Raw genomic sequence first — 243,172 nt, forward strand, 5'->3', positions numbered from 1 at the left:
TTGATAGCTACCGTTTGTGTTGGGCACAGTCTTCTCGAGCTTACATCCAGCAGTAGTTACCTATCATATCCTCGTCCCAAACGCCCGGAAATTATTAGAGAATGTTTCATAAGCGTAATTCTGATTAGTTTTCATTACTCGCTATGTGCAGATATAATTAGTTTATGGCGTGGTTTGTGGTTTTGATTTGCTAATATTTTTCTACAAAATAACGAGCACCGATTTAGTACACGATTTTATGCACGATCAGCACGAATCGCTTCGAATGGTGAGAACTGTGATGTACTGGTGTGTGACGTGATGTCATAAGAGGAAGAAGCCTTGAAGATCAAAGGAGAGGATCAGGAAAACCACACTTTAGCATATGGTTGCTGTACAGTGAATTGTACTCGAGATGTGGTAGAAGAGAGAATCCAAGCTGAGGCTACTCTATTGATTTATTGTTGAACATAGGGTTTCTAGTATCTACCAGCTTCATGTTCGAACAAAGTAGCTCTGCTAAAAATTGAATTTAAAAGTGCGCCAACCCGCTGAATCAAATAAGATGCCAATTTAGAAGAAAAATCTTAAATGTAAAATATCATTCCAAAGTAAGTGACACATGCTTTCTTGATCAGAATACTTGTTAAGCATACACAATCTGATAAAATATCATGATTTTGAACGTTTTATTTCACTATGGAGATCTTCTTCATTACTCGGTACTACCGGCACTGAGGGTGTCAGTACCGCGCCACGGATGCACGCCAAAATGGCCGGTATAAGGAACCCTAATTTCTATATTCTGATGCTGAAACTGTGTACCGATTGTGATAGTCCAAGATGATTTTTAGAAGCACATGTACACGGTTTTTTGATATGCCGTCTGCCTAAAGTACTGACTCGTGATCTGGTGTTCATAGTCTGGACTTATAATTTGATATCTTCTGGTCTGGTAGTTATTGATAGGGCTTGTCGCTTTCCCATCACTTGAACACCGTTAGGAGCATCTAGAAAGAAGTTCTTTCAAATGTCATATTACCTCTTTTTAGTGCGACATCTTTGTTACTGTTCTTGTATCCACGAATAGACGAATGGGTACGTCAATACTCAACATCAACCGCTACGGTATAGTTTCACATTGCAGGAAATTAACGCATTGTTCTTTGTTTTCGCACAATTTTCAAGTAAACAAAAATTTGTTTTGCGTGGTTACAGAATCCGAGTTAGAGCAGACTGGACTACGGATTTTAAAGATTGAGTTATTTCAGGATACATGATTCGTTGTAATTGATGAAGTGCAAAATTACCAGTTATAGTACTCATGTTGTGCCAAATGTCTGGACAATTATCAGTGAATTAGACATGAATTTAACTGATTTTCCGTAAAGGGAATTAATTGTGTCCAAGACAGATAAAACAAGGAAAACCATTTTAGCTATGGGCCATCTCAAGAATATTTGCATATTTTTTTCAAATATTCTGTGTAAAAAATTGAAAATATGTGATAGTTTCTAAAACAATTCCCCAACAATGTACTGAATCGAAGACTACAACCAAGAAGACTGGAAACTATGTCCAGAATCTGAAGACAAGAACAGCAGCACCTCTTCCGGGTAAAGGTAGTACTTCCCATATTTACTTTAATGTTAAGCTTCCTAGCTTCGTATAACAGAGCCGCTGTAATCTCTGTCGCTTCTCATTTATATGGGAGAAGGAAATAGATGTCAGTCTTCTTGATATGAATGATTCGACTGAATGCTTAATTGTTAAACTCAGACTTTTGTTTGATATCCGTTAATTCATAGTTTCTGAATGACCTATTTCATAATCATTTCTTATTCAGTGCAAAATTAATAGTATAAAATGAACTTTCAATTAGGAATATTACCGTATCACAATCACGAATATTTCAGACCGATTTCAAGTTATCACACTTCAAATAAATCGACAGAACCAAGATACTACGTATTGAAACATAGATTATTCAAAAATGTGACACTTTCAAATGCGTGCACTTTCACCCGCCGAGAAACTTTGTCTCACATCTTCTTCAGTCACGATCTTGGCAAGCTAATTCCACCAATTCTATGGACTATGGACAACTTTGGGACCATCCATAAATGACGTAGCATTATATGGGGGTGGGGGGAGTTTTGTATTTTGTGATGATGTGTGACGACGGGGGGTAGGGGGTCTTGTCATGCTACGTATCTTTTTTAAAGGGGAATAACTATCATCGTCTTTTATTTTTTTTAAATTTTGCGGTGGCAAGGGGGGGGGGTAGAGTTACCGTCAAGCTACGTAATTACCAGGGGGGTATTTAGAAGTTTGTGAAATGCTACGATGGAGGAGGGGGGTGTTAAAAATCGCTCAAAAATATTACGTCATTTATGGATGGTCCCTTTGTGGATTCAGCTTGCTGTTATAGGCAACCGGGTTGAGCTGCCCATAACGAAACTGGACCATCACGGGACAGGTGTTGGTGATTTTTTTGCCACAGGAACAGTTTTCTTGCCAAATCATTTTTTCGATAATTCATCTGCTAGAAACCGCGAGCAGTAGTCTTGTAAAATTCGATCCCCGGAATTTATTTGAAATCGGTTTTCTCATAAGTTTCATCGTCGGTCGAACGACATCCATCGAGTTTTATCAGGTCTCGGCAGTACAGCTAACGGGCCCGGGCTCTGACCGCTTTTTGTTGTTTGGGGCTACTAGGTTGATTACCTTCTCGTTGACTTGTAGTCTTCTCCGAGATGGATTCGGTGCTCAGCTCAGCGTACAGTTTTTCACCATGGTGGCATAAATCTTTGACGAATAAAACAAAGATCAACTGTCCTAAGTAACTTGCTTGTGTGAAGCTTATAGGCATTTCAACTAAGGAGTAGTCTGAGGTACCCTTTAAAAGCTGCAGTATAATGTTGGATTTTGATCAACTCGCCAACGACTGAGAAACAATGCTTCTTAACGGGCTGATCTTTTATGAATGTGGTTGAATCAACACTTGGACTTATGCTAGTTGTTCTCTTATTTCGATTTGTACGGTTTTCTTGAAAATACCGACTCCAATATGGAAGCTGAGACAACCTTAAGGGATGACCTCAAATTTTATTAATTTAACGGAAATCTGCTTTTCATGGAACAAAAGTTTTGGTTAGCAGTAAAAGGCAAAGAATGGCAGTTTAAAGGTGGACTTCGGCCTAATAGACATCTCCTGATTGCCATTTTATTTGTCTAGCAAAATGGAACCGAGATCTTTGTGTTTCTTCTCAGTTTAGCAACAAATCAGGAGTCACAAGGAATCAATATGGGTACATCACTGTACACGCAGTTCTTAAAGGATGTAGAATTTATATGTGGTGTTAGGTCAGAAAAATTGCCCCATGACATCAAGCAGTGCAGTCAGTAACAGTAAATTGGACATTAATTTAGTTGATAAAATTACTTGTTTATAACAAAGTAAGTATTCAATTTGATGTTTGATATAAACAAACAAATAAGTGCAGCCAAATGAGAACAAACTTTGATATCTTATTTGGCAATCACAACATGAAATCAAATTAACATATGCATTTGAAGCTAAAATCAAAATGTTTGACTTTGCACATGACATAACGCGATTGTACATTGACAATACTAAGAAATACTGTTGTTACGGCATTTAATTAGCAAGGGACTGGAAGGTGAAGTATATTTTTCAATATTAAGAGCCCTAGTACTCGAGGGAGAGTAAGGAGTTGAAGGAAGAAAGTTTTAGAAAAGCATGGAAAGGGTCATTTGAGCAAGCTTAGAGTTTACGGGCGACTTAACCCTTTGTCTGCTACCGCAGGAGTCAGGATCTTTTGGCATTAGAAATGCGAATCCCCTGAGTCTACGGCATGTCCGGACAAGCGTAAAGTAACTTGTTACTTCATGCTGTTACTTCAGTTAAGTCACGGTAAACTTCCACAAAGCATTTGCGATTTTGAAACTTATTGAATAAGTTAGTTTTTTTTTGTTTTTTCCCCTTACAAATTGCCTACCTGAGTGTCTATTGATCGACTATTGTGACTGTATCAGCGTATGTGAAAAAAAAAATAAGAAATGCTTTTTGAGTTTGAATTGTTTACAGATCTGCTATAGAAAAACCCTTCCGATTGACCAATAGGAACAACACAAAAATAGTCACCATGTGCTGTTTGTAGTAAAAAAGGATAAATGGCGAAGAGAAAAAATAATGATTGCATTCAACGATGGTGAGATTTGTCTAACTATTCGCCAAACTCTAAATAAGGACGGTGTTAAAAAATACTGCTCGAAAATTTGACAGTGTTTTGTCAGAAAGGTGTGCCCCTCCCCCCTTTGTTAGCCGGCTGGAGCCGCCAAAAACTTTACATATAATCGCAACCTATTATATGTTCTCGGAAAGAGCTTCTCAATACCATTCGGACTGCATATTGATAGAATTGGTCGGATGATTTTCTCACGAATTATTGACTAAAACTCAAAAATGTATGCAAAAACACACTTTTTGAAAAAATCACAAAATCTAGAAGGCTGGAAAATTCTGTTTCTCGCTGCTTAATTTTTCTTTTAAACTAGTGTTATCGCATCCTCCAAGAATGTAGGTACTACATCCCTATTAACACCTATAGAGGACATTACACGGATTCCAAGTACAATAAATACTATTTTTTTTTAAATTTAGGAATCAAACAATTTGTTTCAGTTCATGAATTTATAAATATATTCAACAAAATCGTTCAACATATCAGGCACTGGTTGGATTCACAACTTCGATCACTTGTTCATACTTTAGAGAGACCATCACTCGGTATATTCACACCCGTGTAAACACGGCTGCTTACCAAGCGTAGTGGGCACTGTTATCTTCGTAGCTAACGTGGGCGACCTGGGCAGCTGGCGAGTAGCTGAGTGTCTTGGTAGCAACAACTGGAGCGGACTGAGCGTAGATAGCTGGCTGTTGAACTAGGGTCTTGGAGTAGACGGGCTGCTGAACTAGAGTTTTGGCGTAGACGGGTTGCTGGACGAGGGTCTTGGTGTAGGTTGGTTCGGAGACGTAGGACTTGGCGTAAGCAGGTTCCGAAACGTAAGCCTTAGCATAGGTTGGTTCCGAAACATAGGTCTTAGCATAGGTTGGCTCAGAAACGTAGGCCTTAGTGTATGCCGGTTCCGAAACATAGCTCTTAGCGTAAGCTGGCTCAGCGACAATAGCCTTGGTGTATGCTGGGTGAGATACGAAGGTCTTGGCAACTGGAGCGTATTCTACGTTCTTGACAACTGGAGCGCTGTAGGCAATTGGAGCTTGATAAGCTACGGTTTTGGCAGCATAAACTGGAGCTGAGTGAGCGTAAGTAGGTTCCGAAACAAGGGTCTTAGTATAAGTTGGCTGCTGAACCAGAGTCTTGGTGTAGGTTGGTTGAGCTACAACGGTTTTCAGGAGCGATGGCTCGTGAACGGCGTATGACTTTGCAATTGGGGCGGTATAATGAACTGCTGGTTCGGCATAGGACACAGTCTTGGCCACGGCAACGCTTGGTGCATGATGAGTAATCGAGCTGTAGCTCACAGCAGGAGCTGATGAGTAAGTGTGATGGGGATCGGCTTCGACGTATCCAGCGCTGGCGTAGGCCAGCGAGGCGAACAATACAACCATCTACACGAAAAAAAGGAAACATCACAAATTATAAGAACACTTGATCACTTGAATATTTTTCAAACAGTCCATTTTAACCCAGATTGTTCTATTCCACTGAAACACTAAATCACTTCTCCACTCAAATTCATCCTTCCCACATCCGAAATTATGTGGCTTACCTTAAACGCCATTATACTGAAAACTCGCGATTTTTCGCACAACCGATTTAGTCGAATTAAAGTTAGCCGAAGCAATGATACAATTCTACCGGCTGAGCCCAATATTTATATGAAAAATCTAAACTCTATGAGACATACCCATCTCCATCCTCATTCGGACCGAAGATGAAGAGAGGATGACCTTCCCCGGTGGTCGGAGGAAAAAATAAACTATCACATCGAGTTATAATAAATCGCACCCCGAAGCCTGTCAAGACCCCTCTCTGAATGGGCCCGACAGGCAGCGCAACGACCGGCGGTGGACAGTAGTAACATCGATTTGTCCATGCTGCGACGGTGGTCGATGAGTAGTGTGGCGGATGCGCGCGGAAGAGCCTCTCGAGATTTATACTACAAGTGTTTACAGTCGCGATGGGCACCGGCTCATTCGGTTTCGCACTGCTCAAATACACGTGTGAGCCCGCAGGCATCGGATGCAGTGTTACTAAGTTCTGTGACAAATTTATTCAAATTCATTAATGAATATACCTTTACCTACGTTTATGGTCTACGGTAATTAACAGTGCAATTTCTCTCTTTAATATATAACATTAAGTTTTAACTCTGGCAACACTTACATGAGTTTCTTGACGATCTCAGCTAGATCGGTTGTCTCTGCGTTACGACTTCGACCCCTTGAGCAAACCTCGACAGTGGGACGGAGTAGAACAGCTGAATTGATTTTTTGTATAGCTTCGGGCATTTTCTAATTTTTACGACATGACGTCACTACACTGAGCTACACCGACCAGCAGCGACCTTCCGAGGTTCCACGGCAACCGACGATCGATGTCCGGCTTGCGGGAGGTTAATTACCTTCCTAGTCGGTAGTGGAACAAACTGATTCACATCACCATTATGGACACTTATTTAGATTTGTTTTATGGGCTCACCTTAAATTAATGACTGGTTTGTGGCTTTTGGATTGATGACAGGCGTGGGGCAGAAATTGTTTCGTTTTCTTTCCCAGAGTGGCAGTATAGGGTGTTCGCCATCACTTGGGGTCACGCAACCTTGGTCAAGGGAGTCTCGGTCTTTCAGCGGTGTGATGAATTATAGAGGAAATTAGTCTATTATTGATCGCTTCTCAGCACCGGGTGATGTGTTGTGTGGTTGCTGCGAGAAGCTGCAAAGGCCACAATTTGGTTGCGAGGAAGATTTTAATTGGGCTGTGGTTATAATCTTTTTTCCTTTACCTGGCTACCTATGATATTATTAAGCAAATGGTTTGGAATAGCGTATTTAAAATGTAATTTAAAATTTAATAGTAATTTAAAGTAATGGATTAAATTCAGATATGATTATATATCCCCTTTTTAGTTTTAGCAGTAAGAGCAATTAGTTGTTTCGGGGAATAAGATACTGATTAGGGGAGACCGGGGCTAGTTGGCTGTGTTTTTAGTTTTCAATTTTTATCGCTTTGATGTAGGTAGATCTTACAAAATAGAACACGCGGCATGAAAGAGCAGACTGTTGACAACATCTCTAATTTTTTTTAAAGTGTTTGATGCATTGTCTCCATTTTTAGAGACAAAAATATGTGACGTGGAAAACCCTGGAGCCGGGGTAAGTTGGCGGTATGTGAGTATGCGCCAAAAACTAAGCAATCAAATGGAAATTCAATTACTTCAAGGGTCCTTTTGGAACGTGCTGAATGTCTTTTCGAGAAAACTGTATATTAACCGACATTTGCTATTATATTTCAGTTTCAATACCCCGGCATATTTACTTTGACGCGTACTGCCTATTCAAAAGCAAATTTTCGAAACTCTTCATGCAATTGGCCGGAATAAATATCTCCTACATTGGCGAGATACACAAGAAAAAGATTATCTTACTTTGGAGTGAATTGCAGAAATAAAATTTTTTGATGACTTTTTTGCACTGTAAATAGTACCGCCAACTTGCTCCGCGTGCAGCACTTCCAACTTACCCCAACCGCATATTTTATTAAAAACTATTTAAAAATAACTTTTGTTTGTGGATAGAAGTAATATCTAGACGGATACTGAAAGCTCTTTTCACGCGCTATCGAAAAATATAATCATTCGGGAAATAGATTGAAAATCGTCCTAAATAACGCAAAGTATTTAAAATTTTGAAAATTTACTTGGTTTGCTTGAAAATACAATATCACCCACAACTTCCACCAAACAAATCGTTTTGCAACAAAATCACATTGGATAACGGGTTTCACATAACTTGAGGTACACAAGAAGAGACAGCGCTATAGTCTAATAGAAACAGAGAAAAAGGGATTCCGCCAACTTACCCCAACCGCCAACTAGCCCCGGGCTCCCCTACACAGTTATTTTATAGCATCAACAGTTAACGTTAATTTATAAAGTGCAAAATTATGGACGCAATACTTATGTATTGTTGCCACTATGCGCTATGCTGTAGTCCGCTAGGAGGTTGCTAACAGTCTATTATCTTTCTCCGGATAACACCAGCTGTGTGGCATCCGGCGGGTTGAAGTATCTCAACCAAGAATTCATCCACTGGGTTCCTGCTCCCATGTCATAGGAGGCGACTGAAAACACGAGTTCTGAAGTTAAGGTATTTTTCCGTGCCGAGGACTGAATGGCTGGCTGGATTAAATATGCCAGTCGTGCACGGGATGTTGTGGGTGTGTTACGCGAATCTTTGACGCAGTGAACGTATATTTTTTTGCAAGTCGTGGGATTCAAATGATGGTCATGTCCCTAATTCCCATTTCGGAATTCGTTATAACGATTATAAGTGTTTGGTATCTTCTAGTTGCTGTACAACAAGTGCACAGCCACTACGAATCTATCCCGCCTTATGCAGGAAGGAAACACTTCCATAGCTTTAACTCAAGAACCGTATTTTCATAAAGAAAACTTCTATGTTGGAAAGCCACTTAACCCCGCCTTCGTAGCTTAGAATACATGTTACGTAGGTGGTCAACAAAAATGGCATGACAAATCCACGTGAAATACCTCGTGCTTGTATACTTGCGAATAGTGCTATTGACGCATGTCTTATATACGACCTCACAACTCACGTTATTTGTGCTGTCACGGTCAATATGACTGCTATATGATAACAGAAATAAGAAATACATCTATTATTCGTCATATTTGCCGCATAATGAACCATCACCTTCTGATGCTTTCAAAAGGGTTGTGTCATAATGTGACAGAAATGGGTTTCCTCTCATAATCGGCAGTGATGCTAATGCCCACCACATAATTTAGGGCAGATATCAATTGGAGAGGCACTGAATAGATTGATAAAATGCTTAAGTAGTAAAAATCTGCACATCCTTAATTTAGGAAATCGTCCATCATTTGCCCGAGCTGGCAGAGAAGAAATGTTCGATGCAACTCTCTGCTCAGACAGTATTACGCATAAGTTGGCAAACTGGTTCGTACCAAACGAGCTCGAAACGTCGTTATCTGATCATAAGTACATCGTCACATATCGTTATCCCAAATCTACGAACTGGAACCTCTATGAAGAGGGTTTGGCGAAAAGGTCAGTGCCGTCTTTACGCTTGGGCACACTGGGCCAGGGGCCCTGCCATTTTGGGGGTCCCGAACTAATGAAGAGTCAATTGGAATCGAATATAGTTTATAGACTAATGAATATATTGTCAAAGCTTCTTAAAAACCTAAACGATTCTTACCAAGGGATCTGTAGCAGATCAACTCACAATTACAACTTTTTTTTTTCCATACGTTTATTTGACACGGCATTTGCAAAAGCTTTTTACGCCAGTTTCTTTTTTTACATAGCACGTTACAAAAATCCTTAAGACTAATTTTAACTATACTAGTACTTTGTCTAAAACTAACACTGAAATCACTTTATTGTTTGCTTTTTTCCTTACATTGTTGTATTTCATAATGATCTAATATTTTCGGGTGTATTTATTTACTTTTTTTCTGTTATTGTCTAAATTTAAAAACTAAATATTCTAGGACACTTTAAATGGTGAATGATTAGCCTTGGATGAGAGTATGAGGAGATGAATTTAATTAAATTTGGACAGACGCTGTTTTTAAAAAATGATAGATAAGTTCCATGTATAGAGGATCGCGATACGCCAGGATGTCTCTAACAGGAACATGGATTGGTCTTCCTCGGACTTGTAAAGAATCTACTAATTGTGATCTGGCGTCACGATATTCAGTGCAGGTCCATACAACATGCTCAATGTCATGGTAACCCTCTCCACAAGCACAATGATTACCCTCAGCGAGCCCAATACGACGGAGATGCGCATCTAAAGTATAATGATTGGACATGAGCCTAGACATCACACGGATGAAGTCCCGACTTACATCCAATCCTTTGAACCATGCCTTCGTTGATACTTTAGGGATAATTGAGTGTAGCCATCGTCCCATATCTCCATTGTCCCAAGATGTTTGCCAACTAGCAAGTGTCCTCTGTCGAGAAGCGCTATAAAATTCATTGTAAGCGATGGGTCTTTCATATATTTCACCATCTAGTGCACCAATCTTGGCTAAATTATCAGCTTTCTCATTTCCCGCAATAGAGCAATGGGCGGGGAGCCACACTAGGGTAAATTTATAACATTTTCTTGTCAGGTTACTCAGAGATTCTCGTATCTTCCCCAAAAAGAATGGATCGTGAATATCAATCCTCTTTGAGCGTAGAGCTGCAATTGTGCTGAGACTATCAGTGAGGATAAAGTAATGGTTCGGGGGTAAAGTATTAATTATTTGAAAACTATAGTGAACTGCTGCTAGTTCCGCTATATAAACAGAGGCGGGTTCTGCAAGTTTGAGAGAAATTGAAAAATTATTGTTGAAAATACCGAAACCAGTGGCCTCACTGATTCGTGACCCATCAGTGTAAAACATTTTAAGGCAGTCTATGTGTTGATATTTACTTGTGAATATTTTAGGGATCTCCCGCGAGCGTAGATGATCCGGAATTCCACGAATCTCTGCTTGCATGGACGTGTCGAAGAATAAAGTGGATTCAGGAGTATCTAGTATATTGACGTATGTGGGGACATACCTAGCAGGCGTTATTTCTTGTGACATGTGATTGAAATACACTGTCATGAATCTGGTTTGGGGTTGAAGCTCGACAAGTCTTTCAAAATTTTCAATTACCAGTGGGTTCATAACCTCACATCGAATAAGTAAACGAGAAGAGAGATCCCAGAATCGGTCTTTTAAAGGAAGAACTCCCGCTAGTACTTCAAGACTCATCGTATGGGTCGACTGCATGCAACCTAAGGCAATTCGTAAACAACGATACTGTATCCGTTCCAGTTTAATAATGTGAGTGTTCGCAGCTGAACGGAAACAGATGCACCCATATTCCATTACTGAAAGTATTGTTGTTTGATACAATCTTATCATGTCACTTGGGTGAGAACCCCACCATGATCCAGTTATTGTTCGCAGAAAATTTATCCTTTGTTGGCATTTCGTTATTAGATACCTAATGTGGCCTCCCCATGTGCCTTTAGAATCGAACCAAATTCCAAGGTATTTAAAAGTCAGGACTTGGGCTATCGTTCTACCAACCAACTGAAGCTGAAGCTGAGCTGGATCACGCTTCCTTGAGAAAACGACCAACTCTGTTTTCTCCGTAGAGAAATCGATGCCCAGCTTTAAAGCCCAAATTGATAAATTATCCAAGCTATCTTGCAATGGTTGTTGTAAATTTATAGCTTTTGGTCCTGTAACAGAAACCACCCCATCATCTGCAAGTTGTCTTAAAGTGCATGGGCTGACAATACAATTATCAATGTCATTCACGTAAAAATTATAGAGAAGGGGGCTTAGACAAGAGCCTTGTGGGAGGCCCATGTAACTTATTCTGAATGTCGCCAAATCGCCATATGAAAAATGCATGTGCTTTTCTGACAATAAATTGTATAAATAATTATTTAATATCGGTGAAAGACCACATTGATGTAGCTTCTCCGAGAGAACATCAATGGAGACTGCGTCGAATGCTCCTTTTATGTCTAAGAACACAGACGCCATTTGTTCTTTTTTTGCGTAAGCGAGTTGGATTTCTGACGAAAGTAGCGCCAGACAATCATTCGTTCCCTTTCCCCTCCGAAAACCAAACTGGGTATCTGATAGCAAGCCGTTCGCCTCAACCCAATTGTCGAGACGTCGTAGGATAATTTTTTCCAACAATTTTCTGATGCAGGATAACATTGCAATCGGTCGATACGAGTTATGATCGGAGGCTGGTTTTCCCGGTTTTGGAATAGCGATAACTCTCACTTGTCTCCAGTCGTGCGGGACAATGTTCTGCTCAAGAAACTTGTTGAATAAATTCAACAAGCGTCTTTTTGCTAGGTCAGGCAGATTCTTCACCAAGTTGAATTTAATTCTGTCTAGTCCCGGAGCATTATTGTTGCATGAGAGGAGTGCAATTCCATCATTGTCAAAGGCGAATCTATGAAATCGTTACTTGTAGGAGCATCGCGAGTGATTTTCTGCGCAGGAGCAGAATCGGGACAAATTTTCTTGGCAAAATTAAATATCCAACGATTCGAAAAATCTTCGCTTTCATTAGTCACGTTTCGATTCCTCATTCTTCTGGCTGTGTTCCAAAGAGTACTCATTGATGTTTCTCTTGACAAGCCATCAACGAAACGTCTCCAATAATTAGATTTTTTGGCACGACGTATACTGTCAAATTTGTTTTGCAAAATAAAATAATTTTCAAAGTTCTCACGTATACCCCCTTTCTGTTTCATAATTTCTTTGTAGGCAACTTGTTTAGCTTCATATGCATCAGAGCACTCTTTGTCCCACCAAGGATTAGGGGGCCGTCTATTTATTGTCATTCCAGGATTGCATTTCGTTTGGGCTTGTTCTGCTGCTTCAATAATTAAACCCGCTAAGAATTCATATTCTTCGGTAGGGGGTAGCTCTTCTGTCGAAGCAAGAGAAGTGGAAATTAATGTTTCGTATGTTTTCCAATCAATATTTCGTGTTAAGTCATAAGGAACATTGATTGAATTCGTAAGGCCTAATTCACTGTTAATTGAAACAACGATTGGCAAATGATCGCTACCGTGAGGATCAGGTACAACCTTCCACGTGCAATCTAACCGAAGTGATGTCGAGCACAGAGATAGATCTAATGCACTTGGACGTGCAGGAGGTCTGGGGATGCGTGTTGTTTCGCCAGTATTTAAAACTGTCATATTAAATTCGTCACAAACATTGTATATCAAAGAGGATCGATTATCATTGTAGAGGGAACCCCACAATACTCCGTGCGAGTTGAAGTCTCCCAGTATCAGACGCGGAGCAGCCATGGATTCCACTACCTCAAAAATTTGACGTTGTCCAATTTGAACTTTGGGAGGTATATATATAGAAGCGATAGACATGTCTTTGCCTTTAAAGTTCGTTTGGACAGCTACAGCCTCGATGCCCGCAAACAAGGGGATGTTAATTCTATAGAAAGAATAGCACTTTTTAATTCCTAGAAGCACTCCTCCATACGGGGTGTCTCGGTCTAGGCGAATAATGTTGAAATCATTTAAGTTGAAATTAATGTTTGAGGTAAGCCATGTTTCACATAGAGCAAAAGCATCGCATTTTAAATTATGCAGTAAAATTTTTAAGGAATCAATTTTAGGTATGATACTTCTGCAATTCCACTGTAAAACAGTGATGGAATCTTTCATTGGAGGAGGTGAATTACCCATTGAAAGATACAATCGCTGCAAGGATGGGCCATTGAGCAATCAGCTGCTCTAAAAATGTTCTAATTGTTGGGAGGAAAGCTGAAAGTATACTCTTTAGTGGTTCAGAAATATTGAATGCTTTAAAAATCCAATCAACAATTTCAGAAAATTTCAATAATCCTACCCCTGGCTGAGGCTCAGAGGAAGTCGAAATTTTATTATTACCAGTAATGGTGTTCTGTTTGGATTGTACGTTCCCAAAACCGGGCGGAATTGATTTCGGTTTTGAATCGGAATTTTTCGGTTTTGCGCGCAGTTTATCTATTGGTGGAGAAATTTTAAGGCCCTTTCTTGGCAGCTTGGGAAAAGAAGACTGTTTTCTTTTTCTGGAATTTCCGGGTAAAACAAATGATGTACCTTCGCACGCTCCGTCAGAGTCAGACTGTTCCGAAAATAGAGATGTGTAAGTGTTTTCTAAGAAGATGGGTTTAGGGGTAGCATTTTTCAACATTTCTGCATAGGAGCGCTTAGACCTCTCCTTCAAGGATCGTTTAATTTTATCCTCACGCAATTTATAAATGGGGCATGCAGGGAGCTCATGTGAGTTTTCTCCGCACATTAAACATTTTTCTGAATTTTCATTGCATGTATCCTCTTGATGAGAACCCCCACATTTGCCACACCGTGCCTTATTGGAACAGTAAGTGGCTGTGTGGCCAAGCTGTTTGCAATTAAGGCAATTCATTACACGAGGGATAAAAAGGCGAACAGGGAGACGAATCTTATCGATAATGACATAGTTGGGCAGCGCAGACCCAGCGAAAGTCACTCGAAATGAGTCAGACAGTCGATAAACTTTTTTATCTCCTTCGTGTGATACTGAATGCAATTGCTTGCATTCAAGCATTTTTACGTCTTTAAGTATGGTGTCTTTGAAACGACCAACTCCATGCTTAACTAAGTCATCAACAGTCAAACTCGATTCTGTGATGACCCCATCAATTTCAATTTCCTTTGAAGGAATATACGCTCTATATTCACGTGTAAAAAGCTCGCAAGAAGCAATTGCATTGGCTTGTTTGAGACTACCAACGACAATGCGTATTTTATCTTTATTAACTTTGACGATCTCTTTTACATCCGAGAATCGCGAAGTCAAATCTTTAGAAATTTGAATGATATTTAGCGCCTTTGCTTTACGCCTAATAAATACAATCCATGGTCCCGTTGACGACTCTGGGTAAATTTTAATTCTAGTCGGATTTACATTTTCAGCATAAGGCTTAGGGGGGGGTCTGTTAGTCGTTCTCCCATCTCTTCATCCATTTTACCTAGTAAGAAAAACTATCACAAAAAGGAATGAAAAATATACCTGTTATCTGCTATCTATTAGGTGACGAAGACACCGGTAGAACACACCTCATGTGTTACGTTGTAAACTCGGTGCCCGTTGTTTGACAATGTGACACTTGCTGTCCTTCTTCGTCGCGTTGTTTCTTCAGTAGAGAAATAGTCCTACCTGCAACACTTCAAAACTCTCTCCGATTAAGCTGCTCGTCGGTATCACCACCACAAGCGCGCTCTCTCCGTTTCCACTACCTCGGTAGACAAATGTGGCTACCTGTGGCTTGCTGCGAAAATCCCACTGTCGATGCGGCACTTTTCGGTGCCACTTGTTTTCCTTATTCGTCGTACCACTTCTGCGGTAGACAAATAGAGCAAATGGGTCTATCTGTGACGCTTCCCTCTCGTCGATTAGAATTGCCCGACGACACCAATACACTATATTTTTTTCTGCGTGTACAGGCACGATCACTGTCGATTTCTGCCACCGGGGTAGGCAAATTCGTCTACCCGCGGTTTGCTGTCAAAACACCACTTGTCGAGGATGCCGTTGACCACGCCTCCGACGTATCAACTGTCGACTCACACTTAACAAACTCGTCTCTCTCTCTCTCTCTCTCCCACAGTAACGCATACAGCGTCTCGCACTCCGTCACTCTCTCGAGAACAAAACCTTCCACCTGGAGGCACAACCGTCTCGGTCGGTTGCAAAAACTGTTATGACACAATTACAACTTGATCTGTATCTCGTGTGATTAAGATGATCAAGTAGCATTAAACAACTAAGCGGGAAAGATGATAGCGGTAGTGTATAGTTGGTGGAAATCGAATACCAATACACAATAATGCACTGCTAGGCCTCATACAAAACTGACTCAGGCATCACTTCGTTAAAAGTTTAATATCTTCTTTTAACAAAGCCGGATGCACTAGCCGTCTTCGACAAAGTTGTAGGCAATTAAATGATCTTTCTTATTTTCACTTACAGTGGTAATACAATGCATACAGAGCCACCTAGTGGCGAAAATACGAGTTAGTGGGTTTTGTCCATGTAAATTGTCGAAAAATCCCATGCAAACTTCAGGCACGTTGGTCCGGTAGCTAGACCTGTCCGATTTGTTTCAAATTTGGAGAAAGTACTCCTGGTGGGACTAGGAATCGACTCAGGGGTGGGCCGATTGCGTTTTCAAAAATTCATAATTTTTCTGGGCACTCTAATTCATACTAACGCCTGTGTTTGAAAAATCTACTCTCGAATATTTTTAACTCTCAGTGACGGCGCGGGGTTTTTTGACGCTCGAGGCTATACATAAAATTTGCCGCCCTTTACTTACAAATTTGTCAAGTAGATATTTCCCAGATTTTCACATGTAACAACTGTGTTGGAAGTGTTTGAAAATCCATCCAAGTGGTTCATTCTATGTTTTAGCTGAACCGTTTTCGAACTTCACTTTACCGAAAAATCCAGTTTTTCAAATATATTTTTTTAATACCCCATAGGGAAAAAACAGTGACCCCTATTAAATTCAACTTAGGAAAGTTGAATTTTATACTACTCGTTAGTAACTGACACTAACTCCAAACAGTTCATAACATTTTTTTCATTTTTCAACTATTTATACTTGATATCTAAAACTAGCAAGCACCCAAATTTTTTGAAATAATATTTGGAGCACAATTAAATGTTTTGAGCGGGGCTCCAATAATGCCATAAGACCAACATTAGTACTAGATGGTCATGTTCAATCAAACAAGTAGTTAAGGTATTATATTATCTATCGATTTTTAACTTAAATAGTCTGATCAATTTCGCACAGTTTCGTCTACTAATCCTCCGAAATAGCCAAATCATGTTTAATTCAGGCAATTCGCTCTATTTTTCGCCGTTTTCGCAATGCAACTGACTACTGATATGACAGACGAGCTTGAACAGATTTGCTTAGAATTTCAAAAAGTCAATATCGTGATAATTGACATGGCTAACAACTGCTTAGTACAGAATACGAGTTATGCAAATCCAACTTTAACAGATAATATTATCGATGAGTTATAGAACATTTCTCATGTGAACTCACCAGAACAAAAGACTGCTGCTTCCTCTGCAACACATTCATGCCCTCTTCACTTTCAACTTCTTATAGATCAACTATTGGATTCCAGAGAGGAGATGTGTTAAACTCGTACCAACCAAGTACTGCACATCGAACAGCTGCAGCCACACTGATGCATCCCAACGGGATCGGCGCCACTCAAGTGTTTTTGCCGCAATTGACGCACTCACTAAAGTAAGGTAGTAATAAATTTATAAAACCGACTTAATCCACCTAGCAGTGAGATGAGACATTTCTTACATATATATCTGTTGGATCATTCATTAGTTTGCAGAACTCGTTCATTAGTTTTCAGTTTCTAGTCCAACACAAATAAAACCTCTAATAAACTGAATAAAATATAGAAAATCAATAAAACGAACAAAATAAAAAAATAAAGCAAATAATGAAAAACGACAGGTTTTAAAATTCGTAAAATGAGTTCAGTGATTAATAGAAATCAAATAAATTAAATACATAAATAGATTATCTCAATAAATGAAAAATTAGGCAATATTTAAAAATATTGCGCAAACCAATTTTTTTTTAAATTTTCTGAAAATTGTCTCACAGCTTTAATATGTTACGACGATAATTTTAAAATGGTTTTCGCCAAGTTGTTTTAAAACAACATTGCGCATTTAATGGTTAAAATGATTGAATAAATTAAATTGATTTAAACGAACAAATTGATTGAAATAAATAAGTGGAATGACTGCATGAAATGAATCAAAGCTAAAGAAATAACAAAATGTAATCAAATGAATTAAATGAATCTAATTGATCAAATGAATCAAATGAATCAAATGAATCAAATGAATCAAATGAATCAAATGAATCAAATGAATCAAATGAATCAAATGAATCAAATGAATCAAATGAATCAAATGAATCAAATGAATCAAATGAATCAAATGAATCAAATGAATCAAATGAATCAAATGAATCAAATGAATCAAATGAATCAAATGAATCAAATGAATCAAACGAATCAAATGAATCAAATGAATCAAATGAATCAAATGAATCAAATGAATCAAATGAATCAAATGAATCAAATGAATCAAATGAATCAAATGAATCAAATGAATCAAATGAATCAAATGAATCAAATGAATCAAGTGAATCAAATGAATCAAATGAATCAAATGAATCAAATGAATCAAATGAATCAAATGAATCAAATGAATCAAATGAATCAAATGAATCAAATGAATCAAATGAATCAAATGAATCAAATGAATCAAATGAATCGAATGAATCAAATGAATCAAATGAATCAAATGAATCAAATGAATCAAATGAATCAAATGAATCAAATGAATCAAATGAATCAAATGAATCGAATGAATCGAATGAATCAAATGAATCAAATGAATCAAATGAATCAAATGAATCGAATGAATCAAATGAATCAAATGAATCAAATGAATCAAATGAATCAAATGAATCAAATGAATCAAATGAATCAAATAAATCAAATGAATAAAATGGATAGAATGAATTTCATGAATCCAGTGCATAAAATGAATGAATGAAATGGATAAAAGGAATAAAATTATTGGAATGAATGAAAAGAATAACACTAATAAAAAATAAATGATATGAAAAAAATGAATAAATAAGACAAACGAATCAAATGAAGAAAACGAATAGAATTGATAAAATGAATAAAAAGAAGATGAAAATGAGCAGAACAAAATGAATTGAATAAAATGAAAAATTAAGCGATGTTTAAAAGTTCTGTATTAATAGAAAAAAATTGCGTCAAATAAATAATTTGGATAAAATGAATACATTTGAAAAAATAGTCAGATTATAGAAATGAAGAACTGAAAACTTGTATGAACTGGAAAACACGAATAGAAGGAAACAATTTTTGAATAAAGTAAATCAATAAACCGGATTGTACGAATTTGAGAGCTATTGTATCAGAAAGTTATGAATTGGTTTTGAAAATACCATCATATGAAAAATGGCTAATTACTATGCAATGATCTTTCTAGGGTTTTCATTCTTTTTTGTTTTCACCTTTTTGTGTTCGTTGTTCATTTTTGGCGGCTTCATTGTCTACTTTATTGATGGACCTCAATTAGTTATCAGGAACCAGGTTTTGGAATTCAAAGTTGTATTTTTGGTCACATTTTCCGAAAAAAAGATTTTTGTGCAGAATACGTAAATACGCGCAATTAGAAATACAGCGAAGACATTTTGTCTACCCCCAATTTCATCAGCTTTTCGACCCGATTTTGTCAGCCTCATATGAAAATCGACTGATGGGCTTTAGCAGACGAGCCAAGTGGTAAAGTAAATTTTTTCTTGAGCATTTTTTGCTTATCTTAGAGATTCGAAATATGCAAACAGGTAGATATTTCAAAGTTTTCATTTGCATTGAAGTAAATAGTGTGAAGCTATGCTATGTCGATAGCACAAAAGCCGTTCAGATGATTATAATGCACTCTCTTTCCAGTCATCTTTATAGCTTGCATATTGTTTCGTTCAAAATTCTCGAACGGGAAATATGGATAAATGAGTCCTATACAAACCAATACCACGAAAAAGAAATGGTTCAAATTTTCAGGATAAGTATGTATTTTGTTGGAAATGCAAGGGGCCATTGAAAGTGTCACTGGACATAAAAACTGTCCTTGATGGATGGACATTAGACTGCCCAGACAAATAATGAATTTTTGAAAACTCAATCGGCCCGATTCCTAGTCCCACCAGGAGTGTTTTCTCCAAATTTAAAGCAAATCGGACAAGTCTAGCTACCGGACCAACGTGCCTGAAGTTTGTATGGGATTTTTCGACAATTTACATGGAGAAAACCCACTAATTTGTATTTTCGCCACTAGGTGGCACTGTATACATCATATTATCACTGTAATGAAAATAAGAAAGATAATTTAATTATATACAACTTTGTCGAATATTGCTATTCAATCCGGCTTTATTAAGAGAAGTTATTAAACTTTTAATGAAGTGATGACTGAGTCAGTTTTGCATAGGGCCTAGCAGTGCATGGTTGTGTATTAGTACTCGATTACCACGAACTATACATATTTGTGAAATAATGGTTAGATTTAGCTGAATAGTATGTTCATAAGACATTCACACATTTTCGGATAAGAATCGAGAGCGTGAATACTTCTCATTCCTCCCAGAAATCTCAAAAACGTTAACGATAAACATGTAAAAGTATATACAATCATCAGGCATGAGTAAATGCGTCCAGATAAGTTGTTATTGGGACAATAAAAACTCATATTTTCACACGAAAAGTTATTGGCACCTACACAACTTCTCTGGATAAATACAACGTGTTATTTCTCTGGGTAAATAAAACCTCCGGAGAATGAGCGAATGAGTTTATCACGGTATCCTTTTTGTGCTCGCTGCCTTGCTGTTGTTATTCCAAAACAGGAAAAAAACAAGTCTATCGTACTTCTTTGCAGCTTTTCTTTGAAATTAAGTGTATATTTTGACACTTTTATTGATTTCCACGAAATTAAAATATTATCCGGTGAGAAGGAAAAAACCAAATAAACTGGAAAATTATAAATTATTCTTACGCTATTACTTTACGAATTTTGCGACTCATCTCATCTCGGAAAAGAGGGACATCGGATAAGCTTCTTATTGCGTAAGTGAGAGAGAATTACAATGCCTGACAATCATGGATGCTTTAAAAATTTGGATAGTTCTAAAACTCCTGGACCTGATGGCATTCCAGCGGTATTTTAAAAAACTTTATCAATGGACCTAACCGATACTTTATTTTAGCTTTATAACATGTTCCCGGTATCAGGTTGTTTCCCTAAAACGTTGATAAACTCTTTCCTAGTACCAATTTTTAAAAATGGTAAAATCGCCTTAATGTCATGCATTCCCAAGATTTTCGAAGCAATAGTTAACGAAAATGTATTTCACTAAATCAAGAACAGAATCACCCGTATGCAACATAATTTTTTCGAAGGGCTATCTACAAGTACAAATCTACTTGTACAGTTTCATTAAACGGGATACAATGCCCTTTAAAGTATTTTTAATCCAATATTGCTGTAAAACAAATAACATGTACTATTACACGAACGAAAGTGTAAAATCAAATGCTTTTTGATGCTCCCATTGAGTGCATCGAATTCAACTTAATTTTCAATAAAATTTTGGATTCAAACTTTGTATGTTTACATTCGTATTGATTTACATGTCGTTTAAATTTCAATATTTCTTGGTGTGTATACAACTTCTTACTGTACCGTACTGACTCAAACCTTTTTTACGAACTTGGTTCGTAAACAAAGAGTTCGTTATTTCGAATTTAGTTCATAAAAAAAGGTTACGTAAATCGAATATTACATAAAAAAGAGTTCGTAAATGGAGGTTTCAGTGTATAGTTTGGTCGCCATTTTCAGAAACGCGTTCAAACCGGATAGAATCAGTACAAAGGCAGTTTCTATTGTTTGCAATTCGTAAACTAGGTTGAACAGGTCTACATTTGCCATCTTATGAAGCACGGTGCATGCTAATCGACATTGAAACATTAAAAGATTAATTCTCTGGTATCATTTGTATACGACATCGTATTGATTCAATCGAACTATTATCAAAACTAAATTTTTGTGCTCCTTCTCGACATCTACCTAACCGCAGAATCTTTTCTGAAATTCGTCATCGTGCTAATTATTCCAATTACAACAAGCATTGCGAAACTAGTGATTTTACTGTGTCGAAAACAAAACTTAAGCAGCAATTTAAAGCAAATCGAAATTTTAACATTATTCGAGTGGTGAGAATGTGATTGAAACAATTTATTCTTCCCTTCGTAACTCTGCAATCTGACTCTATCTTTGCTCAGACCACATCTGAGCAAAGATAGAGTCACGTTGCAGAGTTACGAAGGGAAGAATAAATTGTTTAAAATCGCATTCTTACCACTCGAACAATGCACAGTGGTCCAGATCGCTAATTTAGGAGGAATTTTTACTTTCTGACAAACCTGTATAATTTAGCCGTATCATGTCTTAGGATGAATTTGTGTACTTTAGAAGATGCTTCTTTTTATTGGAATAGTTATTAGGGTGGTTCTAATTTATCTAAAATACGAAAATAAACTTTTTACTGATGAAAGATAGAGCTCCACAGTCTTCCACAAAGTTGTAAAGTAACTTATTTTGAATAAATTTGTTGAACATGTTAAAGCTCTATCTCTTTTAGTTTTTGTTATACAAGAAATTTAAAAAAAAAGATTAGGGTGTTCCTGAAAAAAACGTTTTTTTAGTATAACTTTCGTATCTTTTACTTTTTGTTAACACAACCTTTGAACAGCTTATTGAAAACTTCAAGCCGAGTATTTTTCACTAAGACACCGAAGGTCTAACTTTTTTCTTTAAAAAGTTATGGACACTTTTCGTTAAAAAAAATAGCCTATTTCAAGGCTCAATATCGCTGATGCGGGCACCTAAAATTGAATTCTGTTTCCACCACATGAAAGACCATACTTATTAGTATATTTGAGCAAAAATTGGCGAATACGATATTTTTTTAAAATTTGCAATTTAGATTTAAAGTTTGTAGTTTTGCAGGTTCAACGCATTAAAGCATTTACACACATATCGTTGTATTATGAAAAAAGCCACTTTCAAATATCATTCTCTCATCGCAGCAAGCTTTGCATAAGTGAAACGACTGTCAAAAAAGGTTTCTGATTTTATTAGTTTTAAATAAAACTAGTAAATATGGATATTAGTCGAAGAGAGTTGGCGAATTTGCTTATTGCTGGTAAAAAGACAGATGAACTGCTTAAGTTCATTACAAGTAGTAATCCAAATGTAAAATTGAGACTTGTTAGTGCTCGGAAGAAAATAAAAATCTTCATGTTGGAATTTAGAAGGTTGTGGATTCGGAGTAAGCGCACGCAAATTCGGTTTGAGCTGGAAAATTTTGTGTGGCTTGAAGGAAAGCTAAGATTCGAAGTCGAAGGTAAAGGTAAAGGCCGAAAGAGGAAACCATTTTCCGAAATATGTCGCAGAGCCAAAATAAAAAGATTAGGAAAGTTGCGCGATAAGTATTCCACGGAAGAACTTGGTTTAGCGTCAGCCGTCAACGCTAATTCTACTGGTTTCCGTTTAGTTGGCAGACAAATCGAACGATTGTCGAAAAGTCCCGTCAGATCTACCGTAGAGAATTTAGGATCTATGGCTGTCCCGATTGCAGAAGCGTTTACTGCGGAGGAGGCACTTAGATTTATTTGTGAAAATGATTTTTCTAAGGCGCAGTACCAAAACATACGCAGCTCAGTTATGCAGAAGGGTTTGGACATTTATCCCGCGTATAATAAAATAGTAGAAGAAAAGAAACTATGCTATCCGATCGGTATGTACTATTCTCAAAGATTCGTCCCTGAATCAACAATTTTTTTCAGGAATTTCTGTTCAGCCTTCTTGTGCGTATGTTCCCCTTCAAGCTCTTGTTAACCATACCGTGGAACGACTCATCTCGTTTCTGAATATTGGAGTTCTACCACTGCATCCTGAGGATAATACGTTTGTTATCTTTAAGTGGGGCTGCGATGGAAGCAGCAACCATTCCCGGTAGGCAACATTATTTTTCTTCTAAACTTTGACTGACAGTCTCTTTTCCACTTGAACATAGATACGAGCAAATGTGCGTTGACGAAGATGAAAATGGAGAACTATTCGAGTATAACGATTCGCATATATTTGCTCTATCTATAGTACCTTTACGTGTAGTTAGTCGCCGGAAAGATGAGTCAAGAGATTGCATTCTTTGGAATAATGATTTTCCATCTTCAGTATCCCTGTGCCGACCAGTAAAATTAATTTTCAAGAAGGAAAATCCTGAACTAACAAAGGATGAAGTTGCCGCGATGAACAAGCAAATCGATGAATTAGTCCCGACTATAGTAAATGTTAATATGCGCAAGATTCCGATTAGTTCAAGCTTCATATTTTCCATGGTTGATACGAAGGTAGTGAATGACGTAACAGGCACACCGTCTCAAGCGTGTTATATATGCAAACGCTCCGGAAAGCGATTGAATGATCCTTTACTGGAAGCCAGCGATCCACCGGATAGTTTATATGTTTTTTCACCTTTACATGCATTAATACGAGCAATGGAGTTACTATTGAATATTGCTTACCGTTTAGCTCTAGCAAAACCGCGTTGGCGCGTAGGCAAAAATACCAGCGAGCTTAAGGAACGACAAATAAAAATTCGACAAGCGTTACGTGACCGTTTAGGTCTTCGTATTAGCGAACCTTTGCCAGGTGGCGGAAATTCTAACGATGGTAACACAGCTCGAAAATTTTTCAGAAACCGAGATGTCGTTGCAGAAGAAACCGGGTTGGACGAAATGTTGCTAGAACGTATGTATGTGCTATTAACAATCATCAACAGCAAATTGGGAATTAACGCGGATGCTTACCGGAGTTACGCCGAAGATACACGATTGCTTTATGTACGCCTGTATGGTTGGTACGCTCTCTCACCAACCGTGCATAAACTCCTGGTCCATGGAGGAAGCATTATTCAACATAACATGCTGCCAGTAGGTATGTGCAGTGAAGAAGTTCAAGAAACCAGGAATAAAAGTATTCGCAGATTCCAAGAATTCCACGCACGCAAATTCGATCGACTCGTCAATCTTGATGACGTTTTCAAGAGACTTCTTGTTTCATCAGATCCTATAATTTCTCTTAAATGTAAACGTCGAATTCAACGAGCACCGCTGGATATACCTGAAAATGCAATGCATCTACTTTTGAATTAATTGGCATTGAATAAATTCTCCTTATATAAATCATAAATTGTTGTCATAGCCAAATTATTTTTAATGAACACATTCTGTATTGTTGATATGTAAGCAAAACAGAAAAGGAAATACAAAGGCTTTAGGCAATTTCTTTTATGTCGCTATGCGATAAAATTTAAAACTTTGGTTAGTAAATTTAAAATTACATGCTTAAAAAAAATAATATTTTCCAATTTTTGCTCAAATATACTTAAAAGTATGTTCTTTTCTATGGTTCAATCCGAACTTACTTTTATTTGCCCCAATCAGAGATAATGACATTTGAAAAAGGGCTATTTATGAGCGAAAAGTTTCCATAACTTTTGAAAGTATAAAGTTAGACTTTCAGAGTTATGAAAAAACGTGGATTGAAGTTTTCTAAAAGCTGTTCAAAGGTTGTTTTAACAAAATATAAAATTTCTTTCGAACATTAACAAGTCTCAATTTTACATTTGGATTACTACTAGTAATGAACTTAAGCAGTTCACCTGTCTTTTTACCAGCAATAAGCAAATTCGCCAACTCTCTTCGACTAATATCCATATTTACTGGTTTTATTTAAAACGAATAAAATCAGAAACCTTTTTTGACAGTCGTTTCACTTATGCAAAGCTTGCTGCGATGAGAGAATGATATTTGAAAGTGGCTTTTTTCATAATACAACGATATGTGTGTAAATGCTTTAATGCGTTGAACCTGCAAAACTACAAACTTTAAATCCAAATTGCAAATTTTAAAAAAATATCGTTTTCGCCAATTTTTGCTCAAATATGCTAATAAGTATGGTCTTTCATGTGGTGGAAACAGAATTCAATTTTAGGTGCCCGCATCAGCGATATTGAGCCTTGAAATAGGCTATTTTTTTAACGAAAAGTGTCCATAACTTTTTAAAGAAAAAAGTTAGACCTTCGGTGTCTTGGAGAAAAATACTCGGCTTGAAGTTTTCCATAAGCTGTTCAAAGGTTGTGTTAACAAAAAGTAAAAGATACGAAAGTTATACTAAAAAAACGTTTTTTTCAGGAACACCCTAATCTTTTTTTTTAAATTTCGTGTATAACAAAAACTAAAAGAGATAGAGCTTTAATATGTTCAACAAATTTATTCAAAATAAGTTACTTTACAACTTTGTGGAAGACTGTGGAGCTCTATCTTTCATCAGTAAAAAGTTTATTTTCGTATTTTAGATAAATTAGAACCACCCTAATAACTATTCCAATAAAAAGAAGCATCTTCTAAAGTACACAAATTCATCCTAAGACATGATACGGCTAAATTATACAGGTTTGTCAGAAAGTGAAAATTCCTCCTAAATTAGCGATATGGACCACTGTGCAATGTTGTTAATGCCTGATAAAAATCCTCCATACATCCTCTCTAATAGAGAACACTTCTCTCTATTACGACGGTATAGGGAAAGCAAAATTAAGTTATCATATTACGACAAAATAATTACCCAAATCCATCAACAACTGCATCATCTTACCTGCGGGGGGTTCAACATCCGCGGCGTCGTCCGTTTCGCGATGCCATTATAATCTGTAATAAAAGGGTGTTGATGTGTGTGAAAATCCATAACCATGATTAAGCTATAGCCGAGTGCATCGATAAAATCTTGCAGACCGGTTCCGGTCAGTTGAAGATGATAGCTTCGATATTTATGAGGTGATAATTTCATATTCCATTCACGAAAAGTGAAGCGTGCGCGCCCGCTTGCTAGCAAACCACACTCACCGGTAGGTATGCCGTGTGACCGCATACCGGTAGCCGGCTTCTGTCGATAAGCACGTCAAAAATCTCGTTTATTGACTATCATCGCACCAAAACATGGCATGATAGTCGGAGCATCAAGAGGGTTACGGTGTTCCAATTCCAACTGTTATCAAATAAAAATGGACCTTAAAATTGAAAACGACAGTTTGTTTATCCTTATATTCTACACCTCTAGGAAGATGTTCGAAAACATTTCGATTTTTTTTTGAAAATCCACCCAAAGCTGTAGAATGGCAAAATAAAAAAAATGACGCTCAGGACATTTCCATTTAATAAGATTTTTGATTGATTTCAATCCGATTGTATTTCAGTTCCGACAATAAAAAGACGTAACTCAAAAATTTCTTCAAAAAGCGTTTTTTCGAAACTCTTCGCAGAAGTGTATTTTTTTCATAATAATTTAAAATGGAACACCGTGGTTGAGGCTCTTCTTTTTTACGCTGTAGCGACAGCTTTCTGATCGTAGTCTCATGGACCTAAAAACTAACCGTGGTCAATGGGTTTCGAATGGATCAGCGCAAGATGCGTCTGTTTTTGGTGCGATCGGGATCTTCTTCCACTTTGCGGTTGATTTATTATGCAGTCAAGTAGGCCGATCTGGGGACTACATATGCCATACCACGCAGGTGTCATCGCGAATGAAAAATGTGCCGGTTAATAGCTTGATAATTAATAATAAGACATACTGGTTTATTATTACTTCTTTGTTAGGAACTGACAGATTATTTGTCAAGTAGGGTTTGAAGATTTAGATGGTAGGTAGACCCGGGTAAGGTAGTTTGATTAAATATGAGTTTTTTGCTTCTTTTATCTCTGTTGCTATTTTTTCTACAATGGGCACCAGCGTTTGACATCTTAATAAAGTTTAAAAGAAGAGACTAAATTGGACTTTTTTCAAGTGGTTGAAATAAAAAAACACCGTTACAATGGTAAGTGATATAAGTGAATATCGTGACATCTGTAGTTTATTGAAAGCTTTCCCACAAGAGTCATTTTTCTCTACAAAGATTCAATTAAAAAAGAAACCACAACTAATTGCCTACCATTCTCAAAATGACACCTTGAAGCAGCAATTTAGCCTGCTGTGATCGAATCAGCATTTATCTGATCCCACCAAAAACGCCGGCCAATCAACAATCGAAGGTTGCCGATTCTGCCATTCCTGCGCATACCTACGAAGCAGCGTGTATTCAATCAGCATCTGTTAGGCACATTCATTTTAAAATATATTTTGATTCGAAAATAAGCATTTGCGAAATTCGAAGGACCTCTATGGAAAAAAAACAAAAACCGCTCAGCCGCAACTTAATCACGTAAGATCGATTCAGTCCCCGGTTAGCTTGATGCGCTGGAATGCACCCCGCAAAAGTGCAGCCACTCAGTTTTTTTTTGCGTTCACTCATATGGGATTTTCAATTGATTGACATCGGTGTAGTGGAGTGCAATGGAATTGCACCAGTTTTGCACTTTCTAGCAGAAGTGCAGAAAACTGGGTATGTTCCATTGACACTTCTGCTAGAAAGTGCAAAACCAGTGCACTCCACTACATCGTTGCACATCAATCGAAAATCCAAATTTTAGGTAAGGTGTTGATACAGGAAACCATCGCCAAGGTTGATTAACCACACCGCACAAGTGTTGATGGATGGGCCGATTGAAATCAAGTCAATTCGGTGCCGGTGGTAATTTTTTTGTCGTTTGCTTAGTGGCCTGAACTGGTGTAACCTTAAGCTGTGCTCTATTGTGTGTCACGATTAATAGAAACTAGTAGATGCATTCCATTGTCGGATGCCGATTCGCATCACTGGGTAATCGTTAATTGGTTCGCCGAATTCCTGCTTCGAGATGTTTTATTCAATTCGTGAGTTGCGATTCGTTCTACAGCAGATCGTTGGAAATTAATTCGGCTGATAAATAGCTACATCGTGAAAAAACTCATTTTATTGACATTGAGGTAGACATTCACTTCTGGCAAAAAACTACCAACTCTGCCTAACTTCAATGATGAGATTAATGCTCATCCCTGTGTTCCTTGAAAATTAATTTGAAAGTTGAAACTATAACACATACAAAGGGTTGCTATCCGTGGTGACCTTGGCTTTCAACAGGTAATTTGGACCGGTTTCATGAAACAACCATTGCAATTAGTAGTTATCTTAAAGCTTTTCACGATTTCTCAGACGCCCTGTCGTTTTGAAGAATCGAAACCTTGCAAACCCATCACCGAAATGAACGGATCCATTCTGTAATCACTGTCACTCTCCCAACTGACCATCAACCAGCCGAAAATGGAATTACATCGCAGATATCCCTCTTGAAACCAATTACTCTATACGCATGTCGGAATGGTAAAAGAAAAGCTTCAACTGGAGTGCTTCATACATGGAAATGAAACGCACCGCGGTACCTGCAACAACTGTGTCACGAAAATCAATCACTTATGTAGATTTTAAACTACTCCTTGACACGACACCCTTGTCGCGGTGAAACCACGTCATTCAACTTCGGTACTGCTGTACTGCCAAGCGCAAATCCAAGCGACTCATTCCGAGCTGGGGGCGTATCTTTGTAGGCTCAACAACCGGCCAAGTCGTAGTTGCGTTGCGTTGCGTTGCGTTGCGTTGCGTTGTGACGATGATTTTGGCGGATTGCACACTGACTTCATCATGTTTGACTGCTGATTATCTAATAAGAGTTGCTTAGGAAGTGGTAAGTAGGAATTCATACCAATCCGACCCATATTAAAACCTCAACAGCATGATAGCCATCATTGCCGGCCGCCCCCATCTCCATCGTTCACGGGGAAGGATAAAGGATAAGGTAGACAGGAAGTGTTGATGCTCCACCTACTTAACGGAAGGACGACGATTCATCAGACTCTTCCATAGGTGTCGCGGAGTTGGTGGTTTGGAAGGGTATCAGGTCTAGGATTCGCTCCAAGCAAACGATGCGACCTGTAAAGCATATTTTATTAGGTAGTTGTTTAGTTAGTCTTCGAGTGCACGATCACTCGAAAAAGAGATGATCTTGTTTAGTTTTTGGTTATTTTTAAACTCTGGGCAGCCGGCTACCGAGAGTATACTATGTTCCCTAAACAAAAACAATTTGAACTCCACACAGCCGATCGTGGGAGTATTGCCTGGAAAAGCTAATCTTATCTGCGTAATGGGCCGGATCACTATTTATTGCAACAGTATTTGGACAGAACTCGCTACTTCTTCTCTACGATATATTTATTGGCTTGAAAACTACCAAGTGACAGCATATTATACTGGCAAAAATAGCGCGAGATGTTATAAATCAAGGAAAGTATTTCTTATTTTCCATATCGGATTGTTTGTGGAATACAAGTATACGAGCGATAATACCGAACACTGAAGGGAAATATAAAGGATTGTTAATCTGATGCACGGGCTTGTTAGCAATAACGGAGCTTTAAATTAGGTTCATAAAAACAGACGCGGCGAATTTTCAATACGTATTGAGCCGTGTTCATAGATACTAGTCAGATTAGTCGGTTTGGGGCTAATTTCCGATCAACTATTCATTTTTACGGCAATGTTTTCTCGACTAGATCTGTTCGCACCCTCTCATTCTGTTCGCACCCTCTCATTCTGCGGTCTAAGGACCAAATGTCATCAATAGACTTAGAATCGCGTGGAGGCATGAGATAGGAAACTTGTAAGAATTTTGCTATCCCACCGTTTGACTACCAGAATGGATGGGAGAACAGTAATACTAGCAAATACCGACTACCATAAGAGCGGTGCAAATTTGAACGAGTGACGTAGAGTACTGCACTGAAAAAAGGACCAGGAGTGCGATTTTACGAAGTTTTAGCTTCCGATGGCCCTACATTTTCTGACAAAGTGAAGTTCTTGAATGTTGAGATTTTTATTACTGTTTAGAAAAGCAAAAGTATCATAAAGCTAGTGTCAGGCCTTCATGAGACCTCAAGAAGTCACTTTTGGAGGTATTCGTAAATGTAGATTTGTCGGTAGACGGTTCCAAATATAATAGAAAAATACCTAATTTAACACAACTACAGATCACTTGCAACATAAAAAGCTTTTTGTGAAATTCGACAGCTCCATCTTAGGCCAATTCAATAAATTTCCTGCATGAAAGTTTCCATTTTTTAAAAACGGTTTTTAAGCCAAAGCTTTGGAAGTTAAACCTTGGCGTGGAAGTGCCGGTATATTAATATATTCTGTTACTTAGTGTAGAATTAGATTTCGTCATTTACGGCTAATATACAACCGCCAGAAGAAACTTAAAACGTTGGTACACAATCAAGAAAGGCGAATCAGAAAAGGTATATGTCAGTGATTCACTAAATACAGACTGGAAAGAGGGTAATATGGAAAACCTTAAGGTCCGCCCAGATTAAGTCTTCGGTACGGAACAAAACCTCGGCCTAGGAACTCCTAGCATGTTGTTAGTCGCCTCTTACGACATGGGAGCAGTTCCCAGAGGTTCTATTCTTGGTTGAAATAGTGCAAAAAGATTTCAGCCCGCCGGACACCACACGGCTTCTCAACAACCGGCCAAGTCGTAGTACTGAAAAAGGCCAGAAGTCAGCCCACTTTACCGGTGGAACAAAACATCTATTGTCCCGATCAAGAACATTTTATAACCGACCACCGTAAGGTAAAGTTGTTATTTCAGACTTAAACAATAACGGACCTACCCTTCCCCGCCCGACAAGAAAGGTTTCCACATAGCATTTCGGTCTTAGCCGCGGGTAATCTGTACAAAAGGCCACATATGACATAATTTCTTCGTCGCTTCTAGTCTATCGGGGACTTACTAACAGCCAAAGTTGTACGTCGTTTAGGTGTAAAACGTCAATTCATCTGGTTCGTGCGAGCTGGAGGCTACTATTTAGTCAGTAGACACCAAGTCTGATGTTTAACCGTTCCAATCAATTCTCCATACTGTGGAGTTCATAAGAGCACAAGTGTCGTTGGATTAAGAAATGCGCCACCAACAAATGGTTAAATTTCCACTTCTATTAGCACATCCATCAGTGTATGTTGAAGTGTACACGTTCGGGTTATAATCGCGTGCTTTTGCGACTGAATGAGGGTTAAATTAATAACTGCATACTCAGCATAGTCAGAGAGAACTTCGGCTTGGTAAGAACGGGCGTTAATGCATGTTCAATCGCCTATGATGGGTGTGAGCTTTTGTTGCTATACTTACACAAAGCGACACGGTGAAATGCCTTTTGAACTCATTAAAATGTCAATCTCTACTTGTGATGGTTTGAGTAATCAAATTAAACACATTATTGAAGACACATATTGTATGATGCTAACACATATTTTTCTCTAAGCTAAGGATTAACGACGCTAAATAATTTTCGTCGCAGTCCGCCAAACATTTTACACCTTTTTGTGAGGTCCAGGTTGTTTGTCATAAGCCAAATTTTGGGCCGATAGTGTATGCTTAGAAAAATGTATACAAAAGAAGTGATCTGCAAAATAAGTGCTTTTCTGTTCCTCATAGACCAACGATGAACGAGAGAACAACATGGTACGATGAATGTCTCCAAACTCGATTTTTTAATAGTATTGTTGAGTGGTTTCGGAAGCTAGTTAAATCATCCTGATCCATTTATCAGACTAACTTTTTATTATGCAAGAAATAGTTTTTGATTGCGCAGGAGGGATTAATATCTAACTTAAAATCAGATTTTAGCGTTTTGGATTCTCCTCATCAGTAACTAGCACCATCTTGGTACCAGTTAGATGATAAATATAAACTAGTACCAAAATTAGCACTAATTATACGCTCAATACTAAATCCAAAAAGTCATAGGCAGCTGACATGGTTTTACCTTGCGAGCTTCATAAGGATGGTAGTACGCCAACTATTTCGCTAGCAGGAGTCATTTTTTTTCTAAGTGGATAACTAAGGGAAAATAAAACCGATCGTGTATATTTTTATATATGCTTTCTAATAAGAAGTTAAACTGTACTTTCCAATATCAAACAGTATTGTTTTGGCAATTATTTCGCATGAAAACGTGTATTGCAACTATTGGGTCAATGCAGCCTTCCATGTTAGTATAGTTGTAATAGTAGAGCCATTTTTTCTTAGTGTATAACTAAGTGGAAGCAAAATCCACCATAAGTCCATACATATTTTCACATATGCATTCCAATACTAAGTTAAATCGTATTTTACAATCAAAAGGTATAGATTTGATTATTTTTCACATACAAACGTGTATTGCAACTATTGGGTCAATGCAGTCTACCATTCCGATATAATTGTAATAGTAATCTTTTTTCATCCAATTTATAGGGATCGTTTTGATGAGATTGACAACGACAATATGAACACAAAATTCGAAATAATCTATGGTAAATTTGAGGTACGCAGGTAGTTGTTAAATTGATTGATCATAATTGTCCTCGTTTATTATTGAGTTAAAATCTTTCAAATGGGCCACCCAAAAAAGGAGAAATTTCAATTCTGATGAAAGATACAATTTTTCGGTAGTGTTTGGCATTGCAAAATCAATTTCAGGTGCGCTTTGCAAAAAAAATGTATAACCATAATATTGATATTTAAAGTTTTTAGCCCGTTCGTTTAGAAAAAAAATACTACGGGTGACCTATTTGGCTGATTTTAACGAACTAAATAGCAACGAGATGTGAATGTTTCGACTGGACGTTGTGGAATCTAGGGTAGGTTTTGGCAATGCAGTCATAAATGAATTGCGTCGATTGTTTGTTATCTTCGCCGACGTTTCGACAATTGGTTTGGGTCTTCTTCAGGGCCTATTTATTGAATGACTCTGATAGAACAGCATGTAAACATAACATAAAAACACGAAAATCCTACTCACTCGACAAAAATCAACAGAGTCACAGAGCGTTTGGTGTACGGGTACCTGTCAGTTTTATGAGGGTAAACATCTGATATTTTGGCTAAGGGAAATAAAATTATGTGGATGTATAATGTGGCACAGGTGGTAGGTTCATCGAAAATACTGCTGGTCGTTATCTACACTTACTGTATCTACTCATCGAGTTCGTTAAAATTTCTTCGAGACGGAGGATTTATCACTCGATCACTGTATCTTGCGACCGTGCACTAAATATGACACAGCACTATACTGGTTACGAACTGTCAGTGGTGGATGTGTTAGTATGATTTTGTTGTTGGACAATTTTCTTATTTCGAGAGGAATTTTTTGCTCTCAACTATCTAATGGATTCGAGAATGTTTGAGTAAGAGCTGCTGAGGTTGTCGGTGTCTGTGCGTCGGTTTACCGTGTCAGGAGTGACATCTCTAAGATGGGCAGATTGCTGGGTTTGTGACCGTTGTCGATGATTTTTGGGGTACTCAGAGGAAAGTGGTGTTGGTGTGAAATACAGTGTTCCATGTCATTCAATAAATAGGCCCTGAAGAAGACCTAAACCAAGGGTCGAAACGTCGGCGAAGATAACAAACAATCGACGCAATTCGTTTATGACTGCATTGCCGAAACCTACCCTAAATAGCAATGAAATTGTCGTAAGACACAGATTTTGTCCCATCCGAAAAGTTACTCAATGGTTCCACTTTTCTTTTTAATTTTCCGACCACAATGTACCATTTTACTCTTGATCCCTCATCCCACGGTCAACTTTCAATGACACTTTCACTGGAATTTTCGAAAAATTACGTTGAACAATATACATTCGTGCAAGAAATATATATTGGATGGAAAATAGCCATTAGACCGGCAACAATTTTGACTTTTTTTTCGGAACACTGCTAATTCGAATGGTAATTGCTAATGATAATCATATGCAAAATATGAGCTTTTTCCGACAGCTCTAGTTCACTCACAAGGGGTTTCAAGTTTCTATTGTAATATATATAGAAACTCGGAAATAAAAACTTAAATTCCAATAAAAAAATTCCCAATAACTCTACGTACCTCTCAACTTACGGTCGCGTAGTTTATTTTATAACGAATAGCTTTGTTGAAGATCGTATATTGATTGGATGCTCCCTTAAAACGTTATTTAACTTTGAAAACCAGCCATTTTTTTTAAATTTCCTATTCTAAGCATACGTGCGAGAAAGAGAGGCAACACATAACTTTTTATGAGAATAACTTTTTACTGGAAAATCGGATCAATTTGCAATTCGGCAATGTTGATCCTTACACCTTAAGCTATGTATCTGCAGATTTTGGGATGCACAAGATGATACTGGCATTTTGTACTGAATTTATTGTTTCAATTGCATATTTTTCTTTTTTTTTACATGCAAACTTGAAAACTCTTGTGAGTGAATTAGAGTTTTCGAAAAAAGCTCATATTTGACAAGTGATATGTGAAGCCAATTACCGTTTGATTTAACAGTGTACCGAAAAAAGTCAAAATTATTGCCGGTCTAATAGCCATACAAGCAAGTATGTGAGCGCACTCACCTTCAGGAACGACTATTTCGGCCGAAACGTCAACGTACAATGCAATCCAGCTAAAAACAGTATTATATCGAATTCACCGATATGTGAGCTACAACACAACATTTACTGATGGCAAATCGATAGATTACTTTTTCTTAAAACCTCGGAAAACGAACGAGAAAGCTCGAATTTTCATAAGACACAATGTGGAATTACCTCCGTGCCCAAGTAACAACCCTGGTTTTATAGCACACTACAAGTGCATTCTAAGTTATAAGAGAAGCTTCAAGAGAGCCATAAAACCTCAATTGGTCAACTTTGACTGCTAATAGCAAAAAATCTAAACATTAGTTTCAAATTTCTCAAATGGCAGTACGCATGAATTACTTAGAACTAATAAAAATGTAAAAATGCCAATCTTGAAAAAAATGTGGATTAGTCCCTTTTGGACGCCAGCCATCCCTACCATCACGACTCTAATACCACATAAAATTCCTTGAAAACTCCAAGTAGTTAAAAATTGCTCTTACCAGCCTAGGATATAGATTCATAAGAAATGATCGATAACTGTCTAAGGAAAATTGTAATAATATTTATTTCCGTCAAATACTGGGTGGAAAACTGAGTATCACGACAGTGTTCCGATTGTATTCCATCGCAAATATTTTTTCGGACCACATATGTGGAAGATTACGCTTAAGTCATATTTCAATGTACAAAATTAATCAGAGCTATCTGTGCTGAATAAGACAATCAGAGGATGTGCTCTCTGATTAGGGGAGAGTGGGGATACATGAACCACGGGGATAGGTGAACCACTAAGGATATTACGTCACATTCTACCAATTCTAGTGCAAACCTTATGCGCTTTGGTAACTAACCTCACACGCATTTTCGATAGCGTCAAGTGTTTGTTGTCATTTTTATAGATAATCAAAGTTATTGTAGATTAAAAGTTGCCTCCATTGATACCTCAGGTTTTTTTTTTGGAAAAAGTTTGTGGTGTCCCTTCTGTGAGACTAAACATCATAAAGCTTTTCGTTATTGTAAGTAGGTGCAAAATATGTTATTTATATGAAGAAATTTGCAAAAGTATATATTTCCTGCCAGCTCAACATTAATTCAAATTTACTTGTGGGGATACATGAACCACTTTTTACACAATATCTCTTAGCCTACTTTAACTCTAGAACGTTGCACTGGGGTACAAATGTACTCCACGCCTTCTTTGGAGCCGTGTGGCGACGAGAATTTGGCATTTACTGACATGGGACCCAAACCACAATTCAATTTAGAGTTCCTAGCAAGAGTAGGAAAAGTTGGTATAGCCAGTTTGCTTATACCCTTCGTGGATGCAGGAGTCAAAGTTGGCGTGGGGTACATTTGTACCCCAGTGTACGGTTGCCGTTAGCGTTTCCACAGGTTTCATGCTGTCAGTGGAAATGTGATTTGTGACAGTACCAGTTTAAATACTGGTTGTTTTACTACGAAAGTAACAATTAGTATTATAAAATCGTTTTTAATCATTTATTCAATTAATTTAATTTAATTTTGAAGTAGGAAAAAATCGTTCTCATTTTTGCTAATTTTTATTGTTCATTTTTAATAGTTTTTCAAAATAATGACTTGCAAGTATAATTTACGCACAGTAACTGCTGTAACAGTGTTGCGTGTTACGAATGTATTATTGATCAGCAATATTTATTTCATTTCAATTTCCACCCCATTTCGCGGTATTTTCCAAAACCCGATTTTTAAATTTTAACTCTTCCTTATAACTGCACTTTTTCAAAAATTCCGAAATTTCATTTTCTACTGTTTCTAGACAATTCTTTCAACTTTTGGAATCATTTATTTTTTCAAATCGGTTGAAAATTCGTAAAGTTATAGTAATTTTTGTGAAAAAAGTCAAAACCACGATTTTGTCAATTGTTTTTTTGTTCAATCCAATTTATGTATCATTGATTCAATAAATTCCGTACTTTCATTCAAACAGCTGTTTTCGCAATTAAAAAATGAAGAAAATGATGTATTATACATTTCTTTTGTTTGCATTTTTACCCGCGAAAATTGCGATCAAATGCGTAGGGTAGGGGAGAGAGGGTAACAGTGGATCAGCAGGAACTATGAAACATTCGCAATAAAATCACAATGCATGATCGCAATCGTCTAATTCCCTCATATTTCACAATTTCTAATTCTTTAAACGTGTTGCTATATTTTGGAAGAGATCTGCTAACTCTATCTCTTTTAATGGATATTTGTTTGTTTTGTGATAGCCAGAGTAAATTTGCAATGATAAACATTATTCCATCTTTATGCATTACCATTCATTGAATAAATGTTTAGTCTATTGCTATTTATAGCAAATTTTATGCTCAAAATTTGCCGCGAACAAAGTTTTTTGGTAACTATTCATGGTTCTGTGTGATTTCACAATTTTCATGAATAGACCCATTGGGTAACTGTGAAACGATGGCGTATGGGGAACAGTGATTTTTGTTTGTTTTTGTGGTCTGTCTCAAAATGTCAATGGGTTCCGATTTTCCACACTAAATACTACTCATATAGTGCAAAATTAGTAAATTTGGCCAAATTTTGTAGAAATTGTCTCTTATTTCAGGATTGCAGCTAATATGCATATATGGTGGTTCGATGTTACACGATGATATAGTGGATTCTTTCGTAAACAAACGATTTTCGCCTCAATATAACTTTAATTCAAAGCGTTAGGATCATTCTTCGTCAAAACAAAAGAATAAAATTTATAAGTAGAATATTTCACTATAAATGACATCGTGTTCCATAGTTCCTACCCATGGGGCACACTGATACATTTTACCACCAACTGTTTATTATCCAAAAAATGTTATTTCCCGTGAATTTTACCAGCTGGAAAAAATATATGTATTAGTTAACAACATAGTGCCACTATGTATCACTTTTGATTACACAAATAACATGTATTATCATCAAAATTAAATTGTAGAAAAAATGTGTTTCATTGTTACCCTCTCTCCCCTACATTTGTACTCCAGTGCAACGTTCTAGGGTGGAAAACGCAAGTGTAACGTTCTAGGGTTAAGTTATTACATCAGAAACTTAAAAAAGACGAGAAACGTAATTGGAAGCTGATTTTGGACAACAAGAGACAATATAATTGACTGCTTATCTTTTTCATTGTATACAAATAAGATTCGGATTGAGCAGTGTAGAAACTTCTTTTTGAGGCTACGAATTAAATCAGTCTGAGATCTCATTGAATATACCTATAATGTTCCATCGGCAGGCAGAAAGTATAGGTTTCTACCAGCTCAATCATCAGAAACTTGCGTGGATTCCCAAAGACTCAACCACGTGATTCTAGAAATTAGGAAAGAATACGAGTAAGAAGTAGCATCACTATCGACTCGCCATAAATGAAATTGATCAAAGAAAAACACGATGGGCGAAAGGAAATAACACAAAAATACTAAAAACAAAAACAAATAATTTGTGATATGGATTTTATAGTACAAACATACAAATGAAATATTTTTTTTTTGCACAAAGACAGAATGAACGAACTTTTGTCGTATGTTATTTTTTACATTTTAACGACATTCAATTAGCTAGAGATTACTGGGTAGGGAAAGTTATGAAAATTAGAGCCATAGTACTTAAGTAAGAGCAAAGATGTGAAGTATACAGATCGCAAAACTAGAAGTACAGGGTCATTAGAACAGGCCTAATATCCTACGGGCTTATCTTTTTTCTTCTGCTGGTGAGGGTCGAGCTTAGGCAGCATAACTACGAATCACTCGAGTTCACAGCATGTCTCCTGGCATAGCCAGACTTGTCCATCTTTACCGTGAGAGCCGTATGGTTCTACGTGTTTTTATGATAATCTGGATAATGGTTCAACTATCTCGATTTAGTGGTTCAAGTATGTCAAATGGTTCAAGTACCCCTGGGGATACTTGAGCCATTTGACATACTTAACAAAAATGCATATTATTTTTTATAACACGTTACTTTTGTTTACAAATGGTATTGCGTATCCTACTGTGACTGAAATGGATTCCATAAATCACGTTTTCTCATTTGAAAGGGAATAATTGCACACTACCCTGAAGCAGCTCAATCATTTCATTGAGGTTTACCAAAGAAGGTGCTTTGCATTAAATTCATTCCATTCACATTTCATCGAAATGTTCTGAAACGAATTACAATTTTGGACAGGAACTCCAGCAGCTGCGTTAAGTATATCGTCCCAATCGTAATCGTAATTACCAAAAATTTGGTTACACATATTTACAAGAAAAATCATCAAAAGAAGTTGATGTTGTGCAAACTAAATAGGGAGTTACCAAATGGTTCAATGATGTGTAGTCCAAAAATTTGACATTTTCAGAAATAACTTCTCTTAAGACAGATATGCACGCAACCAAACGGGTTTGAAAACTTCAATTTATTCTTTTGTTTTGTGATGATCTGTAATGGACTGAACTACAACTCAACTATGTCTGCTAGACAGTTACCAAATCTATCAACGCATTAGCTGAATATAGCGAATTATGCTGGACCAAGGAGTGACAAGACAGCGATGGCCAAGTGACAGCAGGAATTGGATTTTAGATGGACAGTATCCTTCTACCTGACGCAGTTCCTATGAGTTTCAGACAGTACATATTCTTTCAGACACGCACCCTTCTGTCGAAAGTGTGAACATTTCGCACGTGGTCATTGTCATTGGGTTTTATTGCACAGCCATTAAAATATTATATTGATCTGTTCAATGAAGTGCATTACGGTTTAACTCCATTCAGTATAGTAGGTAATCGCCGGAACAGTATTAAACGAGTTTATTAGTCTAACATCAAGGTGCAAACGGAAACTATTATGATAAGTTAGCAAATTGAATATCGACGAGGTAAGTTATAATTTCCGTTCGTGCTAGGGAGACAAATCTGTTAATGATTTATTTGGCAATCATGAACTTTGCTGCTGTGCAAATTGACGCTAGGTTAGTTCAAGCTTCTTTTTAATATACATATTGGTAGTACTGCCCCAATAAAATAAATCACGCCGCAAATCCTTGAACGCCGGTAAGCAGTTCTTGATCACATAAAAACGTCTCTGCAGCTAAACGGAAGTGTAGCTCCAAGCACAACTTAAGAGCCGCCTATTTAATTAGCCGCCAGCAGGTCCGCTCGACATCGCCAGCGTTTACGAAAATGTGCACAATCTCAATGTCACATCTCAAGATTGGCACACGCAGTTCCTCGCCGGCATCAATCTATTTGAGCTCGCTCTTCATCGGAATGGGGATGTGTTGAGATAGGGTATGTGGACCATGAAGATGGAGTGAGAAAAAATCCACGCGCTGATCTAAATGCGATTAATTTAGTGAACCGTAACTAGTTGCAGCCTGCGGCCATCGGATAATGTCGACTGTGCCGAACCGCCAGATGGCCGCAGGAGCCCTTCTAACTGGAACTTGCTCCATAATGACCCCAAACAGTCTGGTCCAATTGGTTTGTGCTTAAAAGTGTGCTAATGAGCATCTCGTAAACTTCTAGCCAGTGCCCTTCACGGGCGGCGGGCTACCAGCCGTCGTACTAATCCGCTGAGGACGACTGATTAGAAGTTCATATGAAAATGGGCTGATTGATGCTCTTTAGCCACGGCTCTGATTGTAGATAAGTTATTCAGCGGTAACAAGTTAATTTGTTCTTATAAAGGTATTTTAGATTGGTCAAGAAAAATTCTCATAGTCGTTTTCAAGAGATTATTTATTTCCAACAACTTTGTTGTATGCGTGGTGAGCGTTTGTTAACAATAACTCGATAGAGGCAGCAGCCGAGAGTTAAGCACCTCAATCAGGCCGCAGCCAGGATTTTGTTTCGGGAGGGGCTGCAAAATTATTGCTTAAATCTTTGATTCTGATCTGATGAAATGTTGAGAAGTTCCTTAAGAAAACAATTCCAAATGTAGGACAATAGAAACTAAAATCCTAAGAACCTGTTGTTTGTCCCAGGAAAGGCAATACTGAATCGACGGATTATTGATGTGGTATTTGATTTTTATAAATTATTTACAATTACTCTCGTAACCACCACGAATATTTAAAAGTTCAAAGTATTTATATGCTAACTGAATATGACAATCCTTGACGGACCGTAATGTATTCTAAACTGCACGTTTGCAAGATGTAGAAGACACTAATTCGAAATTAGTAGAAAAATATTGTTAGAATGTTCGAACGATGATAATGACAAATGACTAATACTTCTGATTTGGCAGGCGATTTGTAGATGCGCAAAACGGTTCAACTTCAATTTTCTTGATCTGGCTTCCTGCCATTATTACTAGTTCAATGGCATCACGCTAACACAATTTTTTGTATATTCTATTTTAATGAAACTATTTTCAAGGCTTGGCCCTCGCCTGACAAATCAGAGCCCCTGGCAGTGAAGGTTTTTGGTGACCAATATATAAATATATATTTCATTGATTCAATCAACTAAAGGAAACTGCCCAGAATTTAATCTATTAAAGAAAATTATCCACAAATCGAAAGAAAATCACTTTCCACTGATTACTACTCTCTTCTAATTTACGTAAAATTTGTTAAAGGAATCATTGATGATACCATCAAAATAACTAGACACTACACATATGAATAAGCTCAATACCAGCATCTCTTGCTTCCGACACATGAAAGGGAATACATCGTACTTACTTCCCCTTTCCGGAGGAGTTAGTAAGGTTTAGGGCCAGTTTTCGATGACGATTTCGGTTACACTTTCTAAGTAAATTGGTCACTTCGTTAAACAAAAATATTGTCACTAATATGCTCAGTAATCGGTTTGTTTTTTGAATAAAAGTAATTTGTTCTATTTTTTTCACAAGATATTTGACTACTTGAACTAAGCTGTAGGGTCTGTTTCATAACCATTTCATTTTACTACAATTTGACAAACAGTTTCAATTAAAGCTGTTGCAAATAACGCATCAAAGTTCTACGGATAACGAAGACGTAAGCGTCAAAAATGAGAGAATCCGAGCGCAATTCCGAAAACACTTGAGTTGATTATATAGAAAAGATAGAATAAGTGCTCTTGAGTCGATTTCAATTGATTGATTCTTTTTTCTCTCTTTTCTCCGTGATTTTTGATCATCTATCTCATTTTAAAGAGCACGTCGTTTGGCATAAGTTCGTTTGGTATAAGTTCATTTGGTATATTTTCATTTAGCATAACAGCAGGTGACACTTGCCTTCGTTTGTCATAATGCTCATTTGTCATAATGTTCATTTGTCATAATGTTCATTTGGCATAATGGTCGTTTGGAATAATTTGACATATACATTGAAATCTCTGTTACATTTAGTTACATTGCTTTAAGTACGGTGCTGCTCGACATCGCACTGCTCCATCGTACTTAAACTAGATGATAGCCCCTTTGAATCTATATACCATATAGCCCTTGGCTTTGACGCATAAGTGAGTCCAGCGGCGCAAAGCTGCTGAGGATCCACCGGGTTTGGTGGCAGCCAAACCGCTCTCGGAAGCGGCGGCTACTTTGCAAACAAACCTGTGATCCACTCGTTTGCCAGGATTACTCAAACGTAGGGGCTATCAACTAGTTTACGTCCGAACGTCAACGCCTGATAACAGAGAATTCAATATATATTTCAGATTTTGCCAAACGACCATTACGCCAAATGACCATTATACCAAAATGACCATTCATAAATTATGTAACGCAAAAATTGCTCAAAATTGACTCCCTCTCCCCCCATGTAACAAATTGTCACAAATTTCTTCATCCCCCCTCCCCTATTACGTAACAAATTCCTTGAAAAAAAATTTCTTCGGTTAAAACATGTTATGTAACGATCTAGCTTACTCCCCCTTCCCCCTATGTCACAATATGTAACAACTTGGCGAACCCCCTCCCCCCCCCCCAAAAGCGTTACGTAATTTATGAATGGTCCCTTATGTAAAATGAACATTATGCCAAACGAAAGCATTTGTCACTTGCTGTTACGCCAACTGAACTTGCGCCAAATGAACTTATGCCAAACGACGTGCTTTCCTAATTTGATTCTACAAAAATAAAACGAAAGATTGTCACATACTGAAAACATGAAATCGAAACAATAATTCTAACTTAATGACTTGTAGACTCAACTAGCAACAACATTTTAGTCGCTCTCCGTGATAGCCTACTGATGTCTGTTCACTGTATCGGCACGTCGTTTTCAAACTTACATTCACATTAATTGATATATTGCTGGCTGCAATATTAAGTTTATTATGATTCATTGGCTAGTATGTGGTTTAGCATCAATTGACATCCGATGATAATAAAAATAAAATCACGACCTTTAGTCCTACGCCTACCGTGTACGTAACTGCATATCGGCGAGATTAGTAGTACACGAGTGTATTTAATTCGTAGGTATATCAACAACTCAGTAAAACCGCTGTTCTACCACTTTTTGGCTTGTTCACTTTTACATATTTTTCTTGTTTATTGCACGATTGTTAAACATATCACAATTTTCCGGATTAACAATGTTTTTTAGTGCGGAACGCATTCTCTGCTTAAACATGAAATTGTCTTCTTGGTTGTATTGTAATCAGCAAATTGAAATGTTTTTTGCCTAGCGCGCTTGAGTTAGATGCCTCGTGTTTATACTAAGCGTACAGCGTACTAATCTATTACAGACATTCAATTTGGGTATTATTTAACTAGCTTTATCAGTTTTGTTAAGCGTAGCAGTCACTAGCAATAAAGTGCTCATTTTTGAAGAGTTTTTGTGCTCAATTTTCTCTGAAACTTATATAATTCGTTTATTCGATTCGGTTCAATGCGTTAGCTAAACGGAGCTGTGGGTCTTTTATATATTTCCATGATGTAAACAATAAAAATGAAAAAAAAACGTTAATGGTTATATTAAATATTTGTCGATGTGTGAAGTGCGACCGGTTTGGCCCCATTGACTGGTACACGATTCTATTTTGATGGATTGTTTCTGTTTCACGATCATGTCCAAGGCAAAAGTACCTATCATTGTGGCACATTCCAACCCGATAGCATCGAGCTGCACTCATAAATATTATATTAAACAAAATTCAATTCATGTGTCAAAAAAATCTATTGGAACGATTCAATCCCACCGATATCGCTGCTAGCTAGCTCGGGGGACAGCTGAAGTGCTGTTGGTGCCGCTGCTGGTAATCGTACCTACGTGCTGTGCAGACCTCCTGCTGACGTGCTAGATTTACTTGTACTCACCCACTTGCCGAACACACGTGGGAAATATGTCGTTAAAATTAGTTAAACTATGTAGCATATTCGGCAGCTTTGATAGAACAAGCTATTTCAAATTAATCATGATGACTGCCAAAGCGCACAGCCTCTACCAAAGCAAAGCATAGGCAGAACCCAGCCAGCAGAGTGACGAAGCGTGTTGCTTGTGGAACATGGAAAGGTGCACGCTCGCGACAAATTGCCAGGTATCCGAACACCTTCTATCTCTGGCGGTCATCTGATGCGGGCTACTCATACTCTTAATCTAATTTGCTACAAAATTCGTGAGTGAGAAGTGTGTGTTGGTTGTACATCCATAAGGCCAGAGAAATAAATAAATAAGCGTGCGAATTGGGCGTAGCGTAAAAAATATCGGATTCGTTTTGTTTTTTTTTCTCCGGCGGTGTGAAAGATCGCAGGCAATTATTTTTCTAAACTGTAGGTCACGTCTGTACGTACCGGAATGATACGCCCCAGTAAACAGTGATGCGCCTCTTGAAAAATTAAATCGAGTTTGCTACATACTTGTATGCATGTTTGGAATTAGCTCGCTTATTTTTCTCATTGAACCATTGGCGGACAGCTGAACCAATTAGAGGAACAACTCGTCCCCAAGTGGCGGAAAAGGACTGCTTGCAATTCTTATTATAATTATAAATTCAAGAATAACTAATCAAAGGATTATTTCATATAAAACAGGAAAGTCTTTAGCACTACAATCCCTTTACAAAAAACACCTTTTGTTTCAACCGCGAAGTCTCTGCATACAGGACAGTCTCAGGAATATTCGCAGAATTAACATCAAACTTACGGCCATGTTCACACCAATGAAACTTTTTTATTCAGTATCACAGTACATCATTCAAGGAAGAAGCTCCTCTTTAGTGAGCATAAGAGTACAATGGCTTATTCTGGTTAATGTAAGAGCTGGTGTAGCTGGTGCCGCCATAAATCGGTTGGGAGGCGAACAGTGGTGCCGCATGTGTGTTGATAGCAGCCGCCGGTTGCGCTAGAGTGTAGGTCTTCGCAACTAACGGGATGTCGTACGACGAATATCCGTAACTTTTCTGATTGTAAGTTAAGGCAGGTGCATAACTTTGCGAATATGCTAGTGCTGGGGAAGCGGCATACGTTTTGGTCATTAGTGCTACTGCATAGGACACGACCGGAGCTGCTGCGTAGCTGTGGGAAATTGGGCCGCTTTGGACGTAATCGTACTGAGCAGGACTTGCGTAGGATAACTGTACGGCTGGTTGAGCGGCGTACGAAGTGTACGCTAATGGAGCGGCGTAGCTGGAAGGTTGGCCAACATAACCAGCCCTGACGGAGGCAAGGATGGCGAAAATCACGGCTACCTGTTGATGATAAAAATACCAATTAGGTGATAAATGTAAAAAGTGTTCTATTTCGAAGAAATTACCTTGAAAGACATTTTTATGTTTAATTTATATGTATTGTCTGGCTAAAGACTGGACACTCAATGATGCCTCACCAATGATTGCTTCTAATATTTATATAAAATTAATAGTCACAAGTCTCTCTCCAATCGTTCGCCAAAAATGCTGTTTAATTTTTCGGCATTTTCCGTTGTCCTTGCCAAATGGATTTAATGTTTAACGCTATTTATTGCATATAAGCGTGAACCGTAATCTATCCACATGTTGGTCGTTCCGCGGTCATGCTTGATTGAGAATAAGGCTGTAACTTTCAAAAGTGTATTTGCAGGTATCCTATAAACAATTTCTGCTGCACTTTGAAATTGACTTTTGGAAATTTCACCTTCACCTTTCACTTTCAATCTTTTGCTCTATGATCTACATTTTTCATAAATCGGTATTATTAAAATATTCCTTTCCTAGATATATGCACCATTTTTGTACCCAATAAGTAGGTTAATTTTGAGGTAAAGGGTTACTATTCGAATCCGCCCATCGATTTACAATGCACGATAAGGTATAAATGGTGTCATGCTTCATTATTTATGGTGCTTTGAAATGATTTTGACCTTCATTTTAATTCGCTTCGCTATCTTACCATTTCCAATTTAGGAGAGATTGCTACGGTAGATGGTGGAACTCTTACTGTTTCATGTGACGTGTATTAGATATCTCGACAAACATATGATTACGGCTTAAAAGCCAACTGTCAAAATTCTCTTTGAAAGGAAATTCCAGACAAACCGTTACTGGCTAAGCACAGTTTGCAGCAGTTAACGAAAGAGAAAAATTTTCTCTTTTGTTTACTACCAACTTCTATGATTGATGAGTAACGGTTTGTCCAGAATTTTCTTTCAAAGAGAATTTTGACAGTTGGCTTTTAAGCTGTAATCATATGTTTGTCGAGATATGATCCTTAGTGGTATTTTATGACACCTCGGCTGTACTTTTATGGTATATTGATTGTACTTCTTATTACGTGTACTTCATGTTCTTATGGTATTTTATGGTATTTTACAAGCTTTTATTTTCATTAGGGGGCTGTTGTTATTTTTGCACAATATTTTTATGGTGCTTTTGTGATATGTTTTATGTTTGTTAGTTATATTGTATATTTATGAAGATGTTAAGACTTTTGTAGTTCTTTATATTTATATTGTACATGTATGATGTATTTTTATATTCTGGATACTTTATGATGCCTAGTGGGAAATTTACATTGATTTTTGGTACTTTTATGAAAATTGTATGATTCTTCTATGAGGTATGCTATTTCTGGTACTCTTCTGAGATTTTTGTGATGTTTTAGGGATATTTAAGGTAATTTTATATTACATTTAATATATTTTTAAAATGTTTTACGGGTCTTCGTTAGTGTTTCTGTGGCACGATGGCATTTTTAGAAGGTTTTTGCTATATTGGCATCGCATTTTTGTATTTTTGTGATTCTGTTGTGAAAGTACCACAACGCTAGCTCCAAAAATGAAAACACGATTTTAACCTTCCGTCACTCGCGTTAGTGCACTGAGTGCATGCCACTCTGAAAATCTAGCGAAATCGTTTTAGAACACCAGCAGCTACTCCTTCAGTGAGCAATTAACGCGACCTCCGGAAGGTTAAGCAAACCCTTAGCCCTGCGTGATATCCTGTAAGAAAAGGATGGCTGATGAGAACTGTAGTGAAATCGAAATATTTGGTTTGACATAGCGAAAGATTCGCTATGCTACATTTCTCCTTCGTGAAGGAAACTTTAGGTAAAAACTGTTTTCCACTACGGACGGAGATTAGTTATAGAATTAGCGTTTCGACTTCATCTCATCAGAATCCAGGGGACAGGACTAAGCTAGCGCCGAATTGACGCTAGCTCCACAAACGAGGCCACTCAGATACTAACATACCTACGGAAGTAATAACCAAAAAGAAGACGACCAGAGTCACTCGAAAGCACAAAAAGCACGAAACATCTAACAGCGAAAACCAAAGCTGTTCCATTGACGAAGACGCAAACACGAACGAGGGAGAAGGCAGACGGAACGATCAGCAAGCAGCAGAGAGTAAACCTGACCATTACTCACCACCGAGAAAGAAAATTAACACAAAGAGGGGAAAGAAGTGCATCCAGGATAGAGGACTACAAATATTTGTTTATTATTATTTTTTATCTTTCATGAATTATAAATTAAATTGTATCATTGAAACTTAAATAATTTTCAAAAAAGGAGAATGACCCTGGAGGTTAAAGCCGAAAATCAATAATAACAAAAATATCACAACAGCTCCATTAAAATAATAATCACCGTCAAAAAAATTTAAAGACTTCATAATAATACTTCAAATATACCACAAATATTCAAAATACTATAAAAGTTTAACGAACATGTCACAAAATTTCACTAACCCTGCGGCACTCGCGCCGTTGTATTTCGTGCAACACCTCCCGAAACTCTAGCGAAATCTTCTTCCAGCAAGAGCGGCTGCTCATTTGGGGAGCCATCATTTGGGGAGCCATTCGTATTATGCCTCCAAATAATAGGGTAGAATCGATTTATACAGATTCATCAACATACTATAATAGCGACTTTGAAACCATCAAAGTACGATAAAAATGCCATAAAAATACCATGGAAACAATATATAAATACGACAAAGAACCATTTATGCATTATATAGCACCACAACAGAACAATAGAAATATAAAAATGCCATAAAAATATATCAAAAGTCTTCTTAAAATGCTGTCGTTCCACAGATACACTACTGAATGTCCATAAAATATTTTTAAAATATCTTAAAAGTAACATAAAAATACCATGCAATATCCCGGAAATGCCACAAAATATCCCTAAAGCTCCAGAAACTTACCAGATCATACCATATAGAAGAATCGTAAAACATTTATAAAAAATGAAAAAGTACTAACGAATAATGTGAATGTGTCATAAAACACCATAAAGACTCCAATATACAAAAATATTAGGAATAATAAAAATACCCATAAAATGAGGTATAGAAATACAATTAGAGTGCTATAAAACACTATCAAAGTACCACAAAAGAACTATAAATATTCAATAAAAACACAGATAATAGACATATAAGCTAGAACAAACTTTCCCGAAAAACCTGAATATTTGAAAAAAAAAGTATGTTGAAAATCATCGTCGCACACAGGTTCGCATGTGTGAATCACCATTGTATTAAAGATTTCAATCAGAAGATCTTCTAATTGATATCTTTCATTGTATCCAAGTTTGCATACAAGGTCCGTATAGCAATTGCTGACCAATCGTAGCGCCGACTAGTGACAAGTTGTTACTTGCCGATAGAATTTGGAATTAACAGTTTTATTTAGTATGTAAATACATTGTAAACTTGATTTGTATGTCGGTTATCAGCAGAGTCGAAAAATGTTCTTTTAAAAAAAATTGGATGAAAATGAGGAGACAGCGACACTATGCACTTTCTAGAGCACCAGAACTTTGCGAAAACGAAAATGAGACAAGGGCCTACGACAAACCATACGTGTAAATTCAATTTCATTATTTCCTCCGCAGACTCGTTTTAGCTTTGAGATTGAGAGCGACATTTGACCCTTCGATATTGAACATAGTACTGCGCGAACGAAAATACACTATTAACGATATTTACTTGTCGTTGTTCGATTTCGTGGAATTGCGAGCTAGCGATGATATTGGACGAATGAAGAACTATTGGTGTGTATATTCCCTGTGTTTGTTGCGTTCTGGTTGCAGTTCTATGATGCACATTGCAATAATTTCATTTAATGAAAATTAAAATGAGAATCAAAATTGCTAAAAAAATTTATTGCTAAATTCAAACGAGATTGAATTTTCGTATTGTCATAAGGAAACGAAAATCGCTACTTCAATCGAAAGAAAAAGCCGGCTTTGTCTATTTTGTTTTGCTTTTGTATTTGTATTTTGTATTTAGTAACGAAGGAGGCAGCAAAACGACGAAGATGATTCCAGTGGGTTTCATCGTTCATTGGAAGGGTATGAGAATTTTAGGCCCAGGTTATCAGTGAAAAACCCTCTTTTAATACACCTATTGGTGCACTTGTGCCTGTGTAGGGATTGATGGTGTGTTGGTTTGAGTGAGGTATAATCAGGCGTAATTTAAGGGGAGTTTAAAGGGCGGTGGTTGATCAGTGTGGGGCACGGTAACCCCTCGTCGTATACCCCTCGCTACTCCCCTGTTCAAATCCAGAAACCTTATTTTTTTATTCATTTCGTTTATTTGATAGGCACAAATGCGTTAGCTTGGCGGTGCCAAATTCTTTTGTTTTTACATTTTGGATATCTTAAAACTAGGAGGTTGCAATGTTGAAATATTTTTTTTTACAAAAGAAAAGAAAGTTTACAGCTATCTTTAGACTAGAAATAAGATTCAATATACAAGAGAGGGCCAAAAGATTTTTTTATGGAAAATTTTAAAACAAGGGATTCAGTTTAATATACAAGAGGGGGAGTAATAGTATTTTACGAAATATTTTATAGTTATCTTAAAACTAACAATATAGTTTAGTACACAAAAGGGGGAACAAATATTTATGAGAAATTTCACAGATATCTTAAAACTAGGGATACAATTCTATTTACAAGATGGAGGACAAGAGTTTCAATAAAGAGTAAAAATTATAGCTATCTTAAAACTTAGCCAGAAACCTTATGTCAATGTTCGTCAAAAAAATTTCGAGATTGCTTTGAACAGTTCCTGCCTCTACGGGCTCAGGAACCATTGTAGGTCCTGGTGTGGTCCAAGTGACTTTGGATTGTCATTTGTGATCTAGATTGGCAAATCCAAGTAATATTGCACCCGATTAAAAAAGTTCGCATCATTTTGATATCATAGTAGCACCAGTTTACATGGAAAATAGCTGTGTGGGCGCACTCTTAAACCCGTAACTCTGGAAGCGGAATTCCGATCGACACAAAATTCAATAGCAGCCGATAGTAAGGTTGTATCTAAGTTTGTGCAAATAGGTTCATCCATCTCTGAGAAAAATACATACACACAAAACGGCGTGCTGACGCTTAAGCTACCTAGAGGAGTATAGATCGAGTATATATAGATGAGTTCGCGGGCGACATCGTACTAACAGTACTGGGAGAGATGCCAGAAGAGGTGGATATATTGGCGATAGAGGCGATCGACAGGATTGGAAACTGGATGCAAGGGGAGAAGTTGCAGATAGCCCACCACAAAACGGAGGTACTAATTGTTAGCAACTGCAAAGTGCTGTAGCGAGCAGAAATCACTGTCGGGGAGCACGTCATAGTCGCGAAGTGGGCACTGAAACAGCTGGGTGAAAAAGGAATGTTGACTCACAGATTCATGCCGGTCCTCTCGATCTGGGTAAATAGGAGACAGGGTGAAGTAACCTTCTATCGGCCGCCGTTCCTGTTTGGTCATGTTTCGAACAGTACGTACATCGGTTCGGTCACGCGGTGTCACCCTTTCGTCCGGTGTGTCGTCGAAGAAATACCGGAGCATGGCTCCTCCCCGTCCGGTTCCCGTCCCGAAAGATTCCAGCGCGGGCGACGGTCGTATGTGGACCGGCTACGCAGCGAGGGCTTGCCAGCAAGCTGGCTCAACGTATACAGAGGTCCAGTGGGCTCAAAGAAGATAGCAAACGCGATAGCTTCAAGTCGTTGAAAAATTGTGCTGTGATGGGATGCGAAGTTTTTCGGCATCTCCAGATCGGTTAACGTTTCGACGGGTTCTGAAGTTCGCGACGGTTTCGGGATCGTTTTGCTACTCAGCGAGGGTTGAATAGTGACCAGACACAACGCACGCAGAGGGGCCAACGGGTTCAAGTGCAACTAGGAGCTAATGGCAGTGAAACTAATTCAGTCGGATCTCCAGCGCAGCGTAGAAACGAGCACCAATTTAGCACCCAAAAAGTAGGCTCACGTCGTTCGCTACGGCAATCGCCAGTGGACCGGTAACCCAGCAATCTGTAAGTAGATTGGAAAAAAAGAAAAACAAATTAAAACAATTTAAAATAACAGAAGATTTTTTTTTTAAATAATAAAATAAAAAGTACAATTCCCTCCCGAAGTAATACCTAATGGTGGTCCCGGTAGGAAGAGGATACGGAGATACGAGGGGTTAAAGTTTAGTCGATAGGCTTGCTGGAGAAAGAGCTGCAGTAAGAATCCGACAGTACCACGGCCAAGTCGGTAGTGGTCTCTTTTGAAGATTCTCCCTCGATAAAAAACGCATGTACACATACATACAGACTTTTTCCGATCTCGACGAACTGAGTCGAATAGGACACTCGACCCACCCGACCGAGATAGGTTGACACATTTTTAATTATTGCATAACCTTTCTATATGAGAAAGGCAAGAATGAGCAAAACTTCAAAAAAGTCAATTTTCGTCAATTTCTTTCAAGGTATCAAAAATACGAATCCTACTTATGAAATTTCACGTCTTGTTTCGGCTTTTATGGGAATTTAATATGTGACCGGACGATGCAGTCTGTATTTCCAGAATTATATAACCGATACGTACGAAATTTTATAGCATTTTGGGATAATATTACCTTCTTATGAGACTAATTTTGTGAAAATCGGCCCAACCATATTAGAGAAACTGATGTAAGTTTGTTGTGGTGGTCAATGTGACTAATGAGACTTCGGAAAAGTAAGGGAAAAGGAGGCAACAACCGTATGCTACACCTTCTATTTGATACTTGGTTTGTGAAAATCGGTTCAGTCAACGCCGAATAACCGATGTAACTTTAATTTTGGAATATGTCCGAGTCCCAAAACTTACGGAATTGTCGATAGTAGACGGTAAGTTAAAAGCATCATTAATTTTCCTTCAGTGATCTAGATCTGCAAAGCGAAGTAATTTGATGTCTATTTCAGTAGATTTTACACCTCTGATATATTACGATTGTAACGCTTTATATGAAAAATTCCTATGTGACCTTCCTAACCAACCTATAACTCCGAAACCAAAAGTCCGACCTGAATAAAATTCAAAAGCAGTTATTGGGAGTGTCCTATCTTCTTTTAAAAAAAGTTTGTAAAGATCGGTAAAGAATTCACTGAGAAATAGATGAGACATTATCTTAGGAGTTTGACAAAAACAAATCCATAACCGCACACTAAATAAAATCAATTAATGCCATAAAAATACCATTAGAATATGAATTACAAGTACAAAAAAGTACAATAAATGTATTATAAATGTACCGCCGATGTGCCATAATTTACCACTAAGAATATCATATATAAGTCACAAGAAACTGTAATATTCTCACCATCTACCGTAGCAATCTCTCAGGAATTGGAAGTGGAAAGATACCGAACGTATTAAGGTGAAAAGCACCGTAAACAGCAAAACATGACACCATGTATAATCATGCATTGTAAATCTAGCGGCGAGCTCGACTAGTGATTATTTGTACTGATCCCTTTACCTCAAAATTAACCTACTTACTGGGTAAAAAATGGCGCATATGTATATTTAGGTAGAAAATGCTGGAACAAAACCGACTTATGAAAATTATAGGTCATGGAGCAAACGATTGATTGTGAAAGATTCCAAAAAGTCAATTTCAAAGAGCAACAAAAAAATTTATAGGATGCCTCCAAACACACGTTTGTAGACACGGGCGATTGAAAGTTACAGCCTTATTCTCAATGAAGCATGACAGAGGAACGACCGACATGTGGATAGATTACGGTTCACGCTTATATGTAATAAATAGCGTTGAACATTAAATCCATTTGGCAAGGACAATTAAAAATGCCGAAAAATTAAACAGCATTTTTGGCGAACGATTGGTGACAGTCTTGTGACTATTATTTTGATATAAATATTAGAAGCAATCATTGGTGAGGCATCATTGAGTGTTCAGTCTTTAGTCAGATAATACATACAATTAAACATAAAGATGTCTTTCAAGGTAATTTCTTCGAAATGGGACACCTTCCATCATTTTCACCAAACTGACATTTTTATCATCAACAGGTAGCCGTGATTTTCGCCATCCTTGCCTCCGTCAGTGCTGGTTATGTTGGTCAACCTTCCAGCTACGCCGCTCAATTAGCGTGCACTTCGTACGCCGCTCAACCAGCCGTCCATTTATCCTACGCAAGTCCTGCTCAGTACGACTACGTCCATAGCGGCCCAATTTCCCACGGCTACGCAGCAGCTCCGGTCGTGTCCTATGCAGTAGCACCAATGACCAAAACATATGCCACGACCCCAGCATTAGCATATTCGCAAAGTTATGCACCTGCCTTAGCTTACAACAAGAAAAGTTACGGATATTCGTCGTACGACATCCCGTTAGTTGCGAAGACCTACACTCTAGCACAACCGGCTGCTATCAACACACATGCGGCACCGCTGTTCGCCTCCCAACCGATTTATGGTGCCACCAGCTACACAAATTCTTACATAAACCATAATAAGGCAGTGTACTCGTATGCTCACTAAAAATGAGCTTTTTGCTTGAGTGATGTACTGCGATACGGAATAATAAATTTTTATCGGTGAAAACATAACTAATTTACAAAAGATCATTTGGGTCAAAATTACTCCAAAAGTGTTTTATGTGTAAAAAAGAATCCGCGATGAAAGAGAATCCGTATAATAGCGTGTTCGAAATAGGGGTGGAAGTGTAACGGTGGATCATCAGAATCCATGAAATATTTGCCATTAAATCATTATGCATGCCTAAAATCGTCTCATTCTCTCACATTTCATGATGTTTTATTTCTTAAACGTGTGGATATATTTATTGTATCTCTATTAACTTTTAATTGCTATTTATAGCAAATTTGATGCTCAGGAGCACAAGTTGTTTCTCCGTTTTTTGGAGCTAGGGTCAATCCGGTGTTAGCTTAGTCCTGTCACTAAGTTAGTGTCTGATTCTGATGAGATGAAAACGAAGCGCAAATTTCATAACTAATTTATTTATACTCTTTATGCCCAAATGTGGTTTTACTAAATTTTTTCCGCAGTGGAGAAAAATTGGTTTGCACCCAATTTTTTTTGCTTGGGAGAAAATATAACATAGTAGTAAATTGATTCATACCACTCTCCTTATCTATTGGTGATAAATCTGCTTGCTAGAATTATTATAAACGAATCTCGCTTGAAATTCTTAGTATTGGCGTCATGCAAAGTAGTGTTTTCAGTACCATTAATGAGTATTTTGGCCGCTCAAAATTATTTCATATTTTCTTCTAAATATTCTATTCTAGACACTGCATACGGCATTGCTGGTCTAAATATCTGCTTATAAGTGAATAGTTGGTTCTTCCAGCAGAATCTACTTTTTCTGTTTTTACTAGAATATAGACATTCAAAATGAAGGGTATATTTTGGGCATTACTGTTGGGTTATTCATTATTTTATAGAACTCTGGCGATGTAATCACACAACTAGAGGTATGATGGACACACATTATAGTCTAACCTCTAATAAACCGAATAAATTACAGAAAATCAATAAAAAATGAAATATAAAAAAATTGTGAAGCAAAAAATGATAAAAAGTTTTCCAATTTATAAGATTAGTAGAATGATTAATTTAAATCAAATTAATTAAATAAATAAACCAAAGTAGTTTAGCTCATTAAATAAAAAATTAAAAACGTTCAAAAAAGTAACAAAATTAATAACCCGGTTTAATCTGAATCAAATTACCAAATTGGATGAAATAAGCAAAAGAAATGACTGAATAGAATCAATAATATTAATGAAATGTAGAAACTGAGTAAAACGCATGAACTTAAAAGACAATGAAACGAATAAAGTTAACAAAAGGAATAGAATGAATACAATGAATAAAATGCATAAAATCAATTAAATTAATTCAATAAAGTTAATGTATTAAATTCATTAACCCATTCATGCCCATGTTGTTTGTGGACAGCAACGTTTTTAAACAGCTATAACTTTTGAATGAGGCAAGATTTGCTCACAAAAACAAGGAAGTCCAATGAATGTGACTATTGCCTTTCATTTGAGTATTAACAGGTCCAAGGATCATCTCTAGAACTGAAGTTATTGCAATTATTCTGACTGGATTCCGATGGAGCAGTGCTGCCAGGGACAGTTTGCGTTGACGTCAGAAAATGATTTTTTCATATATCTTCCTTATGTTGCAATATTCATGAAAAATGATAAAACTTATCAATTTAGACTGTCTTTGGCTACGTTTTCCACCTAATTGGACTATTGTAAATATTCTAGGAGAATTGTATTAAGCATTGAAAGGTAAAAATTGAGCAGCTTCTAGCACTGCGAGGGACGCACCTTTCTTTATGAAAAAAGGCTTTTCGTGTTTCTTGATACCACCGAAAAAAGTTGGGCATGAAACGGTTAAATGAATTTAGTAAATGAAATTGAATTAAATAAATTAATTGAATTAATGAATCAAATGAATGAAATCAATTAAACCAATTCAATTATTTGTATGAACTAAATGAATAAAATGAACACTATTAATGAAATTGAAAAATTATAAAGTGAATATAACGAATGATAAATTTAATGGATGAATTGAATAAACTAAATAACTGTTTTATAAATAAATAAATAAATGAAATGAATAAAATGAATAAATTTGATAAAATAATTAATTGAATAAAATGCATTAAATTATTAAAATGAATTAGATGAATTGCGTGAATTAAATAAATGTAATTGAATAAATGAATTAAACAAATGAAAATAATTAAACGAATTAAATTAATTACATTAATTAAATTAATCAAGCGAATTTTGTTTAAATAATTAATAGAATTGATATTGTAAATACAATTACTAGATGCGTTTAAATTTATGAGCTTAGTTAAATTATTAGAATTATTAAATGAACAATATGAATGAAATGAATGAAAGTAATAAAATGAATCAAGCAAATGAAATTAATTAAATAAATGAATTGAATAAAAAACGAAACATAAGCAAAATGAAAAATGAATAAATTAAATAAAATAAATAATAGAAATAATTGCTAAAACAAATAAAATAAATAGAATGAATAAAATGAATAAGCCTCATAAGATCAAGATAAAGATTAATAAAATGAATAATGTGACTAAAACAAGTAATCGGGGACGGGCATAGCGTAGTTGGTAAATCGATTGCCTTGTTCGCAGTTCACCTGGGTTCGATTCCCAACTCCGCACATAGAGATTTTTCCAAAAAGAGATTTCTTTAACCCCTTTAACCTTTCTTTAAATTACCTTAAGGTTAAAACCTCTATAATCAACATAAAAAAGCTAAAACAAATAAGATAAATAAAATGAATTAAATGGATGAAATGATTAACATTAATGAATAAAAAATAGTAAGAATATTCAAATGAAGAAACTGAATAAATTGAATCAACTGGAAAATATGGATGATCCATTTCATTTCAAAATAAAAGCTGTGAATAAAATAAGTTAAATGCATTGAATGAATAAACTGATCAGAATGCATCCAAAGTATGGAACGAATAAAATAGGTGAAATGAATAAAATGAACTTAATTGAACAATATGGATATAACGTATACTGAACTAAATAAAATATCAAAATAAAATGATTATATATTTAAAATTAGTTCAATATTAAAAACGCATAAAATAAACAAATCGACAAAAATATATGAGATTAATAAACTAAAAGAATGAGTAGATGGAATGAAAGTAAAGGCAAAAATGGTTCAAATAAAGTAAATGAATAAAACAAATTAGTCGAATTCGAGAAACTTTAAACGCAATGCGCAAATCCGGGGAGCGACCAATGGCTCCCAAATTTTGCAAAGACATTTGGGACCACAAAAAGAACTTAAACAATGCTGTGCCCACTAGCTTAAATCATTTAAAAAAAATCCATACAAACGCGAGCCACTCTAATGAGACATTAATGAACTGCAAACCGAAAAAGCGACGAACCCCCGCATAGCACAGAACACACTTCACATCTCATTGCAGCTCGACTTGCTTCCAACCGGACAGAAAGTGGCACATAATCTTAAGTAGATCGTTCTCTCAGAAAGGACAAACTCCGGCAGGAGTAGAAGAAATCAAGTAACCCGTCTTCACCTTGAACTTTCGAGAGTGCTTTTGCATTTGCGCATAGTCACAGCCCTCGTCGCTATGGGTCGGTTATATGCTAGGTTGTCTTTGGTGTATCACCACAAGTGGACCATTTTGCCGTCTTGATGCTTGATCTGCTTTTGCTGGAGCTAAGCTGCAATATTATATGTTTAATGTTTGTTGCCACAGCCTCGCTCGGCCGGTCGGTCGGTCGGGTTGAAAGATTGAAACAAAGTTGTACGCATGATAGCACGCTAGCTAGGGTTATTGGTAGCACGACCTGTCCGATTATGTCTGAACTTACGGAGCTGAAAGGGCGCACGGAATGCTTTGAATTTGTGCTACTGCAGGGCACTACTTCGTGTTATTTGGAGTGGAATAGTTGATGTAACTAAATGAGAAGTGATGCGATTAACAAACAGTCAAACTCATTGCCCTAATACTTGCTGACTGTCCTGGCATGTGGCCGAATGGGCATATGATTAATGAACGAGTAAATGCAATTAGTAAAATCGGTTTTACAAACTTACATGATGTCTTTATTCGTAATGCTCCGTTGATGAATTGGAATGTGTAACCCGCGGCTGTATGTTGCTAGTATTTAACACTCATTTTCATCCATCATGGCACTCGTATAAAGACTAAATACCAGTTTAGCTTACTTTCAGACCTACCGGATATATCGGCATTCAGTAGATTGTTGCAATGAGCAAACACTCGAAGTCAAACAGATTGCTATGTTAGAATTTCGCTATCCTAAAACCGCAGTCCAAATTCAGCATTTTAGAATTTCTCGTTAAAAGTTACGTTGCGCATACTTTAGAATGAATAGAAAATTGGCAATGACACACATAACATGAATTGTAGTTAGTTTTGTCTAGATAATTATGAACAATAAATCATTGCCAATTTCGCGTCCGATTTTCAAACTTCCTGTATCATCGATGTCAAACTAAACAATCGAATTTATTATCAGGTTAACTTGGCTCCACAAAAGAACACGTTGCGAAGGTCGTTTAAAATGTTTCATTAATTCAGGCGCGCGATTTTCTATACTAATAGTAAATGTCAAAACAAAGTGATATAAAACATTCGGGTTAACTCAACGGCACAAAAAAATGGCCGGAAGGCTTGGTCGATAGATTTCTATTATTAATTGCTAAGTGCCACTAGCGACTGCTTTGCTATTTTGGGTAAATGAGGGACCTCCGGCATTTCTTCATGACCAATGGCTGGTGGAATGAATTATTTGATGGATTTCTCCATGGTATGAAATTCACAAGATTTTCTGCATTTGTTTTAACCGTTGTTGAATGTCTACTGATCTACTTAGTTGATGTACTAATAAATGTACATCTGGCATCCATTGAACTACTTGCTCCCGCGGAATCATGACTGAATCAAAAAGACGCATGCATGCACCATATGATTATGAACCCAAAGATATTTGAGACCATACGAACTACTCAGGCATATACAATGTAGCTTTTGCAACTATCCTCTCCCCTCGCTGATGATTCTAAAAGAAATGCATTCATCAATTTTAGCTCCAATTTACCAAGACAAGAAAATTTTATTCTGTTACCAAATTAAGTCAATTAGCCAGGAACCTGCACCTTTTTGTGTTTATTTAGAGTGTTTTCTAGTGGAGAATATATATCGAATGCTAATTAAAATAACCTAGAAAATCACAATTTTTTTGCGAGTTTGAAATTCCAGGAATCGAAAACTCGCTTACTACCAAATCGTGTTAAAAATGGCTTGGATGTATTTGACCCTTTTTAGTGTAAACTTTGCCACTGTTCAATGAAAATTAAGAGTTTTTTCAGTCATGTAGTTAAAAATCAAAAAACAAACTTTTTATTAAAAACATAATGCTTGAGCGTTTTTTCAAAACGTCATATCTGCAATGAGTTATACCATGTTCACATTACAGAGTTAAAACATGTTATAATAATTAGCAACAAGAAAAATGCCATCAAGATAGCCTTAAAACGTGTTTAACTCGTAGTGTGAACGTAGTATTACTCTCTTTGTTTACTTTCTCTTCTGTTAATAATTCGGTCATTTCAACATTTATCCCTCAACTCTTTGCATAATATGCTAGGTAAAACCACCGTCTTTCGATCTGTACTGTAAAATAAGTGAAAAGTGTTATAGTGACGCCGCAAAAATCGAAAGAGAAAGTAAACAAAGAGAGTAACTCATTGCAGATATGACGTTTTGAAAAAACGCTCAAGAATGTTTATTCTTCAAAAAACGACAATGAATATTGTAGAAGCCTGGTCAGCCATACGACGCTACTTAGTCGCGATGCTCTTACAAGAGCGCTGGACGACGCTGACTTCCGTTTTCCGGATATAATCCCGTATCCTGGTGGTCAACTGCTTCGTATCCTTGGCCCGCCAATTATTTTTGTACACTAGAACGCTGAGGGAGCCGAAAAAAATCCTCAATGGGACGGCACTGGGGCAAGTTGGTCAGGTATCTTCTTCTGCTCAAGATACTCTAGCCTCATCTTGGAGAATTGGGAAGACGCCTTATCCGGCCAGAAGATGTACTTGGCCAGACCGCTCGGCTTGAACCACGGCTCTATCCGATATGGCGTTGTACAACATAACTTTGATGCTTAAACTTATATTTTACTTCAGGGGGTGCGGCCGACTTATCGCTGGTATAGTAGCTGTCATTTCTTGGAATGTGGGTCTTCGAGAGCGGAAAGTAAAGCGTCCTCCAGCACGAGCGACGTCCCACGGTAGTTCTTCGTCATCCACCGGCACTGCGATTTCACGATCGCTATCTGCTCGTCCGTGTACTCGGGGGACCGACTCTTCTTCCGACAGATGATGTCCTCCATCTTGAGGGTTCGGTGAATCAAGGTATGGGAGCAGTGATATTTTCGGCCGTCGTCACGCAAACTCGTCTCCTCCTTGTTGTCGAAAAGCTTTTTCAACAATTCCTTCTTCTTTTTCATTATCTTCGGCGGATGACCGCTACCGGCCTTCCGCTCCATGCTCAGGGATGCCAGGATCCGGTAAACTGTACTCACGTTCACGTTTTCTTCTCGAATGTGGTCCACCGTAAACTTTTTTCCACGATGACCATGCGTGTCGTAAAACCGTAAAACACGCTCGAGGAGTGCTTACTGTTTCGACGCCATCTTCGATTGAACTGACAGCACCCGAGCGAAAAGAAACATGTCACCCATTTTTAGGGAGTCCAGAGAGCAATTCTGTTGGAGAGAAAAAAAAATTACGCTCTTTACTTTAATTGCAGAAAGTTATTGAAATCATTCCCATTTTTTATTTAACACGTGTAACCGTTGGTTGCACCGTTTATTGTCGGCTTCGCCACAATGAAATATTACACGTGGTTCACGCATGCTAATTTCTACCCTGGGTATTATATCAAGTTGTGTGAGTGATAGCCCGCCAAGTCTGACGTTTCGTCTGGGACGGAGGGATCACTCACGCAAGATCGCTCACGGATACATGCTAGGTATACCGGTCGCATCGGTTTGAGCGAATAATGTCGCACAACAAACCATCAATCGACGTTGCAGCCAGTAGAAGTGTTGCCAATGACAACCTTTCATGTCAAATATCCGATCGTATTTGACCGTAGTTCTATAGCCTTAGCTCAGCAAATGATTTGTTCGACCTCTTTTCGTTCTCAACCATCCAGCGAGATAGAAGTGCGCGCCGTGCTCTCGTTGAAATATTGTAAAGTAGTATCGTTAGAATATAGAGTGTATCATTGTTAAATGTGTGTTTCATTGCAGGTTCAGGTGATACGCGAAGATTGATGATTAGAATAGATCAAGTAGAAGTAGAAAGTGTAAAGTAGACAGTATTTGGTAAAAATAAAGAGCAAACATAGTAGGAAAAGTGTTAATAAAAGGTTTTTTGATAGATTCCGCTGAAAGGAGAAAAATAAACTTCATTCATCACATTTAGGCTACAATACCATTATTAATAGGTAATTTAGTTAACCTGCTCAAGAGCATGTATATATGAGGTAAAATTATGGCTCACTGGTACTAATTCGTTGGGAAGGTCCCCCAGCGGACCTATTATGTTTGGGCCGGAACACATTACGGAGAATTTCTTCCCCGGGTCGCCATAACCATTTTGGCATTATCCATAGCCATTTTGTACGGGTGTGAGTCAGCCTAAAAGCTACTCATCCACGCCTAAACCGAAAAAGAGTAAAATCCATTTGGAGTCATCCGTCGAACTTCCGGATATTGCAGAATGGAAACTAATGAATACTAGCCATTTCAAACAGACTCCTGAATAGTGCAGAAAGAAACCGTCGCCAGCCATTATAACCATCAGAAACCACCACCACTACTAACCACCACCATCACTAGCCAAGTTCACCACCAGCCAACTGCTCCAGCAATCGCTCCGGGTACCCGTCGTAGCCACCGATGTCGTAGCTGCCAGAACCGTAAACTGCAAGTACCTCAGTGACGTCGAACTTAATTTTAAAGCCGTGTATGGCGAATAAATTTGTAATGTTCTTTGCAAAACACTGAGCCCAATTTAACACCTATACATTAGTTTGTCCACTTCGTGTATTTCCGTACTCGTAAAGGAGTTTCAAGCGTCATCATTGGGTGGTGTCCTGGAAACTGGTCGTTCATAGCCGCTTTTGAGCATTTATCTTTTATTTTAGGATCAGTGAATTGGCATTCCCCCTCGGGTGTGAACGTTGATCGATGAACCCGTTTTCATCTGTTCCCGTTGTCGAATGAGTGACCTGGAGAGTACAGGTGAAGCAAGTGATTAATACCCATAGCATAGAGCATATACCCACTGAGCAAGTCGAGGGGCTACACACTCATTACTGCCACCTTAACAGATTGCACGAGACACTCCCACTCACCATCCATGTGTGGTGTGTCGGATGGAATAAACCTACAACTCCAAATTAATGTTGAACGTATTAAGGGAGGTATCTGGTGTAGTGGGCAAAAAATCGGTTTCTTTTTTATCAATTTAGTTGTTACTATTGAACCTTTAGAATAGTCTTCCGAAATCTCGGTGGCCACTTCGCTGAACTTCTTTTGTTTTAAACAACCATGCATTTCTTGCGCGTATTTGCCAAAACACATGAAGATTTCAATCTATCGGCAAGTTTTAGAAAAACTGACAGCGATAAAAATTCAGTGTAAACAATACACTCCAAACTACATCTACCCAAATTTTCAATTTTCCACATCGTTTTTTCTGTGATACAATTTGATAAGGGACACCCTGTAATAGCGTTCTTTTCGAAACATCGTTTTTCAAAGTGGCGAACACGATAACTCAAAAACTAATCAACGAATTTATTTTATTTTTTTATGATGAACCACAAAAAACTGAATAATTTTTTTTCTCCCTATTATTTTGAAGAAAGTGAGTGAATTTTCAGTAAAATTTGAGGTTATTCGGTTTTCATGAAACCATTTTCCGAAATTAGAAGTTTTTTCTATCTGCTTTTTTCATCGAGTAACTACAAGTCTAAGTTTTACAAATTTTATTGAATTTCTTATATCGCCGCGGCGCTCCCCGACGTGGAAATGGTTGGACGTCTACTGGCTCTGCGTGACTGATTTTTTTTTCGTGAACAATGCATGTATAAATAGATTACATTGAATGATGCATGTATAAATAGAGACATTACACAAAATATCCATTGTTGCCATGCCTTCAAAATAGAACTTTCGGTTTGAGCACTTTACACCAGATGCCCTCCTTAATAACTATGTTATGTTGATATAATTTTTCAATGTTATTATTCTTGGTTCCTTCGGTGAAGGTATTTTTTCGAACAAAAAAGAAGCGCACATTTTTTTTCCTAATCATTAACAAGCGCAAACCTATGAGATTATATGCCATGTAACATGGTTTGATATTTTACAGTTGAATTCCCCTTTTCAAATGTTAGAGAAACAAAAAAACGGCTGATATGGTCATTGAAAATAATGTTTGGTTGAAGCTGAATTGCACTGAATCGTAATAAACAATGTACAATCTCGAAACAGTTTTTTATATGAATTTTAGAAAAATTAGAGCGATCGGGTTTCGCTTCAGAGATTTTAAGCAAAAAGGTTACTAGGTGTATCACTAAAAGATAAGGAAATTTGGAAATCTTATCTGTAATCTTGACCGGGTGGTGTATCAACTTTTTGCTGGTTTGCTCCGCATTTGATCCGCAGATTAACTGGAAACGTCTGTCAGATTGTTTTCCTTCGGGGTGCGGACCTTGAGTTGGATACAATTTTCTTTCCGTGTGAATTTTTCGTATTTCAAATCTTCAGCACAACACTTTGCTACCTCGGCATTTGAACAGTGTACAGATCTCGGCACAGCCGCAAGACAATTTTATCAAATTTCGGCTTTTGAAGAAATTTTCAGCAGCAAGAAATAGTGCGTTCGTTTTATTCAAAGCCTACTATCGTTTTTCAACACCACATGAAGCGCCTTAATACTACGTTCACACTACGAGTTAAAACGTGCTTTAAGGTTCAAGTTACCTTTTTTAAGCATGTGTTAGAATTGAACGCTTGGTAGTGTGCGTAGGAAAATTTGTGTTCAGCTTTCCCACCGGATTATCCATTTAAACCTTTTTAAAACTCTAAAAGAAGAATATCAGTCGATTTATTAGATCATCACGATTCAATTCATGCAAAATACCTGCTGGAAAAACCATCGGCTTAGCTAAATGGTGCTTTTGAAAAAGTGGCTGTGGTTTTTTCATTGCGTAGTTGTGTTGCGTACCCCAGCTCGGTGTGGTAGTGTGATAAAAAATCACAGCCACTTTTTCAAAAGCACCATCTAGCTAAGCCGATGGTTTTTCCAGCAGGTATTTTGCATGAATTGAATCGTGATGATCTAATAAATCGACTGATATTCTTCTTTTAGAGTTTTGAAAAGGTTTAAATGGATAATCTGGTGGCAAAGCTGAACACAATTTTTCTTACGCATACTACCAAGCCTTGAGGTAACTTGAGCCTTAATATTAGGTTCTTTACTGACACAGTTAACCCACAGACTAACAGATATAACACTATGAGAAAATTCCTCTAAAAATATCGATCCGCTCATTTTCCCAGAACACTAGCTCCACATTTTATACACGGTCCCAAACAGTCGTTTGCGACAGTGTTACCGCTCAGGCTTGGGTACAATTTTTCACTAGTGGTCTATTCACCGCATACTTGTTCATATGTCAGTGGCACCATCATCGCAAATACTGGCACAGTCCCAACCAGTGGTCCAAAATTTTCATTTTCAATTGCCAACTTTCAGTTCAATCAAACCCAACCATGATTCAAATTCAAAGCCTCCCTTAATCATTCACCTTAAAGATGGAAAGATTTTCGTAACTACACCGCAAGTCTTCATATCAAATTGATGCTTTTTCATTCACCAACCAAAGTTGTCGTCTGCTCTGTAAAGACCAGTTTATGTTAAGTGTTGATATGTTTTGCGGTTTCAAGCTTACATGAGAAGTAAGAAGTATGTTCTGAGTAGTTTTTCAATATCCCAGTAGAGAGATATTCATAGGGCCAACGAAATTGAAAAAGAATGGAAAACGATTGAGCAGCTCGGAATGAACGATGTAAACGAACAACTGCGAATTGAACATAGTAGGCCATGATTTGAGATTTGTCTGTCCTTCAAGTTCTAAACAACCTGTTCAAAATTTGCAGCTCTTTTTCCAACTACAAATGTATTTAAAATGATCGCTAATGCGGATGAAGCATTGTTTTCGAGTGTTATGTTTGTTAAACTATGCGTATGATAAAGGTAAACGTGTCTATCAGGACACATGTTAGTGAACTCGGGTGATTCGTAGTTATTCTGCCTAAGCTCGACCCTCATTAACAGAAGACAAAGATTAAGCCCGTACGATATTAAGCCTGTTCTAATGACTCTGCCACTTCTAGTTTTCCGATCTGTTTACTTCACATCCTTGCTCTCACTTGAGTACTATGGCTCTAAGTTTCATAACTTTCCCTACCCAGTAATCTCTAGCTAATTGAATGTCGTTAAAATGTAAAAAAAGTTAATTATCAACTTTCGAGACATCCGTTTGTTTATCTCAACGATTTCTATGACGTCACCAAAAACTGTCAGTTCGCGGAGTAGCAAGCCTCGTTTCTGTGAGCTGTGGTACAAGTGAACTGTCAAGAAAGATGAGGTTAACTGTATCAGTAAGGAACCTAATAGTTCACAAATTCCTTCGAACCCGTCATTGTCCTAAATTTAACGACTTTGGCGATAAATTTAGGACAAGTTAGTTACTATTGATTAATTAATTTAGCTTATAATCAATCTGCCAAACGCTCGCTGGAAAAGCATAACCAAACCGACAGTAAATTCAAATATTTTACCATCTTCGTCAAGGGCATTTTTTTGGCTCGCATTCCTTCGAGTTCATTCAAAAATAAACAATGAATGACTGGCCGATCGAAAGAAAAAAAGATAACCGCATCAATCATTTCACGTGGTTTGGGTCACGATTTTTCGTTGGTGAACTTTAAAGCAACATGCAAGTCGTGGCTATAAATCAGTTGTTTTTTTTCCATGACGGAACACAGGACGGAATACAGGACGGAATGGGAAATGTTTTATAATAAAGTGCGACATTTCAAGGTCTAGGTTCGTCTATTTGATCATACTGATGATTATCACATGTAATAGGTCGAACTGTGGGTAACTATCAGTGCAGGTGATGGCCGTAGGTGTTGTGGTTTTGATGAGATTCGGGAGCAAAGCTTTGTTGGTATAATTGTTGCTGCTGAGGTTGGGTCACAGTGACTGTCGTAGCTATCAGCGGGGTAGAATAGTGATTATTACCGTGATGTTGATGCGATATAACAGGACCGTAGTTTTGGGCGTAGGATTGCATGGTTGGGATAGCATACCCGCGAACAGTTGGTATCGGATGGGTAGCTATGATTCGAGCACTGTTGTGGGCATATCCATTTCGATGGACCTGAGGTTGGGTCAAAGCGATGGTTGTAGTAGCCAGTTGAACGGGATACCAAGAGTAACCACCGTTGTTCTTATTGGATACCATTGGGGCGTAGTATCGGGCAGCTTCCGGAGTGCTGTAAACCGGTGTCGCATACCCGTGAGAATGGACTGGTAGCATAGGTGCAGCATGGGAATAACCGTAGGTTGGAGTCTTCACGTAATGTACGATTGGGGCAGCCTTGTAGTGGTTATCAGCTGGCACCGTCTCGACGATTTCAGCATTGACATAGATCAATGAGGCGAGTAGAATAATAAGCTGTAAATTTTAATTAAATTATTATTTGGGCAATGACAGAATGGTAGAAGTATGTGCTTACTTGAAACATTTTAGAAATTATTATTTGAGGTTTGCACGTGGAGACTGTTGTAGGTACAATGATACGAACACAAGCTCGCAGTTTGTTATTTATACAACAGGTTTTATGGCTTTCTAAGTATATTCGTTGATTGATATTATTGTTATACACATAACAGTTTGGACGCGTAACAAACCCTATATAGAATAAAGTTTTCATTTTTTTCGCGAGTATAAAACCTTGACGAAACGAAACACATCCTTTCGCTATTTCTGTTTAATGTAGAGGATGTAATTTTGAAATTGAATCGACTCATTACACCAACACGGCCGATCCAATAAAAGGAGCAAAAATACACCTGGGCCACCATTGCAGCAGATCCAAAACACGTTTCGTCTCTTATACAACATTAATGCCATCATTGATCGCACTTCTCTGAATTTGGAATTGTCTCTTCTTCGACCAAAAAAGACGACAAAACAAAGAAAAACATAAGTGAAATGGAGCAGAAACCCAACTTTTCGAGGTGACAGCTATTGAAAATTGAAATGCTCTAGGTATAAATAACGATAAGTTTGCAACTGTACTGTTACTCTGGTTGTACTTTTCCAGTAGCATCCATCAAACCAGAATGTCATTATTCGTAAGATCCATTATTACGTATTTCACTTTACCTATAAACAACAAAAATTAATTTGTTTGCAGATTGTTACCGTATTTACCGTTTTGGCCTTTGCCGGCGGTCGAGTGATTGAAACTCCAGCGAAATCCCAAGTATTGACCGTCCCGGCTGCAGTCAGTTATAGCACCATAACTCGTACATATCCGTCACCGAGTGCTCAAAGATACATTCCGTCAGTGGCTGTGTATCAAAGTCCAAACACCATATCTAGTTATGGGAGTAGCGCTCCCGATAACGAACACTATCGCGATGAAGGATACGCTGAAGTACCCATGATCACCAAAGAAACTCAGATACAACTTTATGCCGATACTCAGAATGATCCTCAATTTAGTCTTGTTGATCCAGGCTACACCGCTGATACTATTGTCCTGAATTACCCTAACATTTACGCCTACTAAGCTGTGATACCTAAATATAGGAAAAAGGGGAACAAGATATTTTAATTACTTTATGCACTTGAACAATCTTTTTTTCTATTACCCAAGGTTAGTAAATATCAAAATATCTTTCCAAGCATCCATTTGTGGCACGTGTACCACCAACCGCCAATTCAAAAATTTCCTCTATACCACTTCGTGTCGACATTCGAAACCGTCTCTCCCAGCCCCCTGCTAGGCAGCCATTTTGTCCTAGCCAACATCTGCCTTTGTTCAAATCAAAACAACCCAATGCTATTGCACAGGCGACATGGGCCTAGATGCAGCTAGGCCCACATATGTTGACTACTGTCAAAGTCTGTATATCTCCATAGAGGATGACAGGAGTGACACCCTCCTGGTCTCTCCACTCGCTCTCGTATCAACCCTGCGGTGAGCACCGACTGGTATAAAGCCAAACAAACGTCAGCTCGTTGACATCGAAGTCGACTGCTGCCAAACTTCGCATATGTTTGATCCTGATCTGGCACTATACACAAAAGATTTAATTCGGTTCTCCTCGGTTAAGCTGAAAATCCATCACACAGTCTATCCCCGCTGCAGTTTGGTCCGGTTACTGGTGTACCCCTCCGGTGTGTGAAAAGTGTCTATTTAGTGGGACAAAAGTGATTGAAATTTTCGGGAAAGTGCTCGATAGTGCCACCGTTTGCGGTTGTTCATCGACAGAGGTAAGCGTTTTGGTTGATTCTCCGTTCCACAAACAGGCATTCTGATTGGAATATTTTTTCTCCCCTGCGGCACTGGCCTGATGGCCGATCGAACATGCATTTGTGGTGAGCGCTAGTAGCAAACTACCGGGGGAATTGCGGGAGTGAGAATGAGATGGGACTACAGTAGCTTTGCTATTTTTTGACGAATGTTTGTTGGTTTCGCTAAAGGAAGGGAAATTTTGTTGTACCTAGGCGATAGCAGATTTGCTACGTTATGTGCAACAATAAAAGTTATTAATACATTGCACACCTGAAGGTTGGTTTGATAAGACGAGCTAAGGTCGAATGTAAACACAGTCCGATGTCGACGGTTTTTCTTTCGTATTGAGTTATTTTATGTGCGGTAACTATTGTCGCCATATTGTTTCAGGACGGCAGTTTTGTTTCTTGCACAAACGGGGTCGAAATAAACTGGGATTGGCACATTTTTAGAGATGAAAACTATTAGGGACAACTAGAGTAAAATGTATTATTGTTTATTTCTATTTATTTCTTCTTAAACATAGATGTAAAGTTGGGTACAACTTTTGTTATCTGAGGCTCGCCGGTTTGCACCTGTTCCCGTATAACTTCTTTGCATATGCACGCTCGCCGCTTGCTTATATTCCTCGATTGAACGCAATGTGTACAGTGCCCTGTATTCTACAAGTTTTACCTGTTTTACTCAACGTCACGTTATTTCGGCATTCGCGTTACATTCTCTGATGTCTATTGTGTTTTGGCACGACTAAACTACTCCAACCCCCATAAGTCTGGTCGTTGTTTACAGAATATAACTGTTCATGTATGTCTACGTGTTGTCACACATAGATTAGTCCAATTATTTGGGTAGGTGTTTACTTCAACTAAATTGCTGTGTCCCCTTTTATTATAGAGCGCAAATTATATTTCGAAGTCATCGTGTCAGCAACCGATCCCACCTTAACGTAATGTTTGTTTCATTGGGATTCAAAATTAGACAAATAATTTTGATTCCCCACAGGAGGTAAGAAGCTAAGTTTCTTTAATGTGCTTCTTTGAATTTTTAATTTAGACATAATATAATTCAAATAATTGACAATTTAGACATCTGATTAATAAATTCTATTAAGTCTGTTAATAATTTTACTTAGTTACGTTTTTGCTACGAAGGTTCTCTGAAGGAAAGTAGTAAGAATCCGAAGTTTCGCCAAAAATTTTGTAAAAATTGCGATCGATGGTTTTCCGTGCGAAGAATGATTTATCTTGTTCGAAAATAAAAACGGCGGTATTTCCGTGTGTAAAATGGAAATTAAAACTCATAAAATGTGAATCACTCCTACCCCAACGCCTACAGTCTACTTTCAAACTCTGTCCAGAAGCTTAAGTTACTGGCGGGCCCTACTATAGATGACTTTTTATACGAAAATCCATTAGAGAAATTGAATGAATTCAACCTTTAAATCTAACCTTTCGTAATAAGATTTATTTTTTGTCACAGCTCAATGCGTTAGCTTGACGGCGTCTGTCATATATTTACTAGATGTTGTCAATATGATAGAATTGAATCTAGGAGACTTCCGTAAACCTAGGCTACATTCATCGTCAAAAATCGCTCCACATTAGGAATAGTCGGTCTAATATGAAGACACTTGAAGTCAACGACAACCGTATTTCCGTATTTTGCCGGAGCACCACGTTGCTGCTGATACTCCTTCATCTCGTTTGATCATAGCATTCAGCTCCAAACTTAGCTGCGGCCCTGCGAGGTTGTTCTTTACCGCTATTAGGACGCCGCCACCTCAGCGCAGATAATTGGTGGTAGCGTTAGGGTTACGTAGTTCAACGAAAGTTCAGCTTTTAATATATCTTCGCACAGCCAGGTTTCCGTTAGAACAATTATGTCGAAATGTGCAGACTTCGGGAAAAGATAACACAGGAAGTAAAACAGGCAATGTAACTAGTTGGAAGGAGAGCAAAGGACAGCAAGGTCATCGTTCCAGAGTCGGGTGCATTTGATTTCCAAAAAACCCTTTCATATGCTACTATGTTTTAATTGCCGCAAGATTCTACTGTATCGATTTGGTTGGTTATTTCCGGGAAATTTAAGACTAAGAGAAACGAAAGCAATGAAATTGATAGACGGATAGGTATTCTAGAGCGAACCAGTTAACAACTTAGAACGGAAAACTAGGATTAGGCAGGGTCATATGGCCATGATCGAAAGGAAATGTGATGAATCCTTTGCCTTATGCTATGTAGGAATCGGGCGTTGCACCCAAGTCTACCGCATGGTCATTGATAGCTAAGAGAAGAGAAGAGAACCACGTAGCTAAATTGATCCAAAGCTAACCTCAATATTGAACAAGCTTCTGATTGGTCGTTTTACCAGTCAAGATAATATTTACAAACGGGATCAAAACAGTGTTGCTGACCCTATTCTGGATACTTTTCATACACATAAACACTTCATGCAAATTGAATAAAAATCCTGATGGACGATATAGCTAAGTGTATACACTTATATTGTTAAGAGAGACATGCTTAAAAATAAAATTTTAGTTGGTATTGCGAATTCTTAGTTGAGGCGCGATTATTGAGGTACATTTAGTTTCAGCATTTGTGAAAAGCATGCAAAAGGAATCTGGCAACGATGACCGCTTGTTGTCTTTAGATTTACGGAAGGGCCTAGTAAATAAAATTAAGAAGGGCAAGAAGCCTTTTGTCGTCTCTTCTCTTGTGTTAATAGAAACTTGCTTTTGTGAAAACAAGTTTGTTATTTTTATTTTTTCCACATTGTCTATGGCTATCGATAGACTCCATCAAAAATCGTTCGTCCAAAAACTCGTTTCACTGGTATATAAAATCAAACATTTTCCATTTTGATTTCAGTGCAGTGTTTTAAAAGGGCTCAGAACTTTTTACATTCAGTCTTTTACCAAACAAATTTGATCATATACCATGTTTTGTACAGCAAAACTATCGGAGAAAGAGTTACAGGGAATGAATAGCTCTGCACAAAAACAAATAAACACTGAAAGAAAAAGTTGTGATATTTTTTACAAAACCAAATTTCTGTAAAGAAATTTAATTACAATTTTTTTTCTATCAATAAACCCCTAAAGAGGAAGAAAACAATTTAGATGTAATTGCATCATGCAGAAACTATCAGCAGAAAAGTTTGTCATACTAATTGATTGTCTGTCAACTATAATTTTAGAATATGATTCTAAACGTGATTTCAAGCCAAAATGCTTTTTTCTAAAATTCCAAAATGTGCCAGTTGTCCAGGTATTTGATTTATTAAAAATTTATTAAAAACTCTTCATTAATGAAATTATCCTATTTTCGCGTTTTTTTATCAAATGTTTATCGTTTTAATTGTGCTAAATATTATTGCGTCATTGAGAAACTATCAAAAACAAACTTATAACATATTTTTTATTATGTATACTATTTGCAGTCAACAATACGAATTTTCTTATGAAATATGGTCCTAAATGTCATTTCAAATCAAAATGTTCATAACTGAAACATTCCAAACTGTAGTTGTTTTCCAGATGGTTTAACCACGATGCAATAGCAATGGTGTTTAATGTTTCCATTCTTGAAAGGCTTTTGTTGGCAAAAAAATGTTTTTTAAATGCGTTTTTAAGTTCCATTTTTGACGTAGGACTACGTCTTTGTTTTCGATATGGGGGTGCACTTTGCAAATTCTACAAAAATGGTATGTAATGAAAAGTGGTCCAATTTTAAACGCATATAATTCATCCATCTCATGATAAATTTTCAATTTTTTTGCGCATATCGCCCCGAAATACTTCTAAGAATAGATTTCAATAGATAAACCCAATGATTTTTGATATCATATCATTAAAAATTTAAATAATGCATAACCTAGTCAAATTATCGCGAATTGACACACAGAAGATAACGCTTCCCAAGTCCAGGACAGATTTGTGTACCTAGCGCGCTGCTCTTCTATGAATGGCGTCATCGTCGACTATTTAAAGAACGGATTTGGCCGGACAAGCTCAGTTGCATGTTGAACGGCAGACGGAGCACATCACTGCGCTGTGTTTTCTCAGCCAGTGTAGCTGAATTAGAAGTCCATTACACTGGCTGTGGAAGTACGCTACTCAGTACACTATGCTTTCTTTTGTCTTGTGTTCGTTTTCAGCACACTTTTATGTACAATCTTGAACACAATTATTCGTACACAAAATCGCTTGTACATTCGAGCTCCATTTGCAAACACTTTCTAGCAGAAGTGCTCAAAACTGGGTATGTTCCATTGACACTTCTGCTAGAAAGTGCAAAACCAATGCACTGCACTACACCAGTGCACATCAATCGAAAATCCCAATAGTGCCGTGGTACTAGTTGTCTCTTTCGCTCTACCCATCATCATCAGCGTAGGTAGGTTTATCTAATTTGTTAGCAGGGTTACCATATTCACATATTTTTCTGCAATGTCACAGATTTTTTTTCACAATTTTTGATCACAGATTTTTTTTCACAGATGAAAGATTTTTGGCATTTTGATGAAAATTTCACAGATTTTTGGAAAGATTGTGATTTTTCACAGTTTTTTCGGAAATTTATCACAGATTTTTTTCCTGTTTCAGTTATCACAGAAGGTAAAAAAAAGATGGGTGGGTAATGTCTAGGACATAACCGGAGTGTCGTGACTACTCGTTTGACTTGTAATTCAAATCGAATGATACTCAATGAAATATGTGGGAATGTTTCAAGTTATCCTTTATAATAATTATGGTGGTTCTGAAAAGAGCCTTTGTTGTTGGCGTCTGCGTTGATAGGGAATGCGCTGGATTCTAAGCTCGTTGAGACATTCATTCATGAAATGAACAAATTTCATATTTTCTTGCTTTGAAATATCAATGTAAAAATCTCTCGAAAAGACCATCGGAATCTTTTTTCTAGCGTACAGAAATGAACACGCTTAGCGAAAAACTAGGGGCGGGTAATGTCCGGGACATAACCACGATGATCATATTCTTAAAATTCTGCTTGTATCTCTTTCAAATGGCCAAATTTTACGCATTAAGTTCGATTCACTGGGCTCAGCGAAATTTTCCTGAGGATCCCGTTTGTTAGTATATTCAGCAAAACAATTTTATTACCGAGTTCTCCGCATTGAATACAGGTCAATAATTTCATATAATGATTTCAACAAGCAGACAATGTACATGTATGACAGGTGGGAGTGTTCTGAAGTGTTTTAGTGGAGGTAACAACATAAAATCGTGTATTGGACATTTTACAATGATTCTCCTTAACCCTGCAAAACCACGGGGTTGGCAGCAGAGGGTTAAGTTGTTTGGAAGAGATGATAGTTAATATATGATAACTAAAAATATGAAATTGTTCTATAAACTGCAAAGTTATTGCCGCGTTAACCTGAAAATTTGTCATTTCATTCATATAGGAACAATCATTGAAATTATGTCAATTTATGCTTTGCAAGATTTGAAATAACTTCGAAGTGTGGTCACGACACCCCTGTTATGTCATATACATTACCAACCTATCTTTTTCCATTTTACATTCGTCCTAATAAGGACGGTTTGTAGATAACTATGTTTATACAAGACGAGAATCTTTTGAAACAATTCAAACCTTGCCGACGATTGTTTTTACTGCGTACATACATATGATCTTTCCCCTTTCGCAGCTCACACCGAATGAGCACGCTTCGCATCAAGGCGTTCCTATTTATAAACTTTTCGATGCATATGAAAGGCCCTCCTTTTGTGTGATAAATGAAAATATTTTCATCATTCGTTTTGGTGTAGCTTTCGCTTAGTGGCGGAGTTGCCACATTCACTGATTTTCTTGGAAGGATTTGCAAAAACCCTCGGGTTTGTAGATTAATTTGAAAAATATTTTCTTATATAATTATTTTTAATTATACAAATTAATAAAAGGAACTTTCTAATAAAATTCTTTTTCCATTATATATTCATCCTACATACAGAAAAAAAATTGGTAAAAGTAAGAGTGTTCCGCTCTTAGCAAAAAACAACCAACGCTAACTATTAGGTTGAAAGTAAAACTTTTAAATTAATCAAGAATAATAATCAAAGTAAAAGTTTTCCTTTTAAGCAAATGAAGAATAGTACTCAAAACAAAATTTTTATTTTTAAACTAAGAGTATGCGTTGGTTGTTTTTTGCTAAGAGTGAAAAACTCTTATTTTTACCAACATTTTTTTTCTGTGTGTAAGGACGGTAAGGCTCTGTGTGGGATGGGCTGAAAATTTCACTTTTCCGAGTCGTTTTCGAAAGATTTTTCTGGTCCGGGTTTTTTACCATACACAATCGAAAAGTTTGTACAATTTTTAAAAGCTGATATTATGCTATGAAAATTTAGTTCCGGATATTAGTTCGGTCACGGTTTTCTGTCTTCTTTCTTCGGATCTTCTCAAATGAGTTTAATCGGATTCGATCACCTACTACAAATTAAATGACCTGATAACCAGGAAGGTTTGGTTCAATATGTAACATTCGATGTTGATTGGTTGTGCTTAAATTATACGTAAGAAATATATTTGATTTATTATTACTCCAAATGTACTAAGATAATAAATATTTTACATTAAGTAGTATAGTCCTACGTCTACAGCTCGTGCAACCCCATAGGGCTGCCCCTTGTAGTTTTTTGTATAAATTTCTATTTTGGCACAACTTTTTTTTCAGTGTATATTATAATCTCGGATTGTTTCGCTCTACAAACTACGATAACAGAACAAATGTTTTTGAAAGTAAAGCATGCAAAAACTTCTACGACCTTTGACAAAACGCTTTTATTGTGGAGATAATTGCTTTTGTTTTGTGTACTTCAGTCACGGTTTTGGCCATGTCATTACCAAATCAATTTCCTGTACGTGAGCTGGTTTACCACTTGATGAACATTGTTCATAAAACCGAAAGGTTGACTAGTGGTCCTACTGTATGTCGTGAACTGATGCATCATCTGATTTCGTAATTGTGAATGAGTTCACAAAATCAGACCATATTTTCTCGTGAAGTATTCCACGAAACTCGGAATATTATTCATGAATCCTCTCAATCATCGTGAACTAGTTCATGATGCCTAATCACGATTCAATATTCGTAGTTGTGATGTAGTTCACAAAATCATGAACTGATTCATGCTTCCCAGTATAATAGTCACGATTGACCATTCATGCTCGTGAAATTGTTCGAAAAATCTTAAAATCTTATTACTGGATACGTGAACTGGTTCATGATTTCAAGTATAAAAGTCATGTCTAACCATGCGTGCCAGTAAAATAGTGCACAAAATCACAAAATATTGCTCATGTATTCGTGAACTCGTTCATGATTCCTAGTACATGTTTCACGATCTATCTTGAGTGTTTGTGATATTGAAAAGATATCACTAATCATTTTCAGTTTCATGCAATTCTGCGCATGGTCGTGAAATTTTCGCGTGAACTTTTTCATGAAAATTTGGTTTTATCTTGAAATATCATGTAGTTATGTTCAGCTGCTGGTGATTAATGTTAGGTGCAGGCAGCAAACATAAGAAAACTACTAGGACTTGATAAGGCTCAATGCGATGTCTGGACAGAACACGCGAACTTCGCTAAGCACCACGAGATCGTAACTAAGGTCCTGAAATCATTAATCACGCTACTCTGCCGGAAAAGTTTTATAGTAAACTCATGAATAAACTATAACGGTATCATGATGAGAAATTGCGAAAATTGCGACAAATATCCTGCAGTCATAAACATCGTTTAAATATCGGTTCTTTTAGTTGGTATAGTTTATACAAACCAGTGTATCCCCAAATTATGAACAAGAATCATACCAAAAACTAAACATGTTCAGGGAACAACTACAGTAACTTAACCAAGCGTTAGAATCAAACGCCATGTATCTTTTTGGCCCAAACTTTTTTTTTCAAAACACAAACAGTTTCATGAATACAAGATTTATTATCCATAGTTTCAGGAACTTGGTCTCGTGATTTTTTGATAGTAAACTTGTTTTTCGTGTTAAGTGAACACAACGAATGGTACCATAAACCGTCAAATTCTCATGAAAACCAATCTTGAAGTACTATAGACTAATGGAAGTCTTTTTCATCGTTTTCCTTCTACTTTCCGAAAGTTATATGCGATCTCAGCAGACTTAACCTTCTTTAGGTGTTAACTTTTTGTAACGAATAAGGTGTTAGCGGGTCATATTGACCCCGATTTCGAACTCAGTTTTAAGACACATTTTCAACCAAATCTATATAAGCTGGTACTTAAATTGTTTGTTAGAGTTTAAATTTTCAGTTTCTGGTAAATATAACCGTTTTTGACCTGGTCGGTCAGTGGTCATCGGTGCCGAATGAGGTCACGTTTGACATCCAAATTTAAACTCTAACAATTTAAGTACCAGTTCACATAGATTTGGTCGAAAATGTGTCTTAAAACTGAGTTGGAAATCGGAGTAAATATGACCCGCTAATACCTTATTCGTAACTTTTTTTGTACAGTCCTTCAGGAATGAGCTAAAACTATGAACTCTATTACACCCCATGAAAGAGGAAAAGTAGGGTGACCATACGTCCTGGTTTCCCAGGACATGTCCTGGTTTTTCACTAACTGTCCTGGTGTCCTGGGAAGTCGAGGAAAATGCTTGATTTGTCCTGTTTTTTTTTTCTATAAGCCTCATTTGTTTCTATTTATTGAGTCTTCGCTTTATTCACTCTGTTTCAGATCGCAGTTACGATAGACTTCAACCATAACTGCAACGTATACTCATCCTTAATCGGAGTAAGACAACCAAAAAATAATACACTAGAATCTCCCAATTGTACCTTCCGATGGTTTTTTTAATCTCTCAAGAGTTATTTCTCTTTTCAACTTCCTTTTCTTATATGGAAATTGAAAAGAGAAAGAGCCGTTCGTATGTAGGTAACATACAAATGAGCTGTAATCCGTTGGCAAGTACATTCCACATTAGAAAAAAACGAACCGATTCCAATTGGGAACCAAACTCTGGTCGCTATTAATGTAATTACCAGAGCTTCTTCTTGGTTCAAATCGTATTTCAATCCAGGATCCGTAGAGTTCCCTTTGGCACCTCTGAGAAGAAACACTAACGTTTTGGAGATTCTGCTTGAGTTCTCTTGCTAGATGCATTTTTTCGTCTAACTGGAAATCTATTCCATAAAAAGGAAAACAGCGAAACAAATAACAATCGTGGATAACTTCATTGAGCGCTCTCTCGATGTTTGAATTCATTACAACCATCATGTCGGAATACGTAACGGTGGAATCCATTAAGTTTGAAACCTGGAGATTTTGTTTTCAGATTTTTCTAACGGTGTTCTTGTCGTGAGAATGCGAGTGATGAATCTATTCCGACGAAAGACACCTGAATTTTCAATACGAAATTGGAGGTGTAACGTGATCTCAAATCACGGTGTGCACATATGAAGGACAAAGCCCCACATGCCAGTTCGGTTACAAAAAGGCATACTACGTGAAATGTAGCACTAACGAAACAATATCAACTGCAAGCAAACCCAACACATAGCCCTCATCAACATGAACTAAATCGCAAACAACCGGAATTGCAGCTCAGGTACTAACGAAGGCTGAAACAACAGAACCTACGCACAGCGTGTCCGATGCGATGCGTCTACCACTTCCTAATCAACTGCCAGCACCACCGATAATAAAGTAAATGATAAAGAACACGGATACACGAGCGTGACCCGTAGGTTCTACAAACAACTCAAACCCGGTAATCGTGAAAACTCATAGAACATCAACAGCGAGAATAGCATGAACGAAAACGATAAATCGGACTAAGTGATCCCAAATCAACAACAGGCAATGCAGTAGACGGATCTCCAACAACAAATAAATCCTTTACACAAACTAATCGCGTACATAAGATCCGATGGATATACAATTAAATTCGATTTAAATGTTTTTATAAAGATTGTTAATATTAAAAGATCCACGGCTCAGGTAATCTAATGCATTTAGCCGTGTCAAATAGATGAAATTAAATTGTACCTAATAGACGATTAACATGACTTCATGCCTGTACGCTGAACACCGACCAACCTGCCGAGTCTAGCATCCTATATAACATAGAGTATGGAATGTCGCGCTCAAACTGATATTATTTACACTAATCTATCCGCCAGTTTTCATATAAAAATCAATAAAATGGAGTAATTTGGAAACAACGGTAGATTTTGCAGCTATTTCGACCTAGCTTGCAGATCGAGAAATAATGGTTGTCATTGGAGATTGCCAGGTATAGCGCAGGGAAGCTTCTCGGGACCGTTGATGTTTCTGCTTTACGTCAATGACTAGTATTTAGTGCTCAAAACTCCTCGCCGATCCTGCATGGACGATCTCAGCATGAAACTTTCGCTGATTTTTTTCCATAAGTTTACTTGACCCGGTATTTACGAAAGCTTTTTACGCCAAAGTTTCTTTTTTTACATAGCATGTTACAAAAATCCTTAAGACTAATTTTAACTATACCAGTAATTTGTCTAAAACTAGCACTGTAATCACTTTAATGTTTTCTTTTTTTCTTAGACTCTTGTATTTTATGATGATCTTGTATTTTCGTGTGTATCTATTTAGGGGAGATCGGGGCTAGTTGGCAGTGTTTTCAGTTTTCATTTTTTACCGTTATGCCACGTATTCTATTTTGCAAGATCTACCTACATCAAGTAGGTAGATCTTGCAAAATAGAATACGTGGCATAAAGAGCAGACTGTTGGCAACATCTCTGAATTTTATTAAAGTGTTTGATGCATTGTCTCCAATTTTAGAGACAAAAATATGTGACGCGGAAAACCCGCCTCGGGGTAAGTTGGCGGTATGTATGGATATGCCAAAACTAAGCACTCAAACGGAGATTCAATTAATTGAAGGGTCCTTTCGGAACGTGCTGAATGTTTTTTCAAGAAAACTGTATATTGACCGATATTGCTATTATATTTCAGTCTCAATACACCGACATGACTTACATTACACGACGCGTACTCCATATTCAAAAGCAAATTTTAAAAATTCTTAAAGCGATTGGGTAAAGTAAATGTTTTTTGTATTGACGAGATACACAAGAAAAAGATTTTCTTACTTTGAAGTGAATTCGGAAAATAAAAAATTGATGACTTTTTTGCATTGTAAATAGTACCGCCAACTTGCCCCGCGTGCAGAACCGCCAACTTACCCCAACCGAATATTTTATAGAAAACTATTTAAAAAACAACTTTTGATCGTGGATAGATGGAATATCTATACGGATACTGAAAGATCTTTTCGCGCGCTTTCGAAAAATATAATCATTCGGGAAATAGATTGAAAAGCATCCCTAAATAACAAAAAGTATTTAAAATTTAGAAAATTTACTTGGTATGCTCGAAAACACAATATCGCCCACAACTTCTACAAAACTAAATGTTTTGCAACAAAAACACATTGGATAATGGGTTTCGTATAACTTGAGGTACACAATAAGATGCAGCACTATATGTCTAATAGACACGGAGAAAAACGGATTCCGCCAACTTACCCCAACCGCCAACTAGCCCCGGGCTCCCCTACATTTTTTCTGCTATTGTCTGAACTTAAAAAACTTTCACTGATGGTGGTGTAGCAAGAACTGCGTGTGTGTACATCCGAAAAAGTGCTTAGTGATCGAATTCCGACGAAAGACTTTCTGGCAGAGCTCTTTCTCCCAGACCCCCAGAACCTTTTAACTGCCGAAAACATGTGGAGAAGACACAGTCAATTGAAATGCGGGGGGGGGGGGTGAAGGCCGTACTCTTTCGACTGTCCCGGTTTTTTACTCGCCTGATATGGTCACCCTAGGAAAAGTCAAGAAATTCTACACTTCTATGTGCAAAACTTAAAAAGTTATCGCATTTTGACCCCAACACCTAAATAAGGTTAAGCTGGTTTTCGTATTAAATCCTGCAAAATGATGAATAACTGAATTTGAAAACCGTTTCAAATTACGTTAAAATGTCTTTAATGTTCTAAGAAAAGTTCGATTTCACTGTTTAGAGGATTTAATCGATGTTCAATTTGTCAATCGTCAAGTGCCACCTTCCCCAATCACCCGTGATATGCTGAAACCAAAGACAAACTTTCCCATCCACAGAACATTTTGGGTATCCAAAATGTGTCCCAAGGTCCAAGTATTTACAAATCGATTAACCTGTTTTCCAGATTAATAAATGAAACGAAGGGCAAACACTGAAGTCTTGCGCAAACATTTTTATTCAACTTTGCATGGTGTTAATTGACAAACAAACCCCCAATAAACCCACTCAATGAATCTCCTGAGTCAACTGTTCGATTCAATACAGTTCGATCAGTTCCCAGAATATCACCCTGAAAAGTTAGCATTACTAGCGCAGTTGCGGTGTGCAGTCGATTTTTTTCGTTCGCTTGAAATTGAGTGATTAGCCTATTTTAACCCTATTAAATACAATTGACGAATTGGCAACAATAGTTTTACCTTACTCTCAAGCAAAAGTTTGTATAACAAAATTAGTACGGTATTTTAGGGAGTCCGTTGTAAAATAGTACAATAGAAACATGATGAAAATGGGCTCAACACCATAATATTTTAAAAACAAAGTGATCCCTCGGCCACATTTTGCTGCATGAAGTGTACCGTCAGAACAGCAGGAAAGTGTAAGATCGTTATCGCTATCTAAAAACAGGTTTCAGTGAAAAAAAACACTTCACAAACATTGGAGCTAGTAGTCGTGGAATCCGGACGAAGGCGATGGTGAGCCCTGAAGGTTCTGTGCTGCTGCGTGCTACCCGAATGTGGGAAGGTGCTTTGATACATAAGTTGAAGAAGACATTCCAAACAAACTACCGGCTGCTGTTGCTGCTGCTGCTTCCACATCAGTTCGTCCGTCGGTACGTTTCCTATCTTTCATTTACCTTAAGACAGACACACCCTGGATCAACGGTCGGATTCTCCCGATTGCGGCAGAGGATGAGATAGGGGGCTTTGGGGTGAGATGGTTATGCTTCGAGATTCTTTTAGACACGCTAAGCACAACCTAGGGGAGTTCGAATAGCAGTACTGGAAGTTATTTTAGCTTTGAGAATATGAAGTTGATATGCATTATCATATTGTTAACTTTTGTACTTCTATCGGGGGCTCTCTAAATCAGATAAAGTTACATAAATAGTGAGAGATTTGAGGGTAGTATAAAATGCATTAAACAACATAAGCTATTTATAAAAGCGAAAGATATTTGTAAGCTATTTATAAAAGCGAAAGATGTTTTTTTCCGCACGTTTTTCAAGTATTGTAGGACATAAAAACAAAAGAGAACACTTTCACCTAGAAGATTTCACGGAAAGATACTCGATTGGAATTCTTGTTTTCGAGCTCTGAGACTTTAAAGATGAATTTTTCATAAAAAAAATAAGTTTGGGACAACTGTCCACAGGAACGTTATTGTTCAATATTACATTTACTCTTCTCTCTTGCAGTTTTTAAAAACCGTATCTCCAATCACCTCTTTTAAAAACATTCTACACACTCAAGTGATTCTATGTTCGAGTTAAAGCGTCCTTTAGCCGAATCGTAAACTGCACGTGACACTTCATATTATTTACCAGAGCATGTCCGGTCTAGCTCAACATCCCCTAGTCATCAAAGTGTGCATGTAGAATCATTCGAATTTTTGTTGTTCTGTAGCCTTTGGGAGGCTGCGAGAGTAGTTTAATTTATTGGACCCCAGAACCGGTTTTCGCAGTCTGGGTCTGGGTGCACTGTAAAAAAAAAGAAAAATAATAACGACAGACTTTCAGTAGTGTTTTTTTCTTCTCTCCTTCTTCTGCAACCGATAATCGTTTAGCAAGCGGCCCACGGGAGGTCAATTGATGTAGTAACCGAAACGGAATCAGAGTGTAGGGAAAAGCCGAGTTCGCGGTGCCGTGATGATTCCATTCGGTGCAATGAGTGTGCGAGTGGGGTGTTGGCGAGGAGCTGTGAAGGGAACGAAAGTGCACACACAGACAGAAACTTTTGTCTTCTTCGTGTGATTTTGTTGTTTCTTTTTGGTACCTTTTTTCTTGTCTCTACTATGTTATTATGTACGAAAATATGGGTATTTATGTATTTATAGCTCGCGCTATGTATACCCGGAGTGTGAACGTCGCTTTTTTCCGTCTTCCTCACCGACCGACGACTTGGAGTTTAACCGGGTAGGGTGAGAAGAGAGATTTACGGTTCTTATGGACCTGGTTCAGCATTGATTCATTGCCTTTTTGTCAATCTTTAACCATTTTTACAGTGATTTGTGTGGCAAGCATAGAAAAACATAACTCGAGAAGTGTCACCATCCCAACCTTGCTCATAGGTGTCATACATTCCACGGAGTTTGGATAGACGTGGCGCTATTTGCTGGTTGAAAGTTAAGTTATTCTTCCTGAAAAATATGGCATCTTTACGGGTTCTAGAATGTTTTAAAACCTGAAAGTGATCGCTGCTTTTTGCGATAAAATTTATTTTCTTATTCAAACAAATGCGGATTTACAGCTTTTTGATAAGCACATATAAAATATGGGTCACCGGACAATAGAAGAAATGTCAATGGTCCTAGATGATTTCCTTGTGAGACACCAAATTTAGCTGGAAAATATTTTCACGCCGATATGATATGTCAATCGTCATATGTTCGTGCCTCAATTGAAATCATTGAACGAAATTGTATTGTGCAGGAACACGAAATTGCTTTAAAAAATAAGTAAGGATAAGTAATAAAAGAAGTCATGATAGGACTACCATTTTCAGGTGCACACTAAATTATTATTCGAAAATCTAACTAAAAAATCTAATGTTAACACCAAAGAAGCACACAACTGAGACTCCACTAAAGACGCCGCTAAGATTCTGTCAATTCAAATTCAAAATTATTACAATCTATGAGTGGCTGGCGAGGGAGTAGCTAACATTTTGCATCTTCTAACTGGAAATGGAAAAAACTTCCGCATTTCCAAATTATCATATCTTTATTGTAAAAATACATTTCACTCATGTTCTAGGTAACAAATAAGATCATTAAATGGGGGGGTCCAAAAAGGGATACTTCATCAATTCACACGTCCTTTCTTTATCTTCCGTTTTAGAGTTGTGGTGTCTTTGACAAAGTTGCTGCGCAGCATCTAGCTTTATTTGATCATTTAATATTGGTACGGAATTCTAGGCTAGGGTAACGTTATTATCGAACGAGATAAAAAGAGGGTGTCTACGACAAAGTTGTATATCAAGCAATTATAAGTATATGTTCTGAAGATACTATCTTTGTAGGTCCTACAAGTTTTGCAATATGGCGCATTTTTGAAAACATAATCTAAAAAAAAAATATTTTTACCTACAAACCTGCCATCTTCAGAAGATATATTTAAAATTATATGACCTACAACTTTCTCGTATTTCTATCTAGCTTTATCAGAAAAGTTGATAAATGAGGCGCTAGGTGCCATGCAGCAACTTTTCCGAAGACACCATAACTCTATGACGAAATATAATTGATACCACGATTTTGTCTTTCTCCGTAGAAAGGATATGCAATCACTCTGAAAATCGGCTCTCTAATCGAGGCCCGGTGGGCCGAGTCTCATATACTATTCGATTCAATTCTTCGAGATCAGCAAATTAATGTATGTGTGTTTATGCGTATGTATGTATGTCTGTTTGTATTGTATGTAACTCACTCATTTTTCTCAGAGATAGCTGAACCAAATTGCTCAAACTTAATTTCAAATGAACGGTATAATGTTCCCCTAAGCTGCTATTGATTTTTTGTCGATCGAACTTCCGGTTCCGGAGTTAGGTGTTGAATAGTGCGGTCAAACAGTGAATTCCAACTAGTAACACCATGATTAAACGGAGCCAGCATTGCATTGGATTGTATTTGCGGCTCTAGATCACTAATCATTCAAAGCAGCTTAGACCATATTGGCCACCTATGACGGTTCCTAAGCTAATATCACACCTATTTCCCAGCGAATTCTTGACCGATTTTACAAACTTTGACTGTCGACTGCTATTAAATTTCTTTCGGTTTTGACTTTTGGTTCCGGAGTGACTGGTTGATTAGTAAGTTCACACTGGAATTTCCCATGTAAACCGTTACAATCGTAATACCTCAGATGCTAAAATCTATTGGAATGTTCACCAAATTACATCGATTTGCAGGTCTAGATTATTGATTGCCAATCAAACATTATTTAGATATATGATTTACTATCGACAATTCCAGAAGTCTGGTTTCCGAGCATATTCCACAATTAAATTCGTATCGATTCATCGGTGATGACTGAACCGATTTTCTCAAACCAAGTCTCAAATGAAAAATATAGTATGTAGTTGAGTGCTGCATAGCCCCCTCCCCCTCCTTATCCTTACATTTCCCCCCTTCATCGCCGCCTTGGACCACCATCACACATGCACCTGTATATGAAAACGATTATTCTTTCATATCTCGAAAGCATGTCGAAAAATGACAGTTAGATTTATTCCCAAAAGGAGGCGCTCAAGCTATGAAGAAGCCAAGAGCTTTAGACCTATCAGCTTAAGCAATTTTCTTCCTAAAGCTTTGGAACGGATAATCAATCATCTCATCAGAAACATTAGTTTAGTTGAATTTTCACTGTACAAAAACATGCATGTGTGGGAAATCTGCTTCACGATGTTGGGTGTATTCCTAGAAATTGAGAGTACTTTTGACAATGTGTCCTTCCAGTCTATTCTGGAAGCGATGCGCGGTCTCGGTGTATCTGCATGTATCTCGGCTTGTATAAACGCAATGCTTAGTAATCGCATTCTTTGCTCGTCACTGCTACAGCAAAGATAAGGAAATTGAGTATTTGCGGCTGTCCTCGGGGTGGCGTTCTGTCGCCTTTGGCTATGGAACCTGTTGCCGAAGGCTTGTTCAGGAAACTCAATGAGCTTGGATCTCCAACCTACGGGTTTGTTGACGATTAATAAATACTAATTACTGGACTTTGCATCGGAACAATCTTTGACTTAATGCAACAAGCATTAGGAGCTGTCGAACAGTGGTGTCGACAATTTAAATGATCAGTTAATCCAAACAAAAATTCAATGGTTATTTTCACGAATAAGATAATAACAAACGGGGCTCGTCCCTTGCAGTTCTTTGATTCTGAGCTACTGTGTGCAGATCAAGTCAAATACGTTGGAATTATATTGAAATCTAAACTGAATTGGTCTGCTCACACTGAGTTCAGAGTCAAGAAAGCGTACATGGCCTTCTGGCAGTGCAGACGAACTTTTGGAAAGGGTCTGAAACCTTAATTCTTCTATTGTACGTGATACATACATTGTACGTCCAATACTGTCATATGGATGACTTATGTGGTGGCAGAGGGGAGAGATGATGACGGTCCAGTCACAAGCATCAGCAAAAATGGCGCTCATTGTGTTGAATGGTGCTTTCACCACAATTTCGGCTGCTGCCCTTGAGACCTTTCTGAATATCAAACCATTATACATACACCCTAAACAAGAAGCACTATCATATGCATACAAACTGCAGGTTACTGGGCATAGGAGCCAAACAGTAACCATGTTTATTTTGCTACCAGCCATATTCGACTGTGGTCACAAATGGTTACATACGGTGAAGATATTCTTGCTCCCAGCTATATTATACCCACATGTAGTTTTCCGTACCGGGTATTCCATGCGAAGATTCCCTCTCGAGAGAAGGGGACGGCTCTCTGATGGAGGGACGTAGTGGTGCTGGTGTCTACTGTCGCGAAATAAGATTGGAATAGTCTCACTCGCGAGGTAGATACTGTACTGTATATAAATCTTCGCAATTATGTGCGGGGTACAATCAGCCCTTCAACAGAGCTTGTTCGGCAAAGTTATAAACTTCTACCTCGATAGTCAAGCTGCAATCAAGGCCCTTAGCTCAGACAAATCACGGTACAAGTTAGTGAACGCGTATCGAACCCAAATCAAAAAACTAAGCATTATCAACATTGCTGGGACTTTCAAGTATTACTCAATTGAATGAGCTGACGAATTAGCCAGGGCAGGTGCAGCGATTGACTTCGTTGGTACTAAGCCCACCATGCCAAATTTTGGTCCCGGGCTTTGTCCAAGCATCACAATTATTGAAAAAATCTACAAACGTGTCGCCAAACAAGAGTGTTTCTAGAGTAACCGTGCTCAGTGATTTTGAAAAAGCTCCTACGTTTATCTAAACTCTACTGCGGCATGCTGACCAGGGCTTTAACCGATCACTGCAAACTCAAATGTCATATAGCAACTATTCAGCGCGCTGAGTCATTTACCTATGATCTTTGTGAATCCGACTACGGAATCTCATATCTGATATGCAACTGCCCAGTAGTAGCGCTATTGCAATTTCGAGTTTTTGGTTGTTCTTACATAGATGACACCGTGTTTTGAAACTCAGAGGCATACTAAAGTTTCTTATCAAATATGGTAAAGAGTTTTATGCTTACTCGCAGACGATTTGAACTACTTGTGAGTTTAATTTACCTGCTGTTTGTTTTTGTGCTCTTTTCCAACCATTCAGGAAACGAAAATGAGAAACGGCAAGGCACAAATCCCCGAATACATACGGGGAACGTACTATTTGAGCCAATATATTCTGATTCCTTATGCGACAGATGGAGTTACCTTCCACATGTTTTGTGCACTTTCCGTAAATTTTAGTGATTCTTTAGTGTTCAGTTTGGTTACGGTTGCCGTACGCAGCTCAGATGCGGAACGTGGTCCGGTTTTGACAGTTTATCTTGGGTTGCTTTACTGGAAACCCATTTACTTCCTGCATCTGCACCGAGAAGAACCTTACTAATAAATACGAATTTCTGAGGAAATTTCATGTTTAACCTGGCTTAAAAGTAATCTATATGGAACAATTAGGATACATAGGATTTTTAAATTGTTTTCATCGGTACCTAACCTCACTGATTGCTTATCACCGACACTAAAAAGGCGAGTCAGCCATCTGTACTCCAGTCTATCTCCAACTATCAAAGACAACGGTCATGATACTTAATGGCTAAACGACAATATAGTTATCAAGCTGCAGCAGAAAATTAAAAAATTGCTTCAAATTTACAAAAATTTCAAACAAATCTAGAGAAAATTTAGAATAGGACGTAAGTAAAATTGAGATATTCTCTTTGGGGTCTTTCTCTTCTGTTCATTATTCGGCCATTTCAACATTTACTACTCTACACTTTGCATAATGTTCTAGTAAAAACCGTCGGCTTTCGACATGTACTGGAAAATTAGTGTAAAGTGTTGTAATGACGTCGGGATAAACGAAAGAGAAAGTAAACAAAGAGAGGCTCTCAATGTTACTTACGTCCTATTGAAAATTTTCTCTAGAAATTTTCATTTGCAAACGAAATAATAAATGAATTGTTTTTATAGTTTCCCTGCTTGTTATCGCCGATAGATAACTAAATAAAGCTTAAGAAAAGGCATTTTATAAAGCAGCTACAGTTTGTTTCGGATTATATTTTCGATCGCTCGTATGTATTATGGCTCAACGTCCTTTTGCAGATTCTTCATTTTAAGACATTAATTTAGGATGTTTTGCCCATAGCATTTGTATCTGTGGATCATGGATGGATCCGTAGATTTCCGTAGAATACATTGCATTTTCGTAGATTTTATCTATAGATCCGTAGAAAACCGTAGATCAACACTGATAAAATGAATTCATAAATAGAACGAAAATGACCATACAATGCACGAATTCATTCGTCGTTTTCTACAACGAAGTATTTTCGTGCATTGTAAATAGTTGATCTCATCATTTCACGAGCGGAAAAAATGGCGACTTGAAGAACGAAAATTTGAGTAATTTCAAATAATTGGTAAAGTTATCGTCGAAAACGAAACTATTTTTCGTGATTGAAGCGAAATGTTTCGTTATTTTACTAAATGTTTGTATATAGCGCGAACATTTCGTTAGTCGCACTATTTCATTTTCGTTCACCAAACAAAATTTTCATATATTTTTTTACGATCTTTTAGGATCGATGTTTGACAATATAGATTTTTTAGATGAAACTGATCGAACTGGTAAAATTCATTTCGTTTCAAAGTGCTCATCACTATTGACTACTCGAATGATTGTGATATTTTTTGTTCATGACTTTAACGGTTTACAAAAGTTACATACACTCTCGTAGTAACTTTTTTGTGCATAAATGTGGGGATTCTTTAGCTCAAACCGTGATTAGGACAAAATCAATTTCTTAGGTTACAGTCTACTTTCTATTTATGCCCAAGTCAGACGTACAATCGAACCAAGTGAACAAAAACTAGCAACCTCTCGATCTAGTGTGCATTGTCTCGAGAACAAAGGAAACTTTTAATTTATTCTTGCCATAATGAGTAAAGTTGACGAAAAATCTCTGCTCCGACCCAACGCAGCGGTCATTGACTTTAAATTCTGTTCAATAAGATTGAGTTGTCGTGAAGTGGAATACCTGCTGAATGTGAAGATGCAGTTTAAGCTCAAGGAGGTTATGTATCTACAGTATCATCATCTTCGTAATGTCGTACTCATATCATTCAACACGTTAGCACAAGCCGAACGTTTCGTTTTGCAGAACAACTTAAAGCACGTGATTCAAAGTGATAAAGTTGGAATTAAGATTCCCGTGTATATAGAAAAAGACTATGTCGTTGTAAAGTTACATGACCTATCACCACGTACCCCTCCTGATCTAATCGCAAAATACATGTCGCAATACGGCGAAGTAGAATCAGTTACACGTGATACGTGGAGAAATTTCTTCCCGGGTACACCTAACGGTGTTCTTGCGGTGAGGATGCGGATCGAAAAACCTATCCCCTCCCACTTGACTATAAAACTCAAAACCCACGAAGCTACAATTAATCAAACTGCGTTATGCACCCATGAGGAGCAAACTCCCACGTGGAAGTATTGTAATCAAACAGCACACCACGAACAACCTTGCGCGGAAGATACACAGGAGAATGCATCTCTACCGATTGCCAACGAATCCACGGTAAACCAACCCAAAAAGAGTTTTCAATGCCAATACCTGAACCACAAACGGTTGCCAAATTTGTGGCAGCTGTTCAGTCCATATTGACAACTGCCAAAGCAGCATCCAGCCCCCCAGAAACCACTGTAAGCAACATCGGTGATGAAGATAATAACAATGACGACGGATTTACATTGGTCACCCGTAAGTGCAATAAGCAGGAAAGAACATCTGGTCGCGAGCACCAAGACACTTTTAACGATGATGACCTTGATGTGGAGGACAGGAGAGAATTGAATGGTTCCCATGACGCAGTAGGCGAGCCGCGAAAGGAGGTCTCCGCTCGCAATAAAAAGTTGCGCGCACGAGATCCAACGGACAATCAATAATATTTGTTTTTATTTTTATATTTTACATATTGTAAACACATAAAATATCCACGGCTCCGTTAAGCTACTGCTATGAGCCGTGTCAAATAAACGAAATAAAAAAAAATTTCTTAGGTTGATTACAATTCTAGTTCGTTACTAGCAAGATTTTCTATAAAACATTTCGTAGTGATGAACATTTCGAAAAAAAATCGATTTTGCCAGTCCGATCTCTTTAATATAAAAAATCGATGCTATCCAACCTCGACCGTAGAAGATCGGATAGAAAATACACGAAAATTTTGTTCCCTAAACAAAAAAAGACTCGTTCGACAAACGAAACATTTAGTAAAATATCGAAATATTTCATTTCAATCACGAAAAACAATTTCATCTTCACCTTCGTCGATAAATTTCGTGCAACGTACATTAGATGTTTAAAAAAACGAAAAATTTCGTTCTTCAAATCGCCATGAGCTCGTGAGAAATAAACAATATTATTTATGAGACCATTCATAAATTTCGAAACTAGGGGAAGGGGGAGGGGGTATGACAAAATGTGACACGTTGTGACACATGGGGAAGTGGAATAACCTAGAACGTTATGCAACATGTTCTGGCTGAAGAAAAAAAATTAAGGGAATCGTTACGTCATAGGGGAGGAAGAATGAAGAAATTTGTTACATGGGGCAGGAGTCAGTTTTCGGTAATTTTTGCATATCGTAATTTATGAATGATCCCTATTTACAATGCACGCAAATGCTAGGATCCGCAAATGAATCTATTCATAGCAGATTTACTAATAATTATTTTGGGGATTCTTTAGAAAAAATCGGTCATGTTTCGAAAAATCCATATTAAATTTGCAAAAGGGCAAATAAGATTTGTAAACAAATTTTTAGTTTGATGGTTTCTCTTAGTTTACTATTATTTCAAAGCAGAAAACAATTGAAATTACTTCTACGAAGGGTAAAAATGTACATTAACGCATATTTTTCATGAAATTCCACTCTGCAGCAGACTAATGAGCGAAACAATTTTGTTTACAAAAACACTTTCGCCCTTTTGATGAATTAATATTGAAATAATAGTGATAGTAAGATTTTTGTATTATTCATTAAACTATTCGTTTCATTAATAAAACAAATGCATAATATACATACGAAAGTCGTTCCGTAGTTTTTACGAAAAGCACGTATAAGTCAGAGTCAGTGCTGACTCCTACGGTAGCAGACAAAGGGTTAAGTCGCCAGCTCAAAGCTTGCTCATATGACCCTATCTACGCTTTTCTAAAACTTTCTTCCTTCAACCCCTTGCTCTCCCATGAGTACTATGGCTCTTAATATTGAAAAATATACTTTATTTTCCAGTCCCTTGCTAATTGAATGTCGTTAAAAACATAAAAAAGGAAAATTTACTCACTCTTAGTCGGTAGCAAAAAAGGAAAAAACTTTAAAAAAAATTCTATTTGTTTCAAATAATTGCAAATTCCATAAGTTATATAACAAAAAAAAATTTGTAAATTTTTTTCGGTAAGCTCATTTGAATATGCAACTTTTTTTATTTAATTTTTTTTTATCCATATATCGAGTCGTTTTCGAGTTGATTGCAAAATGTTAAATTTTTTAAACTCCAAAAGTTCAAAAACTAATAACATGAAAAAAATATCTTATTCAGCAAAAACAAAAAATACGTGTCAATTATTTCTAGCTAAAGAATGCAAGAAAAAATTTTGGAAGGAATAATAATTTTGGTTGTAAATCTGACGTAGAATCAGTCCAAAAACAATTTCTTTTGTACATACTTCGTAAACTAAACTGGACATTTCCTCTTTCGTCGTATAAATCACGTTGCATGCTCATTAATGTGCAAACACTCAAAGAACGTTGCGAATTTGCCATGCTTTGATTTTTCAACGACATTATTTCTCAACGTGCACAATTCGCATAATTACTTTCGCAAATAAAATGTTATGTACCTAGCCGTCAAATAAGTAATTTATTCCAAGAACAATCATTTAGGACAAACTATGCTAAAAATAGCCCCGTCAACAAAATCATGCGAAATTATAATCAAAATTGTGAAATAATTGATATATAATGGTGTAGTCGGTGTTGGTGTTCCAAAATACTAATTCAAATAAGTGGGAAGGGCATAGCACCTAGGTTTACCTTTCCATCGCTATTGATTTTTTTTATTACTTCGATTTCTGGTTCCAGAGCTACGGATTTAAGAGTACGATCATACATATAAACTGGTAACCAATGCATATAAAAATGTGGATTACTTGTATTTACGTGTCTAGATCATTGATGATCCAACGAAGTCGTAACCGAAAGTCGGTTAGAAATAGAGATGTGCGCCACGCCGCCGCGCCGACGATTGCATGTAAAAATAGTAAGTACATCGGCGTGACGCCGGCGCGCCGCCGATTTTTTCCTGAAATCGGCAGTGCGGCGCACACCTCTAGTTAGAAATAAGTCGGTCGAGTACAACTGGAGTTATTTGTGATGAAGTGACAGGCCAATTTTTTTAAATACAAAAACATGTTTTTGGCAATATCTCAAAATCTGTTCCATACAGAATTTTTTCGACCGCATTTTCATTTTTCAGCGGGCCATTTTACTACGGAAATGATAAAAATATTGTGGGGATACAAATCACTGTAAACTAGCGTTTTTATGTAAGTCATATTAAAAATGACACTTTATTGATAGAAATTTTTGATGAATCGCATGCCATGAATGCAACTGAATTCATCAACTCAGTTAAAAATGACATCAAGCGCTACCTGCTAGTGGGATAGAGCTCATCATTTCTTGGTTCATTGCCGACCGTTTTGTCTATATGTATGATGAGTTTACAACATATAGGATTGTATACGTATATGCATAATAAACGCAGACTCATAGATAATCCTCCGAAGGGAGAGACACTGCCTGATGTGTTCGATCGGTCGTTGGTAGCGCGGTCGGCTCCTCGCTGGTCGTGTGACTGCCTTCATGCCGGTACTAGGCAGCAAACTAAAGCAAAGTGGTGCCTACAAGCTTATAGTTAGATAGGTAGGTAGGTACCGTACACAAACATTGACGACCAACACCCAACTCAACCCAGCTCTTCGGTGAGCTTGTTTGTTGACGATGATTCCGAATGACTCTTGGTGCTTGAAAATGATTTTGTGATGGTCTACGTGGAAATGAGGTGGCATCATTAAAGGGTGTGAGTGAGAGCGAAGACGATTGACGTAGACCTGATGGGCGCGCACACAGCAGGCACGGTGCGTGATGATGATCAGCAGCGGTGATGGGTGGCTGCGGGTGACCGATTGCTGATGCCTGATGGTGGTGGGTGAATAGACGAAGTAAATGGCAAACTCATCGGCAGTTACGTGTGTATATACATATATACAGCTCTGGAGGTTGCATACTGGAACAGTAGTTTGGGAAATTGATACATAGGACTGCTAGGGTGGTACTCAATTTGTTCGTTAATTACAATCGTTCAATGTAAATGTGATTTCATTATTTCGTTCAACTTTGATCAAAGTTGTTAGAATTTCTAATTGAAATATATAGAATTTATTGTAGGAAACGAGGCATCAATTTGTGCCGAATATAACAAAATCTGATATTCGAACATATTTTGCCCGGTACTAAATTCAATTTGACATACCACAGACTGTATTTGATAATTCGGACGGAAAGTCACCCTAAACCCTGCTAGCAGAACAGCAGCATTGCATTTTTTTGCTTTCCCGTTTGCCCCTTCTTTATGTGTATGTACTTGTCGAGATATATACCATTTTTTTACCGTACTCTGTCTCTCTCTCCTCTGACCATTGCTACATTGCGCGCTCGCTTATGATTATTGTTATATATTTATTTTATTTTTACTGGTATTTTCCGTACCAACGGGTCGCGCGGTAGATGGAATGGTATGGTGGAGTATGATGGTGTACAGCAGCGAGAAAAAACGGCAACCAACCGGACCGGGTGAAAAATAAAAGGAATATGAAGAGGAATAATATTGTTACAAAAAAAAATGTTATGAAGAAACCAGCACGCGTTCGAGCGCCGGGATGCGCGGGAGACAGTGCGAAAAAACGAGATAGCGATATAGGTTAACCCCCGCTCCCTCCGTACAACCTTCGCTCCTTAACCTTCTTAAAGCTTGAAACATCAGTGAGCATGAAGCGTACTTTACTGGAAAATAGGGTTTACTACCTGTGGATGTAAATTTGGGACGAGGTTTTACAGTTTCGAGTTATCTCAAATATTTTCTTGATCTGAAATCTTGAACTAGCTCGGTGATTGTATGTCTTGCAGGTGCAATCGCATCCTTTTTGGAAGAATATTGTGAAAGTTTTCTCTTTCTAAAACAGCATCCAGTGGTCCAGAATGAAAATTTAGCAGGAATTTCAACTTTTTAATAAAAACTAACAACAAAGCATTATAATGTCTTTGAAAGTTTTCGTAGTTTGTGAGCCCCTATTTTCGTTTAACCAGCAGTGGTTCTAATCTCAGTAAGATTAAACAATTTACTTTTTAAGCATTCTAGATAGAGCCATACTAGCTTCAGCGAATTTATAGAACGACTCATTTTAGAACAGTTTGCTGTAGATATTAGGGTACACAATGGGACGAACCAAGACTTGAGTCCACATATATAGGTTCTCGCTAGTATTTTTCTCATATCAGCTGAGCTACCAGTGCCATTTTAGCGATATTTTAGGCGATTTGAACATAAAACGAATTTTTGACAGGGAATAACTCAAATGTTTTTTGCATAATTTGATCATAGGAACTACATCCGGTTATTTTCGTTTTTCGCAAAAAGGGTTGATTTTATGCATTGCATTACTTCACCAAAATTATCCTTGTCATTAAATTACATTGTAAAATCACCAAAAATAAATCACTAGTTTGTTTAGTTAGCGTTTAGATAACTGTTTGTCATGAGCTTTTATTGAATTCGAACTTCTAATGCGATAACAACAACGACTACCGCAAATGCCCGCGATCACACTATTCATTCGAAAGTTTTTAATTTTCTCTTTAAAATGAGTCTATGCTTGTTTTGCAAAAACTAGCGATAGGCAGTCAAAATTTAGAAAAAACTGTTAATGGAGACGCTTGGTTAATACTGATATTAAGTTTGAATAATCACTTGATTGCTAGAATAATTACACGAACACATGCACAACTTTCAAACAGCATTGAGTTCACGATCTACGAGGGTTTTACTCGCGATCAAGGGCGAGGAACTGAATGGAAAATATGGTTTTTAAGACGGTGAAGGTATTCAGAATATTTAAAATTCAGTAAATATTTTCAACCTATTGAAATAAGCCATTAAATATTTTTGGAACTATTTTTCGATAACTTACGCAGTAACTGTCAAATTGAGTGAACACAGTTCTAGTCATTTGGTAAAACTTTCTTGATCAGAAGTGGTATAGTACTGATTTATCGTAAGGGTAAGCCATAATACCCAAATCAATTATGGCCATTTTTAAATGAACTACGCAAAAAAGGGTTTTTGATTTATTTTTGTGTAAGATAAGTAACTTAAAAACACACCCGCGAAAAAAAAAATATTTGTTTCAAATATTAAAGGAAATGTTTTTTTTTATTTAAAGTAACCCAATAATGAACTTAACGTTTAAAAATTAGTCGAAAACATCTTATTTGATCGGTAAAAACTAAATAATCATTTCTGAAGCACTGCAAATAAATTCATTTCACCTTGGAAAATAAATTCTGCTTACTATAATTACTATTGAAAGAATCATTATAAAAGACAAAATTCGTACTTTTGAGCCACCCTAATAAGTAGTAAAATTATTTTCTAATATATTTTAATAATAACAAAAAGGAATTCAGCGTACAACAATTTCTTTAAAAAAAATGACCATAACAAAATTATTTTTGAATCACGCTAATATATAATGAAGGTTTTTTTAAACAAGAGGTTATATCAAAAACGATTTAACGCACGAAAATTAATATAGGAAAATTGTAAGAACAATTTCGATAAAATAGATATTTTTGAGACACCCTAATGAATAGTAAATGTTTATTTTTTCTATGTTTAGTATCCAAAATGCGTACTAAAATTACATAGAACCTATTTGAACCGAAACAGCAAAGTTTTGACTTTACTCAACCTTTTCTTCTAAGACGTGCCACTGTAGGGTGGACAGAAAAAGTACGTAAATGGAAAATCCAAAGCGCTCAAGCTGTTTTGGAAGTGGATCCATGAAATAATACAAGAGCCAAAATTTGGTGGGTTTTCAATAAGGTCCCACTATCCGTATCATTTTTGAAAATTTATGAAATTTTGGAATAATTCTGGCAGAAACCGGGTCAATTTTCACACATGGGTCTAAAAAAAGTAAAAGCTTTATTTTCAAGTGGTAGGGTTCCGAAAGTGATAGTGGTTGCGGTAAACGATGGTCCCCTGATTAGTTGCCAAAATATATTGTCGAACCCCTCGATCTTCTTCAATTAGACGGTGCTGCAAAATAAATTAAATTGAATGTACTTTTCAATTGATCTGTTAAAGGTAGGTCTAATCAAATACAATAATTTGATCAATTTAGTATACACTCAAAATCTTGATTTATAGTAAAAAAACTGTTTTCCAAGACTTTCGATATGAAACAAAATTTCTGAGCAATCATTTTTCAAACGATTTTAAATTTTTTGAGTGTTCTGGAAATGACCTTTACAACGGTACACTATTTTATGTTCATTTTTTAAAAATACTATGTGGTTTTGGGACAACAATAAGAAAACATTCATGTTTTTCATGAAAAATATGAAAATTGCAAAACGTTTATATTAAAAGTGGTTTTTAATGAAAATTTTTGAGATAATATTTAATTCCGCATCCAACGACCTATTAATCATCGAAATCGGTGAAAAGTTGACAGAGTTATGAATTTTTTTTTCCAAATTAGAAACTTGCTCGCATGAACGTTTAAGGGGACGGTCTCATATAAAATTTTCAAAAAATCTATTTGTTTAGCTTCAAAAATATGTATGTCAATTTTAAAGCTACAACCGGGAAAAAATAATGGAACATATAATTATAGAATGTTTGAGTAAGCGACTATGCCTCACTACCACATTAAAAGTTCATTGGCGCGCAAGTTTCCAATATGAAAAAATAATAACTCTGCCATTTTTCAACCGATTTTGATTATACACAGGTCGTTGGATGCGAAATTCAATATCCTCTCGAGTACTCGAAATCCTTAACGGTGCGACATAGAAACTAATCAGCGTGGTGCGAAATCTTAAACTGCTTCAGTGCAGAGAAAATATAAATTCATTCATCAACCGAAGCATTCTTTTGTTATTATGTAAACAAATTGAAGGTACAAGATGGCATCTTTTACATTTTCACCATCTACATACGTGAATGGTGTAAGCTATGCCTGGGGGATTTTTGCTCGATAATTTCTCTCAAGGTTAGCAAGGAAAAAAAATTCAGTTTGCTACTGGATTTGAATTTAAGCCGAACATGTCTGAATGTATGCAATGCACCGAATGAACGAATGAAGAGGTAAACAAACGAAAACTTCCATCTATCGCGGCGAGCATGAATTGAGTTGTGTTCTTCTTTTAAGCTCACACGGGGATGTCAAGTTTTCTGTAATCTGGTGTACACTGGCGTAAATTTTAAATATTGTGTATTCGTCTATTTTAATTACTCGTAATTCAACTATGTGCTTTTAGTGAGATCCTTGTTTAATTGTTTTTCATGTTATATATTTAGACTATATGAAGATAGGGGAATGTGGTCGGTTGTCGGCACCCTTTTGTCTTTGGCTCTAACATTTCTCCAATTGCATAGTATAGAGACATAAGCATACCAATGGAAAGCTAGAGGCCTTAGCTAATAACTGGTGAAGGAATTTAATTTATTCCGTCAACATTAAAAATTTTACTGACAATTTAGTGAAATTATAATTTTATGCCATTTAGAAAAATGTGGTCGATTATCGGCACCCCAACAAAATTTAGTAAAAATGGCACAATATGAATAAAAATCACCCACATTCAAAGAGAAAATAAAATTTACTTTACTTTACTTTTAACATCATTCCTCATCAGAAGCCCCTTTTGGTTAAATAGACCGCTCCATTATTGCTGTGTCATGAAAACATTTTTCACTGCTTATCTTTATTCAAAATGCTGATTAATGACAAGAAGTTTTTAAATAGTTTATTGAAAGCAAGTTTACAATAGAAAATTGTAAAAGTTATATCAAAATTTTGGTTTTTCATAAATTGATCCACAGTAAAACTAGATTCACGAAAACACTACAAGACTTTACTGTTAATTTTAACAAAAAAAAATGTAACATTTACTTGTCAGTGCTTTGAAATAACGTTTCGAAGTATTTTAGAAAATTGAAGAAAATGAAATGAACTTCAAAAAAACTTTGTCGAAGACACTTGAGTTCTAAGTCTTGTACTTTATTTTATAAAAAATCAATAAAAAGGATAGGGTATTTAGTGAAAAATGGTCTTGAAGATTCCTTCTGGCGCGTACCCCAACAATACGGTTGTTTTTGGAACAGTCAGCTATCGATGTTTGAGGCCACTTTGAAAAGCAAGACGGCGACTTCCGGTTAAGTGGAATTCTCTAAAACCCAATCAATGTGGGTATTTTTGTAACGGGATTGACGAGTAGACGTCGAATATGTTTAAGACCATTTTGAAAAACAAAATGGCAACTTCCGGTTTAGTGGAATTCTCTAAAACCCAATCAGTATGGGTATTTTTGGAACGGGTTTGACGATTAGATGTCAAATATCGATGCTTAAGGCCATTTTGAAAACTAAGATGGTGAATATCGATATTTTAGGCTATTTTGAAAACCAAGATGGCGACTTCCGGAACAGTGGAATTCTCTGAAACCCATTCAAAATGGGTTTATTTGGAACGGGATTGATGATATCGATGGTTGAGGCCATATTGAAAACCAAGATGGCGTAATGGATGCAACAATGTATGACATTTGACGGAAACGGTATTTAATGTTAAGTACCATAATCAAAGATAGATATTTTAAAAAATTGTATTGTTCATGTAAAAGTTCATATAACTTTGAAACTAAACTGCTTTGGTAGTTGGTGTATGGAATTAATTTATGCGCCATAAAATAATCTTGAAATTGTCCAACGGGTATTTTATGTTACTATGTTTTAATTGCCACAAGGTTCTACTGCATCGATTTTGTTGGTTAATTTGAGACTAAGAGAAACGAAAGAGTATTTTAATATCAACTACCGTTTCAAGGAACACATTTCTAGATTTCTGGTGGAATGGAAACGATGAAAGAAAGAGCTTACATGTCAGAAAATTTGTCTGAAATGCATTGTTCTACAACTTTTTTGAAGGCGCCAAATTCTATTATGAACCGGTAAAAGGTTCAGTTTTAGACGTTGCTAAAATAAGAACCATCCTAACTATTATTTAAACAAGACTGTCAGCCTTCTATGTCAGTAGTATCCCAAGGAAGTCACTTGGGATCGTTGATGTTTCTGTTAAACTTCAACGATGTCCATCTAGTGCTGAAAACTCCACGCTTGTCCTTCGCAGATGTTCGTTTGTGTGTAAATCCGAATAAGCGTTCGGAAAAAAAAGATTTGGTTGTTTTTAACTACCGTCTACTGGATACAGAACTTCAACGCGTTAGTCACGTGAAGGATCTGGGAGTGATATTGCATTCCCACCTTATTTTTTTTTATTCATTTCGTTTATTTGATAGGCACAAATGCGTTAGCTTGGCGGTGCCAAATTCTTTTGTTTTTACATTTTGGATATTTTAAAACTAGGAGGTTACAATGGCGAAATAATTTTTTTTAAAAAGAAAAATTTTACAGCTATCTTAAGACTAGAAATAAGATTCTATACATTCCCACCTTATGTTTGACTCTTTATAAGGCAGTGGCAACTATATTGCCACCTATTCGTTTCGTTCAAAACGCAGGAATATGAAATGAGAAGTGTTCCAATCTTATGAAATCTACTTGTTAGGAGTCTGGCAACTCTTCTTATTATTTTTTATTGAGATACAGTGAAAAGTGTTACATTTGTGAAGAGTTTTTTGAAAAAAGTACGATGATGTCCTTTTGGAGAATAAAATTAGCTCGATTTTTAAAAAAATACTCTGGACCCTATAAGTTGACAAATTTGCATAATTTGTAAAAACAACAATTTTTAATTCGAAAATTTGTTTATGAGCGGTTAAAATGAGAAAGGAAAAAATAAATAAATAAGTGAACGTATGTAATCTGTGGTCACAGTTTTCAACTTATTCTCAGAATCCAGGGATTATTTACTGTTATTCAGGTAAAAACCAGTAACTCACCTTAATTTCTTTTTGAATTTCTGATCCAGCTCGATATGTCCTTATATTTGCACCAATCTCGTTGGAAAAAACATCAAACATTACAAACTCTGACGTTTTCTAACGGGCGGTTGAAGTTAGTAGCCCCAAAGTCTGGGCCTTATAAAGGGTTAAGCCGCAAATCTAGCAAAGCATCTCCAATGCTGGGATGTATATTAATGATACTGTTCTTGTCGCGGCCAATGCGGGAGTATTGCTGTAAAGCTTAGAGCTCTATCTTACGGTTCAGAGGGCAAAGCACAAGTCACATAAACCACTTAGAGTGTGTCCGAGCTCCAGCAAGGTAGGGTTCTTAGTAATCAATTGGATCGTTGAACTAACCTTACAATTCTTTTGTACACTAATAATAGTTTGTGAATTATATCGAAGTAGAAGGCAGTATAGCGCAACGAAATGTAGTACCAAGACTTTGTTTTTACTATTTGCTCTTCCATTAATCTGCGAGAAGGAAAGTGTTCAAAGATCTTGAACAAACAGTAATTTTTAGCGTTGATTCTCTGATGACCAACACGATCTATCAGAAAGTCCTTGTAGGTGAGATCCGTCTCGGAAACTACGCCATTTACCTCCCCGTAACGAACCGGGACGTAGACACGATAATCCGATGTAAAGCAACGCGTTGGCTTACTTCAAGCCATCAACAAAAACGCGCAAGCGGCTAAGCCGTACCTTGCGGACATTAGCAACAGCCGACTATTACGCCGTCAGACCTCGAGAAATGCGGATTTTATTTTGAGACCTGTATGCTTTGCGTGAGAAGAACTCTATTCATCGCCCCTTCGAGATAGCAAGGTATAAGGAGCATCTTTTTGTACACTGTTTTGAGACAGTGTGCAAGGAGTAATAGCTTTGATAGCAGGGAGTGTAAATCTAGACGGAGTTAACAAAAGCTGAGCAAATCCGGGATTGATCTTTTAGAACGATCCATTTGGTTCAGCAAGCGAACCAAACCCACCGCTTTAGCTGTGGTCACTGATCACACACGGGTTATTGTGAAATGAACAATATACTAAAAATACGGATCACCTGGTAGTATTACTCTTATTAGTACAAAGTGGTCTGGTTTGGTCACAAAGTGTACCATGACCTGGTTAGCACGGGCTAACCATATTTTCACCAACGATATCCATTGTTATTGCCGGGAAAATAATCCTCCCTGTATTATCTGCAATATTTCAATTTTTTGGAGCATGACATACCTTCTGAATTAATGACCACATCATCCTCGTTAAAAATTGGATACAAATAGATTCACATTTTTTTCTCTCGATAAATATTTCACTTCACGAACAGTGGGACAAATCTTGCAGCACCTAAAATCAATCGTCACTGTTTTACCGTACAGCGGGTAAAACATATGTTGGTCTTTAGTTTCGCACATCTCGATCCAAGCGATACTCGCAGTAGAAATAAAAGTAGTAGTTCTTTGTTTTTAATTTCTTTAGTTCACGCTTGTTGCAAGTTGAATAACTATCTAGTGTTCCACTACACGCGTATGCGTGTAAAGGTAAAAATCAATTTGAAAATTCGCAAAGCGAGAAAAGTAGGACATAAAAGAAGTTTTTGAAACTATAACATATTGCGCTTAGCGGTCTAGGGCGCGAAACTTTGATTCGAAGAATTTTGCTGACTGTAGACCGAATTTCGAATCAAAGCGATGACTTGGTAATATTTTGGAACACTTTAATCGCGTTGTATTACCTAATTAGTTGAAAAGAGACAAGTGTACTATTTTCATTGCTTGTAAAAATTTAGTACTAAACGAAATAAAATTATCCAACGTCTCCCCAGGCCCGGGGTAATTGACATAACATCTGAAGCCCCGGAGATCACCCCCAAAAACCGGGATCTCCCGGATTCCAGTGCAAGCGTAGTCCTGTTACTAAGTTAGTGTCGGATTCTGATGAGACGAAATCGAAACGCTAATTCCATACCTAATTTAGTTATAGGCTTTGTGCTCTTAATGTGCAAAAATGGTTTTAAACAATGTTCTCCTCAGTAGAGAAAAAATAGTTTTAACCTACATTTTTCTCCACTAACGAGAAATGTAGCATAGTGCATCTTGCATTGGCTTACTAAGCCAAACCAGATGTTTCGATTTCAACTAGTGAAATCATCAGCTTAAAATTGAACTCCATTTCTTGCAGGACATTACGCAGGACTGCTCTAAAAACAAAAAAAACGTGTTTTCGTTTGCGGAGCTAGCGTCAATCCGGTGCTAGCTTAGTTCTGTCACTAAGTTAATGTCGGATTCTGATGAGACGAAGTGGAAACGCAAATTCCATAACTAATTTGTTCTTTTTGATGGAACTTGTATCGATCATCTCTTAAATGACACCGATGATGACAACAAATTGTTGTCAAAATATGTGCTTATCTGTGTGATACAAAAATGAAATTAACATTTTTCCGTGATACATATTTTGTCTCTCTTTGCCACTATGAAATGCGTTGGACAGAGATAACAGTGGCCCCCAATCATTCTTTCAGAGGAATCCGCGAGGCAGCCCCCGGCTCACCAAACAAGCCAGTAGCTACACATTAAACAAATGGCAAAACACTACAGATAAGAAGATAATCAATGCGTACGATTTTTTTTCCAACCCCCCCCCCTGCTTTGCTCTCCGGTCGATCCACAAATCAACGTCTCATGGCCCGGGGGTTGGCCCACCAACTGAGGCGCTATCAAACCTTCTCGGAGGAAGGGGAGCGAGCTGTTTTTATTTCAATTTACGCATCCAACCGCAGCTTCAACTCGCGGAAAGTGCCGTCGTAGCCGGTCAGGATGGCACCACCCGCTATTGTGGATGGCAAGCACACGCACAATCGGTGGTGTGTCGCGGAAAATGTAAATCACAGAATCTACGCTAGCAAGCTATTGTTCGTTCGCGTTCACGGAATCTCTAGTCTTAGCCTCGAAACAACCGGTCGGTTACACGAATTGGGATATTTTTCGGGATTTTGTTTTGAAATATTCAATTTTTTGGCTCAGCTCCAAAAAACGGAAAGGTCTTTTACATCTTGCTCGTTAGTGTCCGGTGGTAACAGTGGGTTGCCCGAAAAACACGAAAATCGAAGAATTCCAAGTGCACAGGTGTTTTGAACGTGGATCTATAAGATAATTTGGTGGATAATAATTTAGGACTAGGTATCCCATAAGGCCTCATTTTTTGTAATTTAATGAAATTTTAGGAGAATTGTCGCTTAAATCATTTTTTACACATGGGTCACAAATAGCGTCAATTTTGTTCTCCATTGAGGGACCGTAGTTATGAAGCGCAGAAAGCGAAATCGTTTACGGAAATCGATGGACTTTCGTTTTTTCTAGTTACAGAAACATATTCATGAATTCCTCATTTTTTCTCATTATTTAATCGCAAAAATCAGAATATCTTGAAAATAATGAGGGAATTACAATATACAAACATGAGCCCTTTTTTGACAGACACTTCGCCAAGTGACTTTATGTAAATTTTCTTCCTTCTAAAATCAGTGGACCGTTTAATTGACCATTCAGCTTGGAACGAACATTCATGCAATGTAACTTGCACTGACATGGAGAAGTCTACTACCAACTTATTACACAGTGTTATCTAAAACATTGAAAAAGCTTTTTCGCGGAAGCGATCAAACTTAAGAGTTTTTCTAGATATTGAAGACGCTTTTGCCAAACGTAGGGGAGATCGGGGCTAGTTGGCGGTGTTTTCAGTTTTCATTTTTTATCGCTTTGATGTAGCTAGATTTTGCAAAATAGAACACGTGGCATGGAAGGGCAGACTGTTGGCAACATCTCTGAATTTTATTAAAATGTTTGATGCATTGTCTCCATTCTTAGAGACAAAAATAAGTGACGCGGAAAATAGGTACACCATAAAATAAGCAATCAAATGGAAAATCAAATTCTTTATGTGTCCTTTTGGAACGTGCTGAATGTCTTTTCAAGAAAACTGTATATTAATCGACATTTGCTATTATGTTTCAGTTTCAATACCCCGGAATATTGACTTTGACGCGTACTCCATATTCAATAGCAAATTTTCGAAATTCTTCAGGCGATTGGCCGAAGTAAATGTTTCCTGTGTTGACGAGATACACAAGAAAAAGATTTTCTTACTTTGGAGTGAATTCCAGAAATAAAAATTTTTGATGGCTATTTTTGCACCGTAAATAGTACCGCCAACTTGCCCCGCGAGCAGTACCGCCAACTTACCCCAACCGCTTATTTTATAAAAAACTATTTAAAAATAACTTTTCTTTGTGGATAGATGTAATATCTATACTGATACTGAAAACTCATTTCACGCACTATCGAAAAATATATTCATTCGTAAAATAGATTGAAAATCACCCTAAATAAGCCATTCCCCGCGAGGAGGAATTCTCACATGTATTGAAGGTTTTAAAAGGAAAACTACGTGTGAGTGTAAGGTCTCCGAGAGCAAGTGTAAACTCATCCCAAGTAACCATTTGGGGCCACAGTCTTGTGTGGCTAATTGCACGATCTATTGGGTTACTGTTCCAAGGTCTAGTAACTTCAAGACGGAATGCACAAGAAAGTGCTTCTTGTTTCAGAAACACATGTAGTGGTTTTAAGTTCAAGAGTGCCTCTAGAGCAGCAGTAGGTGTTGTCGAGAGCGCACCAGTCATCGCCATCAAGACCATCCTCTGAAGATGGTCTAACTTTGACTGGATTGTCATGACTTCTTCCTTCTGCCAGCAAACAAGGCACCCGTATGCCAGTATTGGTCTAACAATTGTTGAGTAGATCCATTGAATGTTGTACTTGGGTTTGAGTCCCCACGATTTGCCGAAAGACCGTCTACATTGGCCGAAGGCAAATATCGCGAGTTGTGAGATATAAGACATGTGTCAATAACATTATTCGCACGTATATACGCACGAGGCATTTCACGTGGATTTGTCATGCCATTTTGTTTAGGTGGTTATTATACAAAGTTTTACGCTCAAAAAATCGAAAAAAATTGAATATTCGAAAAGTACATACTTTTGCAAATATCTGTGCTAAATTTCATCCAAATTGGAGCACTAGATTTTAAATTACACCGTTTACAGCGTGCTGGTTCTTCCATGAATGAAGTTTAAACGCAAGTATCTCGGAATGAAGTTTTACATTTCTTACAAAAGAAATGTATAGGATTCGCTCAAACTTTGAAAACTTTTTCCGAGACCCGAAGAGCCGAGTCTCATATACCAATCGTCTCAGCTCGACAAATTGGGACAATGTCGGTATGTATGTGTGTGTATGTATGTATGTACATTAATGTCATGTAATTATCTCAGCAATGGCTGAACCGATTTTGATGAAACTAATGAAAGGCCTAAGGTGACAGTTTGACATTATTATTACTGTTTTTCGATATGTTAATTACTTTCTGAGATATAGATGATTTTGTCAAAACAGAACATGTTTTAAGCAAATTACTTTTAAACAAAGTGATCATGTCGCGCAAATAACAAGAAATTATGAAAATACCTTCCTAACAAGCTATAGATTGTCAAAATCCGTTCATGAGCGGCAGAGATATTAAACATTTTGTATTTTTATGCCTCGTTTACCAATTTTCACTAACTAAAATGAGTTCACTACATACAGAGCATTACTTTACTGGTGTTTTAGGGGCTAAACTAAACCGATTTTGAATATCGGGGTATGGGAACACATCTACTTGATTTAAGGAACTAGATTCTAAAAACAATTCGTGAATTACCTCAATTATAAATGAACTATTCCTCAAAAATTAATTTGTACGTTTTCAAAGACAAAATATTTTTTTTTCTAGAGTTCATGTATTCATTCTTTGGATTAGGCATTGCTTTCAACTGTGGGTATATTAGTTCACAGATCATCTAGTAATCCACCCAGTAGTCAGATAAAATATTTCTCATATAAATATACTCGTAGCAACTATGAGTATAAGGTCACGGCACTAACAATCATTTGCCATTTCTCACACGCCTCCCCCTCTCACTCCCACTCTCTGTCTCTTTCTTCCTTCATGTTCGTTACAACTGTCACGACTCATATCTTCTTGCTGTTTTTCTATCCATTTCTAAGTTGTGCGATAAGATCTTCTGCTAATCTGAAATATTTATTAATGTCCAATCATGTGTGCAATGTAACTGTGGAGGCTTAAGAATACAAAACTATTTTTGTTTGCCGTTACTCTGTAAATAATTTTTTGCTTTTTAGTGTAAAAAGAGCCACTCGTGAAAACAAGTTTAATATTTAAGTTTAATAAAATGAAAACAAGTTTAATATTACATCCTACTTGTAGAGAAAAATTGCAAGACTTTTATATTATGAGAAAACTATAACTATTTTTAAATGTTCGCACCCTTATGATGAAAGTATATCCTTTCGAAACGTTGCACTATGGGTAGACAGGTGACCAAAAATCGAAAACTCCAATTTCATTCAGTTCTATTAAGAGCTTTTATATTCACTATAATTAGGAAATTCATGACTATCTCAGAAAAATATTTAAATTTATTGGGTAACATGGATGTTTGAAGATGAAAATTTTGAAAAGAGACATTCCACGCGCGTTACTTAAACTCATCGTATTTCTATTGAATTTCGAATGAAACATCCTCAAATATGTCATGTGCAAAGTAAGAACACTTTTTGTGATGATATTATTGAAAATACATATTCATTGTATTGGTTTGAACTATTATAAAGAATAACGGATCAAACCCTGAAAAATCCATGAATGATATCCGGGAAAAGAAGTCTCCCAAAAACCCCACTCTCGATGGGGGATGCAAGTACAATGTTTCTTCTAACTTATCGTTGTCCATTTTTGCTCTATACTTGTTGTTAGTATAGAGCAAAAATGGACAACGATAATTCACTTGATGTTTGAATGGCAGTCACAATTATTAGAGAGACGTTGGAAAATTCAGCACACGTTTCGTTCGAGTTCTGCGTATTGTACAAGTAAATTAGCGAGGATTACAATCAGAGTTTATGAATTGGACATATAGTTGTTCTGACTACATTTTTGCCATACACATTTCTGTGTAGCAGCAAATGACCAATATGAGTAGAAACATATTTATTCGCAGAAAATTAAGACTTGTAATTTTAAGCATATTTATATATTAACAGCAGCTGTTATGTCCAGTGACACTTTCAATGGGTACTTGCGTTTCCAACAGTTCAAATACTTATCCTGATAGTTTGAACCATTTCTTTTTCATAGCATTAGTTTGTATAGAACTTATTTATCCATATATCCTGAACGAGAATTCCGAACGAAACTATATACAAGCTATAAAGATGACTGGAAAGAGACTGCATTGCAATCAACTGAATGCACTGTTTTTATGCTATCGCCCAAATCATAATCACTAACATAGACTGGACACATCACACTATTTACTTCAATGCAACTGAAATCTTTGAAATATCTACTTGCCTCATTCACGAATCGCATTCTACTTTTGTCGCTCTCTGTTTAAGGGACTTGAAAGCACGTGTGACCTTGTCTCACTTTACTATTTCGAATTGCGCGTATTTATGTTTTATGTACAAACTCTTTTTATAGGGAATATGTGACCAAAAACAACTTGGAATTCCAAAACAAATTGAACGTTCCAGGCTCCTGATAACTAATTAAGGTCCATCAATAAAGCAGCAACACCAGATAATCTTAAACAAAGCCGTCAAGAAAAGAAGAACGAAACCGAAAAGGGGAAAACAAAAAAGAACGGAAACCCTAGAAAGACCATTGTATACTAATCAGCTATTTTTCAGATAATGGTATTTTCAAAAGCAATTCACAACTTTTTGATACAATGGTTCGCAAATTCGTACAATCCGGTTTATTCATTTACTTTATTCAAAAATGGTTTTTAATTTCATTCCAAATAGTTTCGGTTTTTTTCATTTCGTGCATTTCATTCATTTTGTATATTTTATTCATTTTGATTATTTGACTAATTTTAAGTATATGATCATTGCATTTTAATTATATATTTAATTCAGCATTCTTTTTATTCATTTTGGTTCATTTAATCTATTTTATTCGTTTCATTCTTTGGATTCACTCTGATCAGTTTATTTTTCCGGACATTTTATTCATAACATAACTTTTAACCATCGCTAAATTTTTCATTTTATTAATAAATTCATTTTGTCCATTTTCTTCTTCCTTTTATTCATTTTATCAATCCTATTAGTTTTGTTTATTTGATTCGTTTGTTTTAATTTATTAATTTTATTCAATTAATTTATTTTTATTTTTTTAATTTTATTCATTTTATTCATTCCAATCACTTTATCCATTTCATTCATTTGATTAATTGTATTCATTAGATTCATTCGATCCATTTGATTCATTTAATTCATTTGGTCCATTTGATTCATTTGATTCAATAGATTCCTCATTTAATTCGTTTGATTCATTTGATTAATTTGATTCATTTTTTTCAGTTCTTCAATTTCATTTATGATCATGAAAGTCATTCCACTTATTTATTTTGCTCAATTTGTTAGTTTAAGTCAATTTAATTTATTCTTATAATTTTATAACTATTTTTAAATATTGTCTAATTTTCCATTTATTGAGCTAAGCTAATTAGATTTAAGTATTTTATTAATTTGATTTATATTAATCATTCTGTTCATTTTTTGATGAATTTGAAAACCTTTTTTTCATTTTTCGCTTTAGTTTTTCATTTCGTTTGTTTTATTATATCTTTTTGATCGACTGGTGGTGTTTTGTGTTTGGGTATTGGCTTTCGCAGTCTTTCATAAATATCAAACGACTTATTTATTGATTGTCCGATGTTTCGGCAGTTTTTGGTGGAAAAAATATCCATGACAACAGCAACAGACAGATAATTTTCCTTAAAAAAGGCCACTAAAAACGGCCGAAACGTCGGACAATCAATAAATAAGGTGTTTGATATTTATACATGACGGTAAAAGGTTGTTTTATTGATTTTCTATAATTTATTCAGTTTTCGAGGTTTTATTCGTGCAAGAATAGAAACTGTTGTGTGCCCACTTCGCATGAGTACTGCAAAATAATAAATGATCCAACAGTTATAAGAAATGTCTCATCTCACTGTTAGGTGGATTAAGTTGGTTTTTTGAAAAGCATTGATGCGGTGAAAGTGATATCTCTCCGATTTTCAATATTTTTTGAATTGCTTGTATTTAAATTTTCGTGTTCATATTTATCCAAAAAAAATCGATTCTTTGCAATAAATTTTTGTTTAAAATTTTGAGCTCAAAACTCAATTTTTTGGTCAACATGTTTTTCTTGTAAGAAAAAAAATGATTGGCAAACCGATCCATTTAAGTACACCACAATACATTTTTCTTCAATAATCCTTTTAGTTTTTGGATTTCAGTTGAGTTGTTCGGCTTGGCCGCAAACCTCTGCCAAAAAAACACGCTTCGGGAGATGGGCCATAACTCCGACAACCTTGAATATTTTTTTAATTCAGCTTGTTTTTTCTATCTTCGTGAGTGCTACCAGCGAACTGTCTTACATATTTTCAAATAAAATAAAATGATTTACTTATGTATGCTGCTCGCACCTATTACTAGTCAATAGAAGCTGTACATAACAATATTATATGTATTTGATGAAAAACTCCTAATTTTTTTTAAATGGTGCATTTCATGACCATGCGCAGAATTGCATGAAAATGGAAATTTTCAGGAATATCTTCTATATATCACAAGCACTCAAGATAGATCATGAATCATGAACTAGAAATCATGAACCAGTTCACGAATCCATCAATAATATTTCGTGAACTATTTCACGAGCACAGATATTGAATCGTAACTAATATACTAGGAGTAATGAACTAGTTCATGATCATTGAAAGGATTCATGAATAAGATTCTAAATTTCGTGGAATAGTTTACGAGAAAATATGTTTTCATTTTGTGAACCGATTCATAACCACGTAAACCAGATCATGTTCAAAAACTAATAAATCATTAATCAGTTCAGTTAGTATAGTCAGAATCTGAATATTCATACGAAATCTGTAAATAAAACCATAATAAAGTCTACTTTTAGTTTTATGAACAATGTTCATAAAGTTTGTGTGTGAACTAGTACAGAAAATCGATTTGGTAATGACATGGCGAAAGCCGTGACTGAAGTTCACAAAACAAAAACAAACATCTCCAAAATAAAAGTGTTGTGTAGGCGAAAAGAAATTGAACATATTTATACAACACATAATTTTTGTTCATGGTCCTGTGTTCATAACGCAAAAACGTGCGAATACACGATTTTGAGAACAATTTTTTTCCGTGTATTGTTCTACAAGTAACTTTAGGTGCGCTATTTTTACTACATCCATCAATCGCCTGCCATGTCAAAATTTCTTGGCACATTTCAACAATTTATTTATTCAAACTAGCTCGGAAACTGAAAACCTGACATTGAGAAATGAATCTGTCCAGGGAATTGACGGAAATCAACGTTCACGTTAGCTTCGGCATTCATTACGATGATATACGATTTAGTGTGTAATTGCTTGTAAAGTTTACAACTACAATTTTTATAGCATTTTGTGTCTTGGAAATATTCAGTCGAGCAAGTCCCATGATTGTCTGGTCACAGGTTGGGGCTGAAATTCCTTGAAATCTTTAAAATCTTTTCTTGAATTTTAGTACTATTTTTATCTTTTTTAATTTCCATTGTTTCAAAATTATTTCGACTAAGAGAGTTTGAAACATTCATTTAGTTTTACGTTTCAATTTCGTCAACATAGTTTTGTAAGTCACCCTTCATTTGGACTGAATTATAACAATAGATACAGGAATTCATTATCTGAGCTGATTACCATTGGAAGATTGCAGGTCTGAATTATCCGCATAAACCTTTGAATTTAGGGGTGTTTGATACAATACAATACAATACAAAAAATTTATAAAATCGAGGGTGCATAACATTGAGAATTTAAAAAAATGAGTGACATCAACAATAAATTCTGTAAATGGTAGTTGGGAACGATTGGCTTATATTGCCTTTGACATTAACCTTAATCGTAAAATGATAGCTGTATTCGAAATATTATGCGGCATGCCTTTACTCCAACTTCAGCCAGTGCAGTGCACCAAAATTCAACGCCCAGCAACCAGCTTTAATTCCCTACAAACCACCAAGCGCCTCCTCGTGTCTTCGTCACTAGCGTGATTGACGGGTGCCTAACGAGAGACGGACGGTGAAAAAGTTGGCTCAATGTTGCTGCTGCTCACCACACTGGCTGTTCTACTGTTGCCGCTTTTGCAGCGAACCAACCCAGTACGAATGAACGAACGAACCAACGCACATACGACATCATCAACTCCTACATACTATTATAGCAGCATTCGGAGCAAATACCAACCAACAGCCGCAGCTACCGCGTTTGTAGATATAGACAGACGACTAGCAACCAAATACAAACCGAAATGAACCAAACATTGAGTTAGTTTAGTCGCAGTATCGTCGGCCACGGAAAGCGTTGGAATGGTGGAAAAAATAACAAACTTGCTGTGTTTACTTGAAAACAGACGCGTTTGTCTAGAAATGTTAATTATATGAAATTTTTAGTGAAGAAAGTTTTTTAATGGTAAATTTCGCCGACATAGATTTAGTTAAGATTTTCGCTTTTTAATCAAAGTACCTTTAATAACATACTCAGAAATTAAATTAATTCAACTATCGACTGTGAGTAAGTCACTTCCAAGCTTCGATTTGCTACGAGAGGACATAATGTTCTTCTTGGCCGTTCTCGTTGTCTCTCGGGGTACATTTTTTTGCTTCGCGCCGCTATATATCATTTAATGATCTTTCATATATGTATTTATGCTGTTTTAACTTATATTTCTCCCTGTTGGCTCTTTTTTCCGCTTCCATAGGTAGACGAGGAGAAGCAACCATCGCAATAGAGGATCTACCCGAGCCGCACACACCAATACTTTGCACAGCCTGAAGCAGCCATCGCAGCAGTCGTAGCGGTGGCAAAAAATATCAAGGGGGTCATTTGCTAGGGTATCCCTGGTAAACCCAAAATCGGTGACAGAGAAACGAGTCTCCGTGCATGCAAACGTATACCAGACCACGATGTACGGGGTGAAGATAGAACGTAATTCAACAGTGTGGTAGTGAGATCGGGCGATTTTGGTTCGTGCGTAGTGGTTTCACATCGACCGGTAGTGTGAGGTGATGGCAGCAGCATAACCCCTGAGATCGCCTGAAGTTGTGCAGTTCTGTCTGTGTTAGTGCATGTGTGTGATTGGGTATTTACAGCGGGAAGAAAAGAGCCATCTTTACGGTTTCTGCGTAGTTGTTCACGAAAGATCTGACGACGTGAGCTGTTCCGTCGATTTTGGGGCGCTTAGCTGCTGTTTGTGTATGTGCGTGTTATGTGGTGCCACTTTCGATGAAGTGAAGTGAGCCTTCATTCAGTGGATAAGCAGTAGCAGAACCAAATGCATCTCGCGAAAGTTGCGGAAGAAACAAAGGTACTCGCGTCCTCGAGGAAGTGAAAAATATATCGGTTTTTTTGTGTGTACACACGAAAGCAGCTTGATCTGCTGGATTCGCAATATCGGGAGCTTCGTCGGATTGCGGTCGTGCAATTTGTGTCCGACGGATCACAATGACTCCCCGGAAATAAATGGCCGAGCTACATTAGTAAAACAAACAAATAATACTAGTTTTAGTGATGATTACTAAAAAGTGCTGATAAGTGATAAATATGTGTGAGTATCTCGTTTATGATGAATTTGGGCTAGTTTAGTTTTAATTCGGTTGATCTCACCGGTTTGACAGTCTGCCAGGCAGTCAGTTCGGAGATCAACGCAAATTGGTGCAACAATGGTGAAACCAATTGGATCAAGATTTCAATACTGTTTCGATGTACGCTTCGCAGGGAATACTGTGGTGCGGGAGTAAAATAAGAGCCGTACCGTACCTGACGATGTGTGCGTGCGTGTTGTGTGACACCGAAGCATTCATACATTCAGTCAGCCAGCTCGCTAGTATTTGTTTATATATATAGTTCCACCGTTCAGTGCTGTGACCAACAGTGAGTGAGCGGTGACGAATTGCGACTTTTGGCTTCCTTTTCTCGCATGACACGCGTGCGGATCGGTGCTGCGATTGTTTGTGTGTATGTGTGCCCCGGAGGGAGGTGGGTGCAGTGTTGCAAAGTTTCTTTTTCCCACACCAGTCTGGAAACTTTTGGGATTAGGATTATAATATCATACTGTTTTCAAAAGAATCATAAGTGTGGAGGTAACTGACCCTCTATTGGTCATTTAAGAGCAGATGCAAAGTATAAGATTTCAACACGTGTTTTGGAATAAAGTTTGTACAGGTGCTGAATTTATGTCTTTTTTGTCAAGAAAGACGCCAGAATGTAGGCTTTGTTACTTTAACTTTAATATTGATAACTTAGCTCTTCAGAAGAGCTTGAAATTTTTGTAAACAAACTTAGATTCTATTCTCACAATGACGTGACTGTGAGAAAAAGGCCCCTTATTTCGCTGCAGCTAAAATTTCGTGAAAAATACATTTTAGCCCTCTGTCCTCCATACCTTAGCTAATTTTGTTTACGCTGAAATTATTACAAGTTTAGAGAAAATAGCAAAACAAAACTTTGTATGCAAAATCTATTGGCCCTTTTGAAAACAATATGGTATAGACTATCAGATTCCGAAGGTATGATGAGACAAATAGACAACAAAAGCGAAAACTCGAAAGTTCAAAAATTAATTTATTGAAACTCGCTAGTGCAATTCTAGGAATTAATTTTACTAAAAAACTCAAATTCCACTACATTACATTTATACATGTATCTATCCTTTTAAAATCTTGGGGTAATTCGGACCTAACTACGGGGTAATTCAGACCGTTAATTTTTTGTTTTTTTTTTTGCAAAGGAATTATGTTTACCTACGAAATATTTATTGGAGAAACTGTGAAGCAAATAAAACTAAATTGAGTTACAAAAACTTAATCTGGTTAATCACAGCTATCGATTGACGCATCATGTATTTTTATTGCTGTAGCGAGTGCAATCATATGCGTAGCCGCTGAACGGTGGTTGATGTAATAGGGGGTCCGAATAGCCCCGTAACATCATTTCGCACAAAAATGGTGAGCGTCTTGAAAATATCTATATTTTCACCCAAACAAAAATCATTCCATAAAATAGGAGCCTCAAGCTTTCCAAAACGCAAACCTGTTAATTTTCCACTTTTATTCAATTTAAGTATTTTTTGTACATTTTGCAAAATTTATAAAATTTACGAAATTCGCATAATTTACGAAATTTGTATTATTTACGAAATTTGCAGGATTGATTTAGCAAATTTGTAAAATTTACGAAATTCGCGCAATTTACGAAATTTGTTCAATTTGTAAGATTTCAACCATTTACGATGTTTGTACAATTTACGTAATTGCACATTTCGAAAAATTTGTACAATTTACGAAATTTGCACAATTCGCGAAATTTGAGCAATTAACGCATTTTGTACAATTGACGAAATTAGTTCAATTTACAAAATTTGCACAATTTACGAAATTTCGAACAATTTGCGAAATTTTGCAAAATTTATAAAAATCTATAAAATTTCCGAAATATTGGAAAATGTACGAAGTTTTGTACAGTTCTCGAAATTTGGTACAGTTTACAAAATTTTCCAAAATTTAGGATATTCTGATAAATTTACGAAATTTTGCACAAATTTCGTTAAATTTACGAAGGGCTGTAAAATTTTCGAAATATAGCGCAATTTTCAAAATTTTGTACAATTTTTGAAATTTTGTGCAATTTTAAGCATTACAGGAAGACCCGATTTTATCAGCTCCCAATTTTATCAGCTTCATATGAAAATTGATAGTTGGTAGTTTGATGGGTTCTAGCAGACGAACCAAGTTGAATTCGACTAAATCCTTTCTTGAGCATATTTTTCTTGTTTTAGATATCCGTAACATGAAAAAAAAATTCTTAAATGTTGCACTGTCAGACCGCCTTAAGGCAAATTTAAGCTTAATAATCAGGAAAGGTTATGAGGCTATATTTGGGGACCAAAGAAGAATACTTTAAGAGCTTCGGTTTCTTAAAAAGAAAGTAACATAATGTCCCAATTTTGTCAATGTCTCCGTTTTATCAGCCTAAAATTGACCATGGGGCTGATAAAAACGGGTCTTCACTGTATTTACGAAATTTTGCACATTTCACGAAAAATTTGCAAAATTTTGTAGGTCGCGAAATTTACGAAATTTTGTAAAATCTACTAATCTATTAAAATTTTTAAAATTTTGTAAAATCCACAAAAAAATTACACAATTTACAAAATTTTGTGCGCTTTACGAACTTTTGAGCAATTAAAAATATCAATTTAAGAAATTTTGTACATTTTTCGAAAGCTGGTATAATTTACAAAATTTACGAAATTAAGGGCAATTTACAAAATTATTAACAATTTACGAAATTTTATGCAATATTTTGTTCAATTTACAAAATTTGTGTAATTTACGAAATTTGTGTAATTGACGAAATTTGTGCAATTTACAAAATTTGCATAATTTACGAATTTTGTACTACTATAATATCTGTATTAAGAAAAACTTTACAATTCACGAAATTTGTACAATTAGCGAAATTTGAACAATTTACAAAATTTGAACAAATCACAAAATTTATACAATTTACGAAATTTGTGCATTGAAAGATTAAAAAAAAGATTTGATAAAATTTACGAAATATTGTAAAATGTACAAGGTTTTGTGCAGATCTGGAAATTTAGTACATTTTTCAAAATTTTATTGAATTTGTGAAATTCTGAGAAATTTACGAAATTTTGTACAATATCGTCAAATTTACAAAATTTTGTTAACTTTTCGAAATATTGCACAAACTTTTGAAATTTCGCTCAGCTTACAAAATTTGGTACAATTTACAATATTTTGTAAAATTTACACAATTTTGTAAAATTTACGAAATTTTGAAACTTTTTGAGTTTTTAAAATTCGCGAAATTTTGTAAAATTTACTAAACTTTGTAAAATTTACAAAATTTTGTAGACTTTACTAAGTTCTTTGAATTTTACGAAATTTTGCACAATTTATGCAAATCTACAATTTACGTCATTTTGAACGATTCGCGACATTTGGAGCGATGTACGAAACTTAGTACAATTGACGAAATTTTGAACAATTTTGTGCAATTTGCAATATTTTGTTCAATTTACAATTTTTTTTGTAATTAACGAAATTTGAACTATTTGCGAAATTTGGACAATTTACGTAATTTGTGCATATTACGAAATTTGTACAATTTACGAAATTTGCATAATTCGCGCAATTTTGTACATTCTACAAAATTTACAAAAAAAATGTTCAAAATTTGCGAAATTTTGTATTTGTAAATTTAGTAGGCAAATCCGACCTAGTAAATGGTTTTGACTGTAAAATGGTCATTTTACATCGGGTCAAGTCGTTTTATATACCAAATTAAAAGTTAGACTTCTGGGCAACTTTCTGTGCATAGCATTTTTTCGCATCTTGCGTAAATTACGAGATACAAGCGTTTTACGAAAAAGTTCATTTTTGCTGTTTTCAAAAATGGTGGGGTAAACCGGATCGCCTATGTTTTTATTGATTTAGTACAGTTATTACCCAAATTTTATGGACTTTCAATGCTAAATCATTGAATATTTTGTTATTGAATTGTAATATGAAGAAAATGGAATTCAATGTCAATCTTGGAATGTCAAAATCACGAGCAATAGCACGTAAAGATATTCCCATATCCTAGGTTCCATATTTGCTCCAATTGCTCGACGAATACTATTTTCATCACGTTTTTGTGTCTTTCGTTTGTAATTATGAACCATCGTACAAAAAAATAATAAGTAATGAAAATAAAAATATATTTCATTTTGATAAACAAACATTTTCTTAGCAAAAAGCGGTCGGATTTACCCCACTATTTAGAGGTCGGATTTGCCCCACCGCCGCATATTTCTTTACGATGAAATTAAAAAAAATATGAAAAAAGTTGGACTAAATTCATCTATGCACTTTGTAGGACTTGAATCAAAGAATTTAAATCCACTTCCATTTGTTATGCAATCACTTTAACAATCAGAAATATCCTGTGGTAAATGATGCACAAAAATCAAATCAAAAATTGTAAAATCACACTTTTTGTCGTTTGAGCATCTCAATGTAGACTAATAAAATGCTGTCATACCACCATTACGATTATTTTCGATGTTCTACACGACAACATTGATATTAGTTCGCGTAGTGCTTCCGACTTTCGATAACAGAGGGGGTCGGGTTCACCCAACGGTCGGATGTGCCTCACCTTACCCTATATTTTAATTTTTTTTAAAGAGCTTATGAAATTCTGAGGAATTTCGTTGAATTTCCGAAATTTTGTAAACTTTTCGAAATATTGGTCAATTTTCAAAATTCATTTAGCACAATTTACGAAATTTTGCAAACTTTCGCACAGCTTACAAAATTTTGCACAATTTACAAAATTTTGGAAAATTTACAAAAATTTGTGAAATTTACGAATTTTGCAAATAAATTTTGTGCAATTTGCAATATTTTGTTAAATTTGCGAAATTTTGTAATTTACGAAATTTGTGCAATTTACAAAGTTTGTGCAATTTATGAAATTTGCATAATTAAACAAATGATGATATTTGTACTATTTACGAAATTTGTTCTATTCACGAAATTTGTACAATTTGCGAAATTTTCACAATTTACGAAATTTTCACAATTTACGTTATATTTGTAAAATTTACGATATTTGTACAATTTCCCTCACGCAGCTTGATGGGACTGTCGGCATTGTAACGATCATCAAACCACAATAGATTCAATAGAGTTATCTAAATAAAAGGACCTTAGCTCTTTTTAGTTTCTGTTGTCACCAAGTTCTACTGCTAGAGGGTAATTAGTTCTCATGTTAATAATCCACCAGTCATTATGACTACTCAGGATTTGATTTATATAAGAAGCCAGCTTCAATATGTTGATTATAATACTCCTCGAGAGTGGTTTATCGAGGAGGCCGGGAGGCCAATAAGCATGCTGTCAAAATCCACATTGATAGAAAATTCCGGACAAACCGTAACTCGTCGCGAATGGATGTTAACATTTTATGAAAGAGAAAAGTTTTCTCTTTCGTTTGTTGCTGTGATTTATAGTCGGCGATTGATGGTTTGTCCAGAATTTTCTTTCAAAGTGAATTTTGACAATATGCTTATTGGCCCTTCTTAAAAAGCGCGCGAGAAATACACACTTTTCGGTATAAACGTAGTTACTTCCTCTAGGGGTCCACAATCGATTAGTTGCTCCTAATCATGGCGAGGTTAGAAAAATCTTTGATTACCTTACACATTAAAAATCAATTCCCAGATAAAACCACCGCCATTGGCAACCCAGCCGCAATACATGAGCAAACTAAACACACAACAGAAAACAATCAAAGACGGTTGCGATATCGTAGCTCCCCCGGTCCGTCGTTCCGATGTATGCGTGTGCGACCTGACGTGCCAATATGCATGTTGTACCTACCACTCTATTGATGGTTATTATTGCGGCCCCGTCTCGTGTTGCATTTTCCCGTGTTGGAAGACACTTTTGTGAAGTCGTACGCAACAACCAGTGGAAAAGGGGGAAGAAAATAAAAACGGCAAAACCAACTGACGGGCAGCAGCAGCAGTCAGCAAAAAGAAGAAAAATTGAGTACAGTTAAAGTTTTCATGGGTTTCTTTTTGCAGCTCGCTCGCTTTTTACTCGTTTCACCGGCTAGGTACCTACATTGCATGTGGAAGCTGAGGCTAGGAACCTACTTGAATTTTTTTTCGGGCCAAGCAAGCACTTTCCTAACAGGTATTGTGTATCTACTCTGGTGACGGTTTCGCTTCCGGTAGGTGAACAACTGCATATATATTTACCTAGATGATGATCGAAAATAGACTATTTTGAGTGATTGAATTCGAAAGAGCACGGCCGCTGCCGCATATGGTTTGGGTAAAATGCTACGTTGGTTAAATTTTAGTTTGTTTGAATTATTAGGGAGTAGTAGTTTCACATGAGCTCATTTTAATTTAATCGGAACTAGTAGCATTACTTGACAAAAATAATTTGGAAGGAAAATTATTTTTTAGCCTAATCTTGAGTCGCTGAGCACAACTCACACTCATTTGTAATAAAGAAGAGTTTTTGACATATTTTCCAAAAAACGTTGTACATATTGCAGCGACTAGGATTTCCTCCGTGGGTAACCTGATGGTTAAAATCCTACCTCTCTGAACGATCCGGTTTCGTTAGAATCGGCTCCACATGCTCAAACGTATTTGAAACGCCAGCCGGTGTCCCTCAAGGAAGTCACCTAGGGCCACTTATCCTTATATTATTCATGAACGATATTTGTAGACTACAGTTAGGTGGACGTGTAGCTAGTTTGTCGAAAGAGGAAACAACTATCGTTGCGTTAGGCTGTGAACCAGGTTGATGTTGTTGGTACAGATCCCGCACTCGAGAAATCTTTTTCGTTCTAAATTGGAAAAACCCTTAAGCAGTAATCATCATGTCAACGAAACGATGATTAGTATAGTAGGGTTATATCGAACTGATATTTTTCGAACAAACGAGGTGTATTTGATGCGATTTACTTTATACTAAGAATACTCCTGGTTCACACTGAATCTGCCTGATCCAAGTCGACAATTCAACTAGTTTCTACAGCAGAGAAGCAACAGGACTGGAAACAAGTAACATTTATTGTTATTCATAAATCAAGATAAGCAGTTTTCGCCCACAATCCGTATCGGTCGAGTGAAATGCTATTCTATTGCGCCTCGATAATTTGGTTTTAGGTAAACGGCTTGTCCTCAAAGTTACATTTGCCTTTCACAAATGAAAGGGTACGAACGATTTCAACAAAAATTCAACTAGCATATGCTCTAAACAGCAAATGGTTTTGGCATTCTTAGCCAGTAAGAGAGCTGTAGCAATTGTTATCTCAGATAAAGTTCACCGTTAATTTTGAACAATTACACGCATAATCTTTTTAGAAACGCTCATTACCTTTTCTCATAGGGATACGGCAATTTTCCAAACAACTATTTCCATTCTGCCGCGAGCACTCATATTATGAACATGAAACGAATACAGTATCATTGTTTGCGTATTACCCGAGATCAAATTCGATTTCTGTGATATCTCTTCTTATCCAATGCAAGGTAGTGAAGCTTATTAAGTTTCAATCGCTAACAATATGTATGACAGTGTATTTCAGCCTTGTACGCAAGATTTTGTTTTACGTAGGGGAACCCTGGGTTATTCAGACCTACCTAAACAAATCGCTCTTTTAGGTGGATAGATGTGATAGAACTTATCGATCAACGGTCCTAATTGTTAGTTTGAAACCTTTTGGTGTCATAAGAGTCATTTGCAGTTAATTAATAGTTATTTTTAGCTATATATCGATTTTCGGGGTCACTGATTCTGACCTCGAAAATGTAAAATTCAAAATGGCGGATCCAGTAAGACGGTTGTATGACCCAAAAAACTTCCGTGAATCGAGTTTTATACTGACTACCAAAATTTGCCTAATTCGGAAAAAATGGTTGCCATTTTGTAGGCGCCGTTTTGAATTTTCCAATTCTGACATCAGAATCGTAATCAGTGACCCCAAAAACCACATAATCTATTTGTATGGTAGTTGAGAAGTTATACCTGTCTCTCAGAATCTTTTATAGACCAACATAATAATAAACTCCATTTTTGCATATTTTGATAATTTTTTTCGAAAAATCTGACCAACGAAAAATTCTGCAAAAAAACTATTATTTAGTTCAATGTTTGATATACTTGCACAATTTTTTTAGATCTCTAGGACTTTTAGTTCAGACATAGCCGAATTTATTGCAAAAAACGAGATTTTTGAATTTCAATTGTTTATAACTAATAAATAATTAACAAATTCACATATTTTTTGTGTTAGTTATACTTAAGCTGACCAACTCTGACGAAAAAATCCGTACACCATACCGCAACGAAGCGAAATCGTTCATCACGCTCAGGCAAACGGTTTTCATAGTGTACGGATTTTTTCGTCAGAGTTGGTCAGCTTAGTTATACTCCTTACATCCCTAAGAGTGGATTAAAAGCAAGAATTCGTATTTAGATGTCAACGCTGCCTAGAAATCCAATAAAAATTCCCACTGCGTCGCAAAGGGTTAATGGCAGCGCTAGACGACGATTTGCAAAACTCTACGTTTTTTATCCTTTTACAATGCAGGGGTAATTCGGGCCTCCCTACGGAGCAATTTCGACCGTAATTTTTTTATTTTTATTGTAATGGGATTATGTTATGAAATCATTGTTGGAGAAATTCCTTAAGTGGCAAAAAAATAAATTTTGTTTCATAAACTTATCAGGTTAGTCACAGCTGTCGATTGGCGCATCATGCATTTTCGTGCGTAGCCGCAATCCGCTGAACGGTGGTTGATGGAATGGAGGGTCCGATTATCCCCGTATGCTCATTTCGCACAAAAGTGGTGAGTAGGGTGTCCCAAAATGACATCATGTTAAAAAAGTCATCGGGCTCACTTCTTAAATGAAAGGTTAGGGTATTGGGACCACTTTCTTCTTCGGAGTGAGTTTGCTAAAACGCTTCCTACTGGTGGCGACTTGATTTTTTGAAAAATTGGCCGATTTTGGATAAAATTTCAAATTTATGCCTGTTGAAGTGGTCCTGAACTGTCTTAGATTTTTTTTCAGCATTTTTTATTTTTCTGGAGATCCAAACGGAGAAGTTTGGTTAGTTAGTTTGTACAAATTTGGAATTATAAGAGCGGCAGGGCCATTAAAACTTAGTAAAATGTGAATTTTTTGGTGCTTTTCAGTATTTTTTCTTCAAAACTGGGTATCTACAAAATTTTAAAAGTACGGAAAACACTTTTTATAGTTGAGCCGAATTCAGGGGTGTAATTTTACTGAAGAAAGTGTATAGCTATGGCTAATGGGGTATGAGTTATTTAAGTTTTTGTTAGATAACCTTTGACATTTTTAGCACTTTATCAAAAATAATGCTGTTCCAAAAAGTATATCAGTTCAAATGTGCTTTGACCACACATTTTTTTTTTTTCGAAAAATAGAAGGAAAATCATGAAAAATGACGTTTTCTGTACGTTTTTAGTATGTCAGGACGAGGTTTAATGAGCATCTAATGATAATGACGCCAAGTCTCTAATTATTTTTTGAAGAGTTAATCCTCCATAATTACTTCTAGGAGGCATCTTCAACAAAACGATTGTGTCAGAAGATGCGCTGTATTCTGTTGTAAAAATTTTCGAGGATATTTGCCCCAAATTTGACTATTTCGGAATTATGTGATCTAAACAGTAAATATCAGTTTTTCAACACTCACCTCACTCTTCCGCATTTTTCTCCACTTCAAAGTTCCTAACATGAAAATAAGACTTTATATACAAAATGTAAGTACGTTAATCAATTCAGCCTTCAAATATACGCCATAACTTGCCATTAACTCGACATATTTGTTTAATTTTAGTGATTTTCAAACCCGCTAGGTGGCTATTAGCATAGAAAATATTTTTTAAAAAAATCGTCATATGCTCATAAAAACCGATTCTGATGCACTAGAGACAAGCGAAAAACGCCATTTTTCATCATTTTCCTTCTATTTTCCGAAAAATAATATGCGGACTAAGCCCACCTAAGTTGTTTTATTTTGTAGAACAGTGTTATTTTTTATGAATATCATAAAATGTCAAAAGGTTATTTAACAAAAACGTAAATAACTTATACCCCATTGGCCGTAGCTATACACTTTCTTCAGCAAAATTACGCCCCTGAATTTGGCTCAACTATATAAAGTGTTTTCTGTACTTTTAAAATTTTGTAGATACCCAGTTTTGAAGAAAAAATACTGAAAAACACAAAAAATTTCACTTTTTACTAAGATTTAATGGCCCTGCCGCTCTTATAATTGCAAATTTGTACAAACTAACTAACCAAACTTCTCCGTTTGGATCTCCAGAAAAATAAAAAATGCTGAAAAAAAATCTAAGACAGTTCAGGACCACTTCAACAGGCATAAATTTGAAATTTTATCCAAAATCGGCCCATTTTTCAAAAAATCAAAAGTCGCCACCAGTAGGAAGCGTTTTAGCAAACTCACTCCGAAGAAGAAAGTGGTCCCAATACCCTAACCTTTCATTTAAGAAGTGAGCCCGATGACTTTTTTTAACATGATGTCATTTTGGGACACCCTAGTGGTGAGCGTCTTAGAAATATATCTGTGTTTTCGCACAAACGAAAATCATTCCATAAAATAGGAGCCTCAAGCTTTCCAAAATATTATTACCTGTTATTTTTTCACTTTTGTTTGCTACTTTAATCACGGTTTTACCATTATAATGATTTTTGTTTTAAGGATGGCAAAAAAAATGAAACACGTCCTTTCTAAAGAAAACTGCAGAATGAGATTCATTTGTCAAAATTATTGTTTTAGGATGGCGCTTCCACAAATATATACGACAGTCAGAAAGTTGTACGATTTTCCGATAAACCGAGGGTCCTAATTACCCCCAGGGTCCTAATTACCCCCAGGGTCCTAATAGCGCCGGGTTTCTCTATTCATATTATACTCGTAGCATCACCGATTTTTCAATAATAAAAATGTAGTGAAAATTTGACTCCCTTTACAAGATTAAGATTATATTGGTCATGATGTATAAATTACCAGTTGCATTGTTTATATTAAAGATGTACGGAATCAAAATATCGCTAAATACAAAATATAATGCCACAGCACCAACCATTATTTATTATTCCACACACGCCCCCCTCTCCTACCATGTTCATAAAAATTATCACGACTCTTGCTATTTCTCTATCCATTTCTAAGTTGTGTCATAAGATATTCAATAAATAAATTTATTGCGATGAAATTGTGTAGGTTTAGGAAGACACAAATATTTTTGTCTGCTGTTTCCCTATATATTTTTTTCATTCGTGGAAAGGTGCTGGGTCATTAGGCCGAAAGCCAGTAGGCCGAATGTCGTTCGGCCGAATGCCGTTAGGCCGACTGCCATTAGGCCGAAAGGGTCATTGGGCCGAAGGCCATTTGGCCGAATGGGTCATTAGGCCGAGTGGGTCATTAGGCCGAATGGGTCATTAGGCCGAATGGGTCATTAGGCCGAATGGGTCATTAGGCCGAATGGACCAAAGAGAATGATAAATATGTATTGCGGTTGTAACTGAAAACTTTCAATGAAGGGTGACTTTTTACGATTTTTTAAAATTTACAATAATAATGTTTAGAATATTTACAACACCTTTCTCGTTGCTGTAATGGAACAAATAAATTAAAGCGACGCCTAATGTGGCTACGCCACATCGCTTTATGTCAAGTGCTGTCCGACATCGCTCCGCTCCGTCGGACTTAAACTAAAAAAAAGCCCCTATGTTTGAGTAATCCGGGCAAACGAGTGGATCACAGGTTTGCTTGCGAGTGGCCGCCGCTTCCGACGGCGGGTCGGCGGCCACCTCGTCCGGCGGATCCTCAGCGGCTTTACGCCGCTTCGGATCCTTGTCCTCGGTTATGCGGCTAGGCCGCATGCGCATAGAGCAGTGTAACAACCGAAAAATAGTTTTGGCTAGTGGTTATATTAAGTTAAACTGATTTTTTTTATTTTATTACCTATGCTTTTTATAAATAGGATTTTATTTTGAAATATCTATCATTGGCAATATACTTTGGGTTTGATTTTCTGGTGAACGGTACATTCTGAGAAATTATTTCCGGATATTGATATTATAATCAGAATGGTTTTGTTTGGTAATTGTATTTTCTAGGGAAAACTCTTCGACATTATATTTTCTAGGGAATGTTTAGCTAAAACTTATAGAAACTTATTTCGGGAATGATTGCGACAAAAGCAATAATATATTCATTAATTGCATAGGTATTAAAATTTTTAACGACTTTGCGGAGTCGTTCATTCTTCTGAGCGTATTCATTTCTCTGTGCGGTTCTTCTTCCAACAAGGAACACATTCGCCCACACACTTCGACTGGCTATGCCACGTTTCGACCTGGTTTGTTGTTCTTGATAATTCAATACATTGGAATATACAGATCAAAATGACGGAGGGTATATAGGAAGACAGCGCTGCGGAGACTAACTAGCTAACGATCAGAGGTTAATCGAAACTACCAACTCACAAAGAAGTACTCCAAATTCCATGGTACGTCGTATACTAAATCTTTTGAAGTAAAGAAAAAAGAACGGTCCCTTCAGTTTTTGCGACCTTGACAAACAAATTTGATGATCGAATTTTCCATCTGGCTCGTAAAACTGGTAGCAATTGTTTATTGCTCGTTGCTAAGTTCGTTTCAAGGATCGTTGCTACATGCATCTGTTATTTTTTACGAGCAAAAATGCGTAAAAATTTTTAAATCATGCAACTCCACCGAGATTGGGAGAACGTAGCTCGTTAAATGGACTAGGAAATGTGCCAGAGAGACCTTATGATGCGCTAGGGGTACGTTGTAAACATCGGAAACAATTTGGGTCGAAACTTTAATTTTTCGGAAGTTATGACATATACTCAATTTTTTATCTTATGACATACGGCTTGTGTATCTTAATGTTCCGGATGATACATGCAATGCTAATGAATACGTATTGGTATGCGCAATCAGCAAATTAAAAAAAAAAATGTTTCTAAATAAAATATATATAAATAAACCCATCACAAGCGATGTTAAGGAATATACAGCACTCTCCAAAGAAAAGCCAAGCACCTTCGATTATCAATGCGTTTTCTGTTTGACATTTCGTGGGACCCTCTAGTACAACATGACTTTTTAGCCGTGGGAAACTCGTGAACCCGTCAGCTCAATTAGTCTCTGAAACGATGCTTTTAATCAAATGACATTCAGCGCAATTCGGCCTAACGACCCATTCGGCCTAATAACCAATTCGGCCTAATGAACCATTCGGCCTAATGACCCATTCGGCCTAATGACCCATTCGGCCTAATGACCCATTCGGCTTAATGACCCATTCGGCCGAATGGCGTTCGGCCTAATGACCCATTCGGCCTAATGACATTCGGCTTTATGACCCATTCGGCCTAATGGCGTTCGGCCTTGCAGCATTCGGCCTAACGACTTTCGGCCTAATGGCCCGACACCCGTGGAAACAAACTTAATATTACATTCTACTTGAAATAGAAAATATTTGTAGTCCTCACAAACTTTGCAACATGTTTGTATTATGAGAAAACTATAACTATTTTATATTCAATCCCTGGTTTCCGTTGAAGATGAAGAGAATTTCCGTCGAAACGTGACACTATGGAGAGTCATGTGGCCAAAAATCGATTTGCAAATTTTTATGCTTAGGGATTTGCAGCTTGGAGACCTTGGATTCTGTTGGTCCCTAAAATCTAATAGCAACACGGCGCGTGCTTCAGGTGGTGGATAGAAACGAAGCGATACCCTGACGACTGGCAGATTGAATTATTTTTGCTATCAATTCAACTAGATCCAGACCGATGCAGAATCCTTTGGTTGATGGTTCATTACATATAATCTAAATTAAATATCATTCAATTTGCACAATGCATTAAAACTTAAGGCAATTAGCCAAAGTACTCGGATCATACCAATTTAAACCCAAATCTAAAGTAAACATCTTTCAATTGCACAATGTATTGAATTTAAAATTTAAGTGAACTATCCAAAGTATTGGGGCCATATGAAATCAAATGTTCAAAATGTGCCTAGTAATTTTAAAGAACCATCATCCACGCGAACCAAACCGTCAAATATAGTTGCTATGTTCCCAAATATAAGCAACTTAAAGTACATCCCTTCCGTTATTTTCTTCTTCTTCATTTTTCTGTTTTTGTTTTACTTCTATTAGTTTGCTTTTCCACTACTCATGTAAACCAAAAAATCAGTCAATTTATACGCTTCTACCTAATGTCTTAATTTTTTTTTCTTTTGATTCGGCATGTTCTTTTTCCTTTTATAACTATATCTTATTTTAGAATCATTGTAATACTCACTAACACAATCAATTGCATATTCTCTCATATACACTCATAATATCTCATTCAAAACATACAAACGCCGCTAGCCTTCGCGATAACACAAACCGGGTCACAAACGCGAACATGCTATTTTAATCATCCACACATACTCGCGATCTCGCCAACAACCCACCGCTCGCGCGATCATGAGTCGGTCATGTTAGGATGTCCCTGCCCTCGTTCTTAACAGCCTAGATTCATGTCTTCAGTGGGACCAATAAAAAATGAGGCTCATATTCATTAGACAACACATATTTATACACGCGAAATCACATACGATCTGGCATACGCGACAAACACGTGAACATACAAGCGCTTGAGCTTTTCGCGATCTTCCACGCACATCTACGGTTGCGGTCTCACAAACTTGATAAAACCACGGGATAAAATGAACTTTTTAACACTTATAAATTGGCACACATAATCACAAAATACATACATTAGCTATCAAACCTTATGGAGAAACATACCGTATACCGGGGTGACTTTGATCATCGGGGTGACTTTAATCACTCGAAACTTTTTTCGTAGATCGCTTATTAAACCAAAATAGTCTACCGAATCATTTTAATTTGAATTGATTTTTACTCTAAACTTATGAAATACTGATTTGTTATACTTTTTGAGTATATTGTTCGGTTTTTGGGTACAAAATATACAAAAAAACGAAATTTGACCTGATTTTGACGAAGCTTCGTAAAGTGTCTATTTTTTATAAAACAAATAAATCTCAGCTTTTAGCAAGAGTAATAAATTAAAAGCGAGTTTTATTTTCCTTTAGATTAGGATATGCTAAATTTAGTTTCAAGAGTTTGTTTATTGTTAATACATTTTTTGTGAAACTAGTTGGCAATAATTTCAAATTATTTTAAGCTAAAATTCGCAACATTTTTTTTATAGTTCAATATTCCAACGTGTTAAAATGGATGAAACTTTTTGTACATTGATAAAACACTGAAACAAAACAATTTTAGCAGTTTTAAAAGTTTTCAGAATCTTTTATTCTAGTTGGACACAACTTATTCGAATTTTGGTTACTCGAATTTTACATTACATTGAAATACTTTGTATAATACTAATTAACATCTATTTAACAATGAGTATCTTTCCAGAATTAGTTTAAACACACATTTGAACGAAAAGCATTGACATCAATAACTTAATGTGGGTGAACATGCAGGTTATCAAAGTCACCCCGGAACACGAAAACGAACTTCAACTTGAAATCATTTTTGAAAAAATAGCTGTAAACGGACAATTTTAGGTCAAACCATCCAATCTTGTTCTCCATACATCAGTACATGCTTTAAAAATATTAAACTGGGAAAAAATGAGTTGCGTCTAAAAATGTTATGATTACTTCGAAAAGTGATCAATGTCACCCCGGTTTACGGTATTGTATTTATTTCTGAACAGCCAACAGTAGTACTGTTCAATGCACCTTTTCATCACATTCGGCAGCGCAATTATTCGTCAAGTATACATCAATCCGTTAACCCTACCCCAAGCCACACCCTGTTCCTCTCCCAAGGCGTTTTGGTGGTCCGCATAGACTATTCTACCATTACCTTTCCTCTCATCGGCCTTGGACTGACTTGCGCTCTCATTGCCCCATCAAACGCTGCAAAATGAAAATGAAAATGATATTATTGGAATGCATATTCATTATATTGGAAATATAATCGATGAATATTTCATTTTATTTTATTCATTTTGATGATTTTATTTATTTTTTGCTATGTATTCAGTATTAATTTTGTTCATTTAATTCATTTCATGTATTATTTTTTTCCATTTCATATATTTTATTCAGTTTCTTCCCTTTATTAATTTTAATAATTCTGTTCAGTCTATTCATTTCAACCAATTTGTTACTTTGAAACAATTTTGGTTATTCTATTAACTTAATAACTTTTTAAATTATTCTCTAATTTTCATGTTTTTTTTACTTTACTAATCTCTTAATGTTAGTTGTTTAATTAATTTTCTGTAATTTATTCAGTTTATTCGTTTTATTCGTGCAGGACTTGAAACTGTGGTCATCTCACTTCTTGTTGGGTGGCAACTTTGCGTGAGTTCTACAAATTATTGAATGATGCAACATGTGTAAGAAACGTCTCATTTCACTGCTAGGTGGATTAAATTGGTTTTTGGGTTTGAGACCATTGTACGGCGTTAAGAATCTCAATGCAACTAATTGTTAAACAAATTACTTTTGACCGACCAGTGTTTATATTTAGTGCAACTGTGAATACAATCGAATTTCATTCAAATCGACACACGATGGAATTGAACACCGAGGAAACACCCCCGGGGCGGAAAACTTCGTTTAAACAACCCGAACCAACATCAACTGACAGCCTGTCGCTGTTACCGTTTAACCATCGATCCGATAGTTTGCACTAGTTTTTTTCGCTCCTTGTTACTAGAAGATATGAGTGTACCTACATGCCACATGCAAGTAAACTTGGCACATTTTCCACCCGCTTCATCTGGCAATCGAATTTGTTTGATGTTTTACCCTTGCCTGCTTATGTACATACGGGCAGGATGGGACGACCAGGCTCACAACTACAATTGCACAGGAGGATATGGCTGTGCTCTTGTTGCTTGATGTTTATCCTTTTGGACCCAGCCAGCAGCCAGGACGGAGGAAGGATGCCAGATTGTTTCGGTTGTATTTGTTCGAGCCACCGTAAGCCTCCCAGCAGGATATTTTTCGTGCCAATGTTCTGGGCCTAACGCAGTTTGATGACTGATAGCTGATGATGTGTTGTTTTGTTGTGCGTGTAGCTGTATACGTTTCCCGTTCAGTGCTAGAAACAGGATTCATTCAATTTGTGCATTGTGTGCCTTTGCCAACTATTTAGATACATTTTTTTCACAATTAGCATTGTGATATTTGTGCAAATATTTTAGTAATCAATCTGGATAACTCTCGATTCTAACCGCTTTGTTTCGGGTAGCAACTGGTTCTAATTTGGCTGGCGATAGTGCTAATTATTTATGTTCCAAAATAGGAGTTTCAACGAAAATTGGTTCATAATCAAGTATAATTGCGTCTCAGTTTGATTTGCTTTGTTGAATCATACACTTTTTAAAATAAACGTTCAGATGATATCTTGAGATAAGAGATCCAGAAGTTATCAGTAGTATAAACAAGTTTCGTTATTGATTACTCATTTTTAACCCCGTATTGTATTCTCCGACAACCTAGGCGGGTAGGTGAACGACGGACGCAATCTGTCAGAAGCATAGAAATGCTGAAAGGTTATATTTATAGGTTTATCAGTTCTAAAAATACACGTTTCCATTTGAGGACATGTTTTTTTAATAAAAAAAATCCGGTTCTGTACCCTCACCGTATCTCGAAACAGTATTTGAAATCTTGAATCTTTAAAATTTTCACAAAGATCTGTGATAAGAAAGAATATAATGCACTAATAATGTTTCCGTTTTTTATCTTTCAGCGGAATCCGTCATCGGAAGTGAGTCAAACAATCAACTGTAAAATAGTACTAGAGTACTACTTTTACCCTCACACTACATCAGGCGGAAGATAGTCGCTGCTCAACTAGAAGACGAGAAGGCGTGCGTGCGGTTCATTTGTTGTGCCGACAAAACAAAAAAAAAGAATAAGGTTATTTTGTGAGTGCACGTGCGTGTGTGATTTTGTTGTGTGTACCATACTAGATAACAAAGGAAGAAGCAAAATAAGTGAGAGCTGCTGCAGCCAAATTAATAGGGAAGGCAAATATTTCAAAAATTAAGTGTTATCAAAATGTATGCTAAGGGGAAGGCGACAACGGTGCCGTCGGATGCACAAGCTAGAGAAAAGTAAGTACAATCTGTGACACGTGTGTTTTATCAAATACTAAACTGAAAACTTCTAAACTTTATGAAATGTTTGGATGAAATTGACCAACCATTAAATCACCATATCACCTCTTACATATCACTAGCGGCTACAACAAGATTCATACATCTTTCCGTGACCGACCTTGAAAACCGGTCCGCGAGCACCACGCGCCTCTCCATGTCGACTACTTATTCAAACAAGAAACGTTTCCCTCTTATCTACCCACCGGCAGCGCAACCAGTGACGAATCCGATCGTGTTACATCGCTAATCAGCGACAGCGCTGCTGTTTGGGGAGGCCCGAGTGCGCGCACAATCGCCTCTGATGCTGACTGTAGCTCTCTGGCTATCATTCTTGAAAGACAATGATGATCCGTGGTGAGCGTGAATCATGTGTGCGGTGGCGGTAGAAAAAGAGGCTGCTATTCCGTTGGCTATGACCCTGTACGAGGCAGTTAGCAATCAATCTGAAGGAAAGTTTGACTTATATTGAGGAGGGGGGCTTCGGCTGGACAAATATTTGCTTCTTTGGCTGTTAGAGTACATAGATGTTGTCAAGAACTGTGGCCTGACACGTGCAGCAGCTGGTAATTTCTCAATTTACTAAATTATTGCACAAAAGCTGGAGTACTGGATATGCGAATATTTCGTCTTTACAAGTCAGTTTATTTTTTTGCGTTCATCCTTTTTTTACCGATCAGAGCAATCAGAGCTCTGCAACATATTTTTTCCCAAGAGGAAAAATTGGTTGAACCAGTTTGCGCATGAGGGCACAACATCTAACTTAGAAAAGTTGAAGTTGAATGTTTCGTGTTTCCATTCGTCAGTAACTGACACCAACTTGCTGTCAGTTAGACTTTATATCGAAAGTAAGACCAAATTAGCGCCAGTTAGACACTAAATTCAAACAGTTAACACAACATACGTGTACTCCTAAAGCAACTGTTGATAACATAAACAGGAAATACGTCTATTGTTCGGCATATTTGCCGAATAATGAATCATCACCTTCTGATGATTTCAAATCATACTGTGGTAAGAATTGGTTTCCACTCATAATCAGCAGTGATGCAAATGTGCTTCACATGATTTGGGGCAGCTCAGATATCAATTTGAGAGGCACCGAATTGTTGGAATACTTTGAGTGCACAAATTTGCATATACGCATATTGTATGAAATCACCCAACATTTGCACAATCTAGTTGAGAAAAGGTGTTAGATGTAACTCGCTGTTCTGACAGTATTAGGCATGAGTTGGCAAACTGGTTCGTACCACACAAGCTCGTACCGTCGTTATCTGAGTAAGTACATAAGTACATCGTCTTTGATCATTTTAACGTCTAGAAGATGTAGCATCTTCTTGCGGTTCTGTGTAATAATTCAACAAAATTAGATTTAACTGTGTGGACATGGCTAGAATGTAAATTGATATTCTTTTCAATCAAGTCTTTTAACATTTTTAAAAGTGTCATTTGCACCAATTTGTATTTGTGACTAGATTCTGAACCGCAATGACCTTCTGGAAGATCCAGAATATCCACAGAAATGGCCAATTCCTAAAGTCTATAACATGCTGTTTTTTCGAAAGTAAGTGGAGCCATCTCGAGCTTGTGTAAAATATGAATTGACCCTATCGTCCACATAATGTCCTTCTGCAAAACCCAGCACATTCACAAACGTGGATCTGAAATTTGAAAGCTTTCTTCAAAGTATTTTCAGAATTCTCATTACAATATGTTGTGTTGTGTTATGACTGGAGCTTGGTTCTTGTTGGTCTCGTAATAACCTTACGGAAGACGAAACAGTTGGTTCTATGGGATTCATAACTTCTGCAAAATCATTCATTTCATTAAATAACATCGTAAAATTGCCAAAAATAACTCACTAGTGGGATTAATTATTGTATAGATAGCTGTTTGTCATGACCTAACTTCTAATGCCTTAACAACAACGCCCGTGAACGCTCTCGATCGCACCACACTCATACGAATGCTTTCAATTTTCTGTTTAAAACGAGCCTAAACTAGGTTTGGTTATTGACGCATGGTTATTACTGATATTAAATTTGAAATATCCGTTTTATAGCTGGAATAATGACGAAATACACACACAACCTTCAAATAACATTGAGAGGGTGGTCTACGAGAGTTTCACTAGTGAACAAAAGAAAGGTACGGGGTGAAAATAGTGGTTTCTTAGATAGCGAAAGTAAACAGATTGTTTAAAAAAATTTGCAAATGCTGCTGAGTTCACGCATACCTTATTCTAGTCATTTGGTAACACTTCTACGATCAGAATTCGTATTGTACTGATTGATCTTAAGGGTAAGCGATATAACTCAAACGAAATAAAATCGTCTCTGAATTGACCACATATTTGATATGTTTTATAGAAAATAAGTGTCCTATGTTACTTTAAACGTATTTGCTAATCATCACACTGATTAGTGGATGTATTTTTTTTCATATCAAGTGCCCAAAAACATTCAATGTTCCAAAAATTATTCAAGCACATCTTATTTGCACTTTAAAACTAAATAATTATTTTTAAGCGCTATAATGAGATGTAAAACAATTCGTTTTAGCTTTGCAAATAAATTAGGCTTGCCACGATTACTATTGAAGAAATTATTTGATCCGTGAAGACAAAATACTTATTTTTGAGCCTCCCTAATAAGCAGTAAATATTTGTTTTCGAGCCACTCTAATAGGTAGTTAATCTCTATTATACTTAAATATCCATACAAGACATTTAGTGCACAAGCATTTGTTTACAAAATTGTATGCACCTTCACGACTCTACACACGACACGATTCAGCGCACGGAAATTACTATCCAAAGACTCTCGTTACTTGCAACAAAATAAAAAAAAATGAGCCACCCCAATTAATAGTAATAGTACAATTTCAATATGTTAAAAAAAATATTTTCATTTGGTTTTAATATCAGCGTACTGAAATTACACAAAATGTCACAGTTTTGACTATGATCGGGTTTTTTTCCCGCTAGATTTAATAGATTAAATGTGTGATCTCGCTCTAGAGGCAGTAGTACGATCACTGTCACTAATAATCATATTTATGTCATCATAGCCCTGTGATAGCATAAGGGTTTGTGCATTGGGCTGGATTCACAAGAGTTGCAGGTTCGAATCCTGCCTTTGGGGAGAATGTTTTCACATAATCGCTTTCGTTTAACTCACCATTTCTTTCTGTTTTACTTGTTGAATACCATAAAAAAACCTTAAATAAGGTATTGGCACTTACGTCACAACCCAAAAAAATGAATTCATTGTACTAGTAGACGCCTGAATCTTTATTTATAATATTGGAACGATCGTTTTGAAAAGTTATCCTTGACTTGGTCCCAAGTTCCGCTCATTAAGTTTAATTAATTGAAAAAAGACTTAAAACTTACTTTTGTCAAACTACCGAGCTCTAGGACCAAGTTTACGAAATTTCTAGTTCAACGAATGTTTCGGATTTCCTGTAGGTTACTACAAAGCTAACAAGGTCAATGTCTCGGTCACAAGAGCGAATTCATTCAAGTGAGACTACAATGTATTTTGAATAAACCACAAAGTTTTAGTGCAAACTTTACGCTTCATCTGTATCTGCGCATCCTGGCCAATAGGAATCAGGAGCACAAATTCGTTCGAATGATACGTCTACATTTTTTTTAGAAAATTTATGCTACGCTGCTCTAGGACATTCCGGATTGTATCATATTGTTGATTGGGGCTTTTACCGCGATGGGTCATTCGTCCGGGGTATTCCGGATCTTTCGGAAGGTGACTACGAAACCGTAAATGTCCGTACTCTTATTCATTGCAACAAGAATTCTGAAAATATTTTCGAGAAAGCCACAAGCTGAAGAATCGAGTTTGTAAAAAGAATTCCGGGGTCACTAGCTGAGTCACCATATCAATATCATTTTAGTTGCGAGTTTATAGATGCTTTTCAGATTATTATAGAGCTGTAACATCAGTTTCCTTGATTAACCATATTGTTAGTTGTACAGCACTATTGACGCCGAATAACACCAGCATTTCAGAAAGATCTAGAAATCGAAATCCTTAAGACGTTCGTCTAAATATTTAAAAACAAACTCTGTTTGGTATTCGTTTTAACGAGTCCAATTAGTCAATTCGTCAAATAACTCATTAATCACTAATATCACTATGTTTGCGAAAAGTGAACCCAACATTCCGCTTCTTAGAAACACAATCATAGTTGATTTTAGGTACAGTAAGATTTGTCCCTCTGTTCTTGAAGTGGAAATTAGATTGAGTGAATGTGATTTAATTATTCTATCATGTCCTCTATCCAGTTTCATCATGTAAGGATAACGATTCGAAGCTTGTTTAAATTTTTTTTCTATCATGATTTTTTGTCCATTGTGAATAGAATTGGTCCAAAGGCTCTGTTTAGGTTAAACTACGACCAGCGTCAAATGAACAAATTAAAAAATGGATAAAAAGTCGTATGGAAAAATAGTGTTGAACAACTTGAACAACAGTTTTTTTGGTTTGTTTAACAGAAGATTTTTTTTTCAATTGGCAGTCATTATTTTTCTTTTTCGCAGACCTGAAAAGAGACAGCTCTTCGGTCGACTGAATTAAAATGAATGAATACAGTTTCCCCGGACTCCAAGTTTCTTAAAATTTCCAAAATGGCGGACATTTTAGTAAGAAGTAGATTATTTTTGTGTGGTTTTGTGTCAATCTCCTTTTGTACGCGTTGTGTTATTTTGAAGTTTTTTTAGTTTAATTATAATAAACAGGAATTCGAAAAGCGGTCAGCTTTTTTTGGAGAATGTTAAATTTTATATTGATATGTATACAGATCTTATTCACTAAAGGTAAGATTAAAGTTAACGATCGTGGTTAAACTCGATTATGCCTGAGCTTTAGTTCTGCTACTTCTTCCGGCTGAAATTTCACCTGTTAATAAATGAACAAATACGTAGAACGGCTCAATGCGTTAAATAACTGAATGGGTTTTCAAAAAAAAGCGAATGGTAAACACCCACTGCTTACTATTGCGCGCGAGGAGGCCTTTCTTCGCCTACTTTATTCGATGTGCCATTTTATTCTCTCCCGTCCCGTCGTGCACATCATTGGTAGCGCTGTCGAGGTGCTCGCGATCAAATGATTTCCCGTACTCATTTCATTTGCGGGTCCTGAGTGAACCCGTCATCTTTCGCATTTGTTTCGTCGCAGATGGCGCTGGCTGGCAATTTGGAGGTACCAGACGCAGCTTTTGCAGTTGCCATTATAGCCTGAGTTGTAGTCACCAATTTGGCCATTGTTTGTGTTTGAGGTAATAGTATTGTTTTAAGTATTTGTCACCGTTTGTTAACTTGATATTTATTTAGACAATCCCATGAGCTTCAGGCGAACAGGCTAAAATTTTCTAGTATTTTTCACATTTCACAGAAACACATCAGTCGAAACCTGTGAAAAGGTGATGGTATTGTAAACAGAGTTACAAATATTCAAATTCCTTGAATGAAAATTGATTATATTCAGCCACATTCAATTTCAATATTCAGTGACGCAGCTGAAAACGTCAAACGAACAAACCTTCCATTCATCCATGCAGATTTTCATTCGTCTCCGATTATTACACGATTTTCCTATTCATCACAAGTCGCATCAGGTTCATTTTCAGCCGTCAAAAACAGGTTCAATTATTTATAACTCTGATTGTAAACTTTGTGTTAGTGTTTCAGGCGATGGTGATACTAGAAGCAGTTTTTGTTGCCTATTTTCATGTGAATTCCGAGTTGACTGAAGTTTGACACACAATCGAATGCATATAACACATAGTTTCATCTTTGTCTCATCAGTCTCCTTGCACGCCTGCCCCATTCTTATCTTCTTCGATTGCACCGAACCAGTCCATACACGCTGTACCCGGAAATCGACGTCCTTTTCTTGATTCTCTGTACAACACAACTTTAGCTGGTGTTTCTTGCTGCATCCACTCTACTAGCCCCGCTCCCGTAGTCTGGCGCACTTAGTCAGCGATCAAAGATAGACCAATAAAGCCCTGGCGAAATTGTACAGCCGCTTCTTGCAAGGAACTGTTCTGAAGACGTCAAATTTGTATTTTAAAATTTTCGTTTTACATTTCTCGTCGTCAATAGTTTCTTTAGAAAACTTTAGGACCTTGTTAACAAAAATATTTGCTTTCTTATTTATTGTTCAGTGTAGCACTTGAAGGTGCGATACGATGATTTGATGTGCAAAGAAACGGACCCAACATGAGGAGGTCCCACATGCTTCTTGGCTTCGCGGGCTGCATCGACATCATTGGCGTTGATCGCAGAGCAATGGAAGAGGCATTTTGCCTTTCAAATGGGAGACTGCGAGAATCGGACAGACTATAAACTCGGACAAGTACATGGTAGCTAGCAGAGAGCGAGCTAGTCCGAACGGTGCTGGTGCCGAGGTGGAAATCGGTGGGAATCAATACGAGGATTTTGATGAAGTTATATATCTTGGAATACCATTGGCATCTGATAACGATGTTAGCCGTGAAGTAGAAAGACGCGTTGCGGCTGAGAATAGTACGTAGAATAGTTATGTAGTCAGCTAGAGTCCCGGGGATTATCAGCGCGCACAAAACTTGCTCTATTCAAGTCGCTGATACTCCCTGTTACTCTGTACGGCAATAAGGGATTTTCGATGAAGACGAATAAGGGAATAAGGGATTCTCGATGAAGATGAAGACTATTGAGTTTGAGACAAAAAATTTGCGTTAAATACTCGATGATACAGTAGAAAATGCGAAATGGCCTGGCACGTTAACATAATTTGCGAACTCATCAGCTAGGTGTGGATTTGAAGGCACCGTACGATTTAGTGAAACGAAGCGAGCTGGCGCCGATAATGCTGAAACATGGCTTACCGACAAAACTGATGCACGCCAATTTGTTCATTTGTTCGTACAAACACCTACAGGCACATTGGCTTCAATGCTGGTTACATTTAAGCATAGATGAAAACTTCATCATATTTTTAATCAAAATGAAGTCGAATACGGTAACAAAATTGTTGAAATAGCGCAGAAGTCTGCAAAGATGACTGCGCTGCATCGATCGTATAATAATGTAATCGCAGGGAGAGCTGTTTCGTAGAGATTGAATGCGACAACGGCCTTCGTAGCTTCGTAGCTTTCGGCACAATCGCCATGTAAGATGTCGAAGAGCAAAGCGCATGAAGCAGTATTGGACCGCTTCGATTCTGTCAACCTCGTTCTGATAGTGTGGATTCCAACCAGCAGTACAATATTCTAATATTGAGCGAACCAAAGCACAATAAAGTAGTTAAAGATAGTATGCATGCCGATCTGGAAGATGAAGCCTAGCTGTCTTGATGGTTTATCCATCATGTATGAAGTGTTTGGTTTGATAATAAGTCGAATTTAAGGAAACTCGGAGATCTTTAACGTGGGAGTGTCTTGGCATACCGGATTGGATTACGTTTCCGCGCGATTATGATAATTGAGCATTTGCTTGGTTTTAAAACGATTCTGATTAGATTGAAGACCACATGCTTAAGCTGGGTCAAGAGGACTTCCTTGCGGGATGCCAAATGTAAGGAAAACCGGTGCCGATAGACCTTGCATCAAAATAGGAACGAAACCAACGTAGAAATTGTTTATACATATCGAGTTGGCTTGGCTATTGCGATAATATGGTTTATTTAGTCGACAACCGCCAATAGATCTATTTAAATAGCATCGATTTTCAGTACGTTGCACAGTGACGGCAGGACACTACTTTTAACGATCAGAATCTTTACTATTCTGGATATGCATCTTAATAGTTTAGTGTCCTCGGCAAGATGTCTTCAGTAAAACTGGGCTACATTTTTGACAATTTCGACTTTGATCTAGATAAGTTGAAGATGATCTAGATCAGTTCTATCTTGCAACAGAAGTTTTCTCATGAAATTTTTTTCACAAAGTTTGACATCATTTTCAAAATACACGCCAAAGGTCTCGATAGTTTAAAATCGGGTACGAGACTTTAGGCATAAATATGTTAGGCATGCATACGTTAGACATGAATATGATAGGTGTCGTGACATACGAAATACATACATACATACGCTCGCTGGTACGAAAGCGAGCGGCGATGTATTCGAAACCTTGCACGTATTAGTCTCATTCGCTTCAGTCACATTCTCTGTTCTCAGAGAGAGATTTATTTATTCAAAGAATATGGTTACAGCACAAACACAAATATAGAGGAGAACTTCACCAAGCTTTAAGTTAAATATAATTGCACCAACCCTTAATGATTAATTTCGGTTTCACTCGTATATCTAGGCTTTATTCCCCACAATAGGCATAATGGACAATTGATATAGGGTGATATGCCTATTATGGCAGTAGAGCCTATTGTTACCCTATTTCGTACCCCTTGGTTTCGAACCAAGCATATGAGATAATGACACTATCGATTTGGCTAAAGCAGGTGAGAAATAATAAGCTCAAGTTATGTTCTTTATTTGTTGTGCACATATGTATTTAGAACTATCCTCTAAATCCAACTTTTAATTAAAACAAAATCACCTTATAGAAATATCTACTAATCCGCCTCACTCACGTAGTGAACCGCAACTGGATACAACGGCGCTTAGCAAAATAAACACTTACGAGCCAGCATTTACCGCCTCATATCTCGTTATTCCAGCACAAATATACTAAACATTGCACTGATACATACCTTTATTTTAGCTGGAGAATCTTTTTACGATAATTTCACTTTAAAATCACTCGTCAAACACTAGAATAGGCCTAGTGTTATAATAGGATAAAACTAAATACGGGGGTTCCTATTATTGGCATGTTTTGCTGATACACTACCACAATCAAAACCAACTTTTTGTATCCATCATACAGAAAAGAATCACCAGTGCGGCCAAACCAAAACATGAACTTATAAATATAATGTAATGCAATTTCAGGTATAAGTAATCAATTACTTCAAGTTATTCAACTAATTGTTGATTGCAGATATTTTATTTTCATCTGCACATACAATTCGGATCGTGAGAAAGCAATGTGTGATGTGAAACTTGTCATTCCAGTTGCTAACCTTCGAATGGTTTTTTCTGCGTGCGCAATTCTGGGCGCTCTTCTACTAACAGCTGATGAGTTTCATTGATGTGCGTGATGTTTACGTTTGTTTTGATCGGCTGAAAAAAGCAGAATGATTCGTTTTACAAATCACACGTTGGCGTCCATGATCTGGATAGCTAGTTAGAATCGACGCAAATGGAATATGAGGCATTGCGTTTCAACTAAATTGTTTTTCGATGAGGTGGAAATTGGCACACCCATGAGGCGATAATTGGATCGTTGAGGTGGGAATAGATGCACAGAATGGAACATTTATTTTCATTTATGCTGAAAATTGAGGCAATTCTGCTAAATAAGCATTATATAGATGTTTAAGAAACAGTACACTGATACTTTATGCTGAGAAAGGTTATAGATAATATGGCTTCTTTTAAAGTTGTACAAAAAATAGTGCGACCCTCTCCCTAATGGTGCCAAAATAGGCTCATCACCCTACTTTACAAAAAGTAAAAATGTAAATTTATTGTAAAAATTTTAGGAATCAGGAATCAGCATAGATTGGCTCTATTGGTACGTTTTCCATGTTATTCCGAGTTTTGTGCCTAGGTTACACTTTTCCCTTATATAGCTTTACCAGTATGCGAGTTAGTCAACCTTTAAATACGTAGATTTTTTTTATTTTCCATGTTATTGCGAAAGGAGTGCTGGATGCTTCCTTCATTTGATTGAGTAGTTTGGTTCAAACACATTTCAAGCCTACTACACATTTTACAGATACAATTGAAACAATCAACAATAATGAACAAACAAAATTTTGTTAGCCTTTTTTTGAGATTTTCAGCCTAATTCTGGTTTACCTGTGAAGAAAATCTGTAATTTTTGGAACCAATAAAAACTTATAAACCAATAAAAAATGTTTTGAACAGGTTAAGTATTGGGCTACATATGTTACGGTCGTGACGGCACTTTGCTTGTTTCTGTAACTCGCCATAGTATATGTAGAGCAAAAATGTTTCTATAGTCGTTGAATGAATAGCACTAAAATCATCATTGTTCATTTCATGAGTTGTTTTTCAAGGCAAATAAATCAATCAAAACATATGAATAATACAATTCATATGAATTTGGTCAGCTTTAAGCTGAATTCTACAAGATCATTCATTCATTCACGTCGGTTTGCAACGACGCTATTTCCCCCGAAAAAGGAGTTTCTTGAAGTGATACATCAACATGATGATATATGCCGTATGTCCATTAGGCTAATGGTCCATTTTCGGTATTTTTAGCATTTTTTACTGAATACCTTTTAGCGATGTTCTATAAATTTCTCATGTTATTTGGGCATACTTTTTTGTAAAGTTATACGACATTTACCGTAGAGCCAATATTTTAAATCAAACATTTTCGCTAGACATTATTTTATCTAACAAAATGTTGTAACTTCGAAACGACTTTGCATCTGAAAACAAATAGCCGAGCATCGTTTTTCCCACCGTGCACAACCGCCGGAGACTACATTATTTCTCGGTCCCCGTTCTTGGGACGAATCTTTTCCACCCAATTCCCAACACGCCTGTCCTCGACGACAACGACAGACGAAGTGAGAAGGAATCGGTGTACTCTTTTGTTCTTATGACACCCAACACGGGACCATCATAGAAAATACATAATGTAAATAAGCCCCATTACGTAAACAGTGGTTATGCTATTTTTTGCTGTGCCTATCTTTCACTTCGAGGCTGATGATTCCTTTCCACATCGCTGTGTCTCTTTCGCACTATTTTGTCAAGCCGGCAGGAGGTGAGGGTAGGATTATGTACATCGGTGGTAGCGTTTTTTTTTTATTTTGGCGCGTAAATATTCTGATTTTGCCAACGATGATTCCATGCCAAGAAGAAACCACGAGCGAGTAAAACTGTGACGTTTGAAGGTGAACCACTTGGCCGGTTGGACTTTCGGAAAGGGACTGTACGGTGCGGTGTTAGTGTAGCACTTTAATGACGCACTTTTTGAATAGTTACCACGCACAGAGGTAAAATTTTGCATAAATTTACTTCTTTGCTTGACGAGTTATTACCGAACACAGATTTATAAAACTAGAATTCTTCTCATTAAATTCACTACACATGGGTGGAGATTCTTTTATTTTAACAAATCAATAAGCATGCTACTCCCACGCACATAATCGGAGCCAAGCTCGGTTCAATTCTTTATTCTGACCATCTCCTATACTGGAATGCTTCCATAGTGACGAGTGCTAAATACCCGAGCCACCCGGCTCCTTCCACCGAGTCGAATGATTGGGGAGTTGGGATGTTCACTGGGAGGCAGCACAAACACCAATGCCATTTTCATCAACATCATCATCATAATCATCGTCGGTATCAGCAAGATCATAGGGAAGGATCTTTCTGTGCCGCTCTGCGCCGGTCTTTCTTGGTGGTGAAGAACATTTGTTGATTGGTTATGTACAGTTGGCTGCATTGGTGGGTAACACATAATGTGCAAAGAAGTTTTCCATACATGTGTTGGAGATGCACATTTGATGTTAATGGATGAGGCCCTTCCGAGGAGGAGAGAATGTTCTACAAATAGTTTTGCTCTACACTGTGATTGCAAACCGGGCATTGATTTAGGGGAATAAGTGTTGAATGGAATGAACTATTTGCAGGGTTTTAATTAAAATAGTTATTTTGTTAATCGTAATACAGTGTTCGATTGATCTGCATTAAAGGTTGTAAAATATAAAGCTTCAATACATCTAATTCTCTCAGAAACGCTGAAGAAAGGTCTGTTTGAACTTAGTTTGAAGTACATTTTCGGTAGCGTGTATTTTTATTTCGATCGCAGTAACCTAGTCACGGCATTCTGGCAGAAAGTTAGCAGAAGTTTAGCAAAACTCGATACTAGCAGAAACGCTGAAATTAAGCAGTACGCTAAATATACAGCTAGGGTTGTAGTTTGAATCCTACCACAATTTTGTCACATTGTTCGATTCTTGCCATAATTCTACCTGGTAGGTATGCCCACGGTTTTTGTACGGTTCCAATAATTGTTCCATGTACATAGAAAATCTTATAGAACATGTGTCAGTTTTGCGTACAACGGCAGGATGAGGATTTTGCCAGGGGTTTGCTAAGTTCGTGTTAAACTTCTGCCAGGTTGTTAAATCAAGGGTTGACAAAAATCGAGCGGAATGGTTTCGGCTATTTTGCTTTGTATCTTGCTCATACCATTAATTAAGTTATGGTAGCCACGAAAGGTATGAAACTTTACAAACATTTTCTTATTATTTCTTCTTTTTATTTCGATTACACAGGTTTTAATTTTAGGGTCATTCGCCTTCTTAATATATACAAATGTTCACGCGATTAAAGATAGTAACATATAAACGCTCGAGTTGTTCGCGATAATACAAGCCTAGTCACATACGCGAACATGTAATCGTGATCATCCGCGCGTACTTGCGCCCTCGATTTCCTAAACAAAAACACCCTTGTGATTAAGCCAATGTGTTAGCATTTACGAATTTATAAAAACAGTCACAACAGCGAGCATTCAAACACCCATTCCTCCGTGATCATGAATTGTACACGCGCGTAAGCCCCAGCTTCTGCCTTGGGCGCCTAGGTCCATGCATTCAGTTGAACCATACTCAACAAAAAAACAAGAAAGCAAACTCATATGAAGTGGACAACAAGTTTAAGGATACCATAACCGGGATCTCTAGTGATATGAGAGAACTCACTCTTTTCTAGTGCTTGAGAACTCAAAAGCTCCCGCGAGTATGTAATCGGTCATATGGTGATACGAACGTATTTATACATGCACACTAGCTCACACGGCATCTCTATGTGATAAAACTTGTTGACATGCAAACGCTCGTTTCCTTCGCGGTAACTCCAACCTGCTTACAATCGCGATTATCCACGCAAACCTAGGCCAGCGTTCTCACAAACATAGAAACGCCCCGATGATTAAGTCAACGTGTCAGAAATAGAGTATTTTTGAACGCTACGTCAAGCACAAACACATAAACGCCCGTATCCAATCGTACACGCGCGAAAGTCCCATACGATGAAATCATATACACTAGACAACAAGTTTCAGCGCGACATGTCCGGTAACTTTAGTGATATGGATGAGCTCACTATATTTTAGCATCTGAACCGTACGCTTAATAGTAAATCGAGTGAAGATCCGAACTTGTCAGCCTCCGATTTCGTCAGCTTTTTGACCAGCTTTTGTCAAACTTGTATGAAAATCCGTCTGATAGTCTCTAGCAGACCAACGAAGCCAAATTCGAGTAAATCCTTACGTGAATATATATTTTTTTATCTAAAAGATGCAAAATATGCAAAAATAAAAGCATCTTTTCATCTTTCAAGGGAATTCATACTAATTAATAAGAAAGGTTAGGAGCTGAAGTAGGATATTTTAATAGTTTCGGTTTATTACCAAGAAAGAAAAATATTTTCCCATTTTCTCAGCCTAACACAGTAGGGCTGATAAAAATGGATTTTTACTGTATCAGAATCACAACTCGCGCAACCAAATTTGTAAACGCGAAATTACATATAGCTAGCTCACGCGACATACAAATGCTCCGTTATTAAACATGTTAACATACAAACGCTCGAGCTCTTCGCGATAATACAAACCTAATCACAAACGTGTGCATATGCCCGCGATCTCGCATATATAAACGCCCGGCGATTAAGTTAACGCTTCAGCATTTACGTATTGATAAACGCAGTCCCAAGCGCAAATAAATAAACGCTCCTTCCCACGCGATCATAATGTCCCTTCGCCCCTTCTTGTCTGCAATTGTAGTGAGTAGTTCTGGTAGGCAGGAAACCCTTCTGAAAATCTAGTTCTGAGGCTCCAGTTAGATCACCAACGAACAAAAAATACAATTATTCAATGATACCCCCGCTAACCCTTTGTTTAAACTAAATGTTAAATATTGTTGAATGAAATGCGAAAGAATGACACAACTTTCTGAACCACCAGAACTTTGCAAAACCGAAAATGAGGCAACGGCCCAAGACAAAGGATACGTAGTAAATTCGATTCCATTATTTCCTACGCACACTCATTTTCGCTTTGAGATTGAAAACGACATTAGTCCCTGCGATAGTGAATGTAGTGCTGGGCATACGAAACTACACTAGTAAAGATATTTACTTGTCGTTGTTCGATTCCGTAGATTTACGAGCTAGCGATGATTGGAAGACTGAAACACTACAGGTGTGCATATTTCCCGTGTTTGCTGCGGTCTAGTTGTATTTTGTGGGGTACACTGATATAATTTCATGATTTGAAAATGAAAAAGAAAATCGAAAATTATTGAATTTAAATTAAAACGAGATTGAATATTCGTATTGTCATAAATAAAAGAAAGTTACTGCTTCTGCTACTCGCTTCCGTATAATCGAAAGAAGAAGGAACTTTGCCTTTATTGTATTGTTTTGTATGAATTTATTCACGAAGGAGGCAGTGAAAAGACGAATCCATAGAGTTTTACCGTTCATTGAATGGATATGAGACTTTTATACTCTGCTCTCTTATTCTCTAGTTAGCAAACTACGCACGTTGGCCAAAAAACGAAACGAACTGTGACAGGTAATACTTTATTATGAATTTCCGACATGATTACGTTGATTCATATGACGCTGGATGGGATAAAATCAAGCGTAAATATTTTTACGGGTATTACCGGACTGACATTCGACTCGTTTGTGATGAATTGAATCGGAATGACTATACACTCTGACAAAACTTAGTACAGTGAAGACCTGTTTTTATCAGCCACTTGGCGAATTTTAGGCTGATAAAACAGGGACATTGATAAAATCGGGACATATATTTTTCTGTCTTTTCAATTAAACGAAGCTCTTAAAATATTCTTCTTTGGTCCTTAGATATATCCTCGCAACCCTTTCTAATTATTTACTTTAAGTTCCCCTCAAGGGGGTCTGACAGCGCAAAATTAAAAAAAAATATATTTTTATTTTTGCATTTTTCGGATCTCTAAGAAATGAAATATATGCCCAAGAAAGGATTTACTCGAATTTGACTTGGTTCGTCTACTAGAGCTCATCAAACTACCAACTATCAATTTTCATATGAAGCTGATAAAATCGGGTCAAAAAGCTGATAATATCGGTGGTAGATAAAATCGGGGGGCTGATAAAATCGGGAGCTCTGCTCTGCTCACAAGGAGTACTTGCACCAAATTTGAAGCAAATCGGACAAGTCTAGCTACCGAATCAACGTGCCTGAAGCTTGCATGGGATTTTTCGACAATTTACATAGAGAAAACCTACTAACTCGCATTTTTGCCGCTAAGTGGCACTATATGCATCGAATAATCACTGTAAGTGAAAATAAGAAAGACAATTGAATTATCTACAACTTTGTCGAAGACTGCTAGTCAATTCGGCTTTGTTAAGAGAAGTTATTAATCTTTTAACGATCACGTCTCCCAACCTTTGAACGGAACGGATCGTTATATTTCACAGTGGTGTTCGGTGTGTAAATTTTAGTGAGTCAAGGTCATCCTTTGTTCGTTCGTTAGCTGTCGTTCTGCTGGTGCCGAAAGTAAATCCAGCACATTGTTTTCGCTGGTGCGGAACAATCGACGTTGTTTGCAGATAAGTTTTGCTTTATTTTTTTCCCTCGTTTGCTTTCTTTCCTTTTCCCTACTTTTACTCTACCTTGTAATCAAATAATAAGACACATTCCCGTTTATATAACGCTCTGCCCTCGTGCTTAAATGGCCGAGGGCGAAATACCATCTGATGTAATCATGGAAGTCCCTGATCCCCCTAATACTCGCATTGCTCCCCGTATAAAGCAGTACCCAGAAGGTTCCTCTGGGCCATGGGTGGTATATTTTCGGACCGGAGAGAAACCGGTTAATATTTTAAAACTTTCTCGAGATCTGACTGCTAATTACCCGGCCGTAACTCAGATAACACGTGTTCGGGCAAACAAGATACGTGTTCTAGTGAATGATCTCGGGCAGGCAAACGCGATTGCTTGCTGTGAGCGCTTTACGCGGGAATTTAAAGCGTACGTGCCTTGTGTGGCCTGTGAAATCGATGGGGTAGTGTCCGAACCGGGCCTGAAATGCGAAGAACTGTTGGAGCACGGGGTTGGCTGCTTTAAGGACCCCTCTCTTGAACAGATTAAGATCTTAGAATGCAAACAATTGTATACCGCAAACACCGAGGGAGGTAAGACTACCTACTCTCTATCAGGCTCGCTTCGGGTGACATTCGCCGGGTCCTCTCTTCCCAACTACATCCTCCTTGACAGGGTTCGCCTACCAGTTCGCCTGTTTGTACCGCGGGTCATGAGCTGCAGCAATTGCAAGCAGTTGGGCCACACAGCCACATATTGTGGAAATAAGAAACGATGCGGCAAATGCGAAGGAGAGCATGAGGATGACTCTTGCGACAAAGAAACTGAAAAGTGTATTTGCTGCGGGGGCCCTTCACATGCTCTTAAATCATGCCCTGCGTACAAGCAGCGCGGGGATAAAATTAAGCGCTCCCTTAAGGAACGCTCAAGGCGTTCTTATGCAGAAATGCTAAAGAATGCTTCGCCATCTGTCCCTTCCGAAAATTCCTTTGCTCTTTTGGCTGGCGTTGAGCAAGAATCTGACGACCCACGAGAGGGAACATCTTTGGTTAACCCAGGGGAATCCAGGAAGAGGAGAAATCCAGCCTCCCCTACATTGCCCCGTAAGGGTGCCAAGGTGTCGTCCACTCAGAGTGCGCCATCTACAACCAATAAATCCAACGGAAGTGATGCACAAAAGCCGAAGCAATTTGCTCCAGGACTTGGAAATATTAATTCTAACAAGGAGTACCCACCACTTCCAGGGACACCAAAAACCCCAAGTGTCCCCTTTTTTCAAACAGATACTCAGTCCAGTAGCGGACTAATGAAATTTTCTGACATAGTGGACTTAATTTTCACAGCTTTCAATGTTACTGATCCTCTTAAAAGCCTTCTGATACGTTTTCTCCCTATAGTGCAAACATTTTTGAAGCAATTGACTACTAAATGGCCCCTCCTTGCAGCGATCGTATCCTTCGATGGCTAAGTCATCGAACGAGGTCACCGATTCGATCACTGTTCTACAGTGGAACAGCAGAAGTATCCTCCCGAAAATCGATTCCTTTAAATTTTTACTAAATAGTTTAAAATGTGATGCTTTCGCATTATGTGAAACTTGGTTAACTTCCGATATAAATCTCAACTTCCACGACTTTAATATAATTCGTCTGGATCGAGAAAACCCCTATGGAGGAGTACTTTTGGGGATCAAAAAGTGCTATTCTTTCAACCGAATTAACCTCCCTTCGACACCAGGCATTGAAATTGTCGCTTGTCAAGTTTTAATCAAAGGTAAAGACCTTTGCATTACTTCCATCTACATTCCTCCTAGAGCCTCGGTAGGGCACCGAACGCTTTGTAATATCACGGAATCCTTACCGGCACCGCGGCTAGTTCTGGGAGACTTTAACTCGCACGGTACGGTATGGGGCTGTCTTCATGATGATAATAGATCAACATTAATCCAAGATCTTTGCGATAATTTCAACATGACCATCTTAAACACGGGAGAAATGACGCGGATTCCTACACCACCAGCACGCGCAAGCGCGTTGGATTTATCGCTTTGCTCGACATCGCTACAGTTAGATTGCATGTGGAAGGTGATCCCTGATCCCCACGGTAGCGATCATTTGCCTATCGTGATTTCAATTGCTAACGGTTCAAGACCATCGAAAACAATCAATGTCTCGTATGACCTCACACGGAACATTGATTGGAAGAGTTACGCGACCGCGATATCCGTTAAAATCGAATCCACTCAAGAACTTCCTCCGGAGGAAGAGTACAGGTTTTTGGCTGGCTTGATTCTCGACAGTGCGAATCAAGCTCAGACTAAACCAGTACCCAGCGCGAATACCCATAGACGGTCTCTCACCCTGTGGTGGGATAAAGAGTGCTCAGAGCTGTACGCGGAAAAGTCCACTGCATATAAGGCCTTCCGGGAAGACGGGTTACCCGCTAGCTATCAACAGTACGCGTCGTTAGAAAGGCGAATGAAGAGTCTAATGAAAGCCAAAAAACGCAGTTATTGGCGCCGGTTCGTCGACGGGTTAACGAGAGAAACAGCGATGAGCACTCTTTGGGGTACGGCTCGACGTATGCGTAATCATAATAGTACCAACGAGAACGTGGAATATTCAAACCGTTGGATATTCGCTTTCGCCAAGAAGATCTGTCCGGACTCTGTCCCGGTACAGAAAACGTACCGCGCCGCGTCTTCTCACGATACCGCGAACGAAACACCGTTTTCGATGGTGGAGTTCTCACTTGCTCTCTTATCGTGCAACAATAACGCCCCAGGGTTAGACAGAATCAAATTCAACTTGCTGAAGAATCTGCCTGACACTGCAAAAAGGCGCCTGTTGAATTTATTTAACAAGTTTCTTGAGGGTAACATTGTCCCTTATGAATGGAGGCAAGTGAAGGTCATCGCCATCCAAAAACCAGGAAAACCAGCCTCCGACCACAACTCGTATCGGCCGATTGCAATGCTGTCCTGTATTCGGAAGTTGTTCGAGAAAATGATCATGTTTCGCCTCGACAATTGGGTTGAAGCAAATGGCTTACTGTCAGATACACAATTTGGCTTCCGCAAAGGCAAAGGGACGAACGATTGCCTTGCGTTGCTTTCTACAGAAATCCAAATGGCATATGCTAACAGAGAGCAGATGGCATCAGTCTTCTTGGATATTAAGGGGGCTTTTGACTCAGTTTCTATCAACATTCTGTCAGAGAAGCTGCACCAGCATGGTCTTTCACCAATTTTAAATAACTTTTTGCTAAACCTGTTGTCTGAAAAGCACATGCACTTTTCGCATGGCGATTTAACAACATCGCGATTTAGCTACATGGGTCTTCCCCAGGGCTCATGTCTAAGTCCCCTGCTCTACAATTTTTACGTGAATGACATTGACGATTGTCTTGCCAATTCATGCACCCTAAGGCAACTTGCAGACGACGGGGTGGTCTCTGTTACAGGGCCCAAAGCTGCCGACTTGCAAGGACCATTACAAAATACCTTGGACAATTTGTCTGCTTGGGCTCTTCAGCTGGGTATTGAGTTCTCCACGGAGAAAACTGAGTTGGTTGTTTTTTCTAGGAAGCGTGAGCCGGCGCAACTCCAGCTCCTATTAATGGGTGCAACGATCAATCAGGTTTTCACATTTAAATATCTCGGGGTCTGGTTCGACTCTAAAGGTACCTGGGGATGTCACATTAGGTATCTGAAACAGAAATGCCAACAAAGGATCAATTTTCTCCGAACAATAACTGGAACATGGTGGGGTGCTCACCCAGGAGACCTGATCAGGTTGTACCAAACAACGATATTGTCGGTGATGGAGTACGGGTGTTTCTGTTTCCGCTCCGCTGCGAACATACACTTCATCAAACTGGAGAGAATCCAGTATCGTTGCTTGCGCATTGCCTTGGGTTGCATGCACTCGACCCATACGATGAGTCTCGAAGTGCTGGCGGGCGTTCTTCCGCTAAAAAATCGATTTTGGGAACTCTCATATCGATTGCTCATCCAATGTGACATTCTGAACCCGTTGGTAATTGAAAACTTCGAGAGACTCGTCGAGCTTAATTCTCAAACCCGTTTTATGTCCTTGTACTTCGACTACATGGCACAGAGCATCAATCCTTCTTCGTACAATCCCAACCGTGTCCGTTTCCTAGATACTTCTGATTCTACTGTATTCTTCGACACATCCATGAAGGAAGAGATTCGTGGAATTCCGGACCATATACGCCCGCAGGTGATCCCCAATATATTTTATAATAAATTCCGAGAAGTCGACTGTGACAAAATGTTCTACACTGACGGATCAAATCTCGATGGGTCCACTGGCTTCGGTATCTTCAACAATACTATCACCGCTTCATTCAAGCTCAATGATCCCGCTTCAGTTTACGTCGCAGAGTTAGCTGCAATTCAGTACACCCTTGGGATCATCGACACTCTGCCCACAGATCACTACTTCATCGTTTCGGACAGCCTCAGCTCTATCGAGGCTCTTCGTGCGGTGAAGCCTAAAAAGCAATTACCGTATTTTCTGGGGAAGATACAGGAGTCCTTGTGTACGTTATCTGAAAAATCTTATCAGATTACCTTTGTTTGGGTCCCCTCTCATTGTTCTATCCCGGGCAATGAAAAGGCCGACTCATTAGCAAAGGCGGGCGCATTAAATGGTGACATATACGAAAGACCAGTCTGCTTCAACGAATTTTTTAGTATTTGTCGTCAGAGGACGCTCAACAGTTGGCAAACCTCGTGGAGCAATGGGGAACTTGGACGATGGCTACATTCGATTATCCCAAAGGTATCAACGAAGCCTTGGTTCGGGGGGATGGATGTGGGTCGGGATTTTATTCGTGTAATGTCCCGACTTATGTCCAATCACTATACCATGGATGCGCATTTGCGGCGTATTGGGCTTGCGGAGAGTAGTCTGTGCGCTTGTGACGAGGGCTATCACGACATCGAACACGTTGTCTGGGTGTGCGCCGGGTATTGTGACGCCAGGTCTCAGTTAAAGGAATCCCTTCGGGCCCGAGGTAGACCACCCAATGTACCAGTCCGAGATATGCTGGCAACTCGTGATTTCCCCTATATGTCCCTTATTTATACCTTCATAAAAACGATAAATATCCCAATTTAGCCCCTCTCTTTTATTTCTCGTTTTTAGAGTTTCCTCCTGCCTTGTGGAACCGATCAGCTCCAGAGTGCCACTATGTAACCGCCATCGCCCTTACCACTACGCCTGCATAGAAGGAAACTGAAGCGAGAGCGACTCGAGGTCCGATGACTTTTGAAGGATTCCCCGCGGGTCCGAAGAATACCATCCGCCAATCCGGTACTCGACGACTTACTATACTGAGGCGCAAATTTGATTCGCTGATCCCCCTCCCCCCCGCCGTTCGAGCGAAAGTTGCAAGTTTTGCTCTTCTTTCCCTGTCTCTCCCCTGTCCTTGATACAACTGCTGCTACACTGATGCGGAAAAAAGCCACCCTTTGAATATCTTGACCAAGCATAAGTTTTAGTTAAAAAATTCAAATTAGTATTCTGTATTCCTAGTTTTAAGATAGCTATAATTTTTACTCTTTATTGAAACTCTTGTCCTCCATCTTGTAAATAGAATTGAATCCCTAGTTTTAAGATTTCTGTGAAATTTCTCATAAATATTTGTTCCCCCCTTTTGTGTACTAAACTATATTGTTAGTTTTAAGATAACCGTAAAATATTTCGTAAAATACTATTACTCCCCCTCTTGTATATCAAAGTGAATCCCTTGTTTTAAATTTTTTCATAAAAAAATCTTTTGGCCCTCTTTTGTATATTGAATCTTATTTCTAGTCTTAAGATAGCTGTAAACTTTCTTTTCCTTTGTAAAAAAAAATATTTCAACATTGTAACCTCCTAGTTTTAAGATATCCAAATGTAAAAACAAAAGCATTTGGCACCGCCAAGCTAACGCATTTGTGCCTATCAAATAAACGAAATGAATAAAAAAAAAAAATCTTTTAACGAAGTGATATCTGAGTCAGTTTTGCATAGGGCTTAGCAGCGCATGGTTGTGTATCAGTACGCGATTCCTACGAACAATACATTTTTCTGAAATAATGGTTAGGTTTATGTCAATAGTATGTTCCGAAGAATTATAGTAAATAATACAAGCCATGTTTTGGTTAGAAAATTTTAGTTCCACCTGTGACCGCGTAGGGGGCGCCAACACTAACTTTTCATAGGAGAGATAGAATATCGAGATGTTTGGAAGAACTACTGCAAAATGCCTGCTCTACAACTTTGTAGAAGACACCTAATTTCTATCTCTCTCTGTTGAAACGTTAGTGTTGGCGTCCTCTATGCGGTAACATGTGGAACTAAAATGTTCTATCCAAAACAAGACTCGTATTATTTACTACAATTCTTCTGAATATACTATTGAGCTAAATCTAGCCGTTATTTCACAAAAAAAATTAGTTAGTGGGAATCGAGTACTAATACACAACCATGCACTGCTAGGCCCTATGCAAAACTGACTCAGACATCACTTGGTTAAAAGTTCATTAACTTTTTTAACTAAGCAGGATTGACTAGCACTCTTCGACAAAGTTGTAGGCAATTAAATTATCTTTCTTATTTGCGCTTACAGTGATAATACGATGCATGCAGTGCAACATAGCGGTGAAAATGCGAGCTAGTGGGTTTTCTCCATGTAAATTGTTGAAAAATCCCATGCAAACTTCAGGCACGTTGGTCCCGTAGTTAGACTTGTCCGATTTGCTTCATATTTGGAGCAAATACTTCTGGTGAGACTAGGAATCGAGTTAATGACGGCTTTATCTATTCAATGAATTACTCATATTATGTACTAACATTCCTATGAACATTTTGATTGCGCACTATACACTGTTTGGCCCTATGGAAAACTGACTCAGACATCACTTCGTTAAAATTTTAATAACTTTTCCTACTGAAGCTGAATTTATTTGCAGTTTTTGACGAAGTTGTAGGTAATAACATTATTTTTCTTATTTTGACTTTTAGTGATAAACTAAAGCCTACAGTGCCACTTAGCGGTGAAAAGGCGTGAGATTTTTTCATGTAAATTATTGAAATATCCCATACAAACTTCGAACACGTCGGTCCGTTAGCTAGACTTGTCCGATTTTGCCTCCGATCAAATTTGAAACAGAGGTTCCTGGTGCGACTGGAAATTGATCCAGGGGTGGGTCGGCTGGATTTTTAAAAAATCTTTTTTTTTCTGGTCAGTCTAGTGAACAATCGGCTGTGCACCGTCTGATTTCTGTACTGCTATGTAGGAATTCGTTCACCATAGGTGCATAGTGTGGTTTGTGTGATTTTATTGTCATTGTATACATAGGTAGGAAGGAGTAGGTCTTTCTCTATTACAAAAGGCCGTTATGAATGTCTCAGAAGAATATTCTACTAGTTTCTGGTTAAACGATTTCCACTCGTGTTTTTTTAAGTGCAAGTATATCTGTGTAATTCAATACAAGTGTAGTTTTTTTCAATTGTGTTCATTTTTTACAAAATAGTGTACTTTAAGCAAAATTATTTGAACTGATTAAAAAGATGCATACGATCTTCGATTCAGTTTTTTGTTCAAATAAATCTTATTATGACAAATGACATGTTCATTATTATTTTGAGGAAGTAACGTGCACTTACATAACAAGTTTCATAAATCCTACAAAGTTGCAGAAATAAAATAACACGCTTTGGAAAAATATAGGTAAGGTACTGCTAAGAATCGTAAGCATCGTAACTGTTGACCTCGACACAATGTTTCACAACAATTTACGTTCCAAGTTCCCAAGAGTTTTGCCGTAGCCTTCGGCAAAGTGTTATCACTGAACTCGTATCGACCAGCAAAAAAACAGTCGAAAAACTTCCAGTCGCAGTCACAGACTTTGACTTTCGCGCAACCGGTCTAGTTCGCATCGGGCACAATCAGCTAGTTGCAGTGCAGGAAAACGAACAAAAAATCAGTACAAAAATAAATATAAATACAACCTACCTAACTACCGTACATTACATACACACCGTACAGAGCGACACACCGCATCATACCAACACCCGCATCCGCCAACCAGGCGATAACCATCACTATTGCTTGTGTATTGCACATCCAATACATAAGGCCCCCATTCGAATACGCGCGGTGAAGTACTTGTATGTAGAGCATACGTGAAAACATCTTCCTCCTGCAGCTCGCCTGCAGCACTGACACGGTACCATCCCCACCAGTATGCAAGCCATGCACTCTGACGCGCGAATGAGGGTGACAGATGCCTCCCGCTTGCTGCCATGGTTTGAGAGGGTGAGTTAGAGGAGTTTCAGTTACGCATACTTGTGAGGGACAATTCACTGCATGCAAGGGTACATCATGCTAGCTAGAACTACTGCTTCGGCGAATGAGTGGCACAATGAGAAAAAAGGAAAGTTTTTGGAACCACCCTAGAATATCACCTGCATGGGCCGTGCACAAATATTCGCTCCGTTTTTTTTCGTGTTGGTGGGTGGCACTGGAATCTGGGGTGGTTTTGTTTCTTTCCGGAACAAAATACATAGAAGACACAAAACGTACATTCGAGTGAAAATAAATGAAGAAAAAGAAGGATACACTAACTCCGGGGATGATCGAGTAGACACGAAGGACGGTAATAAATACTGCGCTCGAACGAACTGAGATGAAGATATGGAGATTGGATGGAGGCAATGAAGAACACGCGGTAAGAAAACACTAATATTGACAACAGAAACAACGACGGTGACGACAATGAAGAGTACATGTGATGAGGAAGAAGACTTTGACGTGAATGTATAAATAAATTTTATGAAATGTATTTTACCTACGGGTTGCTGGCTGGCTGGAACCGGATGGGTGGGTGGTGAATGGACGCACACGACTCGCTCTCGGTGTATGTCGTCAGCAACAGTCGCGAAAACCGACAGCATGGTTTTGTTGATTTGGAATGGTATCGACTTTCGGTGTGCTATTTAGGGAATTTGTTGCCGTTGGTCTATTTATTGTGCCTGTCCGCTGTACTGGTTTGTCAGATCGTTGCTGACGATCTTGTAGATCTTCGGGTTGCATTGGACTGTTGGTCTTTTTGGTTGAAGGCATGCTGAAGGTTTTTGTGGTTTCTGTATCTATTATAAATAGTTTATAGCACTAACTTCACTTTGTTGAGTGTTTAGGAAGAAGTTTAAAAGCTTACATATTTGCCAAATACACGTTGATAGCTTAAAGCCTAAACGTCTGTTATCTGTGGTTAGGCTCAGGAGATCTAAGTTTGCTACACGTACTCAGAATCTAAACTTACGTACGCACGGCCTTCACACACACATAAATAAACGTCGGCGGAGCATTGAGCGAAAATCAACATTTTATTCATGATAATAAAAAAGATCGCCGTCTCAAGGTTGATCGGTTTCGCCATCATGACCTGCTATTACGGAGTGCAGCAGTGTCGTTTGCATCACGATGCGTCGTGTAGCGTGTCGTCTATGTGCGGGTCGAATGAAGCAGGGCCAAGCTCAGACGGCGACGCATTCTCTTTCCAGACTGTTCATCCTGTTGCTCGGTATTTGATTTGATCGAATCATCTCTGATCACATTGATCGCGACTGTTGATAGTACAGTGTGGGCCCGTTTTTGTCAAAAACACGACGAATTTAGGGCTAAGAGATCTTCCACGTAACTTCTGCTTGACTTGGGATTAAACGCATTGAGTTTAAATATCCATGCAGTCGCCTGTGTCTCTCAGCTGCTGTTAAATTTACTGGGATGTTTGGGATCATTATCTTCTTGCAGAGTCCTCAGCCAATATTCCTCAGCCGGTAGGAAAAATGCAACATGCCGAACACTTGGTTGGAAAAGCAAACCTAAACAAGCTCCTTAAAGTTAAACAAAAAATGGTACGAAAATCGGAAGCAAAAAGCTGTATTTCCACACCGTTTACTAAAACTTCATGAAAATCAATCAACATATTCAGAGTATGACTGCAGTATTGCCAATTGATTTTAATTGTCTCACGGGACACATTCTAATTGATTTCCATTAATCTTGCGGCTTCGTGACGCAGAGCTGAAATTTAGTCCTACACGGAGAATGAAAATAAGCTCAGTAACTAAGATTTAAGCTTATTTAGGGGAATGTTCCCGGTTATGGGTCGGGTTTTTTTTGTTCTTATAAATCGTTTGATCAAATTTCTCAGCAGATGTTGGCCAAACAAATTTTTGTACTCTGTTGTGGGCCACCTATAGAATAATCCACCAAAAGGGCAACAGTATGAAGTAAAACCAGAACGCAGATTCACAGATTAAGAAAATTTATTAATTTTCTTAGCCTCCATAACAGACAGAAGTATGGTATTGGATGAATTATATAACATTTTTACCATTCGACACACCAAGTCAAAGTCACAATAGACACCAGACTGTTCAGGAAAAAACAAATTCTTTAAAACTCAATCGATTCCTAGTCCCACCAAGAATATCTACTCCAAATTTGACCCAAATCGGACAAGTCTAGTTACGTGTTAGAAGTTTGTATAGGATTTTTCGACAATTTACATGGAGAAATCCTCTAGCTCGCGTTTTAACCGCTAGGTGGCACTGTATCCATTAGGTCAACACTGCAAGTGAAATTAAGAAAGACATTTTAATTGCCTACAACTTTGTTAAAGACTGGAAGTCACTGCAGCTTTGTTAGAAGTTATTAATCTTTTTACGAATATATGTTTGAACTAGTTATGCACGAGGCCCACCAGCGTATTTTGGTGATTCAGTACTCCATTCGTAGTAAATTTATTGTTCAAAAAAAGTGGTTGAGATTAGCAAAATAGTATGTTTGGAAGCGCTTAAAAGGCGAACACGAAATTATTGCGACACATTCAACAGGGCATAACTTTTTTACCATTGGGTAAAAATCAACCAAATTTTGCACACTTTCTCATTGATGTGTATTGTTTACATGCTGTCAAACTCGAAGTCATGTTTTTCGATTCAACGAAACTGGAGGTGAACCAACGTGAGTCGAGAGAACAAATTCTTTTCAAACACCTGGAATTTCCTGACCTGTCGCACCGGCAGTTGGGAAAAATGTTGAACATTCACCATTCAACCGTCTCCAGAGTGTTGAAACGGTTCCAGGAGCGGTTGACGTTGGACGACGGTAAAGGAGCTGGAAGAAAACCGGGACCGGAGAACAAAAATACGGAGGGAAAGGTGAAGCGGATGATTAAAGCAAATCCCAACGTCTCAAGCCGTGATTTGGCTAAAAAGATCGCATGTCGCAGAGCTACGTCCAGAATGCAAAGAAGAGAGCTTGACTACATACATACAAGGTACAGAGCTTCCCAAACCGCGATGAGCGGCAACAATCGACGGCTAAAACTCGGGCACGGAAGCTCTACGAGAAGATGCTGACAAAATATGGCTGCTGTGTGATGGACGACGAAACGTATATAAAAGCCGATTTTAAGCAAATTCCGGGGTTGGAGTTTTTCACCGGCAAGAGCAAGTTCTATGTGGACGACAAATTTAAGAAGAAGAAAATGTCGAAGTTCGCCTCAAAATATCTAATTTGGCAGGCCATCTGCTCTTGCGGACTGAGGAGTGAGCCTTTCGTGACAAAGGGCGCAGTAAATGGCGAGATCTACAAATCTGAGTGCCTCGAGAAGCGCCTTTTGCCGTTCTTGTAGTAGCACGACGAAGATCCGCTATTTTGGCTAGATTTGGCATCATGTCACTATTCTAAAAGTGTCCTGGAGTGGTATGAGGCCAATTCTGTCCATTTTGTTCCAAAGGACATGAATCCGCCAAACTGTCCGGTGCTGCGCCCGGTGGAGCAGTACTGGGCAATGATGAAGCGGGAACTTCGGAAGAGCAAGAAGACAGTCAAAGACGAGAAGGACATGTTAAGAAAATGGAAAAAAACTGAGAAACAGAACCGGAGGACACTGTAAAGACTTTGATGGAGGGCATCAAGCGAAAATGCGTTCAATTTTACACTCAAGGCTCCATCGATTAATTTTTCTTTTGATTTTTGAAGTAAATGTATGTATAAAACTAAATTTTGGTTTGATTTTAAACATTATAAGAAAATTGGCATGCCATTCTCTTCTTTATTTTCGATGTTTTTAAAATGTGGGGGTACGATAAGTCACTATATTTGGGGTAAAATAAAACGATGTGCACACCTAGAAAATCAGCGGATCAACTTTAATTTGAAGAGTATGTGTACTGCAGATTATTTAAAAATTAAAAACATTAACGTCATTCATGTAAGAAAATGAGGAATTGGCAAATGATGTGAAAAATCATGAAACCGCGAAATAAAATGCCGAAAAAAATGTTTATTCGGCAGTTGCGTCTGGCTTTGTACTTGCAAATGACTTCTTCGGTGTTCTTGTCGTCGCCAGAGTGTGGAATTGAAGGTGTGCATTCCGGCTCACGTGGTTGCTTAGCTGTGCGACGATCACTTTTTAGGGTTCCTTTTTCTTCTCTTTTTCGATCATGTTTTTTTCGATTATCTATTTCAGCAACAGCTTAAATTATTATATTGTTAACTCACGTGAAACATCTGCCGCGCTTTCATTGATGAATAGCACTTTCCTTTCACACGAATACGTAATGTTTCGAACGGAACCTTGAATTGTTTAGAGGTTGATCGAATACTGGCACCATCTGAAACAGATTCAATTGCGTTTTATGTCCTCTTCACTTCACTTCACTTCCTATTTTTTTAAAAAAGCCTCTGGCAAACAATTGGTTTAAGATGGTTATTGCATTACGTCTCGATAGTGGTGCATGTGTTTTTCCATGCTTTGCACCAGCCCAAACTAGCGATCACCGAAATGTAAACGTAGAAGCCAATAAGTGTTAGTGTAGTAATAATTGTAGTTTTTAGTACTAGTGTACAATTGTTATGTGCTAGTCGTATGTTTATCTGTGCATGTATTCGTCTGAGTATTCGTCCCTCCCCAATGTTGAGGGGTTTGGCGGTATTGCAAACATCATCAGGCATATTTCGTGCATCAGCGCAAAAGAGCGACTATTTTAAGAAGGTTATTATACACTTCTAATCAAGCTCTTTGCATCTGTTTTTCTTTATTCGGCATGTTATGATTTATTTTATTGGAATATATTTGTTATACGCTATCTATTCTCATATAAATACAAAAACTCGTGGCCTTCGCGATGACACAAACCTGGCCATAAACGCGATCATGGAATTGCAATAATCCACACATACTTACGCCCGCGATTTCGCCTACACTAAAAAACCCCGGTAGTTAAGTAAACGTCTTTAAACTTCCAAACGCGGTCTCAAACATCAACCCACCACTCGCGCGATCATGAAACGGTCACGTCCGGTAGTCTTACCTCGGTTCCAGCAGTCTGGACTAATGTCTTCAGTTGAACCAATCAAAAAAGTGACGCTCATATTCACTAAACAGCACGTTCCTTGGTGACATGACCTGGAACTCAAGTTACCCAATCGAGAAACGGACTACCATCTGTACCATACACTAAAAATTAAGCATCAGATTCACGGTTCGCGCGCGATCAAGCAAGAATACACGCTACATTATTATAAAATCGAGATTATACACGCGAAGTCACATGAGCCCTTCGCGACCATCCACGGCACCTAAACCCGCGATCTCGTTGACATGATAACATCCCGGTGATAAAGTGAATGTCTCAGCTCCTATAAATTTTCAAAGGCGGTCTCAAGCGTGAACCTAAAAACTCCCGCGGTCGCACGATCATGAATCGTTCACTTCCGGATGTTTCTATCCTTGATATCAGCAGACTAGGTCCATGCCTTCAATTGGACCAATTAAAAAAAGAAAGCTCTCATATCCATTGGACACCACGTTACATGGCAACATGACCGAGGACTCTAGTGATATGGGGTAACTCTAGTGATATGGGGGAATTGTACACCGAAAACTAACTATCAGAATGAAGGTCCTCGTGACGTACGTACGCGTATATAGGAATGGCCACACGGTTACAAAATCCAGTTTTGTACACGCGAAGTCACATGAACGCGAGCACATGTGACAAACGCGTTAACATACGAACGCTTAAGTTCTTCGCGATTAACAACGCACATCTACGTTCGCGATCGCGCAAACTTAATAACACCCTGGTAATAAAGAGAACGTTTTAGCACTTACGAAGTTTCAAACGCTGTCTTAAACGCGAACCTACAAACGTCCGCTTTCGCGCGCTCATGAATCGGTCACGTCCGGAAACCATTACTCTTGGTCCTAATAACTTAAGTCCATATATTCAGTATAACCAATCAAAATAAATAAAGCTCACATCCACTAGACAGCACGTTCCATGGCGACATCACCGGGAACTCTAGTGATATGGAAGATCTCACTCTCACGCATTTTAGCCGTACACCAAAAATAAAGTATTAGATTCACGGTCCGCGCGCGATTATCCAAGAACACACACGAATATGCGAAAGGCACACGGTTATAAAATAAAATTTATACACGCGGAGTTACATACACGTTAGCACACCCGACATACAAACACACACGCGATCGAACACGTTAACGTACAAATGCTCGAGCCCCTCGCGATGATACACGCGATCGCGAGTCTCTACGCCCGCACATACCTGAACCGTACAATGAATATCACATTCAGAATCATGGCTACGCAGTGTTTTAGTGGGCGCCATTGCCTGTCTCGTCTGCACATTGTAGTATGTGATTCTGACGGGGAGCCCTTCCGAGAACCTACAACTACAGTAGGACAACTCCAAAAAAAAATGTATTCGTCTGAGTATTTGTGACAGCTGGGTCAGTGAATGGATCCAGAACTGGCGTATATGATAGAATAGTGGGTATTTTATTGTCTCATGTGCTTCCTAGGGATTCGTTGGCCACTTTTTTCCTGTGTTAGATTCGAGCATTCGATTCAATTCATTCGGAAGATTGGATTGGATAAATTAAAATTAAGATGAAATTAATTTTACAGTGAAATACAGTCGAAACGTTCTTACTTGACAGACTATGTTTGCTTCTATTAATTTTTAATTTTTTTACCTTTACTATTCCTATTATTGGACTTTTCTTTTCCAAATCCCTTCTCAACAAGGAAATGATCTGAAAGTATTGTACAGCATGTTAAAAAAAATCCCCGAATAACATGGGGTACGTGCTGATCGTACCAGTGGTTGAGTGGTAAGCGTGACCATTTCTCAGTTCAGTGAGTCTGGGTATAATCCTAGCCGAGGTCGTTGGGATTTCGTGATGTGAAATATCTCAGGTTTCTTATTACTTCAGAAGGGCAGTAAGACCATCGGTATCGGTCAGTGTGTTGATGAATTGATATCTAGGGACAACGTGGTGGAGTCACATCTCTGGTTTCGATGATAGGAACTAAGGGCGGACAGAAATATCTTGGCAAAAGATACGTTGTTTCCAAGGGGAAGATTTAAAATTTGTGTCGAATTGCTACGAGAAGGAAACTCCTACGTCAGTTGTGTATATCCCCTTACCGATAAAAGCATACTTACTAACATTCTATTTTGCTCTGGTGTTATTCAGTTATTTTGACAAAAATATTCCAGTAAATCGATTGCCTTATATGCAGCTACCTGGGTTAGAGTTTTTTTTTCTAAAATAAAGTAATTGCTCTAATCCGAAAAAGAGGCCAATGAGAGCTTTAGTACCGCAAAATCGGTACTCGCTTAAAAGGGTCTGTACTAGAAACGCTAGTCCTGAGTTACGCGACTGAATAATATTTAATGATTTCAAAAACTGTGTGATTTTATACGTTTCGCTACTTTGAACCTTTTCAGGGAAGTTAAAAATATGAAATCGTATCTCCAGTGTAATAAACGGACGCCAAGCCCATGTAGAATACAGACTATGCCAAAATCTTATCTCGAGTAACGAAAAATCTCTCTTACTAGGTAATCCAAGATTATAACTTGTTGCAGGAAAAATTTAACGAAAAAAACCGAAAGTACCCGTGAAGTAGTGTGTACTTCACAGTCTATATTCTGTTAAATTCATCCTCAATCCCTTTTATCAAAAACAAATCTTCTTTACACCCGACGAACTCACAACAGGTACCTAAGCTACCCTGCTTATTCGCAAGCAAAAACTGCAGCGCTATTCATGAAACAGCATTTATCATAGCAGTTGTAAGCTATAAAGCATTACAAACGTTGAATTCAGCATCTGCTATCTCCCTTTAGGTGTATGTATATTCAGAATATTTATCTTTTATATTTAGAATATTTAGTGTTGTGAGCTCTACCCACCCAGAGATGTTTTCGGTCTGGTAAGGTGCAAGCGCGAAAATTATTTTTTTACCGAACGATACAGTAGGAAGTATATCTTAAAAGATCTAAAAACTCCAACTGTTGTGTCCGGATACCTTAAGTAAGCGGATTAACTTTCATAGTGATAGGGGAAGCCATGTCAAATTCTTCGATTCGACGAAGCAAATGAAAAAACCTAAAGATTTAGACCAAAATAACAATCCTTTTCCTTCCGACGAACGCAACAAACGTATCCCTTTGCAACCGCACTAAAATTCCTATTCCTGCTCGTATGTAAATAAAAAGCTTGCGATAGTTTTGCTCATAATTTATGTATGCAACCACCAACCATCACCCATACCTAACCCACCCTCAAGTCCTGCACGCTTTGGCGAGTCGTCGTGTGCCGAGTTTGTTGTATTCTACCACCGCCACCCGCAGTACAGCATATCGGTACACCAAAAAACTAACCCAACTACGTTTTAATGGGCCATGTAAAAGGAATTCTACTGTTGTGGTGGTGCTGGTAGTTGTGGACGAGCTGCCTTTCGATCCAACGATAGTCAGTCAGTCTGTTCTGTAGCTGTGGCTGTGGTTGATGATGGGAGCACAACAAACCAACACTAGCTAGCAACGCACGTAGCGAAATAAGTGAACTCCACTTTCGTCATGAGGAGAACGTATCAACATCAACAACCACCTTCGTGTTCGTTATGTAGCCATATTTTTCAGGCCAGTTATGATAGTTGTATATCATTGTCAGTATCGTCATCATCTTCATCATCGTATCATCTCTGCTCAACGAACAGAATGAAATTTAAAGCTTTAAAGCTCAGTACGAGCAGGGAAAAGACAGGGATGGCGCGAGCTTATCAACCGCATACGTTACCTTATTCTGATTTTAGGCCGAATAGCACTGTGATTTTCTCTCAGTGTATTTTATAATAGACCATTGCGTAATTCCCTTCCCTGTTGACATTCTTTTTAAAGATACTGTATTCAGATTGTGATTTCTTGAACATTGAAGTTGGTTTTGTTGGATGCACCTTAAAATTTAAGTCTATAAAACATTCTATAATCTACAAAACTGAAGAATTTTAATAAAAAATACGATCCTTGCCAGTTTCGTTCGCATCGAAAGCAATACATCGAACCGGTGTTTGAGACTGCATGGAATTGCTCAACGCACGAGTCGAAATTTAATTTCGAATTTATTGGACAAGTTAACGACAGCGCAACGAATCGCGAATACAGCAAAACCAGTCATAAATTGGACGCGCTTCTAGTGGCGCTATTAGTTAGTACATATGTAGGTTTATGTTAACCTGTCCGATAGTGTCAAAACTTGGGCTTCGCGGCTCTGTCATATCTATGCAGTCGTCACACAGTCGCTCAGCAAAAACCGGTCCTTTCTGTGAGCGAACATTTTGGCCAACAGACGATCGGAGAGTTGATTAGAGTGACCATCGATACTTTCAAACCAAAAAATAGTTTACAAAATAATTTCCTAAATAGGAGATAGCAAACCATTTTAAACGCATATTACAAAAAAAAAGTTTGGTGGTTTCATTGTCAACTGAAGCATTTTTGTTTATAAATATATTAAACATAATCATAAATATATAATAAAAGATAAGCACAAAATTATTGCAACACTTACTATCAAATCTCATGTACTCAACGGATAATACCACAATTTATAGGGAAATATTTATACATGTATTGTGCAAAGTTTACATATATTGGATCAATTTTTGGTGAAATTTTTGACACTTTCGCTACATGGCATCTATTCAAATTTACACAGTCATATCCGGACCTTTTTGAAATTTTCATCCACTTTCTAAGTATGCTACTTACATCCTTACTCCTTAGTATATCTGAGAGTTACTAGTTCCATTACAGTCCAATAGGCTTCTATTGAACGTAGTTCAGGGCAGACAGTGGGGAGAAAATGCAACGAACTAGCCCCATAACCATTCCAAAGCGCTCTCTCAACAGTAGCATAAAACTAAATCCAGACAAAATAGTGTTTTTCCACGGTGCTGCTCCAAAAATGGCACAACACGTTTCTTGGAGGCATTTAATTTCGCCATCGATGATTCTTGTGTGATTAAACATTCGCTTCGCTTTCCAAAGGTACAGATAGCTTGCCGAATAAGGTATTTCGATGAGAATTTCGATTATGATCCAATTTCAACCGATCCTTGAAACCTTTTTTGTAGTTTTGAGATGGTTTAGTTCGGAATTTTCGGCATATTTTCCAAAACATTATGTGTAAATTTCCGGGTTTTCCATGCGAGTATATAACTTTTTCACTCGATTCCAATTGTTTCACTTCCATTCCATTCAACAACGTAATTCGTAGGTTATAAAAGCAGACTTCGTAAAGAAACTATATAAAATTTGGTTACTTTCCGTCGTGTGGGACAACAAGATACAGCCAGCTGTAAGTGTTGCCAACAAAATAAAAGTGTTGCAAGAATTTTGTGTTCGCCCCTCACTTTTAGCTCCACATACACTTTGTGTCTTCACTTGTGGTCCCAAAGTTCGTTTTACCCCTTACGAATTGCATTTTTTTTTATTTTATTAATAGCCCGCCTCTTACCCCCACACCAAAAAGCTCACAAACGGAGCCCCCTGGTACTGGACACATCAGTTCTCTGCGTACAAAAAAAAGGTCAGCACAACAAAACAAAGTTACGAATCGCGGAAACGCTGAGAACAAAAAAAACAATACGAGTCCGACAAAACACAAAATTTGACAAGAAGCTACGGCGAGTACCCAGCGGAAAAGAATCCTTTTAAGGGTCCCATCGTAGCTTTGCAGGACGCTCATAATAATTTAAATTTATTTATTACTTATTGCTATAAAAAATGCATTTATCAATTGTTTTTATTTAAATTTTTTTTAACCAATTATAGCTAAAAGGATAAGCTCGATTGGTGGTGAACGAAGTTTATATTAAAAATTCTCCTATTTTATTTTTTAAAATTAGTTTCAATTTTGCTTGGAAACGAGTGCGACATGTTATTTGCTTTAAATCAGTAGGAAGCTGGTTGAATAACTTAGGTCCGATGAAAGAAATGCGTCTTTGACCAAGGTTCGTGGATACTCTGGAGTATAATAAATGATTGGCTTGTCTGGTGCTGTGAGCTCGAATTCCTGTCGTAAATTCTAGATTATTATGAGCAATAGTATTATGCAAAGCATTGTGGATGTACATTATTGTTTGGTAGTTAGTCAACCCAAGCAAAGGTAAAATGTTATGGGCATTACTATTGTATAACAAAATAGTAGGGTACATAAATGGTTTTTTATAAATAATTTTAAGACATCTGTTTTGAAGCGTTTGTAGCTTTTTCAGATTCGAAATACTGGCACGGCCCCACACAGATACAAGGTAGTTCAGCAATGAGTGGATGTGCGCATAATAAAATTTTAGAAGTACATGCTGGGGAACAAAAGAGCATACTTTACGCATAGCCCCACATAATGATGCAACTTTTCTCTCTATAGATGTTATATGCTCAATCCAGGAGAGTGTAGGGTCTAAGTGAAGTCCTAAATATTTGAAGCAGTTAGTTTCCTGAATTACAGACTGTCCCATTCTTGGGTCTGGATGCACGCCTATAGCTCTTCTAGATGAACGAAACAGCATATATTTAGTTTTTGATAGGTTCAAGGAAAGAAGGTTTTCGTTGAAATACGTCGTTAGTGTTTTTAAATCCGATTCAATGTCGCGTACAATATCCAGGCAGTTGTTGTTCTTGTAGAACAACGCGGTGTCATCCGCGAAAAGACGAGGAGTCCCTTTTAACCCGAGTCTACCTAGGTCATTGATATACAGTTAAAATAATAGTGGCCCAATATTACTGCCTTGGGGCACTCCTATTTCTATTGGTCTATAAGAGCTACACGAGTCTCCAATAGATACAAATTGGTTCCTATGCGACAGATAGCTACGAATAATATGATTTGCTAATCCCCTGATACCATAGCATTCTAACATCTTAAGCAGGATTGAGTGATCCAGAGTATCGAATGCTTTTTTTGGTCCAGAAAAAGGGCACCAACAATTCTTTTGCTATCAATTTGACTAATGATGGAGTCAAATTAAAGTGCTGCAGCCCTGTCTGAACCCATACTGGTAGTTGTAAATTATGTTATGTTTGTTCAAAAACTCGAGTAGTCGAGTGATGAGCAATTTCTCAAGAATTTTATTGAAAACGCACAATGTTGAAATTGGTCTATAGTTGGAGGGTTGGTTTGGATCACCAGCTTTGAAAATTGGAATTACTCGGGCTATTTTTAAACAGTCTGGGTACCTGCCGGTTTGAATTATTAAATTAAAAGCTTTGGTTAGGATATTTGCAAAAGTGGTACAGTTACTCTTAAGAACACTAGCGGGGATCTTATCAGGACCACAACTGTTATTTTTTTCGAGGTCTTTAATCAAAAGGATCACTTCGTTTATGGTTGCAGGACGCAAGAAGATTGTTTCTTGGACGTGTTGTATATTTGTAATAGGATTTGAGTTGGGACTCGTGGGAATATTGTCAGACAAATTTTTGCCAATACTAGAGAAATATTCGTTGAAAACATTACATACTTCTTTAGTCTCAGTGACTCTGATATCATTGCAAATTAGGCTGATGGGAACATCCGACTTTGAACGACCAAAAATGGTATTAATATTTTTCCAAAGTTTTGAATGAGTTGTGTTGGATAGAAGGTTTTCAAAGTAGGCCTTTTTGCACCGCTTTTTCATTACATTAACTTTTTTAGTTATGTGTTGCAGAAGAGCTTTGAGGTTTTCATCATTGGGGTTATTTTTTACTCGTTTCAGATAATTGCTTTTGATTTTAATCAGTGTCCACAAATCGAAATTGATCCAGGGGCAAAAACGCCTTTACATTTAAAAGTTTTGGAGACCGTTCTAGTGTTTTCCGCAAGTAAAGAATTGTAGGTTGTGATGATATTTGTAAGACATACATCTACATCATCAATCAACTCGATGTTTTGTATGAAATTTTGGAAGTCGTTATTGAGTTTTTCATGATTGATTATTGATTTAGTCAAATTAACGGGTTCTCTTTTTACTGCAAGTTTATATGAAGATATAATTTGAATGTGATCACTAACTATGGTGTAAACCGTGTCGTTTCGCATTTGCTGGTCACCCTGTCCTAAAATAAGCATCTATGATGAACCATGATACTATGTTTGCACTATCGCTCGCGGTCTTGTCTTCTCTTCTTTCCTTTCACCCAAGAAGGTGTGCTGAATATTCGATTACGAGGGTTTCGAGGAGCCAAAATTAAAACACAATTTAGCGGATAAACGATACTGGCGCAAACCGGTACCCGCTTCACTTGTGATTGATGCAGGTTTATCTATGGAGAAAATTGAAATTTATTGACGCGATTCGATGTCATTTGACTGATGTAATCATTTCGTTCGATTCGATGTCATTGCCGCAAAGAGTCTTTCGACTGTATGTAATCCGACTAAATGAGTTCAATAAAGTATTTTATGTTGGTTGAATCTCACATTTTTTTTTTTAAATTTAGTTTTGTGATGCATGTTGAAGTTGAGGCCTGTTAAACCTCCCACACAGCCGTTTGAATTATCAAAATGTACAACATTTGATATCACATTCTGGGCTTATCTAATGTAGTTTCGAAGTAATTTTTGAAAAATATGGTGCTTCAAATAATTATAATGATCGGTTATTTACGTTGAAACGGCTGAGTTTACGTGAAGAGTGCCTTCGAAATAGCTATCAAAAATCTGTCACTCACTTACTGCTATGAGCCTGCCGATTAATCCTCCTAAAGGTGAAATTTCTCAATTTTTTTTGTAGACGAAGTAAGCTAACGTCTTTGGCAATGGTGGGAAGATTCCTTTCGCGAATATCTTTGCTAAATACACTGTATCTCTTCTTTAAATAATAAGTTTTCACACGTTATATTTGGATGGCCCTCATTTATATATTTTTTAGAATATCTAACATTGTTCCTAAGAGTTTCATATATTCTAATAAGGTATTCCAATTGTTAAAATACACTATTTTCATTACTGCACGATTTTTCTTACTTTTGATTTTTTTGAAATATTGGACATTTTTTTAAAAATAGTTTTTTCAAATTATCTATTACTTCAATGGAAACAACGACCGACAAGTGAAATTCATTGAGTTTCATAGAGTTGGTATAGCATCTCTAATTGCAACTAGAGCTGGCTGTTTATTTTTGCCAGAATTAAAGTTGTTACAGTGAAGACCCGTTTTTATCAGCACAACCCAAAGGACGATGTCGTGTTCTGGCCGGGTCTGGCCTCAACACATTGCGCAAAGCGGTTGCTGGAGGAGATGGAGCGTTTGAAAACCCCACTCGATCCCAAGAACGTAGTCTAACCTTTATTGTTACATAGTTTGAAGTTCAAGAATGCCTTGGCCCAGGAGAAAGAATGATGCAATAAAGTGGGTTAAGGGCGTTCAGGGACGATATTTTGACCTTTGCTTTCGTAAACGTAGCGCTCTGCGATTTTTAATTTCTTAATTACTTCTTCCAGTACTTGTTTCCCTTTCTAATAGTTAGAAATAAGTAATTTTTCCTATAGTTAGAAGTTAGTAAGGTAAGTAAGTAAGAAGTAAGGTTTTCGAGGTATTATTTTTAGTGTTTCGGATGCTCCTCGTCAGTAGCTAACACCAAGTAGCAACCGTCTTTTAGTATAAGAACCAAACGTCTGGTACATTGCATCAACTACAATAATAATAATTACTTTTATGGCAAACAAAATGAGTAATTCTTTGCCCTAACTTGACAGCCGGCTTCCAATTTTGGCCAAAGTTACATTTTCTCTTTCACGGCACACTTCGCCTAACGAAGGACGAATCCTGCAATCCTTGAAATCAACCGCTACGGTGTTTATTCTATGCGGGTATCATTCAATATCTAGTCACACGTTCCTCACTGTTCGCATATTGGGTTATTTGGTACATCTTTGGCAACGGTAGGTTGTAAATGAAGGTTTCGAAACGCAACAAATTCATCTAAAGATTTTGATTCTTCGATATTGTTTGCCCAAACTACAGTAAAAATACAACGAGTGAAGCAGTATTTTTCTTTGTTTATTCGTGTCGCCCTCTACGCCAAATACATATAATATGGGCGATACTTTGTTTTGCTTCCAGTACATGGGTGAAATTTATTTTATTTTATTTTTTTTTCAATTTTTGAATATTATCAAGCTGTAGCTAGCTTTAACAGTAATAATGATTGCTATTAAGAAAGCCCTGTCAACATCGAAAGCGCAAAGTCCGAGAGTTATTGTAAAATAACGTAAAGGCGATACTTCAATGGTGATACGTGGGACTGAAAAAATAAACATTCGCCGTAAGGACGTTACAATCATTGAGCCGATTGTATGAAAAAAACCTGTTTTAATCCACCTAGCGGTGCAAATATACCTTTCTCAATCATGAACAGGAGAATTATTGAGTTGCTCATATTCATTAAAAACTTTCAAATGTATATATTACATTTTTATTATACACGACATGACAAAGAAAAAAATCATCATCCGGGTTCTAAAATTTTGTAAAAGAAAAACCAGCCAAGGCAATATTAAATTGAAATATTGAGAAAGGCAAAAGGTGAAAAAAATCGGCGAAGTCACAAAAAGTCGATTTTTATGAAATTTGTTTTTTTTTTCGAGATAACATAAAATCTCGAAAAAATCCATGAACATTTTAAAGATGTTTGGCATCAAAAATACGAATTCGATTTCTGAAATTTCATGGGGTCCCCGTTTTGAAAAACAATTTTGAGTTCCGGCTTATATGGGAATTTCATATGTGACCGAACGGTTTAGTCTATATTTCCGGAACCATATAAGCGATCCATACGACATTTTATAGATATCTGTGGGGATATTATAGCTATCATATGGGACTAAGTTTGTAAAAATCGGCCCAACCATTTCCGGGAAAGTGATGTGAGTTCGTAAATTTTGAAAGATGGCCGCTTTTCCCGGGCACTTCCGGAATCGTCAATGGTGGTCAATGTAGTCAACGAAAGTTTGGTTGGCCGTCGGTGACCTAGAACTGCAAATTTAAGTTATTTGAGATACATTTTAGCGAATTTTTTTACCTTTTTTGCTTTCATCGGAGTATCGCTTTGAATCGGAATTTGCTATGCGATCGCACGTCACAACCTGTAACTCCGGAACCGAAAGTCGGATGAAATTTAATAGCCATTTACGGGGGCGCATTTCATTTGAAACTAAGTTTGGTTGAATCGGTCTAGCCATCTCCGAGAAACCGAAGTGACTGTTATTCTGAATTTGGATACTTCCGCTGGGGCTTCCAGAACCGATGATGATGGCCAAAGAGACTTTGAATGGATGTTAGTGACCTAATACTACAAATCGAAGCAGTTGTGGTTATATTTTGGAAAAATTTTCACCTTTGTACATTCATTGCAGAATTTATTAAAATCGACATTTTCTGCGTGATCGTGCTCACCACCCTGTAATTCCGGAACCGGAAGTCGGATCCATTAGAAATTCAATAGCAATGGAAACGTTGCACCTTTCATTTGAGACTAAGTTTGTCAAAATCGGTTCAGGCATCTCCGAGAAAAATGAGTGACATTTTTGGTCACATACACACACAGACGCACATACACACATACATACTTACGCACAGACATTTGCCGAACTCGACGAACTGTATCGAATGGTATATGCCACTCGGCCCTCCGGGCCTCCGTTAAGAAGTTTCAGAGCAATTGCCATACCTTTCTATTGAGAAAGGCAAAGCCTAAATTTAATTTTATAATTTTGACTACTTTATGAAGTTTTACGCTTCAATCGCTGGATCATGAAATTTTGGACGCAAATAGTTTTTCAATTGATATTAAAACTAAATCCGTAAATATTCACTGTTGATTTTCTTAGAATGTTGCCACTGATATAGTATCGCCTTTTTTAGAAAAATGTTGTAATATTTATGGTACAGCATAAGTGAATAATTTGGTATATATCACTAGTTTACAAGAAAAATGAAGCTCCAAGGAAAAGTATTTTTTAGACTAATTTTGGGTCGCTGAACACGAAAACAATATTCATTTTTTTGTTCAAAGAAGCGATTTTGTGATTTTCTAAAAAAACTCGTTTTTGAGCACTTTTTGTAGTTTTTAGTCAATATTTCGTGTCAAAATCATCCAATTAAAATAGTCAATATGCAAGTTGAAAGGTGCCAAGATGCCCTTTCCAAAAACATATAATATGTGTCGATCATATGTAGAATTTTTAGTGCTGCAAGCGACCAAAGTGTAAAAAAGTGCATTTTTGACCATTTTTAAAAGATACTCATTTTTAAAAGATAATAAATTTTTTTCAGACCTTTTAGAATCTAAGATGACAGATAATATGTTTACGTTAATTTTATGCCTAATATCACTAACATCGAATGGAAAATGTTGATGCTATGGCACATTGAGCGAAATAGAAATTTTCTTCTGTCCTTGATTTATTATGAAAAGATTTGTTTACTATACACATCTGTGATTGGCGGGTAACAGTTTGTCTGAAATTTCCTTTCAAAGAGAATTTTGACAGTTGTCTTTTAAGCCATAATAATAATATGTTTGTCGAGATTTGATCCACGCATATTATACATTCTCGAAAAGGGCGCATCAATACCTTTCGAACTGTTTCGATCGGATCCTTTTTGAACAAGATATTGACAAATAACTAAAATAGTGCCCCTTTTTCAAAGAAATCTTGAAAATGTTTCTTTGAAAAAAAGGACTATTCAGCGATCCAAAATTAACTGAGGAAACACCTTTCTTCTTAGCTTATCGCGATTACCTTAAAATTGTTAAAATCTGTCACATTAGATTCTGAAAATATGAAAAATTATTTTTCTGTAATAAAAAATAGAGCAAAAACAAAAAAAGCGGAAGCAAAAGAAAAACTTTTTTTTAACTTGAACTTCTTTTAAAGAGAAATAGAGTATTATTTTCGTATTCAGCGACCCAAAACTAATCTAGAAAACACTTTTTCTCGTAACTTCATTTTTCTTGTAAACTAGTGTAATCTTATTTAAGACCAAAAGAGATATGTGAAAAGCAGTGGTGCGGTGCACCCTAAATTGTTGATATTTTATCCTAACATGTTGTACATTTTTGGAATGGGCACATCAATGCCTTTCAAATGGTGAGTCGTTTGTGTTAATCGGAAGATTTGTTCCTGAGATATTGACCAAAAACTGCAAAAAGTGCTCAAAAACACCATTTTCAAAAAATCACAAAAACGGTTCTTTGAAAAAGAATATGGATATGATTTTCGTGCTCAGCGACCCAAAATTGACTTAGAAAACACCTTTTTTCTTAACTTCATGCAATTAACCCAAAATTTGTAAACTAGTGTATTTAATCAAATGTTCGATTCTCCGTTAATTGATGTTTCAAAAAATACATACCTATGGATGACGTGTGCAATCAATTGCTCCAATGAATCCAGGAATATTAAATGCTAGTTTGTTTCGGGCTAATGACCATTAATAAATTACGTAACGTTTTTAGGGGGGAGGGAGCTGGTATGACAAATTGTGACATATTGTGACGTAACATGTTCTTACTGAAGAAAAAAAAAATTGGAGGAATTTGTTACGTAATAGGGGAGGGGGATAGAGAAATTAGTGACAATTTGTTACATGGGGAGGGGGAGTCAAATTCGGGTATTTTTTGCGTTACGTAATTTATGAATGGTACATAACTCAGCATCATTTGTCGGAGAAACAACAAATTTTCCCAAGACGTATTTATCCATTACGTTCCTCAAAATAGGATGACACGTTGTTTGCGAAACCGGCAACGTTGTCATGGCCGACTGTCACTTGATGGGAACATAAATATGATGTTGAAGTAATGGTGAATATATAGTAGAAAATTTTTGCTCTTAGATTAAATACTACTGACCCATTATTTCGTGACGTTCACAATGATTTGACGAATCTTCATTCGACAAATATGTTATCACTTTATCAAATGAACGCCTACATAAATCCTCATCAAAGATTCGGAAAGTAGACAAAATTTCACGAAAGATTTAATCAACATACACCGAATATACTAGAATTTGATGATTTGACTTTTATTGAAATACGTTGAAAGTTCTAATTTGTCACGCGTTGTAACGTCACGTTACATTATCGGTCATAAAACAATACTCTTCCAATATATTCAGTTAATGTTGATTGAATCTTTCGTGAAATTTTGTCTACTTTCCGAATCTGTAATAAGTTTTGATGTAGGCGTTTATTTGATAAAGTTATAACATATTTGAATGAAGATTTGCCAAATCGTTGTACCGTCACGAAAGAATGTGTCTACTGCTATTTTTTTATTATTTTGTAAACACTATTTAAAAATTATCGTGCGTCAATGTGCATTTTACGTTAAATTTGGATTAACAATGTATTTCATTAAATAATTACTTCAACCAAGATATCCAAACATAGTAAGAATCTATAAACATGTCGGGATTTTAGTCGTTTTCTCAACTTTCAAGGATATCGCACTAATAAGAAACTTCGTTTTCACCGAATTCTAATTCTGCCATTTTTCTCTTCTTTTTCCACAGAATTGCACTATACGTTTATGAATATTTATTACACGTAGGGGCGTCGAAAGCAGCACAAACATTCTTATCGGAGGTAAGATCTAGTTCAATGCTCTCAAACGAAGCAAAGAAGAATTGATGAGAATCTTCGACACAAGCGTCAATAGAATGACCACCTAATAATCATAATAATCCATTTACCTTCGCAGATACGGTGGGAGAAGAATATCACACTAGGCGAACCTCCGGGCTTCCTGCACTCGTGGTGGTGCGTATTCTGGGATCTCTACTGCGCGGCACCGGAACGGCGGGATACCTGCGAACATTCATCCGAAGCCAAAGCATTTCATGATTACGTGAGTATTGTTCTTTTTGGGGAATTCAAATTTTTGTTTCGAAATACGTACTCCGCACTGTTCCACGTTAGGAACTCGGTTCCGAGTAGCCCACGCTCCCCGGTACTCGATGGGGGGGGGGGGGGGTACGGTCTAGCATGGCGTGGTTGAATGTAAGCCGATTTATACGGTGTCTGTATTTTGCCAGAGCTGAGTACGGTTGTGTTCAGAAATGGCAGTCGGAAATTTAACGAGCATCGCGGAGGTACCAAGAGTGTAGTTTGTAGTTGAAATCTGTTAACAAAAAATAAGCGAGATATATAGATGAGATAATCCGCGGTCCACGCAATATTTTTTTAGGCAGGGTGGTGTGTTATTGATTAGTCATGTATTAAGGCCACAAATTGAACCTTACGTTTTGGCGAAAGCACGTGCACGTTATCGTCCTAGTGACATCAATTTTCTAAGGGACAAAACTATAAAAAATTAGGCAAATTTGAAAATTCTGCAACGACGATTTCACTAATCGGAAAACACCTCTCTACCTGCAGGGTTTCGTGAGTTCAGGCTACGGAGTGAACGGAATAGCACACAATGCCGGTCCAGCGCCGAGTCCGCTGGGACAGTTACCACCAAACGAGGGCATGCCTGGCGGCCCGATGGCACCAACTGGATTCTTCCCGGTAAGTATACTCACCGTTCATGGTTTGTGGTCGGTATCATTTTGTTTATTAATGTTTTATGTAATTCATGTTACTTAGTTGTACACAATGTAATAAAAATTGGATTGTTGTTTGTTCTTTTGTTCATTTTGGTTGTTTTGTCCGACTCGTTCAGTAGTACGTATATCTATGTAAAAAACTCAGTTCCCACCTCTCATTTGCTGTCTCTTTTTGACTAATAGATGTTTCTAAAAAAACTCATTCATCTCATATCATGTACACATACAGCCCTGAAACGGTGTTGAATCGTTGTTTCAACAATCCGATGCTCACCAGTTTGTCCTACAAATATATGTTACACATTACAATTGTAAAAAATGTCATTCACTGTGTTAGTGTTCGTATGATAAATGTTAAATGTCAATTTTCTACTGTCAATAAATCTATTCACAAATTTGGGTTTTCATTTATTTTTTATTCGAATCAAATCAAACAGCTAGATTAGATCTGTCTGAATGTGCTGTTCAAGAAATGTGTATCTCTGTCAAAACCTGTAGTTCATGTTTTACAATCTATTTTGCTCTGCATTCATGAAAGCGCGATAGAAGATGATTGCCGAGATCGGTTAGCTGTGTCCAAAAATATGCATAGAAATCTGTTGAGAGCTGTCGGACCAAAACAAAGCACGAGAGAAGCTGAATGACCAACGGCTTTGGTATCCGGAAAACCTAGCGAATTGAGTTATTTATCATAGATTTAGTTCCCCGGGATCCAACATTCATAACTTCCTTTAGTTCCGTAGTTTAATTTGACCCGTTTTCTTTCGCTCTCGATTAGTTTAGCTTCAATTTTTTGGTTATTTTTTTCTTTGGACACCACACCACCACCCGTTTCTTTTATACCGATTATTTTTGCAGAACTCCTCCATTAGGCCATCACAACCTTCACACCCTAGTAGTGGGCAGTCCCCACACCCACAACCACCAAACTCGCACGGACAGATGATGAGCGGTCAGGTTAGTATTGCTGTGTTTTCCGTCTCGACTGACTATCTTCTCCCCATGTATTGCTGTATTGTTGATTTTCGGTTTGCTCTTCTGAAACAAACAAACAAACATACTTACTTACCTACACGACAAAAAAAAACCAGATCCTAACCTTCCCCTACTCTGTTTGGTTTAACCGATTCCGCTCTAATTTTACGTTCCGGTAAACAAATTTCACCTTCAAAACGGCAGCGGCAACAGATTTTCCGGAACATCACACGAAAAAAAAATCGTAGAAAATTAAGTTAACCTCGAACTACAACGCAGTAACAGATGATGCGTAGCAAGTCATGTTCTATCCCGATTGTTATTGAATCGATTGCATTTATCGTACTGCTCATAGTCATTTGGTTTAAGTCATCTTTTTATCATTATATTATACACATCTGTTTGGTGTTTCATGTTCGGTGTTTATTCTAAATGTATTGCTATGTATTTTGTTTGTGTCCTAAAATTTGGTTGGTTGTCATTTTGTTTAATGTTATTATGTTATGTATTTTTATTGATCTTGTGGTTTATATCTCGTACAAAAGCAACCATTTTTTGGGTTCATGTCATATAGGAAGAGAATACACTGGTGGTTTATCAGATCGGTTGTAAAGCTTGTAACAACTATTTTGCTATCCAGAACGATTACCTTGTATATCTCCTAAACGAAAACAGGTTTTAAATGGCTTTTGTCTTTTGCGATAACGGTGAATCGACAAAGTAACTAAATAACTTAGAACAGTGGATAATTCTCAAAAACTTTATTTTCTTACGAAATAATAGTTGGGTTTAACTGACTAATATTTTTGGAACTATTTTAGTACATGATATAAGCGATCTTTTGACTATAAAATTTTAATTTCATATTACACCGCATAGATGGCGCCTGTATTAACTTTGAAAAGAAGAAAGATAGAATAAAGATATGTTCACAAGAATTACTTGAAAAGGTTTGTTCTACAACTTTGTAAAGACACCTCATTTCTGTCTCTTTCCTTTGAGAAATTAGTGTTGGCGTCCTCTATGTGAGGAAATGTAGAACTAGAGTTTTCTAGTTAAATAATGACTCATAGCATGTTCTCAAATTTTTTCAATTATACTATTCAGCCAAACCCAATAATTATTTCGCAAAAAATGAAGTTCGTGAGAATCTATGACTGATTCACCATCATTTGCTGTTAGGCCCCATGCAAAACTGGAACAGCTATCGGAAATCTTCTTTCAGCAGCTCTAGCCGATCGGATCATGGAAACAGTACTAGAAACAGTAATCAGAATTCTTAACTTCGAACCAGTTTTTATCAAAAAATATGTCGACAACCTACTTATAATCATCCCCATTGACTACCTCCACTACGAACTTGAAACTTTCAACAGCTATAACGATCACATTCAATTCACCCACGAAATTGAAATAGATAACAAAATACCCTTCCTGGATATAGTGCACATTCGACATGAAAACCAAACGACCTCTCGTGGGAACTCAATGCTAAAATTGCAAGAACTGACATTTGAGTCTCCGGAAGTTGATAAATTGTGCTGCGAAATGCAAACTTTGAACTATCGGCACTTTTGCGCCACCCAAGGGAACGTCCAATGGCGGCTCGCACAAAATGTAGTCGCACAAAGACCAGTAGGCACAGCTTAGAGGTAGTCTCACCAAACTCAGCAAATCCCCGCAATATATTTATATAACACGAAAACAGTTGGACATACACAAAAAAAATAAAATCCGTTCCAAAATATAATCTACAGAATTCCATGTCAAAATTGCGAACCATACAACATAGGTATGACTAGCAGCAAACTTAAAACTAGAACATACATTAAATATTACTGTTTATCGAGGATCTCCTATAGTTCATATGTTCATAGTTAGCCGGAGACATTGAGCGGAGCTAATTGAATATGCCAAATGCCGGAGCCAATCGAGCATGACGTCATGTAACTTTTCCAGTGTTTTATTTCTGAAAAAATAGTTTTCCGACTTTTGTTTCCCCCTAACTAATAGGTTTACCACATCCCGCACCCCAGAAAATAGCATAAAAACACGTACGGACACTTATGGTGTGAACGCGTTGTATGCTGGTCTTGCCCAAGAACCAAAACAAGCACAGAATACTTGACAGCTAGAATTGTCAGAAAAACAATACCACGTTCAAACTGTCTCTGCCGAATCTGCCAAACAAAATAGTAGAAAAATAAGAAGAAAGATACTGACGAAATAGAATAATTCCATCTACTTTTCTCTATTCAATTCGTTTATTTGATAAAGCACGTTTGCGTTAGCTTAAAGGTGCCAAATTTTTCTTTGTTTTACATTTTGATTTTTTTTTAAACTAGAGGATTACATTTTTAAATATTTTTTTTTGTTCGACTGAGGGTGTTTTATGTTTGGGTATTGGCTTTCGTAGTCTTATATAAAAATCAAACTACATATTTTTTGATTGTCCGACGTTTCGGCCGGTTTTGGTGGCCTTTTCCAAGGAAAAAATTAGAACGGATAGATAATTTTGCTTAAAAAAGGCCACCAAAAACGGCCGAAGCGTTGGACAACAAAAAAAAGCCGTTTGATATTTCTTGTGAAAGCCAATACCCAAACGATTTTAAATATTTTTTTTTATATAATGAAGCTAAAGAAATACAGCCAACCTACAATTAAGAGTATGTGTCATGTATTGGAATGCAGGGCGACCTTCCTCGAGCCGTACGGCTCAGATGCGGATCGGCAACTAACCGCGATTCGCGTGTGGTATTGTTGGCTCAGTCGACAGAGATGTTTCGTGTCAGCTTGAAGTTGCAGCAAACCATCGTTGGTGTACGGTAAAGCCTGAAGAAGGCATAAAGATGAGAATGATAAAAAAGCGCAATTCAATCTATATATTGACGGTTTTTCGCGGCCCCCCAGTACATCTCGCGCCGGGACATTGGGTGATCTTCCTCGGGCCTGAAGGGAGATAATTGATCTCTGACAGAACAGTAATCGGGGCATGCCCAGACAATATGTTCGATATCGTTGTAACCGTCTCCACAAATGCAGATACCGCTATTCGCGAGTCCAAGAGGTCGGAGATGAGCGTCTAACGTGTAGAGATTGGACATGAGTCGAGACATCACACGAATGAAAACCCGACCCAGATCTATTTCTGAACCAAGGTTTCGTTGATACCTTTGGGATGATAGAAGGTAGCCACTGTTCTAACTCTCCATTGCCAACTTTCTAGCGTCCTTTAAAAAGAGATTTAAAAAAAAAATCATTGAAGTAGATTGGTCTTTCGTAGATGTCACCTTCTAAAGCGACCGCCTTAGCTAAAGAGTTCGCTTCTTCATTACCTGGGATGGAGTAATGCGAGGGAACCCAAACTAAGGTAATCTTGTACGATCTTAAATACAAAGCACGCAGGAACTCCCATATTTTCCCCGGAAAATATGGAATATGCTTTCTGGGTTTCATTGAACGGAGAGCTTCTATTGAGCTGAGGCTATCCGAGACAATAAAGATCGATTGGCAAAGTATCAATCATCCCAAAGTTATACCGAATTGCAACAAGTTCTGCGACGTAAACTGAAGCAGGGTCATTGAGTTGGAATGAGGCGGTGAGGTTTTGCTTAAAGCCAGTGGAGCCGTCGAGGCTTGACCCGTCGGTGTAAAACATCTTGTTGCAGTCGACTTCTCGAAAGTTACTATGAAAGATGCTTGGGATCACTTGCGGACGTATGTGATCCGGGATTCCACGAATCTCGTCTTTCATGGATGTGTCGAAGAATACAGTTGAATCAAAAGCATGGGGTAGATTGACACGTTTGGAATAATATGAAGAAAGATTGATTTGTTGTGCTATGTAATCGAAGCACAAGGACATAAATTGGGTTTGAAAATTGAGCTCGACAACCCTCTCCAAATTTGCAATTGCTAAAGGGTTCAAGATATCGCGTCGGATGAGCAATCAGTATGTGTGTCTGTGAGTCCTAATTGTTTGCAATTATTACAGTTCATGACCCGCGGCACAAAAAGACGAACCTTGTAAAAGAGGAGGTAGTTGGGTAGGGCAGAACCGGCGAAGGTCACCCGATAAGAGTCTGAGTTGACGTATGTTCCCCTCCCGTCAGCGGCGACTGATGCTCAATACAAACCTTTGCACTCCAATATCTTCACTGGCTTAAGCATGGGGTCTTTGAAACAGCTAGTCACACGTGTCAGCAGGTTCTCGCAACTCAGACTCGAATCGGAAACAACCCCGCAAACTTCAACCCTAACGGTGGTATATATACTCCTTCGTAAAAGTCCCGTATCAATATCATTTGCCTGATTTAAACTGTTTACCACCATCCGAAGCTTATCAGGGCCAATTTTCGATATTTCTGTCACGACCGAATACCACTCCGTCAGAACTCGACAAATCTGCAATAGATTCAGATACTTTTTTTCTATGGCCCGGAAGAAGATAACGTAGGGTCCGGTGACCGAGCTTCGATATACTTTGAGCCGGGGAACCGATTCTGTTTCGGCATCCATCTCACCTTGAGATGAACCACTGTCAGAGAAAGTGATTTTTGCACGGGCCTATCGCGCAACATTTGAAGAAAAATGTGTTAGATGTGACTCTCTGCTCCGACAAACACAATTATAAAACAAACGATTTTTGTTCACGGTCCTGTTTTTGCAACGTAAAAACGTAGTTGTTTTTCGTGTAGACATTTTTGGTGAGAATAGATCATTTTTTCTGACTCAAGGTATTGGGTATTTCAATTTATCGTCTGACACGTAGTCCTAATAAATGTATTAAAATATTTAAACTTAAACTTAGATTAACCTACAGCTACGAATTTTATTAGCATACCGACTAGAAGTGTCTCAAAAATCGAATAAATCCTCTACTAAGGCAAATATGCGGGTTAGGATGTTCCAAAATAACACTGCTGCAATACGATAGAATGTAGTCATCACACATTTGCGTACGCTTACAACTAATTGGTTCTTCTGACACCATAAAACGAACGAATCCAGTAGCGCTTGAAGACCGTCGCAGTCCTCGATCGAATGTACAACAAAATATAGTTTTTTTTTACTTTTTAACGACATTCAATTGGCTAGACATTACTGAGTAGGGAAAGTTATGAAAATTTAGAGCCATAGTACTCAAGTGAGAGCAAGAATGTGAAATATACAGAGCGGAAACTAGAAGTGACAATGTCATTAGAAACAGGCTTAAAATCTTACGGACTAATCTTTTGTCTTCTGCTGGCAGGAGTCGAGCTTAGGTAGCATTACAACGATTCGCTCAAGTCTACCAACATGTCTCCCGAAAAAAACAGACCTTACCATGAGAACCGACAAATGAGAAGACACGTAAGATCACCACTGAAAACCTGTGGACAGCATTACAGAATCAATGAAATACTGTTGGTCATCTCTGTTTCCCTTTGAATATCGGGTAGAGTTTTATTAGACTATTGGCATTGCTCTTGCAGCGGGTAGCGGGTTTGCTACTGTGTGTATGGTGGTGGGTTTCTTAGCTTTCCCTACTCAGTAATCTCTAGCTAATTGAATGTCGTTAAAAAGTAAAAAAGAAAATGTCACTACGTATTAGTCTATAGAAAAAAGGAAAAAAAAAACAAAATATAGTTTTAGATCATCAGCATATACTAGCTTACAGCCACGTCGCCGAAACAGTGTTACATCATTGAAAAACAGAATAAACAACATGGGACCGAGGTTGCTACCTTGAGATTTTACTGGCTGATTTGGAATACCGTGGACAAAGACGGTAGAAATAAACAGTCAAAACTGAGGCGGCAAATTAGCTCAACACAATAGCGAATTACAATAAAGTAATCCGCAGTTCAGTCAAAACGCCAGTGTCCAACTCGTACAGGAACAGTACCAAACCACTCATCACAAACTTAAAACGATCTAACGGTCTAAAACATAGTTTAAAATTGAAAAGCAATTCCATAATTCGCATGAATTAATTTTAAATAAATTCGCAAAAAGCCGTTTTTCACTTGTAACGTACGTCATTTGGCGGTACGATGTAATCGATATAACTGCGTTGAATGACGGGATAATAACGACGAAAGTAGAACTTGTGATGTAAAAACGAGAATTGAAACAGTCCCTCGCGAACCAAGATAAAAAGCGAACTTTTTTTTTAGGAATAGTGATTAGCAAAAATAATCTGAAGGTTGCGAAAGCGATATATATTTTTCAAAATTTAATATGTAGTATTCCAAAAGGATAAAAACTTATAATTTTCCTATGAGAAAACTCAATTAGTACAATAATTCTTAATTAATGAGAATTGATTTCAGAACCAAAAGTAGCGGCACGCATCGGCTTTAATAGCCTTTTTTAACGGAGCTCTGTTTGAAAGTTGTCGAAAAACACAATCATGTTAAAACTATAATACTTTGCCATTCCCTTATACCACTGACACTTTTTGAAATAAAAACATTAAACTTCACAAACCGGTACTCCGGTTATTTCAATTGTGGGACACATCCGCGAAATTTATTATGCATTTATGAATACTGCACACGTCCACAGCCAAATTATCCCGCTTCAGAGCATCGAATACCATCAGAAAGGCGATTTGATTGAGCTAACCTAATCACCAGAACTAACCACATTATCCACATCCAAAGCAATGGACATTTAATCGATTGTTCTCATTGGCTATGTATCCTTTTTCCCCCTTTTCAGCCATTCATGGGAGGCCCCCGATATCCCCCTGGGCCCCGACCCGGTGTCCGAATGCCGCAAGGAATTGGAAACGATTTCAATGGTGTAAGTACTCGCTCGCAATCTCCTTCCCGGAAGATCGATAATAGTTAATCTTCCTCCTTCATCTGCCCGTTTTTTTTCAGCCTCCCGGACAACCAATGATGCCAAATAGTATGGATCCCACGCGGCAAGGTGAGTTTTTGCGTACGAAACTTTTTGGATCCTATTTTTTGCCAATCGTCAAGCCAATAATAATATGCCTTGTAGCGAGTACTAGATTTTTCTTTCGGAACCCCTAAACCAAATTCTCCCCCTTACCCCCTGGTATTGCATTCCTGACGTTATAATAATAATAATAATAATTAAAATAATCAACAGTAGAAGAGCGTTTTCTGACCATACTATCTCGAGTGCTTTTGAGGTGTTTCGTTTGGAGAGTTTTAGTTCCCCCACCCTTTGTTCGATTTTTTTTTTTTACATTTCGGTTGGGATTTTCTGTTCGAATCCGAATTAGTTTGGATTTCCCCTTCAGTCAGTTCTAATTTGCTAAACCTTCTAATTTTCTAATTTTACCCATCGATACCATCCGAGCTTTGGTTATACTCATTGGTTTAACTTCGTAACAAATTGAATCGATTTTTCAACGGAAATTCTTTTAGTTTAGTTTAGTCTTCCATCTTAGTTTCTTTTGCCTATTCTAATTTCTTTATTTTTTTCGGAAGATACACAAACACACATTTTCTAAAAGAATAAAAAATATTTCAACATTCCCATAGAGACGGATTCGCTCCACTTGCAGGAGTACGTTTGATTCGATGCTGTAACAGTTACGATCTTCCCACTGAATCCTTGTGTTAATTATCTTACTCTTTCGATCCACCCTACCTAGCAAGTTATCTTTCATTATTTCCCGTTGCGGGTCACGAGAACACACTTTACTAACTTTAACTCTAGCAGAAAGTGAAAGAGAGTGAGATAGAGAGACAGAAATACAAAGAGAGTTTTTGAGAGTTCAATAATGAAAACCAATATCAATATTCTTTTTTGTTCTTTGTTCTCTGTTCAGGTGAAGCTGGAGACTTTGTAGCATGGCAAGGTAGGCAGTTTAATGTCGCGCTTGTCTGCTACTTATTTCCTCACTGTCTGTCCCTAACATTTATCGCAATTTGATATTTTGTTTTCCATATTTCATTTAGTGTATAGTTTTCTGATGATTTTTTGTTCCGGTTGGAGTTCCGATTCATTTTCACTATCACGCTTGGATAATTGCTTTCTTTTTTATTTATATGTTTGGCGCAAGTTCCGTTTTTCCTCCTATGCTTTTTTGCTTATATTTTTTAATAGTATTAATAAGTATCTCCTCTTCTGTTTCTTTGTTGTTATTCGTTATACTTTAGTTGTTGTTCGTTATACTTTAGTTTTTACGATCACTATTAATTTGATATATTTTCCGACCACACAATTTCTTTAATTTTTTATGAATCTGCCCACCGCCTTGTTACGGTGCCACGAGTATCGGAAACGGTAATGCAGTGTTAGTCAGCCTTTTTGGTAAATAATCTTTCTAGTACAATATGCATTGACACTTGAACCGATCAGAAGCTATTTAAATAAATTATTTAATTGAAACTGGGTTTCCCAACCCTATTAAAAAATCAGTATTGAAATCGAAACAATCAAATCGGATCCACACATAATCAAACATTCAACAACTACTCCTTCTACCAATTAAATCACTCTGATGTGGTCTGACGAAACATGTGTGTGTGTCTGTTCGTGTGTAGTTATGCTGTGTACCTGCCTACCTGTTTATGGAAAAATGCAAATAATCCTCTTTGATGTTTGAATGCTATGGTTTTAAGCCTCGCACTCGCCTCGCAGTGATGAAAGGATTATGGCTGATGAATAGCGATCGCAAAATCCCTAAAAACGGTGGTAAGGAACTCGGATTCGTGCTTACACGCGGACGCACTTACACATATATACTCTTCCATATACACTCAAGTTTTTTTTTACGCGGTTTTTTTTGCGCGGTATTTTTTTACGCGTTTTTTTACGCGGATTTTGAAATTTACGCGGTTTTTTTTACGCGGATTTTGAAATTTACGCGGTTTTCATTTACGCGGATTTTGAAATTTACGCGGTTTTCATTTACGCGGATTTTGAAATTTACGCGGTTTTCATTTACGCGGTTTTTGAAATTTACGCGGTTTTCATTTACGCGGATTTTCGAATTTACGCGGTATCCATCAATGAGGTTCCCTTTATCGCGGATTCTTAAATTTAAGTGGTCTTCATTTACGCGGATTTTGAAATTTACGCGGTTTTCATTTACGCGGATTTTGAAATTTACGCGGTTTTCATTTACGCGGATTTTGAAATTTACGCGGTTTTCATTTACGCGGATTTTGAAATTTACGCGGTTTTCATTTACGCGGATTTTGAAATTTACGCGGTTTTCATTTACGCGGTTTTCATTTACGCGGCTCGTATCCCCCGCGTAAAAAAAAACCTGAGTGTATTCCCATGTACCTACGCGATCAAAGGAAGCGCACAGTATGGGAGAATTGAAGGCACCCTGGAAACCAATTTCCATTAAATTTTTCCTCGCCCAACTACCCGTACAGCGGTTTATTTTACAAAATTGCATTGCATTGGTTGGATGTTAAATTTTTATGTTTGTCTTCAAAGGACATTCCTTTAATTTTATTCTATTTGTTCGGTTTATTCAATTCATATCGATTGTTTTCATTTTCATGTACCGGTTGTTTGTGTTTCCCGACTGAACGAGTTACTGAAGGGTTGCTTTTTTACATTAAATCGAATTAAAATCGACAATGTTGTATATCTGGTTATTTCCGTGACTGTTCAAATTGTTCAGATTTTCAGGATCGATTATTCAAAGCTGAAAACACGAACCAGTTAGACTAGCATCACAACTCTAGGCATCTGGAAGCAGAACGGGTCTGATTATTGATCAAACATTGATTACGAAGGTTATGGAATAAAATCATTGAACCTACAATAATTTTTACTTATTATTAAAGAGGCTTTAACGTTATGGTCATTCGCCTCTTTTCGGGTTAGCGAAATTTATTAGGGAAAATTTCAATCCCTATAGGCCTATGTGCGGGTTTGGGAATCGAACCCAGATGAACTGCGTACAAGTCAATCGATTTACCAACTACGCTATGCCAAACCCAATATTTTTAGTAATATTCGTCTATATGTTAAACATATCTAGGTTAAAAACGAGAGCGGTGTTAGGTAACAATACCGCCTAAAGTAAAGAAAAACTCTGTTCATAATTTTATAATATTTGGCAGGGTATCAGTAGCTGTGGGCAGAATAATTGACATTTTATTTTTGGACAAAATTAGTGTGGAACTATACAAATTATCAAATCTGCAGAAGTATATACAGTGAAGATCTGTTTTTTTCAGCCCCTTGGTGTATTATAGGCTGACAAAATGGGAATTTTGATAAAATCGCGTCATATTCTTATGTTTCTTTTTAATAATTCTTAGCTGTTAAAGTATTCTTCTTTAACTAAGGTATATCCTCATAACCCTTTTTTGATTATTTAGTATAAATTTTCCATCCGCCGTCCAGGGCAAAATTTAAAAAAAAACTGATACTTTTATTTTTGCCTAGGTTGTATCTTTAAGATAAAAATATATGCTCAGGAAAGGATTTATTTGAATTTGACTTGGTTCGTGTACTAGAGCCCATCAAACGGGTTCTCATATGAGTCTGACAAAATCAGACTGTTTTGAAGTCATACTGCTTCTTTAGTTAATAACTTTTCTCAACGAATTTTCATAAACTTGCAATGTTCCCCGAATGTGTTCAGTAGAAGAATACCTTTAGAAATATATAGTGTACTGATTAATTGATTGATGAGGTGATTTTTTAAGAATTTATTTTCAATTTTAACCAATTTTCCATTCAAACTCCCATATAAACTTTGAAATTTTTGGAGGGTGCACAATTACTAAGGGCCATAAAAGGAATCAGTAGAGCCTGGTGGAGCTAAAAGTCAAAAATTGAACCAGTCTAATCCACATGTACCACTATAGTCTTGTGAAATTTTATATTGTTGCAATCCTGTACGGTCTTGTATACCGCGCATTTTCGTCGATTGCGGGGTCTGCCCGAATTCGGTGCTTTACGTGGGCTCTCTTCAGGTATTACGCTTCATGCCAGTCAACTGTAGTTTGTAGTGCTCTATCAACCTTCGGATGTCAGTATGTTTGTATACTTGGTACAGCTCTATCAACCTTCGGATGTCAGTATGTTTGTATACTTGGTACAGCTTTTGGTTCATGCGTCTGTGCCAATTTCCATTCTGCATTGTGCCACCAAGTTTTGAGCGCTGAATTTCACTCTCAAATACATCTGTTCTGTTCTGCGAGAAACACGCAAGACTAAGTATCAGTGAATTCTATAGAGCTAGAGTTATGCATCTTCATAGGTAGCGGAACTTGAGTTTACTAAGCAAGCCGTCGTAAGTTCTATTTGCAACCGCAACACACCTTTTTGCTCGAGACTAATACCGTTATCACATCTATCCACTTCTAGCTCGAAACCATCACCGCTCGGACTGTCTCGTTCTCTATCAGCTACTTTGTCTTCATTTTTAAAGGTCGCCTCTTCCACTGCTCTGCGATCGACGTCAATGATCTCGATAACATCCGTTAAGCAAAGGGTCATGTGAAATCTTGTAGTGGCCGCTCCGTTCACACCAGACCCTAATATCACACCTTCGAGCGCTATGTTGAACAATAAATTAGAAAGTTCTTCGCTCTGTTTCAATCCCTCATTCGCGACTCGTACATCTCGCCGGCTATTCTGACGCATCATTTTGTCCGAACCAGCGGCACACAAATCAACTTCATCAATCTTACAGGAACACCATATTCAAGCATTAGCTGCCTCAGCTCTTTTCGGTTAACGGAATCATACGCTGCCTGGAAATCCTCAATTAAATGATGAGTTAGCTAGTTGTATTCCCGAAATTTATCCAGAGTTTGTCTTAGGGTAAACAGTTGATCTGTCGTTGATCATCCTTTTCGACAACCACTTTGTTATTCTCCATCAAACATTCAACTAACGGGTGTAATCCACTGGACAGAAAGGGGGAGAGTACTTTTAAGGCGGTATCGAGGAATCTTGTTTTTTGATTTGCGAAGCAAATGTCGGGATCTTTGAAAAACTCAGCTTGTGCATGCTTTACAATTGCCCGAGTAAACGAAAAGCCTATAATTCATACCCATAAAAACGCAAGTAGCATAGTCCGGTAAAACCCATATACAATCTATCTATTGGTGCAATCCGTATTACCGGGAATCGGGAAGATTCTAAAAGTGGACGAGTTCCGACATCAGAAAGTATTCAAATCAGTTACTAACAGCATTTGACGATTTTCGCGCCAACTCGAACAAATGTTGGCAGCACCCTCTCAGATTTTAATAAAACTTTCTGTACATGAGATTAGTCAAATTTTTGAATAAAAATATTGAAAAAATTCTTCATCGACTCCTACACATATATTCGATGGTTAAATAGGTTTATGTTTTTAGACAGTGCTCATGGTTGAGTGGTAAGCGTGACCGCTTCTCATCACAGTGAGTTTGAGTTCAATCCCAGCCGAGGTCGTTGAGATTTTCTATGGTGAACAATCCATGGTCACGTCTTCATTCGAAAGGGTAGTAATGCCGTTGATTCCGGTCCATAGGTTGATATCTTTGGCATCGGTGACACGCTCTCAATGTGGACAGAGGAAGACTGAAAATAACAACGAATAAAAAAAGTTTACTTTTCTGGCGTTTGCAACAATTGTGCTCTGTTGCCTGTACCGAAGAAGCCAGGAGTATAAGTTTGACTATGTTCAGCAATCAGTAGCGACTAATTCCTGGTTCCTGAACATCCAGGTACAGCTTTGTTAGCGACTGGCTCAAATGGCACGTTCCCCTTGTTGATCGGAAATTTGTGCCTTTCCATGATTTTCTGATTGGAAGGATTGGGGAAGTAGTAAGGGAAATAACAACACAGGGAACAATACGGAAGTATTCTTCACTCCCAAGTTAATAAAAGATCCTTCCCGATGAGCGGATGTATCAACATCCCCGAGGGGCTGTCGAGATAACGTTCACTGTGACTTTTTGGAAGCCATCTGCGATCGTGCTTTTTTGTTATCAAAATATTTTTACCCATTTTTAAAGGATTAGAAGGAGCATGCTTTCCAAAACTGTCAGTTTCACACCAGATGTTGTGAGAAGTGGCTCAATTTTCGATTCACCGAAAATCTGAAACGGAGTGAAAATATGATTAGATATCAACGACTCGATTACGTTGTGTACGAGCCAGTTTGCCAACTCATGCTTAATACCATCAGAGCAGTGAGTTTCATCTAACATCTCTTTTCCTATTCCTACATCAACGCTAGCAGAATTCCCAGCTAATATGCCGCGGTTAGGGTTTAAAGGAATTCAAGGACAATTGATTAAAACATAAATTATAGGGTGATATTCCTATTGTGACCCTGTTTGGGAGCACACAATATTTTTAACTTTCTAATGAAGCTATATTACCCAAAACCATTCTCAAAATAAAGTATCAGTGTACTGTTTCATAAACATCTATGTAATACTTATGTAGTAATTTTCTGCATAAAATGAAAATGTATGTTCTGCTTGGTGCATCTATTCTCATTGCAGCAATTCAATTATCGACTCCCTGGCGTGCCAAATTCACCGCATCGAAAAAAAAAATCTGTAACGTAATACCTTATACTCCATTGCACCGAAAAATTCCTAACTAGGTATCCAGATCATGCAGATGATTTGTAAAACGAATCAAAGTGCTTTTTCGCCCGATCAATACAAACATAAACGTCACGCACATAAAAGTAACCTTAATAATCATGCGAAAACTAACAACTGCTAATGACTAGTTTCATATCACACATTGCATTGTCCCGAGCCGAATTTTATGTGCAGATGGAAATAAAATCGCTGCGTTCTGCAATAAGTTGAATAACTTGCAATTTAATTTCTTATACCTGAAATTGCATTGAAATATGTTTTTAAGTTTATGTTTATAGTTTGGTCGCTTTGTTGATTCTTTCTTGTGTGCTAGATGTGGAAAGATTGTTTTGATTGTGATAGTCGGTAGTGTATCAAAAGCAAACATGGCGAAAATTGGTACCGTTGTATTTCTAAATCACGTATTATGACACTAGGTCTATCCTAGCGTTGGACGAGTGCTTTTATAGTGAATTAATCATAAATGGATTAAATCCAACTTAAATATTTAAAGGTATGTCTCCGTGCAATGCTAAATATGATTGTGGACAAATATCGAGATATGAGAAGGTAATTCGTATTTTTGGTTTTGCTAAGCGCCGTTGCGTCCTGTTTCGGTTCACTATGTGAATGAGGCGAATTATCAGATACTTCAAGATGGTGATATTATTTTATTTAAAAGTTGGATTGAGAGTGACATATCTTGCAGGTTTATTGTTTCCTTGCATAATGTGCAGAGAGAGAGAGAACGAAATACACTAATGGAAAATTGAGCATCCAAAGCAAAATTGAAACTAATTTTGATTTGATTTTGAAGACTATTAAGGGACCATTCATAAATTACGTAACGCTTTTAGGGGGGTTAGGGGGTACGACAAGTTGTGACATAGGGGGGAGGGGGTGTTAACTAGATCGTTACGTAACATGTTTTCATCGAAGAAAAAAAATTTTTTCTTGGAATTTGTTACGTAACAGGGGAGGGGGGATGGAAAAATTTGTGACAATTTGTTACATAGGGGAGGGGGGAGTCAATTTTGGGCATTTTTTGCGTTACGTAATTTATGAATGGTCCCTTATACAAAAATGCGGAAACTAATTTTCTGAAAGTCTTTCGAAAACGAAGCGGGAAATCGAGATGTCCCAGCCTATTTCGGGTAAAGCCATCAATATGGAAAACCAACAGAATACTAAAGTTTTGTGAAATTTCAAATATTAATTCACTGCAGAGCATTTTCTCGGGAGAATTTGTGGAATCAGCTGACGCTAGGTGTTTAACGGCGGCGGACGTTGCATTTTTCGGCAGACTGTACGTGTAGATCGGTTTATTGAGCAGACGTTTTATTGAGGAATATTCCTTCATCAACCGTTATATTTATTTCCGACAGTTGAAAACTTGTACAAAACACCGAAAAACTCGATTTAAAAAAAAGATTCGATCGACGCTTGTTCGTGTTGTACTGTCACTCATTTTGTTGACGCTTGGTGTTTGAAGATAGAGAGTATTTATTCAGGAGACTGTATATCAATACCAGTATACTGAGTAGACATTTTTTTGGAGCTGTGATCTGGTTGGTGGATTGTTGATTACGGTGCATATCATTAGCATTTAATTACCAGTCCCAGTGCCGTCTCAACATTACAGTAATTGCCCATTCAGCGAGTGAATCAAAGATGCTTTTGTGTTTTTTTTCACATTCTTTTTGCCATTTCCTAAGAAAATTGGAATGATCCAACCAAACATCGATTCAAGATAGGCGACCACATTTTTGCTTTGCTATTCCCTGGCTCGTATTTCTGTTTGTATAATCTCCCATAATTTCGCATTTCGTATTTTGAAAATTACCAATCTGCTTCGGACACTAGGCCCATACGTAAATGAACTCTCGTGAAAAAGAACCCAGCTGATGGTGTAATAAATGTCGGACAAGATTCGTCATCGAAGACTCCGAATTTTCGTAAACAATCATACACGTTGAACTCAGTCGAACCATATCTGATCTTACTTCGAATCAAAAATTCTAAAACTTTCGAAAGGACTAACGCATAATTTTTCAGCCGCGACATATATCTCGAAATTTCGCCAAAATAAGATTAAAATTGTGATATCCTTTCCAAAGCGAGCAAATAACATTACTGTCAGCAAGAAATTTATGAAGGACTAACGCGTCTACATGCCAGCCCACAAAGTTAAGATTGACGGTGTGGTAACCGATTTGAGTTTATCATGCGTGGGTCTACTAAAGCATGGGGTTGGCTGTTTCAGGCACCCCTTCAGGAATCAGGAATCAGTAGCGACTGGCTCAAATGGCACGTTCCCCATGTTGATCGAAGAATTATGTCTTGCCTTTATTTGCTTTTTATCATTTCTCTGATGAAAAGAATTGGGGAAGTGGTAAGATTAAGGATAAGGAAAATAATTACAAAGAACAATTAAAACAGAGCATTCTGCACCCTCCGAAAGGATTCTGAACGATCTGCATGCGCTAAAATAGCAGAAATAAAACTTCCTACCCCGCCCGGAGAGATTTAAATTTTTTATTTAAATATTGAGCAGATATATCAACACCCCTGAGGGGTATTGAGATAACAAAACTACAACACCCCCGAAGAGATATTGTCATTCAAATACGGCTTAAACTATAGTTCTTTACCACACTAGGTTAGGAACAATAGCATATCCTTGAGTTTCAGCTCTCTGTACATAGGTTTACCTATGTAAGGAGAACCAAAAATCCGGATACGGAATTGCACAAAGATCACATGAAAAAGACTCAGCACGCTGAATAGTAGTCATGTGTTAATTGAGTTTGGAATGTCCAATCAATGCCTTGACTAGAATACTACAATTGTGCTTAGAAAATGCAGCAAATTCTTTGAACTTTTCGGAGACACATCCGGAAGAAAAATCTTAGTTTGAACGCAAGTTTAAAGGTTACGCCATTGCTCGGATGCAGTCCAAGAGCAAACCTTGTGCTTTATTCAACTTATCGAAAGTGGTAGAACTTGTTCTGGACCAACAAAGTCAGTCGCAGCGCCCGCTCCTTTGGGAATGAATTTTACAATTATTTCCCTCCTCGTTGATAGAATGTCCTGTTTCAAGACTACAAGTAAAAACTTCTTTCAAATACGCTTCAAGTGTTCACATTCTCTTTGAAGTAGGACTGGAATGATTCCATCTTTTCCCGGAGACATACGCGGAGCAAAACTTTTATTCGCCCATTTGATCGATTCGGTTGCCACAATTCTACAAGCAAATGCCCAATAATCAGAACTACCTGAAAACAGCTCAGGGGCAGTCGTCAGTGCGGTGTTGGCTTCGTACAGCCTAGAAAGTGTGTGTGTGTGTCATAAAGACAGTTGAGTAATACAGCATCGTCAGATGAGTATTCACCATTAGCAGTTCTAATCGAACTTGAGCCTCTTGATTCGAAAGTAACTTATTTAATCTGCTAGTCTCGTTGAGACTTTGTGCAGAGGCTTTTACAACCACTTCAATCGGAGAACCTCATCAAAGTCACTTGAAGATTCAATCGATGGACAATACCCATGAAACCTAGTTGACAAGCCCTCTTCATAGAGGTCCCAGTTTGTAGATTTGGGATTACAATATGTGACGATATCTAGCGAAACGTTTGAATGATTAAAGACGATTTGCTCATGATCAGATAGCGACGGTTTAAACTCGTTGGGTACGAACCAGTTTGCTAACTCTTGCGTAATACTGCCAGAGCAGAGAGTTACTTCTAACACCTCTTCTCTGTCAGCTCGTGCAAACTTCCTGTTTATGTTATCAACAGTCATAGTGACTGACAGCACAAATATTCACAAGTAGACATCCTTAATAACAATTGTAGTGTTATGATACTATTGAAGACTTTAAAACTTAGAATGCACTTGTAGTGTGCTATAAAACTAGAATTGCTGCTTGGGATCGCATACACGAGGCATTTGACGTGGATTTGTTATGCCGTATTAGTTTATTTTAGTAAAATTAAAAATAAGAAAATTGTGATTTTCGGACTCATGAGACAAACATCGATCACAAGGACTACATGATTCCGGACCCTTGGTATTTAGCTTGAATAATCGATCCTTCCATTTTCGTTCAATTATTATTTGAACTTTTTCGAATCAGTCGTCGTACATTGCTTTATTCATATCCGTAGTGTCTTAATTGTTCACTAAATGTTAAGTATCATATGAAAGCATTTTTTTCTGTTTTTATGTTCATCAAACTATTTAGTTAAGTAGAATCCCACCTACAACAGAAGCAGAAATTTTATGTGTGTCTGTGTACTAACTAACGCTAATCCATTGTTTCGCCTTTGCCGTCACTCATCACTCAATCATCTCATCTCTAAATGTGCTAAAACCGACCCGCTTCCGATTCGCATCTGCTCATCATTTCTGTGTGTGTGGTTCTACTAACACCAAAAAAACAAAACAAACACAAAAAACCCAATCAAAACGGATTAACCCGCAACTGTTCAGGCCCTCCAGGTATGGGTCCGATGAATCCTAGAATGAATCCACCTCGCGGCCCCGGAATGGGCCCCATGGGAGCCGGTACGTACGGGCCGGGAATGCGTGGCCCACCGCCCAACAGCAGTTTAGGTCCGGGCGGTATGCCCCCGATGGCAATGGCCGGCGGACGGCCGCAGTGGCAACCGAACACGTCATCGGTGAGTTGATGGTGGTTACCTTCTAAGCAAGCCCTATATAAATATCCAATCCTAACTAATCGTGCGCCATACGCTTTTTTACAGCCCATGAACTATTCATCCTCGTCACCTGGCAATTACGGTGGTCCACCAGGACCGAGCGGACCGCCCGGACCCGGAACGCCCATCATGCCCTCACCTCAAGATTCATCTAACTCCGGCGGCGAAAATATGTACACACCAATGAAAGCTGTACGCGAACCCAGTCGAATCTGGTCGACGGAAAGAGGACCATTCCGTAACTAACGATTTGGTTGTTACTGTTTTAGGAATTCCCAATGGTCGGCGGCTCGGACGGTGGCGGCCCGATGGGTGGTCCCATGGGACCAAATGCCATGGGCGGACCGGTACTTAACAACGATGGCCTGGACGGAATGAAGAACAGCCCGGCGAATGGTCCCGGAACGCCACGGGAAGACTCGGGCAGTGGAATGGGCGACTACAACCTCGGTGGCTTCGGTGGACCCGGAGAGAATGTAAGTTTCGAATCGTTTTAAAGCATCGTTTTCTTTCTGCGTACAAAATTTGTGAGAAAAAATCGGGGGCTTGTTGTTGCCGGTCCCCGCTTGTCGTTACATTTTTAATTTGTATCAAAGTAAGCAAAACAGTTTGAACGAAATTTGCTAGCGCAGTGATTCTCATGAGTTTTTTTTAATTTCATTTACCATTTTATTTTTAGTTGTTTTTTTTTTTTTAATTTTAACTAAATAAGTTAATCTACACGGTGATGGGTGTGACTAATTCGAAGAAAAAATGATATTTTTGTTGTAACTAAAAACGGTTTCCAAATCCCTTGTCCCCTCCGCGCATCAACCTTGAATCCCGCTCCTTGACTAACATCCCAAACAGAAGATCACTTCCGATAACATACCTTCGTCCCAACGATCCTCTCCCTAATCAGTAATTAGATTGTGTAAATAGTAGTATTAAAATTGTACCTTATTTGTTTTGGTTTCTTCATTTCGGTCATTTATTTTCGCTTTTAGTAGAAGTTGTGAACTCATACGAAAAGAATCACAAAGAGAAAGGGAGAAAAAAACGCGAGAGAAAAGGTGACACTTTTTTCCGTTGTTAACTTGAGTTGGAAAAGGCATTATTTTCATCGCAAACAAAACAAAACATACAAAAAAAAATTGATTGTTCATGTACATAAAATGTTAGCAAACACTAGTGTTTAGAGGCGAGAAAGAAAACCAACAAAAAAAAATAGCATCAGGTTAATTTTATTTCGTTTCTCAGTCATGAGTTTGTAAGAAAAATCTCCTTCTCTTCTCTTTATTTTTATTATGATTTTCGATTTTGCTACAGCTCTTCACACATACACACGCGTGTTTCGGTTTCACTTGTGCTCTTGAAGGGGGCCGGTGTGATGTAGAAGAAAGTATTCCTCACTCACACAGATGCACCCGAATGGAGCACTGTATTAAACACAATAGTTTCGTTTCGGTATAATAACTCATATATGTTGTCCTATATGTTTAGTATTTCGATAGTACATACTTTTTTCACGAGTAAAACCACGTTACATATTTCTTATTGTTTTGGATTAACCACATTTTTTCATCAGTATACGAATTTGGTGAATGTAATTGGAAAAAAAAATACGAGTCGTTTGTGTTTCGTTTTTGTTCGGTTATGTTACGATTAACTGTTGTCTGCACTCAAATTAACTATCGTTTCGTTAGGTTGATGTCTTTGTTATGAATCAGGTGCACACAGATAATATTTCTAATACTGTTAAGGGATGTTTGTGTAAATAATATAAACTCTAACTGTTACGAGTCGCCATATAATCGATGGGGTTTTGGCTTGTCTTGGGGTCTATTTGTTGTACCGTGATCCGTGACTTCGACCGGTTACCTTGTTGTTACAGAGTCTGTTTTCGTATTGTTTTTTATTTGTAAAATACTGATTTAAATCAACTACAAAATTAGTACAATTATATGCATTGTCAGCTCCACTGTGAAAGAATAAAGTCTCGTACTTTAATGATTTTCGTACCATGATATCGTAACGATTACAAAACGATGATTACGAAAATTGAGCCGACAATCAAACTATTGTTTGTGAAAAATCAATAAATCATGAACAGATGTTAGTTCAAGTGAATATCTTTCATGATTCGCACCGTTCGTGCATTAGGTTGTTGTCTTGGCTATCTCAAGGTCAATAGTAAAATAGATTTCCATATTCGCGTCTCTGGATGAGCTTGTTAGAATGCATTTATGTAGTTCTTTTTTCGGGACATCACATCAAACTGGAGGGCGGGAAAATGCACCTAAAACTAAACTAATCTATTCAAACCTGACTAAGCACAATTTGTTGTTCTAGTCGTAAAAAGTCTTAGCTCACATTCAACGTCATCATTCAAAACAAAACAATGTCACACAAATCTTCCTCCGCAAAAAGTGTTGCGTTTTTTATTGCGATATTTCCAGTAATTTACCTTCTTTTTGTTGACTTTTGACAATTTAGTACATAAGTGGCTTTTTTAAATGTTCTCGCAATAGCGTATCTAAAACAATCATAAGATCTACAATAGTTTCTAAATGTCACTTCCAATTCCAAGCAGATAGTTGATACCAGCAGATCATGCGCTACTGTTGGGCAGCTGCATATCAGATGATATGAGGCTCCGTAGTCGGATTCACAAAGATCACATGAAAATGACTCAGCACGCTGAATAATTGTTATGCGATCAGTTTGTAGTGGCTGGTTAAAACTCTGGTCAGCATGTTGCAGTGGAGTTTCGAAAAATATAGGAGATTTTTAGAAATCACATGGCACGGTTTTTTCTAGAAATACCTCTATTTGGTGACATGTTTGTAGAATTCTTCAATAATTGCGGTACTCAGACCCGGATTTTTTCTCTTGTCCAACTTGTCGAATTCGGCAGGACGGGTTCAGGACCAACGAAGTCAACCGCTGCACCTGGTCTAGCCAATTCGTCAGCCCATTAATATCCCGTAATATCCGAATATCCGAGCACCTAGACAAGGTAGATAGTGTTGACGATGCTTAGTTTTTCGAATTGTGTTTGGCACACGCGATCACTAGTTTAGATCGTGATTTGTCTGAGCTAAGGGCTTTGATTGCAGCCTGACTATCATGACAGTAGACACCAGCACGTCCCTCCAAGACCAGTCAGTGTAACTGGCCACCTGTGTTTGTTTTTGTCTCGTCATGTAGCCAGGCAACCACTCCTCTCGACAGGAAATCTTCACGTGGAATATCCTCTAAGGAAAACTACATATGAGTTCAATAGTGCTGGAGGCAAGAATTTCTTCATCTCATGTAACCATTTGTGACCACAGTCGTGTACGACTGGTAGCAAGATCCGCAAGGTTACTGATTCAAAGACCAGTGACCTGCAGTCCATATACACACGATAGATCTTCCCAAAAGTTCGTCTGCACTTTCAAAGGCCATTTCTTGACTCTAAACTCAATTTGAGCAAGCCAATTCAGTTTGGAGTCCAATATAACTCCAATGTATGCGACTTGATCTGCACACAGTTGCTCAGAATCAAATAAATGCAAGGGACGAACCCCGGTTGTTATTCGTAAAAAGAACCATTGAAGATATGTTTGGATTAACTGAGTTTCCTAAAAAAAGCCGTTGGCAACTAGTTTCAATAGCAAAGGTGATAGAACGCCACCCTGAGGACAGCCGCAAATGCTCAACTTCGTAATCTCTGCCTGTCCAAGTGACGAGCAAAGAATACTGTTAATAATTAGCATTGCGTTTATCCAACCAGAAATGCATGCTAATGAAGAACAAACTGGAAGGGCCTTTGGGAATAAATCTAACAGTTTTTCTCGCCATGCTTTCGGGATATATCCAGTAAACAGGACTGGAAAGCATAACCTTTTCAAGGCATGTTTGATAATATCAAACGCCTTTTGCAGTAGCACGGGAAAGATTCCATCTTTTCCAGACGATTTGAATGGAGCAAATCTGTCAACTGCCCACTTGACCCATTCAATGGTAACCAATGTGCGTGCTAACGCCCACGAGTCCGAATCATCAGAATGAGATCTGTGAGACAATGAAGAACATCTTTGTCGTCCGTCACATAAACACCATATAGCCTGCGTTAAGCCAAACCGAATTGAGTGCCATATTTTTTTCATGTATTTTTCGTGCCAAAATTCATTTTTCGCTAACTTAGCGTTCACATAGAAAGTTAAAGAACGCTTACTTGCTTTCGTTTGCTATTTGAGTTCCCAAAAAATAATAGATACTGGAGTTACTAGTTTTACATTGGATGCTATAGCGATTTTACAGCATATACCTCAAAATGGCGCTTGGTCCTCTTTGGCTTAACACAGGCCATATCTGGTTTGAAAGGAGTTCATTTGAAAATCTTTAGATTGTGAGAGAATTTAATTTAACCTGCCATAGGTTTTGCCAGCCAGTCCGCTCTGCAGATCTAAGATATTTCTTATGCGTACTACTGACCTGACCTGGAAGCTCTGTAGTCATCATGCCAGTACCAAGCTCCAAGTACCAAGCTCTTCACATATCTTTATTCATTCTTTCAAGTTCAGCCTTCCATCAAGGGGTTCCCCTAGTCGATTTAACAGTACGAAACAGACAAACTTCTTCGTAGGATGCTACTGTGGACGAGTTTGTCGTGTCCACGATCTCATCCAAGTCGTCTAGTTGACTAATTGCTAGAAAATATCTATGACATTTAATCGCCAAGTTTTCTAAAAAGAGGTCCCAGTTCGAAGATTTAGGATTACGATTAAGTAATCACATTGAAGGTTACATCAACATGGTCGAAAAATATATATTTATGATCGGATAGAGACGGTTCAGTTTCATTTGGAACCTGCCAATTTCCCAGCCTATAAGAAATTCTTTCAGAGCAAAGCGTTATATCTAACACCTCCTAACTCCCAGATCTCGCAAAAGTTGGTCGGTTTCCCACATTCAGAATATGGAAATTTGTACTACTTATGTACTTCATTAGTTCAGAGCACTCAGATTAATGTCTGAGCTGCCCAAAATGATGTGATGAGCATTTGCATCGCTGCCCATAATGAGCGGAAGTCCATTTTTGCTACAATATGATACAACACTTTATGTCTAGCTGCTAGCAACCAGTAATAGGTATGAGCAGTGGATATAAGAAAATTATTACGATCTCAAACAGCGTTATTAATTTGGTAAGGCTCGTGGCGGTGATAGAGTTTACAAAACATGATATTACGAATCAGTCACACTTTCATGATCCAGTTCACATTGTCACGTTACTATTGGTCAAAATCCGATGGTTAACAAAAAACTTATCACTATAAGGCGAGGAAAAATTACAAATATCATGATAAAGTAGCTGATATCATTAACATGAGTCACATTACTCTTGCGTCATTCGATTGTAACCTCAGGAGTAAAATACGTGATAACATGAACAGAAATCGCGACTAAGGTCCTGAAATCGCGAACATCGTTTAACTGCTGGCTCTTTCAATTAATATACTTTATACAAACCAGTGCAGCTGATAATTATGAACAAGTTTCATAACATAAACAAAACATGTCCAGTAACCCAACCAATCATTCGAATGTAACGCTATGTATAGTTTAGCGCAAACTGGTTTTTTTCAGATTCACAAATAGATTCATGAATATGGTTTATTGCTCATAATTCCAGGAACATGGTCGCGATTTTTGTTGATCCCTCAGTTCACGAAATCGGGATATTTTTCATGAATTTGGGAACAAATTTTTCCCACGTCTCTGGGAAAAACAAGGCATTTTTTCACATATCTAAAATCTAAAGTGATTTACAGTAATTCTAATGTTCTAATTGAAGGTTGTTTCTTTTATAATTTTGTAAACGTTCGGAAACAATAAAATAAATTAAAGAAAAATTTTCAGTAAAATCTGCAGCAGAAAATGCTATAAACTTCATATGTATGCCTAACACTTTTTTGGACTGTTTAAGGGAGTATTTAAAGTTTTTAGAAGGAAGAATGAGATGCTAATCAGTTAGCATTTCTCGTGTCATGACACACTACAAGTGTGATTTAAGTCGTATGGAAGGTTTCAAGAGCGCCATAAAACCTTAATTGTTACTAAGGTATGGTAAGGTACACCGGGGCAAGATGAACCAAATTTTTCAAAGTTGAAATTTGAACCTCTCTAATGAAATCATAATCATTTATACCTCTATATAAGAAATATAGTGCTTATTGAGATTTCCAATTTTAAAGTTCTTTGTTGGCGCTTGCCGCTCGTAGCGGGGTAAGTTAAAATATTATAATTTCACGAATTGGAGGTTTGGTTTTTGGAACCAAACACTGCATGATACACATGTTTGATGTTCACTTGATTGTCAGAGATTGTTCCACGGGTTTAGGGGTATGCACAGGATTGAGCATAAATCGTTAGGGATTTCATATCCTAAGCAATTTAGTGAGAAATTGAAGTAATTTTTAATTAAATTTTTTTTCGTTTTATAAAGTTATTTAAAAATTGCGTAAAACTTCAAGAAGGTACGGTTGAATGAATGTGCAGAAATTATTCAATAGTGGTGCCACGAGGAAAGAAAAGTATATTTTTCTTGTTTTGATAATTTTAATTGACAAGATTAAAAAAAATGAGTTTATTTATTTAATTGATGATACAGAACACCCGTGTTATTCATTAATACTAGCAAATAAAAGTATCAGGATACAGAAAAACGTAAGACAACAATAATAAATTCAAGCCCTGGACCCTGCCCAACAGCGCTCTGGAATATTGACATCCCCATGTGTGCCTGAAAGAGGAGCGACATTAAATTCACGCTCGCCGTGCTGAAAAAAAGTTGATATGGATTTTGATTCTACGCTGGCTCTGAGCGGGATTATCGTGCAAATGCACGGAAATCTAGAAGATGTCACCTTCTACATCCAATTTGTTCATATAGAACAAATGAATACTTTGGTTGCTGAATGAATTCAAAATTCTGCAAGAAACTTCAATCAGCTTGGAAGTAAATGTGTGGGAAAGGTGCTGAAACTTACGAACGAAAAAAAAATTAAATATGTGACAACTTGTTATAAAAATGTAGAAGAATTGGTCGGCTTTCTGGTGTACTAGTGGACGATAATGGGTGCTAAAATAAAATGACCAACTCCGAATCGAAGATTATTAAATTATTGCTGTTGTTCCAACTTGCCTCTCTGCCTGTCCCATTTGCGCCAAGGGGTGTCCAAATACTGGGTATGATGAAACACTAAAAATTCAAAATGAACAATGGTTTCTCAGCAGACATCTCATAATCATTACACCTGATAGACCTCAAATGATTGTTTAACATGTAACTTTTTAGAAATAATATGCAACCATAACATTTTTGGATCAATGGACCTGATTTGGAAAAAAGAGGTTTCTGATTTCGCGAACGACAAAAAATAAGCTAAAGTGCGAAAGTCGTTAAGATGTTTCAAACTTACGCGTACGGTATTTAAAATGTATGTTTGAGGGGACTTTTTGCTAGAAAAAATAACCTCGTCGAATACTGTTCTCTGGTGACGGTTAAGGCTTCCGTTCCAACTTACTCCGCATTTCAGCTTGCACCGGTGTTCCAATACCGTTCCCAAAACGCTATCGCATAAGCGTTTTGGGAACGGTATTGGAGCTCACATCATGGTTCGATACATTGTCGCCTTTTTCAGTGCAGGTTTTCAAGAGTAATGTCCTAATACAACGTTCCCTTCGATTATAGGTAGAGGAGCTCGGGGCTAGTTAGCGGTAGGAGTAAGTTTATGGATTCATTTTTTCTCCGTTTGTAGAGACATATGATGCTGTCTCTCGTTGTGTACTTCATGTAATGTGAAATATATTCTCCAATGTGTTTATATTGCATTACAGTTCGCTTTGTAGAAATTGTGGGTGATATTAGGTTCTCGTGTGTAACAAGTATTTTATTCAAATTTCAAACATTGTATTGTTTATATGGGCCACCTAACCAGAACTATTTTTTGATTATAAAATGTATGATTGATGTAAGTTGGAGGTGGTTATCACTATGCGAAAATAGCTATCTATTTTTTTTAATTTCTGGAACTACAAAGCAAGAGTATCCTTTTCTTATGTAAGCGTCGAAGTCAAAATGCGGGAGAATAGCGCCTGGAAAATAAGGGACAAGGGCAGATTGATGTACTGTTTCATTTGAAAGACATTCAACACGTTCTATAAGGACTCCTGAAGCTATCTTATTTCTATTTGACTGCTTACGTACTAGCTTACTCAAGAGCCGGTGTTAGCTGGCGAGCATTCTATGACATATATTTATATCTACAAAACTGTAGACATGTCATCAAATACTTTGATAATATTCTGGGATGCAGCCAACAGTCTTCTCTTGTATGCAACATTGCAACGTGTTCTACTTTGCACAATCTACTTGAATCAAAAAGATACAAAATGAAATTTGGAAACACGTTACCAAAAAGTTGACTGTTGATTCTGAGTCTTGCGAACCTGGATCATGGATATGAAATTCTGGTTCTGTTTCGCAGTTGGAAGTGTTGGGCATTATTCTTATTCTGTTAATCCAAGTTTCTTTCATTCAACAGAAATTGGTTTGGCGGAGCGCTCTTTTGGTTTTCACTTTGGCTTTCTTTTACAGTTCAACTTTAGAACAATATTTTAGTGTTTGGATATTGCACACGTCTCCTAACTTATTTTATGACTTATCCTCACTAAATTTAAAAGGTATATTAAGATGTCAGTAGAAAAACTCTAGAAAGAGAACTACGGATACTCCATTTTGGATAGATTCGAATCGGGTTTAGCTGTCAAAAACAAATTTAATCGAATACTGCCTATCCTTATAACATTGGACGTGTTGCCATACCACGTCGCGGCATACGTTGCCAAAAACGCTGTTTTTCTCTCCGCAGTTCTCTTACTTAGTGTTTTTCTAGATGTCAGTACTCTTCTAAGGCTGTCGTTCTTTGTGGGGCAAACTCAGTCTTCAGCACGCTGCGGATCTGGTGAAATGAAATTATAGAAAGTTGCGTTATTTGTCAGCTACCTGGTTAAGTGTCTGTAAGACAAATGCGTGTGCTCCTGAACTGTTCTAAAGAATTGATTCATAAATCTTTCGAAAGCTACGCGGAAAATAAAAATTTCCCAGTCTCTTTCAGATAAATCCATCAATACGCAGCACAATTAGAACACTAAAGTTAATAAAATTTTAAGCTTAAGTTCACTGCAGATTTGTCTGTAATATGTACATTGCGGTGTTTGAAGGTGACGGACGGAGCATTTTCTCGAAAGTCTATACGTACAGACAGTTATATATATTTCCGATAGTTGGACAATTGCAAAAAATACAGACTTCCAAAAGATTCGACCGATGCTCGTTCGTGGTTGGCAGTCGCACATTTTGTTTAAATTCCAGTCGCAAATCTCGAACTCTAGAACCGTGTCATCAGTTTACGTTAAGTGTTTGAAAACAACAGACGCAGCATCTATTCAGGAGACTGTATATCGGGACTAGTATACTGCGGAGAAAATGAGACAATTGATTACTGTGAAAATCATTAGATTTGAATTATCAGTCAATGTGCCGTCGCGACATTCATTACACCATATTTTTGCACAAGCGAGTAAAAAAAGATGCTGTTATGAGGTGTTACTTGTAATAGTTTTCAAACAATTTTTTTGTCGATTGTTAAGAAAATCGGTAACATCCAGTCATACATCGAGTAAAGATAGGGGACCACACTATTGCTTCACTATCCCCTGACTGCTGAAGCAAAAATATTCAACTGTGACAGATATTTCCAAAGTTTTGACCAAATAAGCTCAGAATTGTGATATCCTGGCTAACGTAGTCAATGACATTACTGGCGACAAGCATTACTACCGCGTCTACTTGCCTGCCCATAAAGTTGAGATCGATAGTGTGATAATCGATTCAAGTTTGTTATGCGTAAATATACTGAATCACAAAAACAAAAAGTCAATTCATGGACACCTTGCTTCAGTGAACGAAGATTTTGAATAGTAATCGCACAGGACGGGACAAAATTGTATGCCCTTCGAACTCGTATCGGCTATTTGTACCGCACGTCATGAATTACACTAAATGCAATCAAGTAGGCCATTGTATCAATAAGATCCGCTGTGGCAAGTGCGCAGAGATTCATTAGGATGACTCTTGCGTTTGGAAAGCTTCAAAGTGCGCCTTTATTGTGGGAGGAGTCCACATAATCTAGTACCATTTCCGACGAACAAGCAGCGCCCAAAGAATCTGAAGCGCTCTAAGCACTCTTCTATAGAATTACTATAGAGAGCTATGTAATACACCACGACAAAAAATTATGCTCTCATGACTCAGGAAGAGTGCGATTCTGGCGATCCCCTAGTAGCTAGATTGCAGCTACTTATTCGCTATATATAAGTGGAACTTCTTGTAAAAATTAAAAAACTTTTGATAGGCCGCCAAATATAAAAGCTTAAGGAAGCACTGACACAGATGCATACAGTCTCTGGTCTTAGAAATTAGGGGTTCACCGAGAAATTTCCAGCTCTTCTAGGAGCAACAAATATCTCAAGCGTCTCAATATTTCAACCAGAGTATTAATTTAGTGCAGGACTGATTAGACCTTAAAATAGTTTGCAATAATTTTCACTATTTTTATAAAATTTGAGGTTCGCTTATTTTATAGAACAGCTCAAGATTTCAGCGCTCTCTAACGTTAGCGCGCTTGGCGGGGACCAACCGCACGCCACGGGCCTGAAAACGTATTGATTTATCTGTTCTGTACGTAAATGTTTAAAGCAAATTGTTTTTCTCTTTTTCATTTATGTATTCCCTAACTGTGATCCATAAACGGAATTCCTTTTAATGTTTTCAATTCAGAACATTTGTGTACTTTAAAGAGTACACAAACGTCAATTGTGTGAACTTTAGAATGCACTAAAGGATTACTTCTATCCTTAAATAAGAGGCGAACGACCCTAAGGTGAAATGCTCTATCATCGAGACAAACGATGCACGAATCTGTGTGCGGTTTCATGTTACTAATAGCACACAAACAAAACTTGTGTTGTGTTAACCTTTTAGTTGCTTATTTAAAACAAACGGAATTTCGTTTTGAATTTTCAAATTGCACAAGTGCCGTACATAAACTCCAAGTTGCTGAATTGCTAATAGACAAATTAAATGTACACAAACTGAGCCTGTGTGCACATTCAAGTTGCTAACAGTACATAAACGAGACTTCTTTTCATTTCCCAAGTTATTAAGAGCGCACGAGCGGAGCTTGTGTTCAACTTTCCAACCCTAGTAGCAATTAAGGGTTTTATGGTATTCTTGAAGACCTTAAAACTTACAATGCACTTGAAGTGTGCTATAAAACTAGAATTGCAACTTGGGAATAGAATACAACAGGAACCTTTTTGAGACTATCTGGTTATTAAGAGTATTTAAACGGAACTAGTGTGAACTTGCAAGTTGCTATAAGTATTCAAATGGAACTTGTGTGCCTATTTTGCTTATCGTACCTCGAAAAACATGTCATTTTAAGCTGGACAGCAGAGGTGCGCAAGGAAATTCCTGTACAACTTAGAATAAATTTGAAAACAGCTTTTTCCGCATACTGCATACCTAAACAAATTCTCATGGGCTCGGACACTATATAACACCTTAAAAAGATCATAAATATGGTCCGTGACAAGTTTCACAACCATTAAAACATCATGAAATGGTTTCAATAACCCAGAAATACATCAAAATATGGTTTTTATATGGGATCTATCGGATCATAGCGATGGTGTATGTTTTCATGGATTGATCCTATTTAAAACACTATCAAAACACTATGCAATGGGGGTAAAATTGGACCATGGCCATGGGGGCATTACGGGCCTTTCGTTTGCTCTGGTGATTGGTCATTGCCTGGAGCGCTGAAAAAACAATACGCGAACACAATGTGTAGATGCGGATTGACATTTTTCAATATAGAATCCTTTTTAGACATCTCATATCTTGGTCTAGAGTTCGTTATGGTGCTCGATTTATGAAACCTTTTTCGTTTGATCTTTGTTGATTTATTAGTTCGTGTTATATTGACAGGAGAAATCAATTTAGTGTTTTCATAAGTAGAGCTTAAACAACGTGGGAAAAATTAAATTTAGACAAAAAGTATATTTGGGAAATACCTATTAAAACTAATCATTCCCCAAAGTATTACATATCTATCGTCTGTGTGCACATTCCTAACAGTTTCAACATTTGTGTTTTGTACTTAAAATCCATTTTGTGCGGTTAGCGCGTATTTTCTCTCCCTCCCAAACTAGTTTAGTTTGTTTGTTAGTAGACTATTTTAAGAAGAAAAGTTTTGGATGAATGAAGATTGTGCCATTTCGCAATACCAACAACGTAAACTTACTTGCTCAAATTGACCCGCAATTCAGCCTTATACACATACACACGTTATCGAAGAAAAGCATCACAGTACCTTACTAAACGAAAAAAAAAAAACAATGCACAGGTACATTCAACCGAGTTGAAAACAAGCAAGATTAAGAGATTGGAGACAAACAAATTGACAAAAATCGAAATCAAGTTTTTTTAACCATAAAAATAAAGAGAAAGAGATCGGATTTTTCCTTCCCTATATGACCCTCGTAGAAGTAGTAGCCTAAGAAATAAAAGATAAATTAAGGTGCACATCGAAAAAGAAAACGAAATGTTGTCCATTACTAGGTTACTTAAGATTCCAAAAATAGTTGGCAGAGAAACTAATCTACTTACAAGAACCGTGTTTGCGACGAAGAAAAAGCAAGTACACAAAAAACTGTCGACAAGAGATTGACTAGTTGAGCTTCTTTTTCTACCAATGATTGGCAATCCAGTACAGTTACAAGAGAGAGAGAGAACAAACTGATACAGTTAGATTCGGAAGGAAACACACACGAGATTATTGAATAAAGAAGGATATTTTTTTTGATCACAGTGAAACCAGAAGAGTTGATTTATTTTCTTCAATTGTCAATCGTCAATTCCTTGGCAGTCAATGAACGGGAGAAAAAGAACTTTTTATGACGGCTTCCTCCTATCATGCACTCTCGATCTCGCTGATCTCTAATCTTGCTTGGTTCAAACGGAATATTTGTGATGAAAAGTGTGGTAGTTGCCGGTCAATTTTTGCAAGAAGTCGATTTAAACTGACGTTTTCGTGTGCGCTTCCGTTTAAATTTTGTGTTAAAATATTGTTTCAAAAATTGATTTTTTTTCGGAAGACACGAAAACAAACAAATCCGGCTTTCCACTTGCAGGATCAGACCGAGTCGGCCGCTATACTCAAAATCAAGGAAAGCATGCAGGAAGAGGCGAAACGCTTCGAGAAAGATTCCGACCAGCCCGACTACTACATGCAATAACATCCTCCTCCTAGCGTTTCTACTACTGCTATTACTTCTACTACAACAGCAAATACTACTACTACTACTATTGCAACAAGTACTACTTCTTCTGTTGTCGAGTTAGCTGTTGCTGAGCTCATTTGCTCTACCAATAGGACTACCGCCGCCACTGTTGCCACCACCACAAACAACAACTGATTTTCCTCTTCTTTTATCAACCAAAAAGAACACAAATACACATACACAATAGCTTCGACGCAAAAAAAAACAATCACTCCAGGTTACATTACTATCTATTTTCACTAGTTTTAAACTTCCCAAAACAATCCCACAAAACTTTCAATCCTAGAAATGATAATCATTTTGCTTGATTTGATAAGCTGTATCAGTGGCAACCAAAAACAAAAATCAGATAGTTATCTCGAAACGCAATCGGAAAGGGAAGGGGAACAAACACCCCTCTCTGCCGAACCCCTCGCAAATGATAAATTCATTTCGTTATATTTCTTAATGCCCCCCACGTTCCTCCCTACTTTCGTTGCCCAAATAAGTCAACAAAAAAACTAAAATGCAATGGAAAGTGTTAAAGTATTGTGAGAAATTGATAAGGAAAAAAAAACAAACAAACACAAAACACACCTTATAGGATAATTTTACCACTACCATTATAATTCAACGTGGAGGAAAAGAAAGTAAGAACGAGCAGAGCGGATGGAAAGCAACCACTTACACACATACACTTATTTAAGGACATCAACACACAGGTCTACGAAAATGTGAAAGAAAGAAAAAAATGGTATGGTAAACAGAACAGAAGTGGACAAAGGAAAAAAATACATCTGTGTTAGAACTTATTATTTTTTCTCGAGCGAGACGTGCAAACAAACATGAAGAAAAAACAAAAACCAGAAAAAATAGTGGAAAATAATCATTTTTGTGAAACACAACAGCGAGCCCTTTCTTCCTGGAGAGAAGGGTTTTGTCTCGGCTTGTCAATCCATCCGAAATTTCCTTCGTTCCTTTGGTACAGATGACGTAGAGCAATAAGACATTTCTCAAACATATTAATCAACTCTCCGGAAGTATGGTGACCATGTTAAACGAATAAAGACCCAGATCAGTCGAAAAGGACCCACTCTCTCTCTGTAACCTCTCGATCGAACTTTCCTGGCAAAACTCTATCCAGTTTTCCGGCAGTCATAAAAAAAATCTTCGGACTTACACACACGCGGCTCTTGCTACACCAAAATCAGCGAAGGTTTCAAGCCGTTATTGAAAAAATCTGCAATCCTCAATTGAGCGGATGAGTCGAAAGATTTTGAGATCGTCTGTGCAGCAGCGGCGAGGAGTCTTCAGCATTAAACGCACATGATTGAAGTAAAACAGAAACATCAACGGTCCCAAGTAGCTTCCCTGAACTATTCCTGTCGTAAATAAAAGTTAATGTACGTGAGTGGCAAACTCTAATGAGAACCATTATCTCTCGATATGTGAACTAGAATCGAAACAAGTGCAAAAACTATCACCGATTCCAAATTCCTCCATTATAGCGGTTGTTATTCAATCATAGTCGCAGATAGGTCGGAGTAAACAATATCAATTTGAGTCCTACAGGCCCGTAGCCAGGATTTTGCTTTGGGAGGGGCTTAAAAATTAATACTTAAATGTATTAATGCTGATGATTTGAGATAGTCACTGGAAACTGAATGCAATTATGAAAAGTTCTTAGTGAAAACAGTTCAAAAACTAAGACAATAGACAATAAATATTTTAAAATATGTTATTTGTTACAAGAAAAGCTATAGTGCATCGATGAATTGAATTTGATTATTATTATTAATTTACAAGTTAAAATTTTCTCTGGTTACTAAAATGAATATTCAAGAGTTTACGGGTGCTTGAAAATACAACGTACTTTACACGTTTACAAGGTGTAGAAGACGCTAAATTGGAATGAGTAGAAATATATCAACCCCCCCCCCCCCCCCCCCCCGCCCCACCGTTCTCACGAAACTTTACACGCTTTTGCTAATCAAATCGTGTGGAGGATGAAACCAACGTCAAGGTTATCTCCACAATTATGGATATCAGTATGAAATTAATGGTGCAAAGAATGTGCGAAAAAATGTTGAAAATTTGATTTAAATCTTGTGATCAGGCAGGCGATTCGTAGATGCGGAAAATAGGTTCAACTTCTATTTTCATGATCGGGCGTTTTGCTACTATTACTAGTTCTGTGACTTCACCCGAAGTTTGCGTTAATTTAATGAAATGTGCAATTCAAATGATTCTGATTATGTCGCAATCATAAAAATCCTGAGGAAAACACATTTTTTTCGTTTGACTCTCGTGGGGAATGGATTAAAGACTATCTTCAACAATATTATCAGACAACAGAATAACTATTTATTTATCTATTTAAGTAGATTCTCTCACAGATCCTCAGATATTTTTTATGAAATTAATACTGTTCATATCATTGGACTTACGAATTGAAAATATCGTAGACTGATTTTTCTAGTTCAGCAGAATTCCTAGATTCCTGAAACTATGGTAAAAGTCAAAATGTCAAGAGTATGCAAAATACTACTGATTTCACTTCAAAACAATAATAAGAACCTTAGCAATATTAAATTTCAGCAATTTTGCAAAACCGTTGGAACTTGATAGGATTACCTAGACTAAACAAGTATTATATGTGAACATTTGAGGGTTACATTTCGGAACTCATGGGTTTTTGAACAATGGAAAATATATATTTCAATGATTTGATCTACTAATGGAAACTTCCCAGAATTTAATCTACTGATGGAAACTGCTCAGAAATCGAAGGAAAATCACTTACTGAAAGCTTCTAATTTACGTACAATTTGTGAAATTGATGACACCACCAAAATAACTAAAAACTATAAATGTGGGTGAGCTTAATAATTTCAGCATCACAATTGCTTCGAACACATGGAAGAGAACACATCGCACTTACTTCTGTTTTGCTGAAGAGGCTTACTTTTAAAGTTGTCTGTTTTTAAATTACAGCAAATTATCCGTTTCCTGTTAAACTTTTGCAAAACTTATCAATTCGTTAAACAAATATGTTGACACTAATCTGCTCAGTAATTGGTTTGTTTTTGAATAAAAGCAATCAGCTGTTGATTTTTTTTTTGCAATCATCATTAAGATTGGAAGAGATTTATGACTTCTTGAAGAAGGTTGTAATGTTTGTCTGATTACAGGTTTGTTTTACATTTTTTTTGGTAAATAGTTTCAAATAAAGTTGCTGCACCTAACGCATCAAAGTTGCACGAATAACGAAGACGAAAATGTCGTTATATTCAAACCGAAATAAGAAGATAAGAGCGCAATTCCAAAAGCAATCGTGTTGAATGTATAGAAAAGATAGAAGAGGTGCTCTTGACTCGATTTCGATTAGTTGATTCTTCTTTCCTCTATGCTCTCCGATTTAAGATTATTTCTCTCATTTGACGAGCAAAACCAGAACGGAAGACTATCACATACTGAAGACATGAAATCGAAACATTTATCCCAACTTGTTGGTTTACAAATTCAACCAGTCACAACATTTTAGTCACTCTTCATGATTGCCTATTGATGTCTGTTCACTGTATTGTAACGTCATTTTCAAACTTATATGGATATAAATTGTAAACCATAGAAAACGACTAAAATGCTGCTGCTGGTTGGTTTAGCCAAAGAAAGCCGATTGAAAGAGAAAATCGAAATCATGACCTTTATTTCTATTGCTACTGTGTAGTTACTTCAAATTAGCAAATTTGATAATACACGAGTGTATTATGTTTTATGTTTTACCACTTTTGACCTGTCCAGTATCCGCTTTCAAACGAATTTTTCTATTACACGTTTGTATAAGATTTCAAGGAACGTAGTACGGAACGAATTCTTCGTAAAAATGAAATGAAGTGTCAATAGCAATAGCGAGGCAAAATCTGTCTTCTCGGCTGTATTGTTCTCATTTTCTTGTGTAGCCCGCTTAAATGGCCTGGTGTTTTTACTAAGAGTACAGAGTCCACACACACTTAATTTGAATTACTGGGTACAGTACAATTTTGCTGGGCTTTTGAACAGCAAACCGTTCAGTAATCAATTCAGTAAAACAATTCGGTTACCGAACTCTCCGCAATCCGTTCTCTCCAAACGTCAAAAAATACTGGTCAGTCAGCAGTTTCTTATGAAATTGGCGACTTCACAGATAGTTTGCTGTTCCTGTTTTGTAAGTTTTTGACGAGATTCGGTAATGTTGGTACAATTTTGCCGAACAATCAGTCAGTATTTTACTGGATAATGTTTATGTACCGAAAAAAACAGAAGTGCTGATAAATTCAGTGAAAAATATTGCGGGTTTCAGCAAATTATTCGAAAAATTACTGAAAATCGCTAAAAAATGAAAACTTTACCGCAATTTTTTAAACAATTTGCTAGCTGCTCCGTAAAAATATCACTTTACTGTTCAAGTCGTCAAACGAAATTACTGAACAACTTTTGGCTGGCTTAGTGTGCAGTGTTCACTGACCTAATACAGAAATTCGAAATTGTGTGCGATTCAAAAACTTATCAGTTAAATAACAAACGGAACCGTGGGTCTTTTATGTATTTCTATTATGTAACCAATTAAAATAATAAAACGAATTATAACCCTTTCATGCCCAACTTTTTTTCTAATGCATGTAGGGTTTCAAAACTATTTTTGACTGAAAACGGTGAAGTCAAGAAACAGAAAAAGCCTTTTTCATAAAGGTAGGTGCCTGCCTCGCAGTGCTAGAAGCTGCTGCAACAAAACAAAGATATATGAAAAAGTAATTTTCCGTAGTCAATGTAAACTGTCCCTGCCAGCACTGCTTCATCGGAATCCAATCAGACTAATTGCAATAACTTCAGTTCTAGAGCTGATCCTTGTAACACTCTATACTCAAATGAAAGGTAATAGTCACATTTATTAGCCTTACTTGTTTTTGTGAGTAAATCTTGCCTCAATCAAAAGTTATAGCTATTTAAAAACGTTGTTGTCCACAAACAACATGGGCATGAAGGGGTTAATGCTTGTCTGCCAGATCTCGCGCAAGCGCTTAGCCATTGCACATGGGAACTTGTTTACGAGACGAGGAAATCTTTTTTTCTCATAACTGCGTCGTGGGGGTGGAGGGGGGGGGGTCTTGCTGTTCATTTCTATCACGCTGTTATACATTTGCGTGTCATCATCGTAGTTGCTGTCTTTGATACTGGTTATAGATTTTGAGGTACTTGAGGCAGCTTTTGCCGTTGTCAATATTAGCTGATCAGCTGGCACAATTTTTGCAATTGTTTTTATTCAGCGGTTTCTAAACAGGGTAGACCGTAATGCGTCGTTTTTTCACAGAACTGGCACGTATTTGACCTTGATATATGTAAGGAATTCTCTGTGTAACGGTACTATCGCATTATGTTTTGTACTGCAGGGTCAGGTAGGAGGAAATAGATCGCCCCCCCCCCCCCCCCCGACATTCTCACTACATAAACACACCCAAAATCCGACGGGTATGTTTCTATTACTTTTGGGTAAGATTCTATTGTCTTTTCGGTAACAGACCACGCAATTGCGCATTACGGTATTAAACTCATATTCCCGCAAAGGTAGTAAACGGTAGATGCGCAATACAATGACAAGCGAAGTGCTGCACACTTCCAGACAATCCGACGCGCCAATATTTATGGTATAAGAATTGATGAAACATGAGTGCGACGTAGAGAAGATTTGAATTGGAATTTTTTGTTGGGACCACACGGTGGCCGGAGACCGAATAAAACCTATGTTTCAAATATTGATATTTTTTATTTTTTCTGGGTTTCTTATGTATTCAATGATATTCTCCAAATTTTGTGACAACCGAATGAGAATTAGATTTTTAATAGTAATTTAAACATCGCTATGTCAGACAATTCTAATGAAATTCTTTTTCGAAATCACAATATCTTAACTTCAAAAACATGTTGCTCTTTCAATTTTTATTCGATTAGAGCACAATCAGTTTCATTTTAACCCTTTCATGCCCAACTTTTTTCTAGTGCATGTAGGCAGCACTGCTCTATCGGAATCTATTCAGACTAATTGCAATAACTTCAGTTCTAGAGCTGATCCTTGTAACTGTTAATACTCAAATTAAAGGCAATAATCACATTAATAAGCCTTACTTGTTTTTGTGAGCAAATCTCGCCTCAATCAAAATTTATAGCTGTTTAAAAACGTTGTTGTCCACAAACAACATGGGCATGAATGGGTTAAAGGTCATTTAAAGAACTTCGATCATTTCAACATGTTTGCCAAATTTGATTCGAATTATGTAATATTATTACAAATATATCTTAAATGGGATAGCAAATTCTTTTTTCACAAATGTATTCTGTACAATCAGGTGAAACAGTTCGAAACTGTCACTTATTATATATTCTATGGGAAATCATCTCAAATCGACATTTTTAAGTGTTTGGTGACATGGAGGAGCATGGTGATTAGTGCAAAATAACTGAATAAAACGTAAACAAACACCTTTTTTGAGATTAAAAGTAGTTTTATCCAATTATTGTGTTGTTATATATAGTTATAGTTATATCTAATGAGTACAGGGCCGGCGGAATACGTGGGTAGTATGGGTAGTACTACCCACTCGAAAATTACCAAGGTGGGAATTACCCACTCGAAAGTTTGGAACACACCAAAACCTGAGATTAACCACGAATGTGTCTCACGCACAAAATGCATGCGCCTGAAATTCTTAAAACATTTTTATTCATAATAAGAATGATAGTGAAAAAAGAAATCAAACTAGCAGCTTTTTAGAAAACGGAAGATCACTGTCATGAATGGGATCGCCAACTGGCCGCCTTGGATCCACTAGGAACTCTTGAAATCAGATTTCCAGGTAACTGTTAGCATGTCAACCAAAAAAGAAGGGATAACTAAATTTGAATATCTATCGTGTTTAAAAATATGTGTATGGGAGACATATAGGAGAGATCGAGGATAAGCAGCACGTCTCGGACCGGAAGGAGACTGAAAGGATTCGTTTAACGGAGATCTAGCGCTAGAGAACTAGGCACACGACCAGATAACATGATTAATGTTACGATAACCATCAGCACAAGCGCAGAAATAGCTCTCCACGACCCCAATACGCCGGAGGTGCGCATTAAACGTAAAATGATTGGACATGACCCGATATATCACCCGAAGGAAGTTACGTCCTTCATCCATCCCATTTAAACCAAGGTTTGTTGATACCTTTGGAATTTCCAAACTTCTATTGTCCTACGAAGTTATCCGGAATGGAGTAATGCGAAAGAACTCAATCTAATACTTGTATCTGGTAAACTGGTATGATTTTTAGAGAAAGCACTCAGGAACTCCCCATTTTCTCAGGAAAAACAAGAAGTGCTTTCCATGCTCCATCAAACGGAGAGCCTCCTTGGAACTGTAACGATGTGGGCATGGTGGTTGATAGGTAATAAAAACCATAACATTTGTGAGGACACTGTTTGCAGCACAGCCTCTTTTATGATCGCCCTCACCGCTACTGTGATAATAATTAGCATAGAAGCTACGCATAGCTCTCATCATCTGTTGACGTTACGGTAATATACGCACTTCAATGCTTAGCACGAGCATCTTTGCTGTAAGATAAATTTTTGTATTTAAAGAACAGTATATACAGTATTATCATTTCATCGTGAAACGTCTCTCGTTTGAATGTGGATCCACATGGAATGCTGTTGTCGGCGAAAATGAATTCTTGGTTCTGTGTATTTCGATCAAAGGTTGAATCGAGGACACAAGGTAGCGCCAAGTCACCATACGCACTATTGTTTCTCTCGTTAATCCGTCGACCGACGAACCGGTGCCAATAACCGCGTTTTTCAGATTCATCAAGTTTTTCAAATGCGCTTCTAACGTCGCGTATATTCGGATGAATTCGGGTAATCCGACGTTCAGAAAGTCCTTATAGAGCTTTTACGCGTACAATTCTGTGCACCCTCTGCCCACCGCGGAGTGGGAGATCATCCATGGGAATCAAGCCAGTCAAAGCGTTGTACGCTTCCACTGGAGAAATTTGTTATTTCGATTCGATTGTTTCGAATATAGTGGTATAGTCTCTTTCAATCAATGGATTGAGTACAATGGTAATTCTAACGTGCTTGGCCGTGCCGGTGGAGTAGGCATTCGTGTCATTTCCACCGTATCGTGGTAATGGTATGATGGTACGTAAGATAGATCGGTTATCATCGTTAAGAGAACCCCATGGCATACCGTGGGAGTTGAAATCTTCTATAACCAGCTGAGGTGCGATGCATATGGAAACACTATCAATAGATTTTTGCCTTTGATTCGGATTTGACAAGCTCCAACTTTTCAATACCTGGTACCGAGTAAAGGCTAATCCGATTGAAATAATAGCATAGTTTTTTCGGCCCTGGCGAATAATGTTAAAATTGTGGAAGATCTACGTCGGAAGTTTACCAGGTTTTGCATGATGAAAATAACAAGGTACCGTAGAAATTAGTCATGCCCGGAGGCGCTCTTTGGCATTTCTTCTCGGAGCGTTCCTCACAAGAATGTTTCAGTTTTCCCCGTATAATTTATATGCGGAATATGTCGACAGTTCATACGGAGTCTCTCCACAGAAGCCAAACCTTTCATGATTCTCTCATTTTTCGCACCATGCGTTGTTTCTACAATGGGTAACTCTATGGCTCCATTGTTTGGAACGAAAGCAGTTCAAGCCCCGCGACACAAAAAAGCGAACAGGTTGACCAGCTCCGTTTAAAAAAAAAACAATGTTTGGAAGAACACATCCAGCGAAAGGCTAGAAATGAGGCTGATGGAAAATAAGTTGTTTTCTTATACTCCTCTAGTTTTGCTGAACGCAATTGCTTTCATACCAGAATTTTCCCTGACTGAAGCGAAGAGTTCTGCAAGAGCCAACTCCTTATTTCGCAATGAAGGCCCCTCTCGGAGACTACACCATCAATCTTTATTTTCCGGGTGGGTACGTATACAAAATACTTCTTCGTACACGCCCAAGTGTTGCTTCGTTAGATCACGCGATATATCAATGATGCTAAATGGCTTATCCAGAAGTAGACCATCTAGGGGCCGGAAGTATTAAACAGATATGGTTTATATGCAAATGGAGACTTATCGGCGGAGATACCTTCCCATTAGTCAACACTGTCATGCGGGCGTCAGTACACACCAAAGAAAGTTCTATCGCAGGGAAATGAAAATTGCAACGAAATTTAAAAGGAAGGAGTAATTGAGACTTAGCTGTACAAATGCTCCATCTAGTATCAGCAATCAACAAACATATTTCCGCTGAGCCGTCGGTCATACAGCCCGTTAACAAAGGGTGTTTTCAATGGCCACCAGCTATTATCAGAGAATTTTAATTTTTACTTACACAGCCATGTCTGAGTTTTCGTCAGTACGGGTAGAAATCATTCCGAATCTTACTACCAAAAAAAATCTATCATAAAAATGATATTATGCTAATAAAAAAGGTTCGATGACACTGTATGGGAAAATTTATCTCAGCTTTTATAACCTTTGACATTAAAAATGAGCTCAGAACCCCAAAATTACTATAACATGTAATTTTCAGCCAGATTACGCAACATTTTTGGTCTTGTCCGACTTTTGTTCGAAGACCCGCCACTGTGGACCGTTTTAGTATTTAGTCTTGCTATTAGAGTATTTTTTCTTATTGCCCTAAAGGTACTACAACCGAGTTTTGGGTGCACTCTAAGAGAAGAGAAGACAATCGCGTAGCCAATTTGATCCAGCCCTAACCTCAATATTGAACCAGCTTCTGATTGGTCGTTCATATTTTCAAACGGGATGAAAAACAGTGCTGCTGAATCTATTCTGGCTACTTTTCATACGCATGAACATTTCATGAAAATTGAATAAATACTCTGAATGACGATATAACTACGTGTATTGTTAAGAATAAACAAAAAAATCTATTTTTAAATGCAGCTAGTATTGTGAATTCTTGACAGAGGGTCGATATTTGAGTTACAATTATTTTCAGCAATTGTGCAAAGCATGCAAATGGAATCTGGCAACGATGGATGCTTGTTGTCTTTCGAATTACGTAAGGGTCTGGTAGACAAAAATTAAGAAGAGCAAGAAGCCTGTTGTCGTCTCTTCTCTTAGGTTCCTACACGTGCCCTTTGGAATGGAATTCATTTCTCCCAAATGTGACATGAATCTGCAAGTAAGCGGTGTCCGATCTTGAAGCGGAATATTGATTTTCTCATCGTCGATATATCCACTTAGTTTCGTCTGGGCTATTTTGTTGATTGCTATGTATGCTGAATGCCTGCCATGGTAGGACTCGATAAAAATGGCTACCGAAAGTCCAACCTCCATTTAAACCTTCAGGAAATGTTTCACATAATGAATGCTCGGTACTATGCGTGTCATCAATATTTTTATAATCATCGTATTTGGCCGTATTTTTCCTCTTCCTTTTTTCAAACCAAACGTTACAAATTTTGTTAAAAGTCGCCGAAAACGCTTTTTTTAAATTTATTTTTGAAAAATTTCAGGGGGGAGAGCTTTAGCCTCTTACCCCCCCCCCCCCTCTCTGGTTACTTGCCTGATAGTCCATGTTATGTTGGATGTTAGAAGCGGCAGGTTAGTCGCTGTTCAACAACTCAGCACGCTTATCCACGGCTACCCAAAAATGAGTCGAATGCTACTCAGTTTAGTGAAAACCATACCTACTTAAAAATGAGCAGAAGGGGGTCTACTCATTTTTGAGTAAACCTGTTCTATGACCAAACTGAGTAGAAATAACTCACTTTTGTTTATATGCCTAAATGTGTAAAATTTACCCATTATCATGGAAAATTGAGTTTTTTTAATTGTTTTTGGAATTCTTTTCAATAAAATGAATGTTTATGCCAATTATTTCATGTATTATATATTTTAAACAAGCTGAGCATTTAATGTTTCATTTATGGACATTGCAATTTGATTTACTGTTTTGCGTGAGCTTTGATTCCGCGTTTTATACACAAGTATGGACATTAGTTGTTCTAACATTAAAAGCCGTGCCGGAACTGGTACCCCAAAGACAAAAAATACCTTGAACAACGTGTCAATGACGTTTCTGATGGACGAGTCCGTCATTATGATCACCCCATCCATAAGAACACTGTATGTTCCCGTTTTAAACTTGTCGGCTTCGCAAACCAGATGCGGCGTTAGCTCTACCAGTGCCAAATAATCAGTCAAGTTCTGAAAAATAATTATAACAGTCAAACAGTTATTTAATACTACTAAATACATTTTTGTTTAATACCTGCGTGCAATGGATGACAGGCGCAGCATAGAGTTGTTCTGGCGAATCCCAGACCATATCACTAGATGCGTGAACTTTTTTAGACAAGCTTGCGAAAATTCTGAGCAATCCTCTTAGATGAACTATATTGAATGAAGAAAATTTGTTGAGCAATTTTTACTCAGCGACAGTTTTAAATTTTATTCATTTTCTGACAGCTTCTCATGGTTGCCAAAAATGAGTTTTTTCGACGCACTCCCTGAGTCGCTTCAAATAAGCGTGAGGGACAACTTGACAGATGGTGCTTGTTTCATATATGTACCACCGTTTTGATGGTGGCGCTAGTATGCCTTCTCTGTACGGGTACCACGAACAACGAAACGAAAAAGTTTCAAGAGAAAAGCGTGTTTCGTTACGTGTGTTATGAACGCCGTCAATGCGGCTAGAACAACATTTAGAAAAAGCGTATTCCAAAATGTGGATAAAGAAAACTATTATTAGAGAATAAATTTATCCCTAACTGGAAACCATCAGTAATGTTACATAAATCTTATTATAAATTTGGCTGGAGGTCGTTTTTTGCAACCGGCTCACCTCCTTCCTAACAATGTTTGAGTTTTTTTTGTTGTGTGAAGTTTGTAGTTGGTAAATCATGTTGCTTTTTTCTCGTGAAATATAAATAAAAAATTTTTTGGCCAATGAAAGCACATCACCAAACTTAACAATTCGCGAACCTACGACACCTTCGGCCCTATTCTGCGCGGCGTGTGACGTGAGACGACTAATCTCACCTCACTCTACGTGACTTTTCTCACCCAATTCTGAAGAGTCACTTTGGGTGACGTGAGACGCCCATTTAACCGCAATGGGGAATCTCACCTCACTCGAGTCGACTCTCAGAATAGGGTGAGAAAAGTCACGTAAAGTGAGGTGAGATTAGTCGTCTCACGTCACACGCCGCGCAGAATAGGGCCGCTTGTTTCAAGTTCATTAAGAACGTCAAGAGTTCTAGTACTTTAATCGGTAAAATAAACAATCGGCCTTATTCTGCGCGGCGTGTGACTAAACTCACCTCACTTTACGACTCCTGCTAGAGCTTTGTTCGACGGATCCCTTCAGAATTATTCTGGCAATTTATTCCAGTCTGAAAGAAACCTAACGGAACGGCATCTACCGGAGGATTTCATGCCTGGGGAAATATTGATTCGATCCGGAAGATTTTCGGGAAATCCAATATAAGTGGAAGTGGCTTGATTTTGAAAGTCATCTTGTATTTCAGAAAATCGAATTTATTTTATTTTGGATTTTTTCAAATTCAAAATGGAATCGGTGTTTCTGTTTAAGTATAGCGGAATGAGAACAGCTTCTAATTTGAACAGCGAAATAAATTTGATGATAGAAATGCTTAAATTGTTTATTTTTTACAGATATGGAAAATAATATATGGGTTGCGTCTTTTTCAAATTTTGCTGCATTCGATCCGCCATGACATCACCAAATTACCACAAACGGCCCTATTCTGCGCGGCGTGTGACGTGAGACGACTAATCTCACCTCACTCTACGTGACTTTTCTCACCCAATTCTCAAGAGTCACTTCGGGTGACGTGAGACACCCATTTAACCGCAATGGGGAATCTCACCTCACCCGAGTCGACTCTCAGAATAGGGTGAGAAAAGTCACGTAAAGTGAGGTGAGATGAGTCGTCTCACGTCACACGCCGCGCAGAATAGGGCCGAAAATTTGCTTATGAGTTCAATATATGGGAGCTGTCAACTTGTCCCCGGGCTGCTGTTCAACGTCCAGGCCACGTTGATCGTCGATTAGATACTGCTTGCATTAACCCTGCAGCGATTCCATAATCACCACCTCAAGACAGCGTTCAATGAAGTTATACCATGATAGCTATTGATGTCTCGCTCATTTACCTTTTTTTAGACCGAAAGCAATTTCGTGAATTTCCGCAAGGTGTAAAAAACCACTGGCAAAAGATGGTTTGAACGTTGTGAAAAAGCGATATGCCTTGGAAGAAGCACCGTTTGGCCCACGACTGAAAACAGTGTTTAATTGAACGTTTTAATAAAAATATGACTAGTTACTAACTAGTAATATGAAACTCGTGCTTCATACCACATTTAAAACTGAATCTATATTGTCGTCCCTTCTTTTAGATAGATATTATCCGTAGAACTGCACGGAAAAACTAGACACGTTAACATCATGTGGAAAACACTTGAATTGATTCAATTATGAAACACATGAAAATGATACGTTTGCCAATTCAATATCTATAATAGAGTAGGGTGCCCATATCAGACGAGTAAATAACCAGAACAGTCGAACGGCTACTGCTTCCCCCCGTTACAATCGACATTACCTTTTCCGCATGTTTCCGGCAGTTAAAAAGTTCTGGGTTCTGGCAGGCAGAGCTTCGTCAGTAAAAAAGTTCTGGGAGTCTGCGAGGAAGATCTCTGTCAGAAAGTCTGTCATCGGAATTATATCACCAAGAACTTTTTCGGATTTACACAAAGGCAGTTCTTTCTACACCACTATCAGCAAACTTTACATGCTGAGATGGTCTTTGTAGAACCAACGAGGAGTTTTCAGTCCTAAAACACGACAATGACGTAAATCAGAAACATCAGCGATGCCAAGTAGCTTCCCTGCGCTATGCTATGCTATGACAAAAATATCGAATTTTATTTTATGAGATGTTTTTTCAAAAGATGAGAAGGTTTTATGCCTGATGGAGACATATCTTGAAAGGAGATCCACTCCATTGGGCTTTTCCCTACTCCACGAAAATATAAACGAAAATATAAACAACTTTGGGCACGCAGGGGTCTGTCCTTCATACGTGCACAGCGTGATTTGAGATTTGGTCACGCGTTTTGCTTTGAATTGATAGTATAGATATGAAGGAACAGGTTCCATCATTCGCTTTCTCACGAAACAAACACCGTTGGAAATACCTAGAAAAAATTTCTCCAGGTTTCAAGCTTAAAGGATTCCACCGTTAAGTATTCCGACATGATGGTTGTAATAAATTTATTAATAGTACCCAGGTGTAGATCGTTCAGACGCATATCAATCTTATCATTGTCAATATAAACGGGTAGCTTGGTCCTAACATTATCATGCTCAACGACGTATTGCATGTTGTCTTCCATAGCGTAGCTTTCCATTATGGCCAAAGTTTTAAACATTATCAGTAACGAGTGTGGTGGGCTTGTATAACGACGACTTCCGTTAGTCTAAACTGCATTTGCAAATTTGCTGTTGAGTTTCAGACATCTTGAAATAAATCGACGTCAACATTTCATAAGGCATTATATACAATATGCTCATGTTGAGAAAATGGCGTCTGAAAAATTACCTCGTACTTTATATTCCCATTTATGAACAGGAGCTTGATTTAAACACCAAACAACTCAATGCCGTGTTAAATTAACCATTTTTTCCGAATAGTATACCAGATTTTATTAAAAAATTATATTTTGAACGATTTTTGCAGATAATTTTTTTGGTCCCTTTTGAAATATCGCACTGGTTTTGTGCCCTCTCTTATAATCCCTTTTCGGCGAGACGATAGCTTATAGTGCGTGCGGGTGAGCCCTTTTGTTTACAGCAAATGATTATGTGACGTTTATTTTGATCCCTTTCTTGGTGTTGCGATGTTTTTGTTCCCTTTTCAAGTATAGTCTTTTACATTAAGAAAAGGGCCCATAAACAAATTTTCCCGTTTTGTTGTTTGGTGTATATGAACCGTTAATTTTTGAGGGGAAGTGAAAGGGAACATCGACGAGAACATTTCAAATGGGCCGATAAACAAAACGTAAACAATTCCGGTTAATACTTACTTCAAATAGACACTAACAAAGCTTTAAACACACCTTAAATAAGCCGGTTCTGAAGCCTGGCTGTTGGCGAAATAATAGATTATCGAAAAGGCACATAAGCAAAATAACTTGTTTTGCTTATGTTCCCTTTCACTTTCCCTCAAAAATTAACGGTTCATATACACCAAACAACAAAACGGGAAAATTTGTTTATGGGCCCTTTTCTTAATGAAAAAGACTATACTTGAAAAGGGAACAAAAACATCGCAACACCAAGAAAGGGATCAAAATAAACGTCACATAATCATTTGCTGTAAACAAAAGGGCTCACCCGCACGCACTATAAGCGATCGTCTCGCCGAAAAGGGATTATAAGAGAGGGCACAAAACCAGTGCGATATTTCAAAAGGGACCAAAAAAATTATCTGCAAAAATCGTTCAAAATACAATTTTTTAATAAAATCTGGTATACTATTCGGAAAAAATGGTTAATTTAACACGGCATTGAGTTGTTTGGTCCTTAAATCAAGCTCCTGTTCATAAATGGGAATATAAAGTACGAGGTAATTTTTCAGACGCCATTTTCTCAACATGAGCATATTGTATATAATGCCTTATGAAATGTTGACGTCGACATAAGCAAAACAAGTTATTTTGCTTATGTGCCTTTTCGATAATCTATTATTTCGCCAACAGCCAGGCTTCAGAACCGGCTTATTTAAGGTGTGTTTAAAGCTTTGTTAGTGTCTATTTCTCGACAAACATATGATTACGGCCTAAAAGCCAACTGTCAAAATCCACTTTGAATGGAAATTCCAGACAAACCGTTACTAGTCGAACACAGTTCACAACAGTTTATGAAAGAGAAAACTTTTCTCTTTCGTTTACTACCAACATCTGTGATTGGCGTGTAACGGTTTGTCCGGAATTTCCTTTCAAAGTGGATTTTGACAGTTGGCTTTTAGGCCGTAATCATATGTTTGTCGAGATTTGAAGTAAGTATTAACCGGAATTGTTTACGTTTTGTTTATCGGCCCATTTGAAATGTTCTCGTCGAAATGATCTCTATCGCACCGATGAAAGTAACTGTGCTTTATTGTTCACATTGGCAGACTTTAGGTAGAAACGTTCGTTTAATTCACTGCACTGTTAACAAGCAGAGCGACTGATTAGGTACTGGTATCGACTCTGTAGTAATTCCATGATCCCCAGCTCGAGAGAGCGCTCAATGAAATTATTCCACGATAGTTGCATTTTTTCTTTTTATGGAATGGATTTCCAGTAAGACGAAAAAAAAAACCAAGAGAACAGGAGCACCTAAACGCCGATGTGTCTTTTCAGAGATACCAAAGGGAATTCTTCGGGTCCCGAATTGAAAGATGATTTAAGCCGAGAAGAAGCGCTGGTAACCATTGTTTCATCGATGTTGACGAGGCACTCTTGAGAGATTAAACAAAACCATCGGAAGGTACAATTCTGAGATTCGACTTGCTTGTCGCATTCCGATTAAGGATGAGTATACGTTGCAGTTGGTTGTGGTCGGTCGTAACTGCGATCTGGAGCATAGTGAAAAGCGAAGACTGAATAAATAGAGGGCTGAAGTATCTCATCCAAGAATTGATCCACTGGGTTCCAGATCCCATTTCGTAAAAAGCGACTGAAAACAGGAGTCCTCGAGTCGAAGAGTTTCTCCATGCCGAAGACTGAATGATTGGCATGATTAAAATATGCTAGTCGGGCACGGAGTGTCGTGGGTATTGTCCTTGCTGTGTTAAGCGAATCTCTTACACAATGGACGTTTGTTTCTTCGCAAATCGTGAGATTCAGATGATGGTCATGTCGCTAATGCCCACTTCGGGGTTCGCTATAGGCGATTATAAGCCAACGTATTTGGTATCTTCTAGTAGCTGTACAATAAGTGCCGTTGATGAAACGTGTAATGCTCTGATCGACCATGGTTCGAGTAGCCCAAATTAATCTTCAGCATAAACGTACAGCAACTATGAATCTATCATGCCTTTTGCAGGAAACAAAAGCTTTCATACACACAGAAAAAAAAATCTTGGTAAAAATAAGAGTGATCCGCTCTTAGCAAAAAGCAACCAACGCCTACTATTAGGTAGAAAGGGATCATCCATAAATGATGTAGCATTTTTGAGTGATTTTTAACATCCCCCTCCCCCATCGTAGCATTTCGTCACAAACCTCTAAATACCTCCTGGTAATTACGTAGCTTGACGGTAACCCTACCACCCTCCTTGTCACCGTGAAAAATTAAAAAAAAGTAAAAAACGATGTTCAACGGGTAAGATTGTCGTGACATCAGGTCAACCCCTATTCCCATTAAAAAAGCTACGTAGCATGTCGTCACACGTCATCACAAAAGACAAAACGCCCCCCTCTCCCATGTAATGCTACGTCATTTATGAATGGTCCCTAGCGCGACTGGCCGGAAGGTTAATAAAAAAAAACTGCTTCAAATCTTTTCCAACGGCGCTCCTACCCAGCAGGTGAGAGACTGCCGAACAGCCGCCCGGACTTCACACCAGCACTCAGAAGCAATTACAGAGCCGGTAGATCAATTACAGTAACTAAGTTTCGTGTTGGCACCACGTGGACAGATTGCTCCCGTGAACGCGGCGCCTAATGATTCACTGCCAAAATGCCATTTTCAATGTCACCAAAGAGATGTACAAGTTATTCATTTCGAGTCTAGGCTAAATCTTCCTATCTTGTGCCGTAAAGATAGACACGATTCATATTCTATTGTTGTGAACCTAATTAGTAATCTAATAACGATCGTAGCAAAGTTACGATCTTGTTCGAGAAAAGAATTCACATTGTTTTCCTCTTTCAGCCTCTTGCTCAGCAAGCCACAAACGGATGGCTTAAATCGGAATCCTCCAACGCTTGGAGACCATTTTCACCTTCGTCGGGACATACATGAGTTTTGTTGAAACGATGAAGGACATAATCAACAGCAACTGGACAAGGGAATGAACGTGTATTCTGACAACAGGAATCGTAGGGCATAAGCTCTATATTTTACTTTAAACCTTTTTTAATTAAAGTGACATAAAAATACTTAATAAATAGTGCAATAATATTTATAAGAAATGCTGCTTATTCTAACTTTAGTTTCATTGAGATCAGAACAAACCAAAGCAGGTTTATTTACATAACAAATGGACTAGCTTTTTCTGGCATAACTCGCGACCATCCAGATAGTCATACGGGTAAGTTCGGTATGCACCATTCCCTGTTATTTGATTCTTTTCCGAACATCGATGCGATAGAGCACCAATCCGAACTGGTGCACCAGTGCTGAGAATTGTTTCAAGATTCGTGTCACCGAATACGGATTTCGTTCATCCTCGAAGGCGTAGATGGGACAGGTATCCTGCATCTCGTCCGGGTCGGTGTTGATACCGCACAGATGTTGACCCAGCAGTTTGGGTGGAGCTTCCACGGACAGGTGCGGATAGAAAACAGTAATCTGAGTATGCTTTATAAGGGCGGTTGTGCGGTTATGGAACACATCGTTCAATTCCTCGGCCAAACTGGAGGGGATGGCAAGGTATAGTAAGTATTTTTGATTATTACTGATGGCTTTCATTTCGTTAATATCCAGAATTAGTTTAAGCTTGCGGTAGAGATGTGGTAATTCCATACTGCCGTACTCGTACAGAAAAAACTGCTTTCCTCGGCGGTACTTTTGTCCATTTTCCGGGTTGACTAGCAAAGTTTGTGTGCTTGGTATATCTAGGAAGCATTGTGGCATGCTGTAAATATGACTGGTAACGAGATGGATGTGAGTTGCTGTAGAACGAATATCCATTTGACGGCTCAGATGAGCTGCCAGCTGGTACACTCCACCCTGGTGGATGAAACCATAGAACAGCGTCAAGGCGAGATTAACCGAATACCACACCTGGAACAAGTATCGTGAACTGGCTCTGGTGCTTAGAACGTAGTTGTAGAGGAAATCCCTCAAGTACGAACGCACTTTGAAAGGGTAGGAACTACAGACACCGGTCTTGAGTTTCGGAGCATGCAGAAGGATCAGCGGAAGTGTGATTGGCAGTAGGAAACGTGGCTCCTGGTGGTTGATAAAGGAAAGCATAAAAATGGGAAAAAAGATGGCTGACAGCATCAATCCCACGAAGGACTGGGCTCGAGGCAAATTGGTCAGTTCGTTAGATGCAAATCTAGGAAGAGAAAAAAAGATTTTTATAACAATTACCTGAGAGCAGACATAATAATATGATGGTTTTTTTCAATGAAAGTTTTCGATCGCACCCGCTTGATTTTGCTGCCGTTATTGGGACTTGCAATCAAATTTGCTTGAAAAAAAGCAACATGCGGTCATGCAGAATATGCAATTTAATATTTTACCTGTACACCATCACCGCAAAGGATAGCACTGCAATCACTCCCAGGACGTTAAACAGAATAGGGATGTTCACCAGTAGATGCAAATAGTATGGATGTACCCCGTGCTGTTTCGTATTCTCCGGATTGATATTGTACCGTATGAAGTTCAGCGGTGTCACAACAAAATTGTCAATACCAACGTCTAACTGTTCAAGCTCAGCTGGTGTTAGATATCCATAGTACAGAGAATCCACCACGATGAAGAACACCAATGCCGGAACTGACGAGAGTACGAAGACGACAATCCTCACATTGAAATCGGCAAAAGAAACCATCTTTGTGCCCATCCCTCGCAGCAGCCAGTGAAATACCAGTGGCGTGCCGAACAGAAAGAACGTAGGTCGGTTGAAAACTCCTGCCACGCAGAGGGTCGCCATTAGAACACATTTGTTAAGTGAATGCGATGGAAGAGACATTTTCAGTTTGTATAGTTTCACTTTCTCCACGTAATTTCTTGCCTTTAGGTACTTTTCCTCCAAAAACTCCCGCTGGTAAATTACCGTATTGGAATGTATCATGCAATCACTGACTATGTACAGCAACATTGAACAAATAGCCATTTCAACTGAATTCGTGAATGTTCTTGTGGAATAAACCAACAATACGTAGGAACTAGCCAGCGTGAGAAGTCGAAACTGACTCTGTAATCCATAGGCAGCGCATATTTTTCGAAGACTCCAATCATTGACAAAGGAAAGAATAACCATCAAAAGTCGCGGAAACACCAGTATAACGTAACTTCCTCTGAGGTTCACATCCAAATAGTACTTGCTGTACATTGAAATAAACCGAAGTACGCTGAACGGAAGCTTCAGTCCAAAATAAGGTATTGCTATCGATCGGATCGGGAAGGTACTATTGAACTCCCAAGTTCGGGTTACCTCCAGACCGTATTCATCTCCTGGGGAAAATAGGAAAAAAAATTGGAACATAATCACTCGAAAAAAAACAGCAAAAAATATACCGGCAATGATTTCTACCGATTGGAAAAACTCATCCGGATGGATGTAGCCAACCTGCGGAACAAACACTAGCACTACTCGCAGAAAGCACAGAATGTAATAGGAAACCAATGAGGAGTCTTTCGGTTTGATCGATTTGGAATGCATTTTATTCAGTATCACAAGTTTTAAAAATATAGTAGCTGAGTCCCGATTATCGATTCGAAAAGGTATTCTCGACAAACATATGATTACGGCCTAAAAGCCAACTGTCAAAATCCACTTTGAATGGAAATTTCAGACAAACCGTTACTAGTCGAACACAGCTCACAACAGTTTATGAAAGAGAAAACTTTGCTCTTTCATTTACTACCAACATCTGTGATTGGCGTGTAACGGTTTGTCCGGAATTTCCATTCAAAGTGGATTTTGACAGTTGGCTTTTAGGCCGTAATCATATGTTTGTCGAGTATTGTTTTGAATTTTTTTTCGCTGTCGTTCGGCTTCCGCAAATGTCAAACTGTCTTCGTCAAGAATTACGAGGGGTGAATGGATTGACATTTCATTACTTTAGTTCATATTTCGTTAAGTTGACTAATGTCCCCAGTAAAGTTCAGCCGGAAATGAACTGGAATTCTGGCTGGTTCCAGATTGCATTCCGGCTCCAGTGACACAACCGATTCGATTATTACGGCGTCATCATAAAATTTTCCAACATTGTTCCAATAAATATCGAAAGACTCTGATGTCGTCTAGCATACCACAGAGAACATACATACATGATCGAACAAAAATATTTAAAAAACGTGTGTAAACATTTGAATTAATATACGATAAACACTAGCGCCGCCACACCAACCTATCCCAACTATCCGTCAAATCCATTCCGGAACCGGTTTGTAATCCTGAATGGATTCAGCATAGAATCGTTGATAGAATCTTGCTCAAAGAAAACAACCGATTTCGACTCTATCGGTTGATGCATTTAAGGTGGGATTCATACTGGAAGTCCGAACCGGTTCCGGACTAGTTTGACTGGGTAGAGGAATAACCGCTGTCAATTCTGTCGAACTCAGCCACAAAAAACATGACGACAGTAGCGCAGCGGTTTGGATATCCCAACTACCTTCGAAACCGTTAGGGATTTTACACAAGTTGAATGCTGAAGATGGACGTCTGTTCTCTGTGGGCATACTATGTTAAGACTATCAGCACCGGTGCGTAAGCAAATGCGTGTGTATTTTGATTACGCTAAACGATAATAATATATTTACACACCCAATTTTCGCACTGGTCGTTGGTAAATACACACACCGGTAGTTGTTATTATAGTTACGTTACATTTTTTGCAATCATGAAATAAAATAATTTTATTATTTTTTTTTTAATTATATGGATTTAATTCAGTGGAAAAAATGTAGCTAGAAAGAAAATTATTATACATTTATTTATTGAATTCAATAATACATTTATTTATTGAATTCAATAAAATCATTTCAGTAACAAATATCGTTCTCTTTTCCAAAAATTATTTTATTGAAATGATTGCAAAATTATTCAAACTGGAAATGTTTACTGAGATTAAAAGTTGATTATTGTTTTAATGCAAAAAAATGTTCGTACTATTAATTTTGCTGATTGAAGCAATAAACATTGTATAATTGAATTCAATAAGACATATTTTTGTTCAAAGATGTTAAAATTTTCTATGTAATAATAATTATGAGAATTCATAGAATTCTATGAACTAATGTTTGCCCGGCAGTTGTTGTCTGAAGCACATACTACGACGGGTCCGAATCAGGAGTGCAATGAAGAAGATCTCATCCTAGAGACTTGCGGTGGAAGAAGCTTTTCGGCCATTCAACGATTCTTTTGTGGAACTAGTTTTAACGAACGATCAGTTTCGAAGACTTTCGTTTTTTTTGTATTTCGAAGCCTTTGAAGAGGAGATAATTGAAAAGCCAGAGAAAGCTGGGTTTTACTAAAATGTGCGAAAGCCATCTGACATACGTCCTTCGGACGCTACTGTCAAGTATATTCGGATGGGAGAAAATTTGCGCCTTAATCTATGTGAGAACCCTGCTATACCCCAGATAATAGATGTTTAGACAGATTTTTACATAAATATTTAGCCCAAACGTCCGTCATCTCAGGTAATATTGCAGAGAGTACAGTTGGGTAAATATATCTGCGTTTTAAGAATGTTCAAAGGCGATTTTGAATCGCAGAATAGTGGACTTATTCAGGAATAGTTGGTATGCTAGACTGTACCCACTCGAAATGGAAACATTACTGTAGAACTTCGGCAGAATAGTATACAGTAAAACAAAAATAATGAAGTGGTGGCATTTTATGCGTGGCTTCAATAATGATATTAAATAAGTAACTTCGTTGTTTCCGAGGTTGATACACGGAGTACGTTGATATAGTCGTCACATCTCGTCTGACTTAGAACTAGAATCAGGAATCAGTAGCGGTTGGCTCAATGGCATGTTCCCAATGTAGATCCGAGCTTTGTGCTTAAAAGACAATTATCAATATTCACGTTGAGGGGAAGTTCCAAATCAATATTCACCAAACACATCTAGTGCTCGTGAACAAAAGGAGTATTGTCATCTCTTTCGTGACTGCTGTGAACTGCGCTGAGTCAACAATAGTTTCTCCGGACATCAGCAAGCAACAACCGCTATCCAGCGCTACTATCGACCAACAGACTTCCAGTAATCGGTATACGGACTTTGCGTACACCCAGTAAAGTTCAAATGAGCCGGAATTCTGGCTGTTTTTAGTCCATATTCCGGCTCCATTGATAAAACCGTTTCTAACTAGAATGTGTCACTGAAGCCAGAATGCGAATTAGAACCAGCCAACATTCCGGCTGAGCTTAACTTGTAGTATTCCGGCGCCAATAACACAACTAATTCCAGTTAGAATCGGTTGTATCATTTGAGCTAGAATACTAAATGCAACTACATCTACTTCAAGAAATAAACATTAAGTGCGTACCCTGGGGCAAATTGGTACACACGAATTTGTAGCAAATTGATACAGTGTATCAATTTAATCCAACATTTTGTCATCGATACGGTAATTCCAAAGATGGAATCAAATAATCAGTTATTGCTCAAAATTATAAATTTCATTACAATTTATCAGTATGCAAATGACATAACACGGAATCTTGCTTTCAAACAACGGTCCTGCGGGGTAGTGCAAAATTCCTAGCGTCAGCGATAAGAATTTTTTTTCATAATTCAAAGTAGCGTACTGTGTCTCCAACTTTTAACTCAAACAATTTGAAATTCTATTAGATCTTCGCCTGTCAAATGCATTAGCATCGCCTTTTACGATGCGATGAGCTGAAGCGACAATAATGTAATGTAATGTTCAGATGTGCTCTTTTGAATATCATCGATGTATTTCCCAAATCAGTCTTCGAATTGTTATATTTGTTTGTCTGTGCTTAGAACGAGCCAAAGGATCATCAGGTGTTTGCCATGGCCTGACACGGGTCTTAATCATACGTAGGTTAAACAGTCGAACGCTCGAAAATTTTTGAACGTGACGTTCGCTGCTTACCAAATTGGTCATCAAATCCACATCAATGTATCCATAGTTTGGATAAAATTCTCGGAGTAAGTCAAAAACTATTGCAACGAATTAACAAAAGTGGCTATCCTAGAATTATAGGACATTTCCACATTGTTCGATGCGGAATACTTCTAGTAAATTTATAATAATCGTCTCGAAACAAGCAATTTCATTGTCAAAATAAATTATAAAGTTAATTAACATTTCGTGTTACTGTTTCGAAGAACAATATTAGAAATGTTAAATTGTATTAAAAATATCATTTTTATAAATTAAGTGCAACCACCCAACCCCGTCTACTCCCGCTCTCCCCTTATTTCCAGACTAAGTGAATTTGAATTCCAAGTGCATTCACGTTCATGCATTTCACTATACTGCCTGATCGCACGTCAGTCCCATAAAGATAGGAAATCCCATAGAAAACGGGGCAAATATGCGATCATTGGTAGTATACACCACAACACAAGGGACCATCCATAAATGACGTAGCATTTTTGAGTGATTTTTAACACCCCCTTCCCCCATCGTAGCATTTCGTCACAAACCTCTAAATACACCCCTGTTAATTACGTAGCTTGACCGTAACCCTGTCCCCCCCCCCCCCCCTTGTCACCGTATTTTTTTTTAATTCTATTCTATTCCCCTTTAAAAAAGCTACGTAGCATGACATGACCCCCTACCCCCCTGTCGTCACACATCATCACAAAATAAAAAATTCTCCCTCCCCCATATAATGCTACGTCATTTATGGATGATCCCCAATATTATCCCTCGAAAATATGATGAACCACCGGATGAAATGAGATGGTGATGATGTAACAGGTTTGATCTGTGTCCTGCCACCTATTAGCAATTAAATCCAGTGTTTTTGAACTAAGCGCCGCAGAGTGTGTGATAAACCATTATCGTCGTGATCTTCTTTTTACTACTGGTCCTGAATTAAAAACTTTTGCGCGAGAAAAATACACGCATTTTCTTTCTTCTCGAATCATACTTTCCACAGTCCCCACAATCATCACTATTTGTTCTTTAAAACTCTCTCTTTCCTTTTTAACCTTACTCCAAATGTGAATAGGAAAACTCCCAGGGTCGTTCTATGCTACTTTGACTGTACACGAAAGCTTGCCCTTCCAGCATAAAAATCAACATATCCTCGGACTGTACGCAAGAGGGTTCATTAGCAGGGTTGCAACCAACTAGTTTTTCCAATATTACCGTTTCGAACCTCGGAAAGATTTCAGAAAGTGAGGGGTGGGAAATTATAGCTTTATGTAAATTTTCATCGAATCAGGGCGATATCAACCGTAATGTGTGAAATCTAAGGAACGTTGCTTCTTGATCTAATAGAAAAACAGTACTTTTGAGCGAGACAAACGAGCTGTTATCATTATTGTTTTATTCTTATACATTATTGGGATCTAACTCTCCTACTAAATTCGTGATCACGATTTATCTTATAGACTAATTACAATTAAAGGGTTTTGTCTTACACACTAACTAATCAGCGCGACTTACGGTTTTTCTGCATACGGTCGGGTGCGGGTTCACTTACGGTGTGGTGGGACCTTTGGAACTGTCCGGCAATTCATAATGTTGACGATTCATCGAAGATGGTTAGCCACCCTGGCCACCTGGCACTGAACTGACACTTGCTGCTAATCTTCCGGTATATGGGGGTTGCGTCGATCAGACTAGCTCCTACTGGGACGTCGCGCAATAGCTTCCGACGGATTTGCCCGTCAACGATGGCGTTCAGCAGATAATATGGCGTAAACTGGCTTTAATCGAACCTGGGGGTCAGTACCAAGGCGTCTTCTTGAGCGACATTTGGAAATCCGTGCAATCACTCGGCCGTCGATAATCTTCTCGTGCCGAAACTTCCACTTGGAGCACGTGCCGGGTTGGCTCTAGAATTAGGGATATTTGCCGTTTCGTCGTAGATTGTCCCCGGGTGTCTGACTGACCGGGAAGCTGCTCCGAAATTGGCTAACAGACGGAAAAAGGCCAAACTTGGCCTATACGTGCATAGATTAGTCCCATGCTTTAACATTCCAGACTATATTGGAAGGTCAATCAAAGTATTCCCGATAAATTACCTTTTTCCGCTCGGTTTACTTGAGCGCGATCCACGTGGCAAGTGACCGCTTAGTTCGCCACCCTGCACCCTTGCTACGATACACTAGTCTGTAATTACTTTTACAACTGACAACTATCTACTAAAAGAACAAAAATTAAAGTTAATTAAATCTCACACTTCACATCTTTTTAGTACCTCGAGTTTTAGACGCGCCGCGCACTGCTAACTTGCTTGAAGTCTTGCACGAAATAGAACGAATCAGCAAAATCATGACAACTAGAAGGTAATAGAATATCCTGTGCTACGTTCTTTTCACAGGCCCTCTATAGCCCATCGCGAGAATCATGTTGCTTTCTAAATCGGGCCTTCCGTGTACGGGTGTATCCGGTTGACCTCATTCATTTGGTTCGAAAATAAACTCGGGCATCCTCACAACCAGAGGGCAGCCCCAATCACCCTAAAGCAAGGTTAATTGGAAAAAGGTCATTTCTGATCGGGCACTTGGCCGAGCCAATGCGACTACTTGTAACTACCGGTTACAGTTCGCTGCGATTTTCGTTTTTCGTTGGACACTGTCTTTAGCCTTCGTATTGGCCTCCACATATAAAAATTTTCGGGCTTTTACAAGCTTAAGCCAATGAAATTCCGCTTCTTGCTAGCATCCCATCAATCGGATCCTGGGACACATCATGTCCAGCTTGACATAATGCTACATCTTCCAGTTCAATCCAAGCTGCTTAGATGCACTCATTTTTACTTCCACGCAGAAAACATACAGCATAATCAAAACTATGGGTAATTGAATACAAATACTGTTCATTGTATCAAACGACAAAATAATTGGTGTGAATCGAATTTTAAAAGTATATTTTCATTAAAATTACAATAAACTTTTAATTTCAATAATTGTTTTCATTTCTGTAAACTTTAAAAAAAATGTGATTGAATTCAATCAAATAATTTATTGTCTCCCAACCAATAATTTTATTTATTGAGCTCAATCCATAATTTTATTCAAAATAAAAATCTTCCACGAGTCGAATCAAAATTCACTCAGAACACTTCTGCATAACATTTATCACGAAATCCTATTTTTTTAAATTTGCCTTTGTTTTGCCTCCGTTCTGCGAATAGCAACGTTGGCGTAGGTTGGAAGAAGTTACCAAATATAGACACTCGCTATTGGCGATTTGCGGCAAAGCCAAAATTAGTCATGCGACACCTATGATTTAGCTCATGAACTGGCAAAGTGATACAGTTTGCTTTTTTTCACCCGTAAGTGAGTCGTAGCTTACACCAGCTTACCACTGCCAAAATATGAATGAAACGAGTAAGAAATTTAGTTTTATTTGCAATTATTCTGAAATTACAGCCATTTGCAACTATTTCACTCATACATTTCTTCGAAATGTAATCGGGGTATTATTGTGGTTATAAAAAATCGTTCCATAAATAAAGTTCCAACTCGAAACCGAGACCCAATCAGTACCAATGTCAAACTCCTTCATATTTTGAACTACGTAGGAGATTCAGTGAAGACTATCGGAGAGAAGGATCGGCTGTGCATGATACAAAGCTGACACTTTCCTATTAACCGGATATATTCTTTCCACGCCTGATCTGGAGAGTTTCATGAATTTACACCATCTCATGAAGGTTTAGCTTAACTTAGGACGAACGGGAAATGCTGTTGCGGCGGCTACGGTGCTCAACAAATTACATTTCGAAACAGCGCGCATATAGCTCTACGAATAATATTAGAAACCACTATGTTTTACACTCTTTTCGCAAGATGTTTACTCATCATCTTATAAAATGATGATTTTCCTTCATTTTCATAAACAATTATCAACAAATTGATCGGTAATTTGGTGTTTAAAAGTCATTTTTTACCAATGTTTACAGAAAATATATGCACTATGACAGAACAGAATCAAATCAGTAACACTTTCCTTCCAGCGCTATCTGCGAGCAGTTTCAACGTAGAATCGCCAATAAACCGAAACGATGTTTCCATTTCCCAACCTGTTTACCAACCGCCGGTGCGGTGTCGTGTTATGATGGCGGTTAGCAAATCGCTTTTACCTACGCTCCGGTGCTGTTAGTCTAAGAGATAAGGAGCAAACGTAAAAATGGCCTAGTCATTGACGGAAGAGAAAGTAAACACAGAGAGGCTCTCATTTGCGATATGCTCTTTTCACATGATTATCCGGAATTGCTTGAAGCCCACGCTTTGACAGTTTCAGTCAGGGATACCAGGTGTATTTTTCAAATGACTTCGCATTTCATAAAAATGTCTTCATTTGTCTTCAACGGACAGGATTCTGCATCGGTTATTGATTTTGAGCCAGAAATCAATCACATACGAAAAAATTGTCTTCAAAATGAAAAACACGTCTTCACATTTCAAATGTCTTCAAAATGAAGACAATTCTTCAAATCTGGCTCTCTGGCCAGAGAGTGAGGAATACTGAAACCGGTTTCAGTACTCCTCACACGGTTCAATAAAACAACCTACCGAATAAGTTCTTTTATCTTACTTTTGAGTTGTGCGTCGCTTTCGCACTTATTAGTGTTTTCAAAAACAAAACGAGAGATTCGACTCAGTCGAGGTCTTCCGTCGATGAAGGTACTTTTGAGTTGTTTGGGGTATACTCAAAATTAGGTAAATTCAACTTAAATTTGAGTATAAAAACCTATCAATGAGTTGTAATTTTTGCCGTGGCCAAATGGAAAGTACCTTGAACACGGTTTACCTAATTTTACCTTCCTTCACGATACCCCGAGATTGAGTCAAAGGAACTAAATTTTAGGTAGTTTTTCGTTTGCGTGCAGTTAAACCCATGCTGGAACCGGTTCGGATTTCTGAATGGAGTCAGAATGGATTCTAACCCAAATGCAACAATCGATTCCGACTCAATCGGTTGTTGCATTTGAACTGGAATCTATACCGTCTCCATTCAGGATTGCGAATCAAATTCCGCATGGTTTTACCGGGTCGAAGAAATCAAAGCAAAACATTTCCAGCAGCATAACTGCATGATCAAATCAAAACAAAAACATAAATTTTGTTGCCAGAATTATTGAAAGATTCGAACATAGAGTATACAGAGTTGCCAGTTTCACCATTTTGGTCGAAATTCGAGAGAAAAATGGGATTGAGATTGTATAGATATATCGACACAGATCTTTCAATAAGGCCAAAGTCGCAATGTACTCAAATGGAGAAAAATCAGTTTCAATATACGGCGATGCTTTTCTAAATGTAGTTTTTATTGTAGGTATAAATTACTTTATGACCATGTTTTTCCGGAAGCATCTTTGGTTAAACCTTATGACAATATAACAAAGAATTTAATTCCTATTTGCTTTTAGTGGGTAGAAACTAAAAAAATGCTTACGCCCAATTTGCATCCCAGTCGTGATTTCGCCCTTCAGCAACCACCATTTGCGGAAGGGCTAAACGGTGTACATAATTTTCAGAAGGGCGCGGTAAAAGGGCTAAACTGACTCTGTCTTGCTGGGTAGGGCTGGGTAAATGGGCGAGCTTGACAGTATACTTTTTAATAGGGCTCAGCAAATGGGCGCATAGAAACCCAATGTAAATGATAGGGCGCGTGCATCTTTTCTTCGAATTTCATGAAAATATCGAAATATTCGAATGTTTATGTGCAACAACTATCGAGTAGACATGATCCTAGTAGATATTGCTTATCATTTATATAATAGAACCGCCGTTTAAAGAATAATTTTGTGAATAATAACCGTACGCCCGGTTCTGTCAAAAAATGTAAGTTTAGCCTTTATATTCCATATGAGAAGAAGGGCCTAAGTCGAAATCTCGAAGAAAATGCATGTTTCGCCGTTTTGTTTTCTTTAATTATAAATCGAACTAAAAACCATTTTAACTAAAGTACGGTTTTTTGTTTTAGTGTTTCGGATTCTCCTCGTCAGTAACTAGCACCAACTGGGTGTCTAGTTAAACGATGTATCTAAGCTAGTACCCAAATTAGCACTAGTTAGACACTAAAATCCAAAAAGTCACACGTCTTGTGTGAACACTAAACAACTGGCTTATACCGAGTGATGTCTCGATAGTAAGCACAGAAGTTCTGTTTGCCGACGAAGAATATGAACCGAAACTGTCTTGTGGTTTGAAGACCCAAACGCCTGAAATTATGCAAATCCCCAAAGGGAAAATTTTGGACGATGCCAAATTTTTTTGTGCATAAGGGCACATACCTTACATAAAGTACGGTTTTTTGTTTTAGTGTTTCGGATTCTCCTCGTCAGTAACTAGCACCAACTGGGTGTCTAGTTAAACGATGTATCTAAGCTAGTACCCAAATTAGCACTAGTTAGACACTAAAATCCAAAAAGTCACACGTCTTGTGTGAACACTAAACAACTGGCTTATACCGAGTGATGTCTCGATAGTAAGCACAGAAGTTCTGTTTGCCGACGAAGAATATGAACCGAAACTGTCTTGTGGTTTGAAGACCCAAACGCCTGAAATTATGCAAATCCCCAAAGGGAAAATTTTGGACGATGCCAAATTTTTTTGTGCATAAGGGCACATACCTTACATAAAGTATGGTTTTTTGTTTTAGTGTTTCGGATTCTCCTCGTCAGTAACTAGCACCAACTGGGTGTCTAGTTAAATGATGTATCTAAGCTAGTACCCAAATTAGCACTAGTTAGACACTAAAATCCAAAAAGTCACACGTCTTGTGTGAACACTAAACAACTGGCTTATACCGAGTGATGTCTCGATAGTAAGCACAGAAGTTCTGTTTGCCGACGAAGAATATGAACCGAAACTGTCTTGTGGTTTGAAGACCCAAACGCCTGAAATTATGCAAATCCCCAAAGGGAAAATTTTGGACGATGCCAAATTTTTTTGTGCATAAGGGCACATACCTTACTTAAAGTACGGTTTTTTGTTTTAGTGTTTCGGATTCTCCTCGTCAGTAACTAGCACCAACTGGGTGTCTAGTTAAACGATGTATCTAAGCTAGTGTGCCCTTATGCACAAAAAAATTTGGCATCGTCCAAAATTTTCCCTTTGGGGATTTGCATAATTTCAGGCGATTGGGTCTTCAAACCACAAGACAGTTTCGGTTCATATTCTTCGTCGGCAAACAGAACTTCTGTGCTTACTATCGAGACATCACTCGGTATAAGCCAGTTGTTTAGTGTTCACACAAGACGTGTGACTTTTTGGATTTTAGTGTCTAACTAGTGCTAATTTGGGTACTAGCTTAGATACATCGTTTAACTAGACACCCAGTTGGTGCTAGTTACTGACGAGGAGAATCCGAAACACTAAAACAAAAAACCGTACTTTATGTAAGGTATGTGTCCTTATGCACAAAATAATTTGGCATCGCCCAAAATTTTCCCTTTGGGGATTTGCACATTTTAACTAATTTTCACCTCAATCTTGTAGTATTTTTGTCGCATAATGTCATAATAGCGAAAACGCAGTTTGTTTACATTTGCGATTTAAGCCCTAATGAAAGATCTATGTCGATATTGTAATTTCTTCGATTTTTTTAGCAGTGTTCGGTTTGTTAGAAAATTGTTTAAATATTCTAAAATTAACGTAAGAAATACGAATTCATACACAATTGAACGAAATATAACAATTATCCTGTAGTCACGTTCCCCTCGAATAAAGTAGTAATGCACTTTATTCGTTATTTTATTTAAACAACACATAGAAACGGGTAAATAATCCAACCACGAGGATTGTAAGAAGCCTAAAAAACAATAACAAAAAAGGAAGAAAGCAAAATGCATAAAACTACAACATTTATCTAAGCGAATCTGCATCATGCGAAAGGAGCAACTGGAATCCTTTGTCGCAGATTCGAAAAAAATATGGACATGGCTTTTATCCAAGAACCATGGGCTTTAAAAAAACAAGATTCTAGGAATATCTACACAAACTGGAAAGATAATCTTTGATGATTCGGAAAATACACCGCGTGCGGCTACCCGGTGAGCAAATTTTCTGGCAGAGACCGCTCTGCTAAATTTCTGTAAGTCTTGGTTTGGCAGCCCTGTAAGATTTCTGCGCGTAAACTGTCGGGTTAGTTGAGCTAGGGCGAACTCGGTTTCGCTCGCTTTCTCTGGAAAATTTTGACAGGAACCGAGCAAAACCCTGGCATAACTCGGACATAAACTGTGCAAAGATAATTCCTGGTAATTCCTTCCTGGTAGAATTTAGCACGAATCGAGCAAAACATCTGACAAAGATGTGGCAGGAAGCGTGCAGAGATCTTGGTCGTACATATCTGACTGGCTTCTGGATAAAAGCGAGCAGCATCGGTTGGTTTTACCGCTTCTGTCAGAAACGGTTGTTGCATTTGAGCGAATTCGTTGCCAGAATTCTCGCACAAATCGCGCAAAATGCTCGCAGAAACTCTGTCAGCATCAATTTCGCTTTGCTCAACTTTTGCTAACTTTCTGCTTGCCACGCTGACCGCCCGGTAAATTTGTATTTGGTTATAATATAATTCAAGAAGCGCATTTATAGTAATATTATAAATAGACCTTAACGTATGTTATTACCATAGCACTTATGATTTTTGTGTAATATGGAGGATTCCAGATAAAGTTTTTATTTATGCAGGATGTTTTCTAGTTTCTCGAGCGAAAACGACATAAATAAAGTTCGCTGTGCAGACGAGGACCACTGCCCGACCAGGAGAAAATAACTGGGCAATAAATTTATTTTAGTATTATTTATGCATTCCAGTTATTTTCTCAAATACTAAACCAATACCTTATTGAATACCTCCATAGTGTGAATTTTATAATTGGAAGGTTGAAAAATGTTTTAATATTATTCAGGTATTATAATAACTCGTTTCATTATCAAATAGTTATTTGTAGAATACGTCTGTGTTATTTTTTTGGTATTTTGCATCTGAAAAATAAATTTGATCCAGCTCATTAATATCATATTGTGGTAAACAGTCGTTGGTATCGATTAGAAAAACTCTAGAAAGAGAACTGCAGAGACTCCATTTTGGGTCGATTGGATTCGCGTTTAGCTGTCAAAAAACGAATCCAATCGAACATTGCCTATCCTTATAACATTGGACGTGTTGCCATACAATGCCGGGGCATACGTTGCCAAAAATGCTGTTTTTTTCTCCGCAGTTCTCTTACTATGAGTTTTTCTAGTATCGATACCTACACGGAAACGAAAAACTACCTAAAATGGAGTTCCTTTGACTCAATCTCGTGGTATCGTGGGGAAATTAAAATTAGAAATTAAAATTAGCACGGTTTACCTAATTTGAAGGTAGTTTCCATTTAACCACGGCAAAAATTACAACTCATTGATAGGTTTTTTTATACTCAAATTTAAGTTTAATTTACCTAATTTTGAGTATACCTCAAACAACTCAAAAGTACGTTCCTCCACGGAAGACCTCGACTGAGTCGAATCTCTCGTTTTGTTTTTGACAACACTAATAAGTGCGAAAGCGACGCACAACTCAAAAGTAAGTTAAATGAACTTATTCTGCAGGTTGTTTTATTTAACCGTGTAAATTTAGTATTCCGCAGTTATTTTCTTCTGCTCGGGTGGTCTATCCCAAAGAGACCCGGTCAAACCATTCGGAATTTGATTCGGAATCCTGAATGGAGTCATTATGGATTCCAAATCAAATGCAACAACCGATTCTGAGTCGGAATCGGTTGTTGCATTTGATTTGGAATCCATAATGACTCCATTCAGAAATCCGAACCGGTTCCGGAATGAATTTAACTGGGGA

The 243,172-nt window shown here is 37.6% G+C and overlaps 6 protein-coding genes across 13 annotated transcripts; 2 read left to right on the forward strand and 4 right to left on the reverse strand.

The window, feature by feature from the left end:
* Positions 1-4,677: 4,677 nt before the first annotated feature.
* On the reverse strand, positions 4,678-6,045 carry LOC131689978 (adhesive plaque matrix protein-like). The gene is made up of 2 exons (XM_058975402.1): positions 5,797-6,045; positions 4,678-5,635 (listed from the first exon to the last, which is right to left on the reverse strand). Exons 1-2 carry the CDS (start codon positions 5,806-5,808, stop codon positions 4,823-4,825), a joined length of 825 nt encoding a protein of 274 aa, XP_058831385.1. The 5' UTR covers positions 5,809-6,045; the 3' UTR covers positions 4,678-4,822.
* A 39,079-nt stretch (positions 6,046-45,124) lies between these two features.
* On the reverse strand, positions 45,125-45,675 carry LOC131686978 (cuticle protein-like). Its single transcript, XM_058971015.1, has 2 exons — positions 45,664-45,675; positions 45,125-45,598 (listed from the first exon to the last, which is right to left on the reverse strand). The coding sequence occupies exons 1-2, from the start codon at positions 45,673-45,675 to the stop codon at positions 45,125-45,127; spliced, it is 486 nt and encodes a 161-aa protein (XP_058826998.1).
* A 7,936-nt stretch (positions 45,676-53,611) lies between these two features.
* On the forward strand, positions 53,612-54,159 carry LOC131686979 (cuticle protein-like). The gene is made up of 2 exons (XM_058971016.1): positions 53,612-53,623; positions 53,689-54,159. Exons 1-2 carry the CDS (start codon positions 53,612-53,614, stop codon positions 54,157-54,159), a joined length of 483 nt encoding a protein of 160 aa, XP_058826999.1.
* A 12,318-nt stretch (positions 54,160-66,477) lies between these two features.
* On the reverse strand, positions 66,478-67,120 carry LOC131686980 (uncharacterized). Its single transcript, XM_058971017.1, has 2 exons — positions 67,112-67,120; positions 66,478-67,050 (listed from the first exon to the last, which is right to left on the reverse strand). Exons 1-2 carry the CDS (start codon positions 67,118-67,120, stop codon positions 66,478-66,480), a joined length of 582 nt encoding a protein of 193 aa, XP_058827000.1.
* A 1,522-nt stretch (positions 67,121-68,642) lies between these two features.
* Positions 68,643-227,453, forward strand: LOC131692795 (single-stranded DNA-binding protein 3). Of its 7 annotated transcripts, none has more exons than XM_058980078.1 (14): positions 68,643-68,880; positions 112,662-113,507; positions 131,390-131,756; positions 175,501-175,573; positions 175,689-175,835; positions 176,366-176,497; positions 177,394-177,492; positions 184,216-184,299; positions 184,380-184,428; positions 185,303-185,332; positions 195,534-195,724; positions 195,809-195,955; positions 196,033-196,239; positions 227,194-227,453. In XM_058980078.1, the coding sequence occupies exons 3-14, from the start codon at positions 131,701-131,703 to the stop codon at positions 227,281-227,283; spliced, it is 1,305 nt and encodes a 434-aa protein (XP_058836061.1). In that variant the 5' UTR covers positions 68,643-68,880; positions 112,662-113,507; positions 131,390-131,700; the 3' UTR covers positions 227,284-227,453. The 7 variants fall into 7 exon arrangements, with proteins under 7 accessions (XP_058836061.1, XP_058836057.1, XP_058836060.1 ...); XM_058980074.1 differs by lacking the exon at positions 227,194-227,453 and adding an exon at positions 209,057-210,090 and having other exon boundaries at positions 68,646-68,880; XM_058980077.1 differs by lacking the exon at positions 227,194-227,453 and adding an exon at positions 209,057-210,090 and having other exon boundaries at positions 68,646-68,880; positions 195,543-195,724.
* A 74-nt stretch (positions 227,454-227,527) lies between these two features.
* LOC131692794 (GPI mannosyltransferase 4) lies at positions 227,528-230,002 on the reverse strand. 2 transcript variants are annotated; one of them, XM_058980072.1, is made up of 3 exons: positions 229,735-230,002; positions 228,732-229,671; positions 227,528-228,544 (listed from the first exon to the last, which is right to left on the reverse strand). In XM_058980072.1, the coding sequence occupies exons 1-3, from the start codon at positions 229,877-229,879 to the stop codon at positions 227,599-227,601; spliced, it is 2,031 nt and encodes a 676-aa protein (XP_058836055.1). In that variant the 5' UTR covers positions 229,880-230,002; the 3' UTR covers positions 227,528-227,598. The 2 variants fall into 2 exon arrangements, with proteins under 2 accessions (XP_058836055.1, XP_058836056.1); XM_058980073.1 differs by having other exon boundaries at positions 229,751-229,880.
* Positions 230,003-243,172: the final 13,170 nt, after the last annotated feature.

The sequence above is a fragment of the Topomyia yanbarensis genome, chromosome 3 (assembly GCF_030247195.1).
Source record: "Topomyia yanbarensis strain Yona2022 chromosome 3, ASM3024719v1, whole genome shotgun sequence".
In the NCBI taxonomy this organism is placed as follows: Eukaryota; Metazoa; Arthropoda; class Insecta; order Diptera; family Culicidae; genus Topomyia; species Topomyia yanbarensis.

Coding starts and splice junctions, on each gene's coding strand:
- LOC131692795 (XM_058980074.1), top strand. CDS start 131,701: ATGTATGCTAAGGGGAAGGCGACAACGGTGCCGTCGGATGCACAAGCT. Junction 131,757..175,500: donor GATGCACAAGCTAGAGAAAA/GTAAGTACAATC, acceptor CTTTTTCCACAG/AATTGCACTATACGTTTATG. Junction 185,333..195,533: donor AGACTTTGTAGCATGGCAAG/GTAGGCAGTTTA, acceptor GCAACTGTTCAG/GCCCTCCAGGTATGGGTCCG.
- LOC131692794 (XM_058980072.1), bottom strand. CDS start 229,879: ATGCATTCCAAATCGATCAAACCGAAAGACTCCTCATTGGTTTCCTAT. Junction 229,672..229,734: donor ATCGGTAGAAATCATTGCCG/GTATATTTTTTG, acceptor TATTTTCCCCAG/GAGATGAATACGGTCTGGAG. Junction 228,545..228,731: donor TTTGCGGTGATGGTGTACAG/GTAAAATATTAA, acceptor TTCTCTTCCTAG/ATTTGCATCTAACGAACTGA.